General features: G+C 42.8%; 1 protein-coding gene across 1 annotated transcript; it reads right to left on the bottom strand.

Moving 5' to 3' along the window:
- Window positions 1–25,727: 25,727 nt before the first annotated feature.
- Window positions 25,728–190,389, bottom strand: LOC311245750 (lysophosphatidylcholine acyltransferase 1; the record flags this gene model as incomplete). Its single annotated transcript, XM_084335722.1, has 14 exons — window positions 25,728–25,963; window positions 26,786–26,927; window positions 29,389–29,487; window positions 32,967–33,120; window positions 44,747–44,872; window positions 53,021–53,103; window positions 53,787–53,841; window positions 58,773–58,807; window positions 70,673–70,731; window positions 74,127–74,187; window positions 76,318–76,430; window positions 120,135–120,349; window positions 145,712–145,851; window positions 190,261–190,389. 14 exons carry the CDS (start codon window positions 190,387–190,389, stop codon window positions 25,728–25,730), a joined length of 1,647 nt encoding a protein of 548 aa, XP_084191848.1.
- Window positions 190,390–221,473: the final 31,084 nt, after the last annotated feature.

A 221,473-nucleotide genomic window follows, 5' to 3' on the forward strand; every position in this document is an offset into this window, starting at 1 on the left:
AGGAGAGGAGAGGAGAGGAGAGGAGAGGAGAGGAGAGGAGAGGAGAGGAGAGGAGAGGAGAGGAGAGGAGAGGAGAGGAGAGGAGAGGAAAGAAAATAAAGATAATGAGAGGGTGGGAGCATGAGAGAGGGAAGAGAGGGGAAGAGCGAGACAGACAGAAAGAAGAAGAGAGACAAGAGGAGAGACAAAAGGAACGGTAGAGAGGAATGAAAGAGAGGTGGAGAAAAGAGGGAGAGGAATAGTAGGGAAAATGGAAGAAAAGAAGGGGCAAGAGAGAATAGAAGGATAGAGAGACGGGCAGAGAGAGAGAGAGAGGGAGAGATGGGCAGAGACAGAGAGAGAAGAGAGAGAGATTGGCAGAGTGAGAGAGAGAGATGGGCAGAGAGAGAGAAAGAGAGAGGGAGAGAGAGATATTGGCAGAGAGAGAGGTGGGCAGAGAGAGAGAAAGAGAGACAGAGAGATTGGCAGAGAGAGAGATGGAGGATGGAGGGGTGACAGCAGGTCCCTATGTTTAATTTCACACCTCTTGATCGCCATTTTAACTGCTAACTGATTTGCTGCAGCCTGTTGCTCACTGAATGTATTTAAAATGGAATACAAAAAACTTTTATTAAAAAAAACTCTCACATGGAATAACATTATTATTAAATAAAGTATTATTCCCACCCCCCAAAAAAACAAAAACAAAAAACAACATCAAAAAATAATTTCTGCTAAAATCTTTCAAAATAATTGATTACTCCTCACAGCGACGGACAACGTTCATTTGAACCCCTCATGATATAATAATAATAATAATAATATAATAATAAGTCATTCCTCTGTATTGTAAACAAATGGTGAAATACTTGTTTTGATTTTATAAAAAATTTCAGCATCAATGTTTTATTTCCACTTCATTAGGTGACAAAGCAACCTTACTCATAAGATGTTGAACCTTTTGAGACGTAAAAAGATCAAATGTGATCCCTCCATATGCATATTTTACAATCCAAAAAGGAATAACTTCAACTTAAGAAAAATGCATCATATAAAGAGAATACTTGTTGAATTACAAAAAGGAAATAAACTTAACAAAAAACAACAACCCTCACCTTTTGCCAGATGACAGATAAAGGCTTTTCCAAGTGGTGGAAAATGACAGTTCAATTCCAGCTGCGTTGACGCTCTCCCTCGATCGGCAATATGATGCTGGCCATATTTGTAGAACCCTGGATGAGTAGGGGAGAGAGAGAAAGAGAGAGAGAGATAGATAGATAGAGGGGGGGGGGGGGGGCGGAGAGAGAAGAGAGAGATTCAGATCTGACAAGAGATGAGAAGAAGAGCAAAAAGCAGATAAAAAGGTAGAGAAAGAGAGATAGATAGGAATAAAAAGAAAGAGAGAGAGAGAAAGAGAGAGGTAGAACAAGATGGAAAATGAATGACAGTATGATAAGAAGAGTAGGTGACCCTCCACAGCACAGAAGAAACCTGAGTGGTCTGCTATGGATGTGTGTGTGGGACCACTCTAGAAATATGAGACCCAAGCCCACTGTCCAACCCCCCTCCTCTCTCCTTGTCTGTCACTCCCCCTCTACCCTCCCTCTGTTCAACCCCCCTTCCCCCCGTTAATTTTCATGTTTTCTCACTCAGTTTGACGACGTCCTTGGATATAGTGTGTGTGATACTGTGTGTGAATGAGGATTATGCTCACTCACTCACTCTCTCACACACACACGCACACACACACTCACTTTCACTCACTCATTCACACACACACACACACACACACACACACACACACACACGCACTCACTCATTCACACACACACACACACACACACCTACACACACACACACCCTTCCTGTCAGATTGTCCTCCCCTCCTCTGTAAGGCCATAAGGGTTATGAGGTGAAGCCTGTATGTAGCCATTCTACATACAAATTAATCAGTTCTGCCCGAGTCCTACTTCATCTTCATCATCAATATCATCATCATCATCATCATCATCATCATCATCACCATCGCCATCATCATCATCAGCATCATTGTCATCATCATCATCATCATCATCATCATCATCATCATCATCATCGTCATCATCATCATCGTCATCATCATTGTCGTCATCATCATCGTGTTTATCATCGTCATCATCAGTGTCATTGTCAACATCACCACCATCGTCATCATCATCATCATCACCATCATCATGGTCATCTCATCATCCAGTATTTCTAAAACACTCTTAAAAATATATGTCTGTTAATCAGAACAAATTGTATAAGTGACCAATCAGTTTTTCACCTTTTGACTGACAGCTTCTGGCATTGGTTGCCTGTGCAGCCTAATGCAGGACAGATGCGGGGGGGGGGGGTAACACCCTGTCTCCTCTGGTCTTTCCCAGGTCTCCCTCTCTGGCCACAGCTGTCTTGTCTCTCTGTTCCCACCTCTTACCACCTGCCATTAGGCAGAGATCTCATTACCTGATGTCAACCTAATGTCCAACACGCTCTAATAGAATCAATCCCAACACTCAGCCCGTTCCATTTCAACCCTGACTACGCCCGGGAACAGGGGGCATCAAATAACACAATCAGCCTCGTCGCCACGCCGACAAATTTATGGCTCTTGCATTCGGAATGACGGTCTGTTTGTTTGTTCCAAGCGATGATCACAATGATCGATCAGCCGCTAATCGAAAGGACTCCATCATACCTTGTGCTCCTTTAACCCACAGATTCCCGTGGGGACGTTTCTGCCCTCGGCTGACATTACTCTCCTTCAGAGGCTCTGGTGGGCTCAGTTTTAAAGCTAGAGTGGAGATACTGGTATCATATGATACATTAGCAATCCAACGGTACCAACCAGGCCATGCTAGCTTGTCCAGAAGGGGGCTGAATAGGGCTCCAAAGTTAGGGTACATTTTGGCGAGAGAAAAACTGCTATGGCCATTTTCAAAGAGCTCCATTGACCTCTCACCTCAAGATATCTGAATGAAAATGGGTTCTATGGGTAGCCATGAGTCTCCCCTTTATACAAATGCCCACTTTATGCTAACCACGTGTGGTTTTGGGCATAAACAGTCTTGGAATTGCATAAATTGTATGGTATGATAATTGATAATGATAATAATGATAATACATTGGTATGATTGGAAAGCTGAGACCGAACGAGCATAATTGTATTCATGTGTGATGATGTTAGTCCCCATAGTAGCCAGCTTATTGTAGTGAATTTATTGAAACTTGACATCACTGTATAAAATGGCCTATGGCCTCTAAAAACTAGAGACCTAAGGCAGGATGTATGTGACAATAAGGGGGGGTTTCTTGAGTCACTTCCAGAACAGAAGTGCTCGCCATCCAATTGCTTAAAAATGCAATTCTTACAGAAATACCCAAATGTCAAAGGTCTTTGATACCAAATCACAGCATGAATGTTTCTATGGTGTTCCCCGAGGTCTTCTGTCTTGATGTGGTATTTTGGAGGGATTTCATCTTCAGCAATTCTTGGAGTGGTCAAAAATGGTTAGATCCTGAGCCAAATCTGTGTAGCAAATGGTATCAACCCAAAATGTGCTGCAACTACTTATGAGACATAACTGAACATGGGAATGGTGATCATACACTTTGATCATAGTGTTCTATGCCCTTATACAATGGCTGCCTCACCAAATCACAATGTTTATTACAGATTTATCACTAGAAAAACTCGACACAGTGCTGAGATGCATCTCAAATTAACCTTCAGCTTCCCAGCTCCCAGATGATGTCACCACTTCTACAGTATGTGGCATCTAGGGCGACAGTGGTCGGGAGGTAGAGCAGTCGTCTGGTAATCCGGAGGTTCCCGGTTCGCGGAGCAAGACACTTAACCCCTGTGGCATCTAGGGCTACAGTGGTCGGGAGGTAGAGCAGTCGTCTGGTAATCCGGAGGTTCCCGGTTCGCGGAGCAAGACACTTAACCCCTAACTGCTCCCGATCAGCAGGTTGGCAACTTGCATGGTTGCCTCCGCCGTCGGTGTGTGAATGTGTGAGTGAATGCTTCAAATGTGAGGAACAAATTGTAAAGCGCTTTGGATAAAAGCTGCTATATAAATGCACCATTTACTATTTATCTACTGTTGACCTGTTACCACCCCTAAATACCCCCCCCCCCCCCCCCCCCCCCCCTTAAAGAGACAAAACTGGGTCTTTGGTGGGTCTCTGAGGGTTAAACACCAGGACGGCTCGTATCAGAAATCGTTTGGCTGGACTGAGGCGGGTGGTCTGGATGTATGAGGTTCCTAATGGGGCACAGAGCGCCGCCACAACGCTGCGGCATAATGGAGTGTCTTGTTTTCTTAAACGCAACAGCTGAGACCCTGGTGTGTGTGTGTCTGTGTGAGGTAGGTAGGCAAGGAGGAGGTGAGCAAGGAGGAAACGGAGAAGAGGAAGAGGAGTGGGGGAGAAACACATGAAGCGCGAGGGAGGAGGAAGGAGCAGACCCGGGCCTAGTTTTTCTCCACGCACCTAGTTGGCTGTAACTTCAAAAAATCGGTTATCACAAAAATATGGTATAAAAATATGTAATGTTTTCACCTTATCCTTAGGTTAGGGTGGGACCTAAGGATCATCATCGTGATGATCCAGAGGAGGAGACATGCACTGAGGTTAAAGGTGTTGTTTTTCTTTGTTAAAATAAGTGGTCTACTGTACATGTTAAAATAATAGTTCTACATTCCAACAGACATCACTGTTATAGATTGTCTGGTCAGTAATGTGGGTCTCTTAGTCCCTCCGCTCTGCAGTAAACACAAAATAAATGTTCTGGTATCCCTTCCCACTTTATCCAATCAGGAGAGGCAGACGGCTGTTGGAATATAGAGGTATTTAACACTTATTTTAACCCCCCAAAAAAACACTTACAGCACCTATAAGGGTAGGGTTAAGGTCAGGGTTAGGTTTATAAAAAACAGCACCTATATCATAAATAAATGTTTACTGTATTGATCATCTCAGAACCAAGCATTTGGAATGTCAGTGCTTAACCTTATTTCTAAATCACGCGTTGCGAAGGCTAATGGCAGGCACGCAGCTTTATATTTCTCGAACAAGTTAGATACTGTTCATAACTCATAAGATCTATTTTCTTTAGTATTCCGTTCATTTTGTATTGTATTTCGTTTACTTCGTAATGTATAGAGGAGTGTAAAAGCAGGACAACAGTACGATTTTGGTGGGACAGATAGATAATGTAAATTCTTTAATTAGAATAACTGGTCTTCACCAAATAGATAAAGGTTAAATACAGATTAAAATACCGAATTAGATCTCTCCACATTCGTCGTGGCACTGGCAGCCGGCGTGTTACGATTGTTATCTTATCTTTTTACTGCTTTCCATCTTGATTTCTTGATTTCTAGTACGCTTTTAATGTTTCTTTTCTTTTTTTGGACAGCGCGCTAAACTTGACAGCGCTCTACACATTTTGACACACACATTTCTGCCAAGAGCGCCGTCAGGGGTGCAGAGTGCAGACTGCTCGCAAGCCACACATTATTGGGCGTGTCTGCACTGGTATCTCATTGTGCAATGTGCTTTCGTGGATAGCTCCCAGACGCAGAGCAGGCTCCGCGAATGCAAATTGCTTGGCGCAATCCATTCTCTGTGGATTCCGCCCTAAGTGTTGTGATACAACACAATATACAACTCAAATAAATCAAATCAAATCAAATTTATTTGTAAGGCACGACAACACACGTTAATGTCCCCATGGGCCGGACACGTCTTCTTTAAACAAGTCAAGAAGAAACATAACAATAAGTCAAGAACAAAACAAGAACACCATAAGGTCCAACAAATTTAAAATAAATGCAAAATAAATGAATGAATGCAAACACTCCCAGACATACCCCACGCGAAGGTAAGGAAAAACTCACTAAAACCTAACAATAGGAAAAAATGCACCACAGGCAGTGTGGAGGAGAGAAACCTTAGAAGGGCCATTCAAGGGGGGGTCTCCCTTCTTAGATGTTGGTGATAGTAGTGTTGCAGACTGTTGGTAAATCTTTCACACAATATAAAAGGTATGATTTTTTTTTTATCTACCTTTTTCTCCCATTTTCTATTTTTTCTCCCATCCCAATTTCGTATCGTCCAATTCTACCCTCCCCTGTCTCGAACGCTGTTAGGCCATGCCTCCCACAAGCCGGCTGCAATGTGGACGAAGCCTTACATCCCCCTCCGGTACTCGAGGAAGCAGCGTCGCATATTTTCACCTGCACAGCGCGATCTCTCAGCGGCGGGGGTCTGCGTGGGAGGGACACGCCGCCCCTGTCGCTTCCTGATTCTGCTGCGCAGGCGCACCAACCGACCTGTAGGAGTCGCTGTCCACAACGTCCGATCCCTACCCATCAGCTTTCCCACCCCTAACACTGCCAATTGTGTTAGTATGAACGACCAGCCAAGCTGATAGCAATGCGGAGAGCTGGGCTCGAACCCAGCGTCTCCTGCATTGGTGGCGAGCGCCTTGCCCACTACACATAAAGGTATGATTTGAAGGTTTAAGAAGTAATACAATATATATATATCGAATTGAAGGCTTATTTGTTGCCTGTCGATAGCGACAAAATCCGCTCAGCGTTCTCGAGTTACATGCCGGTATTTGAGGCTTGTGCAAAGTACACGGTATTGCGCAAAATACCACTCCCGACTCTTGGAGCTCTAGTTCCGTCAATCTAGATCCGATCCCGAAAATGATTGTGGAGGGTTGTAGCCAATGAGTGTGGCTTTCCAATGATACCCCACATCAGGATGTATGAATCTAAAAAACTAAAAAGAACTAACGAGCGAAAACAGGAAGAGAAAAACAGCCGAATTAATTGAAGTCTATGAGAAAACTCAGTTTTTCTTTTGTACACAGTTTACCAAAATCACTCCTAATCACTCATTTCTGAATGGATCTTTATGAAACTCGGACATGTACTACATAAGGCTTCAGGCTATGGGTCCGTATGGATTTGTAAGCCATACCACCTTCTGGGGAAATACTACCTCTGGACTACTAACTACTACAGAAAAACTTGAGTAACAAGTTTTTCTACAACTCAAGTTCATTACGTTAGCACTAAAATAGAATCTTCTTTCTGGAATCAGAAACTTCAGAATGTCATCTTTCAAAAGAGACCAGGCTCATGCATGTGCTATAAGTATAAAGTATGTTGTGGTTTGCAAAAAAAGTATGCAGTCCTCAAAAATGAAAACTAAAAAGGCCACTTTTGGGGGCGCAGGTTAAGAGGTTAAGACTGTCTGCCACTACGATCTCATGTCTACTTTCTGTAACACCTACCTCTCATGGCAAAAAATAAAAGACGAATTCTTACTCTGCTGTGTCGTGGTACAATCCAATAATCCCACACAATTAAGACCTCTGACTCCAAACAGGCTGCCTTCTTATATGCTGAGCTACACAGTGGAGGTACAAAACACTGAAGTGCAGTAAGCTCAAAATGTTTTGGTCATTACCACCCAAATACCAACTACCATCCAACTACGATCCAACTACCATCAAACTACCAGCCAACTACCCATCCAACTACGATCCAACTACCACCCAAATACCCATCCATCTACCCATCTTCCTGTTTAAAAATAAATACATTTCGAAAGAACTTCAGTTTGATTGGAAAAAAGTGAAACGATCTCATTCCACTGGCAGATCATTTCTTTCATTTTTTAAGAAAATAAAATGTCTGAGTCAATACAACCTTAAATGACGTGTTAAAACTGAGACTTTTTTTTTTTCATTGCTCTTTTCTATTTTACCAGCCAGATAGAAAATATACCATAGCCTACTGTCTTTACACCTGTATCACTGTACATAATATACTACATTTCATAACTGTTTATAGTTTGATTTTACACCACACAAACTTAAGAGATAAGACATAGGCCACGCCTACCTATTTTGTTTGTTTGTACAGTGTCTCCCCCCCCCCCCCCCTCAATGTACAGTTTTACTTGTTTATACAGTGTGCCCCCCCCCCCCCAACCACCTCCAATGTAAATTACCCAGTATGGTTGTCAATATCCCAATGTACCCAACCCCCCCCACCCAACCTCCTCCAATGTACAGTTTCTACGTCAAATGTATATACTCCCTTTTCTTGACTCCTTCTGTATCACAAACAGTACTGTATTTGCAAATCTGGTATGTCATAAATGTATAGATGTAGCAGTACTGACTATCTGTATGTCATGTATGTCATATATGTCCTGATGAATTGAAAATGGGGGACCCTGATGTAAACAAGACGAAAGTCTTTCTCTGGTCTGCATCCCCTTAACAATTGTGTGTATTGAGCTGTACTGTATTGTACCCATTCTGCAATCTGTTAATAAAGTTTTCAATCAATCAATCAATACTGCCCATTGTGAAGACATTACTCTTACTAGTTATGCTGCTGGCCAGTATGACTACTACCATACTGTCTTTATATTTGTATCACTGTACATATTATACTACAACTCTGTACATACATCTGATTAGCACTACATGCAGTAGTACTAATTTATATATTTTATACCCAGTTTCACCTGTACATTGTATATTGCTGTTGCACTTTACTGTTACATTTGCACTCTGGCTGGATACCAAACTTATTTTCGTTGTACTGTACTTGTGCTGTATAATGACAATACATTTTAATCTAATCAAATCTAATCTAATCGAATCAAATCTAATCTAATCTACCTGCCTGGCTGACAGAATAAACATACTAGCCTCAAGGTTTCTGGCAGCATATCCGGTACCTATACCGGCAGCATGTCGAAGTGTCCCAATAGCTCCCGGCGAGCAGGTTGGCACCTTGCATGGTTGCCTCCTCCATCGGTGTGTGAGTCAAGTCAACTTTATTTATAAAGCACTTTTAAAAACAACAGAGTTGACCAAAGTGCTGTACAAGGCCTTATAAATAATAACACATTCAAATACAATTGATGCAATCCTCAGCATAGATAGAGAGTATGCCAGATCCCCCAGCCCAGAGTTATATGCCAGCAGAGTGAAGGTGCAAACAAAATTCGACTTACTCTCCACAAGCGATAAAGCTAGCCGACTACTGGCTCTCCAACTTAAGCGTCAGTCAACCTCACATGTTATTTCTCAAGTCTATGACTCTGGTCATTCTCTAACCAACGACCCCTCTGAGATAAATTCAGTCTTCACTTCTTTCTATTCAAATCTCCATAAATCTGAACCACCTGCCAATAACACTAGAATGGATACTTTTTTTGATGGTCTAGATTTCCCCACTATAGATCCGAACTGTAACAATAGCTTGGAGAGTCCTATACAATTAGAGGAAATTGTTTCTTGTCTTAAATTAATGCAAAACAACAAAGCACCAGGCCCAGATGGTTTCCCAGTTGATTTTTATAAGAAGTTTTCTCAGTTATTCGCCCCCTTATTATTAGACATGTTTAATTACTCATTGGAACACGGCTCTCTTCCTCCACTTCTGAATCAGGCCACAATCTCACTCATACTCAAGAAAGACAAGAAACCAGAAGAGTGCAGCAGCTGGAGACCAATAAGTTTGTTGAATTCAGACGTAAAGCTGCTGGCGAAAGTTCTGGCACACCGTTTGGACCCTTGTCTCCCAGATATTATTTCTGAAGACCAAACAGGCTTTGTCAGGGGAAGGCAACTATCAACCAATATCAGTAGGCTGTTAAATATTGTGCTCTCCCCTGACAACTCGCAAACGGCGGAACTGGTTATTGCACTGGACGCAGAAAAGGCCTTCGACCGCGTTGAGTGGGAGTATTTGTTCTCGGTTTTAAGGAAATTTGGTTTCGGGCCAAAATGTATCTCTTGGATACAACTTCTATACTCCGCCCCTACTGCCTGTGTAATCACCAATTCTCAGAGGTCTGATTATTTCCCCTTAACGAGAGGAACACGACAAGGCTGCCCACTCTCCCCTCTGCTCTTTGCCTTAGCAATTGAACCACTATCAATCGCCCTCAAGTCCTCCCTGCTTTTCACTGGTATTTATAGAGCTGGACGGGAACATCAGGTATCTCTCTATGCTGACGACCTCTTGCTCTATGTCTCGGATCCGTGCAACTCTGCAGAAAATATCTTACAAATCCTAACATCTTTTGGCTCGTTCTCAGGTTATAAGTTAAACATCAGCAGTGAGTGTTCTCCTATAAATGAGGCAGCTAAGCAAATCCTCCAAAGCTCTTTACCTTTTCGTTTGTCGCAGAATGGTTTCCGTTACCTGGGTATTAACATAGCTCACTCCCTCTCTTCGTTAATTAGGGACAACATCACAAAATTTGTTGTGGATATTAAATCTGATTTGATACGGTGGGACCCTCTCCCTATCTCTTTGGCAGGCAGAATTAACTCTGTTAAAATGAATATTCTGCCAAGATTTTTGTTCCTTTTCCAATCCCTCCCGATGTTTTTACCTAAATCATTTTTTAAAATGTTAGACAAAACTATCTCTACTTTCATCTGGGCGGGCAAGAGCCCAAGGGCACGCAGAGCAAAAGTGAAGGTGGTCTTGCACTGCCCAACCTTCTACACTACTACTGGGCAGCAATCCTTCAGAGAATTCAAAAATGGTACAATTTCCCTAATCTCAACTGGTGTATAATGGAGAGCCACTCTGCATGTCCGTCATCTTTAATGGCGCTTGTTTGTTCCCCCCTGACCTCTCGTTGTCCTGATCACATAAAAAACCCGGTAGTACTTTCCACACTGAAAATCTGGAACCAGTTTAGGAAACACTTTAGGCTTAACAGCTTCTCCGCACAGCCCGATCTGCAACAATCACCTTTTTAAACCTTCCAGCTCAGATACAGCTTTTAACCTATGGAGAGAGAGAGGCTTGACCCGTTTTTTAGACTTATATCTAGAGGGCTCATTTGCCTCTTTCGAAGATCTCCAAGCTAAGTTTAACTTACCCCATTCTCACCTATTCCGCTATCTTCAGGCCCGTGACTACGCTCGTACCCACCTTGTACCTTTTCCTCAGTCCCCAACAGGCTCAGTGGTGAACAAAATACTCTCTCTTCCCAAGGCACAATCTCTACCCTATACGATCTCATATCTTCACTGGAAGTGTTCTCACTTGCAGGGGTTAGAGGTAAATGGGAAGCGGAGCTTGAGCTCAACCTGGCTGATGGACAGTGGGACGAGGCAGTCTTTAGGGTCAATAATACATCATCGTGTGCTCATCTAAGTTTAATTCAGTTTAAGATCTTGCACAGGGTCCACTTTACAAAAGCTAGACTTAACAACCTTTTTCCAGACACACCCGATATCTGTGACAGGTGTGGCCTGTCACCAGCCAATCTGGCTGGCTGAGTTCTGGTCTTGTTTTTTTCGATACGCTAGGTAAAGCCCTAAACATCAACCTAGAGCCATGCCCCTTGGTAGCCATCTTTGGGGTGCCCCTTACACCTGCTGGTTTCTCCAGGAAGGAACTAGATGTCATAGCTTTCGCTTCACTCATAGCCCGTAGACGTATCCTCCTGCAGTGGAAAAGCCCAAGCTCACCGTCCACCACCTCCTGGCTCAAGGACTTGATGTCATATCTTTCATCGGAAAAGGTAAAGTACTCTCTAAGAGGCTCAATTGCCAATTTTTATGACAGATGGCAACCTCTAATCACATTCACAAACACTCTCACATCGCTTGACCCTGACTGATCCTAAAGAAATACTTCTTCTCTGAGGTGAGCACCTTAGATACCCTGTTGTAAACTCCGCCCAACTGTATATTCTATCCTGGTTATTTATTATTATCATCACCATTATAATTTTTATTTTTAATTTCACTTATCATTATTATTATTTTTTTGCTTTCTTTTTGCCTGTTTTCGACTTTGTTTAGTTCTTGTCTTTATTGTTTTTCGTCGTCCCTGTTCAATTTCAGTCCTGTCCGTGTCTCGTCATGTCCCATAAAAGCAAAAAAAGAAACATGGTGATATGTTATACATTGATAACTAACTTTTGCTTCTCTGTACCACCTATGTTTCACCAATAAAAGATATATATTAAAAAAAACAAAAAAAAACACATTCAAATACAAGCAGGCATACAAAGATCAGTACATAGAAGAGATAATACACTATATTATACAAGCAGCACAAGACCCATTAAGAAGATTAAAACGCTAGTGAATAGAAGTATGTTTTAAGCCGAGACTTGAAAGAATCGACGGATGGGTCGTTTCTGAGCCTAGTTGTGTGTGTTTCCAGTTCACTCTCTCCTGTTGATGTACAGTCCAGTAAGAGCGGAGAGAGAGACATAGACACAGAGAGAGAGACAGAGACATACACCTGCACACACACACTCAAACACAGAGAGAGACATACACAGGAGAGACAGAGAGACACACACGCACATACACACACTGAGAGAGAGGGAGAGAGAGATATACACACAGAGATACAGAGAGTGACACACACACACAGAAAGAGAGAGAGATGGAGATAAAGAGAGAGAGACATACACAGAGACACACACAAACACACAGAGAGAACTGGAGAGAGACAAAGACACACACACAAACAGAGAGAGAGGGAAAGGGAGAGAGAGGGAAAGGGAGAGAGGCATAGACAGATATGATTTTGGATGTTTTTCAGGAATGAACAAAGAACTGGCAAAACACTGAGTCATTACATGTTTTCTACAATATTGATCTGTGACAACACAGACACTACCAGCCTCTCTCCTATTGGTCAACAGACACTACCAGCCTCTCCTATTGGTCAACACTATAGACACTACTAGCCTCTCTCCTATTGATCTGTGACAACAGACACTACTAGCCTCTCTCCTATTGGTTAAACAGCTTCTGTATCATCACTTCATCTCCCCTGATTGTGTACATAGTCATTCTAAGTCACCATACTGTCTTTCTGTCATATTAACGTGTGGACTTTCAAACATCCATGTCTACATATAGACTATATCATTATTATTTAAACTAGAACAGTCATGTATCTCTATTATTCACAAGTACATTTCATAACTGTTTATAGTTTGATTTTAGACCACAGAAACGTAAGAGATAAGACATACTGTCCATTGTTCTTTTTTATAAAAAAGAATTTCTAACTTTTTTTTGTATTTTTCTCCCATCCCAATTTAGTCGTTATGCCAATTCCCTTCCTGGTCGTTGCACGCATTGCCCCACTGTCGGCCTAGGGAGGGTGAAGACTACCACATGCCTCCTCCGATACATGTGGAGTCAGCCAGCCGCTTCTTTTCACCTGACAGCAAGGACTCTCACTGGGGGAATGTAACGCATGCAGAGGTTCGCGCTATTTCCCCCCGATCCCCTCCCTGCTGAACAGGCGCCCCGACCGACCAGTAGGAACCGCAGTTTACAATGACCAGGACACACACATACCCCGCCGGCTTCCCACCCGCTAACACTGCCAATTGTGTTAGTAGGGACGACTGACCAAGCCGGAGGTACCGCTGACAGCTGGATTCGAACCCAGAGTCTCTGCGGTGGTAGGCGAGTGCATCCTCCACTGCGCTACCCAGCTGCCCACATACTGTCCATTGTGAAGACATATCCTACTCTTACTAGTTACGCTGCTGGCCAGTATGTACTAATTAGTTAATTAATTAGTAGTACTAATTTGTATATTTTGTACCTAGTTGAATCACATGTACATTGTATATTGCTGTTGCACTTTACCGCTACATTTGCACTCTGGTTGGATGCCAAACTTATTTTCGTTGTACTGTACTTGTGCTGTATGACAATACATTTGGATCTAATCTAATATGACACATTGCCAGAGGTAATGTTTCCATCATTGTCTGAGGAAATTCAGTCCGATGCCGTCCTTTGTAAAGAGAGACAGTTCATCTATAGGCCCCAACATGTAAATTGATGAAGGCTAAAATGGGGCCAATAAGATCAGAGGTGGTATTGACAGCCTGACATCACCTACTGAGATACACATTGTAAATTATAGACCTTTCATTTACCTCCATTGACCTCCACTTAAGGCTGGAATCCATTTTCATATCAATATGATTATTACTGGCACCGTACCTCATAAAGTATTATTCATGCACAACCACAGATTCAGATTCCTTTATTGTCACTTATTTCAGTAATTTACAGCAAGAAGAGTGAACATCTATTTATTGTGGTCCCTCAACTATAGCAGCTTTCAATAATAAAATACAATAATTTTAGCATTGAATAAAATAAGATGACTAAAATAAAGATTACTATATACAGTTCTAAAAGGTGTGCAGTACATTGCATTGCAGATCAGGATGTATATTATACTATGAAATTGAATAACACAATATTACTACTACTAATACAAATATATAGGTACAGATTACACTATTCTACTATGGCTTTGGCAGAATTTCTACACGTTTCAATGTGCAAAACTCTTTGACACAAAGAGCCAAACGGCCTTGAAGAATTCACGTACTGTAACACATATGTAATACATTTACATTTACATTTAGTCATTTAGCTGACGCTTTTATCCAAAGCGACTTACAAGTTCTGTACGACAAGACAGCAAGAAGGGTACAACTCTATCAGCTGAGTAACAATGTTCATCAAGTGTTGCGTGTTACAGTGTAGGTTAGTTTATTAGGACAAGTGCATGACAGTAAGGTTAGTCAGGGTTAGATTTTTTTTTTTTTTTTTTTTTTTTATATCATTTCAGATAATGGTTGAAGAAGTGAGTCTTTAGTCGACGGCGAAAGATTGGACGGGATTCGGCTGTCCTAACTGGGATGGGTAGTTCATTCCACCATTGTGGGGCAAGGACTGAGAATAGGCGGCTTCTCTTTGATGACCCTCCGGGAGCTTGGATAGGAGTAGGTCTGAGGCGGCCAGAAGATGCAGAGCGTAGGGGTCTTGAGGGTGTGTAGTTAGAGACCATTGACCGGAGGTAGGCGGGAGCGGTTCCCTTTGCTGCACGGTATGCTAGGTCGAGGGCCTTGAAGCGGATACGTGCAGCAATGGGGAGCCAGTGCAGGTCCCTAAGAAGTGGGGTGACATGGGCCGACTTCGGTAGGTTTGATATCAGGCGGGCCGCTGCGTTTTGAATGAGTTGAAGAGGCTTGGTGGCAGTGGCCGGGAGGCCAGCTAGCAGTGCGTTGCAGTAGTCGAGGCGGGAGATGACTGTTGATTGGATGAGGAGTTGGGTGGCTTCTTTTGTCAGGAAGGGGCGTATCCTTCTGACGTTGCTCAGGAGGAATCTGCAGGTTCTGGTTGTCGCTGCGATGTGTGCAGAGAAGTTCAACTGGTCGTCGAGGACAACACCAAGGTTCTTGGCGGTCGGGGACGCGGTCACAATGCAGTGCTGACGTATAGGCCTAATGTGCGAAGATCTAAATCTCGTGCAGAATCTCATAGTAGAGCAATGTTTAAATGCAATATTTAGGGACATGTAGATCCCTAAATCAGTTCTGTTGACGATCGTTTCTGATTACTTCCAACACGGTTCAGGTGGAATAGCACTGCAGCACAATTGATAATCACTTTATCACGACGTACAAGGCCGTTAGAAAGCCTATGCAGTGTGTCCCCTTCTGACAACACGGGCGGGCCGAATCAATCAAGTTTTTGACAGCATTACCATATCTGTTCATTTTCAAAGATTGAACTTCAGTAATCTAACGTTTTGAGGTACAGACACAGGGAGCGTGCCTATGTTCCCACATTTCCTTTTTTCATGAATTTGTATCTGATTTTATCCCCCCCTCTTAATTTGGTAGCCAATTACACCCAACCTATTATCCAATTGTCCTCTGGTAGTAGAGGGTTCATCCGGGAACATAGGGCTGTGGGAACATAGGACCTAATTTTGAGAACAATCTTAGAAATGTGGGAACATAGGGCTGTGGGACCATTGGACTGTGGGAACATGACCCCACAGACAGAGTAGAGAATGGGTTTAAAAAGGGTTGTAGAAACATTGTGACTGATCTGTGATGTGAATATGATGTAACCTATCCTCTGAAAAACATTACCCAGGAGGAGCATAATGTGAATACAGCTAGATGCTCAAACGACATGCCTAAGGCAATACTGTACGATACTGTTTATACATAGGCTACACACGTATTGAGGCCTCAAGAGGGAGACATTTATCCAATGATCGAACAGGGAGACAAGTCTGTTTGGCAGGAACATTTACATCCAATGTGTAATGTGTATTATATCTACCTAAAACGACTGTTCTTCTGAATATCTAAGAAGAGAACCGAGACTAAATCAATACCCATCATGGCATCATGCAAAATGTATTTGTTTCTTTGCTGAAGGCATTTGAATAATTTACATTACTTTCTCTCTAGTGCACAATGCCTTTAAACCAGTATAATTTACATTTGCCTCTATGTTACGTGTTCGTGAGAGTCTTCCAAACTCCATCTTATCTAATATGTACATTATGTCTGCATATTCCGCTGTATTTATGACAACTACCAGTATGTTTCAATAGTTGTAGGCGGCACGGTGGTGTAGTGGTTAACACTGCATTCCTGTTTGGGGGACCAGGTTGCCAGTTGGGGAGTTTGCATGTTCTCCCCGGTGCTCACAAAGGTTTCCCCTCCAAAAAGAGATAAACCCAATGCAATGATAAAAACATGCAGAACAGATCGCTAACGCCGCCACATCCCTGACAAAGGCGGACAGGACCACTTGGATTGGTCCCCGGGCGCGGCCACACACTGCATGTGTTCTGCGTGACAAATACAGACTTCTTCTTCAATTAAACTCTGTTCCATACCCCACGTTTACCCTGTGCACTGAGGATTTAACACTGGGACAAGTGAAAGACACAAACACAAGCTTGTGTTTAAGTTTTCATTTTTAATCCAAGAGTCACATCGACAAGTTATATCATAGCAGTCCCGAACAGACAAAGTCAAAGTAGCTTGCAGTAAATTACTCTTCATCATTCAAACACGGTAAAAACAAAACCTCGGGGGGGGGGGGGGGGGGGAGGATGGGTGTAGAAAAGAACAAAAAAAGAGACAAAAAGCTACAGCGAGTTCCGTGACTCGATCCGAACACAGAGAACCATCAGAAAGACGTTATATCGCCCTTATAGAAAATGTTAAGAGGTCAGAGTCTTTCGTCTTAGGTTCCCTGCTGGACGTACTGTTAAGCAGGCAGCAGAAGGATAAATAGAATATTAGCTCTTACAAGTTTGGACCTTTTTCTTTTAGATCAATAGCAAGTACAAAAATTTATGATTCTCTGTGAGGTAAAAAAAATAAAACTAAAACATGGATCAAGAGTTTTAAGTATGAGAGTTGGACCCACTTTTTTGATCAACATGTGAGGCCCCTCTAACGACCTCATCACCCTACTGAAAACTAAACATTTCAGAAAAGTACCAAATTTACAAAAGAAAACAAGTATGGTCATCCTGACCAATCACAATCCTCATAGGAGGTTCGATTGTGTTGCTGGGGAAATCAGGGTGTCTGTTTTCGATTGGCTACTCCCATTTTGCTGTGCGAACTAGTGATTTACTTGCAAGGAACGTCTGAACGTTTTCCTTTTCGAACGGAGTAATGACATCATTGGAGGGGCCCTTTTAAAAACGAACCTTTCCCGTCATCGCTTGTAAATCCGTATAGGGACTGGGGTCCAAAAGAAGACTAAAATGAGTACATTAAGGTTTCATGTACGTTTGTGATAAACAAAAGAGTGTACTGGCGCTGCAGGAAATGGTAAACCTTTGTAATGTAACCACATCTGGACAAACTGACAATATGTCTGCCGAGACACTCGTTTAAATTCCCAAACACGTTCACGATTAGCATGTGCATACAATTTGTACATGTGCAGTTATCTTTTGTGAAATTATTATTTTTTTTGGGTCAAACCAGCGATTCTCAAAACCTTCGGTTTCTGGGGACCGTTAACCAACTGCCAATATTAAATGAAACTATAAACTCCCAAGGTTTCTGATATTAAATATATAAGGAAAAAATTACGATAATAAGGCTCCTACTTTATAAGGGTGATTATCAGACATGCTATAGTTCAAATGAAGCTTTGGAATCAACAAATACAGAATACTGTACGAACATGCCATTGACCAAGGATAGAGATGGACCTCTTTTCTTTTACCTTTTGGGGGCATTTAAGGGGGAAATTATACTTGTATATCAGAAAACTACCCCAGGGAATGCTCGACAATAATAACTACCCCAGGGAACGCTCGACAATAATAACTACACCCAGGGAACGCTCAACAATAATAGCTACGCCAGGGAACACTCGACAACATCCCATGGACTGGTAGTGGTCCCTGAACCTGGCTTTGAGAAACACTGGTTTCAAACCATTTTTGAAAAGAGTACATTTTGCACTTGCATTCCACAGTGCTTACATTTATAATAAAACAAAAAAGAAAAAAAAGGGGGATACCAATTAATAAAAAGATTTGTGTTATTTCTCTTGTCTCTTATCCAGAAGGTTTTAGAGTTTTAGCTCTACGGTTTTCTGGCTTTGGGAGAGAGAACAACACACACTATGAATTTAAAAAGCAGAGGTGTTCCCCCCGTAAGTCACTGAAAGCTGTACAACACTGAGACACTCCTCCTCCTAGGTGTGCAAACGACATTCCCAAGCTATACGACAGTTCAAAGATCCTGAGACAATCCACAATAACACTATGGTACGTGTATAGAAAACTGATGTAAAAGTATAAACAATCTGTCTTAAAAAAATTGTGAGGGAGGTGGGGGGGAGGAGGCATCCCATAATCGGAGATCCCCCAATTGTATCATAACAAAATATATGAACATAAAAACTATTCATATTAGCAAAGGAATTAGGCTATGGTACTGTAACCTACGACCTCATCATGCGTTACAGTCATATTTCCTCAGGAGAAAAAAAAGATAAAACAAACCAAAATAAATCTAAAGTGCAAGCACAAATACATACATTTCATGTAAAGACATGTGATGGGACCAATCATAAATGTGGCGATTAATATCTTAAAGGAACACACCAACATTTTGGGAAAAACACACCAACATTTTGGGAAATTAGCTTACGTCTCCTCCAGAGAGAGACAAAAAGATAGATACCAGTTTCCTCTCTGTGCGTTCAGTAGAAAGCTACAGTATATGGCTGCACGTTAGCCTAGCTTAGCACAATGAATGGAAGCGGACATGGCCGGTTAGCCTAGGCATTGTCCACCTAACACCTCTCCCGAAGGCTAACCGGCCATGTCCGCTTCCATTCATGCTAAGCTAGGCTAACGTGCAGCCAGATAGCCTTCTACTGAATGCACAGAGAGGAAACTGGTATCCATCTTCTTGTCTCTCTCTGGAGAAGACGGTTTGATTGATTGATTGAAAACTGTATTAACAGATTGCAGAATGGGTACAAGAATACAGTACGGCTCAATACAAAACAACTGCTAAGAGGATGCAGACCAGAAAAAGACTTTCGTCTTGTTTACATCGGGGTCCCCCATTTTCAATTAATCAGGAACGGTAAGCTAATTTTCCAAAAATAAATGTTTAATATGCGTACAGTCTGGAGAGCGGTCTGGTGCGCCGTGGCCCGTCATATGTGTAGGAAAACATCACCTCGAGGCCAGGCGAGAAACACTCACACTTCCGTTTAGTTCAACCTGCGCGCTTCCAACGTAAAAAAGGTCAAGGTGGGGGAGGTTTCAAACAGGATACAAAATATATGAGAAACAATGACTTCTTTTTTTTCTCTTTTTTTTCTTAAGTAAAATATCTACTGTACACCAGCGTTGTTGAGTAGCTTCTGATTGTGACAAGATTGTCTATACATTCTCTTTTTAATCATAGAAATCATATATATATAGATTCAAGGCTATCGGTTTTCCATATGAAATCTGCATTTTTGTATCTAAGCGGTCGACTCAGCGATAATAGCAATAGTAGTATTATATAACATTATAACAACGATAAAACTTTCAGCTATGTTTGAGGAATACAGCACAAAACCATTGCAGTATCTTACAAAAAAAGGAAATAAAAAAGAAATGAGGCAAATTTTTAACCATCGATAGTACAATCCGTAAAGGAGAGAAGATCACAGATCTTTTGTCATGGCAGTGAAAAGAAAAATCATTCATATACGTATATCAAAAATTCACTAAATGCCCTGCATTCGGAATATTCAAAATACATATGGGAACTCTTAAAAAGGATAAATCTTGAGAAGGCTAAACAGGAGATGTATTATATTGCTTCACCGAAAGCCACGATAAATGTAAATGGGCGTGAATAATGATGGGGTTGTGATGTTCACAATGTTTGCAAACATGATACATTTGCAGCATACGGAAGTCGTAACCGAAGTTGAAGTGGATTCTTATGATTATGAACTGGAATCAACGAGAATTGAATGCATGGATCAAGTGAGAATGCATGCAAAATACTTTCTAAACTTGTTGAGTTTAATTAAATCTGAAATGGTATAGATTTCCCTTTACCTTAAACGCTATAAAACAGCTGTTCAATTCACTGTGCAATTTGAGAATAATGACCAGATGTCCTAGTTTAGACAAACTGAGAAATGCGACTTAAAAACAAAGAATATATTACTTCAGTTATCAGCAAATGATTGAATCGAGCATCACCATGTTGTCTATAACAAAATAAACTTTTCTAAACACATCCAAGAACAATGATCAACTGAAAGTCACAATATTTGTGACAAACATTTCTTATATCAGCAAAGACTGAAGTCGGTATTGTAAAAATGGCATCTTCCTTTGTATGATTTCTAAACTGATGAGATGTCATCATTTGGTTTGATCACTCAAAAACGTGAGCCCGATCTCGACAGCTCCGGTACCAAATTCCAGTCAAACTCGCCCCGGGCCCGGACCGGACCTTCTCACTGAAAACGGTCCGGTGAATTTCTACGATGTGACCGACAGAAGGGTAGTGAGGTTTATTAACCCTTTCACTACCACACTACCAAACGGTTAACCCTTTCACTGCGACAATACAGAAGGTTCACTGCCACACGACAAAGGGTTAACCCTTTCACTGCCACACCACAGAAGGTTAACCCTTTCACTACGTTAACCGTCTGCAGTGTGGTAGTGAAAGGTTAACCTTCTGTAGTGTGGTAGTGAAAGGGTTAATGAGACTGGCTGGAGCAGCTGCTTTTGATCACATAGAAGCTCTCTGTTATGCACGGCACCCATCTACAGACACCTGTAGATCTAGCCTCGTCCTCCATGTCATCACTGAATAACAGACACCTGTAGATCTAGCATCGTCCTCCATGTCATCACTGAATAACAGACACCTGTAGATCTAGCCTCGTCCTCCATGTCATCACTGAATAACAGACACCTGTAGATCTAGCCTCGTCCTCCATGTCATCACTGAATAACAGACACCTGTAGATCTAGCCTCGTCCTACATGTCATCACTGAATAACAGACACCTGTAGATCTAGCCTCGTCCTACATGTCATCACTGAATAACAGACACCTGTAGATCTAGCCTCGTCCTCCATGTCATCACTGAATAACAGACACCTGTAGATCTAGCCTCGTCCTACATGTCATCACTGAATAACAGACACCTGTAGATCTAGCCTCGTCCTCCATGTCATCACTGAACACACACCTGATGTGGAGTTTCTACTAGTCTGACATGAGCTTAAAGGGACATTTCACCAAAAAATACAATGCCGATTTATTTTGCACATAATCTCACACAGATCCCAAAACTGTTTTGCGCACATTCATTTTGTTTGATTGTTATTTAGAGTAAATTAATAGAGCCACCAGCGATGTCATCAGGGACACTGAATCTTAATTAATCTGTGTTAATTACAGCTCAATGAAATGATAAGGTAGCAGTCCCTATAAAACAAGCAATTTTTTTTCACAGAACTGCAATTAACACAACACAAGGATTCAATGTCCCTGATGACATCACTGGTGGCCATCTTCAAACTTTACCCTCAATGAATGAATAAATGAATGTATGCAAAAAGGGTTTTTGGATGTGTGTGATATTACGTGCTAAAATAAATCAGCTTTTTCTTTTGGTGTAGTGTCCCTTTAAAAGGTCATAGCAGATTGTTTTTCCACACTGATTTTTGTCGGTCATGACTTGCAAATGGAAAATAATCTCGTTGCAACTTCAGAAATGTTTGACTCAATCCAATGAAACACAAAGCAGGGGTAAGTATGCTGGGGTCATCCACTGCCCTAAGAGTCGGCCTGGGGCTAATTCAGCTTTAGTCTAGGCTTTAGCTCTAGAAATCTGCTGTACTGTTAAACCTGCAATATACTGTAAGGGCCTACCAGGGCTGGGGCATGCTAGCCCCAAGTCAGGGTTAGAATGATTCAGTGTGAAACCTTAACTGAACTATTCCAAGCCCCACCCTCTTTTCCTGACCCTCCAATCACAACTGCTGTTTTCCTGGGTCAAACGAAGATTTAGTTGACAGGTGTTGCTTTCCTCAGTCAAGCTAAGAGAGCTCGGGATAGGTCGATTGATACGTGAGTTATGAGCCCAGTTAGACTATAGGGTCAAGAATATTCTAAAACACAGCTAGCTTCAGACTCTACAGTGCTAAGAGAACTTCTGTCAGTGAGTCAGAACAGTGGACAACATCTTCCGTGAACAGCCAAAACGAGCGAGGAAGACTGTGTTCACTCCTGAAAACTTGACTACTTAAAGGTGACTAAATGAAAATATGTGATGTTTCGCCTTAGTTATGCTGCGCTTAACGATTGCTGCATCGTGAGATTCGCTCACTACCCGCCTCTGTACTGGAAGTAAGAAACCGCAACATACCAGGTTTAATGTAAAATAGTCAAGAATACTTTTTGAAAGAGAGGCGAGGTGAGTGGGGGCGAGAATGGGCTGGTGTAAAAAAAGAAAGAAAAAAAAAATTGGTTTTTGTGCAATGTAAGGCAGTGAGAAAGCAACTGATTCATGTGCGTGAGAAAACAATATGGCCGTGGTCTTCAAGAGACCCATGACGGATGAAATACAAAAGCATGAATGGGTTATGAGTTAAGGTACAGACACATGCTTATGTAAAAGGCATGTTTTTTGTTCTTCCCTTAAAGCCTTTACACCGCTGCATTGAAACGGGCAGTGCCAAACAAAACCAACCGTCACACTCACAATCACTCCTGGGTTTTTGGTCCACGTCCAGTTATATATAGATATATATATATTTGACAAAAAGAAAGACAAAAGGTTCTGCACATCTCACTGGAAAACATGTTGCTGAGGTTTGTGTTGAGCGGGGGATGGGTGGTGGGTTGTTATAAGGAGAGCACTGACCTTATATGAAAAAAAGACCACATGCACACGGGAATAGAACCAATGAGGTTATTGTCAAAAATGACGACATCATACAAGTTACATTTTTGTTACCGAGACCCTGAGCTAAAATTAAATATATAATATCGTATATAGATATATAAGAGGCTCATAATTGATTATAACCATCTCTTTGAAACACAGGACCAGAGTGCACCTCAAGCGTGACCCCCCCCCCCCCCCCCGTTGGAAGCTTAATTCCCCCGAGAGGTCAAAACGACCGTCACTGGTGCTCGAAAAAGGCCCTTTCCATCCACGGAACACATGCTCAACGTTTAAGGTATGAGCCCATGCATTTTTACTTTCACTTTCAGTTCAGAAGAAAAAGGCAGCTACTATTAAAAAGAATATGAAAGGTAACAAAGAAAAGTTGAACAAAAACACTGATTTCCACTAAAAACCGGTTCATCTTTACAGACCAGGGCTCCTTTTTGTTGCTTCCCTCTTTTTTCTTCTCCGTTTAAAAACATGCACAGTCGGTACCGTTAGGGCTGGGCGATATGGCCTCTAAATGATATCACGATATTTCTTTGCTCACGATACACAATATATATTGCAATATTTTGACATTTCCTCTAAAGCACTTAAAAATGCTTGATTTAACCCTTTGATGGATACAGTCACGCCAATATGATGATTATATAAACCTCTGTTGTCAAGCCTCGTCAATATAACCCCCCCCACCCCCCCTTATGGAACTGGTGTCGTGGATCACTCACCTGTGAGCATTTCCAGGGTTAGCTTCTAACTAGGGATGCCCCGATCACGTTTTTTGCCACCGATACCGATCACCGATCGTCGTGAGCCATATCGGCCGATACCGATCCGATACCGATTGTTTTTGATTAAAAAGAAATTAAAAATTATTTTATATAATTTTTTTTTTTTTTTTATAAAATATATATATTATATAATTAGACTTGTACTTGTATTATCTGCGAGACATCGCCACCACGCAACAAGTCAAAATGCTCGCTATCTGCAAACAGCTCCACTGTCTGTGTGTACTCTAGTAGCCTCCAGCTCCAAAAAGGATTCTCCGGCGCTGCAGCGGGACCCCATTGGTAACGTTACTGTGCTTTGGTCATTTCACATTCAGCAAGCCCTCAGCTCGAATACGCATTAAATCAATGTTATAAGACATTGATATCAAGAGCTATCTGTAGCTACTGCTAGCCGGCTAGATGACGTTAAGACAGAACTTTAGTTCAATGGGACATTTCGTTTTGAACAGTAAACTAACGTCAGCTAACGCAAGCTAACGGAGGTATGAACATGGACTACTAGACTTTCTGGATCATTTGTTGATATCAGGAGCTATCGGTAGCTAGCCGGCTAAATACCGTTAGACAATGCCTACTAAACGTGAATAGTTGACTGGGTAATTTTGTTTAAACAGTAACAATAGCTAGGTAGCTAACGTTAGCGCAGGTCGAATGCACTACAGACTCGAGCAGAGGAGCCGCCTCTCAGTCCTCTTTGTTTACAAACTCTACACGGGGGCGGGCGGGGCTAGGGAGGAGGAGCAGCGGCAGTTTGCAGGTCGTGTGTGTCTGAGACAGACAGCGAGTGACAGACAGCGGTTTCCGCGATCGGCGAATATGACTCATTATCGGAATTCACAGATTGCATATTTATACTGAGTATCGGCCGATAACGATCGGTGGCCGATCGATCGGGGCATCCCTACTTCTAACGTTAGTTAGCTTAGCTAGCGGCTAACTTAGTTACCGCCTCTCTGTCTCTGGGTGTGTGTGCGTGTATGTGCGTGTACGTGACAAAAAATTGGGCGAGTGTGTGTGTCGGTGTGAGGGAGAGAGGAAAGTGCTGCGCTAAAGTAAGTCTCATCTCAGCCGCAGCGGCTTAGAAACTGACGTGAGGTTTTGTGCAAAACATCACGATGTCCACGATATGTTTAAAAAGTGTATAGTTAATGAACTGTACCCGATATTTATTTAATATAGTCATATTGCCCACCCCTAGGTACCGTGGTGAAAAAATGCCCCCCTCCCCTCAGAAAAGCATGGTTTTGAATAAGTGCTCCTTCGCCCTTCAAGTATCCAAGCATTTGTATCTGAAACCGCCGCTTGTTGTTGGCATTTTAAACGTTCTTTTTAAACCAAGAACAGAAAAGAAAGAAAGAATAAAACTCTCAAACAGGCTACAAAATAACCTTGTAAAAACATTATGGACACAACAATAATAATAATAATAATAATAATAATAATAATAATAATAATAATAATAATAATAATAATAATAATAGGGTAAACTTCTTCATTTGTGTAGTTTGTGGATGATCATTCAGTAATAGAGTCACCTACGCCAAGCCACGCTCTCACCAGGAGAGGTGCTGCTTCCGTCTCTGCGGCGCCTCAGTTGTGTTTCTTGACGAGTCCGTCCCCTGCCCCGGCGCGGTATTTGGGGCTGAAGTCGGGACAGATGCCGTTGGCCACTTTGGCGGCGGTGCCTTTGGCGGAGGAGGAGGAGGAGGGGGGGCTGGGCTTGGCCTGGGGGCCGTGGTGGGGGCAGCTGTGGAAGCCTGCATTGTCCGTGTACAGATACTCCTCCGCAAAGTCCGGGTGCTGCTCCACGAAGCCCCTGAACTTATCTGGCAACGGCCACAGGGGGGCACCAGAGACAAAGGGAAGCGTTAGCAGGGAGGGGTTACGTAACACACACAAGACAGATTGGACATTTTCGGTACTTCCCATAGATTCACTTGTCATAGCCCACCAGAAATAGATTTCCAATACTGAACTGAATAACACTTGTAGCACTTGTTGTGTTACACCCACACAGTCCTTTCCCACACTTGACTTTGTGTCTCTTACCCATCCCCCCCCCCCCCACTAGTAACAAAATAACAACAGGAAATGCTGCAATGAAAACAGCATGCAATTTTTTTTTTGTATTTGTAATGACATTGTTTTTTGTAATGACACAGGCTTGACTTATCAATTGCAAAACACCAAATCTATTGAAATGTTTTTAACCCTTTCACTGCCACACGACAGAAGGTTAACCCTTTACTACCACACAACCGATGGTCACCGGTTAAGGGTTAACATTCTTTGAATTGTCGCAGTGAAACCAAAGGGTTAACCGTTTGGTAGTGCGGCAGTGAAAGGGGTAAGAGCACTCAACAGTGCAATTAATTATAATTGCACTGTTGACATTTCAATAGTTATTGTATTTCTTCACACGTCCCTCTGAGATAGACGGATGGATACGAGCCGGGGCATTTCCGGTGCAGACAGGGGTTCGGTGCCTTGCTCAAGAACACAACGGCAGGGATGGACACATGGCGTCTGTTGGGGTTACATGGCTGTGTCTCTCATCACCGGGGGCCCCACTGTGGTACATATGGGTACAATCCACGTTCTAATGTGCTGCTCTTACGATTCTGCACTTTTATAATGGCGTTTCTTACCGAAGGTGATCTTCCCCGAGTCCTCCACGTCGACGGCGGTGAAGAGGCGCGATGCGGTGAGGTGAGCCACTCCCAACGCTGTCTTCAGGATCACCGCCAGCTCCGTCTCCGTGATGGCCCCATCCTCCTCCGCCTCGAACATCTGGAGGGACAGAAGAACCGAGTCAAGTCGTTCAAGTCATTTATTTATGAAGCACGTTTTAAAAACTCAAGAGCCAACCAAAGTGCTGTACAGTCAAAAGCATAAAAAATTCGAATACAAAAAGGCACAGCAGGACAAGAGAAGAGCAGAGAAGAAGTGGGGACAGAATAGGTTGGAGAGTGATAGGCAACCTTCGGAACGAAGAAGCCACCTGATGATGATGAGGACAAGACCGTACAATCAGAAAATAAGACAACAGTAAGCCAACACACGGATAGAGTAGCACAAAGTACAATATAGCACATGGGACAATAGCGGAACACTAGACATGGGGTTATTTACTAAAGTACAATGAAGCAACCTACAGGATACTGGAGCACAAAGTGGTCCATTACCAACGTGGATATTGAGGGATATTGTGCTTTTGGTATTTGGGGCAGAAACGTGTAGTGCTGCTGCCGTCTTGAGACAAAACCTTCTCGAAAAATAGAAGGGCTGGGAAAATAGTATTTAGGCCAGATCTGAACCAAATACTTTAATTTGTTTAATCTATCCTAATTATATTTTGAATGGGTGTCAAATGCCCTAGGGTAAGAAGACTTGTCCAGCACATACAAAGGGTGAGGGATGGAGGGGGGAGAGAGACTTCAAACATACCAGATTACCATATGTACATTATGCGAGGATAGGAATCATAATGGGTACTTTATGGGTACTTTCTTGAGTCATCACATACTTATCATTATGATTCTACAATCATAAGAAGCATAGTCAGAAAACCCCCAAAATGCTTGCATTCAAGTCTACTGAAACAATCGCACCACATACAACAGGAGAGATTGTTGACCTTCATAATGTACAATTTCAATGTCGCTTTGAGCAAACCGAAAGACGAGGCGTAGTCTATGTGACATTTCTGAAGTGGAAATGTCACCATCGTTCCAAGCAGGCATGGAGAATACTCCCTACCGCCCTGTTAGCTGCAGAATACTCTCTACCGCCCTGCCGGCTGGAGAATACTCCCTACCACCCTGCCGGCTGGAGAATACTCCCTACCACCCTGTTAGCTGCAGAATACTCTCTACCGCCCTGTTAGCTGCAGAATACTCTCTACCACCATGTTAGCTGGAGAATACTCCCTACCACCCTGTTAGCTGGAGAATACTCTCTACCGCCCTGTTATCTGGAGAATACTCCCTACCACCCTGTTAGCTGGAGAATACTCTCTACCACCCTGTTAGCTGGAGAATACTCTCTACCGCCCTGTTAGCTGGAGAATACTCTCTACCGCCCTGTTATCTGGAGAATACTCTTTACCACCCTGTTAGCTGGAGAATACTCTCTACCGCCCTGTTAGCTGGAGAATACTCTTTACCACCCTGTTAGCTGGAGAATACTCTTTACCACCCTGTTAGCTGGAGAATACTCCCTACCACCCTGTTAGCTGGAGAATACTCTACCGCCCTGTTATCTGGAGAATACTCTCTACCGCCCTGTTATCTGGAGAATACTCTCTACCACCCTGTTATCTGGAGAATACTCCCTACCACCCTGTTAGCTGGAGAATACTCCCTACCATCCTGTTAGCTGGAGAATACTCTCTACCACCCTGTTAGCTGGAGAATACTCCCTACCACCCTGTTAGCTGGAGAATACTCTCTACCACCCTGTTAGCTGGAGAATACTCTCTACCACCCTGTTAGCTGGAGAATACTCTCTACCACCCTGTTAGCTGGAGAATACTCTTTACCGCCCTGTTAGCTGGAGAATACTCTCTACCGCCCTGTTAGCTGGAGAATACTCTTTACCACCCTGTTAGCTGGAGAATACTCTCTACCACCCTGTTAGCTGGAGAATACTCTTTACCACCCTGTTAGCTGGAGAATACTCCCTACCGCCCTGCCGGCTGGATATGGACTCCCTGTTTTCACAGCATTTCGCCTCGAGGCGGGGAGGTTGTTTATAAACCTAACTAGGGATGCTCGATATTGGCTTTTTTACCGATACCGATATTCCGATATTGTCCAACTCTTAATTTCCGATGCCGATATCAACCGATACCGATATATGCAGGGTTTCCCCCCCCCAAAAAACTGAATAATTTCAGGTAACTAATAATTTCACTGGATATATATATAACAAATATTGTTATTTTTTTTTATTTTTTTTTACCGATACCGATATTTTCCGATATCACATTTTACTGCCGATATCGGCCGATAATATCGGTCGGCCGATAATATCGAACATCCCTAAACCTAACCCTTATCTTAACCGTAACCTTCCTGGAGACCGCACACCTAAACCCAAACCTGTCAACTACAGATTAAGAAAACAAAATACTCCTGGGGGGGAACAGTGTTAAAACAGAGAGTCCCCGGCTCGATCAGCGGAACGAAATGCTCCGTTCCGCCCTGCGGCCTCGGCGAGCAGCGAGACCCTGGAACAGAACATAGAATACCTTGAAGGCCAATCTCATGGTGTCCAGAGTCTCTGCGGGTCTGCACACGACAGATAAGGCGATCACGTATTCTCTGAGATCCATGGAGTTGTCTTCATGCTGGGGGAGAAAACATAAAAGAGAAACACTTTTAATGCTGGTCATGTTGCTTTATTAGCCCTTCACTGGTGAAAATTAGGTGGCTGAGAAAGAAGTGTTCATTAACAGTTAATAGAACCTTTTAACTAATTAATATGCGGTTAATGAATTGCTTTGTGTGGAAACAGTGAAACGCTGAATAAGACAAGTGTGTATAATACTACATTTAAAAGTCACAGCTAGTGAGCGATGTGCGAGTGTGATCCTTGGGGGAAGTCTTTGTGCTTTGAGGGAAAAACAAGCGAAAAGAGGGTGTGAGGACTCTTGGAAAGCCTGGCATCCAGGTCAGTCTCCACCAGGGCTGTACGCTAAGCTTTTTCACTAGGGGCACAGGTGCCCCTAAATGAAAAATGTAGGAGTACAGAATCTTTTTTAGGGGCAAAAATGTTACCATTATAGTGCAAACAAATATGTTCCTCCTGCCTCATTACTGTGGTCCTTTTATTTAACATTTAAGTGCTTTTGTTTTCAGGTTTGTATCTTTTATAATGAACCAACTGAAGTATTACCACAGCTGCAAACATTTCTTCTTTCATTGATACCAGTGTATTAACAGTGTTAGGGATGGGTATCGTTAGGATTTTATCGATACTACTACTCTTATTGATACTGCTTAACGGTTCTATACTTTATCGATACTGTCGATATCGGTTATTTTTTATTATTTTGCAAGAATTTTTTTTATTAACAGAATCGACATTGCTTTATTATTCTTTTATATAACTATATTACTGCACATGGCTACTTTTTGATCAATTAATACAAGCAGTCAGATAAATTAACTATTTTGGGACGTTCTATTTTATTTAGAAAGTTCTTAAATCAGAATGTCCCACCCAATACTCAGCTGTTAAAAACGGTTCAATACTCCATTTTATTAGTAGAGATTCTTTTAGAACAATAGCCTGATGCTGTATTTTCCATGAGTTGAGTGGACACATGACCAGAGCTGTGTGTGTGTGTGTGTGTGTGTGTGTGTGTGTGAGAGCACACGCTTTGCGTAGTGGGCGTGTCAACAGTGTCAGCTGAACTCGCACCAAACAAGGCAGGGAAATAGTCAGACAGACATCCCAGAATTATTTCATAATACAAAGTTTCTGAATGGATATTTGGATTAAACCAAGTTGTATGCAGTGATGAACGGGCTTTCCCCGCGGAACACAAGTTACTTAACGTTACACGGGTCGCGCTATCTAACGATAGCCTTTTCTCCATTCTGCTCTGCTCCGCTCTGCTTCAGCACAGACATTACCTCTCAAGTACCCGTATGCATGTGTGAGTGTGAGCGTTTGAGTGTGTAACTAAAACAGCCCCGCTCCTGATCGGGCAGACGGAGAGAGACCGAGGGAGGAGAGATATAGAAAACGGCCAACAAGATTTGCGACGTTTAAATTCCTCGGAAAAAAAGGAGTAAAATGCGAATGAGAGGGTTGAAATCAGTACTCGCAAAGGTGCGCGCAAATATTTTTCTCTACTCGCACAGGCAAAATTCCCGTGCAATATGCAATGTCCTCTGTACTGTACAGCCCTGTCCACCTAGTATATTTATGAACCAGGTCCCAGTCTCCACCTAGTATCTTTATGAACCAGTAGGAGCCGCAGTTTACAACGACCAGGACGCCTGTATCAGTTACGCAACCGTTCCTATTTCCGGGGTAGGCCTGATTGGCCCCGACAGGCATGTGACCCGCCGCGGCCATGCCCCGCGGCAGCCCCAGGACGCGGCAACGAGGCTGCTGTGGTTCACCGCCGCTTTCCGCCTTCAACGCCGCAGAGTTACCATACGCTATACAATATACTATGCAATGTACTAATATACAATACGGCTCACTTTTCCCACTTCAATGACAGAGCCGCTGTTTAATAATATTGTCGCGGCGGAGCTCCGTCGCGGCAGCATTATGTAGCAGTAATCCCCCCTTTTTTACCATCGACAACTAGCTCAATTGGTAACGCTGCTTGGCTGTGGATCCTATGGTCCGTTTGTGACAAGTTCGATTCCCTTAATTATTTTTATTTTATTTTTTATAACGTGCATTGCACTATAGCGTATTGTATATTGTATGGTACAGTAACGGTCTCTGGAGCACAACAGTAAGAAGCATTTGCACTGCACCGCGTACACCTTACTGTAAATTGTACCTCATCCCATTTCTGCTTTGCACTATAGCATATTGTATATTGGTACATTGCATTGTATATTGTATGGTACAGTAACGGTCTCTGGAGCGCGCCAGCATTTGCACTGCAACGCATACACCTTACTGTAAATTGTACCTCATCCCATTTTTGCTTTGCACTATAGCGTATTGTATATTGTATGGTAACTCAGTTACTTCTATTCTGCATCGAACGCTGTACATATGTCTCTATACTATTTTATTTCATACAACAATGTATGCCTTTCAAATGTTAAATGATAAATGATTGCATGATACACACTGAAATAATCCTGCACTCGCCATAGGACCATAGGATCCACAGCCAAGCAGCGTTACCAATTGAGCTAGTTGTCGATGTTAAAAAAGGGGGGATTACTGCTACATAATGCTGCCGCGACGGAGCTCCGCCGCGACAATATTATTAAACAGCGGCTCTGTCATTGAAGTGGGAAAAGTGAGCCGTATTGTATATTAGTACATTGCATAGTATATTGTATAGCGTATGGTAACTCTGCGGCGTTGAAGGCGGAAAGCGGCGGTGAACCACAGCAGCCTCGTTGCCGCGTCCTGGGGCTGCCGCGGGCCGTGGCCGCGGCGGGTCACGTGCCTGTCGGGGCCAATCAGGCCTACCCCGGAAATAGGAACGGTTGCGGAACTGATACAGGCGACCAGGACCAGTGTTGCGTTCCTCATATCTACACTGGTTGCACGCACGCTAATGACGCCACGTGCACGTGCGCTCCCGCGCATGCGCATAAATGTTCCCTTGCATAAGGACAGACCAGGGACAGACCAGGGACAGACAAGGTACCACTGACAGCCGGATTCGATCCCAGAGTCTCTGTGGTGGTAGGAGAGTGCATTCTCCACTGCGCTACCCAGCCGCACAATTTCTATTATTTTAACTTAAATATTTTATTATCGTTTTTATAATTTTATTTGTTAATGTATTATTTTACTGTTATTAAATTTTCTCTTCTTTTTACTGTCTAATTTTGCCATTATTATTTAATAAAAAAAATGTATTATCCTTTTGTTTCGTTTTTTGTGTAAAGCACTTTGAGCTGCAATCTATATGAATGGTGCTATATAAATAAAGTTATTATTATTATTATTATTAAAGAAAGAAAATCTGGGAAGAGGAAGTGAATGAACCACATTTTCTTGCGTTTCTTCTGTAAGATGTGATTTCGCTGCACTTTAGACCAGCAGTGTGCGTGTATCTCATGCACCCAAAGCGTGGCGAGTGAAGAGGAAGCTGGGACCCTCGGCCCTCACCTCGTCGAAGAGGGCAAACATGTCTTGCAGCATGTCCGACGCGGGCACGTCCAGGTAGTGAGCCAGCTCCTCCACGTCCAGCGTCTCTCCCTCCAGCTTCCTGGCTCGGTTCCCCAACTCCTGCAGGACCTTCTCCGTGTTCTTGGGCTTCAGGCTGGGATGAGAAATGTACGAAGAAGCAAAGAAACAAACAAAAAACATAAAAGAAATGTAGGAAGCGGGAAGGGCTTTGAGACATCGTTTGGACGTTGTGACGCCAAAACACTCCACTCTCCACTCCTCCAGCCTATTGACATATCTCAAGCAACAGTTCTGATTGGAGGATCAAGGAAAGAGGGCAGGGCTTGAGATAGGTCCACTCAGTGGCAGGGGACAAGTAAGGATGCGACACATAGTAAGCAGTGATGCAGTGGCTATACTGCTGAGGAGGTGCCCAAACTTAAACTGTGACCAAAACATCCCCCACAACATACAAACCAGTAGTAATTAGGCTGATAAGTGAGTACTCTCTCTATAGGAAGAGGTGGGTATACCCAGGCCAGTGTGTGTCTCTGTATAGTATACGCTTGACTACACTACTGAAAAAGACAGCCTTATTAGGAGAACGTTGTATACTACGAGATTCTTGATATAGTGAGACACTTAACCCGTAATTGTTCCCGATGAGCAGGCTGGCCCCTTGTATGGTTGCCTCTTTTTATTTTTTATTTAGATAGTTTATCTGGGATAGCATCCATATGATGTGCCATTATTCCCAGTGAGCCAATTTGTATCGGTACATTACACCTCCTCCCCACTTAATTGGCCTCCCTTACAATCCCAACAGAAAGGGGAAACGACTCCTAAATTGTCCCAAATAAAGGCTAAGAGACAGATCACTGGGGGGTGAGGATCACATTTAATCGAAACGGTCATGATTGCAAACGTTGCAGTCCAGCCCCCGGTGTGTGCGCGTGCCAATAATTCAACAACAACTTAATGGCGCGATGGCAGAGAGTTTAGAACCCAACTTGGCCGCGCGAGAGAGAGAGTTGATTTGCACTCAGAGTGATCTAAAAAGCCCCGTTTGGAAATACTTGTGGAATCTCGAGACAAAGCTGTATGCAAGCTGTGTCAAAATGACAGCTGGCCTTACCGTTCGCAAGCGTTTTGGGAGTTCTAGCGTCAAGGATTCAAGTAGCCTACTTTTCAGTTTTGTTTTATATAAATAGCACTTTATTGTAAATCATCCTTCAGCGTAAGACTTCTAGATATTGAATAATGAATAGAGACAGACGCGTCATGCAGGTCCCCAATGGTTTGATTACTATTTCCAGTTTCATGTCAAGGAAAAGATATAGTTGCATGTGCATCACACCTTGGTTGGAGGCGCGTTGCTGTGTATGAATGTCTGTTCTATATAATGTAAACTTTTATTCATTATCTCTCGCCAAGAGACAGCCCGTTCTCAATCTAGCAGCAATTTCTCCTCACGCATTGAGAGACAGAGAGAGAGAATACATTATTCTCTATGTATGCTGGTGTAGGTATGTTGATCTTAAAGGTAATTTAATTTGTTTAAATAAATATTACCCATCTAGTTATGACTCCCATTGTATTGGTTTGCCCTCTGAGAACCACAGCTACCGTGGCTCTATAGGGTGTAGGTAGTATAATAATAGTATAATATAATAATAGTATTATGTATACATATATTACGTATATATATCCACATCCGTCTGTACCTGCACATAATCCTTTTACATGTCTGTAGATACTATATATATATATATATCTTTTTTTTTATCCACTTTTTCTCCTTATTTTTCTCCCATCCCAATTTCGTGTATCCAATTCTCCCCTCCCCTGTCTTGAACGTTGCTCGACTATGCCCCCCACTGGTCGGCTGTAGAGAGGATAGAAGCTTTGCATCACGTGTTCCCTCCGGCACACGAGGGAGTCTCTTGCATTGGTGACGAGCGCAATCTCTGCTACACCACCCAGCCGCCCTATATATATATATATATATATCTGTACATATCCTACTCTTACTAGTTACACTGCTGGCCAGTATGACTACGACCATACTGTCTTTATACCTGTATCACTGTACATATATCTGATTAGCACTACACTCAGTAGTACTAATTTATATATTTTATACCCAATTTAAATAACCTGTACATAGTATATTACTATTGCACTTTACTGTCACAATACTGTCTTCATACCTGTATCACTGTACATATATCTGATTAGCACTACACTCAGTAGTACTAATATATATTTTTGTATCCACTTTCTTCTCCTTATTTTCTATTTTTCACCCATCCCAATTTCATATTTCCAATTCTCCCCTCCCCTGTCTTGAACGTTGCTCGACTATGTCCCCCACTGGTCGGTTGTAGGGAGGATAGAAGCCTTGCATCACATGTCCCCTCCGGTACACGAGGAGGCAGCCTGTCGCATCTTTTCACCTACCAGCGCGGACTCTCATTGGCGAGGTGTAATGCATGGGAGGCTCACACTACCCCCGCTACTTCCTGTCTCTGCTGTGCAGGCGTCCCCAACAGACCTGTAGGAGTCGCTGTCCACAACGTCCAAATCCCCACCCATCGACTTCCACCCTCTAACTCTGCCAATTGAGTTAGTATGATGGCTGGTCCAAGCCGGAGGCAATTCTGATACCCGGATTCGAGACCGGAGTGTCTTGCATTGGTGACGAGCGCAATCTCCGCTGTGCCACCCAGCCGGCAGTAGTACTAATTTATATATTTTATACTGTCGTGGAATATATTATCATGTCCTTATAGATCTGTGTTGATATATCATGTTATACAGGGTGACTTTCAGTGTGACCAGCTTGACTGGTTAATGTGTATGTCTCTTTAAGAAGACTCTAACATCTCCCCAGCCATAACAAAATTGTTGTTGCTTCCAGTGACTGAGAACCATTTTTGTTTACCTTCATCATCATATCTGATATTATGTTACGTCTGACAACTGTGTATTTAACATACGTCTGAACAGAACTCTGGGTCAGTCTATGGCCAGACGCTAATGTGTTAACATGTTGTCTCTGACTATAAACTGTCCTTTCATTGTGGCCACGGTGAAATAAACTCTTATTATTATTAATAATGACTCAATGATTTGTAAATGGCTCATCGTTTAGTCCTTTAATATTTCCCATTACAGATGGCGACGAGTGATGTTTATGGGATATTTTTTTAACTAGTTTTATTAGATTTTAAACCGATGGGTGTTGAGTTGGCCGCGGGACGGACTCTGCAGACAGGGTGAATCTTGGGATTCCAGGGAAGCGCTGCCCTGTCTCGACCTCCTCCGCGCACTGGGGGGGGGGGGGACGACCGTCTGCGCCGTCCGTTTGGCTGTCACCTCCGGCTTGAACCTTGGGAACGCGTGGGGAACATTCGGTGAGCTGTTGACATTCTGTTTAAAGCGTTTTTATTTTTGAATCTATAAGTAGTTATGTTACAATTACATTAGGGTGTCTAGATTGACCAGACAGCGGATGACACAGAGTGGTGCATTGTCGACGAGCAATCCGGGGGAGTACTATTTTTCCCTCGCCTCAATCCTCCGTGAAAAGGACAGGAGAGAGAGGACCCCTGTCTACCGACTGTCTTGTCAGCTCTGGCAGATTTTCCTGTGTGGATGCGTGCAGGAGTTTGATTTGGGCGAAGAGTTGTTGAGTTTCTGGGTCCAGATGGTGTCTAACACTAGAACATAGTATTGTTAGAGTTGTTGAGTTTATGGGTCCAGATGGTGTCTAACACTAAAACATAGTATTGTTTTTTGTGTGTTTCCCTCTTGTTTTCCTCTGAACACTTGTATTAAAGGTAGGTTCCGATATTAGGTGGGAATTACATTTGTATCCGGAATGGAGGGGTGCGGAGTGTACTATAGGTATGTTGGAAATTAAAAGTCATACAAAAGTTCCGGTGAGGGCTGGGGTTTTATATCTTTTTAGCACTGATCTGTGTTTATTTTTATTTTCTCACAAGGAGGCGGGAAGATGACCGTGCGTGAGAAATTTTAAATTACTTAGGTCAGTCCCGAAATAAGCGCGTGGGCTAGGGTTTAATATCTTTAAATGCACTGATCTTTTTTATTGATTTTTTTTTCACAAAGAGGCGGAAGTTGACCGTGCGTGAGGAATACCATAGGGAACGGACAGTTGTTTTTCTTGTGTGACTTAGTTTCTAAACACCTTATCTGGTCAAACTGCAGTTGTTTCTAGATGAAACTAGGATAAGGGTGTCTGTGCGTGTACGCTGCTATAGAGCTTTTTTTCTCAAGTGTTTAGAGGAAACTATTTTTTGTTTACCTCATATTTTATTTTATTTTGTTTTGTTTTTGTCTGTTAAGGAAAAAGAAGCGTGTTAAAAAATGGGGCAGGGAGCGGCCTGTCTGAGGACTGGGGAGAAGAGGGGAGTGAGGGAAAAACCTGACACTTTGTTCTTTTTCTCTTCCCCCACGGCGGTGTGTTCGGGGCTTGCAGTGGACTCTGGCCTCGATGCTTTCCCGTGTGTGTCACTGGCCCTCCCGCCACGTCAACTGCCTCGCAGACGACCACCAACTCCGAAGCGAGGAGATTGGCCTCGTATACCACCACCACCATCCGCAACGGTCTGGCCTGTTTCAACGTCCACGCACGGGGCTGGCTCAATAGCAGCAGATGAAATCGCCAGGCAATTAGGGGAGCTGAGTCTGCATGCTCAATAGATGGAGCGGTCACAATTGTCGCTGATAAAGACGGTCGGACAATCACAGTTAGCCCTGGTGAGAACTTCCTCACAGCAGAGCATCCCAAGACGAAAGAGAAAGAGGCAGCGCAAACCTGCTGGTGCTTGTTTTGTATGCGCCAGAACGGTCACTGGTATAAGGACTGTGCCTATAAAGAGGAGTTTGAGGGGAAAAAGGCGCAGTGGAGGGCAGAGTTGCAAGGCGGGACGGAGCCATCAGCGCATTGACTGGACGGCACTGCGGGGAGGCATCGACCGGAGGATATGATAAGCGGGCAGAGTATATGACACACACACACATGTTTACATGCACGCACGCTGTGAAAAGGGATAAACAATTCGCTATTTTATCTGCATCGTTTGTATGTGATGACATTGGCATGGGTGAATTTACATCATTCTAGTATCTTGTTATTGAACTAAAGAGCTGGACTGTTTTTGCTCATCATCACATTGTACCAGCCACCAAAATACTCATCAATATTTCAGTGAGAGGTCTATAGTGAGAGGTATATAGTGAGAGAGTCTATAGAGAGAGGTCTATAGTGAGAGAGTCTATAGTGAGAGGTCTATAGTGAGAGGTCTATAGTGAGAGAGTCTATAGAGAGAGGTCTATAGTGAGAGGTCTATAGTGTCTGTGATCAATTCATAGAACTATCCTACCTGGGGTGTAAAAAGTACCCAGAAATTATACTTAAGTGAAAGTATGGGTACCATCTCAAAATCTGAGAAAGCGGTCAAATCCAATGTTACCATAATGGCATCACACCCAGAGTCCACAGTTAAAATAATGTCATTGAACATTTTTAAAAGAGCAGTCTCAGTACTATGACGAAGTCTAAAACCCGACTGAAACATGCACCCTCTAATATCTAGACAGACAGGCAAACAGAAGGGAAGGCCTGGGTGTAGGTTGGTGATATTAGATTAGATTAGATTCAAATGTATTGTCATTATACAGCACAAATACAGTACAGTGGGAATAAATGTGGCAAACAGAGGGTAGATGTAACAGTAAAGTGCAGTAGTAATATACAATGTACAGGTGATTAAACTGGTTAGGAAATATACATTAGATACTACTGAGTAATGGTGCTGGTCAGATGTATGTACAGAGTATTAACATGTACAGTGATACAGGTATAAAGACACTATGGCAGTACGTCATACTGGCCAGTATAGCATAACTAGTAAGAGTAGGTAAAGGATATGTACAGGTATAGATATAGTATCTACAGATATGTAAGGGAGAATTATGTGCGGGTGTGTACAGACGTTATTGTGCGTGCTATCATACAGTGGTATGCAGGTGTATAAGTGGGTACAAGGTAGCTGGCCAAAAACACACTTGTGAGTAAAAGTCAAAAAGTTCTACTTTTAAGTGTACTTAAGTACTGAAAAGTAAAAGTACATTGTTTTTTTAAAGGGATAGACCAGGGGTCTCAAACTCATAGTGACACTCTGTATCAGCAAGTACTCAAAATATTAGTAATGCACCCTCTAATATCTAGACTGGATTACCCTGAATAATATCACAATATTAACCACAGCATAATGAGGATCTGACTGTCCATTCTTCTGATAGCAGGTATTTAATCAAAGATCCCCATTTTCTGGTGTTGCACAAGGACAGTATGGGTGTGGGGGGGTTCATTTTCCATTGATGGGGATTTGATTGGCTGTTTACCTGCGGCCACAGGGGTAAGAACGTTAATGTTAGTTCGGCCAGATAAACAATTAGGATATACTAATTAAAATGGTTGGACCTGTGAGATTTGTACTTTGTAGGTCTGCATTTTAAATGTAAGGAGTAAAAAGTATGACCTTTGTACAAGTACAATCCCCCAAAACAGTACTTAAGTATGGTAACGCACCCCTGGTTCTCAGAAGCTAATTTCAGTTGGTATCCTTAGAGATGTGAAAGATGAATCATACGTGGAGATCTGAATAAGAACGACCCCAAGGCTATTGAGCTTACCAACCTACTGAGCAGCGTTGAGCTAATACAACATGTAAATGAACCCACTCACCAACATGGTGACATCCTAGGTTTGATGATGGACATTGATAAAGTATCAGTAATCGAATTACCTATATCTGACCATCACTGTGTATTCTTCAATGCTAACTTAAACTTAACAGGGAAGCCAGCTGTAATATGTTTTGAAGACACAGAGGTCACAGTGTAGGTGTGGTGTTTTACACTACAGAGAATGGAAGACGAGCGGGCCGGTGAAGAAAGGCAGTGTTTTAAGGGTTAATTCTATTTTTCATTTGTTTAAGTGAGGGAGCCTATCTTATCAGACACAGGAATGAAAACAAGAAGCCACATAGGGACAAGAATGACAGGAGGATCACGAGTACGAGTGGCAAGAAAGAACTGTTTTTCTATGATTATCACAGAGTATATACACAGTCATTTGCATCAAAATATGAAGAACAGCATTATTCTTCACTAACAAATTACAGGACAATTTGCTTGCGTTATATCAACTGAGCTTTACAAAACTGTCATGGAAGGTGACTACTCTATTTCCTGTATTGGCCCTTTGATAATAATCCTGATAATAATTTACAGAAAGAAGAGATAGGTTGAAAACCTTATTGATGATTTATATATGAATATATAAGATAGAGATAGATAAGGTATATATATATATATATATATATATATATAGGGGGGGAGATGACCATTTGAGCGGTGGAAGAATAGTGGTCTAATAGCTATAACCCTAACCAGCAGAGGGGGGAGAATATGGGAGAGCAGCTTCAGGCATTAGATGTTATTTCAAGCATACGCTAAATACATTACATTGACCATAAAAGCATGCCGTGATAATGATTTAGACATGTAACTTTGTCCATGAGGCCCCAACTCTTTTTCATTGTGAGAAAGGGAACTGCACCCAGAAGACTGTCATACAGTCATCTGCATCAAAATGTGAAGAACTAGCATTATTCTTCAATAACAAAATAACTTCAATAAGGGCCAGCATTAGTCGTGATACAGACATGGACACGAGTAGCAAAAACCCTGCGGGAGCTTGCTTCTGAGTAATCAGACTATATTCACGGCCCTTTTGGTCGTTATTAAAAGAGTGATAGACAGGTCATTTGCCAATGAGAGATATCTGTGTTTTTTCAATGTATCATCGCGGGTTAGACGGTGGTGGAACCAGTGTTTTCAGAGGCAGGCCGCGTTAGCAGAGCAGAATGTTTTGAATTCCACAGCACATCAACAAGAGATAAGCTAGGCAGAGACAGCAGCGCGGAGAGGGGTTGGCCAGTAGAAACTGCGTTTTAATGTGGGTAAAGGTTAAGGCTGTTGTCATGGCAGCAGCACATGACAACCAGAAGGGGCCTGTCGTTGCTATGGCGAGATGAGACACAGTAAATAGGCGATAGCACAGAGAGCCATAGGGCTCCGAGGTCATCGGCAGGGTGGTAACATAAACAAGCTGATAAGATTGCCGGCACAGAGGAAATGTCAACAAACTTGAGCAGACAAAATGGCCGCCCGGAGCCACGAGGAGATAGGAGACAGGAACCAGATTCACACGTAAGCTAGAGTACTCTAGACTGAGTTTGGCCACCATCTAAGGGGGAAGTGGGGTAGTGCTGGAAAATGTCCATTGCCCATAGGGGAATAGTGATTCCAGGGCTCTACTACCATCTAGTGGCATAGATTGGGAAGGCAGGACCTGTTGAATTTCAGATTGGACGTCTAAGCTCGAACACTTTTCAGGTTTACTTTGTAGCACTTGTCCTTTTGTTTAGGTTACAGTTAAACACTGAGTCTATGTATTATTTTGCTTTTTCTACTTTGCAAGAGACAATGAAACTCTTTAAATGCACTCAACGAGTAGACATAATATACTATCAAGATGATCAAGATTGGTAAAGGATTCCAAGAAGGGTTGCAAGGTTAATTGATTGATCTAAAAAAGAAGAGGTGATGTTTTCAAGAATCGGGGGATTATTTGTATAGGAGCCATTGCGTTGTGAAATTGTTATTTGACTTCAAAGCAGAAGATGTTAACTGCAAAATATGTTAACTTGTACATTACCCACTGTCAGCCCACATCGAGTCACTGAGAATGTGTCATAATCAAACAGTTATATTACATAATATGGGAAGATATGTTCTTAGACATGCCTACCATTACATTTCTAGTGTAATATTCCGTTACTCCATTTTGTGATAAACCAGCTTACTGGCATAAAATCTCTAGCATGGCCTACAGGGAGCGTGTTTTGTCTGTGACAACTAACAACCAACTCTCATAACAAAATGCAGAGCTATTTGTCTTGGGTATATTAAGATGTTGTTTTTGGTGGTTTTTCTGTAGTTTTCTCAATATTGGTACGTCCCAGATGTATGAGAGGGGTGGGATGTGGGCTTCAATATTATATATATATATAGTTTGTTTTTGCCAACGAGACTCTTAGGGACATTTGTTTTTGTTGTCATGACTTAGGAAACTGCCCTGCTCATTGGAGCTGAGTTGAGGGTATAGTATAGAATGTCCTAACTTCAAACCTGAGTGGACACCTTTCTACTATTTTAGTGTGTAAAATGTTACCGGACAGCTTTTTATTTTTATTTATTTCTCTCTCTCTCTTTTTCTTTTGTGAGTTCTCGTTGGGCGTGTCTCTCTTCAGTATCCTGTGCCGGTCCAAATGCCCGCCGCTGCTGAAGAAGAGGAGAAGCTGAAACTGCAGGTGCTGGATCTACTGCTCCGCTACAGTTGCTCCAATCTAGGAGGCAGAGGGCCTATCAGCTGCCCAGCTAATCTACTGAACCGGGGTTCCACTCTGCAGTTACGGTTAAGACGCTGAGACAGTTCTCTTTGACCATCAGCCGGAGACAAAGATCTATGAGACGGTTTCCAGCAGGCCTGTTCCATCAGGGGAACAACCAAGGACCTGGGTGGGGGAACCAACTGCAGCTGACTACTGAGAAAAATTAGCTGACTATCTGCTCCAGATCTAGGAGGCAGAGGGCCTGTCAGCTAGTGAACGCATACACCCAGCTGATGGGACGCTAAGAACATCAACAGACAGCTGACCCCAGCCTGATAGTATCGGTGGTCTAGAGATAAAGATCTAAGAGACAGTTTCCAGCAGGTCTAAGCCATTCACCGGACAGGCTCCTTGCATCAGAGGGGAGGATCATCAGGACCGAGCCACGGCATACATGGATCAGAGGGGGGTGTTTGGACTGCGGGCAGGGGAAGGAGGAGAGACCGCTCCGGGATTCTTCACAAATGATAAATGAGGCAAGTTTTGAATCAAAACACATACAGATATTACAGTATTCCTCTCAGAAATATTAGGTACTGAACTTGGTTCAGAATAAAGATGTTTTTGAATGTGCTGTACATTGCAATGGTAAACTTGGGTTATGTGTGATTTCCCTGAGGCTATATTTCATTCTTTGTGAAGAGTCTGCAAGTTTTTGTTTTGTTTCTTGCTGTTAATCTGTTTTCGCTCTACTGAAAGAGTTTTGTGAGAATGTTTTTGTTTTGAATAAGTTTGTATGGGAAATGCTCTTTTTGGCGAAATACTCTCCTGTTTTTTTTGTGATTCTATTTTCCAGCTTGGTGGTTAGAGGAATATGGTGCAGCTGCTCCGGCCTTGACAAAGCCAGAGACTGGACACTGTACCCTTGAGTCCTTCGACCACCGTCTGGACATTTGCAAAGAGACACTAATGATGGTTGGCTGTTATGGCAACTTCTCTTCTGCACGGGACACAGGGTCAATCCAGAGGACCTTTTGTTTTTAGATAATAAAAATAGTTTTTGCTGAGTTATTATAATTTGTGTTATTTTTGGTTTAAGGATGATAATATTTTTTGTTGTCTTTATGAAGTGATAATGATTGTGATTAATTATCAGACGGGGGAGTTGTCGTGGAATATATTATCATGTCCTTATAGATCTGTGTTAAGATATCATGTTATACAGCGTAACTTTCAGTGTGACCAGCTTGACTGGTTAATGTGTGTATGTCTCTTTAAGAAGACTCCAACATCTCCCCAGCCATAACAAAATTGTTGTTGCTTCCAGTGACTGAGAACCATTTTTTTTACCTTCATCATCATATCTGATATTATGTTACGTCTGACAACTGTGTATTTAACATACGTCTGAACAGAACTCTGGGTCAGTCTATGGCCAGACGCTAATGTGTTAACATGTTGTCTCTGACTATAAACTGTCCTTTCATTGTGGCCACGGTGAAATAAACGTTCTTATTATTATTAATAATGACTCAGAATGATTTGTAAACGGCTCATCGTTTAGTCCTTTAATATTTCCCATTACAATACCCAATTTAAATCACCTGTACATAGTATATTACTATTGCACGTTACTGTAAAATCTGCACTCTGGTTGGATGGCAAACTTCTTTTCGTTGTACTGTACTTGTGCTGTATAATGGCAATAAATCTAATCTAATAAAATCTATTAATAATTGTCGTGGAAATATATTATCATGTTCTTATATATCTGTGTTGAGATATCATGTTATACAGCTTGACTTTCAGTATGACCAAGTTGACTGGTTAATGTGTGTATGTCTCTTTAAGATCACTCTGACATCCTACCAGTCATAACAAAGTTGTTGTTTGCTCCCAGTGACTGAGAACCATTTTTGTTTACCTTCGTCATCATATCTGATATATTATGTTATGTCTGACAACTGTGTATTTGGCATACAGTACGTGTGAACAGCGATCTGGGTCAGTCTTTGGCCAGACGCTAGTGGGTTAACATATATTGTCTCTGGCTGTAGACTGTCCTTTCAGACGTGGCCACGGTGAAATAAACTTTCTTCTTATTGTTAAATAAACTTTCTTCTTACTATTAATAATGACTCAGAATGATTTGTACACGGCTCATCGTTTAGTCCTTTAATATTTCCCATTACATAATCATCACGCTTATCCGGAAACATTTATATATTCTTTTTAACCCCAATCTCCTAGATGTGTGTTGTAGCGCTCAGAGACGTGTGAGTGACTCACCCCAGTCTTCTGACCAGCTTGGCAAACTCCAGCAGACAGGTGTCGGCTGGCAGCCTGAGCTGGCCCTCTGCCATGGCCAACTGGCAGTCTTCAAACGAGTAGTCTGTGATGGGCGCCCCGAGGGCTCTGAGGAACACAGGGAAGATACAGGTAAGAGATACAGGTAAGAGCAGATACAGGTAAGAGATACAGGTAAGAGATAAAGGTAAGAGATACAAATAAGAGATACAGGCAAGAGATACAGATAAGAGATACGGGTAAGAGATACAGATAAGATATACAGGTAAGAGATACAGGTAAGAGATACAGATAAGAGATACAGGTAAGAGATACAGGTAAGAGATACAGGTAAGAGATACAGGTAAGAGCAGATACAGGTAAGAGATACAGGTAAGAGCAGATACAGGTAAGATATACAGATACAGGTAAGAGATACAGGTAAGATATACAGATACAGGTAAGAGATACAGGTAAGATATACAGATACAGGTACGAGATACAGGTAAGAGATACAGGTAAGAGATACAGGTAAGATATACAGATACAGGTAAGAGATACAGGTAAGATATACAGGTAAGAGATACAGGTAAGATATACAGATGCAGGTAAGAGATACAGGTAAGATATACAGATACAGGTAAGAGATACAGGTAAGAGCATATACAGGTAAGAAATACAGATACAGGTAAGAGATACATGTAAGATATACAGGTAAGAGATACAGGTAAGATATACAGATACAGGTAAGAGATACAGGTAAGAGCATATACAGGTAAGAGATACAGATACAGGTAAGAGATACAGGTGAGAGATACAGATACAGGTAAGAGATACAGGTAAGAGATACAGATAAGAGCATACCGGTATACAGGTAAGAGATAGATACAGGTAAGAGATACAGATACAGGTAAGAGATACAGGTAAGAGCAGATACAGTGCACACCATGAGCTTGACGTGAGTGAGCACACCATAGAGAAATCGGCAGCAAATTAGCAGTCCATCCATGACACCTTTGATGTAAACACGTAAACAGACGGGGGGGGGGGGGGTAATTAAGAAGATGAATGTGGTCAGATCTTCATGGCTGATATACGTGCATCGTTAAAGTGTTGACAGTCAGATATAGATTCAGGTTAGGAGTCTGGAAGGAGGCTTGTCTCTCTCTGGCCATGAGAAGTCAAGTCCCCCACAGTTTTGTGAGCTGTGCTTCTTAGGGCCCTTTCTCACTCACTGCTCTGTGTCGAATCAGACCTGGCTCGCATCAGAAAAGGGTGTGTCTGTCTGAGTGAGAACACTGTCCCCCGTCCCCGCCCCCCGCTGATTCGTCCCCGGGGGCGCTGAACCTGGACCACTGAAATAGGTGGTCTCAGGCGCGCACCCGTGGTCGACCAGTAGATCAATGACATTCAATATAATGCATATAATCGATGCAGCAATGTTACTAGTAAAAGCTAACTAGCGTTTAGCCGTTAGCTTAGCGCTATCGTTAAAACGCTCAAAAGCGGACTCTACAACACCATCCATTCGTGATAAAATGGGGTGGGTTATATTGACAAGGCTTGACAACAGAGGTTCAAATATAACTTCATATTTATTGGCCATTTGTTCATTTTATATCAGCATCCAGAGTCCGCAGTCGTGTTAAGACATTCCTGTTTACATTTTCGGTCGACCAGTAGATCAATGACATTCAATATAATCGATGCGAGCAATGTTACTAGTAAAAGGTTAAGCTAACTAGCGTTAGCCGTTAGCTTAGCGTTATTGTTAACCCTGCAAAACGATCAAAAGCGGACTCTACAACAGAGTTCCATTCGTGAGAAAAGGGGGGTGGGTTATATTGACAAGGCTTGACAACAGAGGTTCAAATATAACTTCATATTAGTTATTTGTTTCTTTATATCAGAATCCATTCTCTAGTCTCCGTGTTAACACTTCCTGTGTTTACATTTCGAGCGTGACATCATCGACTACGGCAAGCTTACAAGCTCAAAACGCAAACCGTAAACAAAACCCAGAGCGCACCCAGACTGAAGTGTGTACACAAACTAGAGGGGGGAGAGGGGGAGTTCGCATCAGATCTCGGAACGGGCAGAACGGAACGAAATAGAAACGAATAGGGTGAGGCTATGGTTAGACTAGTGTATTCCTGGCGTTTTTTTATACGTTTTTGACGACGTTTGATGTCCTATCTACACAGAAATGCGTTTTTTGGCGTTTTTTTGTGGATACGGCTGAAACGCAAAATTGTGTTTGCGTTTGGAGATACGCAAAAAAAACGCTTCGACAACAGCGTGTAGTCAGCACGCTAGCCGTTGTTGCGAAAACGCCCATGCGCAGTAGATACCATCTGCGTGCCCTTCCTGTGTACAGTGTGTGTGTTTGGGACAGAGCTCCGTGTCCCAAATAGCTTCAGCTACCATGTGTTGTCAAGTTATTGTTATAAGGACCCCAGTCCAAGCTACAACAGTCTGCATTCCCTTAACAATTGTTTGTATTGAGCCGTATTGTATTGTACCCATATGCAATATGTTAAATAAAGTTTACATCCATTCATTCTGCTAGCATTACCGATTGCATGAGCAGCTGGCTAACGTGAGCTATCAGGATTCAGACCCTGTTAGCTCAGAGTTCCTCTTTCAACTTAAGAAGCATTAAACAAAATGGCCCAGTCATCTATTCACCTTTGTTTAATACACACAGCGTTGTCTCTAATGTTATCTAACTACTGATAGCTCGCGATATCATCAGTTTTGATGCTGGCTAAGTAGCGTGAGCTAACGTTAGCTTCTAGCCACAATGCTATATTGTTATAATGGCATACTCCATTGACGTTAGCATGCAGCTAACAATGCTACAATGCTACCGATCGTTTTTTAGCCTAAACTATCCGCTCTTGGTGGTCACTTGTGTTGATGTTAGTTTTGTTTCATCAACAAATGACAGGCAGAACACACAGTGAATGTATCCGTTTTGTTTATTGCACTTTTATTAGGCTTTGCTGAAAAATTATTGCTGCATTGAGTAAAGCAAGATGGTGGCGCGGCATAGGCGCCTGCCTTATTGACATTTTCTTTTGCTGGAGCTTCCACCAGGAAGTGTATTGGCACATTCGTTCTGATTGGTTGAAATTGCCTTCATGTTTGCCACCTACTGCCACCTACTGCTTTGGCAGTGTACTACATCAGTGTGCTTGGCTGACAAAAACGAAAAAAAAAACGAAAGTGTGACTCGAGGCGCATGACGTCGCGGCGATACGCGGCGATACGTATAAGAAAACAATACGAAATGATACGAAAGGTGTAACCTCAGCCTGAGTGAGAAAGGGCCCTTAAGCTCTGTGGGGGGGGGGCTGTGGGGAGGGGTGGATAACAAAGGCTGGTCGGGTCAAGGAGGTGAGGGAGACACAAGGTGAGGTGTGAGGGAAGAGGAAGGGAGGGAAGGTGAACAGAGACCTCAGGGAAAAACCTCCACAGAGGCGATAAGAGCCTTGATCTCCTCAACAGTCAGAGATGGAAGTCACACAGAGAGATAATAAAAAAAATTTGTGCAGTGAAAGCTTGGGTCCAGATTATACCTTATACACTGTACTTAAATAAATAATGTTTGTTAGATATTCCATTGAAATAATGTTTTTAAATTGCAGGAAATTACAGTAAATGGCTCTTTATTGCACTTTTTTGCCTCCCGGAACGGGGGGGGGGGGGGGGGGGGGCACAGACCCCCTCTGGACCACCCCCTAGTTATGACCTAGTTGTCATTTATTAATAGGTGCACCATCTTGCTTGAAAGTCCTGGGGAAAAGCCCAGAGATTCCCAAAGTGTCTGTTGAACTGGATTGCAAACATAGAAATGAGAAAACAGAGTACATACCAGTATCTACAGTGATCTGTGAGCCATTACTGATCCTCAGCTGCAATACTGTATGGCAGGGCTGTACGCTAAGCTTCTTCACTAGGGGCACACTTGCCCCTAAATGAGAAATTTAGGGGCAAAGAATATTTTTTAGGGGCACATTTTTTAATAACTATTTTACCATTATAGTAGGGCTGGGCGATAAGGCCTCTAAATGATATCGCAATATTTTTTGGCCATATCACGATATATATATATCGCAATATTTTGACATTTCCTCTAAAGCACTTAAAAATGCTTGATTTAACCCTTTGATGCATACAGTCACGCCAATATGATGATTATAATAAGTCCCTGCAACATATGTTTGCATTATTAAACCATGAAGATGCTTTAAAAAAATAATTGAATGAAAATGTACTAAGAGTAGTCTACTGACACACTAATAAAAAAAATTATTTACATCTAACACCATTTATATAAAAACTCTTGGGTGCCTTTTTTTTGCACAGTACTGTGTTTTCTATCCACTTTAGCCAAACACACACACATATATGTATACGTATATATATATATATATATATATATATATATATATATATATATATATATATATATACACACACACTACTGTGAGAAAATAATAATCACACACAAAGGGATAATGGCTTATAGCAGACTTAATGATTTTAGAATATTTCAGATAATGAAATGAAATGTTTATATCATCAACTATCCAGTTAGTATTTATACTGTCTGTAACGTTTGGCTACTTTAAATCATTGAATGTAGAGAGAGAGCAAGAGAGAGAGAGAGAAAGGGGGCGAGAACGAACGAGAGAGCCAGCCCCCCCCCCGCCCCCCCCCCTCGGGTTTTGTTCTAGGTTCGCGTTTTGATCGTCTAAGCTGCCGTAGGTGATGATGTCACACTCGAATGTAAACAGGAAGAGTTTAACACACGGAGATGGAAACTGGATGATATACAGAAACGAATAACCAATAAATATGAAGTTATGTTTAAACTTCTGTTGTCAAGCGTTGTCAATATAACCCATCCCCTTTCCTCACGAATGGAACTAGTGTTGTGGAGTCCGCTTTGACCGTTTTCCAGGGTTAGCAGCTAACGCTAGTTAGCTTAGCATAGTCCTAATGGATACCTTGGTTAGCAGCTAATGTCCATTGCTCGTGTCAATTAAATTGCATGTTATTAAAGGTTATTAAAGGCTGGTCTGTCTAATGAAATTACAACCGCAACATTATGTCGCACTGTACAGCCCTGGTTGTAGGCTAATGTTTTTTTTTTTAAATGTATCCAATTTGTATGGATTAATTTAGGAGTGAAATGCAAATGAAGGGTTGAAATCACTACTCGCAAGCTTCATCATCATTAGGTGGCTTCTTCGTTCCGAAGGTTGCCTATCACTCTCCAACCCATTCTGTCCCCACTTCTTCTCTCCAACTCCGTGACTCCGCCTCTCACTCCACTCCAATCACAGACATCGTCTACCCAGCCTCTTCTTGGTCTTCCACTTCCTCTCTTTCCATCCACCTTCCCCATCACCACCTTCTTGAACATCTCCCCGCTGGATCCTCTCAGAACATGCCTGCACAACTCCATCTTTCTCTTTTTCAACCTCTCCAGCAGCTGTCCCCCTTGCATATCCGCTCTTCTCAGTACCTCCTCATTCTTGATCTTATCCTTCCATGTTATCTTCAGCATCTTCCTCAGTGTCCACATGTCCAAGCTTGCCCCCAAATATTATTTTCCACTGGCATGGGCCGGATTAAGGGGCAATTTGCGATCATCTCGTCGCAGGGTACAGCCCTGTATGGTATGTAACGCTATGCTAGCTACATATCACAGCTGGTCCAATGAACAGGCAGGGAGATGAACTTAAAAATCCCTGTCTGCTTTCTTGGACGCTGACATCTTGATTTGAAAAGCAAAATTCATTATTTTCACTCAAAGTCACATTCGATTCAACATGTCAGCGTCCAAATAGCAGACAGAGACTCTCTCTCTATGTTGGAGGTTTTGACAAATTGGGACCATTTCAACAACATCGAGTGACAAGTAAGCCGCCTTTGGCCCCGTAGTGGAAGCTAAGCTCGCAGGGGGGCGAGCTCAGAGCGCTGTCTCTCACGGTGTAGAAGAGAGAGGAAACAGGATGTGAGACAGTCCTTTAATGAGTAGTCAGTCAGCGCTGGGGACACTGTGAAACAGGCTAGATGTGATACAGATATACTGTAGAAACTAAAAGTTAACTGCTTATGAACTGCGGCATGAGGAAACGGAAATACAACTAACCTAATCTGCCTTACAAAGAGCAGAAACTAGGCCATGTGAGCAATGGCATTTAAAAGAATAACCTCTTAGGATGAGGTCAGTTTTTCCCTCATGGTCCAGACTTGTAAGTAAGAGGAATGCATTGTAAATGTTGGTATTTTCGTACACAATGGAAAATAAATAAAAGTCCTTATCCTTTAAAGAAAGCCAGGGCACTTAACATTTTATACAGTAGTTACTACAAATTTGACCATAAAAGAGAAGATAGTACTTGATGGAAAAAATAAACAGGGTGCTATGGAGATTACGTTTTATACTGCAAATCCTTTTCTCAGATATCTTTATGTGTAAAGAGTTCAATGTGAGTGTTGCTTTAAGACACAGGGAAGTCTAAAGTAGGCAGGCCAAATTCTGAACATTACTTTTGTCCCACAAAGGAGCTTCAGAGAATACGATATTCTATTCTGTCTATTTTGATGCAAGTGTTATAAAGCTACTGTGAATGCATCACATTAGGGTAAACAACACCAGAGAGAGTAAATGCAGAGTTGTACACTCTCAGGCCACGTATACGTGATTAGACGCATGCTTTTACTAGGGTTGTCACACAGAAGACGAAAGTCTTTCTCTGGTCTGCATCCCCTTAACAATTGTATGTATTGAGCTGTACTGTACTGTACCCATTCTGCAATCTGTTAATAAAGTTTTCAATCAATCAATCAATCAAAGAATGACAAAAGCTATTTGCTGACTAACATTCAAAGTAATAATAATAATAATAATGGCTAGAGCAGTCATAATAATAATAATAAAATATTCGATTTATATAGCACTTTCCTCAATCTCAAAGTCGCCTAGTGTTGTATTGTACTCCCATGTGACTGATTTGTAGGGGTGTAACCTTCACCACTCTGGTTCATATAACCTTCACCACTCTGGTTCATATTTATAACCTTCACCACTCTGGTTCATATTTATAACCTTCACCACTCTGGTTCATATTTATAACCTTCACCACTCTGGTTCATATTTATAACCTTCACCACCCTGGTTCATATTTATAACCTTCACCACCCTGGTTCATATTTATAACCTTCACCACCCTGGTTCATATTTATAACCTTCACCACTCTGGTTCATATTTATAACCTTCACCACTCTGGTTCATATTTATAACCTTCACCACCCTGGTTCATATTTATAACCTTCACCACTCTGGTTCATATTTATAACCTTCACCACTCTGGTTCATATAACCTTCACCACTCTGGTTCATATTTATAACCTTCACCACTCTGGTTCATATAACCTTCACCACTCTGGTTCATATTTATAACCTTCACCATCTGGTTCATATTTATAACCTTCACCACCCTGGTTCATATAACCTTCACCACTCTGGTTCATATTTATAACCTTCACCATCTGGTTCATATTTATAACCTTCACCACTCTGGTTCATATTTATAACCTTCACCACTCTGGTTCATATTTATAACCTTCACCATCTGGTTCATATTTATAACCTTCACCACTCTGGTTCATATAACCTTCACCACTCTGGTTCATATAACCTTCACCACTCTGGTTCATATAACCTTCACCACCCTGGTTCATATAACCTTCACCACCCTGGTTCATATTTATAACCTTCACCACCCTGGTTCATATAACCTTCACCACCCTGGTTCATATTTATAACCTTCACCACTCTGGTTCATATAACCTTCACCACCCTGGTTCATATTTATAACCTTCACCACTCTGGTTCATATAACCTTCACCACCCTGGTTCATATTTATAACCTTCACCACTCTGGTTCATATAACCTTCACCACCCTGGTTCAGAAACCTCATGTACTGATGCTACCAAGACCAGCTCCTACAGACCGTGTGCCTTTTGATACCTGTGATTTTTGCATTCTCTCAGGTATAGGAGAAAAGGTTTACACAGGATCTGATTCTAGACCAGCAGGGGTACATTTGGCTCCATCTCTAGATCTTTATTTTGTTTGTGATCACATTTTTATTCAGTTTCTTTTTTTGACATAACACAAATCACATGACAGAGACGTAGATCTTAACCCACGACACGTCTCTGACTCTGGGCACCAGGCAGACAGTGACTCACTTGGCCATGATGCGCCTAACGTTGATGGCGAAGAGCGCCGGGTTCCTCTTCTCCTCCTCTGAGGGCGTGTAGATGGGAAGGTACTGCAGAGACGAGACAACACAGTACATTCGTTTAAACTGGATTATTCAAAAGGGGATCTTTGGGGGACATTTATTTTACCTTTCTGCCAGAGCAAGAGAGAGAGACATACAGACAGAGGTACTATAGACAGAAAGACAGAGACATACAGACAGACAGATATACTGTAGACAGAAAGATAGAGACATACAGACAGACATATATACTGTAGTGTAGACAGAAAGATACAGACAGACAGACAGACACAGCTATACTGTAGTGTAGACAGAAAGATACAGACAGACAGACAGAGAGAGACAGACAGACAGACACAAAGAGAGAGACAGACATGTATACCGACAGACAGACATGTAGACCGACATGTAGACAGACAGACAAGACATGTAGACAGACATGTAGACAGTCAGACAGACAGAGATACTGTAGACAGAAAGAGACAGCGAGAGAAAAAGCTACCAAAGAACAGAGCTGAACAGATGTTCATAAACATCTTCAACACACACACACACACACACACACACACACACACACACACACACACACACACACACACACACACACACACACACACACACACACACACACACACACACACACACACACACACACACACACACACACACACACACACACACACACACACACACACACACACACACACACACACACAGTAAACAACACTCACCTCCATCTCAAACTCATTGTGTAGCTGGCAGAGCGTCAGCCACAAGATTTCAAACCTGGAACAAACAATGCAACATGAACAAGATAGAAATGCTGGCTTAGGTGGCTTACAGTACTTATGTACATACAATGCTTGCTTATTTGGATTTTAATGTGTGTTACGTGTCGAGTATTGGCGTCTACATTTTGTGATCGTGGGTGAGTCCGAAGTCAATAATAAACAATGTTAAGTAACTGAACAATAATGTTATAATCTATTCTAATAATGATTAAAAACACAAATATACCAGTATGACAAAGGCCTTACAAAATGTGCCCAACCATAAACACTGGAGGAAAGAACATATTACATCAAAGGAATGACCTTTACAGCATATTTAATGACACTTATTGTATTCAGTACAACTACCGCATAGGACTTTGACTCCTTGTATTGTGTGTATGTTTGCCTGTGCAGGTATATACACCTGAGTGTGTGTGTGTGTGTGTGTGTGTGTGTGTGTGTGTGTGTGCGCGCGCGCACAGTCAGCATGGCCTCTTGACATCGATTAGGTTGTAGTTCTGGTTTAGAATTTAAAGGTTTGATTGATTGAAAACTTTATTAACAGATTGCAGAATGGGTACAGTACAGTTCAATACATACAATTGTTAAGGGGATGCAGACCAGAGAAAGACTTTCGTCTTGTTTACATCAGGGTCCCCCATTTTCAATTCATCGTAACATATATGACATACAGATAGACAGTACTGCTACATTTATACATTTATGACATACCAGATTTGCAAATACAGTACTGTTTGTGATACAAAGAGTCCAGAAAAAAAGAGTATATACATTTGACGTAGAAACTGTACATTGGATTGGGTAGGTGGGGGGGGGGACTGTACACTGGAGGTGGTTGGGTGGGTGGGGGGGTTGGGTAGGAGTGGGGGGGGGGAGAGGTTGGGTAGGAGGGGTGGGTGGGGGACACTGTACAACTGTACAAACAAAACTGTACATTGGAATATTGACAAGACCATACTTGGTAATTTACTGTACATTGGAGGGGGTTGTGTTAGGACATTTACAGGGGCCAGTTTCGAATTGCAGTCTCCCGTAGGTGTTTTTTGAGAGTGTTTTTGAAAGTGGGTAGTGATTCACATTCCTTTACAGCTTTGGGTAGGGCGTTCCACATTGATGTGGCATAATTGCGAAACGTGTTTAGTCCCTTGTTTGAGCCGAATCTGGGTTTAACATGATTTGTGGAGCTCCCTCTGGTGTTGTGATCGTGGTATTCACTGACCTTTGGGAAGTATTTTGACATGTACATGGGTACCTTGGTCGTGTAGTGTATCTTGTAGACCAGGCCCATTGCAAGTTGCTGTACTCTGTCGTCTACTCTAAGCCATCCTAGGTTGTCAAAGTGGGCAGGGGTGAGGTGGGTTCTAGGAGTAAGGTCAAGCAGTAGTCTGACCAGTTTGTTTTGAGATGTTTGTAATTTTGTTTTTAGCGCCTTTGAGGTGCTTTGGTACCATGAGGTGCAAGCATAGTCGTAGGTAGACTCCTATTTACAAGTGTGTGAATGTGTGCACGCCTGTGCACGTGAATACTCTCTTGAGTGTGTGTGTGTGTGTGTGTGTACATTTTCTCCAGTCAGACAGCCACTGTATAGTTCTACGGTGCTCAGCTGGGAAGGCGGCCAAAAGCCCTCAAGAGAGCCACCACAACAACAACAAGACACCCAGTCACTGAGTCTGAGGAGAGTTGGTGAAGAGGGCTGGATAACGAGCCTCGTTCAGCCGGCGAGTCCCTTTCCAGCCCATCTGAGGTCTTAATGGTTGAGTTTTTGCACAGTCTACAAAAGCTTGAATTTAGTGAAAATTGTGGCCGATACCGATAACCGATATTAATATTGCTGTTCTGGCCGATACCGATATTTACCGATGTCGATATCTCTGTATAGAAAACACTTTTTTATGATAATCAAATAAAGAGCTATTTTCCAAAACGCATAATTTTTTTTTACTTTTGTAACTTATTTTCAGAAATGACTGATATTTTGAAACTATTTAAGGCCAAAACATGTAAAAAGAAGAAAAAAAAAGATTAATTTTTTTTTTTTAATATCGGCCCTATCTTGATATCGGACCGATACCGTTGTGTAAAAAAACTGCCATATCGGCCGATATTATATCGGCGGCCGATATATCGTGCATCACTACTTGTTTTCATTTCAAATGTACACTCGGCTGCTTTTGGTCGCAAAGAGTGTTTATCTTGTCATTATATTGGTCTAGCCCAGGACAGAAACTATACAGTCTGTACATCATATTGATAAACTAATGAACTACATGTTGCATCATATTGATAAACTACTGAACTACATGTTGTATCATATTGATAAACTAATGAACTACATGTTGCATCATATTGATAAACTAATGAACTACATGTTGTATCATATTGATAAACTAATGAACTACATGTTGCATCATATTGATAAACTAATGAACTACATGTTGCATCATATTGATAAACTAATGAACTACATGTTGTATCATATTGATAAACTACTGAACTACATGTTGTATCATATTGATAAACTAATGAACTACATGTTGCATCATATTGATAAACTAATGAACTACATGTTGCATCATATTGATAAACTAATGAACTACATGTTGTATCATATTGATAAACTAATGAACTACATGTTGTATCATATTGATAAACTAATGAACTACATGTTGCATCATATTGATAAACTAATGAACTACATGTTGTATCATATTGATAAACTAATTAACTACATGTTGCATCATATTGATAAACTAATGAACTACATGTTGTATCATATTGATAAACTAATTAACTACATGTTGCATCATATTGATAAACTAATGAACTACATGTTGCATCATATTGATAAACTAATGAACTACATGTTGCATCATATTGATAAACTAATGAACTACATGTTGTATCATATTGATAAACTAATGAACTACATGTTGCATCATATTGATAAACTAATGAACTACATGTTGTATCATATTGATAAACTAATGAACTACATGTTGCATCATATTGATAAACTAATGAACTACATGTTGCATCATATTGATAAACTAATGAACTACATGTTGTATCATATTGATAAACTAATGAACTACATGTTGTATCATATTGATAAACTAATGAACTACATGTTGCATCATATTGATAAACTAATGAACTACATGTTGTATCATATTGATAAACTAATTAACTACATGTTGCATCATATTGATAAACTAATGAACTACATGTTGCATCATATTGATAAACTAATGAACTACATGTTGCATCATATTGATAAACTAATGAACTACATGTTGCATCATATTGATAAACTAATGAACTACATGTTGTATCATATTGATAAACTAATGAACTACATGTTGTATCATATTGATAAACTACTGAACTACATGTTGCATCATATTGATAAACTAATGAACTACATGTTGTATCATATTGATAAACTAATGAACTACATGTTGTATCATATTGATAAACTAATGAACTACATGTTGTATCATATTGATAAACTAATGAACTACATGTTGTATCATATTGATAAACTACTGAACTACATGTTGCATCATATTGATAAACTACTGAACTACATGTTGCATCATATTGATAAACTAATGAACTACATGTTGCATCATATTGATAAACTAATGAACTACATGTTGTATCATATTGATAAACTAATGAACTACATGTTGTATCATATTGATAAACTACTGAACTACATGTTGTATCATTGATAAACTAATAAACTACATGTTGTATCATATTGATAAACTAATGAACTACATGTTGTATCATATTGATAAACTAATGAACTACATGTTGCATCATATTGATAAACTAATGAACTACATGTTGCATCATATTGATAAACTAATGAACTACACCTTGAGGTGTTAATATACTGGTTGGATGCCAAACTTATTTTCGTTGTACTGTACTTAAAATGACAATACATTTGAATCTAATCTAATCTGAATCTAATCCAAATCATACTGATGTGAACAAATGTAACGAAGGAGGACACGACGCAGGGTGAGAAATAAACAGCAAGGCTGTGGCTGCTAGGTTTATCTAAATAACATGTCCAGCTCCCACGGAGGGGAGGGGGGGGCACATAAACATTCTTCTATTGAGACGTGAACTACTCTGTATTTACACTCTAGACACCATGTCACCCGAGGGCCTCAGTGAGGACAGGGACCCATTGTTGTGACTCTCTAGAAGACCCTCTCCTTGGACTGCATTTATACATAGCACTTTTATCGCTTTTATCCAAAGTGTTTTACAACTTACACCGCACATTTCATCCATTCACTCACACATTCACACACCGACGGCGGAGGCGACCATGCGAGGTGCCGACCCGCTCGTCGGGAGCAGTTATGGGGTTAAGTGTCTCGCTGAAGGACACTACGACGCGCTGTCGGGGGAGGAGCCAGAATAGAACCGGGAACCTTCAGATTACCGGATGACCTGCTCTACCTCCTGAGCCACTGAGTCACCCTGAGACAGTGAAATAGTGTCTGAATGAATTTTAGAAAAGTGTCTGATGAATTTCGAATCATTTTGTATTCTGCCCTGGGATCCACGTCATATTGTAGTAAACACCGTCAGATATTATCAAAGAAGCAGTGTGAAGAATTAACATGTTTTCTCCAATGACATCAAGGCCACCTAATCATCCCTTCCCCTTAATTGGCTGATATCAATCCCTGTCTCCTGAGCCGTTCAGCCATTGTGTAGTGTGATGTGTGCCTGGTGCCAGTGTATGGCAGCCATTGAGCCTGCGTGGCCCAAGGTTGGGTGCTACCAGTGGTGGTGAAGGAGGCGATTGCCACCCTACATTGTGGGGAGCATTTTGAGTGTCTAGAAAAGCGCTATATAAATGTAATGAATTATTATTATTAACAAATATGTACTCACGCTCCGGGGCCCTGCCACGTCCATGTGATGGTGTCCTGTAGAGACAGACAGAAGGAGAACAAGCAAAGTGAATGTAGACTATTTCTGCTAGATCTAGACTTACGGCTGCGTTTATTCTACCGACGTTAACGGTAACGCTCGTTGCTTCGGGAGACACCATTACCGGTATGCCAGAGGTGGCCTGTATTTCATGTCATCAACTACTGGAACCAATCAGGGGCTGGGGTTCCACTGGGGTCAGAACAGCAGTTAGAACGCAGTACCTGATTCCAGGTTAAACAATACAGGTGCTGCAGACTGGCTTCCAATACAGGTGGTGCTCTAAGGGTCAATATTAGTAATTGAGGAAGATATTGACCCAAGATATCGCAAAGGGCACAGGAAACCAGATCTGAATGTCACAGGCTATAATTACTTTGCATTCACCTCGAGCAGCAGCATAGAATTATGTAACAGCAGCAGGTTCAAAGTAGCAAAATATTGCGTCAGGTGACAACCTTGAACCTCCAAAAAGTCACATTTTCAAAAATGAAGAAAAACAGTCTAATTTTCACACAACCAAATCATACAATGTATTTTGAATGAGTCATGGCATCATGAAAAGTACTATGCACGCAAAGGTTTAGATTTGCAAATCAAAAGGCATAATTTTGGCGAGGTTCACATGCAACAGCAGCCATACTATTACGCCCCAATATTAGCATTTGATCACAGTTACTAACATGGGCAGCGGAATGCATTTCGAATGGGTAGGGCCAAAAATGACGTGATGTAAAACATTATAAAATAGGACATACAGTTTTAGAAAAAAAGGCATCTTGTTTTAGAGCATACATAGTGCACAAAGCATAGATGTTTATGACCATCATTAAGCCTATTGAATTGGCAGACCTATTCATGGTCATTATTATACAACAGTTAGTTGCGACCATGCATTGTGATTGGTCGAGAGCGTTCTAAACAGTGAGTATATTCATGATACACTCACGGTTAAAACACCATGAATATACCACTGCGCTGGCTTTAGAATGTTGTAGGGATGTCCCCGACTAAGGATTTGGATGGTCGACTAGGATTGGCCAAAATTTGCCATTAGTAGACTATTGGTCGACTTAAAAAAAAAAAAAAAAAAAAAAAAAAAAGTATAATATTTTTAAACTTTTTTTTTTATCATTCCATTTGGGCTGTGGGGGGTGCTTAATGTCTGAAGGCTTCTTGTCCTCTGCAAAAGCATGCAATTGGTCCACTGATGGATACATCTTGATATTTGTCTAGTCTAGTGTGTTCATTAGATGGGTGAAATCCTCTTTCAGTGACTCTGTGCCTGTTTGCATAGGCAGTTAGCCTCTGGTATGCGTGCCATTAGCGTTAGCCACGCTTCTAGGTCTCTTTTCTTTTGGAAAGAATGATACAAATAAAAATAAAATATATATATATATATTAATACCTTTTTTAATTTTTTTTTATATTATATTCGATTAAGAGGTTGGCCAGTCGACTACGGCTCCTTTCGACCGATTAGTCGACTAATCGATTAATAGGGGTCAGCCCTAGAATGTTGTATAAAGTTTCAACTGCCATTCATCAAACGGAAACTTGTCAACATGACCTATACTCCACGGACAACATTATGTTTGATTTAACGTACCCGTTAACCATAAACGAGTGGATAGATATAGAGGGCGGGCCTACATCTAACGGTATGCATAAAAACAGCATTATTATTAGTAGGGGCGGTCGGATTTTGCGGAGTGGAGATTGCGCTTGTCACCAATGCAAGAGGCTGCGGTCTCGACTCCCGGAGTCAGCATTGCCCTGCGGCTTGGGCCGATCGTCATACTAACTCGTTTGGCTGAGTTAGCGGGAGGGAAGTCGAGGGTGATAATCTGGCGTGAAATGGTGAAGGCAGCGTGACCTCCCACGCGTTACGCTTCACCCAATGAGTCCTCGCTGCCAGGTGAAAAAAGAGCCACTGGCTGTCTCCACATGTGTCGAAGGAAGCATGTGGTGGACTTCAGGGTTCCCTTGTACCGACCAGTAGGAGGAACATGCACACAAACAACCAGGTAGGGGAGGGGGGGAATTGGCATAACGACTAAATTGGGATGGGGAGAAAAATAGAAAAATCAGGCGGAGAAAAAGAGGATTAAAAAAATATATATAAAAAAACTGCATTGTTACAAAGGGTCAGATTAAACCGAATATATATATTTATTGCCTGAGATCCCATGTATAATATTTGTATACCGTTTGATATCCCTTGTGTATTCTTTGTACATATATACGGAATATCCCTTTACCTGGTACAGGACAGACCATAATATTCGTTCTCCTATTGGAAGCGATCCCCTGGCGCCAGTGACTTACCCCCCTAGAGCTGACTTGAAAGGTGCCGACGAACATGTCCCAACTAGCCCCGGTTCCTCGTAGGAATACGGCTACCGAAATACGAATGGTACTATTTGTTCACCGTACATATAAATAGGGCGCAAGAAATGTAGAATTCCTCTTAGTCCCTTGTCCCGTTCAGTCTCGTTCAGTTCCAGTTATCCAAGTGACGTCTCTCCCCACTACGCAACGTGGGCAGAGTAGGGCTCGCATCGCCCCAAGATAGAGTCTCGTGTTATCCTAATACGTCTGTTTAACGTATCGTTCGCTATTTATTAGTAAACCTTCATTACGAGTCAAAGACCACGTGAAGTGGGTAATTGTGCGTCTACATAGAGCATTTATTGCCGCGTACTAATAGGATAGTAACGTCAAGTTCAACCGTGCACTACCGCGCACCACGGAGGATATCTACACCGGACCAGTAGAGCCACTTTCCGGCAAGGATTATTATTCTTCATTGCTTTGACCAAGCTGCTGGAGCAGAGAACCGCCTACCCCACTGCTACTGTGGGATCTACACCTGCCCGTGAGACCATCACTCGAGCCCGTCTCTGTCGTACCAGAGGCTCCACGGCTTTCATCTGCACGGCGCGCGCCCTGGGACCAGGCTGCCTTACCCCGCTGACACAGGGGTGATATCGCCTCCGTGGACCCTTGACTTTCATAGAGCATTGCCCCCCCCTGCTGGCTTACAACCGGTAGTACACCCCTTCCCAGAATATCCCTAGATCTAATTACTTAATATTCATTATTGATTTGCCTGCACATTCTTTGCCTTATAAGCGCATCCAAAGTGACCAAAATAATGTAATATCATATTCTTAATGTAATAAATATTCTAAACAAGTATTTGTGTGGAAACCCTGTTATTGTGGAAGTGTTGTCATCTAATATACCTTTGTACGGTATTGGCCAGTAATGTACAAGACGGTAGTAGTTCAATGATACTAATACTTGATTAATACAGTCAGGGAATTGTACCCCTCAGTTACAATTGGTCCTTCGAGCCGGAGATAATAATTAGCGTAATATTAATATAATATTAATATTGACATGGCCGATGACGAACACTCCACAAACGGTTCTCCTAAGCTAGATCGCCCGCAGCGCAGACGGCAGCCACCTCCCTATCTAGAGGCATACTCTGTCAGTCCAATACCTAGCTTTAAAGGGAAGTTAAACGCGGAAAAGGTAGAAAGTAAAATTATGTCCGACCCTAACAACCAGGCTACCCCGCCAACAGAGGCCCTAGTGGGTTCTAATGTAACTGACCAAGCTCACGGTGGGGACCAGGAGGGAACTGACACGACTTTACCCCCAGACAATACCGAAGAAATAGTCCCCGATCAGCTCCGGGAGGAAGACAACCCTAAAGAGACGCGCACCCAGGAGACGGATCTCCTCGGTACGCAACAGGAGAACGGATCTCCAACAAGTACTGCCGGGAGCCGATCGCCCCGAACGGCGTCTTCCCCCAGCGAGGCGGACAAGATGCTGGCGCAAGCACTCATCGCCACCCTGGCAGCCTCCACCGAACGCGATCGACTTCAAGCGCAACAGACGTGCGAGCGCGAACATTTTGCAGGCGAGCGAGAGCGCTTCCAGGCGCAACAAAGGAGTGAAGACGACCGAATAAGACTGGAGACCAGACGCCTCCAGACAGAAGAGAACATTGAGAGAAGCCGCGCCGACGTCGCAAATGCACAGCTCCACGCCGCCCATGCCAGCGCCAATGCCCAGCGCGACGTCGCCAACGCACAGCGCGACGCTGCCCAGGCCAGCGCCAATGCGCAGCGCGACATCGCCAATGCCCAGCGCGAAGCCGCGCGCGACGCAGCCCATGCCCGGCGCGAGGCAGAGCGCGACCGGCTGCAGGCGGAGCTGATGGACAAACTGGTTGCCATGGCGACACCCCCTCACTCCGCACGGAGCTCCCAGAGATCGTCAAGACATGGGTCTAGGACACATTCCCCTACCCGACGAAGCGACCCGGGACCCCGCCTACAGGAGGATCCTGTCCACGTCTCCGAACCCCCTCCCCGGCCGGTCCATACGAGACCCAGCAACCGGGAAGAACCGGACTACGCCGAGAGACTGAACAGAAGACTCCAGGTCCTAGCAGAGGGAGAGGAGGAGGAGGAGGAGGAGTGTCAAGCCGACCAGCAGCAACGTACTCTGGCCCAGGAGGCCCAGTACAGCCCCGACCAGCAGCAACGTACTCAGGACCAGGAGGTCCAGTACAGCCCAGAAGTCAGCCCCGAGGCCCTGCGCTACAAACCCCCGACTCAACTCACGGGTGAGTTTGACGCACCGTCAGCCCCGAGGAACAGCACCTGGGTACCCGACCTTCGGTACCCACCAAGTACCAGCCCAAGACGACACGCAAGAGGAGACTCGCCGAGGAGGCCTCTCCCCCAACGCTCACCGATGTGCCAGTCATCCATGACATCATACATTGGCACACCGACGTTTCAAGACTTCACCCATGAGAATCGAGCACAGTATACGGAGCTCCGGATGTGCTTAGAGACAATGATGGTGGATGTCGCTGATGAACGCCACAAGTATGCAATATTACTGCAGCACCTGAAAGTGCCCCGGGCGCACAATATAGCGCTAGCCTATGCCACCTCTACGACCCCATACACCGCGGCTCTAGCAGCGCTGGACCAGAGATATGGACGTATATGGGATTATGTAATAGAAGAGATAAGGCATATTGACCGCTTACCCCCAGCAACAGACAATCGCTCACTAGACGACCTGTCTATAAAAGTACAGTCCCTGGTAGGGATGCTGGGAGCGCAACGAGAAAAGGGTATGCACGAGCTATACGCCAACTCTAACGTCGAGAGGATTTTAGAGGAGCTGCCGCCCGCCAGACAGGAGCGCTTCAGGCGGCAAAGAGACCACCGTGATCCTAACGGTCCAGAACCATCCCTCCCAGACTTGGCCGACTTCCTGGCGAGAGAAGTCAGCAGCCTACGATTGGATACGTTCGTGCGGAGCACACCAAGCTCCAGAGAGGGACCTAGGAGAGTAAACGATGGCCGAAGATCGGTGACTGTTATGCACCAAGCCGAATCAGTACCGCAGCACCAGAACCACAACACCCCCTCGACGAAAGAGGACCAATGGAAGATTGAGTGCCAGTACTGTGAGGGAGACCATCGGCTCTATCAGTGCGAAGATTTCAAGAAGCTGACCACGGATGATGTGAGCCAGTGGGTCAAGGACCACCGCCGCTGCTTCCGCTGCGCGCGCAGCCACCTAGCAGCTGAGTGCCGCTTGAAAAGGAAGTGCAGCAGGTGCGGTGGCACCCACCTGGAGGTCCTGCATGACATCAACAAGCGTCAGCCAGGACAACCGAGTGGGCCCGTCGCGGTAATGTACCATGCCGAGGCGGTGGCACCAGAACCAAAGTTCCACCAGACCGCTCCCTGGTGTCCCGACTGCTACGGCAGACACTGGGAGTCAAGGTGCGACTCGTACCATATAGAGTCTACGTCACCACCCACAGGAGTGCTCCACATTGACCAGCACAGCGGGACCCCCCGTGTGCTCCTCAAAGTGGTCAGAGTGCTCCTGAGCCACGAGGACAAGGTCCTGGACACTTACGCCGTCCTGGACGATGGGTCCGAAAAGACTCTCCTCCTCGCTTCCGCAGCAGCCCAGTTGGGCCTGCGAGGTGTCAAAGATACGATGACCATACGCACCATCAGAAGGGACCAGAAGACCATAAAGGGTGAAAAGGTCTCCTTCGAGATAGCAGCGGTGGACAAGCCCGAGAAGCAGTATAGTATAAGTAACGTCTTCACCAGCCACGACATAGGCCTGTCGCAGTACACCTACCCCATCCCACAGCTGATGGCTAAGTATGGGCACCTACGTCAACTACCTATACCGCTTATCGACGGCGCCACACCGACCCTGCTCATCGGCTCCGACCACGCGGACCTCATTCTCCCAATTGAGGCGGCCCACGTCGGACCCAAAGGATGCCCGGTCGCGGTTCAGACCCGACTGGGATGGCCGCTCCAAGGCCCCCTCTACGGACTTGACAGTCAACCCACGTCTACAAGCTGCCTACACACAGAGGCGAGCGACACCGGCCTCTCCCCCGTACAGCAGAGGCTATTGACATTAAGCGAGAGGCCCGTGAGAGGACCGTGGGTACCAGAAGGAGTTCGGAACTCCACCCCCCTCAGCTGCGCTTCAGACGTAGCTGACCTCGAACCCAGCACCCCAAGCGACTCCTTGACGGGGCGGCCGGGACCGGCCCCTCCTCACACGGGGTACAGAGCGAACAAGAGAAACAGACGGAGGAGGAGAAAGCACAGCCAAGCACAGATCAAAGCAGTCTCAGGCCCGCTTCCTCCTAAGCCCCCCTTCATCCCGTCCAGTCGTCATGACCATAGACCAGTCACCACCCCGAGCTGCGTGGCCGGCCGGCCGCGTAAGCAAAGTGACCACTGGTGCCGACGGAAAGGTCAGAGTGGCAGAAGTGCTCGGCCAAGGGCGGATCTACAACCGACCCGTGGCGAGGCTGATAGAGTCGCCAAGGCTCCCCGACTCGCCTAATGACGACCATGACCCCTGACTTTGTGAACTGCCCGACCCCTCACAGACATTGAGTAGTGGACAGTGCGGTTAATCTGTCTCTGCTTAGCTAATTAGGTGGGACTAATTAGGGGGCGGCTGTTACAAAGGGTCAGATTAAACCGAATATATATATTTATTGCCTGAGATCCCATGTATAATATTTGTATATCGTTTGATATCCCTTGTGTATTCTTTGTACATATATACGGAATATCCCTTTACCTGGTACAGGACAGACCATAATATTCGTTCTCCTATTGGAAGCGATCCCCTGGCGCCAGTGACTTACCCCCCTAGAGCTGACTTGAAAGGTGCCGACGAACATGTCCCAACTAGCCCCGGTTCCGCGTAGGAATACGGCTACCGAAATACGAATGGTACTATTTGTTCACCGTACATATAAATAGGGCGCAAGAAATGTAGAATTCCTCTTAGTCCCTTGTCCCGTTCAGTCTCGTTCAGTTCCAGTTATCCAAGTGACGTCTCTCCCCACTACGCAACGTGGGCAGAGTAGGGCTCGCATCGCCCCAAGATAGAGTCTCGTGTTATCCTAATACGTCTGTTTAACGTATCGTTCGCTATTTATTAGTAAACCTTCATTACGAGTCAAAGACCACGTGAAGTGGGTAATTGTGCGTCTACATAGAGCATTTATTGCCGCGTACTAATAGGATAGTAACGTCAAGTTCAACCGTGCACTACCGCGCACCACGGAGGATATCTACACCGGACCAGTAGAGCCACTTTCCGGCAAGGATTATTATTCTTCATTGCTTTGACCAAGCTGCTGGAGCAGAGAACCGCCTACCCCACTGCTACTGTGGGATCTACACCTGCCCGTGAGACCATCACTCGAGCCCGTCTCTGTCGTACCAGAGGCTCCACGGCTTTCATCTGCACGGCGCGCGCCCTGGGACCAGGCTGCCTTACCCCGCTGACACAGGGGTGATATCGCCTCCGTGGACCCTTGACTTTCATAGAGCATTGCCCCCCCCTGCTGGCTTACAACCGGTAGTACACCCCTTCCCAGAATATCCCTAGATCTAATTACTTAATATTCATTATTGATTTGCCTGCACATTCTTTGCCTTATAAGCGCATCCAAAGTGACCAAAATAATGTAATATCATATTCTTAATGTAATAAATATTCTAAACTAGTATTTGCGTGGAAACCCTGTTATTGTGGAAGTGTTGTCATCTAATATACCTTTGTACGGTATTGGCCAGTAATGTACAAGACGGTAGTAGTTCAATGATACTAATACTTGATTAATACAGTCAGGGAATTGTACCCCTCAGTTACATGCATCATTAGACATGCCAATCCAACGAAAGACGCACTGGAGAAAAGCACAAGGAGGTCAACACCACCAAGTCGACGGCCTGGGCATTGAACTGTCCAAGGTGCTGATCCCGCAAGGCGCTGATGACTTTCTCTGACTTTCGCAAGACATCTTTAGGAACACATTTTCTACACCAAGTTCACTGAAATCGATATGAAAGACCCTAGAATTGTCTGTATTCATCCTATATTTTCCCCAACGGTACAACCTGCTGTATAAAAGCAATAATACACGAGGGAGCCGTGGGATGTCATGAATATTGCCACGCTGTGATGTGACGTGAGCCACGCCCTACTGGCCATACCGGTTCCGCGGCCTATGGTTACTAAGATCTCTCTTCTGTATTAATCTAAGCTATTCCCGCTTTTGTTACATCCCGTCTGACATCCGCTAAGAAAAGCTGAACAAAGAAGGAGCCGTGTCTCCCATCAGCTCAGAATGAAGAGGCAGACCTGCTCCTCGTCAAATACTGAAACAGAAAGTGGTTGCGTGACACAGGAACAGAAATCTGATGGAACATTTAAGGAACACGGACAGTGCCGGTTAGCCTTCGGGAGAGGCGTTAGTTGGACAATGCCTAGGCTAACCGGCACTGTCCGCTTCCATTCATTGTGCTAAGCTAGGCTAACGTGCAGCCAGATAGCTTTCTACTGAACGCACAGGAAAGAGGAAACTGGTATCCATCTTCTCGTCTCTCTCTGGAGAAGGCGGTAAGCTAATTTCCCCAAATGTTGGCGTGTTCCTTTAATTGTGCCTTCTCAGAGCCGTCTAAAACGGTATAACATGAAGGAGAGTTAGTGAGTCTGTACACAACCAGAGTAAAGACGACATACTGTCCCAGACCAAGTCATCCAGGAAGCACCAGGGGTGTTCGGATCCGACGTTATACACGTTTTACACGACTTAAATTAATCAAAACGTCGACGTGAACAGCCCTTGTGTGGTGCGCCGTGTCACTCTGCTCTTGGGACAGGAAAGCACATGTTTAGAGACACGTGAAAAGACAGAGACATGTGTCACCAGGAGGACAAACGGTCGTCTTCTCTAAGTGCTGCCAGAGAACGCTTTCCATTTCCTGTTCACAACAACATCATCATCAGCTGAATTCTGGGGTTCAGAGTGAGAACGGGGACAATTGCTAACGTAAGCTGAGCAACACTGTTTCTCCTAATGTTACAGTCACTCAGCAGTGAGAACAGGGACAACCACTAACGTAAGCTGAGCAACACTGTTTCTCCTAACGTTACAGTCACTCTCAGCAGTGAGAACAGGGACAACCACTAAGCTGAGCAACACTGTTTCTCCTAATGTTACAGTCACTCAGCAGTGAGAACAGGGACAACCACTAACGTAAGCTGAGCAACACTGTTTCTCCTAACGTTACAGTCACTCTCAGCAGTGAGAACAGGGACAACCACTAACGTAAGCTGAGCAACACTGTTTCTCCTAACGTTACAGTCACTCTCAGCAGTGAGAACAGGGACAACCGCTAAGCTGAGCAACACTGTTTCTCCTAACGTTACAGTCACTCAGCAGTGGCAGGACACATGCAACAGCCTAACATGCAAAGATGGCTAAATAATATTTATTTGTTTGTTTATTAGTCAGGGACAATGCAAAAGAAAACATAGCAGCAAGTTACAATAACAAGATACAGATGCATTGCATGTTAGGATTTCTAGCCAAGGCTAATTTGCAACCCCTGTCCCTGGTTAGGCTGTTCTACTTAAACGTGGTACATTAGTTCAAATGAGCACATAATTAATAGTAACATTCTTTACATGGTCATACAATAATTACATCACAGTTCAGAGTTTTTATTTGCCACATGGAATCATACAATCATAGTTTCTTCATTACACAATCATAAATAGTCATTCCATGGACAAAAGGAGCAGGAAGAAGAATAAATCTTATAGTTACCTGCCCCTTATTCCTAAACTAACAAGTATTTACTTAATGGTCGGCGTACAACCTAATTTACACAAATAATAATTTATACCATTATAAAAGAAACACACAATCCACAGTTAAACAAGAACAAATTAAATAATAATAATAATAATAATAATAATGATAGAATAAAAGAAAGAGAAAAAAATAAAATAAAAGATCTCACTATTCAGATCACATTTGAACGGTGGAACGGACTTCCCACCACAGTCAAGACAGCTGAACCCTGCCCAATCCTCTGCCGTCAACAAAAAATAACACTTTTAATTAGGGATGTTCGATATTGGCTTTTTTTTTTTTTTACCGGTATACGATATACCGATATTGTCCAACTCTTAATTTCCGATACCGATATATGCAGGGTTTCCCCCCCCCCAAAAACGGAATAATTTCAGGTAATTAACATTACATATCTCTTGTCATGGAATTAACACAACATTATGCAGACTTTTGACAATAAATAAAATAAGAATTTGTTCTTACTTGCTTGCCTGGGTAAATAAAGGTTAAATAATATATATATTTTTTATTTATTGGAAAACTGATACCGATCATTTCCGATATTACATTTTAATGCCAATATCGGTAGGCCGATAATATCGGACATCTCTACTTTTAATCAATTACATTTTTTTTAAAAAGAAGTAATTATATAATAAATTATAATAACCTTCTTACTGTCTTTACTACCATGTGATATGTACATACTGCTATCTATGTACTAGGCCTATACTATTACCTACTATGTACTATGTCTATACCACTATCTATGTACTAGGCCTATACTATTACCTACTATGTCTATACTACTATCTACTGTATGTACTAGGCCTATAATACTACCTACTATGTACTATGTCTATACTACTATCTATGTACTAGGCCTATACTATTACCTACGATGTACTATGTCTATACTACTATCTATGTACTAGGCCTATACTATTACCTACTATGTACTATGCTACTATGTCTATACTACTATGCATTCAAAGCGAGACACCCAAATTCGGCACTGCTAGACCACTGACCCTTAGCCGCCAGAGGTGCACCCCTCCTGCTGACTTGTACACACAATTTGTAAGTGGCTTTGGATAAAAGCTAAATGACTAAATGTAAAATGTAAATGAAGGGAGGGAGGGAGGGATATACGGTTGGATGAAGAGATAAGAGGGACAGATAGACATTAAGTGCACTAGTGTCCATGAGGAGGGAGAGAAAATAAATGGGAGGATAGACTTTATTAGAGCTGGAGGAACAGGGAGAAGAGAAGAGAGAGAGAAGGAGGGATGGGAAGAGGAGAAAGAGAGATAGAGAAAGAGGGAGGAAGAGGGGGATTAAGAGGGAGGGGGGAAGAGAGGGATATGTGGAGGAAGAGGGAGGGGGAGAGAGGGAGGGGGATAAGAGAAAGAGAGAAGGAGAGAGAGGGAGGGAAAGAGGAGAAAGAGGGATGAAGAGGGAGGGGAGAGGAGAAAGAGAGAGAGAAAGAGAGAGGGAGGAAGAGGGGGATGAAGAGGGAGGGGGAGATGAGAAAGAGAGGGATAGGGGGAGGAAGAGGGAGGGGGAGAGAGGGAGCGAGCAAGAGAGAGAGGAGAAGGGAGTTTCTTACCATTTTATTTGGGTAGCGAATCACCACGGGCTGCACTGGGACGGCTGGGATGAACGCCCCTAGAAGTGGAGAACATGTGATACAACAGGTGACTTCCAGCCAGGCCACCTGAAAACATGTTATACAACAGGTGACTTCCAGCCAGGCCACCTGAAAACATGTTATACAACAGGTGACTTCCAGCCAGGCCACCTGATTGCAACCCGACTGTCCAACTGTGCATCATAAGCCCTGTAGAGCCCCACCCTAGTTGGACTTTAGGAAACATGTAACCGATCACTGACAACTAGCGTGGTAACCGGAGAGATAGTAAAGCCATCTTTATTTTGCTTTCTATTATTGTTATTCTTACATATCTACATTACTTTAAGAAAACATTTGAGATGGCACAGATGCATTGAGAGAGATAGTAAGCCATCTTTATTGCTGTTGTGGAATATTCTAAATGGGCCCAGACAGTAAGCTGTAGAAATTCAGACGAATCAATTTGTATATATGAAAATATAGAACATAGTTTATTTCTGTTTCCATGGCCATAGAAAAAGTTTATCATCAGAGACACACAAGCATCTGACCAGAAAGTGACAAAGAGCTCTTGGTCAGACATATATTAAATACATAATCGACATGACATATAAGGGACATAAGATACCAACTTAATAATAAAGATGAGAAGAATGAAAACAAAAGACAGGTCTAGGGGCTTTGTTATGTCTTCACACACAAACTGGAGTCCAGGCCAAATGTCATATCTCCTCAACCTTGGTCGTTGCCATAAGAACACTGTTAAGACTGTCGCCTAGTGTATTTGCCTAGTGAGACTAGTTAAAGCTTTGTACAGAGAAATGTGTATTTAACACAGAACTATATCATTATTTTCCTATCACAATTGCTTTCTATTATTGTTATTCTTACATATCTACATTACTTTAAGTACATATTTCAGATGGCACAGATGCATTGAGCTAGTAAGTCATCTTTATTGCCTTGTATTATTGTTATTCTTACATATCTACATTACTTTAACTCTTTTCGTGCCACTCACGAGATTTCTCGTGTTTTTTTATAGGTGGTTGAAAGCCACTCACGAGATTTCTCTGATTTTTTTTTGTTTTTGCGATCTGAAATCATATTGCATCACCCGAGCCTACCCGAGTATAGCCGAGCGGCGCCGGCGATCATTGTGGAAAAAAGCGCCCCCTGTCGTCTCCCAGATGACATAAGTGATTTTGGAATGGACTCAATGAAAATTAATGGGGAAAAAAATCCGGTACTCCACATTTTCCAGTCCACTGATCCAGCCGGGGTTACCACAGTTCATTCTGGAACCTCAGATCCCCGCTGATCATGGAGTTCTACTGTATCGCGTTGGATCCATACACGTATCGATTTTTTCGAATGGTGATCAGGAATTGGAATATACCAGTTGGATACCATCTGATGTCAGGTAAGGACTCTATGTTATCAGTGTTAGGATAATCAGAGTAAGTTTGATGAAGTTATAAGCTGTTTTGTGAAATGTCTTCTTTCGGTTTCACTGTAAAAGTCCATGAGGAAATCAACGGGGCGATTATCCGTGCGCGGCTCGAATGTGCTTGCGTGCACGTATAATATTGATCATCTAGCGTTTATTTGAAAACGATTCATAAAAAGGCCGACGAATATCAACATTGTGGAATATTCCAGTAAAAGGCGATTTTCATAGAATGCTCCAGAATGGGCTGGTTTTTATCTGAAAACGGGTGCTTTTCTAAATGCTCTGAAACGGAAATGCAGCGATAAAAAAACAATCTGCCTTGACAGCACTGACTGGAAAATAGTCTTTGATAATGCGATGGGCAGATTAGACACATAGCCATAATTTAAAACATAGATTAGGCGATATTAACGTTAACATTGGCGCCGATGGTGGCATTCAGCCGGTAAAAAGGAAAACCCGGCGTGGCGCTCAAAGTGTTAAGAGAACATTTGAGATGGCACAGATACATTGATAAATGTTCAAAAAGAAACCTGTACATGTTCTTCCGAATTTGTTGCAACTTGAGATGGTCGGTTTTATAACTGAGCAAGAATTGAGCGACAAACGAATAAACAAATCTACACGGTATACCAGGGAACCTTTACCATGCCGGTATTGTGCTCTATCCTCCATACGCAACAACATTCTTGCACGCTGCGTTCACCTCTTACGCGGGAGTGACGTCAGTTGTTCACACTAGTCCTGAGTGGGTTACTCTGCACTACTGTATAATGAGTCAACCTGCTAATAGTCAACGAACTCGACCACAGGGGAGCTTTAGAGACGAGCTCTGGCACCCCGGCCTGAGGGCAGAGGAGGGCCAGGAGTCAAGGCCCCCCGCTCCATTATCCAATGACTAAGCAGAAAGCGGGCTGGGTCGCAGAGGAGACAAGAGGTGAGGAGAGGAGAGAGGAGTAGAGGGAGAGGAAAGGAGGAGGAGAGAGGGAGAGGAGAGAAGAGGAGGGAGAGGGGGAGAGGAGTAGAGGGGGAGGAGAGGGAGAGGAGGAGAGAGAGGAGAGGAAGAGGAGGAGAGGAGATGGAGAGGGGGGGTAGAGGAGGGAGGGGAGAGGAGTAGAGGGGGAGGAGAGGAAGAGGAGAGGGAGAGGAGTAGAGGGAGGAGGAGGGAGAGGAGTAGACTAGAGGGAGAGGAGAGCGGAGGAAGAGGAGGAGAGGGAGTGAGATGGAGGTGAAGGGCAGGGCAGGGAACCTCAAGCTGTACTAATGACAGCTTGTACTCAGGGGATGTTTAATGCTGTGTATACAGCACACAGCTCCGACTCCTATCGTGTCTGCGGAGAGTGGATATACAGATTTACATTTTTGCTGACATCACAAGTTCAACTCCCGTCATGTCTGCAGGGAGTGGATCCAGACTTAAATCTCTCTGACACCACAGTTTCAACTCCCACCGTGTCCGCAGGGAGTGGATCAAGATTTAAATCTGGCTGAGGTCATAAGTTCAACTCCCAGTTCTCCGGTGTCTAGCTTTGGGGGGAGTTCTTCATGCTCACCTGGTACCGAGCGGACCGTTTCTGTGTGACCTGTGTGCCTGCTAGCTGAATGAGTTAGCTGGCTAATAATAGGATCATGGCTAATCTCTTTTTGAAAAATCAAGGTTACCTGCTAGGTTTGAGTGAGTTCAGCTTCAGGCATGAGGCGCATGGTATGGGAAAACAGTTGAACCCTTTCACTACCACACTACAGAAGGTTAACCTTTCACTACCATAGTGTGGTAGTGAAAGGGTTAACCTTCTGTAGTGTGGTTGTGAAAGGGTTAACCTTCTGTATTGTTGCAGTGAAAGGGTTAACCATTTGGTAGTGTGGTAGTGAAAGGGTTAACACTTGGCACTGTGCCACTTCAAAGGACAAAAAGAAGAAATGAGCGAGGGGTGAGGAGAGGAGAGGAGAGGAGAGAGGAGAAGAGAGCTCGCCTACCTGGCTTGAATGTAATCAGGCAGGATCTATTGGTGCACGTTCCCTCTGGGAAAATCATGATCTGTAGGGAGGAGAGGACATGATTGTTATCTGGAGCACGTGTAGCAGGCTATAGCGAGCACGAGCGTATCAAGTTTCACATTTTGTTTCATATGTCACATATAAGGTACATGTACATTATAGTGAAATGCTTGGTTCTGTATGACCCTCCTGAGATTGTGCTTCGTACAGTAAAACAATAAAAGAGTAAAAGACCAAACCCTATACAAAATATACAATATACTAAACTAAAATGTACAAAATGCTAAAAAAAGAAATGCAAAAATGAGGTAGAAAAAGGAGGTATATGTAAGTCTGTGTGTGTTTTCTACAATAATAATAATTAGGGCTGTCTTAAATGCTTCGAAGCTTCGAACGTTCGATTCGATGGCACAAGCTTCGAACATTAAAAAAAAAATCGAAGTTTAAAAAAAAAAAAAAAAAAATATTTTTTTCAAAAAAAAACTTTTTCAACTTTTTTTTTTTTTACTTCGATTGTGTGTGTGTGTGTGTGTGTGTGTGTGTGTGTGTGTGTGTGTGTGTGTGTGTGTGTGTGTGTGTGTGTGTGTGTGTGTGTGTGTGTGTGTGTGTGTGTGCGCGCACCTTGTAGAATTCCACACATAAGAAAGAAAGATACTGGGATGAATAAACAAAATAGGAAATAAAATGTAGAAATGCATGCAATACATAAATAAATATGAATCTCCATATATGAAATATAACATTTAGATAAGGTGCTACTGAGATGTTTTGGTGAGTTCTTTGTTTTTTTGTGGAAGTTGCCCTTCTTAAAAATGCATGAACATTCACTGATAATTGGTCTGTAGTGGAGTCTACAAGGTCTACATTGCCGGACCATGTAGAATCCGGACCTTGTAGACTGACATAATTCTGTGCATAGTTTAGTCTACACAGGCCATATTTCAAATAATCAAAATCTTACTTCATTCATCTTAAACATTCTTGATTTGGGGGATTGGTAGTTCCCATGAAATCTGAAGTTGTTCAAACGACAACAGCGATCCACCTTGAATTAAATCACACAGCCGAGTGAAACCTTGTTGGATGCGTCACAGTCACGAAAGGGGCTACTTAATTAATTAATCCAACCCACTTTATTTATAGAGCACATTTAAAAACAACAACGTTTACGAAAGTGCTGTACAAGTCCCACAACATAAGATAAAAAAAAAAAAAAAAAAATATTAAAAATTAAAAAAAAATATTTTTTTTTATTTTTTTTTTATTTTTTTTCGAAGCTTCGAATTAAAATCGAAGCTCGGCCCCGAAGCTTCGATTGCCAAAAAAAGCTTCGAAGGTCAGCCCTAATAATAATCTTTATTTATATAGCACCTTTCATACACGGAGTGCAGCTCAAAGTGCTTAACAGAGCAAAGAAATAAAAACACAACATTTTACAATAAAGCAAAAAAAAAAAAAAAGTAAGGAAAAGAAAAGCAGGATTTTAAGACCAGCAAAACATGATTAAGAAAATAGCTAAAAAGCATAAATGACAACAGGCATTTTAAAATCAGCTAAAAGCAAGAGTATAAAAATATGTCTTGAGCTGTGCTTTAAAGCTATCCACAGAGGCTGCCTGTTTTATATGTAGTGGGAGATCATTCCACGCCGTCGGCCCATAGAAACAGAAGGCTGCTTCGCCATATTTTTTATATTTCATTGTAGGCACTTCGAGCAGGTCCGCACTAGAGGACCTGAGGGGGCGGTTTGGAACATATCTATGTAAGCAGTCGCAGAGATAAGATGGTGCCAGACCATTAAGAGCTTTAAAAACAAGCAGGAGAATTTTAAAATCAATCCTAAAGACAACCGGGAGCCAATGCAGTGAAGCTAAAACTGGAGTAATATGTTCCCTCATCTTAGTTCTAGTTAAAATTCTGGCTGCCGAATTTTGGACAAGTTGTAATCTGTCAGTTGGGAATCGCCAGGAACCTCACAATGTGAATTTGATTATCATCTCACAATATTTTTATTAGATTCCCACCCCTCCTGTGTGTATACATGGATATAACTGTTCATGTCTGTATTTGTATGAGTGAGTCAGCTTTGTTCCCTGTCTTTCTCCGCCTCAGGCCTCCTCCAGTGTTTTTGTGTGTCTGTATACATGTGTGTGCGTGTGTGTGTTTTATACCTGAGGCCATTCCCCTAAAGACTGTGCTCTGCGTTTGATCTCTTCCACAGTCTTCTTCCTGGAGTCCTGGTCTGACCGAGACACAAACACTGGCCTGATGTACTTTATTAGAGCTGGAGGAACAGGGAGAAGAGAAGAGAAAGAGAGAGAGGGGGAGGGGGAGGGGAGAGGAGAAAGAGAGAGAGGGGGGGGGAGAGGGGGAGGAAGAGGAGAAAAAGAAAGATGGAGGAAGAGAGGAGACAAGAGAGAGAGAGGGAGGGAGGAGAAAGAGAGACAGGAAGAGAGGAGAAAAGAGAGGGGGGGGGAGAGGAGAAAGAGAGAGGGAGACAGGAAGAGGGGGAGAGGAGAGGGGAAGAGGGGGATGAAGAGGAGGGGGATAGGAGAAAGAGAGAGATATAGAGGGAGGAAGAGGGAGAGTTAATAAAACACATTTTATTCCATTTGGCTCTGAAGAACGGTCGTTTCATAGTTATTACGGTCAGAGCACGTCGGAGAGCGGAGTGCACGCTCTGTCACCATAACGACGCCAGTCATCGCACCGCAGTTAGTGTGGCCAAACCTTGGGGAGGTGTGTCGGGCCACGCGGTCAGACGACGCTCAGACCCTCGCGTCAGTCGCCCAGACCCTCGCGTCAGTCGCCCAGACCCTCGCGTCAATCGCTCAGACCCTCGCGTCAGTCGGCCAGACCCTCACGTCAGTCACTAAGACCCTCGCTCCAATCGCTCAGACCCTCGCGTCAGTCGCCCAGACCCTCGCGTCAGTCGGCCAGACCCTCGCGTCAGTCGCCCAGACCCTCGCGTCAGTCGCTCAGACCCTCGCGTCAGTCGCTCAGACCCTAGCGTCAGTCGCCCAGACCCTTGCGTCAGTCGCTCAGACCCTCGCGTCAGTCGGCCAGACCCTCGCGTCAGTCGCTCAGACCCTCGCGTCAGTCGGCCAGACCCTCACGTCAGTCGGCCAGACCCTCGCGTCAGTCGCTCAGACCCTCGCGTCAGTCGGCCAGACCCTCACGTCAGTCGGCCAGACCCTCACGTCAGTCAACCAGACCCTCACGTCAGTCGCCCAGACCCTCGCGTCAGTCGGCCAGACCCTCACGTCAGTCGCCCAGACCCTCACGTCAGTCGGCCAGGACGCAAGTGCACCACCAAGCAAGAAGCATGAGACCAGGTTTTACACCGATGCAATTTTCTTTTTTTTCTAAAATATATATATTTTTTTATCTACTTTTTCTCCTTCCTTTTTCTGTGATTTTTCTCCCCATCCCAATTTACCTCTCATGCCAATTCTCCCTCCCCTCCCCTGATCGTTGCTTGCATATGCCCCCCACTGGCCTATGCCAGTAGGGAGGATAGAAGCCTTGCATCACATGTCCCCTCCGATACATGTGGAGGCAGCCTGTCACATCTTTTCACCTGCCAGCACGGACTCTCATTTGGCGAGGAGTAACGTGTGGGAGGCTCACACTGCCCCCGCCATTTTTCCTGACTTTGCTGTGCAGGCGCCCCAACCGACCTGTAGGAGTCGCTGTTCACAACGACCAGACTACCACCCTTCGACTTCCCACCCGCTAACTCTGCCAATGTCCGCTGCACCACCCAGCCGGGCAGTCCGGTAGACAGAGAGAGAGAGAGAGAGAGAGGAAGAACGGGAGACAGAGCGGGGGGAAGACATTCGGCAAATGACGCCGGGTCGGCCGCTTGGCGACGCAGCACGTTACATGCTTCGCCACTTGGGGGCCCCACTGATGCTATTTTCATCTTTACCGCCATCCTCCGGTCTTTCGTCAGAGTATAACCCATAACCACGGTGTATGTGATAAATATGAAAATGTTTTTATTTTATTTATTTTTTATCTTTTTCCCCCTCCTTCCTTTTTCTGATTTTTCTCCCATCACACTGTTAGTCGTTATGTCAATTCCCAACCCCTTCCTGGTTGTTGCGCACTTTCCCCTACTGTTGGTCCGAGAGGCCGGAGACTGTCACATGCTTTCCTCCGACGCATGTGCAGCCAGCCGGCAGCCAGCCTGGCCGCGCAGATTCTCACCGGGAGAGTGTAACGTGTGGGAGGCCGCACTACCTCTCTCCAGATCCTACCGTCGCTGAGCAGGCGCCCCGACCGAACTGTAGGGGTCGCTGTCCACAACGCCCAGGACCCACCCGCCAGCTTTCCCCACCCCCTAATACTGCCAATTGTATTAGTGTGAACGGCCAGCCAAGCTGGTGACAACGCCGGGAGCTGGATTCGAACACGCGAACCCAGCGTCTCCAGCGTTGGTGACGAACGCAATCTCCGCTACGCCACCTGACCGCCCAAATATGAAAATGTTATGGATCTCCACAGCATGATAAAAAAAAGCTCACGGCATGATGTCACTTCATTTAGTTTCAAACCTTTATTTAAACTCGAAAGGCAACTGAGGTTTCCCCCCCATTTGCAGTTATGTCGAGTGTACATAGCAATAAGCAAAAAGAAAGCATACAACATATAAAATCATAATGATAAGACAACAAGGTGAGAAAAACAAGGATAACAAATCAATTAAAACACGTACAACTTGATTGACAATGGTTGGAGATCAAGATTTTAAACTCTGCAACAGAGGGGAGAATCTCAAGCTTTAAGGACTGTTGGAGTTCATTCCATGAGCTAGAGGGGCATCATAGCAAAATGCAGATTTACGAAGGACCAGCCAGTCACTAGAACGGGTTCCATAGGTTCCAAAATTCCAATCCAATAATGTAGTATATTGGAGGTAGCTTACCAATAAGGGCCTTAAAAATGAACAAATACCAGTGTTTGTTGCGCCTCTCCGTCAGAGGACCAACCGACCTTCTCATACATCACACAAATGGCTCATCCACAACAACCTGTGGCGAGGTGCCACATTGTGGGATGAGATGAGGATGAGTCCCAACTGAAGTCCTTTGACTGTCTTCCTGTCCCTCTCTGTCTCCGTCTTCTTCTCCGTTAAACCTGACAGCCCCCCTCGCTTTTGCCCTCTCTCGCTTATCAATCCACCTTAATGCAATGTTTAATAACGATCGTTCAAACTCTTGAGGACCAACACTTATTCCCGGAGTATGACGGAAACAATAAAATAAAATCCCTTCTTGCTTTTACAAGGAAGCATCCTTCCAGGTCAGAGCTGGAATCTCTACGTCACTGGGTTTAAAAGTTTGAGATGAGCGTAGTTCTGCTAAACTATTTTAAATACCCAAACTCCCTCCTCCACCCATTGTAGTGTTTCAAAGCTACAGACAACGCAGGCCACGTGAATGCCACCTACAACGGAACTGTACAGAACTGCGTTTCCGCAGTTGCTCTGATTGGCCACTGACCCCACGTGACCCTACCCTATTACACGCCCCCCTTATGACGCGCGTTATGCGACGCCACACGGCTCTTTCGCTCGCAGAACAGCTGTTTCCGTATTTATAATATTGGAAACGCCGCGCTGTGAAGCACCTCTGTATTAAATGCCGACAGCACCTCTGTATTAAATGCAGACTCATCAATCAATCAATAACAACATTAACGATAATGTTAACGTTAGCATTAGGCTAACGCCAAGCTGTAATGTTACCAGTCTCGCGTCTATCTGCTAACGTTAGCATTAGGTAATAACCGGTTTAAAATGGATGGTGATTACCTCACGTTGTGTCTATTCTGCTAGCATTAACGTTACTAGTACAAACAATCAAACCAAAACATTGACATCTAACTTATCTTTAGATATTTACTCAACCTCTAATGTCTAACTATGAATGAACACAACACTCTAACTTAACATCTTTAGCTAATAAAGTACTCAACCTCTACTGTCTTTAACTATGAACAAACACAACACTCTAACTTACCATCTTTAGATAATAAAGTACTCAACCTCTACTGTCTTTAACTATGAACAAACACAACCCTCTAACTTACCATCTTTAGTAGGGATGCACCGAATGGGAAATTCTTGGCCGAAACCGATACCGAAAATAGAAAACAGTTGGCCGAAAACCGAAAGCCGAAAGGCCGAAAATGATTCATAGAATAGAATTTTTTTTTTACCAATGTTGTGGAACATTATGATTATGGAAAAATATATGATTATGGCAAAACTTAACTTAAATAATAAATAATCATTATTATGGGTCCATAAAACATTTATTCAGCACTTCTGAATGCATACAGTACATTAATTCCATCTTTTCTCTGGCTGCGCAGCAGACATATATGCTCTACTGAGCGCACCTTTCTAGTCCCCAGCTGAATGTGCTCGCTTGACTCGGCACAGTAGACGCGCGACAGACAGACAGCGTCAATGTGAGAAACACAATCCCCCCCCTCTCGCTCTGAATAATATGCATATTAGATCACTCAGTGATTAACCGCGGCATATAGTAAATAAGGATATAAAGCATGTTAAAGACGCATTTATTGGATGCGTTGCGCGCAGAATTTACATAGAAACAGCGCGACTCCCGACAGCGCAACATCATCACAACAACACGCGAGGTTGTTAGGTTGTTTCTGTTTCAGTGATATATTTTCGGTGAAAAAACTCTTTCGGCCGAAAGCCGAAAGGCCATTTTTTGCCATTTTCGGCCGAAAACTTTCGGTGCCGAAATTTCAGTGCATCCCTAATCTTTAGATAATAAAGTACTCAACCTCTACTGTCTTTAACTATGAACAAACACAACACTCTAACTTACCATCTTTAGATAATAAAGTACTCAACCTCTACTGTCTTTAACTATGAACAAACACAACACTATGTTCTGGGCTTATGGTTTGTCCAGCAAGGCAATCACTGGACTGAACCTCTGCTGCAGCTTATGGCTGCTTGTATCGGGTCTATGGCAGGGTCGTAGCACACGTTAAGAGGGGGAGACGTGACAATCTGAGATTGTCTCAAGTTAAAGTCTTCTCGTGGTATGCTTTCACAGGGAGATCCTGATATAGAACTGAGTGTGCTTAGGGCTCAGACCCATGCTCTTACAGTAGGACTGAGCGTACTTGGGGCTCAGACCCATGCTCTTACAGTAGGACTGAGTGTACTTGGGGCTCAGACCCATGCTCTTACAGTAGGACTGAGTGTACTTGGGGCTCAGACCCATGCTCTTACAGTAGGACGGAGTGTACTTGGGGCTCAGACCCATGCTCTTACAGTAGGACGGAGTGTACTTGGGGCTCAGACCCATGCTCTTACAGTAGGACAGAGTGTACTTGGGGCTCAGACCCATGCTCTTACAGTAGGACTGAGTGTACTTGGGGCTCAGACCCATGCTCTTACAGTAGGACGGAGTGTACTTGGGGCTCAGACCCATGCTCTTACAGTAGGACTGAGTGTACTTAGGGCTCAGACCCATGCTCTTACAGTAGGACTGAGTGTACCTGGGGCTCAGACCCATGCTCTTACAGTAGGACTGAGTGTACTTAGGGCTCAGAGTGACCCATGCTCTTACAGTAGGACTGAGTGTACTTGGGGCTCAGACCCATGCTCTTACAGTAGGACTGAGTGTACTTGGGGCTCAGACCCATGCTCTTACAGTAGGACTGAGTGTACTCGTCTACACTCTACTCGGTTGAGTACTTTATTATCTAAGGATGGTAAGTTAGAGTGTTGTGTTTGTTCATAGTTAAAGACAGTAGAGGTTGAATACTTTATTAGCTAAAGATGTTAAGTTAGAGTGTTGTGTTCATTCATAGTTAGACAGAGGTTGAGTAAATATCTAAAGATAAGTTAGATGTCAATGTTTTGGTTTGATTGTCGTTAGCCTAATGCTAACGTTAACGTTATCGTTAATGTTGTTATTGATTGATTGATGAGTCGGCATTTAATACAGAGGTGCTGTCGGCATTTAATACAGAGGTGCTTCACAGCGCAGCGTTTCCAATATTATAAATACGGAAACAGCTGTTCTGCGAGCGAAAGAGCCGTGCGCCGTCGCATAACGCACATCATAAGGGGGCGTGTAATAGGGTAGGGTCACGTGGGGTCAGTGGCCAATCAGAGCAACTGCGGAAACGCAGTTCTGTACAGTTCCGTTGTAGGTGACATTCACGCACACAGGCCACGTCAAAACTGTGCATTTTGCTCCCGATCTCTTTTTTTCCCACGCTCTGCAACCTATTTTGGATAATGGAGACAGACTTGTCAATGAAACCTCATGCAAAATTGTGGCTCTCTCTGCAGACTGGGTTGATCAAAGATGAATGGCTCCTTTAAGACCCCGTTGATCTATTCTCAAAACGAGCCTCCCTGAAGTAATCTCTCTCCCTGACATTATCTGACAAGGGGGAAGGCGGCGCAACTTCACAGGGGCTTTGGAGCTGAGGTTTGGATTGCTGTTCTTACATCTCTCATCGAGCGAGTCTTTATAAATCTTAATCATCCAGCCCTTATGTCACCTCAGAGTGCAAGCAGACGGAACGAACCACGCCAGGAGAGGAGTGTGACTGCAGGGTGGCAGAGGGAGAACCAGAGAAGCCTAAAGTAGGGCCTGTGGGACAAATGGTAAATGGTGCATATATATATAGCAGCTTTTATCCAAATCGCTTTACAATTTTGTTCCTCACATTCACCCGTTCACTCACACATTCACTCACACAACGACGGCGGAGGCAACCATGCAAGGGGCCAACCTGCTCATCGAGAGCAGTTAAGGGGTTAAGTGTCTTGCTCAAGGACACTTTGACACACTGCCGGGAGGAGTCAGAATCTAACTGGGAACCTTCCAATTACCAGACTACCCCCTACTATCACAAGGTGCCCTGGAGACTCCTGAATGACCTCGTGCCGAGCTGGAACCTCTGAGGTAGATGAGCTGCCTTTCACTGCCTCCTGTTGGGTTTCTCTCACTCACTGCTGGTCAGCTGGTGTGAATAAACAACCATCCTCTCCACTGGTCTGACATCGGGAGCTGTCCAGAAGCTTTCTGTAGCTGCAGCCTTGTCCTCCCTGGTTCCTCCCTGGTTCATAAAGATACTAGGTGGAGACTGGGACCTGGTTCATAAATATACTGCATCCTATAACGTTGGGTTTCACTCATTCACTGCTAGTCAACTGGTGTGAATAAACAACCGGGAACCTTCCGACTACCAGACGATAGTGGTGGGGGAAAATATCGATACAGTATAGATTCGCAATACTTTGCGTGGCAATACTGTATCGATACAAGGACGCCAAGTATCGATATTTTATTATGCAAATGTATTTTGACATTCTTTTTATTTTTTTATTCTTTTTGTAAGGAAGTTGCATTGTTCATTTCAATACCTGTAATAGTACAGTAGTCCATACACACACACATTCAGTTAAATTGGAACATGACTAATACCAGTGTTGGGCAAGTTACTTTAAAAAAGTAACTAGTTACAGTTACTGGTTACTTCTTCCAAAAAGTAACTAAATTACTTACTCAGTTACAAATTATAAAAGTAACTAGTTACTTCAGAAAGTAACTATTGCATTACTTTCAAGTTATTTTTTTTTACATAAACAACATACACAAATCTAAACTATTTTAATGTTGCTGTGGGACAAAGTGAGACTAGCCTCCAATGCCATGTATGTAGATATTATAATTACTATGTTTATATAGTGGATCATACAAATACAAACAGAATAGATGTTTTGGAACTTTTGATATGTATTGCCCCTCAACAGGCCACAACTGGGCAACATTAAATTATGCTTGTTAAGCAAAAATAAATAACAAATATATACTGATTGATTGAACATTTTAATTAACAGATTGCAGAATGGGTACAATACAGTACGGCTCAATACACACAATTGTTAAGGGGATGCAGACCAGAGAAAGAGTTTCGTCTTGTTTACATCAGGGTCCCCCATTTTCAATTCATGACATTTATGACGAAAGTCTTTCTCTGGTCTGCATCCCCTTAACAATTGTATGTATTGAGCTGTACTGTACTGTACCCATTCTGCAATCTGTTAATAAACTTTTCAATCAATCAATCAATGACATACACAACATACAGATATAAGAATCTAATCGAATCATCTAAACTAATCTAATCATGACATTTAAGACATGCATGACATACGCACCTGAAGCCTGTGCTATTAAACCAGGAAGTGCAGCACTGTTGATAAGGCTGTCGGCACTGCAGTAGAGCCACTCAGTGCCCTGCGCTGCAAAGAGTGAACACAAAACGCTCATGGACCCGCGGTCTCATGTTGACTGAGTCGCTCGGCTTGTGTTGTTCGTTGGATTCGTTTTGGATTATTTGGGCTCAAAACGTACACTACACGGACCGTGGTCTCATGCTGACTGATCAGTGATCGCTTGTCTTGTCGCGCTGTGTGTCAGACTCTGGATGCTTTAGACACCCGCCCACCTCCACCTCTGATTGGCTTACCATGACATTTTATTCAACCTCAGCCAATCGTCAGCATGTATGCTACTATGCTTGGCTCGCGCACTGCCCACAAAACAAGGAAGAACATATTATTGCCTCTCGGCGCAGAGATCTGTCTGATGAAAGAAACAGGTTCATTCATAGTAACGCGCCGCATTTTTTTGCAGTAACGCTAACGGCGTTATTAAGATTGGAAGAGTAATCCGTTAGATTACTCGTTACTGAATAAACTAATGCCGTTAGTAACGCCATTACTTATAGCGCCGTTATTCCCATCACTGACTAATACAAACAGTTCAGTTTGTCAGGTACATGCAACACAGATTACAGTGTTGACATCTGTCTGCTTGAGAAAATCCCATTTGCTGCAATAAAAATTATTGAAGTGAGATGAACATTTTATTTTATTAGATAAAACATGTTGACAAAGTTTTACTTTGCAGTTGAAAAAGGTAATAAATAGCAATACATCGCAATATTAATATCGCAATATATTTTGAATCGCAATACTATCGTATTGTGACTTAAAGGGGAACTATCTTATAAATGGCCTTTTTGAGTGTTTAGCATTGTTAAATATTGTTAAAATATATATATTACAGAGGTGTTCCATAGACTCACAGGAATTGTGTAAAAGTGCCCAAATAGTGAAAGAAATAGTACAATAGTTCCCCTTTAAGTATCGTGATAATATCGTATCGTGAGGCCTCTGGTGATTCCCACCCCTACCAGACGACCACTCTACCTCCTGAGCCACTGACGCCCCTATCTGGCCCTCCGCAAAATAAGTTTGATAAGAGTGATAAGATATTCTTCAATTTGTGCTATTTTGATGCAATTTTAAATCATATTCGAGGAGATATGTTGAAACTGAGTATTTATCAAGTTATTTATTTGTTACGTTCATGAAATGTTCAACGTCGTACTCTTTAGGCCACACAGCCGACCACCCATGTTACGCTGTTGGCCCTCGACTCTCCATGTCAAACTGTGCGAAGGACAGCAGAGGACAGTGCAGTGGACGGACAGCAGAGGACAGTGCGGTGGACGGACAGCAGAGGACAGTGCGGTGGACGGACAGCAGAGGACAGTGCAGTGGACGGACAGCAGAGGACAGTGTGGTGGACGGACAGCAGAGGACAGTGCGGTGGACGGACAGCAGAGGACAGTGCGGTGGACGGACAGCAGAGGACAGTGCGGTGGACGGACAGCAGAGGACAGTGTGGTGGACTGACAGCAGAGGACAGTGTGGTGGACTGACGGATGAACAGAAAAGTCAGTGCCAGCGGAGAAGTAAGGAGGGATTTATTCTAATTGTGTGCCAATAGGAAGGGATTAGGGCTCCAGGAATAGACATTCTACTACAGAGACGGTTGGACGACATTCCACTGTCATACATCTCTGCCCAGACAGGAAGTGAACTACCCGGTGCAGATATAATTTCCCCATAACATATTGAATAATAATGATATTGTGATAGAAATATTATTATGTCATTATAGATCTGTGCTGAAATAGATATTTTATCTCTGATAGCCTTGACTAGTTTAATATGATCAACTAGTAAACTACAGTAGCTACAGCCCAGACACTAGGCTACAGGCTGACAGTGTCTCTTTAACAACGACCAAGGTTAGGCATTTGGCCTATTTCTTCAGTTCTAGTGATCACCGCTACTCGCCACAGTCACTTCACAACATGAGAGTGAGTTTAAGAGCACCGCTACTCGCCCCAGTCACTTCACAACATGAGAGTGAGTTTAAGAGCACCGCTACTCGCCACAGTCACTTCACAACATGAGAGTGAGTTTAAGAGCACCGCTACTCGCCACAGTCACTTCACAACATGAGAGTGAGTTTAAGAGCACCGCTACTCGCCACAGTCACTTCACAACATGAGAGTGAGTTTAAGAGCACCGCTACTCGCCACAGTCACTCCACAACGTCAGAAGTCCATCGGGACTGCGCCTCGCGGTGCCATCCGTTACATATATACATATATACTTCTATAATTAAGTAGAATAAAATCAAATGGAATATATAAACTAAATTAGAATACAAATACAATAGAATAGAATATAGGACAGGGCTGTACAATTGTGCCTTCCTGGTCGTTGCGCACTCTACCCCCTACCGTTGGTCTGGGAGAGCGGAGACTATCACATGCTTCCTCCGACACATGTGTACCCAGCCCACCACTTCTTTTCACCTGGCAGCGCGGACTCTCTCTCACTGGGAGAGTGTAACGTGTGGAAGGTCACACTACCTCCCTCCAGATCCTTCCCTCGCTGTGCAGGCGCCCCGACCGAACTGTAGGAGTCGCTGTTTACAACGACCCGGACCCACCCACCAGCTTCCCTCCCGCTGACTGCCAATCGAGCCAGTATGACGGCCGGCCAAGCCGGAGGCAACGCTGACAGCCGGATTCGATACCAGTGTCTCTTGCGTTGGTGACGAGCGCTTAGTCCGCTGCGCCACCCAGCCGCCAGTCGACAAGCTACACTTTTGGTTATTAGTGACGCTCTGTACACACCCAATTCAACATTGCAGTCACATTTTCTTTTGAACTAATCTGATCACGGATGTCCCAATTTGGTAACATCTTTTGCTCTCTTGGGTGATCATAATTAGGGGTGCACCGATATGAAAATTGGCCACCGATACCGATACCGATTGTTCAACTAACACAATCGGCCGATACCGATACCGATACCGATAATTGTGGCAAAAAATAAGTATTTTTAATTTTTTTTAAATTTTTTTTTTAATTTTTTTTTTTTAATTTTTTTAATTTTTTTAATGAAACTACTGTATATTTGTATGTGTGTTTGTATTTGTAGGCATCTTTACTTACTTAAAAAAGGAAACATCAAGAAATATGTTTATGGTATCACTGATCCCTCTCCCAGTATCGTCTGGCGGCCTGCAGAGGGATACTATTTTCTCAACCAGAGCTTTCAACCAATGCAATGGAACCATTCTGGCGGCCTGCAGCGGGATACTATTCTCTCAACCAGAGCTTTCAACCAATGCAATGGAACCATTTTGATTGACAGTCGATTCGGCCAATTACGCCACACCGCTAGCACCCACCTCCTGCTTACCACCAAGCGTTTATTCATTTTTCTACTTCGGGGCATGCCGCCATTGATCTGCTTGCTCGAATGCGAGTCAAACTTAGAACCACAACAAGCTAATACGTTAGCTGCCCGGCAGTGCCCGCCGACCAGCGCGCTCCACAGGATGGCCAAACGAGACACAATGATTTTACTGCAACAAATTTTATAATAAAACAAAGCCTTTCTATACATTTGTCTGGTTGAAAACTTTATTAACAGATTGCAGAATGTGTAGTTGGGTACGGAATGAGCAACGGAATGTAACCGAGCTATGCACGGCTTGCTTGCTATCTTCGGGTAAATACTATGCTGATGTAATTGAACGTGTAACTAACTATAATAACGTTAATGCCACAAAACGAATGTTTGTGTCATTTTAACAGCAGATACTTTCTTAAATGCCATCCTCCCGACAGAGCGGTGTTGATGGGGAGCTCTGATGGATTCGCTTGGTTGTGTTATTAACATTGAACAGCTAACCGAAAGCTAGGGTTAACTAATGTTAAAGGTTTAGCCATAACGTTACGTTGGCTAAAGTTGGGGCTATTCTTAATCCAGTAATAATGGCTGCAGACCTGCAAGCAAAGTACAGCAAGTTGGCAAAGGAGTATTCCAACGTAAATCACATTTTCACCAGTAACGTTAGTCTTCTGCCTCCCGGCTATGAACGGACTCGGAGTAATGCCTTGCTGCTATGGGTAATAATAATATGCTGATGTTATTGTCCGTGTAACACTAACTATATAACGTTAATGCCACAAAACGAATGCCTTGTTAATCATAAATAGTAACTTTGATGCAGTAGCTTGTGTGTGTGTGGGGGGGACGGCGGGCGTTGTGCAGGTAGGTCGCGAGTGAATTTTTTTTTTTTGCCTTTTGACGCTACACAAATGGATGGTTAGTTATCGGCGACTGCTATCGGCACATTTGAGCTTATCGGCCGATAGGCCGATAGCAGTCAACAAGGCACTTATCGGCCGATACCGATACCCGACCGATATATCGGTGCACCCCTAATCATAATGTAGGAGTGTGAACTGGTAGTAGAGCGTCCATCTATCTCACTGATGCTGAACAAGAGGATTTAATGCCTTCCTATGGATTCTAGTAGCCTGGACCAGGGAGGGCCAAAGAGAGTGACACACTGGGTCCTAATACAGGACCAAACAGACAGTGGGGGGGGGGGGAGATGGAGAGGGGAGAGGGAGAGAGAGGAGAGAGGGGGGCGGGTAGAGGGAGAGGGAGAGAGTGAGAGAGTGAAAAAGAGAGAGAGGAGAGAGGGATAGTGAGATGGGGGGGTAGAGAGGGAGGGGGGAGAGAGAGGGAGAGGGAAAGAGAGAGAGAGGGAGAGAGAGAGAGAGGGGGATGGGGAGAGAGAAAGGGATGGAAAGAGTAAGAGAAAGAGAGTGACAGTCATACAGACACAGATATATGAATATTTCAGCAGGGACTACTGCTGAAGGAGAGGTCCCACGAGATACAGTTGCACAATTCACTCAATTTGGTTGTGTGTGTGTGTGTGTGTGTGTGTGTGTACACGCGAGCAAGAGAGAGAGATTACGTCGGCATCTTGTCGGAACAAAGACGATTCGCATCGCCAGCGGAGATATTGTGTCCAATTAATGAACGGAGGCCTTCCCTCTCGGCGAACGCTTATCCCAGCTGTTAGAAAGTGGTTAATGACTGACTAGGTCAGGACGGGGGGAGGGGGGGCTAAAATAAACCCCCGCCGTGGCTTTTTGCACCCTGCAGTGCAGACACGTGGGACAAGGACACAGGATTGGCTCTGTGGTACGCCGGCTCACTGAATGAGTTACCTGGCTAATAGGATCAGCCGTCAGGGTGTTGATAAAGCGGCGTCTGCCTAACCGCTAGAAACACTATCGGGCCCTTTTCCAATAGTGACCATTACTTCCGACTTGTCGGCCAGCCCTACACATCCCCTTCACAGCTCATTAGCTCCAGGTGATACCTGCGCTGGGTGACTGGTGGGCGACTAGCAGGGCTGGACGGCAATCCATATCACCACATTTACCTTAGTAATTTTTTTTTAAACCCTTTCACTACCACACTACCAACGGGTTAACCCTTTCACTGCGACAATACAGAAGGATAACCCTTTCACTGCCACACGACAGCAAGTTAACCCTTTCACTACCTCACTACCACACTATGTACAGACGGTTAATCACTACGGTTAACCGTCTGTAGTGTGGTAGTGAAAGGTTAACCTTCTGTAGTGTGTGGTAGTGAAAGTCTTAAACACCAGTGCACAAATACCAACAACTCTGTCAACGTGGTTGTAAGGTTTGTCCGTCAACATGCGATTGCAGGGATGAGCACAAGTAATGTTTTCCCAGATCGAGTACTCGCATGGATTACTGGAGTAGTCCTGGGTACTCGTTTAGGGGAATCTATTTTTAGAACGCATCTTAAAAAAGCGCATTGGCAGCAAGTTCAAGTTCTTTAATAGTTGTCATACAGAAGTACAGAATACTTTCATACAAAATGCTTCTTACTGTTACGCTCCAGAGACTGTGCTAGACAAGATAGTATCAAATAACATAATAACATAATATAGCATGAATTTAGAAGAAGAAAATGAGGTCACAGTGTTCGGTATAGACATATGTACAATGTTCTGAGTTACCATATAATATACAATACACAATACTATGCAGTGTACTAATGTACAGTACTATCTAGTGCAAAGCAGAAATGGGATGAGGTACAATTTTAGGTACAATTTACAGTAAGGTGTACGAGTTGTAGTGCAATCCTTCATCCATAAATATAAAGTGTGGGGAGTGGGTGCTACAGTGTGTTTGTTTAAAGTGGGTGTGTGCTATAAGTGTGTGGAGTGGGTGCTACAGTGTGTTTGTTTAAAGTGAGTGTGTGCGTGTGGATGTGTGTGCTATGTGCGTTTGGTGGTTGTTGTTGTGTAGTGTTCATTCATTGTTCGTTTAGCAGCCTGATGGCCTGGGGATAGAAGCTTCTTCTGAGTCTTTCTGTGCTCGCCTTGAGACTCCTGTATCGCTTGCCTGACCGCAGCAGTTCAAAGAGGCAGTTGTTCGGGTGACTGGAGTCTTTAATGATTCTCTTAGCCTTGCCCTTGCAACGCTTGTAGTAAATGTTCTGGAGGGTGGGGAGCCCCCCTCCAATTGTGCGTTCGGCTGAACGTGTCACTCTTTGTAGTCTGCTTTGGTCTTGTGCAGTGCTATTCCCAAACCAGGAGGTGATGTTGCCGGTCAAGATGCTCTCTATTGTACATGAGTAGAAGTTCTTAAGGATCTTCTGGCTGACTTGGAACTTCCTTAGGCGCCTGAGGAAGTAGAGGCGTTGTCGTGCCTTCTTCACAACACTGTTAATGTGTGTGGTCCATGTCAAGTCCTCGGATATGTAGGCTCCGAGGTACTTAAAGCTGTTGACTCTCTCAACCGGTGCCCCGTCGATGCTGAGGGGGCTGTAGTCCTTGACCCCCGACCTCCTGAAGTCCACAATCATCTCCTTTGTTTTGCTGACGTTCAGGGAGAGGCTGTTTTCCTGGCACCATCCCGCCAGGACCTTGACCTCTTCCAGGTAGGCCCTCTCGTCGTTGGCAGAGATCAGGCCCACCACCACTGTGTCGTCAGCAAATTTGACGATTGTATTGCTACTCCGCTGAGCCACACAGTCGTGTGTGTACAGGGAGTAGAGGAGGGGACTCAGAACACAGCCCTGGGGGGCCCCTATGTTGAGGGTGATGGATGAGGAGGTGCAGTTGCCTGCTCTCACCACCTGGGGTCTGCCAGTCAGGAAGTCCAAGACCCACTGGCAGAGGTCATAGCCCAAGCCCAGGTCCCTGAGCTTGGCTATGAGTATGGAGGGGACTATGGTATTGAATGCCGAGCTGTAGTCGATGAATAGCATTCTCACATAGTTCCCCTGCCTCTTGTCCAGGTGTGATGCTGCTGTGTGCAGCACATGGGATATGGCGTCCTCCGTGGACCTGTTGGGGCGGTATGCAAATTGCAGGGGGTCCATGTTGATGGGGAGGGAGGAGCAGATGTAGCCCTTTACTAGCTTCTCGAAGCACTTCATGGCTATGGAGGTGAGAGCTACAGGGCGGTAGTCGTTGAGGCAAGCAGGCTTGGATTTTTTGGGTACAGGGATAATAGTGGACTTCTTCAGGCAGGTGGGGATGACAGCCTGTTCTAAGGACAGGTTAAATATGTCAGTGAATACTGGGGCCAGTTGGTCGGCACAGACTTTTAGGACGCGGCCGGGGATGCCGTCTGGACCTGCTGCCTTCCTGATATTCACTTTTTTAAAGGTCCGCCTCACCTCATGCTCTGTTACCCTGAACACTGCGCCTCCATCAGCAGCCGACCCCCCCCCCCCCATTGCCGAGGCTTGTGAGCTGGTGTTGTTATTACCAGCATCAAACCTCGCATAGAAGGTATTGAGGTCATTTGCTAAGGAGATGTCACTGTTCAGTTTGAGGGAGGCGCCTTTGTAGTCTGTCATCGTTTTGAGCCCCTGCCACATAGCTCTAGAGTCAGCTTGTTCAAACTGGAGTTCAATTTTATCCCTGTAGCGTCGTTTGGCCTCTGACACTGTCCTCCTTACGTTGTATCGCGCCACCTTGTGGTCATTCATGTTGCCTGCCTCTAGGCCGTCGTTGTATGCTTTGGTGCGCTCTCTCAGAGCTTCACGGACGGATTTGTCTACCCAGGGTTTTTGATTTGGGTAAACTTTCATTTTGGTAGTGGGGATTGTTTCTTTCACCCTAGTACAAACATAGTCCAGCACTGTCTCCGTGTAGGCATTAATGTTATCTGTGTCGCGGAACACATTCCAGTCTGTGTGGTGAAACACTGACCGGATCGTCTCCTCTGACGTCACATCCCATTTCTGCACCTCTCGCGAGACTACGGGAGTACTTTTAATTCTCTGTCTGTACTTTGGTGAAAGAAAAATGGATGCGTGATCTGACTTACCGAAGCCACTATCAGAATGAGCCTTGTAGCCACCTTTAAATTGCGTGTAACAGTGATCTAGGATGTTACCGCCTCTGGTGTTGCAAGTCACATGCTGATAGAAGTCAGGCAATACCTTTCTCAGATTGGCGCTATTGAAATCTCCCAGAACTAAAATGGCGGCAGCAATAATGAGTGTGTGCGAGATACACACAGGCACACGCTACTGATTTTATTAGGTCTCGCTCCGCGGACATAGCAATGCACATTACGTTTAGATTACCGCCACTCTGTCTGCAGCAGGTCTCTCCTAGTCTATGAACGCTACGCAGAAGTGGGCGACACGTTGTTGTTGCCACAACTTGGAAATGCACAAACGCAAACCGCAGTTTACATTTTTTTAGATAGAATAGAATAGAAGTACTTTGATCCTGAGGGAAATTCAGCACTACAGATCACTCACAATAAACATTTAGGTAGTCAAAAATCTAAAATAAGAAAAATACAGTCTGGGATATACATTCTAAAATATACAGCCAAAAATATACAGTAAATATACAGTAATAGATGTAAAGTGTCGATAACGCTAAGCTAGCTGTATTCAAACGCAACAAACGGTACTAGCGTATGTCCCGATCGCATTTTTTTGCTCCCGATCCGATCCCGATCATGTGATTTTGAGTATCTACCGATACCAATCTTTCCCGATTCGATCTTTCACATTAGTAACTAGGGGTGCACCGATATATCGGTCGGGTATCGGTATCGGCAGATAAGTGCCTTGTTGACACCTATCGGCCTATCGGCCGATAAGCTCAAATGTGCCGATAGCAGTCGCCGATAAATAACCAATTTGTGTAGCGTCAAAAGGCACAAAAAAAAAAGTTCACTCGCGAGTCGCGAGTCTCGCGACCTACCTGCACAACGCCCGCGGTCCCCCACACACACACACAAGCTACTGCATCAGTTACTACTTATGATTAACAAGGCATTCGTTTTGTGGCATTAACGAACGTTATATAGTGTTACACGGACAATAACATCAGCATATTATTATTACCCATAGCAGCAAGGCATTACTCCGAGTCCGTTCATAGCTCTGTTCCATTCCGTTGCTCATTCCGTACCAAACTACCCATTCTGCAATCTGTTAATAAAGTTTTCAATGAGACAAATGTATAGAAAGGCTTTGTTTTATTATAACATTTGTTGCAGTAAATAAAATCATTGTCTCTCGTTTGGTCATTCTGTCGAGCGCTGGTCGGCGGGCAGCAGCTTGTTTACCTCTCGCAAGCAGATCAAACGCTTGCCGATTGGTGGTAAGAACAGCAGGAGGTGGGTGCTAGCGTTGGGGGCGTAATTGGCCGAATCGACTGTCAATCAAAATGGTTCTATTGCATTGGCTGAGAGGCTGAGCTCTGGTTGAGAGAGGTGCTCTCGCTTATTAAAACTCAAGTCATAAACAAGTCTTGAGCAAGACAAGAAGTTAGTCTGTAAGGTTATGAAAGCCAGTGAGTATATTAAAAAAAAAAGTTAGGGAACCGCTGCTCTAAATGTTTTGATGAATTGAAAATGGAGGACCCTTATGTAAACAAGCTGAAAGTATTTGGCTGGTCTTCATCCTCCAGTCTTATAGTCTTAGCAGTTGTATTAAGCTGTACTGTATTGTACCCATTCTGCAATCTGTTAATAAAGTTTTCAAACAATCAATCAGACAAATCATGTATAGAAAAGCTTTCCTTTTATTATAACATTCTTTCATATAACAAAACAATATATTATTGTTTTTAAGAACGTTTTAGCCCTATGCTTGACTTTTAGGCATGTCAACAAATAAAATAATAATAAAATGAATAAATAAAATATTAAATAAATAATAATACACGTCTCTTTTTGTGTTACACCAAATTATGCTCACTGAGAACATATGCCTCTTTACTTACTGGCCTCTTTACTTACTTAAAAAAGGAAAGGAAACATCAAGAAATATATGTATGGCATTCCATACCAAGAATGAATATTCTCTAACGCGAGAATCAGCGCTCAATAACGCAACAGGCCTAGTGCTGATTCGAACATTATATTCGGTAACAAACTTCTCAATCAAGCACAGCACAGATATATAAATATATAGCCAATATATTTAACATTGTAAAAAAGAAAAAAAGGTTGTAGAATACACTTGTATTCAATAACTGAGAAATGAATAGAACACGTCACATTGTAAAAGGAACATTAAAGTGAGCGATGTTTAGAGCGGCTTCGCACATTGTTTTAGCCTACTTCCGATTCTTAAGAAAAAGCGGCATGTTTTTCTTGATAAATAGAAGCATCTCTGCTTTGTCGCAGCTCAGTCTGTTTCTCTTCTCATCTATAACATGAGACGCAGCACTGAACAGCCGCTCGCTGTCCACGCTGGTGCATGGGGCAGATAGGTATCTGCGTGCCATCTGTGCCAGTACAGGGAAACGGCCGTGATTATTGCTCCAATATTCAAGTGCACTCTCATTTCTGGGAATGGAGACCTCTGCAAGATACCCATCCAGTTGCTGCGATGCGCTTGAGCGTGGCCTTTCTGGCCCACTCTCCTCCAAAATCTCATCGAACATGTCGTGCAGAGTGGACCGTGCCTCGTCCGTCCGTGCCCTTTTCTGCTGTGGGCCACCAGCTGCCTCTGCATTATGCGCTTCGTCATCACCAGGCATTGCATGAATTAGGTCTACTAATACACGTCGTTTTGCATCCCCATCAAAGTAGCGGTCCTTATATCTAGGATCCAGTGCGGTTGCAATACTGTAGATGGGGTCAAACTCTATTTGATCGAAGCGTTTATTTATAGCCTCTAGCAGTGTGGTCTTTGTGGTTTTGACACCATGGTCTGTGTCAACGTCCTTGCTCAGAAGGCGTCTCAGGGCCCTCACGGATGGAATGACGTCAGCAGCCGACGCCTCAGATGCGCTAATTTCTCTTGTCAGTTGTTCAAACGGAGAGAGAAGTGTGAGGACGTTTTCAACCAATCCCCACTGGTGCGCATTGATAGTTGCGGGGAGGTCATAATCTGCGGAATATGCAGCGAGTGTGCGCTTCTGTTCTAGAAGGCTTTGCAGCATATAAAAAGTACTGTTCCAGCGCGTGGAAACATCTTGCTGGAGCCGTTTTATTGGACCCAACTGGCCTGTCTTCTGCAGGGCATGTAGGCGTGAGTACGCGAGTGGGGAATGCTTAAAGTGACCGACTATTTTTCGGCCTATTGCGACCACATCCGCGATGCTCCTCTGACTCAGTACTGCCTCGTGGACTGCCAGCTGGAGAGTATGTGCCATGCACCCAAAACTGGTGAGTCCACTGTCCTTCATCGCTTTAGACATATTCTTGGCATTATCTCTCACGACAACATGCACCTGTGATTTGTCGATTTTCCACGTGGCAAACATCTTATCGAATGCTGCGGAGATTGCTATTGCTGTGTGGGACCCTGTAAACTCCTGCGAATGCAACACCACTTTGACCAATTTGAAATCTTTGTCTACCCATTGGGCGGTGAGGCTAAGCATGCTCATGGGACTGACATCAGAACTCCATATATCAGTTGTGAAGCTAATGGCGTGCACATCAAGTGCCAGTAGCTCGTGAATGTGTGTGGCCACAACATTGTAGATGTCGGGTAGACAGACGTCAGCGAAATAACGCCGACTTGGCAGTGTGTACCGGGGCTCAATGTACTCCACCAGCCTCCGAAACCCCACGTCTTCCACAACGGAGAAGGGTTGGTCATCTAGTGCAATAAACTCCATCACCTTCTTAGTGATACCTTTAGCTTTGGCACTGTCCCTATCTAACTTTTGGCTGCGCTCGAATGCGTGTGTTAATAGAGACTGAGTCGAGGTCGAGGACTTGCGTTGCACTTTCGTAGTAGCCAGTGCCGATGTGGCTTTCATATACTCATTGTAATCTTCCACGTGCCTTGATTTTAAATGGTTGATCAGATTTGATGTATTAAAATCCCTGGTTGAGGTGCCTCCCCTTGAAACATCAACGGAGCATTTGTTGCAATTAGCATAGCGTCCGTTTTCTCTTTCTGACACCGTGAAATGAGCCCATACAGCCGACATTGTCTTCGTATTTGTTTTGTGTACAAGAAAAACAGCACGGTACCGTAGATATTTCAGACACCCCCGCTTTTCTTTCGTTGAAATATAAATAACGTTACATTCAGAGAGCTGCCTTGATTTTTCTGACGAAAGATTATGTTCTTTACTTCCTTAAAGTTCCTTTTTGCGGCCTTGAGAAGCGTGCGCACACTCACAGCTGAGATGATGTTCCTTTTTGCGCCTGACGAGAAACACTGAATTCTGCTATTTTAGGCATGGCAACAAATTAAATAATAATAATACAATGAATAAATAAAATATTACTACACGTCTTGTGTTACAAATTGTGCTCACCGATATGAACATAGGCCTCTTTACTTACTTACAAAAAAAGGAAACATCAATAAATATGTTTATGGATTTACAGGTGCAGCTCAATAAATTAGAATATCGTGGAAAAGTTATTTTATTTCAGTATTTAAATTCAAAAAGCGAAACTCTCGTAGATTAGATTCATTACACACAAAGTGAAATATTTCAACTAGCCTTCATTTGTTTGAATTTGGATGATTATGTCTTACAGCTCATGAAAGCCCAAAATCACTCATCAATAAAAAAAAATTAAATAAAATTTATGTATTTTTCTTTTGTATATACTATAGAAATGTCGGCCTTCTGAAAACTAAGTATGTTCATGTATGTTCACTCAGTACACTTGGTTAGGGCTCCTTTTGCAGTGCACAAATGACTGCATCAATAATACAGTGAAATATACTGACTTTTCCACGATATTCTAATTTATTGAGCTGCACCTGTATTCACCATGCCATGTGTTATTTTATAATGCTCATGAGTCATACAATACAAGTAAACATTATCCTCGCCTTAGCGAGCACACAACAATTAACCAGCTATATCAACAATAAGCAGCAGTTATTAACGGAAATGTTGGTAACTCCAGTAATTTTACTCAAATTGCAACAAATAAAATACTTCACCACACGAAAGAACAAAATGAGAATTATGCTCAGAAACAGATTATATTTATTAGTAAAATAACACCATAGCACCGCCATTAGCCTTTTCATGTCACGCACCATCAAAAGGGCGCGCGTGCACATATACAGTAGTTTAAAAAAAAAAAAAAAAAAAAAAAAAAAATTTAAAAAAAAATATTAAAAATAATTTAAAAAAAAAAAATTTGGGCCACTAATATCGGTATCGGTATCGGCCGATTGTGTTAATTGAACAATCAGTATCGGCGGCAAATTTGCATATCGGTGCACCCCTATTAGTAACCAATTTGACGCATTTTTGTCAGAAACTAGCGAAGCGAGACAAGCCCGTCTGCTGCCTAAGGGCTTGCGTCCACCTGCCGCATATTTCTGGGCGCAAGCGTCTTTTTTCAATTGATCCCAATGGGGAGGGAGCGTATGCGGCTGCATGCTGCCGCCTATAGGAAATGCGCTGCAGTCGGCTTCTTTTTTCAGCGCTTTTCAGCTTTTTTGTGCGGCAGCACCCAGTGTTTAAAGTTGAAACTTTCTGAACTTTTCAGATCGATGCGCTGAGCGCATTTTCAGACAACCAATCACAGCCGTGGCGTTCGTGACACATTCGTAACCTGACACCGGAGTTGCCTGCCTGCCTGCCCACAAGAGACAGGAGCAGTATGAGGGCAAGCGTCTGCTGGTTGGTGGTCATTGCGATTCGCGACAAAGCACAAATACACTAATAACTACACGAATACACTAATAAAAAGCTAATAAAAAGCAAAGGGCGAACTGTGGTGTCAGGCAATAACTATATATATAATTAATATACAATAAAGTGTATTAAAATATGCTATATGTGCAAAACCGCGGCAGTAAAATACGATAAAAAGATGGCTGTCGCTAGATTTCTTTCTCTCTGTCATCTTGCTACAAGATGCGCTTCATTCCAGCACTACCGGCGCACTGCCAGCGTTTTTCAGCTGGAAATGTGCGCTAGGTGGATGCATGCCCTAATAGTCCCTCGAGGGGCTCGAGGCGGCTCGAGTGCCGGTGGCTCACATTACATTCACCCTGAGAAATCTGTTTGCACATTAGTATACATTCACAGTGTTCGACTTACGTAATGATTTGCTCCATTTTGGTCTGAAACGCCGACGATAATCCTCAGTCACAAAGCAAATATGGTGAAAAGTTAACTTCATTCAAGCGAGGCATTGCAACCTAATCTAAAAACTCTGCCTCCTTACCTCCCCGAGCACAATGATATACCAACCTGCTGCTTCATGACATGAGATGGTAATAACATACATAGAGCAATGGCGCCATCGTCTGTAAAAATCAGGTGACTGCAAGTTCTGCAACTAATAGTCCCTCATCCTTGACATAAATCATTTGATGTATAATTAAATCAAAGGAAATGCGTTTGTTTTGGCAAATTCTTCTGCTCTGTGTGACAATAAATAAATGAATGATGATATGTAATTTAAAACCAAAACGAAGGCCTCAGTATGAGTTTAAGACGTATGTTTGTTGAATAAAAAAATAAATGTTGACTCCCGATTTCTTTTTTTGATCCCGATCTTCTGAAAATCACGTGATCGGCCCCCGATCCCGAGATCGGATCGGGACATCCCTATCTTTCTGCAACGACTCATGCCTTGTGGGATTTGACAGCGAGATTTCGGTTTAAGTAACCAAATAAAAATAATATTATCGAGCACCCTCAAAAACCACTGGAGTTCAGTTGAAAGTAATTGATTGCTCATGCCGATCCCTAATAGGTTGCTGTACCTTCGGTTGAAACTAAGGGATAAAAAATTAAGCAACCTACGCACTGGAGGAATGCATTAATACACCCAGTAGTACTAATTTATTTATTTTAAACCAAGCTTAAAGGGGAACTCCAACATTTTGGGAAATTAGCTTATTTAACATCTTCCCTGGAGTTAGACAAGAAGATACATACCTTTTTTGTCTCTGTGCGTGCATTTTAGCTTTGGGAATAGACGCTCCGTTAGCATAGCTTAGCTTCATCACTGGAAGTGAGGCAGGACAGTAGCCTTACAGTGCCTTACAGTGTATTGCAAGGTCTGACATTGACCAAACTTGATATGCATGACCTTGGTGGGCTCTAGGTCAACTCCTGAAAAGGGGGTCAATGTCAGACTTTGCAATCAAAAGTTAAGGGGCTAATAATTCTTGCCATAATTTCAGTGCGCCCCCTAACTTTTGATTGCAAGGTCTGACATTGACCCCCTTTTCAGGAGTTGACCTAGAGCCCACCAAGGTCATGCATATCAAATTTGGTCAATGTCAGACCTTGCAATACACTGTAAGGCACTGTAAGGCTACTGTCCTGCCTCACTTCCAGTGATGAAGCTAAGCTATGCTAACGGAGCGTCTATTCCCAAAGCTAAAATGCACGCACAGAGACAAAAAAGGTATGTATCTTCTTGTCTAACTCCAGGGAAGATGTTAAATAAGCTAATTTCCCAAAATGTTGGAGTTCCCCTTTAATCTTTTACTTCAGAGTTTGTTAGTATCTATACATCAGAATGGCAGCCAACAATGAAGCGTAAACACAAAATTAAACAACCTTAATGCATGGAGGAATGCATTAATACACCCAGTAAGTACTCATTTATTTATCTTATACCGAGCTTAATCTCTTAGTTTGTTAGTATCTATAAATCAGAATGGCAGCCAACGATGAAGCATAAAAACACTAAATGAACAACACTTTTGGGCTCCTACTGTAAATATCCACTACCCAAACAGTGTGTATAGCCTGGTGTGTTGTATGATGTCGTGTAGCTCAACTGGTAGATCATGGCAAGAACTCACAAACCTTTGTATTAACCCTTTCAATACCACACTACAGAAGGTTAACCTTTCACTACCACACTACAGACGGTTAACCGACTGTAGTGTGGTTAACCGTCTGCAGTGTGGTAGTGAAAGGGTTAACGTTCTGTAGTGTGGTAGTGAAAGGGTTAACCTTATGTAGTGTGGTTGTGAAAGGGTTAACCATCTGTCGTGTGGCAGTGAAAGGGTTAACCGTATGTAGTGTGGTAGTGAAAGGGTTAACCTTCTATATTGTCGCAGTGAACGGGTTAACCATTTGGTAGTGAAGGGGTTAAAGTGTCCAGCAAACAGAGCACACTGTAGGTAGAAGCCTGTCCTCTCCGTTTTGCACTTGTGGCCTTGGGTGCTCTCCTCCTGACAAAGGTCAAGGATGGCCTGCTAGATGAGCTAGCTGTGGCACGTAATCACACGAGAGAGGCAGTCAGAGTTAAGGTGATTATAGACACTAGTAATCACCTTAAGGGGTGATCGGTGGTGCATTGATACACAGTGTCTAGTGTAGGAAAACCGGTCACTAAATGTCGAGTTTCGAGTCCCCAGTGTTAAGAGTACAAGGCCAAGTCAGAGTCGTCGAGTCCCCTTTATCCTAGTCCAAGTCATCAAGGTTGAGTCCACTCCACTCATTACATTAACACTTTGATTGCCTAAGGCTAAATTCATGATATACCATAGGTTGCCAGCTCTATTTGTCTATGTAGAAGTTCCCCTTCTTTGCAGGGCTATAACTTTTTAAATTCTATTGCTAAATTGCCATTATTAGGGCCCATTCAATGTCCTATATGTATTGTTCAGGGTGTATGAACGTTAAACTTTTTCATTCACATATTCATACTAAAATATGATCTAAAGTATAAGTATGTTTTCATCTCTTTCTGCAGCTTTCTCCAGAACGTGATCTATAGCCCCAAATGCATTATATTGATGATCAAATACAGTTTGATAGCAATCGGCGCGATATAAAAAAATCCAACTGGACGGACTTCTGGAAGTTACTACACGTAATCTGATGTTGACCGGATGGCCGAGGGGGCGTTTATAATTCCGTGGGCAGCGTTATACCATTCATCTAATGTGGGTCAAATGTTCATCATAGCAGTTAGTATCGTACACATTGAAAAATAACGCTGAATCTTACCGTATCTTCCTCGCGCCGTTGGGCGATGAGCGTGGAACAGACATTTTCCTATTATGGGATATAGAAATATCCGGTCCATTTCCAGGTTGTATAATAATATATACGTCCAAATCATGTTGTTTTTTCGAGTTATTTGCAGCGATCGATGTTCACTGTGTGAAGACTGAGTCTCTCTAACACTAGCGAGTGCCCGGACCCCATATGGAGTGAGTCCTACCGGGTTAAAGGTAACATCCGTTTTTTCGATCTGCCGATCGGCCACCAGATGGCGGTCTTGAACCGCTAGAGGATTGAGAGGAGATCACACTTGTGTCTCAGGGCCCCGGAAAGGAAATATGATTCCGATCACAGATTTTTGAAATATTGATATCAAAGACGAGTTACGGCGTCTTCGGCAACTTAAGCATGGCGGGGAAGGACGCCTAAAAGCGTCTTCCGGCAGTTAAAGTGTTAAACATAAATGACAGTGGTCAGGTCACCATTTCAAATGGGACTTTATTTACTTTGTGACACAATGGTCAAACAAATGCACTAGCCATCAATATCTTATGCCAAATGATTAGGGCATATTACAAAAATATATACCGTACTTTTCGGACTATAAGCCGCGGCTTTTCCCCCCATTTTTCGACCCTGCGGCTTATATAACGGTGCGGCTTATATGTGACTCGACGTGACCAAACCCGAAAATGTAAAAATCTAAATATTGCTTTTTTGACTGCATTGAAATGTTATTTATCTGTTCCCTTATTTGCTAAACTTAATACAACTTGTAAATGAGTTAATTCTTGTTATTTGTCCGACAGTATTGTGTCCCAATGCTAATTACATATGGTAATTAAACATTAAAACACCTGCGGCTTATAGTCCAGTGCGGCTTATATATGTACACATCATTCAATTTAGCTGCTGCGGCTTATAGTCAGGTGCGGCTTATAGTGCGAAAAGTACGGTATACAGTATTTATCAATTAACAAGTCTGAGTCCGAGTCTGCACCTTCCGAGTCAGAATGCAGTCAATGCTCAAGTCCAAGTCATCAGTGCTCATGTCCAAGTCAAGTCACAAGTGCTGGACTCGGACTCGAGTACTACAACACTGGATGAGACCTATTTGGATGAGATGTAATGTCAACTTGCCCGCAGGGCAGGGCGATTCATTGAGTTTCAATTCCAATTCCAATTACTTTTTTTTTTTTTTATATCTTTATTTCGAACATGTAAATCAGGGAGGGGCAACTGGCGGCCCTCACCGACGCTCCATGCGGCCCCAGACTAATATTTATAAAAAAAAAGAAAAAAAAAAAATTATAATTTTTTTTTTTTTTTGCATTCGACTAAGAGGTTGGCAGTCGACTATGGCTCCTTTCGATCGATTAGTCAACTATTCGACTAATAGGGGTCAGCCCTAGTATGGACATATTCAACACTGTTGAAAGTGCCGTGCAGCAATATGGAGGGTTTGATAAACTGTCCGCTGTTGTTACCGATGGAGCACCCGCAATGAAAGGAAAACACACAGGATTCGCTGGGCTTCTAAGGCAGAGTGGCGTTGAGTGTCCAATGCTACACTGCATTATACATCAGGTAAGTTCGCTAACATAATTTCCATCTATTGTGGGTCACTAATAATCAGGGGTGCAGTGGTCTTGCCACGCGGTACCACGCCGTCCCAGCACTTTTCTGAGCAGAAGTACGCGCACGGATGTGCATGCGCACACAAAAATGAAACGTTATTTCATCTGATGCAGATCGCATACAAACATTGAAGTTGACATTCCTTCTGTTGTGCGCCAACAGGAGAGACCACAAGTGTCTCATTAAAGACAGAACCATTATTGACCCACTGTGGGGGAGGGTGAATGGCATGCCAGTTTGATAAAGGGTCAATGGGAGGCATGTAGAATTGCACAAAAAGGAATTCATTATTCTGATGAGTATTGCACTTGGCTACTTGTTTACTTTTGTAGTGTTCAGATAACACTAATAACACTGAAATGCATGTTATGGATATGAAGCACTCAGGAATGTTTTGTTTAGTAGCAGGATAAAAGTTTATACATTTAATTTAACAAAATCATTTATTAATCCACTTTTGATTTACTGTTGTGAATGCAGCATGCAGAATGCTTTGTGTTTGTTGAGCAGTGGGCTTTAAGTTCATACATTTATTTTAATAGAAGCCTTAATTATAATTTGTCATTTTTGTATATAGTTGGGTTACACAGCAATACTTTCAAATTCAGCTGTATTTATAAATTCATAAAGTTGAAATTAAGCATTACTAAATGCGTTTGAAATGGAATAAAAACAAAGTTACAACAAATTATAATAGTTTATATGCCTTATTTATCACATTATTGTGACTATTATGGGCTATTTGAGTGATGGGGTACTACTGGCGGGACAGCCGATAAACAATGCGGCCCCCCAGATTGAGTGTGGAAATTTAGTGGCTCTCACTATACAAAGTTGCCCACCCCTGATGTAAATGAATACAAACTAAATAAATAACTAAACAAAAGCAAAACATAACTCAATTGTCATGTTCGAAAAGGAGTAGGAAGAAGTATGCACTTATTTAATCCTACCCCCTTTATCTTCCCACGATCATGAAAACAAGATAATCGAGAAAGACGCATGCAGTGTCACTCTCATTCTGTCTTGTGTTGTAAATGCAGCGCACCCTTCCTTCATAGCGGTAAGCTCCGCTTCCCCTCCTCTCAAGCCCAGACAGTAGTTTCAGCTTGTGTTGAGGGAGGAGGGAGCCACGGCACATTTCTCCAATTATTTATCTTTGGTAACTCGTAGAAGACGACAGAAAGGCAGCCTTTGGTCGAGAGAAAAAAAGGTAAAACTAATTCAGTCGTCGTCATAAGATGTTCTCAAAATCAATGAGTGAATCGTGTTTAATAATCATGATTTCAATATCAATCAAAATAATCGTGGCTATGATTTATGCCATAATCGAGCAGCCCTACTTGCCCGCACAAAGGGTACATTTCTTTCCCGGTCAAACCCTGTGCTTGTGGATGGCTGTCACACTTAGAACTAAACATCTATTTAGTGGCTTGCCGGTTACAATGTCGCCTTTCAACAATCCAGTATACCTGACTGTCACTGTCAAGAGACGATACAATGGTGATTAATGATAACTCTATTGTAACAAGCAGCCACAGGGAGAGACTGCCAATTAGCTGTATCTCTGCAGATACCCAGAGGTGCTGCGTCTGTCTCAGATTTCTGACTCATTGATACACAATACACAACCGCAAAGCCTATTCTACTGCCTTTATCCCCCAGACTATGGATAGTACAGGCATATTAGTAAACGGAGCAGATTCCTCTTGGTTGTCTTCTAGCAGTGGTGTGCACGTGTTACCTACCTAAACGGGACAATATATAACATATTAAGTATATCACGGCATACATACCTTATGCATACTGCACCTTATGTGAATACTGTATACTTACTTCATCAGAGCATATATTTAGCATTTTTAGATTATATATATATATTGTAACTATATTTATTGTAGGGCAAATTAATATAACTGATAAATATAACTATAATTAATCTTGCACCTTGGCCTTTTTACACTGCCTATTCGCCCATATGTGCATGCACAGAATTAATTATATTGTTATATTGTTTACACTGCCTATTTTTATTCTATTTTGACTTCCCCACTGTACTATAATTTTGACTGTATCTGTATCATGTCTTCTACTACCTGTACCTTCCCTCCCCAACCCTGCTTTGATGCCTGAATTCCCCCAAGGGGATCAATAAAGGAATATCCTATCTTATCTTACACTGAAGTTCTCAGGTTTACAGTGTGAGTGTACGCATGCACACAGTGTAACACACACACCTGTGTCCCATGAAAAGATATGCATTGGAAATGAATGTAGGCAAACGTATCTGAATCAATCTGCCTTTTGTAAGGTGGGGTACCGACCGAATTACATCGGTACTACAGAGTACCGATTCACACTAGATCAATTGGTATCAAATGTCGGTACCTTTACATGTTTAGTATAATAGTGTAATATTACTAGACAAGAGGGAGCCTTTTCCACAAATATATACGTATATTACTGTCCCGTCTCATGGGTCTTTGGAAAGACCAGGCGAGGTCAGAGGAGTTTGATGATATTTACTGAGCATGGCCAGATAATGTTGATATTTAAACATTTACAAACATGATTCATGAGATTTATTTTGTGTGGTGTGTTACAACAATAAACAACAAAATGTTCTAAATAAATAACAATATTCAAATTGTTGATATTTTTTATAAATTAAATATCTTGTTTGTCATTACAGAGAGCGAGAGAGTTAAGTAAGAAAAAACTGTACCGTTTGGTACAGATACCAAATTCCAGGTAGTTTCCTAGCCTTTGCCTCCAGGGCCCCGTTCCCCGTACCTGGATAACTGAGTTAGCCGGATAACTTTCGGTGAAGTCTGACTTAAGCCGGACTTTCCGGTTCCCCGTACCTGGATTGTCCAAATCACCATGACAACAGATCCAAAAGTTTGAGCCTGGTCGAAAGCAGGGTTTAAGTTCAAGTTAGCCGGATGAACCATCGCCACGCCCCCGCAAAGAAGTGACAGCCCGTTTCCTGAAATTATTCCCACAGTCTACGATCTGCATTATACCATTCTGAATTACGTTTTTGTGCTCCATTCTTCCAGAGGGGGCTTTTGAAATGTAAAATAGACCCAAAATGCTGATACTAAATTCACTTTGTCCTAAATAATGCACGTTATATATACCGTGGTGCTCGCTCGGTGCGATGTACACATTATGTGGTTATTTTAATTGTAACTGGGATTAAGATGTCTGATGAGATGCGCTGTTTGACGGATTTGAGAAATTGAATGAGCCGTTGACGTCACATTAATGAATGAGGATAAAGAGATAAAACTTCATTCAAAATAAAGGATATTCTAAACACGGGTCTCTCGTTCATTAATGTATAAACAATGAATTTATCCCATCTGGCACAGTGGCGCAGTGGTAGTGCTCAATCCTGGCAACCCAGCGACCGGTGTTCGAAACCCCGTGTTTCCAATATAATTTTTTGGAATATAATATTAATGATTATACGCCAAAGTAGCCTAGTTTTAAGTTAAAATATTATAAATCTACATGCATTGAGGATGTCATTCTTTATATAGCTCTCAACGTGCACCAAATTGAATTATTCCTACATCGCAAAAAGAAGGGGAAGACTAGGTTTCGAACCCCGGTCGTCTGCGTGAAAGTCAAAAGAAGAACCCGTTACACCACAGTGGAGATAAGTAAAAGATCGACCATACATCAATCAATGGGAAGAGAGCCGTATCGTTATCCTGTATAACAGTTTAACTAATTATTTTCGCTAGCAAGATCTCATTTGATTATTCAATCCAGCAGGCAAGTTTAAAGAAATATAATCTGATTGATTGAGGTAATGAGGGACTTAAAATTAGCCTATAGATAACGCATTTAACTTGTCGGCGAGGCGATTGAGCCGTACTGCAATATGTTAATAAAGTTTTAAATCAATGAATCAATCAATGCCGCTAGAGAATCAGGATCTCTGCTATCGATACGTGCTGGCTTTTCAACTGGAGCGGCCGCGCGCACTTATCCTGGGTCTCAAGTCTGGCTTGAGTTAACAAGACTGAATCCACCTTCGAGGAACAGGAAAATCCCGGCTTCAAACATCGGGTTAACTGAATCTGGATAATGACATCTTGATCGACTTAGTTGAACCAGGTACGGGGAATAGGGCCCAGGTATCTTTGCAAAACTGACAATCTCATAACATACTGTAAGTGCTAGAGATTCAGCAGTGGTGCAGTAGCTCTACACAGGGAAACACTGGTTTCCAGTAGAAATGCATGGGATGACGTATCTGCTAATCCATGCCAACAGAACTGGTCTCGCCGTGGAGGAGCGAGGGGACCCAGGAGTCTATATGGAGACTGACCCTCTGGAAGAGAGAGGGGACCCAGGAGTCTATATGGAGACTGACCCTCTGGAAGAGAGAGGGGACCCAGGAGTCTATATGGAGACTGACCCTCTCTGGAAGAGTGAGGGGACCCAGGAGTCTATATGGAGACTGACCCTCTCTGGAAGAGAGAGGGGACCCAGGAGTCTATATGGAGACTGACCCTCTGGAAGAGAGAAGGGACCCAGGAGTATATATGGAGACTGACCCTCTGGAAGAGAGAGGGGACCCAGGAGTCTATATGGAGACTGACCCTCTCTGGAAGAGAGAGGGGACCCAGGAGTCTATGGAGACTGACCCTCTGGAGGAGAGAGGGGACCCAGGAGTCTATATGGAGACTGACCCTCTCTGGAAGAGAGAGGGGACCCAGGAGTCTATATGGAGACTGACCCTCTGGAAGAGTGAGGGGACCCAGGAGTCTATATGGAGACTGACCCTCTGGAAGAGAGAGGGGACCCAGGAGTCTATGGAGACTGACCCTCTGGAAGAGAGAGGGACCCAGGAGTCTATGGAGACTGACCCTCTGGAAGAGAGAGGGGACCCAGGAGTCTATGGAGACTGACCCTCTGGAAGAGAGAGGGACCCAGGAGTCTATGGAGACTGACCCTCTGGAAGAGAGAGGGGACCCAGGAGTCTATGGAGACTGACCCTCTGGAAGAGAGAGGGACCCAGGAGTCTATGGAGACTGACCCTCTGGAAGAGAGAGGGGACCCAGGAGTCTATATGGAGACTGACCCTCTGGAAGAGAGAGGGGACCCAGGAGTCTATATGGAGACTGACCCTCTCTGGAAGAGTGAGGGGACCCAGGAGTCTATATGGATACTGACCCTCTCTGGAAGAGAGAGGGGACCCAGGAGTCTATATGGAGACTGACCCTCTGGAAGAGTGAGGGGACCCAGGAGTCTATATGGAGACTGACCCTCTGGAAGAGAGAGGGGACCCAGGAGTCTATATGGAGACTGACCCTCTGGAAGAGAGAGGGGACCCAGGAGTATATATGGAGACTGACCGGCCCTCTGGAAGAGTGAGGGGACCCAGGAGTCTATATGGAGACTGACCCTCTGGAGGAGAGAGGGGACCCAGGAGTCTACTGTATATGGAGACTGACCCTCTGGAAGAGAGAGGGGACCCAGGAGTCTATATGGAGACTGACCCTCTGGAAGAGAGAGGGGACCCAGGAGTCTATATGGAGACTGACCCTCTGGAAGAGTGAGGGGACCCAGGAGTCTATATGGAGACTGACCCTCTGGAAGAGAGAGGGGACCCAGGAGTCTATGGAGACTGACCCTCTGGAAGAGAGAGGGACCCAGGAGTCTATGGAGACTGACCCTCTGGAAGAGAGAGGGGACCCAGGAGTCTATGGAGACTGACCCTCTGGAAGAGAGAGGGACCCAGGAGTCTATGGAGACTGACCCTCTGGAAGAGAGAGGGGACCCAGGAGTCTATATGGAGACTGACCCTCTCTGGAAGAGAGAGGGGACCCAGGAGTCTATATGGAGACTGACCCTCTGGAGGAGTGAGGGGACCCAGGAGTCTATATGGAGACTGACCCTCTGGAAGAGTGAGGGGACCCAGGAGTCTATATGGAGACTGACCCTCTGGAAGAGAGAGGGGACCCAGGAGTCTATATGGAGACTGACCCTCTGGAGGAGAGAGGGGACCCAGGAGTCTATATGGAGACTGACCCTCTGGAAGAGAGAGGGGACCCAGGAGTCTATATGGAGACTGACCCTCTGGAAGAGAGAGGGGACCCAGGAGTCTATATGGAGACTGACCCTCTGGAAGAGAGAGGGGACCCAGGAGTCTATATGGAGACTGACCCTCTGGAAGAGAGAGGGGACCCAGGAGTCTATATGGAGACTGACCCTCTGGAAGAGAGAGGGGACCCAGGAGTCTATGGAGACTGACCCTCTGGAGGAGTGAGGGGACCCAGGAGTCTATATGGAGACTGACCCTCTGGAGGAGTGAGGGGACCCAGGAGTCTATATGGAGACTGACCCTCTGGAAGAGAGAGGGGACCCAGGAGTCTATGGAGACTGACCCTCTGGAAGAGAGAGGGGACCCAGGAGTCTATATGGAGACTGACCCTCTGGAAGAGAGAGGGGACCCAGGAGTCTATGGAGACTGACCCTCTGGAGAGCGGAGACGGCCAGCGATGGCCATGATACAATTAGAGCCACGCCGATGCCCCCACTGACACTTTGATTTACAATCCCCACTGGCTAGCTGCCACAATACGGTGTGTGTGTGTGTGTGTGTGTGTGTGTGTGTGTGTGTGTGTGTGTGTGTGTGTGTGTGTGTGTGTGTGTGTGTGTGTGTGTGTGTGTGTGTGCAGCATCCTTCACACAGCATCACACTGGTTAGTTTGAAGCAAGATATAGGGAGAGATAGAGAGAGAGAGAGAGAGAGAGAGAGAGAGAGAGAGAGAGAGAGAGAGAGAGAGAGAGAGAGAGAGAGTAGAGTGTGTCTGTGTGTATCCTTCATCAAGCATCACACTGGTTAGTTTGAAGCAAGATGGAGAAAGAGAGAGAAAGGAAGACAAATAGAAAGAACAAAAAAGACAGAGAGAGAAAGAAAATTACAACAGTGTGTGTGTATGCGTGTGTGTGTGTTTGTGTGTGCGTGCGTGAGATCAAGGATGCCCCAGATCTGCCTGTGGCCAGCGCAAGCACTCCCCCGCCACTCAAAGAAGACCCTCCTGAATTCACATTGGGTTTCTAGGCAACAAGGACTCTGGCAGCTTGCCAATCTCGTCTTTCAACTTCCGGTGAGCCTATGACACACTGCATCAAGAAATGGATATTATTAGCCTTCAAAGTCTGTACATAAAAAAATAAATAAAATACCATGCCCCTTGTTCTATTTATTTACAGATAATGAGCTAGCTAAATAGTGTTGTGCTTATACTGTAGATGTATAATTTGTTCCGTTTGGGATTCATTATCCTCATACTAGCTAGCATCTTAATCACAAAGTTCAGCTACAGGAAATTAAGAGACAACTGCAGAAGTGGGCAGGGCATATCCGACCGCGGCCCCGGAGAGCCTGGCTGTCACGCCAGGCATTCCACCTGCCACAAAACGCCTCCAGGGCCCTGTTCCTCGTACCTGGTTCAACTAAGTCGATCAAAAGTCCCATTAGCCAGATTAAATTAACCTGATGAATAAATCCAGGCTTTCCCTGTTCCTTGAAGACGGTTTCACTCTTGTTAATTCGAACCAGACTTGATACTCAGGATAATTGTAGCAGAGGCTCTGGCTAGTAGTAACGTCTATGTTGTGATTTTTAGTGCACAATAAATATTCAACATTCTCTTTTGAGACTCCGCCTCAGACTCTTATTCTTTGGCACTAAACGCTAAACATTGTCACCATTATGGCTGTCCGCATTATGTCATTAATTGTCGATCAGTGATGACACAGGTTAGCCACGTTAACGTGAGCTAACGTTAGGTTAGCCAGTTAGCGTGAGCTACCGGTAACTGTTAGATGGAAAGAATTAACGTTACTGGTGAAAAAGTGATTTACCTTGGAATACTCCTTTGCCAACTTGCAGTACTTTGCTTGCAGGTCTGCAGCCATTATTGCTGGATTATGAATAGTCCCAACTTTAGCCAAGGTAACGTTAAGCTAAAACTAGCTCTTCAGCTAATGCTAAATAACACCAGCAAGCTCCCTGTCACAGCGCTCTGTCGGGACGATGGCATTTAAGAAAGTATCTGCTGTTAAAATGACAAACAGCATTGACACTTTAATTCACGGTCGATTAAAAACACGTTTGTTTTATAATGCTGACTCTCAGCAGGAGGATACCACACATGTTGTTGATAAATTACGTCATATGGTATCGGAGCATAGAATTAGAGGGTACTCGCCGATACCGATACCAGCATTTTAGGCAGTATCGGAGGCATTTCCGATAGTGGTATCGGTATCGGAACAACTCTAGTTGGCAATGACAGCAGCCAGCTAGCTCACTTGTTTGATGATGTCACATTCGCTATTAAGTAAAAACAAAATCACATGTTCACATGGGTGGGTGGGTGCATATTAGTATTCTAATAGTTCCCAGTGTCTATCGAATAGTAATTGTGAGTTTTGCCCATTCCTACCATCAGTCCGGCAGCGTGGCTACATGGGTAGAGCTACAAACTCATGATCGGAAGATCACCGGTTCGAGACCCGGTCAAGGCCGTTGTCGGAAAGTGGTGTGGTTGTCCAGCAGGGGGCACTCTGTCCTCTGGACTAGTCAGTAACAATGCCCCTGTTACGGTGATAGGGAGACCGTACAGCTGCGAGTGCCGTCCTTCAGATGAGACGCTAAACCGAGGTCCTGACTGAATCTCGCCGTTAACACTTTGAGCGCCACTCACAGCTAATCTCGGGTTTACGATAGTGACGCTGAAAGCCATGTCACGGCTTTTCTCGGATTTTTTTTTCTTCTTTTTTAGCGATCTGAAATCATATTGCATCACCCGAGCCTACCGTTGGAAATCCAGGGGCCGCCGGCGATCAGATGTGAAAAAAGCGCCCCCTATCGTCTCCCAGATGGTAAATCACCCTTTTGGAATGGACTCAATGAAAATGGATGGGGGAAAAAAAATATTCCAGTCCACATTTTCCAGTCCACTGATGCAGCCGGAGTTACCAGAGTTCATTCTGGATCCTCTGAGCCGCAGCGAGCATGGGTTATACTGTACACACGTTGGATCAATATACTTATCGATTTTTTCGAATGGTGATCAGGAATTGGAATATACCATTTGGATACCATCTGATGTCAGGTAAGGAATCTATGTTATCAGTGTTAGGATAATCAGACTAGTTTTCGAGGAGATATAATCTTTTTTGTGATATGTGCTCTAGCTGTTTCACTGTAAAATCCATGAGGAAATGAAAGCAGCTATTATCAGCGCGCGGCTCGAACGTGCACGTATACTATTGATCATATAGCGTTTATTTGAAAACAATTCATAAATAGGCTGACAAATATCAACGTTCTGGAATATTCCAGTAAAAGGCGATTATCATAGAATAGGTTGTTTTTCACCTGAAAACGGGTGCTTTTCAAAATGCTCTCAAACGGAAATGAAGCAATAAAAAACCAATCTGCCTTGACAACACTGACTGGAAAATGATTCTTTGATAAGCGACGGGCAGATTAGACGCATAGCCATAATTTAAAACATAGATTAGGCGATATTAACGTTAACATTGGGAGTGGACCGTGGCATTCAAGGGGGTAAAAAGGAAAACACGGCGTGGCGCTCAAAGTGTTAAAGAACCCAGAGTAGGGCAAAGAGTAGGGGATTCCCAGACGTTCCTGGCCAAATTCCCAATCAGGTCTCTGACATCAAGGCCACCTAATCATCCCTTCCCCTTAACTCATTGACCGCCACGCTGTTTTCCCATCTCTATTGGGTTATTGACCATTTCCGCGATGTTTGCGGGCCCATCATGTGTTTAAGCATTACATCAGTGAATGTAAAAAATACAGAGTGGTTTGTAGGGCTGTCTTAAATGCTTCGAAGCTTCGAACGTTCGATTCGATGGCACAAGCTTCGAACATGTGAACTACCCATCCCAGTTAGGACAGCCGAATCCCGTCCAATCTTTCGCCGTCGACTAAAGACTCACTTCTTCAACCATTATCTGAAAGGATAAAAAAAAAAAAAATAAATCCAACCGTGACTAACCTTACTGTCATGCACTTGTCCTAATAAACTAACCTACACTGTAACACGCAACACTTTGATGAACATTGTTACTCAGCTGATAGAGTACAGATTGTTACTCTTGCTGTCTTGTCGTACAGAACTTGTAAGTCGCTTTGGATAAAAGCGTCAGCTAAATGACTAAATGTAAGTGTGTGTGTGTGTGTGTGTGTGTGTGTGTGTGTGTGTGTAGGTGTGTGTGTAGGTGTGTGTGTGTGTGTGTGTGTGCGCGCACCTTGTAGAATTCCACACATAAGAAAGAAATATACTGGGATGAATAAACAAAATAAAAATGCATGAACATTCACTGATAATTGGTCTGTAGTGGAGTCTACAAGGTCTACATTGCCGGACCATGTAGAATCCGGACCTTGTAGACTGACATAATTCTGTGCATAGTTTAGTCTACACAGGCCATATTTCAAATAATCAAAATCTTACTTCATTCATCTTAAACATTCTTGATTTGGGGGATTGGTAGTTCCCATGAAATCTGAAGTTGTTCAAACGACAACAGCGATCCACCTTGAATTAAATCACACAGCAGAGTGAAACCTTGTTGGATGCGTCAGTCACGAAAGGGGCTACTTAATTAATTAATCCAACCACTTTATTTATAGAGCACATTTAAAAACAACAACGTTTACGAAAGTGCTGTACAAGTCCCACAACATTAAAAAAAAAAAAATAATAATATTAAAAGAAAAAGAAAAAGTAAAAAAAAATATTTTTTTTAATTTTTTTTTGAAGCTTCGAATTAAAATCGAAGCTCGGCCCCGAAGCTTCGATTGCCAAAAAAAGCTTCGAAGGTCAGCCCTAGTGGTTTGTGAACAATAAACCATGCCTAGGGGTGGTCGTTAGACCCCCCTAGGCATGGTTTATTGTTCACAAATCACGACTGCAAGTGGTGTAATGCTTTTATACAACTGCCACATTCATCCAACCTTATTGCTAGGGGTGGACGGTATGGTCTAAAATGTATATCACGGTATAATTTGAAGCATAGACGGTAACGGTATATATCACGGTATCAGTGTTTCTGTTAGAATAATTTTTTTTGCCTGATAGGCAGGCTATATAAAGAATGACATCCTCAAGGCATGTAGATTTATAATATTTTAACTTAAAACTAGGCTACTTTTGCGTATAAAGTCATTATATTCCAAATAAAATAAGTCCAGAGTCGAGACTCCTGCTCCCATTGCAAACAGCGGGGCTGGATTTTGCTAGAAGCATATGTAGCTGCAGAGCCGCAGAGCGAATTGAATTGAATAAGAATTGAGACAAAGGTGCCACTCATCCTCAGCTTTAAGAATTGACAATTGTGTCAACAAATTGACACATGTGTCAACAAATTGACACACAAAATGCTTAGAGAGAGGGTGGGGGGGCGCTGTTTGACGGGCCTGTGACCAGACCTGAAAGAGCCCCTGGTTCTGCGGCTCTGCAGCTGCATGCTATTCGCAAATCCACTGCTACAGCCGTCCTCCCGGCTCCCGCTGCTGCCGTCGTTATCATAACACTACACACATATCGTAATGTTTACAGCAAACTGTAGTTGATCACCAGGTATGTTTTATTAACGTAGAATAATTCATATAAGAAAAACGATAGGGAAATATCTTACCTTTCTCCACTGGTTAAAAATGCCAGGAACTGAAATTGAAACTTGCTGTGCGCCGCGGTGATATGTGTTTATTATGAAATGACAATTACGTGTTGACACGCCCACTGCGCGAAGCCTCCTAAATAACTTTTTCCAGTTTGCACATATCTATTATCTATGACTAATTCTATCTATTTTTAGGGGCAAATGCGATTGAAATAGTCGCGCTGTGGTTACATGACGTCATTGCTATTTTAGAGCTGCACTACCGGTTACACGGTATAGTCAAAATCCATACCGTAGAGCAAATTAATACCGTTACCGTTTATACCGTCCACCCCTACTTATTGCTATACAATAAACACACATTAATCGAAGATTTATTGAAAAAACCATCCGCCAGAAAAAGTAGTTCCCACAACTACAAAAAGACAAGTTGCCTCCATGTGGAAGCAGCTTGAAGTGCATCCAACCAACTAACACATCCAACTGTGTGTTATTGGAATGATTGAGAGAAGTTGCCTCCATGTGGAAGCAGCTTGAAGTGCATCCAACCAACTAACACATCCAACTGTGTGTTATTGCATCCAACTGCCTTTCAACTAAGGCATCCAACCAACTAACACATCCAACTGCCTTTCAACTAAGACATCGAACCAACTAACACATCCAACTGCCTTTCAACTAAGACATCCAACCAACTAACACATCCAACTTTTCTTTCGTTTTTAATTATGAAGTTAGTGGTTATTGGAATGATTGATTGATTGAAAATTGTATTACCAGATGCAGAATGGGTACAATACAGTACGGCTCAATACACACAATTGTTAAGGGGATGCAGACCTACTTTCTATATAACTTCATTCTTAGATGCTTCTATAGAAAGTAGGTAAAACAAATTAAAACGTTTTCTTTGCCCTATAGGAAAAAAAAGTTTTCTTCGCCCTATTTTTTTATTTATTTTTTTAAACCTACTGTAGAGGGCCTAAACTTAACCAGTTGGAAACCAAGCGTACAGTAATAAAATTAGCAATCAATCAATCAATCAACTCAATAGGCCATGCTCACTTAGAACAGCGCAGCACCCAGCTCTCTCTCAGTCTGACTATCCCCCGCGTTGCAGACAGGAGTGTGTGTGTGTGTGTGTGCGTGTGTGCGTGTGTGTGTGTGTGCGTGTGTGTGTGTGTGTGTGGGGGGGTGTGTGGGGGTGTGTGGGGGTGGGTGGAGACTGAGCCAGCGTCGGACAGTGTGAGAGTGAGGGCTGCAGTCAGAGAGAAGGAAAAATAAATTGAAAAGAAAATTGAAAATTAATCAATCAATCAATCCGCGATTTTTCTTTTGTTCTATAATGACTCAAGACCCATCAATTACATCATCCAACATTGTTTAAAGGACTAAGACATTCGCCGTGACAGAATCGCTTCATATTTAGTCGTTATGAAGCTATCAACATATCCATTTTGTTAAAGATTATTGTCCGCCATCTTGTTTTCTCCCGGAGTGAGCCGGCGGAGTGATATGTGATTCGGTTGTGGGCGGGTCCTGGGCCCAGGACCGTGGATTGTTCCCAATAAATAAGTGTAAATGGACTGTTTCAGCCAATCAGAATCGAGAAATTTGCATGCCGTTGTATAATCTGTATTATAGCTATGGAGATAATAGTATGGCTCATTTGACAGGCATTGTTTATAGTCCAACACTGCCAAACCAGTTCATTTCTACATACTTTAGTTTGTGCGCTATTCCACACTAAACATCGGCCCTTTCCAAAATAATCCAGTATTTTTTTCTAGATCGAGAGATATGACGTGTTATATGCATATGCCCAAATAGTCCGGGTTGCTCGTCTGAAACTCCAAATATTTCCAAATCAAAAAAGGTATATACCATATGTTTCTTCACAAAATCATCAAGGGGGGGGGTCATTTTACCTCGAAGCTGCGATTGTTACCAAAAGCATGTTTAGGTTCGGTAAAATACGACACTGTAATCGATACAAAAGCATGTTTTAGGTTCGGTCAAATAGACCTAAAATAGACCATACCTTAGTCAGAAATGAATAATCCCAGTCGTCCCATCACGATCGCAATTGGGCATGGCTATCATACGGAAAACAATAGGCTTGAGGCGATCAAATCTCCGACAGATTGCTGTGTCCTGATTCACTTTGAGGGGGAGGGGTTCCTGCTCTTTTTTTGCACAGAGAGAGAAAGACCCAGAGACCCAGTTCAAAAGGTAGGCGATACTACCACCTGGCGAGATTCGATCATCATTGCAATTTTAACGTAGGCAGTGGTGCCAGGGAGACACAGGGAGGTCCGGGCGAGTGTTTAGAATGGGGATCAAAGGGAAAAGATCAAAGGATCTAAAAACGAGAAAAGACGTTTTTGGCGCTGAATGGTTGGATTTGAACCACGAGAATACTCGTTTTTGGCACAGAAAGAGTTAATTTGCTGATATCAAACCCCGTCTCCTGAGCCGTTCAGCCATTGTGTAGTGTGATGTGTGCCTGGTGCCAGTGTATGGCAGCCATTGAGCCTGTGTAGTCCAAGGTTGGGTGCTACCAGTGGTGGTGAATGAGGCAATTTCCACCCTACATTGTGGGGAGTGCTTTGAGTGTCTAGAAAAGTGCTATATAAATGTAATGAATTATTATTATCAATGAACTAATAGAACATTTACGGAAGCTATTACTGTCCGTTGGTTTATTTTAAAATTAGAACCTAACATCAACTCTGTCTGTCCAACATATGGATACTAGTCATTTGAGATGAATTAAAAACAGATGTAGAGGGACAGACACATCGGATCGATGTAGCCGCGCAATGTTAAAGGTCAAAGGGAGCAAAATGTCCTGATAATACCGGTGTTTTATTATTCATGGGAGATTCACATCACCGCGGCAACCCTACAGGGGCCCTTCATGTGGCGAACCATCATGTCGGTCACATAGTGGCATGCAATGAAGAACACACACACGCCCACTCTATCACACACACGCCTACTCTCTATCACACACACACACACACACACACACTCTCTCTCCCACACACACACACCCACTCTCTCTCCCACACACACACACACACCCACTCTCTCTCACACACACATGCCACTCACACTCTCTCTCTCTCTCTCTCTCTCTCTCACACACACAACACACACACACACACTAACCACCAGAACCTATCAGCAGCCATAAGCAACAAGTACAGCGTGTGTGAAGTGTGTGTGCGTGCGTGCGCATGGGTAATCTAAAGCAAGATGAAAGGCGGGAGGGAGAAAATGGAAAGTGAACGGGGAGAAGAGGCCGTGAGAGAGGATGAATAGAGACAGAAAGAGGGACATGACATGTAGAGACTGAGAGAAGCTCTTTGTCTGCGTGCTTTCCCATTCGCTTTCATCGCTATGGTGACTGCTATGCCATTAAAGTGCATGTGTGTGTGTGTGTGTGGGTGTGTGTGTGTGTGAGTGAGTGAGTGATCGTGTGATTGGGCATGAGTGTCTGTGTATATGTGTGAGAGATAAGAGTGAGTGGGCATGAGTGTGTGCATGTGTGTGCGTGAGTGGGCGTGTGAGTGAGTGGCCGTGTGAGTGTGGACGTGAGTGTGCGTGTGATTGGGCATGAGTGTGTGTGCGTGTGTGTGTGTGTGTGTGCGCGCGAGTGGGCGTGTGAGTGAGTGAGTGGGCGTGTAAGTGTGGACGTGAGTGTGTGTGTATTATGTGTGTGTGTGAGAGAGACTGAGTGAGTGAGTGAGTGAGTGTCTGTGTGTGTGTGTATGATTGGGCATGAGTGTGTTTATATATGTGTGTGTGTGTGTGAGAGAGAGTGTGTGAGAGAGTGAGTGGGCATGTGTTTATGTGGGTGTGTGTGGGCATATGTTTGTGTGTGTGTGTGAGAGAGAGAGAGAGAGAGAGAGAGAGAGAGAGAGAGAGAGAGAGAGAGAGAGAGAGAGAATGACTGTGTGTGAGAAAGAGAGAGTGGGAATTAGTGTGTGTGAGGCCATCATGTGTGTGTGTGTACTGCAGGGGCGTAGCTGGGGGGGGGGGTAGCTTAGGATGATTCCAAGGGCCCAGCACTGGGGGGGGGGGCCCAAATTTTTTTTTTTTTTTTTACTCGACATCACTCAGGTGTATTATTGATGCTCTCATTGATACTATGTTTGTTTCTGAAGTGTGTGTGTGTGTGTGTGTGTGTGTGTGTGTGTGTGTGTGTGTGTGTGTGTGTGCGCGTGTGTGTGTGAGAGATATATATAGAGAGAGAGGGGGGGCTTTGGTAGACTATTGCATTGGTCCATTAATTGAAGATGAACGCAATGCGACATCCTTTACTAGGCTCACCCACCAACAGTGCAGGTGCTGAACTGCTGATCCGAATGTATAGGTAAAAACCATATTATGCGTTTTCATCAATAAAAAAATGGCAAAAAATAAATCCGCTTGTGCGCTTACGCGCGCTCGCATTCACTGGGGGCCTACAAATACATTCTTTCATGGGGCCCAGAATCTGGAGCTACACCCCTGTGTGTGTGTGTGTGTGTGTGTGTGTGTGTGTGTGTGTGTGTGTGTGTGTGTGTGTGTGTGTGTGTGTGTGTGTGTGTGTGTGTGTGTGTGTGTGTGCGCGTGTGTGTGTGTGCGTGTGTGTGTGTGTGAGAGAGTGGGCATGTGTTTGTGTGTGTGTGTCTGTCAGCTCAGTGGGCATGAGAGTGTTCCTACCCAAAGAGCAGCTATCACAAGAGAGGTCTCGATACGATTTTATCACAGCACAGTGTGAATTCCCGTACTATGTAAACAGAAAATTTTATGGGCTTTGGTTGCAATTTACAATATCCGTCTGGTGAACTTAAAGACGAGCCTCAGATACAACCCATATTAACTGACCTTTATATCAATAAAGTGAGTGAGTGAGTGAGTGAGAGCTTATCTGTGTGTATGTGTGGGGGGGGGGGGGGGCTACTTACTGCCCCAGAGAGGTATATCTTTGCTCTCTGCCTTCATGACGATAGAGGCCATCGTCATGGTTACGGGGATGGCATCGAAGTAGGAGGAGTGTGGGGCCAGGGTGAGGATGGGTGCCTCCGTCGGCAACGCCCTCCGACCTTTTACCGTCATCCAATGGAAGCCTCCGGCAAACCACATGACCCGCATGATGGTCTTCAGAGCCACATCCACGAATCTGGGAGAGAGAGAGAGAGAGAGAGAGAGAGAGAGAGAGAGAGAGAGAGAGAAAAGAGAGAGAGAGAGAGAGAGAGAGAGAGAGGGGGTAGAGAGAGAGAGGTTAATCTCCACTGCTGATAAATGTATCTTTAAATTGAGGTAATAGGTAGATAATATATACAACATAATGAGTGAAGTCATTGGCAAAACGTCTGATGACTTTAAACAAGGAATTCTCTATTCTATCAAGCTAGCTATGAGATTCATGCAGACAGCGCTGCAGAGACAGCTGAGAGTAAACAATGACTATTATGACTGACAGACTGAGTTATATATGTAAACATGGAATCTGCTCAACAAACTGTGATGACAGCATTTTAAAAATTGCCACAGGCTTTTTTCTCTATATTATGTTCTGTAAAAAAATAAAATGATAATCATCAACACAAGGGGAGAGAGCATCTCTGAAGACATTTAGCTGTGCACCTCCTAAGATCCACCCCCCCAGCAAGATTAAACATTAAGAATCACCCCAGAAAAAATCATGAAATCCGATCAAGCACGGATAAGATTGAACAAATCTTGCATTCCACAATTAAATGGTATTTTCTTTGTTAAAATAAGGGGTCTACATGTTAAAATAATAGCTCTAAATTTTTTTTAATCTACTTTTTCTCCCCATTTTTCTATTTTTCTCCCGTCCCCAATTTCGTATTGTCCAATTCTACCCTCCCCTGTCTCGAACGTTGTTAGGCCATGCCTCCCACAAGCCAGCTGCAATGTGGATGAAGCCTTGCATCACGTGTCCCCCCCGGTACTCGAGGAGGCAGCCGTCGCATCTTTTCACCTGCACAGCGCGATCTCTCAGCGGCGAGGGTCTGCGTGGGAGGGACACGCCGACCTCGTCGCTTCCTGATTCTACCGACCTGTAGGAGTCGCTGTCCACAACGTCCGATCCCCACCCACCAGCTTCCCACCCCCTAATACTGCCAATTGTATTAGTATGAACGACCAGCCAAGCTGGTAGCAACGCCGAGAGCTGGGCTCGAGCCCAGCATCTCCTGCGTTGGTGGCGAGCGCCTTGCCCACTGCGCCACCTAGCCGCCCATAGCTCTACAATTCTGACAGCCATCACTGATATAGAGTCTCCCAGCTCCACACTGCAAAACATTTTAATAAAAAAACAAATTTTAAACAAGTAAAATAATTAGGCTTGGCTAAATTTCTTCAAATAAGTGAAAACATCTAGGGGTTCTCGCTCCTAATTGGATAAAGTGGGAAGGGATACCAGGAAATGTATTTTGTGTTTACTGCAGAGAGGAGGGACTGGGAGACCCATGTTACTGACCAAACACTATACCTTTACACAGACTTAACAAAGAAAAATACTCCATCTATATTGGATAATTTAGCTTCCTCTTTTATTGCATATTTAGTTTGTTTATTGGGGGGAGGGGGGAGAAGAGAGGGAAGAGAGCAACAAGGGGAATTAAGACAGAAGAGCGAAGGATGAAAGGAGACAGAGAGTGAAGGGTAGAGGAGAGAGAGAGAGACAGTGAAGAACGGAGGGAGAGACAGAGAGGAGGAAGGAACCTGCGGGGCGTGTGGTGATGGGAAGAGGGATTGAAGGAGGGATAGAGGCAGAGAAAGAGAGAGAGAGAGAGAGAGCGAGAGAGAGAGAGAGAGAGAGAGAGAGAAACGACACAGGGAGGAGCGCTAGGACCGCTACTGTTCCTAATTTATGCAAATGACATGTCGTCAGCTTGTGACTGCAACTTGTTCCTGTTTGCGGACGACTCAGCCCTGCTGGTCTCTGACAAGAACAAGTTACAGGTTGAAAAAACCCTCAGCTCGGAACTAGGCAGAATCTGCATATGGCTCGCTGATAACAAACTATCATTACACATGGGCAAAACAGAGTCCATTCTCTTCGGTTCAAATAACAAACTCAGCAAGACCGACGGCTTCTCAGTTACAGTGGGTGACAATATTGTCACAAGGAAAGATGAAATTACCTACCTGGGTTCCATCCTAGAGGCTAATCTCTCCTGTGACAAAATGGCATCCAATGTAATAAAAAAAGTCAACCAACGAACTCGATTCTTGTACCGGATCTCCTCTCTGGTAAACAAGAATACCCTGAAGACTCTGGCAGGAGCACTCATTCAGGGGTACTACGACTATGCTTGCACCTCATGGTACCAAAGCACCTCAAAGGCGCTAAAAACAAAATTACAAACATCTCAAAACAAACTGGTCAGACTACTGCTTGACCTTACTCCTAGAACCCACCTCACCCCTGCCCACTTTGACAACCTAGGATGGCTTAGAGTAGACGACAGAGTACAGCAACTTGCAATGGGCCTGGTCTACAAGATACACTACATGACCAAGGTACCCATGTACATGTCAAAATACTTCCCAAAGGTCAGTGAATACCACGATCACAACACCAGAGGGAGCTCCACAAATCATGTTAAACCCAGATTCGGCTCAAATAAGGGACTAAACACGTTTCGCAATTATGCCACATCAATGTGGAACGCCCTACCCAAAGCTGTAAAGGAATGTGGATCACTACCCACTTTCAAAACCTCTCTCAAGGGACACCTACGGGAGACTGCAATTCAACACTGGCCCCTGTAAATATCCTAACCCAACCCCCTCCAATGTACAGTCATTTACCTAGTATGGTTTTGTCAATAGTCCAATGTACAATTTTGTTTGTTTGTACAGTGTCCCCCCCCCCCCCCCCTCAATGTACAGTTTTGCTTGTATATACAGTGTGCCCCCCCCCCCCAACCACCTCCAATGTAGATTACCCAGTATGGTTGTCAATATCCCAGTGTACCCAACCCCCCCCCACCCAACCTCCTCCAATGTACAGTTTCTACGTCAAATGTATATACTCCCTTTTCCTGACTCCTTCTGTATCACAAACAGTACTGTATTTGCAAATCTGGTATGTCATAAATGTATAGATGTAGCAGTACTGACTATCTGTATGTCATATATGTCCTGATGAATTGAAAATGGGGGACCCTGATGTAAACAAGACGAAAGTCTTTCTCTGGTCTGCATCCCCTTAACAATTGTGTGTATTGAGCTGTACTGTATTGTACCCATTCTGCAATCTGTTAATAAAGTTTTCAATCAATTCAATCAAGCGGGGGATGGAGAGAGGTGAGGAGAGGGGAGAGAATGAGACTACAACACTGAGAAGTCAATGTAATGTGTGGGGCACACACACATACACACACACACACAGGTATTGATCCCCCTCTAAACCAGCCGAAGCTGGCTAATGGGTTAGACGATTTATAACCGATCCCTGGAACCACAGCTATAAGCATCGCAGGGCATCTTTTACTGTGTGTGTGTGTGTGGGGGGGGGGCGGGATTTATGAAGACTGAAGGATTCTGAGAGCCACAGCTCTTTGCACCTCATTACAGCCTATTCTCTATTCATCTTATGAGCTATTCATCTTCTAAGGTGCAAAGCCCATTTCAAGACACATTGTTCTCAACCGCATCTAACAGGCCATATAGACGCGTCGGAAAAAAACACACTATAAATGCATCTAATAGGCAATATAGACCACATCGGAACACGCATCAATTCATCCAGCCAGTGGTTCCCAAACTCAAGTCAGACCCCACCCCCCTTGGGTAATTGGAAATAAGTATCAGGGTATGCCTTGGTAGTAGTAGGTATTAGGGATGCACGATAATTATCGGGCCGATATCAGCAATTATGACGTCATCCCGATAAACCCGATAACGTTATTAATAGCTCCGATAATATAATATATTTTTTGGTAAAAAAAAATGCCGTGTGGGTGAATTGGGATGAAGTGCGTTTGTTTTGACTGTAGGCTCCTCCCGTTTTGCCAGTACTGTGGTACGACTGATAGCGTGTGGTTTAGGAACAGGGCGTTTTACACAAATCCAGTGCTCCCTTTCTTGGCTGTGACGTAGCCACGTAAGTTTCTTGGAGCAGCGCGGACGTAAACAACAAAGATGGCGTCGGTACTAGGAATAGTTTCAGATGAAAAAGATCGCTTGCTATTTGTAATAAATGCAATGCAGAAGTTCCACGAGGAGGGAAAGGGGCAACAAGCTATAACACATCCAACATAATAAGTCACCTGAAACATCACCACCGCTACGATGGTGTATTAAAATCCGACGACGCCGAGCAGCTAAAGGCTAAGCTAATCCAAAACCAGCTGCCGGCGGGACATTTACTGAGGACCAGCACAAAGTGTGGATATTATGATTTAACAAGTCTATCTGTCCAGGACGATGACAACATTATTGCAGGTAAGCAGGCAGCCTAGCCGTTTCTAACTACTAACGTTATCACGCTAGCTTGGATGCTAACTAACGTAATGTCATGGTTCATGGTGAGCTGTAGGGCTGCAACTAATGACTAATTTGGTAGTCGACTAATCTGTTGATTATTTTTTCGATTAGTCGACTAATCGAAAACCAATTATGTAAACAAAAAAAACAAAAAAAATATATATATATATTTTTTTTAACTACCTATCTTTGTGAAAGTGGCTTCTCAGCTCTGGTCCAGCTGAAGACAGAGCAGAGGAACAGATTGGACATTGAGCATGACCTCAGAGTTGCTTGTCTACCATCACCCCAGACTTTGAGACTCTTGTCAGGACCAAACAACATCATAACATGATGATCCCATAGCAAATTAAAATAATGACTCATGAAACATTTGAATTTGGATCTTAAGCCACTTTAAATGAAAATGTATTTGAAGAACAATACAGCAATCACTCATAACAAGATAAATAAATTAAATAATACAAATTAAAGTGGAAGTGTACTTTAACACTTTCCGTGCCACTCACAAGATTTCTCGGTTTTTTTTATAGGTGGTTGCTAGCCACTCACGAGATTTCTCGGATTTTTTTTTTTTTTAGCGATCTGAAAAATTATTGCATCACCCGAGCCTACCCGAGTATAGCCGAGGGGCGCCGGCGATCACTGTGGAAAAAAGCGCCCCCTGTCGTCTCCCAGATGACATAAGTGATTTTGGAATGGACTCAATGAAAATGAATGGGGAAAAAAATCCGGTACTCCACATTTTCCAGTTCACTGATCCAGCCGGGGTTACCACAGTTCATTCTGGAACCTCAGATCCCCGTTGATCATGGAGATCTACAGTATCGCGTTGGATCCATACACGTATCGATTTTTTCGAATGGTGATCAGGAATTGGAATATACCAGTTGGATACCATCTGATGTCAGGTAAGGACTCTATGTTATCAGTGTTAGGATAATCAGAGTAAGTTTGATGAAGTTATAAGCTGTTTTGTGAAATGTCCTCTTTCGGTTTCACTGTAAAAGTCCGTGAGGAAATCAACGGAGCGATTATCAGTGCGCGGCCGTAATGTGCTTGCGTGCACGTATAATATTGATCATCTAGCGTTTATTTGAAAACTATTCATAAAAAGGCAGACGAATATCAACGTTGTGGAATATTCCACTAAAAGACGATTTTCATAGAATGCTCCAGAATGAGCTGTTTTTTATATCAAAACGGGGGCTTTTCTAACTGCTCTGAAACGGAAACGACGCGATAAAAAAACAATCTGCCTTCACAGCACTGACTGGAAAATAGTATTTGATAATGCGATGGGCAGATTAGACACATAATTTAAAACATAGATTAGGCGATATTAACGTTAACATTGGCGCCGATGGTGGCATTCAGCCGGTAAAACGGAAAACCAGGCGTGGCGCTCAAAGTGTTAAATAACTAAAAAAATAATAATAAAAAAGAAAAATAACTAGCAGCATCTGCCCCCAGCACCGCGGCTGATGGGGCTGTAACTTGGTCCAGGACCAGGAGGGTGACGTGGAACAGCTGTAAGGGGAGAGGGGGATGAGTCAGATCAGACAGACTTCTAGGTCTTTTGTTTGCTGTGTGTGAGAGGAGTCCGTGTGTGTATGTGTGTGTGTCTTACTCTGATCGCTGTGTGAGTGAGAGGAGTGTGTGTACTGTGTAATTTGTGTGTGTGTCTTACTCTGATCGCTGTGTGAGTGAGAGGTGTGTACTGTGTAATTTGTGTGTGTGTGTGTCTTACTCTGATCACTGTGTGTGAGTGAGAGGAGTGTGAATCTGTGTGTGTCTTACTCTGATTGCTGTGTGTGAGAGAGAGAGGAGTGTGAATGTGTGTGTCTTACTCTGATCGCTGTGTGTGAGTGAGAGGAGTGTGTATGTGTGTGTGTCTTACTCTGATCGTTGTGTGTGAGTGAGAGGAGTGTGTATGTGTGTGTCTTACTCTGATCGCTGTGTGTGAGTGAGAGGAGTGCGTGTGTAATGTATTGTGTGTCTAGTCTGATCATCATCTCCTGCAGGGGAACAATGTTTTCAATGTCCAAAATTTGCTATGGGATCATCATGTTATGATGTTGTCTGGAACCCTGAGAAGCCACTCTCACAAAGATAGGTAGTGCACAAAAAAAAATAAAAAATTAAATAATATTTTTTTTTAATGACTAATCGACGCAACAATTTCTCGTCAGCGATTTTTTTATAATTGACGTCGTCGATTATGTCGACTAATCGTTGGAGCCCTAGTGAGCTGTTTGTGTTATAACGAGACAGCAAATTAATGAATGAATGAAAACTTTATTTAACATATTGCAGAATGGATACAATACAGTACAGCTCAATACATACAATTGTTAACACTTTGGCTGCCATGAGTTAAATTCATTATCAACCGTAGGTTGCCGGCTCTATTTGTCTATAGAGAAAGTCCCCTTCTTTGCAGGGCTATAACTTTTTAAATTCTATTGCTACATTGCCATTATTAGGGCCCATTCAAAGTCCTATATGTATTGTTCATTGTGTAGCAACGTTAAACTTTTTCATTCACATATTCATAGTAAAGTATGGTCTAATGCAGGGGTTCCCAAACTTTTCAGGCCGGGGCCCAGAAAATAAGGCGTCAGAGAGCCGCGGCCCAATGCACATCGTCTGGCTTTTTTTTTAATTTTTTTTGCCAGGCGACCGATTTTTTAAGCCAAATATCACTTCAATCCTATTAAGTTAGTTCAAGTTAGTTATTCATTTATATGTGCTATTTATGAGAGGGCTAACTTGTTGCAAAATAATAAAGATAATAATAATAGCCTCATTAAAATACTATTGTTGCTTCGGTTGTTTTCAGCGTTTTATGTGCATAATCTGTTATTTAGTTTGAAATGTTCGTTGAAATAAGTAGATTTTTCGTTTTTGTTTATTTATTAAGTTAATATAAAACCATATAGTCACATTTTAGAATACAATAGAATAGAATTTTAGAATACAACTAGAAACACTGTCCTGGCCTGCTTCTAAGCTCAGTGGCCTGACAAAAAAAATTTAAATAAAAAAAAAAAAAAAAAAAAAAAAATTATTTTTTTTAAATCATCTCGCGGCCCACCCGTGGCTGCTCGCGGCCCACCTTTGGGTCGCGACCCCGACTTTGGGAACCACTGGTCTAATGTATAAGTATGTTTTCATCTCTTTCTGCAGCTTTCTCCAGAACGTGATCTATAGCCCCAAATACATTATATTGATTATGCAATACAGTTTTATGGCAATCAGCGCAATATAAAAAATTCCAACTAGACGTACTTCTAGAAGTTACTACACGTCATCTGATGTTGACCGGATGGGCTAGGGGGCGTTTATAATTCCGTGGGCAGCGTTATACCAATCATCTAATGTGGGTCAAATGTTGATAATAGCAGTTAGTATCGAAGACGGTAACTTTACACGCTAAAACTCACCCCAGTCTCCGCGCGCCGTTGGGCGATCATCGTAGAGTAGAAATTGTATCATTATGGGATGTAGATTTACCCGGTCCATCTCCAGCTTGTATAATGGTATATACGTCCAAATCATGTTGTTTATCGAGTTATTGGCAATCGATCACTGTGTATTGTGACGAGCTAGAATGCCGGGACCTATAGCGAGTGCCCGGAAGTAATACGGCCGTCCAGCACAACCTCTATGGCACTTCCTGTTAAGCGATTGCGCCGATCGGACACACCAGATGGCGCTCCTGAACCGCCAGAGAGCTCAGTGGGTCCTCCTGGTGGATCTCAGGCCAGCGGAGGGGAAATATGAATCCGGTCCCAGATTTTTGAAATATTGATATCAAAGACGCTGTAAAGCGTCTTCGGCAACTTGAGCATGGCCGGGAATGACGTGTTTAAGCGTTTCCCGGCACCCAAAGTGTTAACACAATGTCTTTATTAGTCATATATGTTAACACAAGGTCTTTATTAGTCATGTGTATGTTAACACAATGTCTTTATTAGTCATATGTATGTTAACACAAGGTCTTTATTCGTCATAAATTATGTACGTTAACACTTTGAGTGCCAACGACGCAATTTCTCGTCCTAACTCGCCATGCGTTGAGTGCCAATGACGAGATTTCTCGTTATTTAATCGTTATTTCTTTTATTAGCGATATCCATTCATTTTTCATCCATCCAGCCTGACGTTATCATTTTAGAATGGCTCTGAGCTCGAAAAGGGCAAATACTGCCGCCCATCGTCTCCCGGATGGTAATGCACATCATTGGATTGGATTGAGTGGCCATGTGCACCAGGAAAAAAATCCGGTCCAGGGTTTCCCCATCTCTGGCAAGCAGTGTCTGTTACCACATTCACTGGGGAGGCTCGGAGCAGCTTTCGATTTCGTGTTTCGGACTATAACGCTGGATCAATAAAAGCGATCAATATTTGGAATGGCGATCAGGAATTGTATTCATCTTTTTGCAGAACATCTGATGTGAGGTAAGAACTCTCTATTTTACCAGTATTGGGTTAATCAGATGTTTTTTTCATAGCGATCACAAAGTGTCTGTGTGTGTGCGTGTATGACGTTAGCGCTGACCAGGTCATGGATAATAGATTTTTCAGCCCGCTTCTCTAGCGTGCATAAGTACACATATACTATTGATAATCTAGCGTTTATTTGAAAACGATTCATAAAAAATTACAACGTGTTTTGTGTATTCCACTAAAGGGCTATTATCACGGAATTTCTCTGAAATTACTAGAACTCTCCGAAACTACACTCGTATTCAAAACGGTATAAAACGGAAAAGTACCAATGAAATAACAATCCGTTTCGTACATGTTGACTGCAAGCAAGTCATTTATAAGCGAGGGGTGTTTTAGCCCCATAGCCATAATTTAAGATATAGTTTAAGCGTTCACAATTATCCCCGACCTCCCATTGACTAAAGCGCTGGCACTCAAGGGGTTATCTGGGCAAAGGGGCGTGGTACCCAATGTGTTAACACAAGGTCTTTATTAGTCGTATGTATGTTAACACAAGGTCTTTATTAGTCATATGTATGTTAACACAAGGTCTTTATTAGTCGTATGTTAACAGAAGGTCTTTATTAGTCGTATGTTAACAGTCTTTATTAGTCAGTATGTTAATACAAGGTCAACGGTACAATGAAATGTGTTGGACGAGAGAACAGGTCAGCTCAGCAGTAGGAGCATGAAAGATATGACACGTTTTCATATGGTTATAATAATATGTAGGTAAACACCTTTTAATTCTGGCAAAGTGGTGTTTAGTCTTTTAGACTAAATCTGTATTAGACAGACATTTCACTCCATTTTCTGTATAAGCTCAGGGCCTGGGCCTGTGAGAGATAGCGAAGTCATAACAAAAGATAGTGGTGCAGCTCGCCTAAGCAACCCAGGCGAGCTAGGCGGAGCTGGTCAGGGTCGGCATTCCTCAGCATAAACAGAGAGAGAGAGCGAGCGAGGAGAGAAAGACAGCCGTTGCCTAGGTGATGAGACGGGTAGATAGCAACTTACAGAAAGACAGTGGTAGATCGCTTATTAGACCAGTTGTGTTTTTGGAGCAGACAGACACAGAGAGAGAGAGCCAGCCTCTGAACAGAGAGTGGGGGAGGGGAGACCACAAGGAGAGAGCTAGGAGGCCGCACAACCAAGGAGAGATAGAATGTATTTAGGTTTTAACTAGGGATGCTCGATATTGGCTTTTTTACCGATACCGATATTGTCCAACTCTTAATTTCCGATACCGATATCAACCGATACCGATATATGCAGGGTTTCCCCCCCCAAAATTTTTAATAATTTCAGGTAATTGATGATGAAATGATACAGCGATTAGCTCCATTACAGACTGCTTACTGGCAATAAATAAATGGATGAGTAAGAACTTCCTGAAACTAAATGAGAACAAAACTGAAATTCTAATTATCGGCCCCAAAACTAAAAAAGAAACGTTAATAAAGAACCTAGGAGGACTAACCCCTTGGATCAAATCTGAGGTCACTAGTCTCGGGGTTATCATAGATTCAGAACTGAACTTCAATTCTCATATTAGCAAAGTAACGAAAACATCGTTCTTCCATCTCAGAAATATAGCAAAAATACGACCATTTATTAATCAGAACGATGCTGAGAAGCTAATTCATGCATTCATATCTAGCCGGTTAGACTACTGTAATGCACTTTTCACAGGTCTCCCTAAGAAAACCACAGAGAGGCTTCAGCTAATCCAAAACTCCGCAGCCCAACTGCTAACTAGAACCAAAAGGAGAGAGCACATTAGTCCAGTCTTAGCTGCTTTACACTGGCTTCCTGTAACATTTAGAATTTACTTTAAGGTCCTTCTCCTTACATACAAAGCTCTAAATGGACAGGGACCTAGCTACATCACCAACACTCTAATAAATTACACGCCAGCAAAAACACTGCGATCATCAGCTGCTGGACTACTAGAGGCTCCCAGAAACAGTCAAAAGAGGATCGGTAATGCAGCCTTTATCAACTATGCCCCAAAACTGTGGAACAAACTACCCCAAAACATCAGGGAAGCCAACTCGCTAGACATCTTCAAAAGACAGCTTAAAATCTCTTTGCTCAGGCATTTCAATGACTTACCTGCACTATTCCTACCCTGCCTACTTTTCTATGCTAATTTTATCTTATTTTACACTGTCTATCAAATTCATGTGTCGGTTATCACACTTTTTACTTCTTACTGATGACTATTTTAAAACTTAATCATTTTAAACTATTTTTCACACTTTTTACTGTAACCTTGCTATTTACATTTTTTACTGTTGTTGTATGTCCGTTCTATTTTATAATTTTTAGACTATTTTTAAACTTAATCATTTTAAACAACTTTATTATTTGTATTACTGAATAGAGAGCCTATTAGGATGCTAGATCCTAATGTGAAACACTGTGATTTACCATACCCTGCCTATCAAATTCATGTGTACTTCTTACTGATGACTATTTTTAAACTGAATCATTTTAACCTATTTTTATTATTGCTAGATCCAAATGTGAAACACTGTGACTATTTGTATTACTGAATAGAGAGCCTATTAGGATGCTAGATCCTAATGTGAAACACTGATTTACCATACCTTGCTATGCTCGCTCATGCCTGTATTTTTTTATGTCTGTTCTATTTTATAATTTTTTGACTATTTTTAAACTGAATCATTTTAAACTATTTTTATTATTTGTGTTACTGAAAACTGTAAGCGGAGAGCCTATTGGGATGCTAGATCCTAATGTGAAACACTGTGATTTGCCATACCTTGCTACCTGTCTATCTTTTTTATGACCGCTTATGCCTGTATTTTTTACTGTTGTGAAGCACTTTGAACTGCAAATTCTGTATGAAAAGTGCTATACAAATAAAGTTATTATTATTATTATTATTATAATTAACATTACATATCTCTTGTTGTGGAATTAACACAACATTATGCATACTTTTGACAATAAATAAAATCAGAATTTGTTCTTACTTGCTTGCCTGGGTAAATAAAGGTTATAGAAATGTAAAAAAAGAAACGATACCGATATTTTCCGATATCACATTTTAATGCCGATATCGGCCGATAATATCGGTAGGCCGATAATATCAGACATCCCTAGTTTTAACCTCTTAACAGGCACCCAGAAAAGTGGCAATTTCTTTTTACTTTAACTTGAGGACTGCATACTTTATTTTTTTGCAACGCTTAGCTTTATACTTATAGCACATGCATGAGCCTGGTCTCTTTTGAAACATAACATTCTGAAGTTACTAATGCAAAAAAGAAAAATCACTTTTGGTGCTAATGAAATAGAGTAACAGAGGTCTGAACTTGAGTTGAACTTGAACTTGTGTAAATTTTTCTGTAGTGGTTGTTTCGAACTGTCATTTATGTTTGGTGAAAAATGCAGCCCGAGCCGCTACTACCGCTAGTAAGTAAAAATGGAATAACGTAGTAAAAAAAACGATATACATATATGCAAATTAGGATTTGTGTGTAAAGGCAAAGGGACAAGCGTATACCACAGTATTGCACATTCGATTATGTAGCAGTCCAGGTTCAATAGCAGCATTCGTAGTTGATGTTGCATTTTTACGTACCAGTGCAGACGGCAAGTAAGCAGATTATGCAAAGTGGCATATTTAGGTTTGTGAGGAGTTGAGACGCCCGATGGCCTGCTGGTTAACCCTTTCACTGCCGCACTACCAAACGGTTAACCCTTTCACTGCGACAATACACAGGTTAACCCTTTCACTGCCACACAACAACGGTAACCGTCGGTAGTGTGATAGTAAAGGGTTAACCTTCTGTAGTGTGGTAGTGAAAGGGTTAAAGACTGTCCTGGAGTCTGGTGAGGCATGATGCAGCCCTGCTCCTGTATCATCTGCCAGACGGTAACAGAGAGAACACTCTGGCTGCCGGACGGCCGTCTTCCTTGATGCCGTGTTGCCTTTCTGCAGGCACAGCTGATGAAAGATATCCTGGATGGCCGGGAGTCTGTTGCCAGTGCTGTGCTGTGCCGTCTTCACTCCTCTCTGTAGTGATTTGCAGCGGTGGGCGGGACAGTTCCTGTACCGGGCCATGATGCAGCCTGTCGGCGAGCTGTCCATGGAGCTCTCCAAGGTTTGTAAGGATGCCGACATTCATACGAAACATCCTTCAGTCTCCTCAGGAAATAGAGCCGCTGGCGGACCTTAAGTGTCCAGGAGAGGTCGCCTCAGTGATGTGCACAGCGAGGAACTTCTGACCTTTTCAACCTCAGCCTTAACCGATGTGGAGGCGTCCGCCCCCCCTGTGGTCTCCTTTAGTTAACAAATAGTGGCTCAGGAGGTAGAACGGTTGTCTGGTAATCGGAAGGTTCCCGGTTTGATTCCCGCTCCTCCCGGGCAGCGTGTCGAAGTGTCCTTGAGCAAGACACTTAACCCCTTAACTGCTCCCGATGAGCAGGTCGGCACCTTGCATGGTTGTCTCTGCCGTCGGTGTGTGAATGTGTGAGTGAACATGTGAATGTGAGGAACAAAAATTGTAAAGCGTTTTGGATAAAAACGCTATAAAAATGCACCATTTACACATCTCTAGTTTTACTGATGTCGAGAGAGAGGTTGTTGTCCTGTTGAGAGAGGGGTTGTTGTCCTGTTGAGAGAGAGGTTGTTGTCCTGTTGAGAGGTTGTTGTTCTGTTGAGAGAGAGAGGTTGTTGTTCTGTTGAGAGAGAGGTTGTTGTCCTGTTGAGAGGTTGTTGTTCTGTTGAGAGGTTGTTGTCCTGTTGAGAGAGAGAGGTTGTTGTCCTGTTGAGAGGTTGTTGTCCTGTTGAGAGAGGTTGTTGTTCTGTTGAGAGAGGTTGTTGTTCTGTTGAGAGAGGTTGTTGTCCTGTTGAGGTTGTTGTCCTGTTGAGAGGTTGTTGTCCTGTTGAGAGAGAGAGGTTGTTGTCCTGTTGAGAGAGATGTTGTTGTCCTGTTGAGAGAGAGAGGTTGTTGTCCTGTTGAGAGAGAGGTTGTTGTCCTGTTGAGAGAGGTTGTTGTCCTGTTGAGAGATGTTGTTGTCCTGTTGAGAGAGAGAGGTTGTTGTCCTGTTGAGAGAGAGGTTGTTGTCCTGTTGAGAGAGATGTTGTTGTCCTGTTGAGAGAGAGAGGTTGTTGTTCTGTTGAGAGAGGTTGTTGTCCTGTTGAGAGGTTGTTGTCCTGTTGAGAGAGAGGTTGTTGTTCTGTTGAGAGAGATAGGTTGTTGTCCTGTTGAGAGACAGAGGTTGTTGTCCTGTTGAGAGAGAGGTTGTTGTCCTGTTGAGAGAGAGATGTTGTTGTTCTGTTGAGAGAGGTTGTTGTCCTGTTGAGAGAGAGAGGTTGTTGTCCTGTTGAGAGATGTTGTTGTCCTGTTGAGAGAGAGGTTGTTGTCCTGTTGAGAGAGAGAGGTTGTTGTCCTGTTGAGAGAGAGGTTGTTGTCCTGTTGAGAGAGAGGTTGTTGTCCTGTTGAGAGAGAGGTTGTTGTCCTGTTGAGAGAGGTTGTTGTCCTGTTGAGAGAGAGAGGTTGTTGTTCTGTAGGTTGTTGTCCTGTTGAGAGAGAGATGTTGTTGTCCTGTTGAGAGAGAGGTTGTTGTCCTGTTGTTGTCCTGTTGAGAGAGAGGTTGTTGTCCTGTTGAGAGAGAGGTTGTTGTCCTGTTGAGAGAGAGGTTGTTGTCCTGTTGAGAGAGAGGTTGTTGTCCTGTTGAGAGAGAGAGGTTGTTGTCCTGTTGAGAGAGAGGTTGTTGTCCTGTTGAGATGTTGTTGTCCTGTTGAGAGGTTGTTGTCCTGTTGAGAGAGAGGTTGTTGTCCTGTTGAGAGAGATGTTGTTGTCCTGTTGAGAGAGATGTTGTTGTCCTGTTGAGAGAGAGAGGTTGTTGTCCTGTTGAGAGAGATGTTGTTGTCCTGTTGAGAGAGAGATGTTGTTGTCCTGTTGAGAGAGAGGGGTTGTTGTCCTGTTGAGAGGTTGTTGTCCTGTTGAGAGAGAGGTTGTTGTCCTGTTGAGAGAGGGGTTGTTGTCCTGTTGAGAGAGAGGTTGTTGTCCTGTTGAGAGAGGTTGTTGTCCTGTTGAGAGAGAGGTTGTTGTCCTGTTGAGAGAGAGATGTTGTTGTCCTGTTGAGAGAGAGAGGTTGTTGTCCTGTCGAGATGTTGTTGTCCTGTTGAGAGAGAGGTTGTTGTCCTGTTGAGAGAGGTTGTTGTCCTGTTGACAGAGAGGTTGTTGTCCCGGCACCAGCTCATTAGTGTCCTCACCTCCTCTCCGCAGGCCGACTCATCATAGTCTGTAATGAGGCCCAGGACGGTCGTGTCGTCAGCAAACGTGTGAAGAAACTCAAGTGTTAAGAGCGATGCACTGCTCTGCTGTGCCGCCTAGACTGATTATTCTACTGTAAATGAGGGATATTGTATTTTATTGCACTGCACTATTGCACTATTTTATAGTCTATTCTATCTATTTTATCCACTTTTTTCTCCTTATTTTTCTTTTTTTCTCCCATCCCAATTTCGTGTTTTCCAATTCTCCCCTCCCCTGTCTTGAACGTTGCTCGACTATGCCCCCCACTGGTCGGTTGTAGGGAGGATAGAAGACTTGCATCACGTGTCCCCTCCGGTACACGAGGAGGCAGCTTGTCACATCTTTTCACCTGCCAGCGCAGACTCTCATTGGCGAGGTGTAACGCATGGGAGGCTCACACTACACCCCCGCCACTTCCTGTCTCTGCTGTGCAGGCGTCCCCCAACCGACCTGTAGGAGTCGCTGTCCACAACGTCCAAACTACCACCCATCGACTTCCACCCACTGGCTCTGCCAATTGAGCCAGTATGACGGCCGGCCCAAGCCGGAGGCAATGCTGACACCCGGATTCGATACCGGAGTCTCTTGCATTGGTGACGAGCACAATCTCCGCTGCGCCACCCAGCCGCCCTTATTCTATTCTATTTCATCATTGTCTATTTTAAAACTGCCATAGAATCAAACCATAAACAAGGTGGCCTGTTGGGATGTCGGATCCTAATGTGAAAAACGATTTGATTTTTACGTGTCTGCACTTTCTCATGTGCTCATTTTGTGCCAGTCTTTTATGCTGCTGTGAAGCATTTTGAGCTGCAATTCTTGGTATGAAAGGTGCTATACAAATAAAGTTTATTATTATTATCATTTAATGAGCACACCGCTCTGTGGTACGCCCGTGTTAAGGGTCAGCGAGGAGGAGGAGGTGTAGCTGGCGCTGCCCATGCTCACCACCAGGGGCCTGTCCAGGAATTCAAATATCCAGCTGCAGATCTCCAGTCCAAGATCAGCAAGCTTAGAGATGAGCTGTAGTCAGTGAAGAGCACCGTGTTCTCTTTGTCCAGGTGAGTGAGTGTGGTGTGTGTTGCCAGGGCGATGGCATCATCCATGGACCTGTTTGGTCCGTATGCAAACTGAAGGGGGTCTAGGGTGTCATGTAGAGAGGAGCAGATGGATGGAGCAGTGGGTTTTGCTCGAGGCACTTCCTGATGACTGATGCCAGTGCGGTAGTCGTTTAGGTAGGAGGTCACCGTTTTCTTTTTTGGGGACAGAGACAATAGGACAGAGACAACCTCAGAACTCATTATTGTCAATGCATCGAATAGGAGATATAGACCCTTCTTCCAGAGGAGACTGAATAAAACCCACCTGTCTCCTCAGATTCCGGTGAACTTTTACAACTGCACCATAGAAATCATACTCACCAACTACATCACAGTCTGGTACTGCCTCAGACCAACACATCACCTGCAATTGAGTCTATTTATCACAAACGGTGACTGAGGAAGGCATGCAACATTGTCAATCATGGACCGTTTGCCCCCTTTGCTACAGGGACATCTGCTCCAAGTCAAGCAGACTCGGAACAGCTTCTTTCCCTCAGCTGTCATCTCCCTGATCTTTGTACCACAGCAACCCCCCCCCCCCCCCACCCATACCATATACACTCTGAAATCTGAACTCCATTGCCTATACCCTAGGGCCTAGGCTCTGTTACCCATACTGTAGCTACTGCTTTCACTGTACACATACGGCATAATGCACATACATAAATACATACGCAGACAGAAATTCCTTCCTTTAAATTAGTTCGATGGTTAGCCTATAAACCACCTTGGGAAAAATTCTCTATTAATTTAACACGTTATATAGACCACCTTGGGATGACCTATTCTCAATTCATCCAACAGGCTATACTGTATAAGCACCATGGGAAAACCTATTCTCAGTGCAGTTTCTAGTCCATATAGCCTTCCTAAAGACACTTCATCAAATGGCTATAAAGACCATATCAGGACACCCAAGTCTGAGTCCATCTGACAGGACCTGTCCCCGTGTTCCTAAATCCTTTTCGTCTCAGGGAAACTTCTTCTTTTGTGTACTGGCAGCCAATGACCTTGCCACCTTCAGGGACTATACTATATTAAAACGTAATACTAAGAAATTGTCACATTACAGCAAGCAATACACCCTAAACACAGATGACGTGATTAAAGCTGATGCTGTGAAATCTAGTTAGCTTGCAAGAGGGCGGGTGATGCACACACAGACATGTCCTCTTTAAAAGGAGCAATAGGCGGCCGTTGAGTTTGGGCAGAACTTAGAAATATTTTCAAATCCTTAAACCAAGTTCGACAACACCCTTCCCAATCAGAAGGCATCAGGGAAGCCTCCTAAGCCACACCCTGCTAGGCATCCAGTAGGCAGCTACAGTATGTGTTAGCAGCAGGTCTGTGTACGCATGCAACTTAGGGTTTGATGGAGCGCTCCCAAATCTAGCCAGCTCAGAGGGGCTTCTGAGGATACAGAAAAGACCAGGCTTTATTTAATGCAACTTCTACATAAAATAAACAAATGTAATGTATCACATGATGAGCAACTCGACCCTGCCATCCTATAGGAGACTAGAGCAGCACAGGCTCCTTTCACCCAGAGAGGTTTTTGGCCCAATGTGGCTATTTTCCAGGTAAAAGGCACATAGTTAACTTCCCTGACTCCAGTTCCTACCCACTCATGACCTTTCTCTCTCTGTCTGCCAAACCCTCCTATGTAATGCAGGACTTAACTCAGAAGTAGGGATGCACCGAATGGGAAATTCTTGGCCGAAACAGATACCGAAAATAGAAAACAGTTGGCCGAAAACCGAATGCCGAAAATGATTCATAGAATAGATTTTTTTTTATACCAATGTTGTGGAACATTATGATTATGGAAAAATATATGATTATGGCTAAACTTAACTTAAATAATAAATAATCACTATTATGGGTCCATAAAACATTTATTCAGCACTTCTGAATGCATACAGCACATTAATTCCACCTTTTCTCTGGCTGCCGCGGCGGACATCTGTTCTCTACTGAGCGCACCTTTCTAGTCCCCAGTTGAATGTGCTCTCTTGACTCGGCACAGTAGACGCGCGACGTGTATGCTCGAGAAAGATTATATTATCAACGACAGACAGCGTCAATGTGAGAAACACTATCCCCCGCCCCTCTCGCTCTGAATAATATGCATATTAGATCACTCAGTGATTAACCGCGACGGGCATATAGTAAATAAGGATGTTAAAGACGCATTTATTGGACGCGTTGCGCGCAGAGTTTACATAGAAACAGCGCGACTCCCGACAGCGCGACATCATCACAACAACACGCGTTAGGTTACAGGTTGTTTCTGTTTCGGTATTATATTTTCGGTGAAAAAACTCTTTCGGCCTAAAGCCGAAAGGCCATTTTTTGCCATTTTCGGCCGAAAACTTTCGGTAGCCGAAATTTCGGTGCATCCCTACTCAGAAGTCTTTATTCGGCATGCAACGGCACACACACACAGGAACACACACACACAGGGTCGCCGATGCGCTTGAGCTCTGGCGCTTGACCCATCCCGTCGTCCTTCCCCCCAAGGGCAGCCGGGAGCAGACAGGGCGTCGGCGAGGTACCGCGCCCGGGGACCAATCCAAGTGCTCCTGCCCGTCTTCGTCAGGGACGCGACAGCGTCAGCGATCTGTTGTGCATGTTTTTACATTGGGTTTCTGTTATCGGGGTGGGGGGGGGGGGGGAGAACATGCAAGCATGGGGAGAACATGCAAACTCCACACAGAAAGACCTGGGAGATACCCCACCTGGGTACCTGGCAACGCGGAAACCTGGTCCCCAAGCGGGAATGGAATCCTGGACCTTCTTGCTGTGAGGCGACAGTGTGACTACACCACCATACTATAAATATGTACATTCGCCCGCTCGCTCATAACCTTTCAGGCGAGTATTTTTTAGTTCCATAAAAAGTACGAGTATATTCAACAGGAGTAGGGAACTTGTAGCCGGAGCCGGGACGCGTCTATATTAATGCCAGCCCAAGAGTGCTTCGCGTTTCTCTGATTGGCCACGACGCCCATGTGACCGCGGCGCGCGGCAGAGCGGAAATAGGCTGCTGCTCCGGCGAAAGAAAGACTCTGCGACAAACTCTAACCTTAACCAACTCCGAAAGAATGCCTAAACTTAACCCTAACCTTAACCAACTCCGAAAGAATGCCTAAACTTAACCCTAACCTTAACCAACTCCGAAAGAATGCCTAAACTTAACCCTAACCTTAACCAACTCCGAAAGAATGCCTAAACTTAACCGGCGAAAGAAAGACAGGCATTCTATTGCCATGCTCTAAGACAAACTCTAACCTTAACCAACTCTGAAAGAATGCCTAAACTTAACCGGCGAAAGAAAGACAGACGCTAGTTACGTTTATATAGAGAGATGATAAATTAATTAAACGTAAAAAAAGAAAAAAAAAATTGAAGTGATTCGAACTTGTCACCAACGCACCGCAGGCTCCACAGCAAGCTGAGGAACGAGTTGAGCTAACCGTCGATGTTAAAACAGGGGGGATTACGAATGCATAATGCCGCGGCAACCTATGCGCCGCTGCCGCTCTGCCGCGGGGCGTGCTAGGCGTTGTCGCGGCCAATCAGGGAAAACGCGGAAGCACTCTTGGGCTGGCATTAAAGAATAGGCAGCCGAGACTTCCCTTGGACAGCTTATCACTACGCGTCCGGTGAGCGGGGGGGGGGGGGGGGGAATAAAGACTTCTGAGGGGCCACAGGGCCAGCAGCTGAATGGTGGCACCGCATGGTGAGTCAGAGTGAACAGTGTGTGAGCACTGTGAGGAAGGAGCGAGGTGATCCAGGCAGCCGATAAGACGAGCCTCAGGTGGGAGCAAATATGGGGTGCTGTGGGGGGAGGGGTGGATAACAAAGGCTGGTCGGGTCGAGGAGGTGATGGGAGATAAAAGGTGATGTGTGATGGAAGAGTAAGGGAGGGAGGGAGGGAGGAAGGGGGGTGTGTGAGCAGAGACGGAGGCGATAAGAGCCTCGATCTCCTCAACAGTCAGAGATGGAAGTCACAGATTCAATACAGTTCTAAGACGTATGCTAGGGTGTACAGGGACAGGTAAGAGATAATACTGAAATAAAATAATAATAATAAAATGTATATATATTTCTTTCTTCTTTTTTTCTTTTCAGAACACCATACATCTTCTGGGAGGATCGTTCACTACCTCATCAGCCTGATAGATAATAGAAAAGTAGGAAGACACTGTCTGTGCTCTCAATGGAGAACCAATGGTCCATTCCAAAGCACTATAATATCATAAAACATTTACTGAAATTCATGACTCAGGATAATGTCAGTAATTTCACAAGGGTTCTAATAACCTAAATGATATTAGGCCTACGTAATGAGCAATCGTTCTGTCCAGGGTAGCTATCACGATACTCAAATGGTGGATCTCTGGTGCTGTAAGGCAAGGTTATGAAGACACTCTCCCCAGAATTGACGAGGGACCAACTCATGGAAAAGCACACTAATTGAGACTTATTCCTATCTTAAAAGGACAGGTTCACTTTTTTTTATTTTGAATCCAGACTCATTAAAAAAGGCCCCATCTTCACTTGGTGTATTGAGAAAATGTGCACTGTACTAGTACATCCTCTCACCAGGGTTGGTGGGTTTTTCAATGGCAGCTATCGATACAATTGAGTCATTTAGCTGACACTTTTATCCAAAGCGACTTACAGATCATTGTGAACCACATGTCACCAGGATGGGTACATCTCTGGCAGCTAATGGTCAGTGGCATTGTTTGTCAAATAGTGTCGAGCTTGAGTGTTACACTCTTGAGTGCATAGTAGTTTAGACATACAGTATTAGCAAGATAGGTAGCAGTATAAGAATAGTAGCATAGTATTAGGGTACACAATAGTAAAAAGGTTAGAGGGTTAGTATACTTTTTTATAAATATCAATACTGATATTTAAAGAGCAGGGTGGCTAATGGCCGAAATTATAACGAATAAATTTTTTGCTCCCGATCCGATCCCGATCATGTGATTTTGAGTATCTACCGACACCGATCCGATCAAAAAAAAATATATATTTAAAATGTTTTGTTTATTTTTTATTTTATTTTATTTTTTATCCCAATTTCTCACATTACATTCACCCTGAATGTTGACGTTATCCAGGTGAAAAGTTAACTTCATTCAAGCGAGGCATTGCAATCCTTGACATAAATCATTTGATGTATAATTAAATCAAAGGAAATGCGTTTGGGTCTGAGAGTGTGGCTGGTCTGCCGTTCTGCAGCTGGATACTATTGGTTTGTTTTGGCAAAATTCTTCTGCTCTGTGTGACAATAAATAAATGAATGATGATATGCAATTTAAAACCAAAACTAAGGCCTCAGTATGAGTTTAAGACGTGAACATGGTCATGTTTGTTGAATAAAAAAAATTAAATAAAAAAATATAAAAAAACGATCCCGATCTTCGGAAAATCACGTGATCGGCCCTGATCCCGATCTACTGTTGATCCCCTCTCAACTCTCCAACGGTTCAAGAGCGCCATCTGGTGGCCGATCGGCGGATCGCCCAAACAGGAAACAGGAAACGGAAGCTGGTGCTCATTCCAATTCGGTCCGATCACTCGGTAATAGTCCGGGGACTCGAGCTAGACACAATGGATAGCAATCCGTTACCAATAACTCAATAAACAACATGATTTGGACGTATATACTATTATACAACCTGGAGATGGATCGCATATTTCTACATCCCATAATAGGAATATTTTTGCTCCACGCTCATCACCCAACGGCCCGAGGAGACTGGGGTAAGATTCAAGTTTTTTTTTTACCGTGTTCGATATAAACTGCTCTAATGATCATATCACCCACACTAGATGAATCATCTAACGTTGGCCACGGAATTATAAACGACCCCCCCCCCATCCGGTCAACATCAGATGATAAGTAGTAACTTCTAGAAGCACGTCCATTTGAATTTTTTTATCTCGCGCAGATCGCTATCAAACTGTATTTGATCATCAATATAATGCATTTAGGGCTATAAATCACATTCTGGAGAAAGCTGCAGAAAACGATAAAAACATATTTATACTTTAGACCGTATTTTAGTATGAATATGTGAATGAAAAAGTATAACGTTCCTACGTCCTGAACGATAGATAATTGACGTTGAATGGGCCATAGTAATGTCAATTTAGCAATACAATTTTAAAAGTTATAGCCCTGCAAAGAAGGGGAACTTCTCCATAGACAAATAGAGCTAGAGGATGGTATAATGATGTACATAAGCCTGGCAAAGAAAGTGTTAATGTAAGCTATATTAGCTAACTAGCTTAACTGGTTGATAACACAAGAGGTTTGGACTTGCTAATATTAGCCTAAATAAATGGGGTTAGATAGACATTTTGCCTGACAAAGTTTTGCTAGTAAAAAAAAAAAAACATGTTAGACAATAAAATAACCAAATAACTTCCTCAGTAAATTTGCATTCCCTGTTTTTATCAAACAGCCATGTTGGCACCTCAGTCCCTTCATCAGGGTGACTGAATGTATGTATTTCCGATCCCCTAGAAAAAACATATCAATGTCTGACCCCATACACTTTGCAAATCACACATTAACCATAACAGAAACCTACAAATACCTTGGAGTAACTCTTGACACACACCTCACTTACAAACATCACATCAATAGTTTAGTCAAAAAGGCAAATAAAAAAACTATTTGTTTACAGCAAGATCAGACCATTTCTCACCCTCACTGTTCAAACACATATCTACATGCAATTTTTCTTTCAACAACATCTTACTGTCTCCCAATCTGGTCCCTCACAAGCAACAACGGAAATTATAGAACCCATAGCAAGACTGTACAATAGAGCTTATACAATTCATGGTAAATGTCCACCCTGGACTCACCACTGTACTGCACTCTCACACTCTTTTCAGAACTACACAAAATCTATCCACTAAATTCTATTTTATGCTCAGAAATAACACTTCCCCAACACTCACAGCTTTACTCCCAAGACACAATACAAGTCAAGAACGTATCACCAGATCAATCTCACATGCACTCATTCCAGTGCCGGCTTACAAAAATAATTATGGACTAAGATCATTCTTCCACACAAACACCAACATTTGGAACGAGATCCCATTCCACATCAGAGCAATAACCTCCATCTCCCACTTCAAACAGGCCTACAAACAACATCTGATGCTAGAAAACATCTGCACATCTGATCCAACTCTTCCCTAGGTCTTAATCTTGTTGATACTGTTGTTTTGTATTGACTGCTATGAATGCATGTTTGTCCTTGCTGTCCACAACGATTATATGATTGTATGTAGTCCAACTGCCTATTTTGTTTTGTTTTTTGTTTCATGTGCTGCAGAACAGGAACCTGCTGAAAAACCTTTTGTAACTGAGTCAGGCCAGTTTAAATGTACATTGTGAAATGTCTTTTTACCCTTTCTGTATAAATAAATCTAACTATAATACTGGTTCATTGAGGGAAACGGGGTGAGATACTCATCTTTATGTTCATTTCAATTCAGTTTTTGTATGAGTTGGCAACTTGCAAATGTCTGGGCAGTGCACTGACACACCATCTCACATACATGCATGCAACACACACATTTCACCTTGTCATCGTATTCTTTGGGTTGGGATATATATTTCTATGTATATTCTTTAAGATCGAAATTAGGGATGCTCGATATTGGCTTTTTTACCGATACCGATATACCGATATTGTCCAACTCTTAATTTCCGATACCGATATCAACCGATACCGATATATGCAGGGTTTCCCCCCCCCCCCCAAAAATGGAATAATTTCAGGTAATTAACATTACATATCTCTTGTTGTGGAATTAACACAACATTATGCATACTTTTGACAATAAATTAAATCAGAATTTGTTCTTACTTGCTTGCCTGGGTAAATAAAGGTTATAGAAATGTAAAAATGTAAAATATTTGAAAACCGATACGGATATTTTCCGATATCACATTTGAATGCCAATATCGGCCGATAATATTGGTAGGCCAATAATATCGGACATCCCTAATCGAAATATATGACTGGGCAATGGCAGAGAAAGAGGGTTCATAGGAAGTGAGGGCTACCCGCAAACAGTGATGCAAATGCTCATTTGTCAAGGAGGCACGTTGCTTGTTTTAATGGCATTAATGTGAGAGAAACTGGATTCACAGGTGTATGTTGAGCCAAACATTGTTAGCACAGATATTGCCAGCGTTTTTATTTTGGGGAATGTCTTGACATGAATACACTTTATCCAAAATGTTGTGGTGGATTCCTTCTCAAGTGCCTGCTTCAGAGCAGATGATGCTTGCATGTCAATTATTTCAAGTTGCAGGAGACCTTCATCAATGTGAAGTGATGCAAGGAACTCTTGTCCTTTTGTGGAAATAGCAGCTACATTGGCAAATGGGTTGCTCACAAAATGCATCAATTCTCTGGACATGTCAAATTCATCAAATCGACTTGCAAAGTTTTCCCTCAATTTATCAATGAAATCTGTCATTAATTGAGTGATATTAATTTTTTTTTTAATCATGTAATCTTTGGCGGGCCGGTCAGAATCACTCTCTCTCTCACTCACACTCACACTCACACACACACACACACACACACACACACACACACACACACACACACACACACGTGGATCGATACTCTGTAGTACCGACGTGTTTCGGTAGGTACCTTTAAAAGTACCGAATTCGGTACCCATCCCAACTGGTTACCCGTCCCAAACAACACAAACACATACTGGTTGGTTACCCGTCCCAAGCAACACAAACACATACTTGTTACCCATCCCAAACAACACAAACACATACTTGTTACCCATCCCAAACAACACAAACACATACTTGTTACCCGTCCCAAACAACACAAACACATACTTGTTACCCATCCCAAACAACACAAACACATACTTGTTACCCGTCCCAAACAACACAAACACATACTTGTTACTTGTCCCAAACAACACAAACACATACTTGTTACTTGTCCCAAACAACACAAACACATACTTGTTCCCCGTCTGAAAACAACACAAACACATACTGGTTACCCATCCCAAACAACACAAACACACAGCGGCACCCACCTTCTCCAGAGGCACTGGGGTTCGACAGCGGACTCGCGGCGCCCCACTGATGCCAGGAAGGCGAAGGGCCAGGCCAGCAGCATCATGAAGGCAGCCATGAGCAGCCGGATGGGGAACAAGGTCACCGTCATCAAGGCTATCTGCAGCAGAAAGGGACACCATACCGTAGTATCAAAATAGTAGTATCAAAAATCATAATACTACATTACACAGCAGTCATTACATTAACGCAAATCACTGAGCATATTATAAACACAATAAGACTTCATTCGTCAATATGTCCCCCTAAAGAGTGGAAAGTGAAGGATGAGGCTAGCAGCGTCATGAAAGCGGTCAGGAACAAACGGAGAGGGAGCAGAGCAAAAGCAATCAAAACTATCTGAACATGAAAGAAAGGAATGGATGATTACAGCATCAAAGAGTTAATAATCATAGGATATGGCGTAGGGCTGTCTTAAATACTTCGAAGCTTCGTTCGATGGGCATGGGATTCGAATATGAAAAAAAAAATTGAATATATTAACACTTTGGCTGCCATGGGTTAAATTAATGATATACCATAGATTGCCAGCGCTATTTGTCTATGGAGAACGTCCCCTTCTTTGCAGGGCTATAACTTTTTAAATTCTATTGCTACATTGCCATTATTAGGGCCCATTCAAAGTCCTATATGTATTGTTCATTGTGTAGCAACGTTAAACTTTTTCATTCACATATTCATAGTAAAGTATGGTCTAATGTATAAGTATGTTTTCATCTCTTTCTGCAACTTTCTCCAGAACGTGATATATAGCCCCAAATGCATTATATTGATGATGAAATACAGTTTGATGGCAATCAGCGCGATATAAAAAATTCCAACTAGACGTACTTCTAGAAGTTACTACACGTCATCTGATGTTGACCGGATGGGCGAGGGGGCGTTTATAATTCCGTGGGCAGCGTTATACCAATCATCTAATGTGGGTCAAATGTGGATAAAAGCAGTTAGTATCGAAGATGGTAACGTTACACGCTGAAACTCACCCCAGTCTCCGCGCGCCGTTGGGCGATCATCGTCGAGTAGAAATTTTATCATTATGGGATATATTATTACCCGGTCCATCTCCAGCTTGTATAATGGTATATACGTCCAAATCATGTTGTTTATCGAGTTATTGGCAATCGATCGCTATGTAGAGTGACGAGCTAGAGTGCCGGAACCTATCCCGAGTGGCCGGAAGCAATAGGGCCGACCAGCAAAACCTCTACTGCGCTTCCTGTTAAGCAGTTGCGCCGATCGGCCACCAGATGGCGCTCCTGAACCGCCAGAGAGCTCAGTGGGTCCTGCTGGTGAATCTCAGGCCAGCGGAGGGGGAATATGAATCCGATTCCAGATTTTTGAAATATTGATATAAGGACGATGTACAGCGTCCCCCGGCAACTTTAGCATCGCCAGCAAAGACGTTGTAAATCGTTTTTAGGCAGTCAAAGTGTTAAAAACATATTTAAAAGAAAATGTATTATTATTTTTGTGTGCGAAATCAACTCTGCCTCTCTTTGTTAATTACAACAAGCAATGCTGTTTGTTATTTAAGATGAGGTCGGACTCGGCACTGACAGATTTGTGTTCATTGTGCTGCTTTTATAAAGCCTCAAATGACGGCTTACAATATTTCATGAAAGCAAAGTGTTTCGTTTGTCTAAGATTTAAAAAGGTTTAAACTTTACAGCACTGACAAAGTTGAACAAAGTGCTGTACAAGTCCCACAACAAATAATAATTATTATTATTTTTATCTTGAAGCTTCGAATTAAAATCGAATCTCGGCCCTGAAGCTTAGAATTCCAAAAAAACTATTCGAAGGTCAGCCCTAATATGGCAAGCAGTCAGTCGGCCATCTTCTGGTAATCGGAAGGTTCCCGGTTCGATTCCCGCTCCTCCCGGCAGTGTGTCGAAGTGTTCTTGAGCAAGACCAAAAAAAGACCCTAACTGCTCCCAATGAGCATGGTTGCCTCTGCCGTTGGTGTGTGAATGTGTGAGTGAATGTGAATGGGTGAATGTGATGCATAAGTTGTAAAACGCTTTATAAATGCAGTCCATTTACCATTTTACTGTGATAATCCACAAGGGGAACCGAGCAAGAAGCCAGCAAAACGCAGTCATACAATCTCACAAAATGGCAACAGCAGTCGGTAACTAACAAAGGAATGGAACAGAAAGGCTGACTGGACCTTGTTCAGAAAAACAAGCCTACCCAGAATAACGACATGGATTCAGTTAGTCCCATTCTCCACTCTACTAAGAAAACAAGCCTTTCCGACCATAGTCTGGTCCCGCAGTGTTCAGATAGGATAGGGTGTCAAATAGTGATTGTGCTTATCTTCACAGCCTTTTATGATCACATAAAATCAGTGCTTATCTTCTGTCAACATTTGTCCCGCTAGCAATTGCTACTTGGCAGCAGGCAGTGGCCCAGTCTCTCTCCCCTGACCGTGGGCCACCGCAGCGAGCAAACCGCCAGCTACATAAACATACCGGTAAACAACACTTATTGAGTCCAACCTCTCCTCAAAACAAACAGTTACATGCTTAGAATTAGCTCTTTCAGAATACAGGGTTCCCACAGACATTGCAAAATGAAATTCAAGGACATTCAAGTACTTTCCTAACCACTATTTTTCATTTTAAAAGGGCATTTAAAAGGATACAATTCACTTTTAAATGCTATTATTTATCCAATATTTATGGCTTAAAACGATTTCCGACAATTAGTTACTTTAAATAAAATAAATGTCTTTCTTGATTCAGAACAATTTTATCATGGATGAACAAAACTTTCAATGTGAATGGTTGATTTGAATTTCAAGGACTTTTAAGCACCTTGTTAAAAAAATTGCTGTTTTCAAGGAATTCCAGGCCTTGACTTTTTTTTTGTAAAGTACTTCAAGTACCTTGTGCGAACCCCGAGAATAAAACTCCCCCAGTAAGGAAAGTTTAAGCGATAAAACCAAACCAGCAGCACTACAACCAAATGTCGAACAAATGATAGACAATAGGTATGGAATCAAAACCCAAATAACCTCCATTTGATCAGATTTTTTATTTAAAATCTTAATTTTGAACATGTAAATAAAACAAACAAAGCATTCATCTCTAGCAATAAAAAAAAAAAAAAAAAAAAAACATTTTACATGTTCGAAAAGGAGTAGGAAGAAGTATACACTTATTTAATCCTACCCCTTTTCCACTACTAAAAATTTATGTAATTCCTTACCGATTTAAATCCTTACAAAACAAATATATATATATACAAATATATGTAAAACATGAATAAAATAAAATAAATTAGTGTCAAATCCCTTCTTCATCCCTGTACCTCGTGAAAATAATTTCTTTATAACTCTGTTTGAATTGTATTATATTTGGACATTGCTTAAGCACAACATTCAGACTGTTCCACAATTTCACAATATTTAAATGAAATGTCTTCTCCTGGTAGTACGTACACTAAGAGTTTTTAAATTGAGACCCCCATTCCCCAGCCATGGAAAAATAAGAAGGAAAACACTATTCAAGTCGTTTTTCAAATCCCTCAATGATTCTCTATACAGTAGATGTGTAGCTTACATGTGTAGCAGTATACATTAAAAGGCCTATAGTCCAAATTTGAGCTATTTCGGGCCGACCAATTTCTATTAGCCTAGTTTTACACACAGGCTACTTTTTCTAGTTTAACGTACGGTACAGTCATTTTAGACAGACGTGTGTGTGGATTAGCCCTGCTACAGGCTATAAGATATTTGGGATGCACAATATAGCCCACCGACAACCATATCTGTATGTTTATAAGCAAAACCGGGCAGATAGACCAACAAATATCGGCTGATGATAGCGAGTTATTTTTGTCATCGTGGGTCTGGTGAGCAAAACCGGGCAGATGTGGACAACCGATGATTATTTCTGTCTACATTTGCGAGATTGTGTTATTATTTTTGCCATGTGGGTTTTGTTTGGGTACTTGCAGCTGCACCACAGGCTTGTAATAGACATCAGAAACCTAAATGAAGACACATTATTTTAAATGTTTCAACGTTTCTCATCACGTTCAGTACAAAATGTTACTTTAGTTTATACCGGCCATAAGAGAAACTGTATTATTATTATTTAATTTTTTTTTACATTTATTTAACCTTTATTTACCCAGGCAAGCAAGTAAGAACAAATTATTATTTTATTTATTGTCAAAGTATGCATAATGTTGTGTTAATTACACAACAAGAGATATGTAATGTTAATTACCTGAAATGATAAAGTTTTTTGGGGGGGGGGGGGGGGAAACCCTGCATATATCGGTATTGGTTGATATCGGTATCGGAAATTAAGAGTTGGACAATATCGGTATATCGGTATCGGTAAAAAAGCCAATATCGAGCATCCCTAATTTCGATCTTAAAGAATATACATAGAAATATATATCCCAACCCAAAGAATATGATGACAAGGTGAAATGTGTGTGTTGCATGCATGTATGTGAGATGGTGTGTCAGTGCCAATATCGAGCATCCCTAATTATTAATGTGCTTTCTTCGCTGTGTAAATGCAATTAAGACTTCCATCTCACGATCCCTATCTCAGCCTCTGTGTATAAAAGGAAACAATCCCTTCAAATTGTTTACTTCCTCTGCATCCTCTCCAGATGGGAATCAATGATATTAAACATGGCATTACTCCAAAACCTCGCTCCTCATTCTTCCAAGTCTCTTCACGCACACAAGAGAAAATGAGCACGATGACATAACTGTGAATGTTGTAAACTTGTCGATGGTGTGTTTCCTACAGTATATTGCTCGTGCTCACTGTTGTGCATGATGTGTGCGTGTGCACTATGCATTCTGTGCTGGTCTTCCAGGATTAATTATTTAAGATATTATGAGATATAACATTGTATGTTGCAAGGATAGTGAAAGAAGGCAGATTAAACTCCACGAAATAGTCTATTTAACTAAGGTATGTGTGCTACAAGCTAGGGCATGGCAACCCCCCCCCCCCCCCCCCCCTTTGCTAAAAGGGGTCTCGGTTGGAAAAGGGTTTGAGAACCTCTGCATTATGCATTTGTTGAAACATTTATCCAAACCCAAAGCATGAGAATGCTGCACGGATGTCACTTAGAATTAAAACACTAGACTTCCTTACAGTTGGCTTCCTTACAGTTATGATTGGAGGATCTAGAAAAGAGGGCAGGGTTTGAGATAGGTGAATTTAAGCTACTGTAGGCTTCTGAGCCTTAAAAGCAAAAGAAGAAAAAACAAAACCATACATTTGTGTCCAAGTTCTTTAATTGTCAAATACACAACAATACCGGGGCATTGCACTGACTCCACTTAAGAAGGAACATGCCAACCAACGTTATGGGAAATGCACTTACAGACTTCTCCAGAGTCAAGCAAGATACCGATTTCCTCTAGGGCTGCTTGATTGTGGCAAATATCATGATTATCTTGGTTGCTATTGAAATCAAGATTATTAAACACGATTACTCATAGATTTGAGAAAATCAAATGCATTCATTGAACTTAAGCCAACTAACGCCTCTACCGGAGTTTTAAGCTAGCCACTTCTCATCCGCTTCTATTCATTGTGATAAGCTAGGCTAGCATGCAACCGGATAGCTCAGTGTTTCCCCTGAAAAAAAATTCAGCATCAAGTTAAATGCATCAATCTGGTGCACTTTGAGAGCAAAATAAAGAGGCTAGATCTATGATGAACTTTGTGCTCAAAACACAAAATCGACTAGACTGCAGTGCTTTCTCCCTGCAGCCTTTTCCTCAGGTCAGTCTTTTACATTAACACTTTCAGTGCCAGCAGGGGGCGCACGATTTAGTGCTTGAATGCCCAGCATCCACTTCAATGTTAGCGTTAATAATATCTAATCTATGTTTTAAATTATGGCTATGTGTCTAATCTGCCCGTCGCTTATCAATGACAAATAAAAAGATTCCGTGATAAACGCCCTGTACTGGAATATTCTAGAACGTTGTAATTTTTCGGCCTATTTATGAATTGTTTTCAAATAAACGCTAGATTATCGAGAGTATATGTGTACGTATGCACGCTATATAGGCGATCTGAAAAATCCATTCTCTGATTTCCTCAAAGCCATCGCCCACACAAACACACACAGGGCGAACGCTGAGAGCTCAGCGAATACAACTCTGATTATCCCAAGACTTGTAAAATAGATTCCTTACCTCAGATCAGATGTTCTCCAAAAAGATCATTCCAATTCCTGATCGCCATTCCAAAAATCGATCGCTTTTATTGATCCAACGCTACATACTGTAAACACATATTCCACGCTGTTCTGATGGTCCACAATGAATCCGATCGGCTCGGGGTACATGCCTGAGAAGTAAAATGTGGATTCCGGATTTTTCTTTTCTCATCCATTTTCATTGAGTCCATTCCAAAAGGGTGCATTACCATCTGGGAGACGATAGGGGGCGGTTTTTTCACATCTGAGCTCCTGATGGGGCTGGTTTACCAACGGGAGACTCCGTTGATGAAATATGAATTCAGATCGCTAATAAAAAAATAACACGCTAATTGTCGTGGTGGGCATTCAGGGGGCGGGCTGATAACACGTGTTATCACGTGGTGGGCTCTCAAAGTGTTAAGCACCCCCCACAGCCCAATTGAAATGATAAAAAAATATATATACTTATAATAATAATAATATTATAATTTTTTTCTATAAATTCTTTTTTAGTAGGTCCTAATTCAGCAGCAGCGCAGCGCCTCTGAAAACTGGCCTCAAAATAGTAAAAATAAATATAATATCAAACTCGAGTGTCATGTTAAGCGCCCTAGGGTTGGGTAACGTTCACATTTGAACCGATACAAGTACCAGTTCCTGGAATTCGGTATTGGTACCTTTTTTCCATATTTTTTGTAATAACAAAAAATATATATAAAGTTTATAAACATTGTTATTTATTTAAATCAACATTATCTGGCCATCCAATATTATCAAACTCTTCTGACCTAGTCTGGTCGTTCCAAAGACCCAAGAGACGGGAGTGTAATATATATATATATATATATATATTTGTGGAAAAGGCTCCCTATTGTATAGTAATATTACAATTACAACCCTCCCCCCATGCTGCTATGATGCCTGAATTTCCCCAAGGGGATCAATAAAGGAATATCTTATCTTATCTCTTATACTAAACGTGTAAAGGAACCGAAATCTGGTACCAATTAATTCTACTAGCGTGAATCGGTACTCGGTAGTACCGATGTAATTCGGTCTGTACCCGTAAAAAGCGCCCAACCCTAGCGCCCACCAAGAAAGCTCATGGGGTGGCTCAGACCAGGGGCTTGGGAGGAGAGGTTCCACGCTGCAGCTCCCCAGTGAATGTCTAACTGTGTGACAGAGGGATGGGCCCAGATGATTTCATTATTTTAGTGATACAACCAATAAAAAGCTAAATGTTTCAACTTAATTTCTTTTAGAAAATGTGTTATATTGTAGCGTTTACCGTTTACTTGTTTCCAGGAGTATGTAGGTTAATCCAGCCTTACTCTGCACTATAGGGAGGTGTAGTGGTTACATCATTCCGTTTCTGGCGGTCCACCTCGCAAAATTGCAACGTATTTCCCCATTGCCAATTTCTAAATCACCTCGTATAAAACAAATAAAGCATGACCATTTGCATGGTGTATCTTTCTGTGCATATTCATCCACAATCTATAGCTCAACATGAAAATATTCGCAATTAATCGTAAAAGAAAATCGCCTAATTTTATTTCAACCAAAAATGCTTAAACAATAGTGATAGAAGGGAACTCATTTTGTGCAAAAATGGAAAGCTTTCCAATGTTCATGAGGCAGAATTGTTACAATAGCTGATAAAGCGGTCCAAAGTGACGTCAGACTACACCTCCCTATATGGGCCTATTGCTACCAGTTTGTGTTTGAAGTAGGGATGCACCGATACGACTTTTTCAGTCCCGATAACGATACCGATACCTGGGTTTGGGTATCGGCCAATACCGATACCGATCCGATACCCATTGTCAAATGTTCCCCCCAAAAAAAGTAAAAGAAATAAAATATTTAATCCACGTTTATTTTATTTTTTTATTCGAATATATTTTGTTTTTAAGAGTTGTAATGACAAGTGTGTTTTTGATTTGTTGTAAACAAAGACAGAAAATAAACTTCATTCATTCAATTAATAAACTGTATGCCTCACTGTCACTGTGTGGAAGAGACTGGGATCATTCTTTTGTGCAAGGCAACATCAGGCTTGACTTAAAACATTACTTTCCTAACTTAGTGAAACTAAATGTAACAAATTAACACAGATATAAATGTACTGAATGGTTATTTCTTATTTTATTTATTATTAAACAAATATATACGGTATATATATATTTTTTTTTTTTACGATACCCGATCCAGCTATTTGACTGATATCGGCGGCCGATACCGATACCAATATCGGAGCATCCCTAGTTTGAAGCCTACTGTACTTAACCTACAGTTCAAATAAATACCTTTGGAATACATTTAAATGTAATGCATTTTTTGTATAATTTGTCTTTTGCTCTTTTAATAAGAAATGCAGTTTATTACAGCCTCATGTAACCTCACAGATAGGGATGTCCCGATCACGTTTTTTTGCTCCCGATCCGATCCTGAGATTTTGAGTATCTACCGATACCGATCTTTCCCGATCCGATCAAAAAAAAAATATATATATTTTTATTCAACAAACATGACCATGTTCACGTCTTAAAGTCATACTGAGGCCTTAGTTTTGGTTTTAAATTGCATATCATCATTCATTTATTTATTGTCAAACAGAGCAGAAGAATTTTGCCAAAACAAACCAATAGTATCCAGCTGCAGAACGGCAAGCCATTCTGAAGAAGGTGTGTTCACACCGAAAACGTCATGATTACAGGCTGCCAATAAATTTGGAAAAACCTGGAGTGCGTGCCTGGACATTGTTTCCCTATTTTTTATTGCTGGGCGATAAAATGATAACGATAATTATCGCGATATATTTTTTCTCGATATATAATAAAAAAAAACGATAATTAAAAATCGATAAAAATAAATAATAATAATTTTTTTATTATTATTTGTATTGTGACCTGCAACAGGGCAGCTTTAAAACCAGAGATAGTGGACAGACTTCAACAGTGGTCATAAGATAAGACTTAAGCTAAACTAGGGCTGGGTAACGAAATGTGAAACTTTCATGGTATCTATCAAATTGCTTCAATACTCATTCGGTATCGAATGACACCGTGTCATCGGTGTCAGTGAGACAATAAGCATGTTTGTTCCAAGATATAACATTTCTTCTGTTCAAACAATCCAAAATGTAACAAAGACTCTGATTGGCTCACACAGCACACGCGACACACATAACTCAGCAAAGTAAGGTATCGGAAAAAAGTATCGTTTTGGTATCCGTATCGAATCCCAGGTACCGGTATCGTGTCCCAGGTAATACCAGGTACCGTAGCTACAACGTACAACACTGGTTTCAAAATCAACCTAAGGTACACCTACCACTGAATACATTTGGTTTTCAGTTCAACTTTGTCCTTTCTTCTGCCTCTTGTATGGATATTTCACTATCATCGTTTCTTCTAAGCATAACAAGACCTTCATGAATATATGAATATAGAGGAAACAACAACTTAGCTCAGTCTAAAATGTTCAGAGTGGAATAAAAGCCTCTATCTTGAGTATGCACTGTAGCTCATTGCATACAGGCCCAGGCTGGGCGATATGGCCAAAAATGATATCACGATAACGTAGGGCTGGGCGATATGGCCAAAAACGTTATCGCGATAAAATTATAAAATTATTTTCATACAACTCGATATCGATAATTATCGTCGATATAATGTCTGTCAAGTTTAATTAACTTCTTATGCCCGGCGCCGATGGACGGGCTAAACCCTTAGAAGTCTAACCTAAATAGCTCCTCCTCCTGAGAATTTCCCCCTTTTTTTTTGTTACATAATATAAAATTACAGATTCATACCTTCAAAATAAGCCATCAATTGTCAAATTTGAGACGATAGTTTTCAATCAATGTCCTATCAAACATTCTGGTAAAATCCTAACACCTTTTCAATACAGGACTTGAAGTAGAATCAAGTTCATTCAGCTATCTGATGAGAGAACTACACTCCCAGAATTCAATGTGATCATTGTCACTAGATACATTTCACACCTGAGCAAAGGCCCAGTCATTCCTTTGTTATTCCAGTGAATGGACCCAGCAGGAGGCCTAGCCGTGTGTGTGTGTGTGTTTCTGTGTGTGTGTGTGTCTGTATCTACAGTACTGTACCATATCAAAAAAAAATAAGCAAACTAGACTAGATGTAAATGTAATGTGTAAATGTGTAAATGTAAATGTGTGTGTGTGTCTGTCTGTCTGTGTATGTGTGTGTGTGTGTCTGTGAAACATGTCTTGTACTCATTTACCTCACTAAATACAGCAATGTGTAACTGTAGATTTCAAGAGAGAGAGAGAGAGAGAGAGAGAGAGAGCGACATTTATAATAATTATATTATTAATTAGTTTTTTTACACACACACACTAATAACATGATCATAACCAGAGAAAACAAGACCAAAGACAACTGGAATAGAATATCACACAATTTTATTAAAAACACATAGAGAATAATAATCAACAAGAAACATCAACTGTATCAATTGTATTGTACAATGAACAACCCTATATATCACTTTTGGATTACAATAGTAATACAAGGTGCCTCATATGATATTTGGCAGAGCGCGCGACCACAATGAATGTAGGCAAAATCTCCAAAAAAATAAAATTATGCACATGTATTAAAAGAAAAAAAAATAGGTGCCTCCTCATGGTTGTATCTGCCTGTTTTGTATCACACTAAGTGATATGTGAAAAAGCAGTTCCTGTCTGGAATGAGACAGAGGGCCACACCACATTCACCGCACTTCCAGGGGGTCTTCATCTTACAATGTACGCAAAACAGGCGGCCAGCCGTGGCCTTCTGGGATTTATCTGCCTGTTGCGTGATCGCAACAGGTGAATGGTTCCTTGGTAGGCGGTCCACTGGTGCTGTGGGTAGATTGTCCACTGGCACCTGTACAACTGTGATGCCACACAGCTCAGCTACCAGCTCCTGCTGGAAGACCAGGTGGGTCATCGGCTGCACCTGCTGCTCTCTGCACAGCTCCATGTGAAGAAGGTAGGAGTTAGTGGCGGCAATGTCCAGATAATGATAGAGCAAAGTCCTGTACCATCGCATGGTCTTGTGGTGTGCAGAGTAGTACTGGATGAGTTGGTCAGACAAATCAACGCCTCCCATGTACTTGTTGTACTCCAGGACAGGTGTTGGGCATGCAATGTTCTCAATGGACCAGGTCTCACTGCGCTTGTTTTTTATTCTCCTCAGCACAGTTTTTCCAGCGAATGACTCGTGGATTGTGGAGCAAACAGAGACTTCACGTGTGTCCATCCACTTCACAAAGACCAGTGGGCCATCACGTAGCCACCTGATGGTGCCCCTAGCATCCTTCTTTTTGAGAGCATTCACCTCTGTGCGGGGGCATTCTTTTCTGTTGTCTCTGTACGTTCCACATGCTCCGACACCCAGGCTATGCAGATCCCTGAAAAGCTTTGGACTTGTATAAAAGTTATCGACATACAAATGATATCCCTTGCCCATGGGTACTTGCTTGAGGTGTGCTGGCTTTATTTCCCTCTAAGTGCTATATTTGCAATTGAAAACCACACCCACAACAGAGAGAGAGAGAGAGAGAGAGAGAGAGAGAGAGAGAGAGAGAGAGAGAGAGAGAGAGAGAGAGAGAGAGAGAGAGAGAGAGAGAGAGAGAGAGAGAGAGAGAGAGAGAGAGAGAGAGAGAGAGAGAGAGAGAGAGAGAGAGAGAGAGAGAGAGAGAAAGAGATACAGAGATATACAGAGAGAGACATTTATAATAATTATATTATTAATTAGTTTTTTACACACACACACACACACACACACACACACACACACACACACACACACACACACTAATAACATGATCATAACCAAACCAATTTCAAATGTATCATCAAGTACAAAATAGATTTGATCGTAATATTTATGAGAATGCATGTTTTTTCACACTACAGGAGGAGTATGTCACAGTATGATATCATAATCGAACATTCTAGAACCTTAACCTTAACCATGCCTAACCTTAACCGGCGAAAGAATACACGTGTAAAAAAAAAAATCACGTTAAAAAAAAATTTTGTATGGGATTCGAACTCGTCAACAACGGACCGCAGGAGCGCAGGACCGCTGCTCTGCGAGGTGAGCTGAAGCGCTGAATGAAAATCATGGAACAGTAACAGGCCACCTCTCTACTCTAGACTAGAGAGCTGTCATCACCGTGATGCGCGCTGAATGAACTGCGAACTGCAGGACTATTATTATCAACGACAGACAGTGAGAAACACAACCCCCCCCCCCCTCTCGCGCTGAAGAATATGCATATTAGATCACTCAGTGATTAACACCTATGCGCTGTTTGTGTGTGCGCGCGTGCATGTACGTGACGCGTTGTAGTTTCGGGGGAATACAGGGATATTTAGAACTATACAATTGAGCAAGAATTAAACATATTTACAAGTCGTATTATGTTTAGCAAGTAAGGATACATATAGATTACACTATATGCACTCGAAATTGTCTTTGTTCTATTTTTACAGATTTTTGAAAAACGGGACTTCCTGAGCATTTGTGAGAGATTCTAATTCTTTTGTTCTCCGCCCACGGGAGCAATAAGCCCGTTGACTTCTAAGGGTTAATAGCATAGATATATATAATAGACTTGTTTTGCTGCTGCGAATGTTGATGTCGTCATCAGTCCGCGCATGTTAGCAGTCAGTTAGCCGACAAGCGGAGTATCTCATGACAGACAATGTACTAAATATTACCCTAAAATACTCTCTTCCGCCCCAATATATTGAAACGACGTCCACTGTATACCCCACACTACTATAAACGTGGCCTCAGAATTCACGACACACACATACTCGGCACGTAAATATATAAAATAGTGCCGCGCAAGCTAGTTATCCTAGCCAGCCTGTTGTGTCTAAGTGGTGTATTCCATGACAATGTAATAAATATTACCCTAAAATACTCTCTTCCGCCCCAATATATTGAAACGACGTCCACTGTATACCCCACACTACTATAAACGTGGCCTCAGAATTCACGCCACACACATACTCGGCACGTAAATATATAAAATAGTGCCGTGCAAGCTAGTTATCCTAGCCAGCCTTGTTTACTACTAGAGTCCTACCTCTCTACCCAGAGGTGCACCGCAGGTCTCCTTCACTGTCGGCCATCTCCTTCACTGATTGGTTGTTAGTGCATGTGCTGATATCCAAGCTTGGAAAATCGATATATCGAAACTTTGCGACCACGTTTCATGTTTATTTCGAGGAAATAATTTATTGCGATAGTTATCGTTATCGTTTTATCGCCCAGCCCTACGATAACGATATGATAATGTTATATCACTCGATATCGATAATTATCTATATTGTTATAAGTATTAACACTTTCAGTGCCAGCCGACGAGAGATCTCGTTTTTAATCGTTATTTTTTTAATTATCGATTTCCATTCATTTTTCATCAATCTAGCCTCACGTTACCAGTGGGGATCTGTCTGAACTCAAACAGGGAAAATACCGCCCCTATCATCTCTCCGGATGGTACTGCACCCCTTTGGATTCGATTGAATGAAACACATGGAGAGAAAAAAGTCCTGCTTCCACATTTTACTTGTCAGACAAGTAACCGGAGACAATCGAAGTCATTGCCCACCACCAGAACAGCGGAGAATATGTGTTTCCAGTACCCAGCGTTGGATCAATAAACGCGATCTATATTTGGAATGGTGATCAGGAATTGGAATAATCTTTTTGGAGAACATCTGATCTGAGGTAAGGAATCTATTTGACCAGTCTTGGGATAATCAGAGCTATTTTCACCTATATATCAGCGTGTGTGTGTCTGTGTGTGTGATCAGGAAATAAGATAATCGATTTTTCATATAGCGTGCATACGTACAGATATACTATCGATAATCTAGCGTTTATTTGAAAACGATTCATAAATAGGCCGAAAAATGACAAAGTTTTTTGTGTATTCTAGAATATTCCAGTAAAGGGCGATTATCACGGAATCTTTATATTTCCCTTGAAAACAAGGGCTTTTCAAAATGCTATAAAACGAAAATGAACCGATAAAAAAACAATCCGTTTCGACAATGTTGACTGCAAACAAATCATTGATAAGCAACGGGCAATTAGACACATAGCCATAATTTAAAACATAGATTAGGCGTTTTAACGCCATCATTGAAGTGGGTGGTGGCACTCAAGCACAAAATCGTGTGCCCCCTGCTGGCACTGAAAGTGTTAAGCACAGAATTTAGAATGTGTGTACGTACAGAAAAATCTGGATTTATCACACGTGCGTACACAGGTTCTATGCACACTCCGTGTTGATAAATGCCACTTGTTCTACGCTCCGCGCTCGTGCACGGTTTTACGTATTTGCATATAGAACCGCCCGTAATTAACCATATGGTCATGAAACACCCCCATGAAATGTGGAAAAGTGGACTAAGCCGAGCGAACGCCTGGGAGAAATACACAACAGGCTGACAGACGTGTACACGGTGATGTCGGATATGATATCTTATTAACTTCCTAAAGACCATTGCTGCCTGGGCAGCAAAACACTAATAAAGACCATTGGTGTCATTAATAACCATGCTGGAATATGACTGCTTTTTCTTCGTTTCGTTCGATTAATACCCAGGGATTAAAGTTCTCCGTCAATTTCATTCCAAATCGCGATGGATTTTCCGTAAATTTTCTACCTGCATATGATTTGTAGAGGCATACAATCTATTTTGATGTCGGTATTAGGTAGCCTATATAAACAATAATACGAGAGCATATACAAGAACCTTTCTATTCACATAACTGCATTTGTGATGGAGCTTTGACAGCTACATGGGTGGTAATGGTCTATTGCTCGATCCATCTCCAATATCACGATGGACCGTGCCATGTAGCCTATGTATAGCCTGCCTATGTGATCAATAAAAACGCGAACTTGAATCCCATCGGGCATAACAAAAAATATTGTTTGTTTCCGGTTGCCGACCGACCCTGCCGATTTAGGTGCGACCCAATATATTTTATGAGTTTTTAAAAAGATTATAAAAAAAAAGCTGATTTTTTTATATATTTTTTTTAGAATAACGTTTCATAGAAATCTTAGTCAAACCTTTAGTATTATGGATATTAAACATGCTGGCAGAGTACATGCATCCATGTTGTTGTGAACACTTTAATTAAATAAAGAAATTCCCTATCCATAGTCGCCGTGGGAAAGAATAAAATAAAAAAATAAAATAAAATAAATTCCCTACCTACCCATGCCTTAACTGACAACCAACAGGAAACAAACAATTTTTTTTTATGCCTCATCATATTTATATGTTGTGTCTGTCCACTATGTTTGTTACTTTGTTATTTTTTCCCCCTATGTAAAGCGACATTGGGTCTCTTGAAAGGCGGTATATAAAATGAAGCTATTATTATTATTATTATTATTATTATTATCATCACGTCTGTGCTGGAACTCACAAATAGACTGTCTTTTAGTCTCAGTGAAGTTTCAACGGAGGTCATCTATTCTAACCAACAAATTGAAGTAGAAAGCATTTCGTTGTGACCAATCTTATTTGGAAACATGACACAAAATAATAGTATTTCTCTTTTTATTTTAAACAATATTTAATCGCGTTTGGAGGTGGGTGTTCTGCGTCTGCCCCCCGTGCCAAACAAGCAGGCCAACCTCTTGTTCGAGTGTGAGCCCGTTATAATTACACTACCGTCGCTATTTTACAATTAACTATAATGAATTACGGGTCATACAGAACACGGCAGTGTTAAAACTAATGCACGGAAGCTTATTTCCGCGTCTGCAGTCTCCATATTCTACCGCTGGGCGCCAGGTACGCACAGTCCGAGCTGTGCGTATATATACGCACAAAGTCAAGCACACGTTCAAATTGATAAGTCCCACACTTTGCTTAGAAATGATCGTACACACGGGTTACGCACATATCTGTGGGTACGCAACATTGATAAATGAGGGCCCAGGGGCGTTGATTAGTTCTGGCTCTGCTAGTTTCTTTTCTATCTTTTGGCGCTTTTTTGGTGGACAAACCACCGCACATGTGCACCGTGACTCGTGACTAGCTCTGCTAGCACACATAGCCTATAATTTTTTTTTATTTATTATCAATCGATATCGATTATTCAAATATATCACGATAATTATCGTTATCGTTTTATCGCCCAGCCCATTACAGGGCATAAGAACAAGCAGTCTTCACAAGGTCAGAGTTCACACAGCAGGGAATCTGTAAAGTGAGCCATTGTTGAAGTGTAGGAACCAGCCCACCGCTCCAACATAGCAGTGATGTACATTAGGTAGTCCCAATGAGGGCTTTTGTATGTAAACAAATACCAGTGCCTATCACGTGTCTCAGACAGAGAAGACCAGACTAACTTTACATACAGGATACTGGTAAAAATGGTAAATGGCTGCATTTATATAGCAATTTTTATCCAAAGTGCTTTACAATTTGTTCCTCACATTCACCCATTCACAACGATGGCAGAAGCGACCATGCAAGGTGCCGACCTGCTCATCGGGAGCAGTGGGGGGCTGATTGAGCAGCATGTTGTGAGCCGTTCGTAATCAGTCATTAAGTAGTATCATTTCATATATCAATAAAACCATTCAAAACATGTTTAACCCAGGAACAATCAGTGAGCACGTCAGTCTCATGAAAACATTATTGTACAGTCATCATGTGGATGACCCACAAGAAACATTCCTGTCACTCCCTCCGGTTGCCAACCCAATCATTCCCCACTAGATCAAAACAGCACGCTGGGAATAAACTCCTTATCCACTCACTGCTGCTTTAGCTGGATCAACAGAGATTAGTTGGTCAATTGCTGCCTTTCACTTGTAAAAAAAAAAAAAAAAAAAAACAGAAATCACACTGGAATGAAAAGTAGCCGGTTTTCCCAAATCCAAACGCATAAAGTAATAAATTAAATCAGTCTAAAGATTCACAGCTCATCTTTCGACACATTTCTGACAACAACCATTGTTTTACTGCTTAGCTCACTGAAATGATTTAGGCTGACAACTTCCTAAGGGCCATTTGACACCAGACGGAGAAAAAGGCCCACTTCAGCACTGCTTTTGAGCGCTTCAACTCACCCATTTGAATCTCCCTGTTCAGACCAGCCGTGGTTGCAGAGCAGTTGCACAGCAGTCGCAGTGATGGGAAGCTTTTTTCCTGGCCTGTGTAAGCGGTTCTGTTGCAGATTTGCCATTGAAAATACATGTAATCTGTAAATTTGTTAAACCTGTGATAAATTCTTTGTGGTTTTAGATAATATGCAATACGTATATTTAAATAATCAGAAGTAATAGAAAATCAAAATATTTCAATGGCTTTTTCATTTATCTTTAACACTTTCAGGCCCAGCAGACTCGGTTGATGAAATATGAATTCAGATCGCTAATAAAAAAATAATCACGCTAATTATCGTGGTGGGCATTCAGGGGGCGGGCTGCTAACACGTGTTATGTCGTGGCTGGCATTCAAAGTGTTAATTTATCCCGGCCTAGATGTTGGCCAAAAACACCTCTCCTGGAGTTTTAAGCTAGGCTAGTGGTCTGTATCCGCTTCCATTCATTTGTGCTAAGCTAGGCTAGCTTGCAGCCGGATAGCTTTCTATTACACACAGAGCGTATCAGTCTTCTTGTCTGACTCTGGAGAAGACGGCAAGCGCATTTTCCATAATGTTGGTGTGCCCCTTTGAAGATAAATCCATATTTTCAACCATGACCCTGTTTTTCTTCAATCTAGGTTCATACAAGTCAGATTTAGTCAACTGGACCCCTCGAGTTGGCTGCGGCTCTCTGCAACTTATGCATGTGGGAATACAATAACCATTGTCTGAGGTAGACACATCAGCAATATATGATATATATTTGGCCTAAAAAGGACATGTCTTCTTAAAAAGAACAATACCACTGCTTCTGTTTAGATGCTCAAAATCTGCCTGGTAAATGGACTGTCCAATCCATAGGTTATAGCCGGCAGGTGAAGTTCCCATCCTTGGCTGCACTATGGTCTACTGCACACTCTTGTGTTGGGGGATACGATGCCAAGTCGGCTCATACACAACAGGAGGTATTCATTCACCTACTGCCTTTCAGCCTGTTAGCCTGCACACCTGACAACCCACTGCACTAGGGGTGGACGGTATAAACGGTATACGGTATAAACGGTATGAATTTGCTCTACGGTATGGATTTTGACTATACCTTGTAACCGGTAGAGCAGCTCTAAAATAGCAATGACGTCATGTAACCACAGCGCGACTATTTCACTCGCATTTGCCCCTAAAAATAGATAGAATTAGTCATAGATAATAGATATGTGCAAACTGGAAAAAGTTATTTAGGAGGCTTCGCGCAGTGGGCGTGTCAACACGCAATTGTCATTTCATAATAAACACATATCACCGCGGCGCACAGCAAGTTTCAATTTCAGTTCCTGGCATTTTTAACCAGTGGAGAAAGGTAAGAGATTTCCCTATCGTTTTTCTTATATGAATTATTCTACGTTAATAAAACATACCTGGTGATCAACTACAGTTTGCTGTGAACATTATGTGTAGTGTTCTCTGTTCTGACGGCTGGGCAGCGCGAGCTGGATGCTGGATTTTGCGAGAAGCATATGCAGCTGCAGAGCCGCAGAATCCACCATAACCCACCCATCTGTACCGGCACAGTGCAGTACTCCAATTCAGCCATTGGCAATTCAGCCGTTGGGTGGGGGGCGCTGTTGAGCCGGGCCTGTGACCGGACCTGAAAGCGCCCCTACTCTGCGGCTCTGCAGTTGCATACTATTGGGATTCGTTGGGAGCAGCACAGAGTCTCGACTCAGGACTTATTTTATTTGGAATATAATGACTGTATACGCAAAAGTAGCCTAGTTTTAAGTTAAAATATTATAAATCGACATGCCTTGAGGATGTCATTATTTATATAGCCTGCCTATCAGGCAAAAAAAATATTCGAACGGAAACACTGATACCGTGATATATACCGTTACCGTCTATGTTTCAAATTATACCGTGATATAAATTTTAGACCATACCGTCCACCCCTACACTGCACCCTCAGAGACTGGTCTGATCTACACAACATGTAGGCTACCCCGTTTCAGACTATGACCCTTCCTTAACTCAGTCTGTGCCAACAACGAGTATACTCGTTATTGGGCGCCATGTGTTGAACGCCAACAACGAGTAAAGTCGTTATTAGATCATTCAATCTTTTTCCTTTGATCCCCGCTCTACAGACTTGCCCGGAGCGCTCTGAATCACTTTGGCACAGCCACATACACTGGAACTGCAATGCCGATCGAATCTCACCAGATGGCAGTATCGTCTACCATTTGAACTCTGATAGTATAGTTCAGACAGTGTCTGTCCTGACTCACTCTGTGGGAGAGGAGCTCTTCCAAAGCAATCGCAAGCAGATCCACTCGCCTCAAAACCTAGTGTCCAGTAAACAACGTGTAATTATTACATATAAACTTGTAATCGCGATCGCCGGTGGGATCATTGGAATTATTCTTTTTGGATTACCTTCTGGCTAAGGTAAGAACCCCCTATGTCTATTTTACCGAACGTGGAACGGCTTGCTGTACCGGTCATAAACAAGGCTTTTTCTAACGATCGGATTTTCGGGGTATGACTACCCGATAATGTCCATATTATTTTAGCACAATTGCACTGTATTTTTATTCTGATTTAGTGTATATACCCCTACTACAACTAGTGATGCACGATATATCGGCCGCCAATATAATATCGGCCGATATGGCCGTTTTTCTACACATCGGTATCGGTCCGATATCAAGATAGGGCCGATATATATATATATATATATATATATATATATATATATATATATTTTTTTTTTTTTATATTAATCTTTTTACATGTTTTGGCCTTAAATCGTTTCAAAATATCAGTCATTTCTAAAAATAAGTTACAAAAGTTAAAAAAAATAATGCGTTTTGGAAAATAGCTCTTTATTTGATTATCATAAAAGTGTTTTCTATACAGAGATATCGACATCGGTAAATATCGGTATCGGCCAGAACAGCAATATTAATATCGGTATCGGCCACAATTTTCACATCGGTGCATCACTAACTACAACCCTGCAAAATTGTACAGCCCTGTCCTATATAATATTCTACTGTATCTTTATTATAATTTAGTTTATATATATTCTATTTGATTTTTGCACCAAATGACAAAGTAAAATTCCTTGTATGTGCAAGATTACTTGGCAATAAAGAAATATCCGATTCTGATTCAACTACCACAATTAGATGACTACACACACCCTCATCGCTGACAACCACCTTAGCCACACCAACCGGTCACCACCACAAATAACCCATCTTACAATACCCACTGACCGGTCACCACCACAAATAACCTTAAACCCTGTGGGTAACACTGAAGTACCTTACAGGTCCCATATTGTGAAAAACTGTTTCAATGCATGTGCACATACATACATGCATGTGGGTCTCTGATGATGATGAACTAAGACATCCCTGTCAGATTTAGCATCCAGCCCATTATTCAGAAACTGTGCCTCTAAATGAACAGTCTTTATGTGATGTCAGATGAAAAAGGTCATTGCAATACGCAGTCATTGACTCATCTGTGCTTGTGAAAATGTGTGTGCAAAATGACGACTTGCTCGTAAACCTTCTCTTTTCTACCTATATAGTTGAACCTAAATGTTTCTGATTCTGACATTTTAAGCGATAAGTAGGATATTAAATTGCTCGATCTTGAGTCATATTTGATCTGCTATGCCTAGTTTGACAGTTTGATCTGAATTTTGTTGGATTGTGAGCTGTTCACTTGTAGTTCGGGAATACAACGCACCATCCCTGACTCATGTGTGCATGTGAAAAATGTGTGTACAAAATGCTCGTAAGAGTGATCTTTTCTACCTAAAGTTGAACCTGAAATATGTTTCAAACAACAATTTAAGTGGGAATTATTTTTATATGAAATTGCTGGATCTTTGAGTCATATTTGATCTGCTATGCCTAGTTTGACAGTTTGATCTGAATTTAGTTTGATCGTTCACGCACAGATCCGGTACACAGTCTTGGGGAAACAGCCCATTGAGAACAGGACTGAAACAGAGGCTGCTAGAATGCATAATCTATAACATATTTTCTTTCTCTCTCTCTCAGCAAAACACGTCAAAGACTTGTTTACAGGACCTCAAAGACCTATATTAACTTGTTGAAAAGGACTACAATATGGGACCAGTCAGCCACTTAATCATTTGGGGACCCACATTAATCTTCCTCGGACCGACTGGGCTCTGAAGCAGTGCTTAAAAAAGAACACTGCTCTATGCAACAGGCTACTGCACAGACTATACCACCGTCTACGGCAGGGGTGGGCAATTCTTTTTTCCCAGGGGGCCGAATGAGCAACTGAAAATATGTTGGAGGGCCGGGCCAAAATTCCAAACTCAATTATGCATAATATACATTTTATTTCTATATAAAAACCAGTAAATTACATTGTTTTGACCCCTGGTAAGAGTGTATGTTATTATTTGGCAATTAAAAGGTGAGGTTAGCTTTCAAAAATATCATTTATTCAAATAGAATTTATTTCCAAAATGATAAACAAAATGTGAAACATTAATAACAAAGGGCATTTTGAGTTTCATATACTATTGAAACAAGGATTTTCTTAGCTTTCTAAAGACATCACATCATCTTATAGCAAAAATAAACAAGACATGTCACTGAACTGTGTAAAGAAAAGTGTCCCAGTTTTGTAGCATTTTTTTTACTTTACATGCCTATATTAAACATTTAATGTTTTCAGAACTGTGCAAAAAAAAGAAAAAAAATCAAGTGTCCCATTTCACTTGTTATATTTCCACATTTTAGTGTTCTTCAGTTCTTTTTTTTTCATTCAGTGTGAGAAATCCAGTCTCTGTTGAGCTTTAACAAGTCCATCAAAGTCAGGTTGCATGTCTGAGGTGGAGATGCGAAGCACAGCTGCCAGATGTTCATCAGTGAGAGAGGATCTGTACCTGGACTTGGTAAAACGTCATCATGACTGAGAATGTCTGTTCACATATGTAGGTGGATCCAAAGAGAACCAACATCTTCTGAGCATGTCTCCTCATGTTTGGAAAGTTCTCCTCCTTGAGAGCAGAGTAGAACTCTAGCAGTGATGCTGACTTAAAGTGCTCTTTCAGTAGTGAATCAGACTGCAGGTCAATGAGTTCAAGCTGAACAACTATCAACACTGCAGGTAAAGGGAGAGGAAACCAGCTGCATTTCATCCTCAACCTTTTGAAATCTTGAAAACGCCTTGAAAATTTATCATGCAGTGCTCCCAACATGGATGAGTACCTGTGCCGGTGATCAGCTGATGGTTTGACTTCCTTCAGGGTTTTCATGTGTTTGAGATTGTTGCTGTCTAGTTGCCTTGAAATTAATTGCAACTTTGTCATGAAGGCTTTCACATGGCTATGAGCAAAAATGCCCTTGCCCAGCAGTTGTGTGTTCAGTAGGGATGGGTACCGTTCACATTTGAACCGATACGGTACCGGTACCTGTGAATCAATACCGGTTCGGATTGCCCCGACTGCTTTGTTGTTGAATCAAGTCAAATCCTAGGTAAGCGTATATTGTGCGTGTGAACGTTGACATAATTTTTCTTTTTCTTTTATATTATCATGTAATCTTTCGCGGGCCGGTCAGAATCATGATACGGCCCGCGGGCCGTACAATGCCCAGGTCTGGTCTACGGTCACGACGGGCCCCTGGCAGTCCTTTGTAGACCTTTAGTAGTGGTATTTCGTAGGGGGTGATAGGAAAAGCATCACATGACAGATTGGAGGTGCGACTAACCGGTCAATCACTGCCCGATTGCTAATTCAAAGCCACTGGGCAGGTCCGGCAAGAGAGTGTTTGGAGAAGACACAACATGTGTCTCGGGATTCCCTCTTTCACTTTGCATCTTTTTTGTTTTTGGACCCTTTCCTGTTTTGATAACTGCCAGGAAAGAGCACTGACCAACCTTTTAATCAACTATGTCGGAGCAGTTTAGATTAATTCACTAGGTTGTATATTGTCATGTTTGTGTCATATAGGTAGAGATCAGTTTAAGGTTATGATTTTTATGATATTTTGGTGTGATCTTAAGTCAGCTTTAGCATAATTATATTACCCCTAGACACACGATTATTTTGATAAGTCAGAGGCTTGGGTTGTAACTCCACGGCACAGACTGGGACAAAGCACGGTTGACCACGCAAGAGATCACAGTCAGGATATTCTAATTGACTCACAGTCAGGATATTCTAATTGACCTATCTCAAACCCACCCTCTTTTCCTTGATCCTCCAATCACAACTGTTGCTTCCCTCTGACAAATAGCCATTAGCCTGCAATAAATACAGATAACATATATTGTAGATGTTTTATCTTTTATAGATAAGACCTTTTATATTGATTTAAGGCTTCCAGAAGTAAGTACTCCAGCAATACTGAGTAGTGAGGTCAGTAAACGTCTTCAAAACTCTATAAGATACACATCTCATTCATGCCACAGCCATGCACACTGAGAAAATGTGAAATGTAATATCATAGTGTCCTAATAACATAGAAACTTCCAATACATTGTATTTCTGCATTGCAAGAGCACTGTCAGTCCATTTGAATAGAATACAAAATGGGGAAGGGGTAATGAAATAGCTAAGAAAACAATTGAAAAACAAGTGCTGAATGTCCATTTAAGTGGTGCTACTACTTAGAATTCTCAGTAGGTAGCGCCAGTGCTACTAGTGGAAAAGGTTAGTCTGGAGCCTTAAGTTTAAGTAAATATATTTTATCTGAATGTGTCCTCGATTCAAATTCTCAAGTTGAATTTAGGTAACAACAGGACGGGGAATAGTTATCCAGCTGTGTGTCAAAATGTCAGGACGAGCTACAAGCAAAAGCCTCTCAGCCAGACGACTCTGTACAGTTACTAGGGGTGGGAATCACCAGTTTCATCATGATACGATACGATATCGATTCTTTGGACAACGATACGATATTTGCCGATATCACAAAGTCTCTCACGATACAATACGATTAGATTCAGGTGCCTGCAATCGATATGAGATGATATCATATGCCCATTTAACACAATCAGTAACATTTAGATCAACAAAAAAAAGGTAATGAAAATATCATTCGACATTTGTATTTTTGAGCTCTTCCAGACATTTAAAGGAAAATCAATCTATTGTTTTTAATACAAATAGACCTCCTGTTCACTGTAAAGTGCCACGTTTTTATATATTGAGCTTTAAACTTTAAGCTACATTTTTTGGAACTCAAAACTCACAACCTCCCTCTCCCAAACTGTTCCTACAACAATTTGTTGATGTTGCATGATCATGTATAGGCCTACATTTATTATGTATTATATTGTTTATGTTTAAATAACATTTAAACATCAAACTCCTCTGACCTCATCTGGTCTTTCCAAAGACGCGCGCACACACACACACAGAAAGGGAGAATGCTATGCTGTAACATCTACACACACGGAGCTACTGCTGTTGTTCTTGGGCGGATATGAGACTCGCCACAGGATTTTCAAAATAAGAGTATCGATATGAATCGATCTTATTACATCGCATCGATCCGATTCGATTGTTGATAATTACATCGATGTATCGATCTGGATCGATGTATCGTCCCACCCCTAACAGTTACTACACACTGAAGGCTCGTTCCAAGACGTCACGTCGGCCTGAGACAGGAATCGAGCGTCGGAAGTGGACGGGTAAAACGGTTGTCTCCATGTTGAGGTGTGAATTATCTTGGATGGGGATGTGGTAGGGATTGATGTGTGGGGGGTGTTTGGGGGACTGGCTGTTGCCTTCGAGCAACATTGTACTCTATTATTATTATTTTATGCCTATTCTTATGTCTGCACGTTTACGTTGCACTACTTTTGTCTTTTATACCTATTTTTATGTCTGCAATTTATGCATTGTTTTTTATTCCGTCATGTTCATTTTATACTAATTGCTGTGGGGCACTCTGGACTGCGGTCCATGTGTGAAAAGTGCTCAGATAGTTATTAATATTTATTATTATTATATTGTAAAAATGTATGCATTGAAATGTCTGTAAAGTCTCTTTTTTGGCTCAGTACGGTTCGTTTTTATTTAATTTTGAATAGGCTATTTTGGCAAACAGTAATGTTTTGAATAGGCTATTACAAAAGGAAAATTAAAGAATTACTACTATTACTGTCGACACTGAGAACAAAGTCAGTCGTTTAGTCGACACATCCCTAGTCGTTACCTCTGTAACGCACTCCCTTCGCCCTGACCTGCCTCTGGAAACCAACCAGGGGGACGGCCTCTCAGGTGGAACAATGGCCGCACCACACTGCTTAGTGCATGGATCCTCGCGCAATCCGGTAGGCTATGGACCACGTCAGAACCGGTACCACTCCATACACCCCCAACCCCTAAGCTTGACAGTTGACACTTGTGTCTGAACGACTCCAGAAGTTGTTCTCGGGGGAAAAAACTTTACAGAGATATTTCCACAGTGTCCTCACACCATCTGTCCACAGTGAGTCAATATTAAATCAGCCACGTAGTTTGTGAGATTTACTGTAGACATAAACATGATGCGCACATGGACAGATGTACACAGACAGATACACACAGACAGACAGATACACACATGGACAGATACACACATGGACAGATACACACATGGACAGATAAGCACAGACCGATTACATGCCGCAAGACGACTTTTTAACCTCATGATTTGTAGTTTTTGGGTATAATGTTACATGTACACTATTGGTGCAGCAGCACCCTCCCCAACCTCATCTCCATAGCAGCAGAAATGATCTCTCTCTGTCTCTCTACTCCACTCTCTCTCTCTCTCTCTCTCTCGCTCAGACCTGACAAACTGACAGCATCTTGTTTGTGATTACAATCACGGCGTTGATGATGATGTGATACGTTACTGTAACATTGTTTACCACTGTAGCACTATCCCCTTCTGCCACCTGTCCTGCTGCTTTGCCTGCTGTCATCCTTGCGCAAGGATTATTACCTAGCCAGCTATTATAAACTCAATTAGCAATTTGTGTTAATGTTAGGAGCTGGGCAATTAATCAAATTTGATTTATTTTCATTTACAATTTTGGCTTCCAACAACTATGAAAACAAGATAATCGAATTTTAGCCAGGTCATGTTTTTGAGCCAGGTCATTATTTTTCAGTTGAATTATATTATATCACCAGGATTTAATCACCATTAAATTTTTATATAAAAAAGATTTATTGGCCAAAATAATTGCATGATTTCTGCCATAATGGAGCAGCCCTAGTTAACGTGAGTTAACGTGTTGAAGTTACGGTTGTTATGGTTACGGTTGTTATGGTTACCCTGGTGAAGTGCACTGTCCTCATTAGCATCCCTCCGGAGCACCAAATTGAGACTACTGGGTCAGACTTGGGGATAACATCTCTGTGGCGATAATCCGCTTCTTCTAGTGTAGGTACAATCCCTCCATTGATTTCCTTCTTTGGTGTAACCGTTTGCGTCTTTTAAATCGTTCTCGTCTCCCTGTCTCCCTGTGACTGGACGTCCCGTGGTGATGGCCGGGAGGATGCGATCCTCTCTATGTCGCCCCCATACCTCAAATGGATCCGTCATCAGCTCTATTCTATTTACAATCTTTCAAAATGTTCTTATGTACCCCGGTTGCTATTGCATGTACTTATTTGTGTTTCATTTTACACATATATGTACATGCTTACCAACTGTTTCGCCTGTTTTATAGCAACACTACTATCACCAACATCTAAGAAGGGAGATGCCCCCCTTGAACGGCCCTTCTAAGGTTTCTCCCCTCCACATTGCCTGTGGTGCTCTTTTCCTATTGCTAGGTTTTTAGTTTTTCCTTACCTTCGCGCGGGGTATTGTCTGGGAGTGTTGCATTTATTTATTTTACATTTTATTTGGGATTTCATGGTGTTTTTTTGTTTTGTTCTTGATTTATTGTGATGTTTCTTCTTGACTTTTTTTTTCTTCTTTTTTTCTCCTTTTTCCTCCGTTTTTCTCCCATCCCAATGTTAGTCGTTATGCCAATTCCCAATCCCCTTCCTGGTCGCTGCACACTCTACCCCCTACAGTCGGTCTGGGAGAGTGGAGGCTATCACGTGCTTCCTCCGACACATGTGTAGCCAATCAACCGCTTCTTTTCACCTGGCAGCGCGGACTCTCACTGAGAGGGTGTAACGTGTGGAAGGATCACACTACCCCCCTTAGATCCTTTCCTCGCTGAGCAGGCGCCCCGACCAAACTGTAGGAGTCGCTGTTTACAACGACCAGGACCCACCCACCGGCTTTCCCACCCCTAACACTGCCAATTGTGTTAGTACGACGGCCGGCCAAGCCGGAAGCAACGCCGAGAGCTTGATACCAGTATCTCCTGCGTTGGTGGCGAGCGCCTTGCCCACTGCGCCACCCAGCCGCACTCTTCTTGACTCGTTTAAAGAAGACGTGTCCGGCCCATGGGGACATTAACGTGTGTTGTTGGGCCTTACAAATACATTTGATTTGATTTGATTCTTGCCACCAAGCCTGCCTCTACTAAGCACCAGTGGCTGTCAGGCTGCAGCAGCAGCATCACCATGAGCAGCACTGGCTACTAGGCTTGCCGCGGTGATACCAGTGTTCCGGCATCTTCCGTGTATATTACTTGCCCACCGCCCCCACCGGTGTATGCTTTTTTATTATTATTGTTTGTATTTATATATAGAAATAAAAATAATACCAATTTAGTTAATTCTCGCATATCAGTGCCCACGTTCATCAAATAAATAAAAAAAAAATTGTAAATGACTAAGCGTCTTATCAATACTTAGTCAGACACAACATTATAAACTGAAAGTGTCGGTGCGGACAGCAGAGCTTAGGTCTGTGCGGCAGAGTCTAGCTCAAGTTCCACTTTCACGACTAGAGTATATTTAACTTCACATGAAGCAGAGAAAAAGGGTCTAGAGTCGAGACGAAGTGGCAGGTTACACAATGATGGCGGAGGATTTGGCGATATTTCAGGATTTAAACCCTGCAGCAGCTCGACTGGAGAGAAGCTCGGAGGACCAGTCCAGACCAGACCGCGTGTAGTCTTTTACCAACAAACTTGCAGTTCCGCGTTCGGGTTCTGCGATCTGATCTGCGTCCCGCGAGCCCCAGACCACCGCCCTGCGAGCCCCAGGCCACCGTCCCGCGAGCCCCAGGCCACCGCCCCGCGAGCCCCAGGCCACCGCCCCGCGAGCCCCAGACCACCGCCCTGCGAGCCCCAGGCCACCGTCCCGCGAGCCCCAGACCACCGCCCCGCGAGCCCCAGACCACCGCCCCGCGAGCCCCAGACCACCGCCCCGCAAGCCCCAGGCCACCGTCCCGCGAGCCCCAGACCACCGCCCCGCAAGCCGCAGACCACCACCCCGCAAGCCCCAGACCACCGCCGCGCGAGCCCCAGACCACCGCCCCGCGAGCCCCAGACCACCGCCCCGCGAGCCCCAGACCACCGCCCCGCGAGCCCCAGACCACCGCCCCGCGAGCTCCAGACCACCGCCCCGCGAGCCCCAGACCACCGTCCCGCGAGCCTCGTTTCCCGTGCGCCAACATTTCTACCTGGTCTGGGCTCGCGGGGCGGTGGCCTGCGGCTCACGGGACGGTCCACACACCGCTATCAGTCTTCTTCTTCCCCGCCAATGAAGTATTCACCCAAAGAACCAATACCGTGGCAACAACTACCGCACTACCGGTAGAATAAGTGCCGAGAACCGTGGGAAGTGATGCAAACTGTCTTGTCGTGTTTTGAACATTTATGTTGTGTTGATGGAATCATGTTAATATAGAGAGATGAAAACAATACGTTATTTCAATTGATATGAATTAGATAATGCTAGCAGGCTGCAGGCTGTGAGTTAGAGTTAGAGGCAGAACTAGCGTAACGCGCTGTTTGGGCGTAGAGAGAGCGTACGTCAGTCAATCAGATCGCAGAACCCTGAACGCGCCGCGGAACTGCAAGTTTGTTGGTAAAAGACTACACACGTCCAGACCAGCACAAGTATGTTTGCACGATGCGCTAAATAACAGCTACAGGCACTTCCACATCGCCACGGCAACCAGTGGCTACAGTACTTCCGTTGTGACTTCTAGTCAGATGAAGCTTACAGCGGCGTACTGGGATACTACCGCCACTGTTTTTTCTTCTTGACTTGTTTAAAGAAGACGTGTCCGGCCCATGGGGACATTAACGTGTTGTCGGGCCTTACAAATACATTTTATTTGATTTGACTGTATGCATGTTGTTCAAATCAAAGTCATTACTGGTGGAATTATAGCGTTATTGTTTTTGCAGACATCGGACATACTGCCTTGGAATTCTCTATGCAGGAAAAGGATTAAAATGTTTTTGTTTCAAGACTGTGCTGCCTGTCTGAAGCTTCCCGGTTCGCTTGGAACCCAGCCAGAACTCCGACCAGGGGACTCTGTAAGTAAGCCAATGATTATGCATCAATTACACTACTGGCAAGTATTTCATACCACTTAAAAGGGGCACTTTGCCGGGTTTCAAACATAATCCTATCGTTTTGTTGTGAAGAGGACATAATAATTAAACATGTAACTCACCAACGTGTTCCCCGTGTCTGGAGAGCTCAGCCACATTCTGCACCCAGAGAAACTACTCCGGGTGATGCCACCGACCGAGAGTAGAGCAGACCTCTACCGAACTGCCGACACTAATTCCTCAACCATTTCCTCTTGACAACAGAACGATATGATTAAGGTTGAAAATTGGCAAAGTGCCCCTTTGATGTAAAAATGTTTATCCAAACTATCGTGGCCACTTGTATTCTATGCCATAAAAACAGTGGCAATAAAATGTCAAAAGGTTCACATAGGTGTTGTTTTACAGGAGACTGGGTGGTTTGAGTAATGACCAAGCCCCTGTTAGCCTTCTGGAGTAATGACCAAGCCCCTGTTAGCCTTCTGGAGTAATGACCAAGCCCCTGTTAGCCTTCTGGAGTAATGACCAAGCCCCTGTAAGCCTTCTGGAGTAATGACCAAGTCCCCATTAGCCTTCTGGAGTAATGACCAAGCCCCTGTTAGCCTTCTGGAGTAATGACCAAGCCCCTGTTAGCCTTCTGGAGTAATGACCAAGCCCCTGTTAGCCTTCTGGAGTAATGACCAAGCCCCCATTAGCCTTCTGGAGTAATGACCAAGCCCCTGTTAGCCTTCTGGAGTAATGACCAAGCCCCCATTAGCCTTCTGGAGTAATGACCAAGCCCCCATTAGCCTTCTGGAGTAATGACCAAGCCCCCATTAGCCTTCTGGAGTAATGACCAAGCCCCCATTAGCCTTCTGGAGTAATGACCAAGCCCCCATTAGCCTTCTGGAGTAATGACCAAGCCCCTGTAAGCCTTCTGGAGTAATGACCAAGCCCCCATTAGCCTTCTGGAGTAATGACCAAGCCCCCATTAGCCTTCTGGAGTAATGACCAAGCCCCTGTTAGCCTTCTGGAGTAATGACCAAGCCCCTGTTAGCCTTCTGGAGTAATGACCAAGCCCCTGTTAGCCTTCTGGAGTAATGACCAAGCCCCCATTAGCCTTCTGGAGTAATGGCCAAGCCCCTGTTAGCCTTCTGGAGTAATGACCAAGCCCCCATTAGCCTTCTGGAGTAATGACCAAGCCCCCATTAGCCTTCTGGAGTAATGACCAAGCCCCTGTTAGCCTTCTGGAGTAATGACCAAGCCCCTGTTAGCCTTCTGGAGTAATGACCAAGCCCCTGTTAGCCTTCTGGAGTAATGACCAAGCCCCTGTTAGCCTTCTGGAGTAATGACCAAGCCCCCATTAGCCTTCTGGAGTAATGACCAAGCCCCCATTAGCCTTCTGGAGTAATGACCAAGCCCCCATTAGCCTTCTGGAGTAATGACCAAGCCCCCATTAGCCTTCTGGAGTAATGACCAAGCCCCCATTAGCCTTCTGGAGTAATGACCAAGCCCCTGTAAGCCTTCTGGAGTAATGACCAAGCCCCCATTAGCCTTCTGGAGTAATGACCAAGCCCCCATTAGCCTTCTGGAGTAATGACCAAGCCCCTGTTAGCCTTCTGGAGTAATGACCAAGCCCCTGTTAGCCTTCTGGAGTAATGACCAAGCCCCTGTTAGCCTTCTGGAGTAATGACCAAGCCCCCATTAGCCTTCTGGAGTAATGGCCAAGCCCCTGTTAGCCTTCTGGAGTAATGACCAAGCCCCCATTAGCCTTCTGGAGTAATGACCAAGCCCCCATTAGCCTTCTGGAGTAATGACCAAGCCCCTGTTAGCCTTCTGGAGTAATGACCAAGCCCCTGTTAGCCTTCTGGAGTAATGACCAAGCCCCTGTTAGCCTTCTGGAGTAATGACCAAGCCCCTGTTAGCCTTCTGGAGTAATGACCAAGCCCCTGTTAGCCTTCTGGAGTAATGACCAAGCCCCTGTTAGCCTTCTGGAGTAATGGCCAAGCCCCTGTTAGCCTTCTGGAGTAATGACCAAGCCCCTGTTAGCCTTCTGGAGTAATGACCAAGCCCCCATTAGCCTTCTGGAGTAATGACCAAGCCCCCATTAGCCTTCTGGAGTAATGACCAAGCCCCTGTAAGCCTTCTGGAGTAATGACCAAGCCCCTGTTAGCCTTCTGGAGTAATGACCAAGCCCCTGTTAGCCTTCTGGAGTAATGACCAAGCCCCCATTAGCCTTCTGGAGTAATGACCAAGCCCCTGTTAGCCTTCTGGAGTAATGACCAAGCCCCTGTTAGCCTTCTGGAGTAATGACCAAGCCCCTGTTAGCCTTCTGGAGTAATGACCAAGCCCCTGTTAGCCTTCTGGAGTAATGACCAAGCCCATGTTAGCCTTCTGGAGTAATGACCAAGCCCCCATTAGCCTTCTGGAGTAATGACCAAGCCCATGTTAGCCTTCTGGAGTAATGACCAAGCCCCCATTAGCCTTCTGGAGTAATGACCAAGCCCCTGTCAGCCTTCTGGAGTAATGACCAAGCCCCCATTAGCCTTCTGGAGTAATGACCAAGCCCCCATTAGCCTTCTGGAGTAATGACCAAGCCCCCATTAGCCTTCTGGAGTAATGACCAAGCCCCCGTCAGCCTCCTTTGGCCCGGTCATGTCAACCAGGCTGACTGAGGCTGCAGCACTTCCCCGGCTGGGATCCTCCAGGCCTCCTACCTGCTATTTCTCAGTTGCGTTCTCATGACTCATAGTTGTTTGTGTGGTTGTGTGTGCGTGTGTGTGTGTGTGTACTGGGTGAGTTTGTAAAAAGGTTCACAAAAATTTAGTTTTACAGGAGAGATCACAATTTAAGTTAAATTATAAGTTATATAAATGATGAGTAGCCTAAGCCTTGGCTTGCATGACGTCTTTGGACCAGTGGAAACATGTCAAGACAAGTCAAGTGTTCCTTTATTATTCCCGATACACGCTATATAAAAAAAATCAACTGTATATGATCCTATACGTTATGAGTCATCATGCGTGGAGGAAAGGGGGGGGGGGGTCGTTTATAATTCCGTGATCGTCAGTAAATGCTTTATGTAGTATGGGTAGGGATGGGTACCGAATACTTTTGAGGTACCGAACCGAAACACGTCGGTACTACCGAGTATCGATTCAAGTGAGATACAGAGAAAAAAAATTGTTTCTTTTCATGTCAACGTTCACACGCACAATATATGCTTACCTAGGATTTGACTTGATTCAACAACAAAGCAGTTGGAGCAATGGCAAGCCGAAAACGGTCGAAATTGTAGTTATTTGAAGTTTAGATTTTTTTTTACGACTGAGGTAGGTAAATCATTTTGTTTAGACTAAAGTACAGAAAAAAGGTACCGTTGGGTACCGGTATCGATTCACAGGTACCGGTCCGGTACCGTATCGGTTCAAATGTGAAAGGTACCCATCCCTAAGTATGGGTGATATATTGATCAGATCGGTTTGCAGTGAAATGAATAAACAATTGGGCTGAAAATGACGTTAGCGTCCTCTTACCGTTCGCCAATGAGACTGGCGGTGAAAGATCCCAGGTATAGGACGTCGATCGCCTAGGTCCATTTCCGGTTTGTATGTCGCAATAAACGCCGAAATCATATTGATTATTAAGTTTATAAAGCGATCGATATGTACTATAGTGTCTGTCGGGAGTCATGCAACAATATCTGACGGCCGGATGAATTTAATCGACGCACAGCAGCCATATCCTGTTTACCAGTGTAACTCGCCCGACCATCCACCAGGCGGCGGTATTGAGCCGTTGTTGTATTGAGCCGTAGGGTCCAGCTGCAGCGCTGGAGGTGTATATATGAATTATGAATGCCATGGGCGGAAAAAATAAAATATTGATCTCAATATCGCTGTACAGCGTGGTGTGGCAGACAACGCATGGCGGGCAATAACGCTGTACAGCGTGAACGGCGGTGGATGTGTTAAGAGTCAGATAGTCCTCCTAACAGTGTTTATTATCAAGAGTCAGATAGTCCTAACAGTGTTTATTATTAAGAGTCAGATAGTAACAGTTCTCAAGTTAACTTTCTGTTAGTTCTCCAGCAATTGGCTGCAGTCCATGCCCAGGTGGTTTGTGGTGCGTCATGGGGGGGATAAGTCTATGGCTGAACGTGCTCCTCATCTTGGCTAGCTCCTTATAGAGGGGGTGGGAGGGGTTTCCCAGTATAGCATCCAGGGGAGCTAAGACATGTTTCATAATGTTTGTATGTGTGGTATGTGATAGTACCGACAGCAATACCGCGCAATTGCACCAAGTCCCAACATTTTGTGACGATTGTTACACAGACTGCGTTGCAATGAAGTTGAAGTTGCTATGGTAAGAGATCATGCACTCTGTTCTTTGAGCTGCTCTGACCGCACTAACTATCAAACAAATTGTTTATAGCAACACTACTATCACCGACATCTAAGGGAGATCCCCCCTTGAACGGTCCTTCTAAGGTTTCTCCCCTCCACATTGCCTGTGGTGCTTTTTTCCTATTGCTAGGTTTTTAGTGAGTTTTTCCTTACTAAAAAGTGTTGCATTCATTTATTTATTTTACATTTTATTTTGGATTTCATGGTGTTTTTGTTTTGTTCTTGATTTATTGTGATGTTTCTTCTTGACTTGTTTAAAGAAGACGTGTCCGGCCCATGGGGACATTAACGTGTGTTGTCTGGCCTTACAAATACATTTCAAAACAACCTCTGCATTTAGATATTGACAGGGCAAAATCATAATCAAAAAGCTGCAATGTTGTTTTTTATAGCAAAAGCGAACCAGACTCTCTCTCGTTGTCGGAACACAGTGTGAGAAGAGCATTTATGCAGGTGAACACCAGGAAAGCGGCTGGCCCAGATGGTATAACAGGACGCATACTTAAGTCCTGTGCCAACCAGCTAGCCCCTGTGTTCACCGCCATATTTAATCAATCCCTGGCGGAGTCAGTGGTCCCTGCCTGCTTCAAGATGTCTACCATCATCCCCGTACCGAAGAAACCCTCCCCAACATGTCTCAATGACTACAGACCGGTGGCACTCACCTCTGTGGTCATGAAATGTTTCGAGAGGCTGGTCAAGGATCACATTTGTGCCTCCCTCCCCAGTGATATGGACCCTATGCAGTTTGCATACAGGACAAACAGGTCCACTGACGAGTCACGACTAGGGATGCACGATATTGATTTTTTTGACACCGATACCGATAACTTTATGCTCCTCAAGCCGATATCGACAACCGATATTTATTGTATTATAATTTTTTTTTAACTGTATATATATATTTTTTTTTTTGGATTTTTTTTTTTTTTTTTGGATTTATAAGCTCCGACGTCATCGGTACTGCTATCGGTACTCGAGAAATTATGGAGTTTTTTTTTGAGGAATTTAAACGTCGCAAACTAATCATCTTGTTGGCCGTTTTCTATATCTCTCCTGCCTCGGTGTCTCTGCCTGTGCGAGGAGCGGGCTGTGCTCACACACACACACACACACGGGTGCTGCCGAGTACAGACAGCTCTGCTCTCATCATGGCGGACAGAACGAAACGTTCAAAAGTCTGGGTCTATTTTACTAAAGTCGATGCTGACAACGCTCGTTGCCACAAGTGCAACAGGACATTTGCTAACGTTATTAGCCTGAGCTCCGAGTAGAATAATGGCCGACAATCCGGAGGTAAATAAATGAACGAGAGCTTCTGATTGGTGGTAAGAAGAAGAGGTGGGTGCAAGCGGTGGGACGTAATTGGCAGATCGACTGTCTGCCTCCGAATGTAACGTGACTACGTCACAGCCAAGAAAGGGCGCGCTGGATTTGTGAAAAACTCCCTGTTCCTAAACCACACACTGTCAGTCGTACCACAGTACTGGCAAAACGGGAGGAGGCTATAATAAAAACAAGCGCCCTTCATCCAAATCCACCCACACTGGATTTCTTTTAACCAAAGAATTTATTATATATTATCGGAGCTATCAATAACGTTATCGGGTTTATCGGGATGACGTCATAATTGCTGATATCGGCCCGATAATTATCATCGTGCATCCCTACTGACGACGCGGTCTCCCAGGTACTGCACAGCACCCTCTCTCACCTTGACCGCCAGAAGGGGGGCTATGTGAGACTGTTGTTCATTGACTACAGCTTAGCGTTCAACACCATAGTCCCCACCAGACTGATGGACAAGCTGATTGAGCTGGGTCTGAGCTCCGCCCTGAGCGCCTGGGTACTGAACTTTGAGTGAAAGACCCCAGGCGGTCAGGGTGGGGGGGTCAGACCTCCAACACCATCACCCTGAGCATCGGGTCCCCCCAGGGCTGTGTTCTGAGCCCCCTGCTGTACTCACTCTACACACACGATTGTGTGGCCAAGTTCAGCTCCAACTCCATAGTGAAGTTTGCAGACGACACGGTGGTGGTGGGGCCTAACAAAAGGGAATTTATTTTATTTTATTTTTTTATTTTATTCTTTCCCATGGCGACTATGGATAGGGAATTTCTTTATTTAATTAAAATGTTCACAACAACATGGATGCATGTACTCTGCCAGCATGTTTAATATCCATAATACTAAATGTTTGACTAAGATTTCTATGAAACTTTATTCGAAAAAAAAAAAAAAACTATTTTTTTTTTTTTTTTTTTTTTTTTTTTTTTTTTTAAAACTCATAAAATATATTGGGTCGCACCTAAATCGGCAGGGTCGGTCGGCAACCTGAAACCAACTATTATTTTTGTTAGGCCTGGGGCTGATCTCGGACAACGACGAGAAGGCCTACCGGGAGGAGGTTGAGGTACTGGAACGCTGGTGCCAGGACAACAGCCTGCTCCTGAACATTGGTAAAACCAAGGAGCTGATCGTGGATTATAGGAGAGGACAGCAGGAGACACACACCACCGATGATAAACGGGGCTACCGTGGACATGGTGAGCAGCTTTAAGTACCTGGGGGTCCACATCTCAGAGGATCTGACATGGTCAACACACATAGACACAGTCTTAAAAAAGGCGAAGCAGCGCCTCTACCACCTGAGACAGTTAAGGAAGTTCAGAGTATCGGGGAAGATACTCCAGTCCTTCTACTCCGGAGCTGTAGAGAGCATCTTGACTGGAAACATCACTGCCTGGTATGGAAACAGCACGGCACAGGACAAGAAGGCCCTACAGAGAGTGGTGTGCTCAGCCGAGCGTACCACGGGTATTGCACTACCTCCACTGCAGGTTTTATACAACAAGAGGTGCAAATCCAGAGCCTGCAGAATAATGAAAGACCCTCACCACCCCAATAACAGCCTGTTCCAGCTGCTGAGGTCAGGCAGACGCCTGCGAACCCCAGCTACTAGGACAGAGAGGCTTCGGCTCAGCTTCTTCCCCCAGGCCATCAGAGCCTTGAACAATGAACACTGAGTGCCACAGAACACTGAACTCTCCACACACAAGCACACATGAGCACACACACGACACGCACGCTGTGCACGCTCGCACACTAGCAGCCACTTTAACATGAGCAGGCACACACTCATGCTGCACACGCCCACACTTAGGGCCACAAAGGAAAGGTCACTTTAAAAATAGTATAGCAACAGTAACAGTGTATTGCACTACCAAAGGACCTAACATGTCCTACATGCTCTGTAAATAACTATGTACAGATACCGAGATGTCCCACTATATTACCTGTCTATTGCACAATGTTGTTTTTATTGGATTCTATTATATGTTGTACTACTGTAACAGTATTGCACATCGTTGCGGGCAAGACCACCCGCATTTCATTGTATAAGTTGTATGCCGTGACAAATAAAACTCTTGACTTGAACTATGCAGCCGAATGCAGTCATTTCAGTGCACAACGTTGAGCGACAATGTTAATATTCCCTTTCATAGTCACTTCAGCAACAAGGTGATTTCCAAACATGAACAGACACGAAGCGGAACTGTAAAGGCCATATTGTTTTGGGTATTATTATTATTGATAGGATTTAGATAAAGTCATTGAACCGTCGTATTTGTCATAATAGGGCATTCTGGAACCTAGAACCTTCTAGAGCGGTGTGGTGATGTCATAATAGACTTTCTAGAACATAGAACATTGTAGAACCACAGTATGACATGTAGGCGAGTCAATATATGGTTTAACCCCAAAAAAATTGATACAAAAGGTTTTTCAATGGATTCTGGTAGTATTGGGCGTGCTAAATAACATACTAAAAGTCGACCAAAATCGACCCCTCCGAAAGCCGTCATTTCCAAGATGGCGTCCCAGATGGCGCCGGGGCGATTAAAATGGCTATATCTCAAATTAAGAAAATGGTGCAAAGGATTTCTCAACTGATTCTGGTACCTCTGGGCATGCTCACTAACATACTAAAAATCTAGGAAAATACACCTTCCAGAAAGGCTTCATTTTCAAGATGGCGTCCAAAATTGCGGCTGGCCAAGCTTAAAATGGCTATATATATGTCAATATAAAAATTATATAAATGATTTTGTCATTTGATTCTGGTACCCCAAGTACCCCTAGACATACTTAGGAACATACTAACGTTTTAGGGAAATACACCTTCCGAAGAGGCTTAATTTTCAAAATGGTGTCCAAAATGACGACTGGGAGCTTAGAATGTCTGTATCTCAAATGGGAAAACATTTCTAAAGGATTTATAAACTGATTCTGGCACCTCTATACATTAATAACGAGCAAAATATCTAGCTAAATATATCTGCTAGGAATGCATCATTTGCATCATCAAAATGGCTGCCTGTAGCTTATTTTGGCTCAAATTAAAATTGGTTATTATATTCAACCTAGAAAGCTGGCTTTGGTGTTGAACACAAAATAAATGACCCACTTATTGTGATCTTTAGGCCTACTCATCATCATCTTCAGGATCCTCTGGGAGAAACTTGTTATGTGGATGGTCACATTCATGAAGTTGACATGGTCCACAGACAGTAGTACAAGGTAGTCCATATTTTCTGCATGAGCAGCGAAGTGTCTTGCAGGCAGTGGTACAGTTACAATGAATGACCTTCAAGAGACTGTCTGGAGCAGCATTCATTGTTGACATGAGTGGGACAAATCTATTGTCCTGCAGGTTCCAGCCCCAGTCTAGAGCATCTATACCATCATCTGTTCCCATCCAGACCATGACCTGGTAGTATGCTCTACGACAGTGGAATTTGGTAGCAGATTCAGTTGGTGGTAGACGTTCAGGTGTTACCGTTGATGAAGCTGAGAGAACCTTCTTGCTGAAAATGTTATATCTCATTTTTGCAAGCGAATCTGTGCACTTTCCACCAAAAAAGACAGCCATTGCTTGGCACCCAAGGTCATCGATCACATCTGTTGTCTGGTTTGGTACAGTGAATGCATTGGCACAAGCCTGAAGGACAGGATCTCCTTTTACAAGTTTTTGGAATGCTGTCTTTTTGCCAACTCCGAAGATCCGGGAAGTTGTGTCACAGCCAGTCACAGCATGGATGAACAGCAACTGAGAACACACATCCTGTCCAAGTACTTCTTTCAAATGGTTTATGGCGTACACTTTAAAACTGCCATCAGCTTTCAACTTGTCTGATCTGAAATAAAGGCCCTTGCAATCTCTCTGTGCATAGTAAAGAAGTAAGACGAGGAGATCAGTATCTTCTCCAATCAGCGTCGTGGTGTGAAGAAGAGATGATCCCACTGCAGCCCTTACTATGTCTACATCAGCATCTCCAAGTGAATTGACCACAGTGCAATCCCGTTCTTTCAGTTCATCACTTATCATGTGGATCAGTTTCTGTTTATTCAGATCTCTTGACAGGAACTCCTCCTTCTTACCTGAGAACTCTGTCTCAGCAGTGAAGTTGACAATGGGATGAATATTGTTTCCTCTTCTTTGATGTGTGTTGTCTTTAATGGATGGCCCATCCTCATAGCCATCAAACACAATGGTTGTAGCTGAGCCATAATGTTGGATGGTGAAGTCTGCATATGACTGTGCAATTTTACCATAGCTTTGTCCGTGCTTCCATTGTATTCGGTGAAGGAGTGAACCACCATCAAGAACATAATGCTCCGTTTCTGGTACAGAATCTAGGATTGCATCACTTGCATGATCACAGATCGCGTGCGCTAATTGTGGTTTATCAGCTTTGCGGAAGACGTTTCCGGCTTCAAAGAGGGCAGGAGGGAAAGGACTGAGTTCGTAACGCATAACCTCCTCCAATGACAGCTCTCCAGTTTGGGAGACAATAAGGAAACGTTGAAAAAGAAGTGCAGAATCAATGATTCGATCAGGAGCAACCTTGATAGATGATTTTTGTCCAAGGGTTATGGCTTTATCCTTTCTACTAAATGAAAATGTGAATGCCGGCTGTCCGATCATTTTGTGCATGATGTTGCGTCCAACAGAGTCATAATCATGCACGTTCACTCCATCCTCAGCGACAACACCTGTAACAACATTCCTTAAAGAAGAGTCTGGAGAGAAAGGTGAACATTGAAGTGATCTTCTCCAGGTCAGCAGCATCCCTTTTCATCCTTGCCTCTGTTGAATCCTTGTGCTGTTCTGATGTTGTGTATGTCTGGTTTGAGAACTCCTGCATTGCGGTGTTATACTCTGATGTTATGCCCTTTGACATTGTCCAAAGGGATCTCTGATTGTCGGTCATTCCACTTCCATGTGTCATCCCTCCTGTAGTCTTCAATGACCTCATCAATGTTGTTTCGATTACAAGATCTGAGCTGAGGCCTGCCCATGATTGGCTGCTGCGACGGATAACATGAAAACCCTTTTCAAATTGTCTGAAGACATCTGGGTGGTTGATGTGAAGCTGACTCATCTCTTGGACATAAAAGTGTGCCGATTTCAAGTAATTGTAATGCCCAGCCGCAGCGAATATCGGCATGCATTCAGAAACAGCGCGTAGGTGCAAAAGCCAGGAACCTGTGCGATCTGCTGTTATCAGTGACCTAGCAACTTCTAACATGTGTTGGTAATTTAGCCACAACTGAGAGCTGAGAGTGCAAACACCTCTGTCAAAGACTAGAATGAAACTGGGGCTTAAATAACACTGCCAGGTCAGACACGCCCAGGCATGCCCAAACACAGGACTAGGTCAGAAAAAAAAGAAAGAAACTGATTCAGAAAAAGAAGGCTTCAACGATGGTAGTTTGGGAGCTGGAGAGTGCAAACACCTCTAACTATAACAACTATAATGGTCAAAAAGAAGGCTTCAACTATGCTAGCTTGAGAGCTGGAGAGTGCAAACACCTTTTTTAGTAAGCTATTTGTATTTGTATAGTCATTTTAAGCTCCTGGGCGCCAGTTTGGACGCCATCTTGAAAATGATGCCTTTCCGGAAGGTGTATTTTCCTAGATTTTTAGTATGTTCACAAGCATGTCTAGAGGTACCAGAATAAAGTAAAAAAATCATAGTTATATATTTTTTTCTATTGAGATATATAGCCATTTTAAGCTTGGTCTGCCGGCATTTTGGACGCCATCTTGAAAATTAAGCCTTTCTGGAAGGTGTATTTTCCTAGATTTTTAGTATGTTAGTGAACATGCCCAGATGTACCAGAATCAGTTGAGAAATCCTTTGCACCATATTCTCAATTTGAGATGTAGCTAGAGCCATATGAAATATCCATATGAATATCGCGGACGGAATCGTGGAATTGAGCAATAAAAATGGAATCAACTGTAAAAAAAAAAAAAAAAAAAAATGTAAACTGTTGTGGGACTTGTACAGCACTTTGTTCAACTTTGTCAGTGCTGTAAAGTTTAAACCTTTTTAAATCTTAGACAAACAAAACACTTTGCTTTCATGAAATATTGTAAGCCGTCATTTGAGGCTTTATAAAAGCAGCACAATGAACACAAATCTGTCCGACCTCATCTTAAATAACAAACAGCATTGCTTGTTGTAATTAACAAAGAGAGGCAGAGTTGATTTTACAAAAAAATATATATATATCATTTATATTTTTATATTTTTTAATGATCAAATTTTATTTTCATATTCGAATCCCATGCCCATCGAACAAAGCTTCGAAGCTTCGAAGTATTTAAGACAGCCCTATTAAATGGACTGTTATATCTTATTAAATTGTGAACATTTATTCATTCCCACTTATTAGACATTATTTCTGATGGTAAAATGAGCGTACAAAGCAAAATACAGAATTCTGAAATATTAAAACGGAAAAAACGGAATTTGGAAAAAAATCAAATGGAATTTGGAAAAAAATAAAACGGATTTCATATGGCTCTAGATATAGCCATTTTAATATATCCACCGCCATCTGGGACGCCATCTTGGAAATGGCGGCTTTCGGGGGGGGGTCGATTTTGGTCGACTTTTAGTATGTTATTTAGCACGCCCAATACTATCGGAATCCATCGAAAAACCTTTTGTATCAATTTTTTTTGGGTTAAGTGCTTTTTTTTCATAGATTGACTCGCAACATTCGTGATGTCACTGTATGATGTCATAACCGAACCTTCTAGAACATTTGGGAGTCGGCGGTGAATTTGGAGACTGGGAAAATACAGTTTTCTTACCTTGTAGTAGTATGTGCATGAGTGACAAGAATATTTAGGAAAGTAGATTTAGGACCACTTCTGTAAAGAAAGACTTTGCAAATAAACCATTTGAATATCTTTACTATACACTGTGGACATTGCTTTTCTTTATCAACGGACGTACTACTCACGAGTAAGTCATTTGACCAGTGGAGTGGAGCCCCGGCCCGCACAGGAACTGTCAAAGAATGATCAAACACGTCCACTGTAGGCTGCACTACTAGGTCTACACAGAGCGGATGGACCTCCAGAGCCCACAACTAACAAATAACAAGGTTATTCAGACACGCCCCCTTATGAGAGCCACCTAGAATGTACAAATATGCCTAATTGATAATAGACGTGTGTGTTCCTTATGCTTTCAGCTAATACCTTTCTTTGCTGATCGGAAAAATGATCCGATCCATGACTCAAAACCTTGATATAAGATATTCCTTTATTGATCCCCTTGGGGAAATTCAGTAAAGAGGATGTGATCCATTGCACCAAGTGTTTATTTCCCACCCAGGTTTTCAGCGGAGCGTCAAGGGTAGTGAGATGCGTGTAATGGGCGTCTGCAAAAAGCTTCCCAGAAACGGGAGTCTTTCGGGAATCAGAGTGGCCTCACTATTTTTTTGTACCAGCCGTGGTGAAAAGCAGGCGTTCTACACACACTCGCCAGCCCGCCCGCGGTACACCCGACACCCTACCTGCAGTGTCCCAGCCTCACTCTCAGTCTGAACGTCAACACAGAAGGGTGAGAACTGCCTGAGGCCACGGCTACTCCAGGTAACATAATCTTCCGTTACCACCTGCCACACGAGACCAAGCCCATTCACAACTACACAGGTCTTCCACGTGAACCGAGAGACACTCGGTCGCAGATCTGTTTCTGGTGGATCCCTACATGGCACGAGTGTCTGTATGTTCAGTGTATGCATGTGGCGCCATCATCCTTTAAAGAGTCACCTGACAGCATGATAAATACCCTGTATGACATTCAGGTGTATTTAGCCATCATTCTTTACATTAGTCATAACTTCCTTTAGGTTGCTTCCGGAGATAAAAATGTAGCATAGATGGTGTGCAAATAGCTAAGCTCAGGCACAAAACAGGTGGTTACAAACTTGCTCCAGTGGCCAGCAAGACCAGACAAGCCTGAAAGCTCCATCTAAGCACGGACTGGCCCACGTGGCTGCCCAATTCACCTGTTGGCCAACAACAACATCAGTGTTGGAATGGGAATTGCATGACACACAGAGCTCCCTGATCCATAGTCTGTAGGTACGGTAGGCACATTGATTGATTGATTGATTGATTGATTGATTGATTGATTGATTGATTGATTGATAACTTGTATTAACAGATTGCATAATGGGTACAATACAGTACGGCCGGGCTCAATACAAACAACTGCTAAGAGGATGCAGACCAGAAAAAGACGTTAGTCTTGTTTACATCAGGGTCCTCCTCACATGGATCAAAGCGTTGGAATAAGTAAGTATTGGTTACTGTAGCAGCAAGCCATGTGCAAACAGTAACCTGGTCGTGAGTGTTCCCCTCCACACAGTACAAGTTGCTGATTGAGCAGGATGCATGCAATCTGGCCAGCCCCTAACCCCAGTAAAGCAACAAGCTAGGCCCAGTTGCATCTAGGTAGCCATACCTATTACTGTATGTCTGATTAGCCTCTACTGGTTCCCTTGCAGTAATTTTTCCAGAGACGGCGCGGAAGTATGAGATGCACTAATTATTACAACAAGGGCTAACTGGACGGTGGTGATGATGTTGCAGCTGGGTTAAAAAAATAAATAATAATGTATAGGATGCCATTGCCATGACGTGCCATCTAATACACAAACACAGGTCGGAGAGAGAGGGGGGCGGGGGTCGGGAGGTGGGCGGAGGAGGAGTAGAGCAACATGTAGCTTAGCTATAACATTAGCAGACAGGGCTGGCATGATGCGATCTAATTGAGGGTGGCAGGCTTTTATTAACCCAGCGCTGAAACATAATGATAATAACCAGTTAGCGGTGTCCAACACCAGTCAAACCCGTGTGTTGTTCATGGTCAAGACAGTTGGGACAATTTTGCAATAACGGCCAGCCGTGTGTAACGTTACCTTTGCCTTTTCAAGTGGAGTGAATCTCAAGACGTGCACAAAAGGGTTTCTGAAGGGGGGAGCGTGTTCCATCTTCTTCCCCTCGCCGTCTCCTTCCATCGCACCGAGTCTGCTACTCGGCAACCTCATCCTCAAGAAAGAAAAATGGAGAAAAAAATAACTCGAGTCGAGGATGCAAATGCAACAAGAACAACGTTACTTATCGAAAGGAGCGACTGAGAAGAAATCTCAGTTTCTTATCCGATCTTGTTGCTGGCAGATTGTCTGGGCTACTAGCTCGGGGATTAGCTGAGGATAATGTGAAGGTGTATAGCTTCTTCTTTCTGTGGCTACAATACGCAGCAGTGTTTTACAGTGCAGAGCTGCAGCCACAGAGCGTCCCGCTATCTGAGCTGAAGACGCCACAGTAGCCCCTCACGGAACAAGGTCCCCCCCTTTCCTCTGCCAGGGCGCATGCGTTGAGTTTATCCCTTTGATTGATTGATTGATTGAACATTTTATTAACAGATTGCAGAATGGGTACAAATAATACACAGTACAGCTCAATACATACAATTGTTAAGGGGATGCAGACCAGAGAAAGACTTTCGTCTGGTTTACATCAGGGTCCCCCATTTTCAATTCAGGTAGGTGGGGTGGGGTTTGGGTTTCCAAGCACGAGCTGTGGTGTTACCATGCACACACCTGATGGATGTGTACAGTATATCTCTCATAGATAGATATACTTCCAGTTGCCACCTGGATCCGGATCTTTATACCACCAATGTAAACAAACCAGCCAATTGAAAACTCGTTGTACCCGTTCTCTATTGGTTGTTCTCTAGTTATAGTCCTTGTATCTAGACAAGTTCATTCAATTAATCTCGACTCTTGCTGCAAGATAATGAAAACATGTTTACATTCCATTTTTTTGGTTGTGGGACTAACGGGTTCTTTACTTTTGGATCACTGGTTGTGCCTTTAAACATGCATTAGGCTTTGGTTAATAGTTGGCACAAATAGAATAGAATAGAAAGTGTGATTGTCATTGTACCAATACAATGGAATTAGGAGTGCTACTCCTGATCAGTGCAGTTAAAACAAGGGACAACTACAATACACATATCATTCACAACATGCTACACATATCACTCACACAGTACACATAGTTCCTCACAATACACATCTTTGCTAAAGGTAATTAAAAGTGCAGGTCAGTATAAAACAGTGCATAGACAGATAAGTACAATATATATATATATATCAATATAAATACAATTCCAACATCATGAATATAGCTTATCAATGTCTGAATATAGAGTGATGATTATTGCACAAATATATAAATGGTAAATGGACTGCATTTATAGAGTGCTTTTATCCAAAGCGCTTTACAACTTGTGCCTCACATTCACCCATTCACTCACACATTCACACCGACAGCAGAGGCAACCATGCAAGATGCCAACCTGCTCATCGGGAGCAGTTAGGGGTTAAGTGTCTTGCTCAAGGACACTTCGACACACTGCCGGGAGAAACCGGAATCGAACCAGGGACCTTCCAATTTCCAGATGACTGCTTTACACCCCCTCCGCTCACCCTCTGTTGGCCTTCTGACCATACCCAGCTCACGCCTCAGCACCATGGGTGCTCAAGCTTTCAGCTGCTCTGCTCCCAGACGTTGGAACTCCCTGCCCCCACATGTCTGACAGTCTGACTCTATAACATCATTCAAATCCCAACTCAAAACCCACCTGTTCAAACTAGCCTACTCACTATAACTGTACCCTGTGTGTCACTGTTTTATACTCCCGGTTGTTTGTTTTGTTTTTAACTTCACTGACACTTTTGCCAAGACCACTATTTTGACTGTCTTGTTTTGTTTTGAAAGGTGCCTCCAAATAAAATGTATTATCATTTATTATTATTATTATTATTATTATTATTATTATTATTATTATTATTATTATTATTTATTATTATTATTATTATTATTATTATTATTATTATTAGTAGTATTATTACCTCCTGAGCCACTATCGCCCCCCGGATATGTGTATGGGTAGTGGGATGATTACTGTTTGCTGGTGTTTCGAGTTCTCATGGACCAGGGAAAGAAACTGTTAGTGAGCCTGGAAGTGCAAACTCTGATGGACCTGTAGAGCCTGTTAGAGGGCAACAGGTGCTGTGTTGGGTGGTGGGTCCTTGATAATGTCTGGAAATGTCTTCCAGGGAGGTCAGAGTTAATGACCCTCTGGAGAGCTCTCATGTCCGCGGCTGAGCCCCCTTGCATACCACACTGTGATGCCATACGCCAGATATGCTTTCAATGAGAGCGGTAGAAGGCCAGCTTTTGTTCCAAGTTGTTCTTCTTGTGTAGCCTCAGGAAGTGTGGACGCTGCTGGTGCCTTCTTCACTGTCGCCGAGCTGTTGGTGGACCAGGAAAGCTCCTCCGAGATGTGGAGTCCCAGGGTCGAGGACCCTTTCCACACAGTCCCCATTGTGAGATGGTGATGGCCCGCAGGGGTAGCATTCCCGTCGCCGTGCATGGGGGCGGGGGGGTTCACATGCCTTTGAGCAACATTGTACTTATTTTATGCCTATTATGTCTGCATGTTTGCGTTGCACTACTTTTATTGTCTTTTATACCTATTCTTATGTCTGCGATTTATGCATTGTTTTTTATTCTGTCAACTATTATGCTGATTTTATGCCTATGTTCATTTTATGCTAATTGCTATGGGGCAATCTGGACTGTGATCCATGTATGAAAAGTGCTATATAGATAGTTATTCATATTTATTATTATTATATTGTAAAAAAATGTCTAAGTCTCGATGACATTGAAAATGAGGGTGACCTCAATTGTCCTTTTGAGAATAAATAAATAAAGGTTTGAATGTGGAGTGGAGCAGGGTCCACGCTGTGGCTCCTGAAGTCAATGATGATTTCTTTGGTTTTTGACGTGTTAAGAACCAGGTGATTGTCTGCTCACCATACCGTCAGCAGAGCTCCCTGTAGGGATTATAACTATAGTCTATCAATATTCTAATCAATATTCCAATGGTGCTCATTCCACAGTGCATGTGAAATCATCATCAAACCTTTATTTAAAAACTTAAAGATTCAAATAGATGAGACAAAATTAGTAATACAACAAGATAAAAACAGGGGAAATAACCTAAAACACAAGATAAAAACAAAGAAAATCATCTAAAGGCTAGATGTTACAGACTGATGTACAGTGGTCAGTGATCATGGTTTTTAACTGTGCATATACTGCACATGTTGGAAGAGCGTTGACCTTTAACGTGGGTTGAAGGATGCTCCATGAGTCATTGCGTCAGGAGCATTAGTGGAAAAGCCAGACCTTCGGAGCTCAGAACAAGCTCAAGTCAAGAGTATTATTTGTCACGGCATACAAGGCATACAGTGAAATACGGGTGGTCATGCCCGCAGCGATTGTGCAATAATACAAGTAATAATAGTAATAAGACATTATCATAACAGGTATAATGTACATAAAGGTAAAAGACATGCTAAGCTTGAGGGACCTTAAGCACAAGCCAGTCAGATAGGGTCCAAAGTTCCAATCCGGCAACACTGTGATATAAGGTGGTAGCTCACCAATAATGGCTTTGTAAATAAACAATACCAATGTTAATTGCACCTCTCTGCAAGAGAGGGCCAACCAACCTTGTTATACAGGAGACAATGGTGGGTATCACTAGTAATGAATCTCAGGGCAGAGTGATAGACCGTGCTCTGCTTGCCTTCCAGAAAGACTTCTGTGTTTGTGTGTGCGCGCGTATGTGTGCATGTCTGTTAGATAAAATATCTTTAACACTTTAAGGACCAGCCACGAGTTATACGTGTTACGGTGCCATGCGTTGTGGACCAGAGCCACGAGTTAACTCGTGGCGAGTTGTTATTGTTTTATTCCATATTAATAACGCTATTAACGTCCCCGATCGACTTGCAGGACCTACCCGCATATTTGATTTTCTAAACATGCCATCGCTCCACTGCAGTATCATTGAGGGCGATTGAAAAAAAAATGTTTACTGTCTGTGGGCGTTTCATATGAGCCTCGATCCCAGCCGAACATACTCCATCTTTGATCCCGTTACCGAACGCAGATTTCAGCCTGGAATAATGGGATTTATGATCAGCCAATGGACATATCGATCTACCAGATTCCGATGACTAATGATGAAATGCTGCCGGCGATCACATGGGCTGACGGTAGGATACTATTCCCCAAAATTACAGCTGGATTGGACATTGTTTTAAAACGCAACGTGATCGATCAGTGAAAATGGCTACTTGAACGCACACTGTATTGCTAATCAATAATAGTAATCGGCGTCCCCCGCCGCCCCCATTTCATCCATAGATGCTCTGTAATAGTCCGGATGCTACGCAGTTTGTTTCATTTCATTCGTATATATACAACATAAATGGCGTTTGATATAACGTGACTAGCCTTTAGCCTATTATCTAGCTCCCCAGAAAAAAAACGAGGCGAAAACTGCGATAAACCTTATATTCACGGCGCTATAAAATGACAACCAACCGATGGATTTTTATTTTCTTTAAGCCATTATGAAGGCACAGTTTATGCACTCAAGTGACAATGAAAATGGACAGATAGCAATACATAAAGTATATATATAGCTGTTAGAAAGTACATCGGTTTGTTGACAAAGCGTTGTCCTCCAGCCATTACACTGCAAGCCGTGGTCGTCAATGTGTTAATTGGTTGCCATGGTAACATAGTGGATCTTAGCAGTGATTGCATATCCCTTTATTGACCTTTTCCACCAATAGAGCAGCAATAATGCTTAACACGCGGCAGCTATGGGAGGCCACTTGTAATGCATTTGCGAGGCTTCACAGAGTGTTTTGCATACAGACAATTGCCTGCCCACTATATCTGTAATGGATCACAGAACGGATGCTGTACCGTACACAAAGAGCGTCATTCCAAAAGGTATCCACCAATGGATACACTGTATTCGTCCATTGTATCCATTTTGAAAGGGGGGAGGGGGATTCCATTGTGGCGCCGTCAACTGTGATGGAATTGGAACACCTGAGCTGGTGGGCAGAAATCCCTCCGGAATGTTGTGTGCCGGGTCGAGCAGAGATACGGGCCGCAGATAGAGAGAGAGAGAGAGAGAAGGGAAGGAGAGAGTTGAGTGGCATCGATGTTGCAACGATCTAGGAGGACAACTTGTTCGATGCAATGACAGAGCCAGCCAAGAGATGTAGTTTAGAGGGAAAAGAGGCAACAGGGGGCCGAGGACCGAGCCCTGGAGAACCCTGGTGGCATGGAGAGAGAACGAGGCGAGGAGGACAGAGAGCTCCACTTGTTAGGTACTGCAGGACGCGCACCATGAGAACGCAGACCCAGAGATCTAAAGGTCAACAGGGATGCAGACCAGAGATCTAAAGGTCAACAGGGAGTGCAGACCCAAGGATCTAAAGGTCAATATGGTGCAGACCCAGAGATATAAAGGTCAATATGGTGCAGACCCAGAGATCTAAAGGTCAATATGGTGCAGACCCAGAGATCTAAAGGTCAATATGGTGCAGACCCAGAGATCTAAAGGTCAATAGGGATGCAGACCCAGAGATCTAAAGGTCAACAGGGATGCAGACCAGAGATCTAAAGGTCAACAGGGAGTGCAGACCCAAGGATCTAAAGGTCAACAGGGATGCAGACCCAGAGATCTAAAGGTCAATAGGGATGCAGACCCAGAGATCTAAAGGTCAACAGGGATGCAGACCCAGAAATCTAAAAGGTCAACAGGGATGCAGACCAGAGATCTAAAGGTCAACAGGGATGCAGACCCAGGGATCTAAAGGTCAACAGGGGCGCAGACCAGAGATCTAAAGGTCAACAGGGATGCAGACCCAAGGATCTAAAGGTCAACAGGGATGCAGACCCAGAGATCTAAAGGTCAACAGGGATGCAGACCCAGAGATCTAAAGGTCAATATGGTGCAGACCCAGAGATCTAAAGGTCAACAGGGATGCAGACCAGAGATCTAAAGGTCAACAGGGATGCAGACCCAGAGATCTAAAGGTCAACAGGGATGCAGACCCAGAGATCTAAAGGTCAACAGGGATGCAGACCAGAGATCTAAAGGTCAACAGGGATGCAGACCAGAGATCTAAAGGTCAACAGGGATGCAGACCCAGAGATCTAAAGGTCAACAGGGATGCAGACCCAGAGATCTAAAGGTCAACAGGGATGCAGACCCAGAGATCTAAAGGTCAACAGGGATGCAGACCCAGAGATATAAAGGTCAATATGGTGCAGACCCAGAGATCTAAAGGTCAACAGGGATGCAGACCCAGAGATCTAAAGGTCAACAGGGATGCAGACCAGAGATCTAAAGGTCAACAGGGATGCAGACCCAGGGATCTAAAGGTCAACAGGGATGCAGACCCAGAGATATAAAGGTCAATATGGTGCAGACCCAGAGATCTAAAGGTCAACAGGGATGCAGACCCAGAGATCTAAAGGTCAACAGGGATGCAGACCAGAGATCTAAAGGTCAACAGGGATGCAGACCCAGGGATCTAAAGGTCAACAGGGGCGCAGACCAGAGATCTAAAGGTCAACAGGGATGCAGACCCATAGATCTAAAGGTCAACAGGGATGCAGACACAGGGATCTAAAGGTCAACAGGGATGCAGACCAGAGATATAAAGGTCAACAGGGATGCAGACCCAGAGATCTAAAGGTCAACAGGGATGCAGACCCAGGGATCTAAAGGTCAACAGGGGCGCAGACCAGAGATATAAAGGTCAACAGGGGCGCACCATGATGCTTCACTGTGTCGATCCAGTCAGATCTGGCTCAGGATATGTAAAATAAAGTACTTATCGACCACAGGAAAAGGGTGCATATTGTATGTTATGTTAAGTAATATATTGACGTATTTACAAAAATATACAATGTGTACTTATTATAAATAAGTACATGAATTACATATTCCAAAAATTAAGCTTTTAAGTTAACATTTTCAAACAATGTTTGAGTTCCCACTGAGGAACAAACCTGGGGCTTTCACATGGGCAAGTGCCTTTACCTCAATACTACGAGACACACTTCTGATAGCCTCACCCAAACCATAACCCTAACTTTATATCTTAACCATAACCATTAAACATTCAAACAAATCATCATCATAGTATTGCTGTGTTTGTATCAGGGTGGGTGGGTGTCTTAGTCTAGTGATGAGAGCACTCACCTGCGACCACAATCATTGTTGGTTTGACTCCCGGTGGCTGTGTTTGTTTTGGACTTTTTTTAGTAAGTAAGTAAGTAAATATATTATGGCTATACAATTACAATTGAGTAATTTTGCTCACACTTTTATCCAAAGCGACCTACAGATTGTGAACAATAAGTCAGCAGGAGGGGTACATCTTTGGCAGCTGAAGGTCAGTGGCATTATGTAATGTAAATGTATATTCGTCAAATAGCATCGAGCTTGAGTGTTACACTCTGAGTGCATAGTAGTATAGACATATTAGCATGATAGGTAGTAGTATAAGAATAGTTGCATAGTAATAGGGTACATAATAATAAAAGTAAGGGTTATATATATACAGTATATATTCTTTTTTTAATGTACATTAAAAACGTAAAATTTTCTGATGAGACTGTGTTGGTCAAATACAACAGGCAGGACAAGGAGGATGAGGACCAATGTGAAATAAGTTGTCCCGTCATGGTGTAGTGCTTCAATAACAGTAAGTGGTGTTTAAGGGCTCAAAGAGACACTGCTCCTAACAGTAATACACTACATACACCTGCTACAGCATCAAAGAGACACTGCTCCTAACAGTAATACACTACATACACCTGCTGCAGCATCAAAGAGACACTGCTCCTAACAGTAATACACTACATACACCTGCTGCAGCATCAAAGAGACACTGCTCCTAACAGTAATACACTACATACACCTGCTACAGCATCAAATAGACACTGCTCCTAACAGTAATAAACTACATACACCTGCTACAGCATCAAAGAGACACTGCTCCTAACAGTAATACACTACATACACCTGCTACAGCATCAAAGAGACACTGCTCCTAACAGTAATACACTACATACACCAGCTGCAGCATCAAAGAGACACTGCTCCTAACAGTAATACACTACATACACCAGCTGCAGCATCAAAGAGACACTGCTCCTAACAGTAATACACTACACCTGCTACAGCATCAAATAGACACTGCTCCTAACAGTAATACACTACATACACCTGCTGCAGCATCAAAGAGACACTGCTCCTAACAGTAATACACTTTATACAACGGCATGCAAATTTCTCGATTCTGATTGGCCATTCACACGTCTTTATTGGTAACAATCCACGGTCCTGGGCTCAGGACCCGCCCACAACCAAATCACATAACCCTCCCCGGCTCACTCCGGGAGAAAACAGGATCGCGGAGATCAAATGGTTATGTTGAAAGCACCATAACGACTAAATATGAAGCGATTCTGTCAAGGGGAATGTGTTAGTATTTTAAACAATGTTGGATGATGTAATTGATGGGTCTTGACTCAATCTAGAACAAAAGAAAAATCGCGGATTGATTGATAGATTAATTGATTGATTTAAATTTCTTCCTTCCTACTTTCTTGCAGCGTTCTCTCTCACACTGTCCGACGCTGGCGTACCCACAAACACACACATACACACACACACACACACACACACACACACACACACACACATACACACACGCACACACACACTGTGACACACACACACACACACACACACACGCACACACACACACACACACTCCTGTCTGCAACAGCGGGGGAGTCAGACTGAGAGAGAAGCAGCGCTGTTTTAAGTGAGCATGGTCTATTGAATTGATTGATTGGTTGATTGCTAATTTTATTACTGTACCCCTGGTTTCCAACTGGTTAAGTTTAGGCTAAAAGAAATAAATAAAAAAATAGGGCGAAGAAAACGTTTTTTTCCTATAGGGCAAAGAAAACGTTTTAATAAATTTTCAATCAATCATTCCAATAATACACAGTTGGATGTGTTAGTTGGTTGGATGCACTTCAAGCTGCTTCCACATGAGGCAACTTCTCTCAATCATTCCAATAATACACAGTTGGATGTGTTAGTTTGGTTGGATGCACTTCAAGCTGCTTCCACATGGAGTTGTGGGAACTACTTTTTCTGGCGGATGGTTTTTTCAATAAATCTTCGATTAATGTGTGTTTATTGTATAGAAATAAGGTTGGATGAATCTGGCAGTTGTATAAAAGCTTTACACCACGTGCAGTCGTGATTTGTGACCAATAAACCATGCCTAGGGGGGTCTAACGACCCTCGGCTGCGCCTCGGGCCTAACAACCACCCCTAGGCATGGTTTATTGGTCACAAACCACTCCTGCGTGTGATGTAATGCTTAAACATACACCAGCTGCAGCATCAAAGAGACACTGCTCCTAACAGTAATACACTACATACACCAGCTACACTACAGCATCAAAGAGACACTGCTCCTAACAGTAATACACTACATACACCTGCTACACTACAGCATCAAAGAGACACTGCTCCTAACAGTAATACACTACATACACCTGCTACACCACAGCATCAAAGAGACACTGCTCCTAACAGTAATACACTACATACACCAGCTACACTACAGCATCAAAAAGACACTGCTCCTAACAGTAATACACTACATACACCAGCTACACTACAGCATCAAAAAGACACTGCTCCTAACAGTAATACACTACATACACCTGCTACAGCATCAAAGAGACACTGCTCCTAACAGTAATACACTACATACACCAGCTACACTACAGCATCAAAAAGACACTGCTCCTAACAGTAATACACTACATACACCTGCTATAGCCAGTGTTGTAGGACTCGTGACTCGACTTGGACATGAGCACTGATGACTCGGACTTGGACTTGGACTCGAGCATTGACTCACTGCATTCTGACTCGGAAGGTGCAGACTCTGACTCAGACTTGTTAATTGATCAAATAAAATTGGTAATAGGCCCTAATCATTTGGCACAAGATATTGATGGCTAGCGCGTTTGTTTGGCTATTGTGTCACAAAGTAAATCAACTCCCTTTGAAATGGTGATCGCTGTGTCATTTATGTTTAATGTAGACCTTTTTTTATTTGTGTGTCAGCTCTTTGACTGCCAGAGTGGAGTGGACTCAACCTTGATGACTTGGACTCGGACTCGGACTAGGGTGATGGGGACTCGACTCTGTATCTTCTTTGGTGACTCGGACTTGGACTCAGACTCGAACACTGGGGACTCGAGACTCGACTCGGACTCGAGATTTAATGACTCAACTACAACACTGGCTACAGCATCAAAGGGCAATTCCACTCTGGGTCTCTCTTGTATTTATAGAAGAGGTGCTTCACTACAGAGTAAAACCAGCTCCCAACATCAGACCAGAGATTATAGCCCTAAACTACTGCACATGCTCCAGCTCAGTGGCGTCGTTTCAGTAAAAGGCAAGGTATGGCGAGGAGGGAGGGGGGGGAGGTGAAGGGGGGGGTTTCCCCACCTTGTGCAATAGTCACTTTTGGTGAGTTGTTTCTATACAATTCAGTTATATGACATTTAGGTATATGACACAGGACTACACAAGCATTTTTAGTATAGAAATGTGTCAACAGACTAAAGCAGGGAACCACAATATTTTGCATACGAATTATGCAGAATGTAATATCATAACTATCTATTACTTTTCTTGCAATTGAGCCAATTTTCCTTAGGTACGGTTTTGAGGTGTGTGTTCAACAGAATATAGTATCAAAAACACATTCACAAAAAGTATGGGTTACTGAATGCTGAACTGCACTGTTATAATCACTAAGCCATTGTAAGACCTTACCTGTGTCCCTGTATCACTTGTCTCTGCTGCCCTTTGATTAAAAAACGTCCCTATGTCCATTTTCCTTTTTTTTGGGGCATATTTCAGTTAGTCACCGTAAAAGTCACAGTAAAACTGAGATAATTGACAATATCAAAACATGCTAGGGCTGTACCAAATAGTTCGAAGCTTCGTTCATAATGTTGACATTCGAATTCTAAATCAACATAAAAAATCGAATTTCTTAATTTTTATTTGCCAAGGTATGGCGAGTGCCATACCTTGCCATACCAGAACGACGCCCCTGCTCCAGCTTCTGGCTCTACAAAGGAATACACTGAGGACGAAGAATGGCAGACGACAGACGACGCCAGTCAAAGGTTCTCTTATCGAACACAACGGAGGGAGGGCGAGCGTTTACCTGTGATTACATCATTACCTGACGAGAGACGGCGGGAAGCTGATCGACACAGATTCTCAGGAAATGAGAATCACCGGCCCGTTCTTCATAATTGAGCAAGGTCCAGCTATGCGTCATTATGGCATTTAGCTCCACCAAATTAGTACCTTCCTCTGCCAATGTTTATGACGCAGAGATGGCTTTTTAGCCAGCCACATAGAGAGCATTAATCAGTTACGCCCAGTGGCGGACATAGGCCCGGGCAACATGGGCAGCCGCCCAGGGCAGCATCTTGCTGAGGGTGGCATGAGGAGGCGAAAATGTTAAAATTATTATCCCCTGAATGGTGACATTTGCGCGATCAGTTTTCTATCGCTCATTGCACAGGTCAGGTCAGGTCAGGTCAATTAACCTTTTCGGAGTGGGCGCCCTGTTTGTGACTGTGTCGAGGTTCGCCCAGGCCAGCATATAAACTAGGAACGTCCTTGTTACGCCTCAATCTAGTAAATGAGTTTAATGTTACTTTGTGGTTGACTTTCTCTGTTATATTATGATTAGTCAGTTATGATGAGGAGGCCCCCCCGGACCCACGGTAACCCACTGCGGCTACACCAGTTGTGCACAGGATGTGTAATTGGCCCTGTGTAATTTTCCTCTATCCTCCAATCACAACTGTTGATGAGGTCAATTATCCCATGTGTTATTAATAACTGGGTGAAATTAAAGGCAGTGAGGTCACATTTTAACTAGTTCCACCCCGTGGTCGGTTTATTAGATTCAACCAAGGTGGTGTTTGGAAGATATCGCAATGACTTGCCTTAGTTCATCCCATAAAATAAGGCTGCAAGTATTTCATAGCTGTTTCTTTTTACGAGGGCGATGCCAGCCCCTCTCGTTCCTTGAAATGCCCTCATCCCTCCGTGTTTTATATCTCCGCCAGGTACCACTCAGCAGTGTTGTGATAGAGAAGGCTAGTAGCGAGCAATGAAATTGTGCTGAATCAATTATTTGAAAAGGGCAAAATGCTTATGTTTTCATCCTCCTCTCTCTCTCTCTCTCTATCTCTCTCTCTCTTTCTTTCTCTCCCTCTCACTCTCTTTCTCTTACCTTCTCTCTCTCTCTGAGTATGTGTATATGTGCAAGTGTGTCTCTCTGTCTGTGTATCTCTCTCTCTCTCTCTCTCTCTCTCTCTCTCTCTCTCTCTCTCTCTCTCTCTCTCTCTCTCTCTCTCTCTCTCTCTCTCTCTCTCTCCACTCCAGTAACCTTATTCCTGTATATGCCAAATAATTTATAGGTGTTTACATGTCGGGCCCTCGACACATACTGGAGATGAGACAAAAGACGTCTGTCAGAGGGTTTTCAGAATGCAGAGAGGAGGGAAGGCGCCACACGTCCAACCGGTTTTAGACCAGCCGCTGGATAAACGAAGACTTTAAGAGCTACGGTGGTACATATCTGCACACTGCATTAGGCCAATATATATTTCATAGATTTGAGCAATTAAAGCACGGCTGGAAAGTTTTGTGCAAATTGAGATTCACTACCTACACGTACTTCCACGTTTTGGGGGAAGATCACACAAAAAAAATGCATGAAAGGAAAACCATTATGGAACATCAATAGCTACAGTATCATTATTAGCTATGTATTTGTTTGATTTTGATGTCTTGGTTCCCTGGTGAATAGTAACCGACTGTTCCCTGGTTAATAGTAACAAACTACAACTGTTCCCTGGTTAATAATAACAAACTGTTCCCTGGTGAATAGTAACAAACTACAACTGTTCCCTGGTGAATAATAACAAACTGTTCCCTAGTTAATAATAACAAACTGTTCCCTGGTGAATAGTAACAAACTACAACTGTTCCCTGGTTAATAATAACAAACTATTCCCTGGTGAATAGTAACAAACTGCTCCCTGGTGAATAGTAACAAACTGTTCCCTGGTGAATAATAACAAACTGTTCCCTGGTGAATAATAACAAACAGTTCCCTGGTGAATAATAACAAACAGTTCCCTGGTGAATAATAACAAACTGTTCCCTGGTGAATAATAACAAACTGTTCCCTGGTGAATAATAACAAACAGTTCCCTGGTGAATAATAACAAACTGTTCCCTGGTGAATAATAACAAACAGTTCCCTGGTGAATAATAACAAACTAGAACTGTTCCCTGGTTAATAGTAACAAACTACAACTGTTCCCTGGTGAATAATAACAAACTGTTCCCTAGTTAATAGTAACAAACTACAACTGTTCCCTGGTGAATAATAACAAACTGTTCCCTGGTTAATAGTAACAAACTACAACTGTTCCCTGGTGAATAATAACAAACTGTTCCCTAGTTAATAGTAACAAACTACAACTGTTCCCTGGTGAATAGTAACAAACTACAACTGTTCCCTGGTTAATAATAACAAACTGTTCCCTAGTTAATAGTAACACACTACAACTGTTCCCTGGTGAATAATAACAAACTGTTCCCTAGTTAATAGTAACACACTACAACTGTTCCCTGGTTAATAATAACAAACTGTTCCCTAGTTAATAGTAACACACTACAACTGTTCCCTGGTGAATAGTAACAAACTACAACTGTTCCCTGGTGAATAGTAACAAACTACAACTGTTCCCTGGTGAATAATAACAAACTGTTCCCTGGTGAATAGTAACAAACTGTTCCCTGGTGAATAATAACTAATTGTTCCCAGGGAACAGTTTGTTACTATTCACCGGTGAATAGTAACAAGGTAAGAGGTCTCTCTTCATCACCATGAAAAGATATGTTACTGTAACGTCTTTTCTATCTCAACCCACTGAGATCTTAGTTGAATATATCTAGAATAGGATACAGTATATCTAGAATATGATTATCTAGAATAGGATACAGTATATCTAGAATAGGATATATCTAGAATAGGATACATCTAGAATAGGATACAGTATATCTAGAATAGGATATATCTAGAATAGGATACATCTAGAATAGGATACAGTAGAATACCATAGATCTAGAATAGGATAGATCTAGAATAGGATAGATCTAGAATAGGATATAGTAGAATAGCATAGATCTAGAATAGGATAGATCTAGAATAGGATACATCTAGAATAGGATACAGTAGAATAGCATAGATCTAGAATAATAGATCTAGAATAGGATAGATCTAGAATAGGCATGGGGTGGTGGCAGAGTGGGACAGCAGGGTAGTTAGAGAGACCAACCTGTAACAAATGTCACATATTCAATCCCTGCAAGAGCATCCCTATGTGTCCATCCCTGTCAAAGTGTCCTTGAGTAAGATGCTGAACCCCTACCTGCTCCAGCTGTACCCCTACCTGCTCCAGCTGTACCCCTACCTGCTCCAGCTGTACCCCTACCTGCTCCAGCTGTACCCCTACCTGCTCCAGCTGTACCCCTACCTGCTCCAGCTGTACTCCTACCTGCTCCAGCTGTACCCCTACCTGCTCCAGCTGTACTGCGGATGGCTGATCCGCATCCTGCACTCTGAGCCCTCGGGTAAAATCCCTGTTTGTCTTAGAAGGTTATGCAAACAATAAATACATTCCTTACTGGATTTGTATCATATGACCATTGTATGCCCTAGAGACATTTGGAAAAGATAAAGGTTTGTCTTTGCCATCACTGTGTGTGTTTACATGCACAATACTACAGTATTAGTATATTTGAGGTACTCTACTATTCTGTCTATGAATTGCTGTACACGAGTGGCATATCCCATTTACAGTATCTTGATCATGACAACCTGAATATGATCGCTACAAAATGTGATCTATAAGAGCTGGGATTCTGAGGCATGTAAACACCTCATGTATTCTGTTTACTGACGAGTTGAGTGGTTTTGTGGTCTGTGTAAGTTCCGTTTCCATGGTAATAGGCATCATTTCCATTTACTCATAGGTTATTACATATAAAGGCATATTGGTAATTGGAACAGGGAATTGCATATACTGTACATCTACTGTACATGAAATCCTGTGACTAGCTACTTGCCAGTACTGGATATTTGCCAGCAGCTATTCAGAATACAAATGTGAATAAATGTTCTCCCTGGGATTGGTAGTACATCAGAATAATAAGTAGGGTGGCTTGTTCAAAAAAAAAAAAAAAAAAAAAAAAAAACACGTTTTATTAGTAGTTTTATTACTCTAGAATCTGTGCCCGGCTCTTCGCTTACAGTAGCAGAAGAGTGGGAGTTGACAGAGATGTGGGTTATTTATCGATGGAAGCACGGAGATATTCAATAAAGTGGAAATTCAGGTCCTGTGTGTAAATGTGTGCATGTGTAGTTTTTTGTATGCAATGTGTATATGTCTGTACTGTAAGCGCATGTAGTCTGTAAGTTCATGCATACAGTGTGTGCATACACAGGTTTGTGTCTGTGTGTCATTGTGTGTGTGTGTATGTGTGTGTGTGTGTGTGTGTGTGTGTGTGTGTGTGTGTGTGTGTGTGTGTGTGTGTGTGTGTGTGTGTGTGTGTGTGTGTGTGTGTGTGTGTGTGTGTGTGTGTGTGTGTGTGTGTGTGTGTGTGTGTGTGTGTGTGTGTGTGTGTGTGTGTGTGTGTGTGTGTGTGTGTGTGTGTGTGTGTCATGAATCATGTGCGCTTTCGTGGGCGGCATGTTCAAAGTTCACTGCTTCTGCAGCTGTTGTTGCTTAGAAAAGATGCAGCACTCCTATCTATCTATCTATCTATCTATCTATCTATCTATCTATCTATCTATCTATCTATCTATCTATCTATCTATCTATCTATCTATCTATCTATCTATCTATCTATCTATCTATCTATCTATCTATCTATCTATCTATCTATCTATCTATCTATCTATCTATCTATCTATCTATCTATCTATCTATCTATCTATCTATCTATCTATCTATCTATCTATCTATCTATCTATCTATCTATCTATCTATCTATCTATCTATCTATCTATCTATCTATCTATCTATCTATCTATCTATCTATCTATCTATCTATCTATCTATCTATCTATCTATCTATCTATCTATCTATCTATCTATCTATCTATCTATCTATCTATCTATCTATCTATCTATCTATCTATCTATCTATCTATCTATCTATCTATCTATCTATCTATCTATCTATCTATCTATCTATCTATCTATCTATCTATCTATCTATCTATCTATCTATCTATCTATCTATCTATCTATCTATCTATCTATCTATCTATCTATCTATCTATCTATCTATCTATCTATCTATCTATCTATCTATCTATCTATCTATCTATCTATCTATCTATCTGTCTGTCTGTCTGTCTGTCTGTCTGTCTGTCTGTCTGTCTGTCTGTCTGTCTGTCTGTCTGTCTGTCTGTCTGTCTATCTATCTATCTATCTATCTATCTATCTATCTATCTATCTATCTCTATCTATCTATCTATCTATCTATCTATCTATCTATCTATCTATCTATCTATCTATCTATCTATCTATCTATCTATCTATCTATCTATCTATCTATCTATCTATCTATCTATCTATCTATCTATCTATCTATCTAACCTCAAAATTGCTTCTGTCACCCCCCTACTAAAAAAACCCGGTCTCAACCCTGAAACCCTTGATAATTTCCGCCCCATTTCCAACCTCCCCTTCCTCTCAAAAATAATTGAGCGAGCCATTGCCTCCCAATTAAAATCCTACCTCGACAACAATAACCTTTATGATACATTTCAATCCGGATTCCGCACCAAACATAGCACCGAAACTGCTCTTCTAAAGGTCACCAACGACATACTCCTCTCTGCCGACTCTGGTTCCCTCTCCATCCTCATTCTCATAGACCTCAGCGCTGCTTTTGACACCATCAGTCACCCCATCCTAATCACTCGTCTCCAGTCCTCCGTTGGCATCTCCGGAATCCCCCTCACCTTGCTCCAATCATACCTCTCACACAGGCACCAATTCATCTCTATCAACAACTGCAAATCCCCCACTGCCCCCATCACTCATGGTGTCCCCCAAGGCTCAGTACTTGGTCCCCTGCTCTTCATCCTCTACATCCTTCCACTTGGTCTGATTCTCCGCCAACATGGCCTGCGTTTTCACTGTTATGCAGACGACACTCAGCTCTACCTCTCCACCAAGACTATCACTCCAGCCACTCTCTCCACCCTCAGCACCTGCCTCACAGACATCAAAACATGGATGCAAAATAACTTTCTCAAATTAAACTGCAATAAATCAGAAATCATCATTATCGGTCCAAAATCCCTCACCAGCCACACCCAGGATTTCACCCTAAATATTGATGGTACCATTGTCACCCCCTCCACTCACGTCCGTAACCTTGGCATCATCCTGGACTCCACCCTTTCTTTCCTCCCCCATGTGAACCACATAACCAAATCTGCCTTCTATCACCTCCGGAACATTGCTCATCTTCGCCCCTCCCTATCACTCTCCGCTGCTGAAACACTGGTTCATGCATTCATATCATCAAGACTAGATTACTGCAACAGCATCCTCTACGGCTCACCAAACACTATTCTCAATAAACTCCAATATGTCCAAAACTCTGCTGCCCGCATGCTCACCTCCACCCGTCGCTCTGATCACATCACCCCTGTCCTCCACGACCTCCACTGGCTTCCAATCAAATACAGGATACATTTTAAAATACTACTCATCACATTTAAAGCCCTCAACAACCTTGCCCCTCCCTACCTGTCCGACCTCCTCCACCGTCACACGCCCACCCGTCGCCTTAGGTCTGCAGATGCCAACCTCCTAACACCTCCCACGACCAAGCTCCGGACCTGGGGCGACAGGGCCTTTGCTGCTGCTGCCCCCTCCCTCTGGAATGCCCTCCCCAGCCATATCTGTGATGCAAACACCCTGACATCTTTTAAATCAGCCCTCAAAACCCACCTTTTCAATCTTGCTTTTGACCTCTAATTCTGTCGGTTTTATTTTATTTTGTATGTATATGTATTATTTTTGTTCTGTTTTGTTCTGTTTTTTTGTTTTGCCATAGTTTGTCTCTCCTGCCCATGTGAAGCGTCTTTGAGCACCTGGAAAAGCGCTATATAAAATAGATGTATTATTATTATTATTATTATTATTATTATTATTATTATTATTATTATTATTATTATTATTATTATTATTATTATTATTATTATTATTATTATTATTATTATTATTATTATTATTATTATTATTATTATTATTATCATCATCATCATCATCATCATCATCATCATCATCATCTATCTATCTATCTATCTATCTATCTATCTATCTATCTATCTATCTATCTATCTATCTATCTATCTATCTATCTATCTATCTATCTATCTATCTATCTATCTATCTATCTATCTATCTATCTATCTATCTATCTATCTATCTATCTATCTATCTATCTATCTATCTATCTATCTATCTATCTATCTATCTATCTATCTACTGTATCTAAGTGGTTGGAAAACGCCCCAAGACATGATAATGCAATGTTTCTTTTACAATGTGTTGTTTCAGCTGTACTTTATTCTCTTGATGAATAGAAGGTCCCAGTGCTATTTACTGTAAACCATCAGACCTTTGATTCTATTTATATTTGTATTTGTATTATACTGGTTTGTTTGGATCCTTATTCATTTCCTCTTTGTTGCCATTGTTGTTGCTGACACCTGAACCTCCCCACAGGGATGAATAAAGGTTTATCTGATCTTACCTGTCTTAGAGTTGACCAATACTGCCATCTAGAGGTGTTTGATATCTATTGCTGGTCCTTCATAACTAGCTACATGTCTCCCCCTAGTGATGAAAACGTGTCACTACAACAATAAGAAAATGAATAATTGAATAAATAAAATAAGAATAATACATTTCAACCTGACAGATATTGTATGTTACATCAGTTTGACAAATTAACCCAGACAATTGAGAAATTACATTCATAACTTCTACAATCAGTATTTGTACATCTGTGTTTGAAATGTCAATGTCTCTGAAATAACAATTACAGACCAAAAAAAACTCAAAAGCAAAAAGAAAGCAACACAAATTAAATGTATTTACTTGTGATTATTGAGCAGTGGGGAGCTTATTATTATTGGCAGATAATATAAGCCCTGTAGTATAGTGATCCAGTTGTGCAGACTCTGATTACTTGCTATGCCAACATTTGCATAAAACTTGCATTTTGAATAAACCAACATTTTCTAAATGATAAATTCATAAATCATTAATTCAAAGCAATTCCGCACCTTTCTAAAAGCTCTGTGGATGTAATTTTAAACGATTAGTCTACATAAAATCTAATAATATCTGGCACATTCCAGCGTCTCGTCAGAGGTGTGTTTCGTCTCTCCCACTCCTCCATCTTACACACACACACGCGCGCACGCACACACCCACACGCGCACGCACACGCGCACACACACGTGCACACACATACGCACACAATAATGAGCTGAACTACTTTACAGATAAATGGAATACATGTTTTAGACGTTCATTTAGACTGGTCAAGGAAAGAAAGGGAGGTAGAGCAGTCGTCTGGCGTCGATTCCCGCTCCTCCCGGGCAGCGTGTTGATGTGTCCTTGAGCAAGACACTTAACCCCGAATTGCTCCCGATGAGCAGGTTGGCACCTTGCATGGTTACCTCCGCCGTCGGTGTGTGTGAATGGGTAAATGTGAGTAATTGTAAAGCGCTTTGGATAAAAGTGCTATATAAAAAAGCAGCCATGATACAATTCTGATCATCACATGTAGACATCAACATGTATTGCAATGTAAAAAATATATGGCCATCCACAGGGAAATTAAACTGATTGATTGGTTATTTATTTGTCCTTTTGGAAATTCATCTTGTGCCTTTACAAACATCAGATGAATTACATAATGATGAATGAATGAATGAATGAAAAGTTTATTTTTGAACATGTAATTCTCCATTTCCTCCAAACAAATCACGGTATCTTGTTCCGTCAAACCAAACAATCATAACAACAAATTTAAAAACATAAAAAAAAAATTAAAAAAAAAAGAAAAAGGAATTATAAACAAAAGGTCAAGAGCAATGTGTTTGGTTAGCAGACTGATTGATTGATTGATTGATTGATTGATTGATTGATTGAAAAGTGTATTAACAGATTGCAGAATGGGTACACTACAGCAGGGGTTCTCAACCTTTCTGCTGCCAAGGCACCCCTGTGTCCAATAAAATATTCCAGGGCACCCCTACATACGATAAAGACTTTTCCGGTCCTGTCTTTTTTGCTACAATGATGACAAAAGTACTTGCTTTCAAAATAAGGTCTAAATGGCGTTTCAGGTCTAAATGGCTTAGTACTGTTGACATTACACTGCTTTTAGTAGTAAATCAAATAGCATATAATATATTTATTTTAAAATAAAATTACAGAAAATTATCACTAGTGCCACTGCTATCTGTTGCAGCTGCACTGTTTCCCATTAAAATTGCATATTTGGATAAGTGTGACCATTTCTCAAAAACAGAAAATCATGTATTTCTTTTAAATACAGAAAAGGATCACCAAGCTACCATTTCTCAAAAAATATAAATAAATACAGAAGACTAGACAATTCCGCACAGGGAAATTGTCAAAGTGTGGGTGATGCCTGTGCACCGCCGGCCAATGGGAGAGGGTCTGTATTCCTCCGGAGGACAGCTAGCTAGCCGTTGTGGACACTCACCTTTCCACAGCAAAACAGTCGGCAAAGCATCTTGTATGAGAAATGCAGGTTTTCCATATTTCCTGTTTAAAGTCGATTTGTAGCCAGACGGTCCTGTTCCAAGATGCTACTAATGAGAAAGATCTGTTAAAGATCTGAGTGAATTGTTGAATACACAAATGTTCTAGAATGGTCTATTATGACATCATACTTTGACATCACAAATGTTCTAGAATGGTCTATTATGACATCATACTGTGACATCACACATGTTCTAGAATGTTCTATTATGACATCATACTGTGACATCACAAATGTTCTAGAATGTTCTGCCATTCATCCTTATGGACCAAAATGTCCCGCTTAAAGTCGATTTGTAGCCAAACGGTGCAGTGAAACTTTCCAAAAAGTAATAGCAACTCAAGTTGGACCAAGCCGGTCGTTTTTATACCTTAGTTACACGTGTATGTGGTGCGAAAGCTCTGGGAGGAGTTAGCGGACAAAAGTCGGCGGAATAAATAATAAATAAATAATAATAATAATAATAATAATAATACACTTTATTTGTATAGCACCTTTCATACAGAAACTGTTTAAAACTGAATCAAACCATAAACAAGGTGGCCTGTTGGGATGTTAGATCCTGATGTGAAATAGTATAGATTACAATAATGTGGTTCACCCACACTAATAAGCACTCGTTCACTCAGTGGACATTTTATTAGCTGCTGCTGGCTAATAATACTGTCAATATGTGGGGAGATCTTTGACAAGGCAACACGCATGTCATCCTCAAGGCTCAACTTGGCCCTATATTTTGTTTTCAGAGCTGTCATGGATGAAAAGCCAGCTTCACACAGATATGTGTTGCTGAATGGTATCATGAGATACTTGGTACTCAGCTCTACACTCAGACCAACATGTTTCCAGGGGCACTTCACTGAAACCAGCTCTCCAGGTGGTATCAGATGAGATTTCAATGAGTTCTTCCAAGCTTTGTCTCAATGTTGTCTGTAAAGGGGTTCTTTATCCAGAGTAACTTGGTGATCCTTTTCTGTGTTTTATTAAATAATGATTTTCAGGGTGGTGCACGGCCGTCCCGGGTTCGACTCCCGGACCCGGCGACCTTTGCCGAATGTCTTCCCCCATATCTCTCTCCCATCCTTCCTCTCTGCCGGACTTGTCCAATAAACAAATGAAAAAGCTACCCAAACATATTAAAAAAAATTATGATTTTCAGTTTTTGAGAAATGGTCAAACTTATCAAAATGTGGTATTTTCATGGAAAACAGTGCAGCTGCAACAGATAGCACTTTAGTGATCATTTTCTTTAATCATATTAATTATTTTTTTGAGAAATCTCAAGGCACCCCTGGCAGCTCTCTGAGGCACCCTAGTGTGCCTAGGCACCCCTGTTGAGAACCGCTGCACTACAGTACAGCTCAAAACATACAATTGTTAAGGGGATGCAGACCAGAGAAAGACTTTCGTCTTGTTTACATCAGGGTCCCCCATTTTCAATTCATTATGACACACACGACATACAGATAGACAGTACTGCTACATCTATACATTTATGACATACCAGACATACCAGACATGTCCAAAAAAGGAGTAGAGGGAAGCTAAGCTTATTGATCCCTACCCCCTTACATTTATATTTGTTCTTCCATTAATTTGACTAGATATAACATAATTTAGTATATTACAATATAGAATATACTTTTACTTATATATATATATAAAAAAAAAAAAAAAAAAACTTGATTCACTTGACAGCAGTGAATATAGTACAGCACTACATAACACAATATAGCATAACTTTGTTTATCCTCATTACTCATTTCTGTATTTCTCTAATGTGTATCTGATGATGACAACAACAACAACAACAACAATAAAAACAACAACAATAATAATAACAACACCAATAAAACCAACAACAACGAAAAACAACAAAAACAATATCAACAACAACAATAACAATAACAACAGAAACAGAGACAACACAACAGGGTGTCACACTACAGGTTTGTAGTTGGAGGACCCAAATGCAGACAAACAGGGCGGAGCAGGTGACGTTGGCAGCAGGCAGGGGAACCAAGCAGCTGAACTGAAATAGTGAACTGAAAACTACAAACTTCAAGGAACAGCAACTAGAAGCAGACAGGCAGACAGATTATAACTACAGAACTAGAACACGTAGAGATAGGAACAAGTTGCATAGACTAAGGGGGCTTTCACACTAGCCATTCAGGGTCGAATCAGAGCACGATCGCACCAAAATAGGGTGTGATCGTCCCTGATGAGAACGCTCCCCCTCGTCCCCGGGGACGCTGATTCGCTCCAAACCTGGACCGCTGGAATAGGTGGTTTCGGGTGTGCGCCAGTGTCCCAGACGAGGGAGCGGGGGCCGTGGTGTGCAAGCTTACTGTAATGCTTTCATGCTTGCTTGAATAAAACAACAACAATACCCACAAAAACGATATTTATGGGCAATTTGGCGAGTTCAGACCTCAACCAAACAAGCATGTTGAGCCTCACGGCTCAGTGGATGAAAACTTCGAGATGAAGCCACGTTACAAGCACAAGACTTCCCTGGCTCGCATTAGGCCTGGCAATTTTTTTTTGCCATTGCTATGTCTATACATTGGTTTCTTGTTCGAATGCATTTATTTCTATAGACCAGTGACATGCAATATAATTGAAGCGAGCAATGGGCTAACGTTAGCTGCTAAGTTATCCCATAAATAGGCTAAGCTAACTAGCGTTAGCCGCTAACCCTGAAACGCTTAAAGCGGACTCCACACCAGTTCCATTCGTGAAGAAAGGGGGTGGGTTATATTGACAAGGCTTGACAACAGAGGTTCATATATAACTTCATATTTATTGGTTATTCGTTTCTTTATATCAGCATCCAGTTTCCATCACAGTGTGTTAAACACTTCCTGTGTTGACATTCGAGTGTGACATCATCGCCTACGGCAGTTTACATGCTCAAAACGCAAAACGTAAACAAAACCCGGAGTGCACCAAGACTGCAGTGTGTACGCAAACTAGAGGGGGGAGAGGGAGGGGGGAAGTTCGCACCCAAGGACGGAGCGAGGACGGAGCGGAGCACCCGCTCCTAATGAGAAAGCCCCCTAAGACTGACTCAGGCAGACTGATGAACTGACAAAACTGAACAGGGGAAGCGAACGTAAATACATACAATTTCTAAATGGGAACACCTGGGATGATTACAGGCGAGGCTCAGACTAACTGGAGAAACTAGACAGGGAACATACTGGACGTAGAGCTACATGCAGTGGTGAAAAGTAACTAAGTATTTTTACTCAAGTACTGTACTTAAGTACAATTTCGAACTACTTGTACTTTACGCAAGTGTTACGTACCCCAGTAAGGGGACGTAACACAAGGCCACAGGTAGGTGAGGGTGCAGTGACACTAAAACCATGAAACAATATTGCAAAATAGTATTTATTTTACAAACAAAAGAAACTCAGCAACACAAAGAGCAAGGAGGACTACCTAGTGGCACCAAATGAAATACAAAAGGAAATGAAAACCCACCCCCCTTACAGGCGCTGAATGCCCAAAAGTACAGGTGGTGGTGCTCACTCTAAAGCTGGTGTCTTTAACATCAGGTCACCTACGTGATGCAAAAATGTAGACCCAGGGTATCTTCCTGTCCTCAATGTCCCTGTGTGCGAAACAAAAGATTAGAATACAGGAAAAATAGAATCACCATAAGCTGGGTGAACAGGGAATAACAAAAGGGGTTAGGGATAAAACAGAAATGTACAACAGGCAGGAGGAAAAAAATACAATAAACAGGCACAAGGAAACAGAGCTTTAACCAGCTCTGATACCACAAATAACTTAAACAGAGCTTTAACCAGCTCTGATACCACAAATAACTTAAACAGAGCTTTAACCAGCTCCGATACCACAAAGCTCCTAAACAGAGCTTTAACCAGCTCTGGTACCAAAAAGGACTCTAAAGAGCCACGGCTCTATTTCCCAAAACAGAGAGAGAGCTCTACCATCAAACAACACAATATATAGTTACCACCACAGACAGAGCTCTGGCTAACACTGCACACAATGGGATATATGAAGGGAGAGAGGAGGTTGATTGCTGACGAGCCTCAGCTGTTGCTGCTGCTGTTGCTGTTGCTGGAATGAGATGGTGATTGACCAGCTGCTGCTGGAACTGAGAGACCCTGAGAGACAGATATGTTACACAGGAGGGGGACAAAAGACAACAAAACAACCTGCCTACATACATAACACATAATACATAATATACATAACTCCATATATATATATACAAGGACAGAGTCCGTAACAGCAAGTATTTTAATTTTAGGGTACTTTATACTTTTACTCCACTACATTTCAAAGGAAATATTGTACTTTTTACTCCACTACATTTATCTGAACCTATCGGTTGCTAGAAAACATGGCAAAAATGTATGAAGAGAAGAATATTACGAGAACATACAACATAAAGACAGGCAAGGACAAATTCAGGAAAACTAAATCAACATTTCAAGTACATGTACATGGCCAAACGCCAACCTGAACAAGTGTGTTTTTAGCAGGGGTGTAAAGTACTTGAGTAATTGTACTTCGTTAAAAAAAAGTACTGTTTTGGGGGATTTGTACTTTACTCTAGTATTATTAGGTTTGTATACTTTGTACTTTTACTCCATTACATTTCAGAGAAAAGAAAACATACTTTTTACTCCTTACATTTAAAATGCAGACCTACAAAGTACAAAGTACAAATCTCACAGGTCCAACCATTTTAATTAGTATATTTTAATTGTTTATCTGGCCGAACATTAACGCTATTAATCCTGCGACCGCAGGTAAACAGCCAATCAAATCCCCATCAATGGAAAATGAACCCGCCCATACCCATGCTGATTGGTCCTTGTGCAACACTAGAAAGCGTGGATCTTTGATTAAACACCTGCTATCAGAAGAATAGACAGTCAGATCCGCATTATGCTGTGGTTAATTTTGTGATATTATTCAGGGTACTCCAGTATTCTGTCTTTAATATTGTGATATTATTCAGGGTACTCCAGTATTCTGTCTTTAATATTGTGATATTATTCAGGATAATCCAGTATGCTGTGGTTAATATTGTGATATTATTCAGGATACACCATTCTGTTTTTAATATTGTGATATTATTCACGCTGTGATGTGAATGCCGTCCATGTTAGTTTACCTTCAATGGAGAAGTGCATTAAATAATTTTAATGCAAAAAAAGTGTCCTCTGTTCTTTCATTTCAGCATTGTCTATCGCAGAACACATTCCATTGTGGGCAGAGTGTATGCTTGGTTTCATTCCAGCCTTGCTTAACACTTTCAGTGCCAGCCATAACATTGATTAATGTCATTAGTGCCATCATCCACTTCAATGATAGCGTTAAAAACGCATAATCTATATTTTAAATTATGGCTATGTGTTATGGTTTGTAACCGACCCCAATCGCACAACACAAGACAGGTATGAGAGTAAGCCAAAACAGGGCATTTATTCATTACATAAGAAAAGGCGGCACTGTCCCTTTAAGGGAGAACACAAAAACACTGGAGTCAAAGAATATAGGGAAAATGCGGCACTGTGCCTTTAAGAGGCGAGCAGGCTAAGGGGCTAAGGCTAAGGGACAGGGCCAGGGCAAAAAGTCAAGGACCAGGACCAGGGGGCACTGGAAAGGGGGACAGGGACAGAGGCCCGGAGAGGCGGGCTGGAGACAGGGACAGAGAACAGGGTTAAGGCCTTGGACAGGGCGAGGGCCAGAGGTGCTTACAGGGATGGCAGGGTTCCGACGGCGGAAGCATGGCACGGAGATCCTCCTCGGAAGCTGCAGACGGGCAGCGCAGAACACCGGGGTCCCAGAGGACCGGGGCGAAGAGACGCATCCTCCCGTGGAATAGGAAGCGATGCGCGCCGGCTTGACGTCTGGAGTGGGAGCGCGCGGGCTTGACGTCTGGTCTGGAGTGGGAGCGCGCCGGCTTGACGTCTGGTCTGGAGTGGGAGCGCGCCGGCTTGACGTCTGGAGTGGGAACACCACTCCAGGCCTGGCACGGAGATCCCCCCTCGGATGCTGCAGACGGGCAGCGCGGAACACCGGGGTCCCAGAGGACCGGGGCGAAGAGACGCATCCTCCCGTGGAATAGGAAGCGATGCGCGCCTGCTTGACGTCTGGAGTGGGAACACTGGAAAACCTCCCGTAGAGGATTAGAGAGCGCAGACGGTGTCCCACTCCAGGCAAACGGCGACAGGTGGTGATGGCTGGCACGTCGTCTCACGCCGGAGACGCGGCAGGTGATGGTAACGTCCAGGACTCCATGAACACTGAACACAGATAAAGAATACAGAGTCCAGAACACCGAACCAGCATACAGAACGACCCGACCAGGACTGGAGGGGAGGTCCAGGTATTTAAAGCCCTCTGGGGCGCTAATCATAAACTATGAACAGCTGTGAAAGGTAGTCCAAGGGTGGGGGCTGGAGAAGAGCAGAGGAGAGTAAAACATCGCAAGGGTGGGGGCCGTTGAGGAGAGTAGACAGGGAATTAAAGGTCCAGGGAACAGGCGAAACCTCACACTATGTGTCTAATCTGCCCATCGCTTATCAATGACTTGTTTGCAGTCAACATTGTCAAAACGTGGGAGGGGGGGGGGGGGGGGGGGTGGAGAACGAGCGAATATTCATGTGTGTTGATGGTTATGGTTTTTTTTTTTTGTATTTTTGTTTTATTTATTATTTTTCATTCAATGTTAATTCTATGTATATTTTCTGATCCTCTTCTGAGGGGCTGGTGATCGTGGGCTCTGGCTAAGGTGGCCGCGGTTCGGGGTCTCTGCGGGTCGGGCCGCTAAAGAGGCTTGGTGCTTTGGCTCGCAGGGGGGCCGGGCTGGGGGTCCTCCGGGATGGGGCCTGCGGTTGCCGGGCCTGGGGGTGGAGGAGATTCGGTAAGCAATTTTATAGTATATTTTAATTTAATTTTATTATACTTTTATTTGGTGACAACCTTATTGTCTAATCATTGTTGTGTTAGTTTATGTCCTTGGATGTCTTTTATGTATTATTGTTATTATTGTGTTGTGAGTTGTGTTGTTTCATGTCTGAAAATTGAAAATAAAAAAAATTTGGTCACAAAAAAAACATTGTCAAAACGGATTGTTTTTTAACACTTTGATCGCCATGGTTAAATTCATAATTGACCATCCCTCGCCATCTCTATTTGTCTATGGAGAAGTTCCCCTTCTTTGCAGGGCTATAACTTTTTTAATTGTATTGCTAAATTGACATTATTATGGCCCATTCAATGTCCTATATCTATTGTTCAGGGTGTAGCAACGTTATACTTTTTCATTCACATATTCATACTAAAATACGGTCTAAAGTATATTATGTTTTTATCGTTTTCTGCAGCTTTCTCCAGAACGTGATTTATAGCTCCAAATGCATTATATTGATGATGAAATACAGTTTGATAGCAATCGGCGCGAGATAAAAAATTTCAACTGGACGTGGTTCTAGAAGTTACTACGTCATGACCGGATGGGCGGGGGGTCGTTTATAATTCCGTGGGCAACGTTATATCATTCATCTAGTGTGGGTGATATGATCATCAGAGCAGTTAGTAAAGAACACGTTGGAAAATAACGCTGGATCTTACCGTATCTTCCTCGCGCCGTTGGGCGATGAGCGTGGAGCAGAGATATTCCTATTATGGGATGTCGAAATACCCGATCCATCTCCAGGTTGTATAATAGTATATACGTCCAAATCATGTTGTTTGTCGAGTTATTTGCACCGATCGGTGTTCACTGTGTCAAGATGGAGTCCTGCTAATGATAGCGAGTGCACGGACGAAATATGGGTGAGCACCACTTCATCCACATGACTTCCTGTTGGGCGATCTGCCGATCGGCCACCAGATGGCGCTCTTGAACCGTTAGAGAGTTGAGTGGAGCTCAGCAGTATATCTCAGGTCCCCGTAGGAGAAATATGATTTCGATCACAGATTTTTGAAATATTGATATCAAAGACGTGTTACGGCGTCTTCGGCAGAATGAGCATGGCGGGCAATGACGAGTTTCGGCGTTTCCGGCGATTAAAGTGTTAATCGGTTCATATCCTTTTTATAGAACATTTCCGGAAAATAGAAAGATTCCCTCATAAACGGCATTTATTGGAATATTCTCGAATACACTAGACACGTTGTCATTTGTCGGCCTATTTATGAATAGTTTTCAAATAAACGCTAGATTATCGATATTATATGTGTAGAAGCGAGCTGAGAAATCGATTACCTCATTTCCTCAACATCACACACACACACACATATACACATACGGGACACGCTGTTATCTCAGTGAATACAGCTCTGATTATCCTAAAACTGGTAACATAGACTCCTTACCTTAGATCAGATGTTCTCCAAAAAGATTATTCCAATTCCTGATCGCCATTCCAAATATCGATCGTGTTTATTGATTGATTATTGGCTGCTGTAAATATATATTCCAGGCTGCTTTCCAACTCGCGATCACTTCCATGTTCATCAGATCCCTCGCCAGCATAGTGGAGTGAGGAGGCTCCCCCTCCACAGATCCACCAGTATAATCGAATGGCCTGCAGTTACACAGGGATAGACGATAGGGGACGGTATTTTCCCATCTGAGCTCTTAGAGGGGCTGCTGTACCAACGGGAGACTCGGTTGATGAAATATGAATTCAGATCGCTAATAAAAAAATCAAACGACAATTCGCGTCATCGGCACTCAACAGGGGGCATGAAAAGACGACATAACACGTCGCTGGCACTCAAAGTGTTAAACACCAGCTGATGATTTCACTAATTGGCTCACCTCTTCAACTAACTCACCTGGTGCAATGTATAGTTCAAATGAAAACTTGGCCCACGATGGAATGAGTTTGAGACCCTGGTCTATCCCTTTAAAAAAATAATTACTTTAACTTTTTAGTACTTAAGTACATTTAAAAGTAGGACTTTTTGACTTTTACTCAAGTGTGTTTTTAGCCAGATACTTTGACTTTTACTTGAGTCAGATTTTGAGACGGTACCCATACTTTCAACTAAGTATAATTTCTGGGTACTTTTTATACCCCTGGTTTTTAGCTGCCCCTTGAAAGTCCACAGGCTCTTAAGTCCTGGGGGAGCTCATTCCAGAGCCTAGGGGCCACCGCTTCAAAAGCTCGGTCCCCCTTTGTCTTTAACCTGGTTCGGGGCAGCACCAGGAGGCCCTGGTCAGAGGACCTCAAGGACCGGCTGGTCCTATAGGGGTGGATAAGGTCCGAGATGTAAGCGGGGGCTTGACTGTGGACGGCTCTGTAGGTGAATACTAAAACCTTGAATTGGATCCTGAACAGGACAGGAAGCCACTACATTCAATAGCAAATACTTAGAACTGAACGTAGAGCTAGATTACCTAGACGTCTATCTATCTAGGTCGTCCTCGGACGGGCCTTCCATCGGTGCTTCCAGTCATCCCGATCCGCCATGCATCCGACTAGCTCGCCAGTACTTCCTGCTCCCGCATCTCTTCTGAGTACGTCCACGTATGTTAGTGTGTCCTCGTGATCGATGCCTGTGTGTTGGCTCCCACAGCACAAGTTTGCTGGCTGGCAGCTCATGGTGTCTCTGGCAGTGACCTGCCAGCCTCATTCTCCTGACTGCCACTTTCTCGCTCACCCTTAGCCCCCCCCCCCCCCCCCCCCCCCATACAAGTTTGCGTTGGCGACATGCTCATCCCTGTTGAAATTAAGCACTACACACATCATTCTAGTGTAGCACCCATCCAGACTTCTGCAGGGTGGGCTTCAGGGTCCAGCATTCACTGCCATACAGAAGAACAGACTCCACTGTTGCATAAAAAAAGCTAAGCTTGATTTGTCGGGGGAGGTTGGATTTCCACACACTGGTCATGCCGTTCAGGGCCCTCCACGCAAGCGCCTTCCTCACTTTAAGGTTTTGCTCGGATGAGTTGACCCACAAGCCCAGGTATTTGAAATCACTGACTTCCTTTATAGCAGTGCCTCCTGTTGTTGTTAGAGGTGGATGATCCGGGAGGATGTTATACGTTATGACCTCAGTTTTCTTGGCATTTAGCCTAAGGCCAACCTTGGCGCACTCTGTCTCCACTCTGCACAGGA

Source organism: Notolepis coatsorum (assembly GCF_963971535.1).
Source record: "Notolepis coatsorum genome assembly, chromosome: 19".
NCBI classification, from domain to species: Eukaryota; Metazoa; Chordata; class Actinopteri; order Aulopiformes; family Paralepididae; genus Notolepis; species Notolepis coatsorum.